Source organism: Rattus norvegicus, chromosome 3, assembly GCF_036323735.1.
Source record: "Rattus norvegicus strain BN/NHsdMcwi chromosome 3, GRCr8, whole genome shotgun sequence".
Taxonomy (NCBI): Eukaryota; Metazoa; Chordata; class Mammalia; order Rodentia; family Muridae; genus Rattus; species Rattus norvegicus.
Window position 1 is genome coordinate 84,544,785 of NC_086021.1, and position 288,358 is coordinate 84,833,142.

Consider the following 288,358-nt stretch of genomic DNA (forward strand, 5'->3'; position numbering starts at 1 on the left):
CTTACAAAATTTTAAGTTTCCCTAAGGATTTTTCATACCACTTTAATTTGGGTTAGCCCCTCCCCATCTTTCCAAAATCCAAATTCCTTATCCTAATTTATAGGTTCTGTCCTATCATTGATCAGACACCAGCATAGTCCACTCCTGCAGAGCAAAACTTATTTTAATTACATAAAGGAGACAGACTCATTATCACCCATGGCTTAGTACATACTCTCTACCCTCTACTTGACATCCGGCTGGCCCATTCTTCATGTCGCCCTCATGTCTCGGGGTGAATGTCATTTCCTTTGATGAGTCTCCTTTAAATCTCCAAGCCGTGGTCTTATTCCTGTCCTATTGTGATTTTCATTGAGATGTGTTTGTTTATAAGCCTTTCTGGACTCTAAGTGTTGTGCGCTCAAGGATGGTATTTTTCATTTTCATTGCTGTGTCCCTGACATCTATGGATGCTGCAAGCATTTTCAAATGAGTAAGTGAAATCACCTTTGAGAACAGGAAGGCACTTTACAGTATAGGAGTAAATACATAATGGCAAGGCTCAGAGACACGGTCTGCATCGTACACAGATCACATCGTAACGCGGCCCGGGGTTTTATGATTATTTTGAGGGTAGTGGTGAGCCACAAAATGTTCATAAACAGCAGAGTGAGGGGCTGAAGTTGTTGTAGAGAGAGACGTTTGCCTTGTGTGTGTGAGGCAAACCGAAAGAGAGAAGAACTTGAAGTTGGAAAAATAACAAAGCCAGGCAAAGAGTGGAATTTTGTAAGACTGCAAAGACAGGTCGGGAAGGGGAGCTGTTTGGAAAATACAAAAGAGCAGAGCATGGATTTTAAAGGGACACTAGAAGGGGAAATGAGAAAACTGTGATTGAGGCCCTTAGTTACTAAGGGAAACACTACTGTTTACTAGAATAGAGAAGTCAGAAAGGGGAATTTGTTTAAAGGAAAACTATAAAGAAAATGAAAGGCTACAATGAGGTCATAGCATGTTGGTACCAATGCTCTTCTAAAGTACAGAATGGAAGAACAAAGGTGTCATCATGGCTTCACAAGAAGCAATAATTCTTGGTAACCCCAAAGTATGTGCCCTGGCTCTGATTTTAAGAGCAGCTCTCAAGGATCTGGTTTCTTTGTGTGAACTTCTGCCTAAATACTGGCTCCTAGAAGTCATTGATTCTGGTATTGGACAGTTAGAGGCATAAGCTACATTAGGTGCATATAACCCCTTTTGGATGAGCTGATTTACTGCAGAGCAAGCCAGAAATGTCCAAATCCCTGCTGGTTCTTGTTTGACTTTTGGGCAGTCAACTTCAGAGATTTATCACACAAAAGAGAAGGCTACACTTTTTCCAGCTTAGCTCTGAGTTTTGAAATTCTTATTACTCTGAGATCCCTGATGTCTTGGTTATGGCTTCTATTACTGGTAGAAAATACCTCGACCAAAAGCTACTCAAGGAGGAAAGAGGTTGTTTCTGCGAGGAACTCTACATCACAGTTCATCTGGAAGGGATGTCTGGGCAGGAACTTGGGGTAGGATCTGAAGTAGGGACCACAGGAGAATTCTGTTTATTAGCTTGCTCCTCAGAGCTTCCTCAGCCTGCATTCCTATACACGTCAGGATGAGCTGCCCAGGAGTGGCAACATTTAATCAGTATTTATTAACTGATAGGTTGCTTTAAATACACAGCAAAATGTTCCTCTCACTTAATGGTCTGTATACACGTACATGACACCCATGACGCAGAATGACCTTTAGAGACTCTCCCTTCATGACAAGAATTTAATCATGATCTGACCCCAGAATGCCTAGTACCTGTAAAAAGTACAGTCAAGGCATTTACAAATAAGAAAACAATAGGTTATTTTTCCCTTTGCACCAATAGGAGCTGTCTTGTGGGATTATCACTTCCCTCCTGCCAGAAGGTCAAAATCATTTCAAATTGAAGAGAGGCAATCCTTTGTGAGCACCTTCTGGAGGCACTTCTGAGACTCTACACCTCACCAAAGACTTCTGCGTATCTCAACTGTCTAGCTGGCTCCTCACCATTTTCTCTTCAACCCCTGAATACCTAGGCAGGTACAAGAAACTTTTGTGCAGAACCTTTCTGACCCCATTTTGCCCTATCCTCAGCAGCATTCTGGTATAGGACCTATGCAGACTCCCTGTTCTTCTCTTGTGTGCTTTCTGGTCTCCAAAGGCCATAGAGTTACTTTCAAAGCAGCACCCTCTTTGTTACCACAAGTCAGCCAATCACCTGTTCTCAACACCTTATGACTGAAGTCCCTCACCATGCTCGAGAGATCTAGAGTCACGCAGAGACTGCATGGCTGCCTTGAAACCCTTAATACTCTTCTTGGGTGTGGTGGTTTGAATATGCTTGGCCCAAGGAGTGGCAATATTAGGTGGTGTGGCCTTGTTGGAGAAAGTGAGTCACTGTGGGCATGGGATTTAAGACCCTCGTCTTAGCTGACTGGAGGCCAGTCTTCTCCTAGCGGCCTTCAGATGAAGATGTAGAACTCTCAGCTCCTCCTGCACCATGCCTGCCTGGATGCTGCCGTGCTCCTACCTTGATGATAATGGACTGACCCTCTGAACCTGTAAGCCAGCCCCAATTAAATGTTGCCTTTTTGTGGTATCTTAGTCAAGTTGCCTTGGTCATGGTGTCTCTTCATAGCAGTAAAACCCTAACACATTGAAGTAACAAAAATGAACATTTCAGTCCCTCTATAGAAGTGGTTCTCAACCTATGGGCCTTGACCCCATAGACTGTATATCAGATATCCTGAGTATCAGATACTTATATTACAATTCATAACTGGCAAAATGACAGTTGTGAAGTAGCAATGAAATAATTTTATGGTTGGGGGAATCACCACAACATGAGGAGCTGTGTTAAAGGGTGACAGCATTAGAAAGTTTGCGAACCACTGGTCTATGACAGTGAGAATCTTCCTGTAACAACATTTTCCTCTCGTGAGGTTTCTGAACTTCTTGATATACACGAGATGACTACGGGTGTCAAAGGCTTGTTCTTTCACTCATCCAACTGAAGCCAGTTAGCACTCAAACAGTTACACAGTGTGCAGGTGTAGCTAAAACCCAAACAGGAAGCACCCATTGAACATCCTGTTACAACAAAATAGAGATACACTTTAGGCACTTGCCACAATCCTAGCATCACCATTGGGCTGCTATACAAATCTTGTTCAATAATATTCAGAGAAGGAGGAAAGCCAGTGCAGGGAACTATGGCAAGTGGGATAACAAAACTGAATACTCAGGATGTCCACGACTTCATCTAACCAGATCTGTGGTGCTTGTTTCCATAGAAACTATGTATCATCTTCAAAGGCAGAATGAAGCTGTCGTGTCGCTGAAGGAGGAAGAGATAAGTCAAAAGACAGATGTCAGAACACCTGCACATGTATTAAAACCAGAGGACACATGAGAGTGCATATTAAATATATCCTACAAAATTATTTCTATGTTGAAAGTTAATTTTCCTTTCTGCCCTTATTTTTCTTCTGCAGCGGTAGAGGGGAAACCCACGCACAGCTGTGAGGATGCCAGGCAAATGCTTTGCTGCTGCATCATACCCATCTCAAAACCTAACGTCATAAAACCCAGTTTCCTGGACAGAAAACCCGAGGGACTCTTAGATGTAGGAAGGCTCATACGCTCTTTAACACAGGAGCGTGGACAAGATGAATGATCCGCAAAGAAGTGCATTGTGGGTGAGTGCCAATTCCTTGGAAGGTATGTGGACTTCTATTCCCTACATGGAGTGTGGCTTCATCTGATAAAAGGGACTTTACATACTTAGGTTAGAAAAACTCATAGAGTGACTTGGGGACACTATGATGCTGGAGGCAGAAAACAGACACACACTACTGCTGAACACGGAGTTGCAGCGGCTGCTTCCAGAAACTAGGAAGTAAGAGAGCTTTCATTCAGAAGGAGCAGGACCAGGCAGGGTCACACTTTGACTTCAGAATTCTCCCTTCAAAGCTGGTGAAGCGTACGTTTCAGTTCTCTTACACACAGGCTTTGAGTACTCTGCTAGGAAAATCCCGGAATGCTAAGACGAATAAATTTTCATTTGCAATATCTTCGGTGGCACACGCATTGTTGTCATCCTTGCGGTTGGAAGGCTGAAGCAGGAGAATCATTGCAAAGGCTGAAGTCAGCCTAATTGACATGGTGAGTGTAGGCCAAGCAGAAAGGAAAAAGAGAAATAAAGAGAGCAAATAGAGAAAACCCAAGAATTTTCTCTGGCCCCATGAAGCCATGACCTGGTTTGAGGGTGTTGCTTGCCCTAATTGGCCACATTTCCAGGTCTGGAGCTGGTAGTGTGCCCTCGGGACATTGGTCTCTGTTTATCATCTTCTTTTAGTCTTTCAATCTTGAGTAAATATCCAAATAGACCTTCTCAGTGGTGAGAAAAGAAAACAGCAGAATTTCTCAGCACAATCAAAGGTTTGCTTGAATAATTTTTCTGTACATATGAATTTTCTTCCGGTAGGAAAAATCTTGTTTAGTTTCAGACTTTCTGATGCAGTACAAAGATATTTCAGTCAAAACTCTAACTATCTCTATGATTTAAAAGTACTCTGAGCAGGACATTCCATCCCAATAGGTTGTCAGCTCAACAAGAACCAAGCTGCACATTACTCTAACTAGGAAATCTACAAATTAAATAACTTCATATTAGTCATTTTGTAATTGTATGTTACATTGTATTCTTAAATGAGAATTATGTATTTTTTTTAATTTTAAACTAAGGAGTCTTTTTTGAGGTAATGGAAATGTTACAAAGAATCAGACTGCAGTGTCACCACATAAAAGTGTTCTATGACATGTGAAATGAGTGGATTTTGAAGCATGGAGATAATTAAAAAGCAAACCTGCCCATCCTGGTAGGAAATACCAGCTGTGGAGCTGCAGATGTAGCATTTGGTGAGGGGTAATCAGAGATGGCATTTCCCTCACTGAGATAATAGCCAAGGGGAGACGAAGATGTCACGGGTGTGCTGTCGCAGTGTCTTGCAAAGAGAATCTGGATAAGCCTGGGTCCTGTCAGATGAAAGAAATTCCAGAGACAATGGCCCTCCAGAGGATTCATGAGTGACTTTTCTGCTATCTGCAGGCTGAGCTAAGACTTTTGAAGACCTTTCAAGGTATTATCCCTGCCAGGATATCTACAGGGAAACATTACTAAGAAATTATGTCATATACATCAATCCATTTGACGCTCATTTGCAAACATGGTGCAAGTACATAGACTAATACATAGTCTATCTGTCTCTACTTTTTACAGTAAATGGGATGCAGTACTAGTGTTTCTCAGTGATGGGATGTGGTACTTTGTTTCTCAGTGATGGGATGCAGTACTAGTGTTTCTCAGTGATGGGATGCGGTACTTTGTTTCTCAGTGATGGGATGTGGTACTTTGTTTCTCAGTGATGGGATGTGGTACTGTGTTTCTCAGTGATGGGATGTGGTACTGTGTTTCTCAGTGATGGGATGTGGTACTGTGTTTCTCAGTGATGGGATGCAGTACTAGTGTTTCTCAGTGATGTCTTGTGGAGCTCTAGTTTTAAAACCCTTCAAAGCAATAGCTGCATGAAAAATGCTTTTTCAGAGGTGGGGGTAGAGGTGTTCATGTTCATTCCATACCATAATTGATTTTCAATTGCTAGTTCAGCAGTGAGTTTCGGTTTTTACCTTACAGGATCTTGCTAACACCAATGGCATACACACCATTCTTTGACCATATTTTCTCATAGTTTGGTATGCAGTGAGAACACTTCATTGATAAATTATTTATGTAAGCCATTCTCTTTATTAGTCAAGTAATCTGAAATATAAATTACAAGCCTCCCAAGTATTTGTTTTTTCACATCTAGGAACTAATGACTTCGGTTACTAGGGAGACTATTAGGGCAGATTTTCCTCCAAATGACTTTTTAAATGAGTTTTCTGTATGGGAAAAATATGTCACTTGTAAGTAATGTATTCTGATTATTTTCTAATGCTAATAGTCATTAATAAAAATCATTTTCAGCCATTTTGGTCATGTTAAACTGTTAAATTCATTATTATTATATTATATTAAATATGTGCGACTCAGAAATAACCCGGGGATCTGAATGCAAAAGAGATGATACAAAAACAACAAGGAACTAGAGTGTACTTTCTGTCTACTGTGGCAATCATTGCTGAACGTACGGTTAGAAAGCCATATGCTCGCATGAGCTAGGGAACTTTTCTCTTTATAAAATTGAACCTTAATGTGGCAAATCTATGAGAAATCATGAGATTTCTTTCAGTGTTAAGCAGGGTGTCTTGGGCAAACATGGAGCACCTGAGACAGAGAACAGCCATCAGGAAAGACACATACCCACCTCTGACCTTGGTTGATCCATGAATCCCTTGAGCAGGCTTCTTAGCAGTGTTAACACACTCATCAAGCCAGCAAGAGAGGGGGGAAAGGGAAGAAGTGAGGTTTCCAGGAGGACTGCCGTACCCTGTGTATATTTGGCTGTGTTACCCAAAGCAATCTTGGATACAACAGAATCCTTGTCAAAGAACTCATACCATTCTTCACAGAAATGGATAAAACAACCATAAATTTATTCACAGAAGAGCATAAAAGACCCAAGTAGCCAAAGCCACCCCAAGTAAAAAGAGTAATATCGACAGTGTTAGCATCACTCACTTCAAACTATACTACAGAGCTAGGGTTAGGAGAACAGCATGGCACTGACACAAGCAGGCATGTAAACCAGTGGAAGAGAACAGGAGACCCAGACATAAAACAATGCAGCCACATCACTTCATTTCAATAAAGGTGTCAAGTACTCTCACGGTGGCCGGCCAGGACTTTTTAATAAATAATACTGGGAAAATTCACATCCTGGAGAAACAAATGGTTATCAAAAAATTCTCACTTGCCTCACTCAAAACCCAATGCCAAGTGTATCAAAGACATTAACATAAGACTCAAAACTCCGAAACTGATGGAAGGAATGTGGAGAAGACACTGCAAAACACAGGTATAGATGAGCACCTTCTGCATAGTACTCAAATGCTCAGGATCAATCCTGAAGAACAAGGCCTCAAAAATGTTCCTGAGGGGTGGAATGGGCTGTGGTATAAAGCACTGGCCTAGCATAGCCAGGGTCTTCAATTCAACACACACAAATACACACACACACACACACACACACACACACATATACACACATACACATACACACACACACTCATACACACACACACACACACACACACACACACACACACACACACAAATCCTTACAGCAAAGGAAACAGTTAAGCAAGTAAAAAGGTAAAGAGTAAAGTGACAGCCTGCAGAATAGAACGTCTGCTAGCTTTATACGTGACAAAGGACTGATACCTAGAATATATGAAGAACTCAAAACTCTAATCAAATGATTTAATCGCAGATTGGGTTGAGAAGCTAAACAGACTTTCTCATAATAAATAACATTATTTATCAAATGGCTAATATATAACTAATAATGTTACTTTTATTGCTGTTGTTGCGTGTGTTCAACATTCTTAGTCATCAGGGGAATCCAAATTAAAACTACTTTGAGGTTCTCTCATGCAGTTCAGAATGGCTTTCAACAAAGAAGCCCAGCACATACTACACAGTTCTATCACAGGCAGGGGAAAAGGGGACACTTACTGATTTCCTAAGTCTCCTTACTGATTTTCTAAGTCATATTCTCTGTATAGTTGGGCATTGGTGTTTCTTCAGATATGAACAACTGGGATTCATTTTGGTGTCAAGTGTTTGCGAAGGTGAAAGTGACTCAGTGTGTATTTATTTCAGAGACCAGAAAGCTTTTCCCACAAAGTCGTATGCACACCTAGTCTTACTGATTATGACCACTGCTTACACATGTGAATAACAAGAAAATATAAAGCCAGAAATGAAAACCAGCATTTTTGCAATCTATTTCACCTGGCCACCTTAATTACTGTCAATTAAATGATCTACATGTACTAAAAATTCCTTGGTGTACTATGGACAGTACATGGCACAACACTAAAAACTATCCAGGATTCAAATTGATTAGGGGGGAAAGCATTGTCTAAAATACACTCTATAACCCAGCAGGACCTGGAGCTGCTGTCCAGAAGGCCATTAAAGGAAGAGAGAGTATGTGGTATCCTATCAAAGGCAAGCTGGACAGGGCCATTGTCCTTTGCATGTAGGGAAATGAGTGTCAGTGCCTAAAACCTGTTCTCCTCCAGACCTAAGACTACACCATTCATGTGACAATCTGCTTTTCTCCCCTACCCAACCCCACTCTTTATCCAAAGACAAATGGTTCTTAGGTTAGGTTTGAATAACCATCCATTTTACATCAGAGAAGCAGGAAAGAGACCGTCCATTTTCACTTGGCTGTGTGTGTGTGTGTGTGTGTGTGTGTGTGTGTGTGTGTGTGTGTGTGTGTATTGGCATACTTTCAAATGCTTTTTGTGTTTACAGACACTATAGGCCTTAACTTGAACCAGTCTGCTCTGCAGTGATGTTTGAGTGAACACTTGGAACCCATGGGTCCTCTGAACAGTGTTTCCCAACTCTGTCAGTTAGGGAAAAGGTAAAAACTGTTTCACCATCTTTTCAACGATGTAGCAATGAGCTCTTCCTTCAAGTACTAAAAGCCTGGCCTTCGCCGAAGTAAAATCATTACCGGTCTCAAGGTGAGTAGTTCATTTGCCTTTTCTAAGGTTGGTACCTTTGAATAAATGAATGGCATCATCCCTTACCCCCCAGAGGATTGCTTTCTGAAAAGAAGAATATGCGAGACTTGAAAAGTTAAAACTTGTAGTTTTTCCAGAGAAATACAAACATCTTCCTCTGCTGACTGACCCTGTGTGTATTCAACTTCCTCTGCGTTACATCCTGGGCAATGATGCAGGTCCTTAGTTCAGTGCCTGGATATGATCACTCATAAGATGAACTTCCACATCAGGGTTTGAACCGCAGCAATCACTCAGGACTTTCTCTCTTCCCTTGACTTATGCGTTCTAGAGTGTTAATTTTAATATATATATACATATATATACATATATTGATATAAAAGTTGATTTATATATCAAAGTGTATATATGTGAAACAATTAAATAAATGTTGCCTCCCTGTTGACTGTTAACAATACTATGTCATACTGTACTTGAATATCAAAAATCTAAGTGTTTATATAAGTCATTCTCTTTATTCGTCAAGTAATAAAGTATGTAAATTACTGGCTTACTGGTAAGTTCTATTTTACTGGTAAATTACTTGTAGAAATATCAAAATTACTACACTTAAATATCAAAAATCCAAATGTATTACAGAAATTATTTTTACCCTATCAGATAAAGTTATTTTAAAATTTAAAATTAACATTTAGTTTTTAAGCTCTTTCCCCCTCCAAACTATTCTTTGGCAGAATGTGCAACTAGGTTTTAGCCAAACTAAGCTTGTTCTTCTAACAAAGTAAAGAGTCTGCCTCTAAAGGGTGAAATTGTACTTTGATGTTTTCCTGGAAAGGATCTGGAGGTACTTTGAGAAATAGCAGCCTAGATTTGCCTCAGATTAGAATCCGAGAGCTATTTGTTTAACCCATCTGGGACAAAGCAGTTAGTGACCACAAGCAAATCATGTTATGGGACTATTTCTTTTTTTTTTCCATGACATTATTTTCATGTGGTCTCCAGAAACATTGCAACTTGTCAGCTTTATCTTTACAGAATGTTTCTGGCTCTGACAGTGTAAAAGTTTATGGCTCACTGTTCCGGCCATTAGAGCTCTACAAAGGTTGAATTAGGAGACACTGGAGTAGAAGGTGGCATCCACACAGAGAAGCCCTCATGTTTCCACAGAGGTGAGAGACTAACACAATCCTTTTCAAATCTTATATTGAATAGAAGTGCATTTTACATTACAAACCAACCCACACACACACAAACACATACACACACAAAGACCACAGAGTCAATCAACTTTATATAGAGCTATAACTAAGATTTCATAAAACAGTGCTACTGGAATTATAACAAAAACACTAGTATGTTCTATTTCATGTCCCCTGTTTCTTTATAAGCAGACCATGAACTAGTAAGATATTTCATATCCCACTTATAGTTTTCAGTTTTCCCAGAGCATCATGAAGTATGTTTCAGAGAATGAGGATGCTGGGCAAACATATGCCTTGAGTCTTTGAACAGTGCCACAGCTGTGTTCTTGTAAGGACCAGTTAAACAGGACAGCCTAAGGTTGTAATCAAATGCATGAGACCTTCGTTAAGTCACAAAGTCTCCTTGGTTAACATAAATTCAATTATGAAGAGCAGGTAACAATTGCTAATTATTTATTTAGTCCAGGGCTGTTTGGAATAACAAATTAAGTGTGTTTTTCAGTTTAAATTGGAAATAAGTTCATACTTTTAGTAACCAGGTTTGCAAAGGGACTTTTGAAGAGCCCAGAGTCCATTCTTTTCCTTTTTGTGTTTTGAAAAGGAGTCTCAGATTCAGCCTGAGAATCTGCAGGGAAGAAGATTGCATGCAAAAATGAAAAACAAGCACTGTATAATATTGCAGACAGGCCCTGGGGAACCTTTGAACACCTCCCAGACCATGTGTTTGGGTGAAGACCCAATCCTTGGGGGGAAAGAACAGTTCTTAAGAGAAGGAAAGTTGGGAGCATTAGAAAACCTGAGTTAATGGAGCCCTTTTAAAGAATCAGATGCAGATGTGAAAGGTAAATGAAGCAACACTCCAGAGGGGGAGGCCAAGAAAGCCAGGAGCATGAGAAGAAATGCCCATGTGACTTCCCAAGGAGGAAGTAAAGAAGGGGCCCACCCACTTATACCCTCCACCCTGGCCTGGGAAGCCAGAGAATATTCTCAGTATTCCCCTCTCCCTGTCCCTCTCCCTCCCTCTTCTTCTCCCTCTCCTTGTCCCCTTCCCCTTCCCTCTCCCTCTCTCACTTTCTCTCAGCATAGAGGGTCTATCACTGGAAATTCAGCAATTGAGGTGGTTGGCCCATGAGCCCAGGGAACTCTTGACTATGCTTCTCCAATACTCCTGGCTTTTTACTTTGGCTCTAGGGATTGAACTTGGGCTCTTGTGCTGGCAAAGCAAGTGCTTTACCAGTTGAGCTATAAAAGCATTCTTTATGGTACAGATCTTGCTTGAACATCTATCAACAGGTTCTTGACACAACCACAAAATTTTTGAAAAACAAGCTCATGTATTAATTTGAATTCAATTTTAGCAGCTTGAAAGTGAGGCTTTAAGTTAAAAGTAGGTGTCTTTAATTAGTTCCAAGTTTTTAATCTAACTTCTACTGGAAATCACACCCCCTTCACTTGATATCTAGAACAAAGGACAAAGTATGATAGATAAGTAAGCTTTAAAAAAAACAGAAAAGAAATCAAAGTATGTGTTAAGATCTGGCAATATCATCTGTACTCAAATGCACATAAGGAAAATTAGTTTGGGTTTAATATGTATAAAACAATGCACAACCCAGACAAATTGTCTGGCAAATTAATGAATAATCTAGACTTGAATTTTAATGTCTTAGAAGATGTTTTCTAAGGAATAATTTTGGAGGAATGTAGTACTAGAATTCAAAATCTGCCCTTCTCTGTGTGTGATATGATTTTATATTCAGTCTTCCATTCCTGAGGCTTTGTAGGAGACGCCTTATTGGTACCAATGTAGAAAACATCTCTTAATCTAACGTACATATGCCAGGATTGTAATAAATGTTACAGATATGGGCAAAGGCTTTATTTCAGCAAGACCCCTTGGATATCTGAATAAGATTCAAGGCACAGAACTTTGAAAAGAAGCTTTGCAGCTTCTCTTTGGTTTGCTTTGTTAACAGTGGGCTCAGGGTCATTCTCAGGTTTAGAAGAGAAAAGGAAACCCCAATGAGGTCTTTGCTACTCACAGTTCTCTGGTAGACATCTTCATATATGTTCTACTACTCAAATGTTTGTTACAAACAACGCCTTGACTTCTCTTTTAATCAATGACTTTATAGCTCCAATTAATTTGTTCCATACATGTTGTCAAGTCCACAGGTAAGAATCTACTTCAGTGCTGAGCTCTCAAAGACAAGGGCAGTTCACACTTTGCCCCTTAAGTAGAAGTAGCAGGAAATAAAGGCAAAAGTATGACAGGAAGTTCTATTTGAACACTAGAGAAGGAGTCCTTGCTTGTTCAGGGAGGCTGACACTGAGGTCTCACATAGCACTGGGCGTGGTGGAGCATGAAAGGAAGGAAGAAGGTCCCTGGGCAGAAAACAGAGTTCCAAGAAACAGATTTTGCTAGATGTGTGTGTGTGTGTGTGTGTGTGTGTGTGTGTGTGTGTGTGTGTGTGTAACAGAGAAAAGCCAGAACTAGAATGAAACAAAGCATGAGACAAAGGTATGCAAATTCATAGAACCTTTTACCTGTGGCCAAAGAGGCAGGATGCAGTTAAATGAAAGGGAAAGGCATTGAACGGGTCTGAGTGGGAAAGTAATATGACTTGATTTACACCTATAAATGCACACCCCAGCAGCTGTATGGAGGACTGACAAAGGAAACAAGAATAGAGGCATCAATCAAAAAGCTTTGGCTGAAATGAGAAAGGTGGTATCATGGACCAGTCCAAGGGCAATGAAAGTGATTCCTTTTGAAAGCCTCCTGCCGGCATTGTTAGCTGCCTCCCTGGAAGCTACCCTCCCCCATTTCAGTCCTCACACGTGATGCTCTGACATTCAAGGTTGGCCCAACTGTACTACGATATCCCACTCCCATTAGTATCCCTGCCCCCACTTGCTACCTAACACTGCTCAGCATGTCCTTCCTGGTTGTCCAAAAGGACCTCTCAGAAAGGCAGCTGGGCTAAATCTGCAAAGCCTCTCTCTTGCTTTGTAGCTGCTAAAAGGAAACGGATTTTATCCAGCTCTGCCCTTGACCCAAACTAGACAGAAATGTGAAAACAGAACAAGATATCTCCCAGGCCTGTTCTGGTGGAAGAGCATTTCTGAGCATCTCTGTGGTAATTTAATTTTCAAATGTTTATTGCCTTTGTTTACATAGATAAGGAAGTAAAGCACCTTCATTTCCCTGACTTATGTGGCAACAGAACTCCCACTTGGGAAGTGATAATCTGCTTCACAGAACTAGTTTCAAGAGTATCATCATGAGTACAGTAAACAAAAGATGGCTGAAGGGAACAGGAAGATACCAGGGAGATCAAAACCTCTACAGTGTTCTCAGGTTTTTATCATTGTTAGAGAAAGAACTCAAAGGTGTGGCAAAGGATGGGGAGAGAGCCTTGAATACAAAACAGAAGTACCCAGGAGACATGTGAGCCACTTGGAGTCAGTCATGCCTCTAGGAATGACCGGAACAGCACTTTTCCAGAGAAAGTCTCAGGGTAGGAGGCTTATTCAAGACCCAAGAAATAGAGTCTATTCCTCAGTTTTGTCATTATGTCTTTGACATGTGTCTTCTGGGAGCAACAACTGTAGAAGGCCGATGAAGGGAGATGCCACTTTAATGACGCAGAGTACTGTCAGTGTATCCTCTAAGTCTGGAGGTTGTCCAAGGTGGTTTGAGCAAGCTCTGAGTGTCACTGTAGTGACATGAAGTCCTATGGTAAACGTGTTCTGTTTAGGAATCAGCCTCCAGACACCATGCAATCACCTTTTCCCCGATGGGGTCTAGCCTGCATCCAAAGCAATGAACTTCATGGCATCAAATAACATTCTTCAAAATCCTGCCACATCCGAGATATGCTTAGAAAGCCCACAGCAGGCTGCAAACATCTAAAGACATATGTGGCGAAGCCTGCGATGAAAAAAAAAAAGATCAACTACTTGGGAAAATCTAATAAAGTAAATGTTTGATGTTAAGATCTGAATACTCAGGAATCCTATTTATCATCAAGGATTAGCAGAGTTTTTAAAATTCAAGAGCCAGTAAAGATACAGCTAGAAAATTTCTTCCTAGAGTCCCCCTTTTATTATTAATTAAACTCATTATAGGGGCTGGGGATTTAGCTCAGTGGTAGAGCACTTACCTAGGAAGCGCAAGGCCCTGGGTTCGGTCCCCAGCTCCAAAAAAAAGAACCAAAAAAAAAAAAAATTAAACTCATTATAAACGCGAGTTTCTATGGGAACTCTCACACACTTTCTCCACCATGAAAGGGGGGGAATGGAGGGAAGAAGGAAGAAACAGAGGTAAGGAGGAAAGGAAATGATAAAAAATCATTTGACTTTAAAAATGGGAAACTACACTAGACATTGTATTGTGACAATGTCCAGAACCAGGATTTTAACACAATTCATTGTCTCTGGTTTTAAAAGGTACAGAGCTGTGAAATTTTATTTCATCATAAAAATGATTAATATGGCTTATAACTGAATGTCAAAATAGATTTTGTTACACAATCTAATTCAATTTCTCAGCTACGAAGATGTTGGCAGAAAGGAACAATTTATGCTAAGCTTCTCAGTTCATGTTCTTTTTTCCTTTCCTCCCCTCCCCAAGCATTTCTGACAACAGGCTTTATGCTCCACTGGAGGAGTCTACAATGAGACTCAAGTAGGAGTATTATGTTGAAAATGTTCTTCTCAGAGTATTAACTGAAGTTGGCACCTATGACATCACAACAGAACCAGAAAGAGTCTCAGGACCCACCCCTGACTTCCCAAGTGAGGATTTGCATTTTATCCTCTGGTTAATGCATGCCTTGCATTTTGAGAAGCGCTATATCAGGAGACAGTCTCCAGTGTTTCCTTATCATTCCTTCTGCTACCAGTTTTCAGCCACTAAGTTCTCAAGAACAAGATACCCTCTCTGTTAGACATTTGATCCCTAGAGTCTCAACTGAGTTTTTATGAACTCCTCAAATATATATAAAACTCAATTTGCCCCGAAATATCTCACCACATTGCTTCTGCGACAATCCAAGATCTCCCAATTGTCTTGGAGTCTGGCCTCTACCCCATCGTCTAGAAGACAACAGAATAATTCCATGCTGATGGCTCAGAGCATCCATTGCTCAGAGGATGGCACCAGGATGACTGACATTAGAAACAAGGATCAGGTATGTCCTGTCCAAGAGTCACCTCATCCTTAGCTGCCCTGAGTCTTTCTTTCCTGAGCCTAAGCATTGTCCTGCTCATGACTCAGTTGTTTCTCTGTCCCTTCCCACTCCTCCTTGTCACGCCATTCTCTACTGAGCTTTTCAAGCACTAAGATTGAGGCGCCTATCACCTTTTCTAAAGAATTACCTACCATGCCTAAATCTGAAGTGAGTTAAGGTAGCAAGAATTTGGGGCAGTGAAGCTAATCACTACCAGCTGTCGTCCAAGAATAAGAAAGAGAATCACGCTAAGACTGAGTCAGTGGAACTGGTGTTTGAAAGGGGGCTGGGTTTACAGTGTTAATAGAAGAGGCAATGTCTGACCTTTTCTGCTGTAGAGAAGAGAGTCAGGAAACCCGTCTTCAAGGGGAGGGGACTTCCTTTCTCGGGACTGACTTTAAGTCTTGCTCTTAAAAGTGAAGATGTAACTGTAAGAGGATGTTCCCTCAGGCTTCCATGTGGACAGAGTACACCGTGTCACCTACAGTCCCATCTTCTTACCTTCCTTGCACAGTTTTACAAGTCATGTGCTGTCCAAGAACTCACGAGACTAACCTCCAGGCACCTTGCCTACCAGTCACGATCCACAGGTAAACCACTTCTTACTACTCTCTGCTCTTAATTTGCAGACATTTCCCTGGTTGAATCTGATGATCCTTTTTATACCTAATTACCAGTTGTTTTCCCTTTGTCTGATCAACTTTGCTACTTTTTAATAGTTCTCATTTCCTGAAAGATGATCTTCACCATCCCCCACAGGTTAATCATGCTACCAAGACAATGTCATTAGCAGAGGTGTCTCTCCTGAATCCTAAACTCGTGTGTGTGTGTGTGTGTGTGTGTGTGTGTGTGTGTGTGTGTGTACATGCGCATACACATGTGACACTTCACTTACATAGCTTTCAGAAAGTTTACATTTAACACAATGCCCCAAACTATCTTCCGGGTTTGATCCACCTCTGTAGCTTATCACAAAGAAGAGCGGACCATGTCTGTGAACAGCACATTGCTCTCCTGCCCTTACCCCTCCCTTTCTCATTTGCTCTTTAAGACCCATTTACCTTGAACTCTAGTTATTTTTTCCCTGGATTTGTATATCAGTCATTTAACTAGACTCTAATTTCCATCATGTTAGTGTGTATAGTCACATTATTCTGCTGCATAAGATGCTGTTCTTCAGATTGCAATAAAAATCCATCCTTCTTAGCTTTGCATACTGTATACATTACTTTCATTATTTCTATCCTGCCTCCGTCTGTGGCTCTTCAGACCGCCTCATGATCTGTGCCAAATGTATAAAGTATTCTAAGTGACCTGTGGGACCTCGCGTTTGCTGGTCCTCTATTCTACCATGTCTAAGGGCTAAGCAGAATGTACCCCAGCACAGTGGTGTATGCTGTAGTACAGGGTAAGTCTGAGACGAGTCTCCAGTGCCTAGGGCAATGCTCAGGGGGTACAAGAGCAACTATTCCCATCTAATAACATTGACGAGGAAAATTCTAGGTAGGTTTCTTCCCTTTGATCTCTTTAACAGATACAGTCTAGTGGGAAAATGGCTTCCTTCCCACCTTATTCCTAAGAATATTATATTATTCTTATAATTATTATATTATATAATATCATATCCTAAGATATAATTTGCATTTTACAGGAACAGAGTTGTTTTGTTTAGTTTTGCGTCGGTCTCTCTATACATACTATAAGTATCTTGATCCTAATAAACAGAGTTCCTGATTAAGGGAAATGTCACTAAAAATTCCCTGGGAGAAAGGTAGACATTTAAGTATGGAATAAATTCAGACCACAGACTTGATCTGCACTTTTCTTGCCCCGGCCTGAAATACATTTATCAGGACAAAGCCATTTTGAAACTGGTCACTCATCTCTAGGCTTATGGGATGATGCCAGAGTTTTCTATTGTGATGGAGGATCATGCACAAGGAAGATCGCCAGGATCCCAGCTTAGACAAGTGGTCAGGATGGCTCCAAGAGACAAGGAGCTAGACTGTGTCTATTAAAGACATCAAAGTTACCAATACAGAATGACATGAAAGAACCAGGCTTAGCCTGCAACATATGTTTCTCTGGTGGGTAATTCCCATACAGAAGACCTTTGGATGTTGTTTACAAGTCAGACTACCATCTCAACTACAAGCAATGTCCTCAGCCTGTTGAAGCCCCCTCGTCTCCCCTTGCTGACTTCTTTTGTGACAAATAAGGAATTCCTCTACTTGAAGTTAAAACCCATTTAGAAATTCTGTCTTGTGAAAGATTATCAAATGACATTTTGAAATCTGGAGAATTTTCTACTAAATACGTTTCTCTTCTTAAGAAAAGCCTGGTGCTGTGGATAGTCGAGTCTGAAAAGAGTCTGCTGTGAGATAGAAAAATTTAATGTCACCTTTACCTTCAGGCTTTCAGATTATTAACAGCTGATGGGACTCAAAGCTACAGAAATTGTCATTCATAACAGCATGGACCCCATGATAAGGATCCACTTCAGTAGAGCCAATTAAATTTCATTCGATTTGTTTCACCCACTCCTGGGCCTACAGTTTCTTAGCTAGAAGTTAAACTGGAATTCAAGAGTGAACATTCTAGATACTTCCACTTCACCCATTTAAAACCCATTATAAGGCTTGCGGAAGTGACAGTTGTACAAGACAATGATATCAGATTCCCATAATTCCCAGCATGCCTTGCTTTGTCTCCTACAAGGTCCACAGCTCTGTGACTTGGCCATATCTGCTGGCCCTAAAGAATTCTTCATAGCTTGAAGGCCTTAAGTATAGCCATTATAGCATTAATTTGTGGAGATTTTAATCAGTTTTACTAGAACCTGTTCACAATTATTGTCATCAAAACACGTTACTATGTCCCAAGTGTGAGCAAAATGGCAGTCCTTCTGAAAAAAATATTGAAATATGTTTTTGTTTTGATATTTATACTTAAATCTGGATAGATGGGTGAGCCTAGAACTACTTTTAATAAAACCTTTAACTAGGAAAATAAGACTTACTTGGATCTAGAAGGCATGCTATCTGATTTCCTTCCTTCCGCATTTTGTCCTACTGCTATACATTTATGGGTATGGCAAACACTGATCTAGGAAAAGTGGTCATCGATATCTGCTAGAGATTCGGAAAGACTACAGAGCTAGAATTTCCTTAGCTTCCTTAATTTATGAGAGAAAAATTTAAGTCTGAAGTCATGTAAGCCAGAAGTTAAGGTAGATTTTAATCAACATATAAAGACAACACATCATGGGTTATTTCATGATTATTTAGAGCAAAGTCTTTCTCTGGTGGCTTCAAGTCCTGACACATGGATAGCATCCATCTAAGCACATGGGAAAAACACAGTTAAGAATGAGTAGAGAACTGAAAGGTGAACCAGCCCTGGAGTCTCAGTTGGTCAGTTTTTAAGTTTCTACCTCTTCAAGCCTCTGCCTCTTAAGACTCCACATGCAGCAGTGGTGATGCACAGACCCTTCTGCTCACGCAGAGTCACTACCCAGGGCCACTCCACTCAGCTCCTGCCCCAGTGCTTTCTGCCTGGCTCTTGAGCTTCAGCCTCTGGTCTTCTACTTATGCTCCTTAGTTGAATGGATTGATACTTGATTTCATGAATTGCAGGAGGTTCTTATTCCTGTTTGGCTTCACTTCTGTATTGAGACCTGAAACTTGCCACTACTTTGATGGCTATTTCTCTGGATAGATCAGTCCAGTCCTTTCAAGAGGTATGGTGAGGAGCAGGAATATACCAGCAGTCAGTTAACATCACGAAAGTCATTGTCTGACCTATTTAAAGTAGATAATTGTGTTTAATGTTTTATTTCACACCAGTTGAAATTACTGTAACTTTGTAAGTCATCAAGAATACACCTTCACAGACAGCCTTTCTTGCTATTGAAACCTATTCTGGATAGCAGAGTCCTGAAGGCAACTTTTAGTTCAGATGATTCTAAGCCAGAACTCTCTATATTATGAGAAATACTATCTCAACACTTTACAATAGCATTTTCCATACTGTGTTGCGTTGTTTGCATAATCTTTGTCCTTTTTATTTTTTCATTGTTGTTTTGTTTGTTTTACTTTTTAATTTTTGGTATGTTTTCATTTTTGACAGAGGGAGAGACAGAGACATGGGGAGAGAGAGACAGAGACAAAGAGGCAGAGAGAGACAGAGACAGAGAGGCAGAGAAAGTCAGAGACAGAGAGAGGCAGACAGAGGGAGAGAAGAGAACACGTTGGGTAGGGAGGTTAGGAAAAGGAAAAATATATATTGTACAAAAAAATTTAAGACAAAATAAATGATACAAAAAAGCATTAACTAAGACTGACTAAATTCACAGAAAAATATAAGCTTGTAATTTACAGTTCTGCTGTTAAGAACCAGCTGCACTGCAGACTTCTGGCATCAATTTGTGATCTCTGCTTCCTGGAGAATCAGTGATTAAAGGTGGGACACACCTTTAATCCCAGCATTTGGGAGGCAGAGGCAAGAGGATCTCTGAGTTTAAGGACAGCCTGGCCTACAGAGCAAGTTCTAGAGCAAGTTTCAACACTTCCAGAGAGAGAGAGAGAGAGAGAGAGAGAGAGAGAGAGAGAGAGAGAGATCATTAAAACCACAGACTTCTCAGTTTTTCTATATATAATTACTTAACGTTCAGTCCTCTCTAGTAGAAGTTTCCATGTTCTCTGATTCTAAACTATGAGCTTTATCCAAGTCCGTAATTCTCCTGTGACTTTTATTTCCCCATTTAGCCCGAAAAACTGTAGATTTTCATGTAAACCACGAATAGGAGAAATATCATTAGTAATGTTCACTACATTTTACTAATCTAAAAATATAATGGTTTTCCAAAAGTTTCTTCTGGATTTGAAGCTTCTAGGGAAATTAGCATTCTAAGTTGTTTCTCTTCTCAGTCATAGTTTCCATTCTTGCTCTCTTCTGTCTCGGACACTTTGGTCCCTGCTGTGCTCTTATTTCTCCCACCTTGCTTGCAAGGACTCATTTGTGTGTCTCCAGTTTGGTCTGGCAAAAGGGAAGAAAATGAAAGAGAAATGGAAGTTGATCTAGGGTTAAACTAAATGCTTTCTGACAACAGTACTATATCTTATTTGGTGCTGAACATACACCTGCTGTGTTGGATCCTTTGAAATTGTTTTTTGGTTTCAAACTCATGTGTCCCATTTTCCTAGATACTCACATGTTAGGCTATGACCTTGACTGCTTTTGCATGTGTCTTCCAAGTCTTTAAGGAAATATGTAAAGAGAGAAGAGGTGGAACAGAGCAGAGCAGGCTAGGAAAAGAGGTCTTCTTGGTTGATGCTGGCTTTGTTTAACGGTGAAGTCTAAGGTATTGTTGGAGCATTCAGCAAGATATAGCTAGTGAGTGGTAGTGTAAGCTGTCTCTTATTATATGTTCTCAATTACTATGTAAAATAATAATTCTTGTTGTGTGATATCAATTTATCTACAAACAATTCTCTTCGTACTTTTCCTTCACTCATTTTTCTGAAACTCCTATAAGCTTTGTTTTCAGCCAAGGTCATATGTACAGAGCCCTAAGATAAAGACAGTGTTGCAAAAAATACATTTTCATGGTCTCTGCCCTCTGATAGCAGGAGAGGGGGATGCTGTGAGCTGTGTCTTGTGAACTGTTGGCTTCTTACATGAACCAGTTGTTAAATCATTCCAGTGCGTAAATCCAATCTTCCAGGTCAGATTACTTATGAGATAAAATGTTGTCACATAATAACCATGTTCTCTGAGACAGGAATGGTCTGACACAAGGTCCTTTAAACACTGTAACAAGAGGAGAAATTGTTTCTGCATGTGAACTCAAGCATGGAGCAGACTTGGTTTAAGACGTTATCGAGTATCAAGCAGTTTCTGGAGTTTACATTTTTGAAGAAGTGGTAAAATATGAAATTTTAAAAACTACCCATCTATTAGAGTCACGTTGCTCTGAGCATACTAGCCAGAAGGAGCCTGTCCTAGTGTTAAATGTCTTGTCTGCAACTTCTTGCCTGGCACCCAGTAGTTCCTTGTTTGGGGTCATTACTTGATCTCTACCAAAGTAAAACAATATGATAAGAGGACAAAACATCGGCCATGTTTGACTGGCGTAAAAAGTTAGTGTGAGGCCCACCGTGGAAGGCATTAAGTTTCAGGCAAGACCTTAATGGGAGTTTGGGTTGATTTATAGGAGGAGCAACCGGAAGTACCAGAGGTAGAGACTATATTGAGGGTATAATATAGGAAAAGCTATTTCCTTAAGTATATATATCAGTGTACCAAAAACTGAAAAATTGGAAATGGAAAATAGTTATTATTAACTCTTAGATTGTTCTATTGAAAGTCACAACTGAAGAATATAAGTGCCCGCTGCCTTTTATCATCCCATGTTGTTATCTCTCAGGAACACACAGCTAATGCTCCAAACATTTGCTAAATAAACCAGAAATATGCACAGAAGCAGCGCCTAACGGTGCTGTTAAGATAAAAGAATAGCACTTCTTGCTTCTTGTTGGGCCCTTTACCATTATGAGGAACAAAGTCCCACAGTGTGATTCCACGAGAGAGCTCCTTGATTGTGGGGAAGGAGACACATTCAGAAGGTAGATTAAAGGAAGGCAGAGAGATGATAGAAATTTCCTTTATCATCTACTATTATTTCACATAGTAATTGAAAACATTAATAAGAGACAGCTTACACCACCACTCGCTAGCTATATCTTGCTGAATGTTCCAACAGTACCTTAGACTTCACCGTTAAGCACAGTCAGCATCAGCCAAGAAGACCTCTTTCCCTAGCCTGCTCTGCTCGGTTCCACCTCTTCTCTCTGTAGTTGTTTTTGTTTTCCATTGTATCAATATCTCAGCCACCCAGACTAAAAGTTCCAGTGCCCTCCACTTTACCCTTCCTAAATCACCTCACACACACCAAATGTACTCCGTCCACTCTTTCACTTTCCCTTCCTCACATGTAGGACTCAGAATTGACCTTTAGGTCCAAGTGACTTGTATGTGTTCACTACGTCGACTCAGCCCCTCTTGTATAACCGTCACATTTGCCCACATTACACTGTTCCCTAAAGCATACGTGTTCTGTTTGAGTATTAAAGCTTTTGAGATTGGGATCGTCTTTTATACATTTCGAGTCCTTTCCACTATGAATTAGTGATGTCCATGTAAGGGACACTGGAAGGCACCCATTGGGTGTCAGCAGCAGCTGTGTGGCTAGAACAGCAGGGACACCTCCAGTTTCTTCTCATTCTAGCAAAGACACAAGGAAAATTAAAAGTGAGATTCCAAAAGAAAAGGGACAGAACGGGGAGGCTTTACATTGGATGGGAAGAAAAAAAATCTCTATAGCAGGGGAGAAAGAAGGAAGACTAGGAGGGAAGAAAGGAAGAGGAAGGGAAAGAAAAGCCATATGAAGTCTGAGAATGGCTGTGTGCCCAGGTAGAGGGACGAGACAGTCCAAGGCCCAGAGGATGATGGAGAGGCCTTCGGGACCTTAAGGGACTAGGAAGAGCAGAGATGGCCTAAGCAAAGGGGTCCCAGGAGAAGAGACAGGTTTGGGACAGTCTGGGGCTACATCACAATGAGGAAAAAGAGTCTTCAAAGGAGAATGCCCTGAGGAAAGAAAACATTAATTTTGGACTTTATAAAGCAGTGCCAAGGACCTTTTATTGCTTAAGGAACGAGGCTTGTATGTGAGTATCCTCTGAGGCTAGCAACTGTCATCCTGTGGAGTTCAGCTTGCCTCTCTTTCAAAATGAATATCCCAGATGGACCTGTTGACTGTTTAAACACCACATGGAGAAGAGAGGAGGGTCACAGACCATTCCCTGAATATCCAACTGCTTCCTACCACCTGGTGTATGAAAGCCTGCTTTAGTTGCTATCCTTTGAAGGGGGCGGGGGACTGGATTATGTAAGCCCAAGAAGGCTGGGCTCCATCTATGCCTCTACAAGGAAACCCTCATTTCTGTTGGTTTTCCAGGTGGGAAAGGACATGTTGGGAAGGAGAACCCAAATATTAGCAAGTAACCCTCACTTATGCTGTGTAAGAAACACAACAAACATGGATTTCTGTGCTGGCTGTGTCAACTTGACACAACTTAGAGTCAATGAGAGAAAGAAATTTCAATTGACAAATTACCTCTATAAGATTGGGCTATAGGCAAGCAAGCCTGTAGGGCATTTTTTTTTTTTAAATTAGTGATAAAGTGTGTGAGAGTCCAACCCATTTTGGGTGGTACCACCCTACCCTGGGATGGTTTTCTTAAGCACCATAGGAAAGCAAGCCAAGTGAGCCACCAGAGGTAAGACAGTAGGGCTCTGCATCAGCTCCTGCCTCCAAGTTCCTGCCCAGTTTGAGTTCCTGTTTTGTTTCCCCTTGTGAGCTATGATTCAGGATATCTAAAGCAAATACATCCTTCCCTCCCCCAGGTTGCTTTTGATCATGGCGGTTTGTCACAGCAATAGGAACCCTAACTAAGACAGTTCCCCAGAGGAAAGGAATTTCAGAACCACATTGGGACTTTAGCAGAAGGGTTAGACATTGTTTATATCTCACCGACCCGATTTTTAGCAACAAGGCTGTTTTCGAGTCCTAAGGGAAGGAAGGAGGGTTGCTGTAGATGTTTAATACTTCTGGAAAAGTAGCAAATTGTAATCAGAACGATAGACATGAGGACCTGCCCATTAGCCACTCTACAGCTATCAGCAAAGACCAGCGTTTAACCATTCCTTCCCTGCCTGTGGGGCTCAGGAGGACCTACTATTTTTTTTTTCTTCAGTTCCTCTACCAGGCTGACCGGCCCTTCCCTCAGGCCTCTTCTCAGAGTGTGTATTGCCCATCTCAACGATCCTTGTCTTCCAACTATCTTCAAGTGTCCCCAAACAATTAAACTTTATGGAATAGTTAACTTTTGTCTTTCTACCATCTGGCCAAAACTGTGGCTGAATTGCTTCTCCATGCGTCCTGTGGTGGTGTTCGGAGGACCTGGTGCTGTCCGTTGCATGAAATGATCTGACTCCGTGCACGGTGACAGCTGCGGGTGTGGGATTCCTTTGGTGTAACAGACACAGACTCTTTTTTTTTTTTCCATTTGTCTTTTCACACAGTAAAGGTAAGAGGGCCCTCATCTCACCTGCTAACACTCATCAGTCTTAGTAGCTCGGTCATGAAAAGAAGCGGAGTGCGTTCAGAAGAGGCCCCTCACCTGGTGTGCTGTGATTCTGACCTCTGGTGGGTTTTTTAGAAGCCCATTATGACCTCGTCTTACGCTGTGTCTACACTGCTGGTGGCAGGTGTGTCCCGGGGGGATCTCTGTGTACACGGGGACTAGTTATGAAGAAGTTAGCAAGGGGCGGAGTCTGCTAAGTGAGGCAAGTCGCAGAATTTCCTTAGCTAGCCTGGGTTTCGGGTCAGGCTATTGCCTGGCTTGCTCATGCATACAGACTCTATTTAAGAGGAAGTGTGGAGAGGAAGGAAGCCAGCATAAAAGGCTGCAGGCCTGGGAGTTTTGAAGAGACTAGGCATATACTTTTGTCACCAAGTGCTCCCTGGGTGGGGGGGGGGTGGCGGTGCTTGCAAGCTGTGTGATTTCTCTACGCTACACAGAACTGGCAAAGGAAGTTCTGGAAGATTCTCCAGTCTTAGTTCCCAAATTTGGGGGATCACTATTGGCCACTGGGACTGGCCAAGGAGGCCAGTCACTTAGTGTAGTGCCTCAAGGCTAGACAACAAGCCCTAACCAACTTTCAAAGGGGAACCCCTGACCTGTTTTGTGTCTCCCAAGGGCTATTTTTGCTCCAGAAGCCCAGAGCCATCCCATCCTGTGTGATGTCTGCCAGAACCTGGCCAGGGTGTGAGTCCACGCAACCTAGGTCCCCTAGCGCCCCCTACAGCAGCTGCGGGGCAGGGATGGGGATCCGGTTGGGGAGATGGGAGGCCAGGCTGTGAGCCACTGAACCACACCCAGGACCCCACCCAGATCCTAGGAGCACCCGGCCCCTGGCCCCCGGGCCACAGAAACGGGGCGTGGGCCAGAGCCTGAGGCATTCCTGGCCACCAGGATCGCTCCGCCTGTGGCCACCAATTCCCCTCCTCTTCTGGCGTTCCTCTCTCCGCCCCTGTCGCCTGCCAGCACCGGACACGCTGCTGCACTTCATCTCTTGGGGCGCTCTTCGCTTTGGCCAACCGTCGCGTCCTGTGCAACTCTGGTCAGTGGCCGTTTTGTGTTGAATGTTCCCCACCAAGAGTGCATGGCTGCGGAAGCGATGTGCAGACCGAGGCCCCGAGGGGTCGCCCTCCAGGAAGCGGTGATGCTGTTGCTGTACTTCGGGGTACACTTCAGGGTACCAACCGGGCACTCCTACAACCTGGACCCGGAGAGTGCACTGCTGTACCAGGGCCCCTCCGGCACGCTGTTTGGCTACTCGGTGGTGCTGCACAGCCACGGGACGAAGCGCTGGTGAGTACACCCTCCCCAAGAGGCATGTCACAGCGCCTCCGCCTCTGGGATTCCTTGTCTGAATCAAACTTTCCGCCCTCCTGGGAGGTCAGAGAAAATCCTAGCTTCAGCCAGCTGGCTCACTGGAAAGCCTTGGAACTAACTTATCTTGGGATGGCAGCCCCCAGGGTGCTCCCAGTACCTGGCTCCTGAGTCCTGAGTCTCCAGTGATGGACAGAGGAGGTGGGCGCCACTTCCCTTGCTGCCCACTGCACAGCTGTCAGAAGCCGACACGGGGCAGGTTTGGGTGGACAGGCTGGTTCACGTCTGAACGAACTTGTATGTTTCTTGCTTTAGGCTCATTGTGGGGGCGCCCACTGCCAGCTGGCTCGCCAATGCCTCGGTGGTCAATCCTGGGGCGATTTACAGATGCAGGATCGGAAAGAATCCAAACCAGATCTGCGAACAGCTCCAGCTGGGTGAGTTGGGTCCCCAAACCAAGAGATAATGAACTTTCTCCCCCTCGTGGGCCCACTGTAGGGCATGTCCTGGAGGACATGATGTCCGTCTCTTCTGGTTTAAAGTGCAAGCTTTTCAACTTTAACGCCACGCCACCTTTCTTCTGGGTGTATTTTCCTCTCCTTTGCTTGCAGCTGTAGATGATCTCAGTATCTAGCAAACTTCTTTCAGAGAAAAATCTCATAAGATGCCTTCTGGCCGCTACCTCCTCCTATATTCTGACATGTGTGAAATCTTCAAAGCCGGAGGACCCAGCCACAGAGAGGTTTTAGGGATTGCACTTCTGTCTTTGACTTCTCAACTTTGTTCTAAAGTGAGAGGCACATCAGGAATGGAAACTTCGATTGAACCCGTCCCGCCACTTAGCCCAGGGGCTTTTCTTCCTCCTTTTAAAAAGACACTGTAGACCATAAAAGAACGAGAAGAAAAATCGGCACGCCTATTGTTAAAATCATAAATATAGGAGGTCTAACATATAGTTATTACTTTTCCTCCCCTCAAATTCTCCTGCAAAGCAGGCCTGTCTTTCAGCCCTCGTCTCTGTCTTTATTGTCTCTGTCTTTATTTAGGTTTTCAGCAACTTGAGAAATGTGCGCTGAGGCCAGAGGGGAACAAGTTTCATGTTTCAAAGTCAAAGGCCAATTTGCTGCGCACAGACGCATGGGGAAGGAAAGGGGAACTAATATTAATTTAGATCTATCTTGCTCTCAGTGCTGTTAAGCATCGTTGTGTATATTGCTCAATGTTTCCCCCTCGAAGCAACTCTGGTTTATGGTTGTACTATCTCTGCTCCTGCAGGACTCCAACACAGAAAACTGTAGGTTCCTTCTTCAAAAAAGTACTTATTACCTAGGGTTATCCTAGGTAGTGACTACTTAGGTTATCACTTCAGGTGTACATCTTCAGTGAAGATAAAACTAAATGAAGGGTTCTGACGTACGGTCTCTCTGTAGATAGGATATATTACCAGTGATGATGAATGATGGGCCAGAATTGCTACTTTTTTATATTTGTCTGTAAGTGGATTATTTGAGAATATCTTACTTTGTCATAAACCTTTTATATTCGTCTTTGTTGTTCTTTGTCTGCTTGTTTTGTTTGTTTTGTTTGTCTTTGCAATTTTACCACCACCCACCACACCCCCCAACCCATAAAAGTTGCAGGAGTTATGTGTATGTTGGGCTAGGCTACAGCTGACACTAAAGTGCAAAGGATCCTGGGAGTAGTAAAACACAGGGGGAGGAGGAGGAGGAGGATGAGGGGGAGGGGAACGGGGAGGGGGAGGAGGAGGAGGAAGAGGGGGAGGGGAGGGGGAGGGGAGGAGGAGGACAAAGGCTAGAGCGAAAGAACAACAAAGTTTACTCAGAAAAATCAACTATTATGAAACTTAGTTCTTTATAAAAGAGGGCTAGGCCTCTGAGCATCGTTAAACATCCCCTTTCCAAGTGGCAGACTGGAGTTCATAGAAGATTCACAGACTTGTGCATTCAGAATTTTGTTTTTTTTTCGTTTTCTTGTTTTTTTTTGTTTTGTTTTTGTTTTTTTTTTTTTTTTGTATTTTGTATTTTGTATTTTCAGTGCCTGAGAGAGTTGTGCAATGAATGAAGCCTTGATCTGACAGAGAGTCCTCACAGGGTCTTAGGAGAGAGCGATTTCTTTCCTGTGGTACTGGCATTCTTTCCATGACATTACAAATACTGGTGGCTACATCCTGCCTGGAGGGCACTGGATCTATTTCTGGATCCTTTTATTTAAACTGGAAAGGGATCATGTCCTGATTTATATGAACTTTTAGATGTCAACAGCTGTCAATTAAAAGAAAACCTACATTCACGGGGGGGGGGGGGAGGTGCGGAGCACAGAATTCACCACAGAGATATCTAAGTACTTAAGAGATATAAAGAGTTATGGGATGGATGAGTAAGGGGAAAGTTTAAGTTTTATAGTCATCAACTTGCTTTCTGGGTCAAAGAGTCAGCCATGGTAAGCCAAAGAGATATTTCTTACCTTCAAGATCTGAGTCAACAACAAAACTACCGAGATGAGAGAGGCAGAAATGAGTCTGAGGTTCCAGTCAACTGAATGGCTGCAGCGTCGGCCATGGGAACACTCAGAGGGTTTTGTAAGGGACTTGCCTGAACTTACTTCTCAGTGAACATTCTGAACAATACATTCTCAGTTTCTAGAGAAAATCATTCCTTTATTAAGAACAAATTAAAAAGTAATTTAAATCTAGAAGGTAAAATACTGATGCTAATGTCCAGAAAGAAAGCTAAAAATCACCAGTTGATTGGCGGAAACATATTAGGATTGCAAGGTTTGTAGACTATGCACCACCACTTATGAACACATTTTCTGTATGTATGTTTAAGAAGGAAGATATGAAGGAGAAAGTTACCTATATATACACAAAGTCTTCTGTATGTCCTGAGCCATATTATTTATATAATTAATTATAATATATTATCTTATCTATAATGTGGTTGATTATATTCTAGAATTCAAAATTTCTTAGCTTATTCAGGAATTGTGGCACATACCTTTAATCCCAGCACTCAGGAGGCAGAGTCAGGTAGAACTCTGTGAGTTCAGTTCCAGATCAGTCTGGTCCACACAGCAAGTTCCAGGACAGCCAGACCTACATAGTGAGGTCCTGTCTCAACCCCTGCCCCACCCCAACTCAAATATTTAGCTTAATATCAAATATGTATCAGACATTCAAAAATTAGTTGTTCTTTATTTATCTTTCTAAGACTATATGTGACATGTGCAATAACATGCTATCAAAATAAGTAATTAGAGTCAAATCATAAACTAAGCAAAAAATGCTAATTGTATAAACAAAAACATAACAAATTGAAATGAAGCAAAATAAAAAGGAAGTCATTGGTCCATCAAAATATTTGCACTAGGATGGAGCTGTGGGCAGAAGCAACCTCTTGCCCCTGGAATAACTACTTTTTATCATGGCTCTTAAACTGTCCAGTCTTGTAAAATGGTTTCATCAGCTCTTCAGTTCCAAGTATTCATCTGGGGCTGTTTCCAAGTCTCTCTAGTAGCTCAGATAAATGGCTGCCTCTGATAGAGATAGATTCCTGTGCTCTCCTAGTGTAACCTATGGCTGTTGCTACTGCATACCCTGCTGTATGCACTAGAGCCATAATCAGAGTGGAACAGGCGTACTCATTTATCTAGCATGCTTAGGGGAGATGTTGGCAGTGCCCCTTCAGCAGACGGAATTGGCTGCTGAGGTGACACTGAGGGGCTGTAAAGCACCACCGAGGGTGTTTTCTTCCTGTGTTCTCAGCCTTCTCCTGGCACCGTGCCTGCCTCTGTTGGGTTTTGGTTTCTTGCTACTTCCTTCCATGAACAGAAAAGTAGACCCCCCCCCCCACACTCAGGAGGGCATACGTCTAAACCTACCTGTGGAGATTTCCACATGGCTACCCTCTCCTCTGTCAGAGACCCTGTACCCTTACTAGGGGTTGTTTAATGAATTTATTTGGTCGCTGATAGTTCCTGAGTCAGGATGATAAAAATGGTGACTCCATGAATACATTTAAGCATGATCTATCCTTGAAATGACAGTATCCAACAAGGCAGAAAAACAACAACAACACCTAAATGATGTAAAGTGTATTTGGTTCTCAAGACCCTCTGGATTTTATTTTTAAAAAGACCTCTTTATTTATTTTCTGTAAGTGAGGACAGTGTCACTATCTTCAGACACCCCAGAAGTGGGCATCTGATTCCATTACAGATGGTTGTGAACCACCATGTGGTTGCTGGGAATTGAACTCAGGGCCTCTGGAAGAATGATCAGTGCTCTTAACCATTGAACCATGTCTCCAGTCTGACACTCTGAATTTTTAATAGTTTATAGTTACCAAAATAGAATAGTTTCTCTCTCTCTCTCCCTCTCCCATCTCTCTACCCTCCCCCCTCTCTTTCTCTTTTTTCCCTCTCCCCCTGCCCTCTTCCTCCCCCACCTCTTCTTTCCTTCTCCTCCCTTACTCTCCCTAAGTGGGGATTCTTCAGCTTTGAATGACTGTTTTAACTGGTAATAGAAATTAAGGTTACCCAGTTATGTAGTTCAGTAAAGTAGTCACCGGCCACATGTGGCTTCTGAGGACAGGAAATGCCCACAGTAAGAAGTTCTATTACATAATTTATGCAGTAGACAGTACAAATCTAAGCTATAATTGCCTCATGAAGCAAATATCTTAAACTAGAATTGAAAACTTACATACTGTTTTGAATGGACTTAACATTTCTTTTTATTTTGTCACATGACAACCCTTCAGTTAAACATGAGAGTTGAGCACACATTACATATCTATTGAACAGCAAACTTCACCTAAAACTTCACCTTGGGGTGAGCTCTCCTGCATTTGTGCTTGAAAGGGTGGGATCCTCACTTCTCCTTACAGATGCAGAGCTCTGTTAAGCTTCCTGCCTGGACTTCTTTTTCTCTTCCTGGAAAGACCAATAGTCCATAGCAACTTGGTCACCATTAATGGTTTTGAATGTATTTCTGGAAATAACATTGCCTTAGGAAATCTGTTTTTATATTTCATACCCTATTTGGGATGGGGTCAGGTTCCTAAGAACTGTATCATTTCTGCCCGATTAGCAAGGGTTAGTAATACTAAAATGCAAACATTTAACTGTTACAACTTCAAATATATCCTAAGGAATGTTCTTTTGTTTGCAGTAAGCTTAAAATTGTAGCTTATGAAGCTGAAATTAGTGCAGATTGGCCATTTTGAAAAATCATCCCCAAACACAGGCTACTCTGAACACAGAAAATCATGGTTAGAGGATGCCATTAACAAACTCTGAGGTTAAATGGCAGAAGCTGGGGTTGGGCAAGTGTCTTAGGTGTTGAAGGTTTGAAGCACTCTGATAGAAGACTCAAGTTCAATCCCAGCATCCACACCAAGCAGCTTACAACCACCTGTGATGCCAGCTCCAATATATCTATATAACAGTTATGTATAATTAAAAATAAAGACAAGTATTTTAAAAGGTTAGAAGTTCTCTAATCTTCTTAACTGGAAAGATGAAGCTTTCTTAAATACATTTCTTAATATATTAGATGCTCACTGGCTAATATTTCTAATGGCTAAGATACTTTTCCTTTGTGACAAATCTAGGTCCAGGTATTAGTAGTCCATTATGCATATGTCTTTATACATTCATTTAGTTATTAGCAGAAGGATGTCCAAGGATCAGACCTAAATGCACAAAATCCTTTGTACAATGGCTTTTCCAATTATGTGTTCATTATTGTATGAAACGGTGATGGAAAGATCGACTGACAAGAACAAAATATTGAGGAACTGAGACTCATGTGGGGACAAAGTAAGTCTCAGGTAGAGGAAGAGATTATAAAAATAATATTCCACTGAGGATGTGGCCACCATGAGGTTCCTATGCTCCAGTTGATTGGCTCCATAGCCTTGCACATATGGGCAGCTAACTGGGCTTCGTAGATTATTAGAGAAGAGGAGAGGCAGTCGGAGGAAGAGGACATAATGAAATGAGGATAAGGAGGTGTTGAGGGAAACTGAGGTATATCTGGTCATAGTTCATCGCATATAAGTACAAAATTCTCAAAGAATAAACATGGAAAAAATTTTGCCAGCCAGATTAAGCACCAGGAAAGCCTAGGACTTTGAGAGTACAGTACCTTGAAAGAACTGAAAACTGTATAAAATCGTGCTGCTGAAGAGAGATGTGAATAGGAGATTCAAGAAATCATTTCTCGAACTAGCTGTGGCTATGAACAGATCCTACGATGTTTAAAACTGGGAAGTGATATATTCAGATTGTGTATTTGACACATAATCTTGGTATGATGAGTAGTATTGAATCAATGAATCAAGACTAAGAATAGTTTGACAATTATAGGTAAATTCTGCTGTGATAGGAGCTACTGGAAATAAGTTCCTAACTAGGACAGTGGTAGTTTCTGCAGATGTTTAGAGGATAGAGTCAGAAACATTTGGTACATTTTGAATAAGTAACGAGGTCTAGAAGAAATTATCAAAGATGTCACTAACGGTTCTAATGTTGGGTTATTGGATAGATAATGGTGATGTGTACACAAAGGGGTAGGGCAGCAGGTGTTCTGGGAAGGCCTTACATTTCATTGATGTGAAATCTTTCTCTACACAGAAATAGATTATCTATGAGTTAGATGTCTACTTGTGACGACCAGAGAGAAGTTCATCCCAGTCAGTCAGAGACAAGGGTGACGGACATAGAGGGAACAGTCAAAGTCATGTAGGGGTGAATGAGCTTAACCTGGGAGCTGTAGGGTAAGAGAATCAGAAGACCAAGGATAGAAATGAGGCTTTCTACAACTAGAGAAGGACCTACAATAGGGTTACTCAATTCACTTCAGCTTAAGCCATCTATGGGTGTTTAAGAATTCCAGTTCCAGTGGCCCTATGTCGAATTAAGTCCAAGAAAGGAATGAGGAGCTTCTAGAGGTCCAAGGATAATTCCAATGTCTATCTATGGTTGGGAACTGCTGGGGAAAATGGAAAGGGATTGAAGAAAGACAGAGCCAAGAAGGCAGGAAGAAAATCACCTGGCATTGTGGAAGTCAGAGGATGAGAGGGTTTAGAGAAAGGGCAAGTGGCTGGAAGTGTTAAAAGACCCTAGACATCCCAAAGAGAAGAAGGCAGGTAGCTTCACTGAGTTAGAGAAATTTGATTCATCAATAACTTTGGGAAGACTAGTATTAAATGGTGTCCAGACTAGTCTATGATGGGAGCAAGAGATACCAATCCTTCTCACTTGTTCTACCTTCAGTCCTTTCGCATGCTATGTCTAAGAAATAAATTTAAACAAAATGAGACCAAAAGCTTCAATGAACTCAATATAGATGACCGGAGAAGTGGGATAAGTGATTCATTAATGATGTTAGATATACATCAGCAGCAACAAAAAGTCAGGTCCATCTGATAGGCTTTCTGGAATGGGGCAAGCTAAGGTGTAAGTCCTTTTTCATTGGTTTTGATGATCACACAGGAAAACTCAATATAAACTAAACGAATGGAGTTAGTGGGATTTTATAGGCTTTGTTGCCAGTTTCAGCTTCCCCCCAATGACAGTGCATCAGCAGTGGGTTGGAAGCGATTGCCTCAAAAGGCAAAAAGTTTCATGAATAGCTCAACATGGGGAATTAGAACATTGAACTGATTTTATAAGTGACAGGATCTGGCTCAGTAATATCCATGTTTGTTTTGATGTCCTTGGTTTATATCTACATTTTTAGATTATGAGCATTCTTTTCAATCTTCAAACACTATAATTCGTAATGAATATGTTCAGAAAAAGCAGAACATACCTACTTTCAAACCCCTTTATTTGGGGAGAGTGTCTACTTCCGTGAAGTGAGTTAGTCATATTCTTTTCGTGTTATACCTTGAGTTAGAGAGATGTCTCAGTCTTTGAAGGCTCCTATCACAGCTGAGACGTAGAAAATGTGAATGTTTACAACACCTGTGAAACCTTTGGAGCAGGACTTCACTCTCCGCTCAGGCGCTATCTTCCTGTGAATGTTTTCTACCGAGCATTGTATTTGATCATTTCTGTGTGCCAATCATGGTTTCTGAAATGCTTTATTCTATCTAGCCTTTCCTGCAGAGAAATACCTCCTCAAATCTTTAACTCCTCATCCTGGGCTGTGAGTTCCCTGGCAAGGACAGTATGGCAAGTCCTCACTGATTTTCCTTAAACCTTCCCATCTTCCTGATCATCTGTAGTTCCTTTTTTCTCTTCTCTACCTACTTTACCTGTGAACTGTACAAAGGGAGGATAGCATTTTCAACATTGGCTGCAAGTGGGTTTCCCCAGATCAATTTTCTTTTTAGAATCTTGTGTTATGGTGCTTGTGTGGGTAAAGATGCTTGTGTTGATTAACAGGAGGTGGAGACAGGAAAACCAGCTGGAGGCTCCTGGGACAGTATTTGCATACACACACACACACACACACACACACACACACACACACAGGCATACACACATGTGCACAGGAACACACATACATATGTATAATGCACAGATGCAGGCACACGTGAATAAATAAATAAAAATTTTACATTATTTAATTTTTATATGTTTTCCAAATGAATCTTTAAATCCAAGAAACTACCTCATAACTATGAAAGTAGATTTTTTCCTTTATTATTTTCTAATGTTGAAAACAAATGTCACTGAATTTTAGCACTAAGTTATTTTTAAAATAGGATTAGTACCAAATTGGATTATTAGTAATGCCAACATTTGAATAGCTAAGTTGGAGAGCTGGTTGTCTGTGTTGGCCTTTTCTTCCCACCCCCTTACACCCACCAAGAGTTAGTTGTGTGTCCTTTAACAAGTAGTCAGTCTCCCTTTGTTAAACCCTCTTCATATTTGATATTGATATTTATGATAATGCTTACTTCAAGAATACTTTGAAAAATTAATCAATACATGTGTTTACATCTATTAAAACTATGCTGGTGCAAAAAAATGATGCAGTAAATAAGAAGGTGACTCTCCTCAGTTATTTTTACCAAATATACCCTTGATGCTATTACAAGGAGTGGTATGGGTTTTCTGGAGGATTTTGAAGAAACTTGAGGCTATTACAAGGAGTAGTATGGGTTTTCTGGAGGATTTTGAAGAAACTTGAGGCTAAAAGACCTTTAGAGACCCAGATAGGAGAATGAGGTCTCCACAAGTCCCCTTGTTTTCTACAGTTCTAAAACTTCAGAATGATTCAGGACCAAGTCACATCTGTGTTTCAAGCTGACATTGTGGTGCTAGTAACTGTGATGTGAAACCTTTAGAAACAATAGGACAGAATTAGAACAGAATAGATCAGAACTGAACAGAATTAGAATAGAAATAGGATAGGATAAGATAGGATAGGATAGGATAGGATAGGATAGGATAGGATAGGATAGGATAGGATAGAATAGAATAGAATAGAATAGAATAGAATAGAACAGAATAGTTAAGAGTTAGAGAACAGAAGTATCTGGCCTTACACATCTTCTTATGAATTATAATTTTTTCATATGTATTGAACATGTCCGCTAGCTAATATCAGATTTTGCTAGCCATCCAAAGATCACATTTAAAGAACTTCTTAACTAAAGGAACAAAAAATGAGAGTATTTTCGTTTTGACATTTAGTTTGATCTTTTCCTTCTTGCTTGGCTCTAGATTTGCATGGTCGTGGGCATTTGATGTTTTTCGTGTCCTCTGCCACCTTCAAAATGCCAGTGCTATGGTTTCCATTTCTCTGCACCATTTGTCAGTACAAATTGCTATTGAGTTCCTACATCACTGTTGTCTTTTAGAAGAATCACCACCATGTGTGAGAAAACTGCATGCTTTCTACATCGTAGAATGTATAATATGATGGACTTATTAGTACGTATGGTTTGGTAGGACAAACTAAATGTAAGGGCCCTTTGGGTTAGAGCTGGAGGCTGTTGCTGAATCTCATGGCACTGTGGGCGCCCTCTGGTGTCTAAATTGAAATCCGCAGGATGCAGGTCCCTTAAGTGACTGCATCTGCCATTTATTGAGCACCTACTAGGTGCTAGGCAGCCGTACATACACAGGCATAGCTTTCTGTAATGCTTATCTGTATGTACTGGTATGTTTTATAGGATGTTAATTTATCTGCACTTTAGTTCCAGGTGTTTCTTTTCTGATAGTCTGAATTTGTGTACATAATGGGATTTTTTAGAAGATTATCTTCACTCAGCAGTTACTACTTCCTTTAAAAAGTTATCTTAAGGGGTTGGGGATTTAGCTTAGTGGTAGAGCACTTGCCTAGCAAGCGCAAGGTCCTGGGTTCGGTCCCCAGCTCCGAAAAAAAGAAAAAAAGGGAATAAAAGATCCCAGCAAAGGAATTGAAAGGGGAAAAGGTCAGCCACATTAATCTGAGAATGTAGCATGGCCTTTTTATAAAGTTAAAAAGTTATCTTAAATTAATGACTCTGTAAGACAAAGAACGGAGAAGAAGTTGTTCATTTTCTATGATTAATTAAAAAAATAAAATGGGCAAGTTTTAAATGCATGTTTTTCTTGCAGTAGAACTTCAAATGTGAAAGACAAAAGTAACTTTTAAAGTAAGGGCTTTTGCTATTTTTCTGAAACCTGAAAGAATGTCATAAATTCCAAAGGAGCAGAGTTACTTCTATAGTCCAGAAAGTCAGACTGAGTGACCACACCAAATGTCTGCTGGGGAATCCACAGAACAGTGACTCAGGTAGATAAACCAGACACACCATTTCACCAAAAAGTCCCAGTCTTCCCCAGTGCACAGCACTTCACTTGAGCCCTCAAAGGTGTCGAAAGAAGACTGACCTTTCCATAGTGTCCTTACTTCTTCAGTGGAAATGCCCCAATACTGAAGAAGGTGACTAACACAGAGGGGAGGGGCAGGACAGGGGTCAAGAAATGGAGAATCTTCATGAACAATATGTTCTTGATGTTTCATGAGCTAGTGATGAGTTTCAGGCCAACTCGAGTTAGAGTGAGACTCTAACTTTAAAAACAAAAAAGCTGATATTACAATTTGGGCAGATTTGTTATATTTCACACACTCTTAGGTGGAAAAACAGATTTAGAATGCGAAATTGAATTTAGTTAATCCACATATCTGAACATTTGTAGAGTTCTATGGTAGATGTTTTAGAATTATGGGAAGCAACTTAAATATCAATCTTTTAAAACCGTAAACTTTTGATTTACTGGCTTCATACCTTTGGGCAGGTCCTTGACTCAGTTTCAGACTCAGTGACTCAGTTTGGGGGGCTGGTGAGATGCCTCAGATGGCAAAGTGTTTTCTGCACAAGCATGAAGAGCTGAGTCCAACCCCCAGCATCATGTGAAAGCCAGACATGGTAAAAAGATCTCAGCACTGGGGAGGTAGAGACAGGGGGATCCCTGGATATCACTGGCCAGCCAATCCAGCTCGATAGATGAAGTCTAGGCTTTGTGAGGGATTCTACCTCAAAAAAAAATAAATAAATAAAAAAATACAGCCGAGAGCAACTGAAACTCCTCCTGGGTTAACATCTAAATACACATATGCATTAGCCAGTGTGCACACACCTTTACACACATGATTTTACGCATTCACATAAATTAATTTTCTTATGAATAAAGGGATTAATAATGCAGTCTTCTGGCCTTACTGTGAAATAAAACAGTGTTTATGTTGAGGTTTCCCATAAAGCGATGGGCCATGTATACAAGAGGATTATGCTATGACCTACATGCAGCTAATGTTTAATCAAATCCTTAAGATAGCATTGACAATATCATCATCTAATGTTCACATAAAACACGTTCCCGTCCCATTCTTGTCCAAATACATCACACCTGCCTTGTTCCCTGCAGCAATGCACAGGTCCCAACTGTCTTACCATCTTAAGTCACCCTACTCCCAGTCACACTTAGAAAAACCTCCAGTCTCAAGTGCCATTTCCTCCACACTAGTTGTACTATGTCTTAAAACTCAAGGAAATAGATTTGTAGAAGAAAACTAGGGGACACAGAAACAAAGGACTTTTTCATCTCTGAATCTGGGGAAAACATTACAGTCTTTCGTCATATCTAGCAAGGGATTTTTATGGTGGCATAATTTATTTCAGAATCTCTCTTCACAACTGTGTATCAAGCCCCTTCCTGTCTTGTGAGCAGCAGTGTTCTGTGCTACCAGAGTGCTACTGTCAGAACACAGCCAGTCTTTCTTCCTTGAGGTGATGTGGAAGATTGACTATCCAGTCCTCCATTGTTCTGTGAGATTTTTGGAGTATTGATAATATACAAGGAAGCAAACAGCAAAATAAAAAATGGGGAAGAGGTGCGTTTAAGGAGAGTGCCCAGTTAGCTTTGTACTAGCAATCTTATTTTTGCTCATTGAAATGCCTAATTTTCATTTACGTATGCATTTGTATATACTAGTAGAAATCATTGGTTTGAAATTAAAAACTAATACACACACATATATCCGATTTTCTTCCTCAATTTGAAAAAAAATAAAAATGGGCTTAATTCTTAGAAAAGGGGGATGGTTTGTAATATTTATTTTTTTCCTTAATTTGTACTGGGGAAATGCATTCAACTGTGCTACAAATTAGCCATTCCAGTGCAAAAGAGTGGAAAAACATCAGATGCTAATTTCTGCTGACCTCTTTTGTTTTCAACCATGTAAAATACTTTTTCAATCATGGAACTAATTTGATTTGCTAAAAGTTTAGCTTAGTAATGTGTAAGCTGACTTGAAAGTGGGATTATAAATCATTGCAGTGTGACATTGGATAAAATAAAATATGGATTTTTTTATGGTGTTGTCAAAGACATTCATGAAAATTAGCTTTCTTGTCACAGTCTTTGCAAATGTCACCTCTCCTCCAAATGAATACCCAATTCCTTCATGAAGAAAATATGTTTAGTATTTAATTGCCTACTATTATTACCTAGCTGAAACCCAATAGGACAGATCTTTCATTATTATTTTGAAAGCAATGTAGATTGTCTAGTAATTATACAGGGAAAGGCCTGCCCATCTACATCATTGAAACAGTTGTTCTTAAGCCCAGCTTCAACCCCCAAATGCATTACCTGGGAGACATTTTTAAATGCCAATGGCTGGGTCTCCCCCCAGCAGCAGCTTGTTTGAGTACTGATGGTTGGGGAGGAGGGTACAGTTGGTGGTTGGTATTTGTTCAAAACTCTTCTAGGTGATCTCAAGACCATTCAACTCCTTCACAGGGAACAGTAGATTCAGAAGCACAGAGGTTGAGGGAAGGAAGTCTCAGAGGCCTAAGAAAAGCATAAGATGGGGCCATCTTGACTGTTCTGCTGAGATTTTTCTAGCATTCCCAAAGAGAAGGGGAACGTGTTCCAGAAATCCAGGAAATCCCAGAGCCAAAGTGCTGACTTGCAGACTGCTCCGGGAACTGATTTTGTCTAATAACAAGTGCGGAAGGCCTCTCTGTGCTGTGGTTAAAGTTGAGGATTGCCTCTGTGGGAAGCAGTGTCGAGAAGCAAAAAAGAAGAAATATCACAATGTGTATGTGAGTGGGTGTGAGTGTGTATGGAGGTGATATGTGTCTATATGAATGTATGCCTGTAAAAGTAATTCTTCACAATTTTATTATTTTATGAACTTTCTTTATGACTTCATAGTCATACTTTTGACATATATTGAATCAAGGCTCGTAATGGAAATAGAAGATTGGTTACTGTTTTCCATTTATAAAATTCAATTTTTAGCACGTATTTCTGAGTTTTGTGTTAGGATGGAATGATGACTGGTAAGATTTGGGTTTGGCCACAATGAATAAGGTCAGTGCTAAGCCACAGAAGCAGAGCAGAGCAGCTGCAAACAAATGTGTGCAGCTAATCCCAGTCAAAACAAAGTCCTCCTTCCTCCTGGTTAATGAATCATCATAATTTCTTCCCAGGGATCACAGCCTGTGCTAGTAAGAGCCCTTGACTTCTAAGGTTGAGAGTCTTTTCCATAAAGTAGATAAGTGATATATATTATATCATTTAATATGTACACATACTGTGTAAATATATATTTTTAAATTACCACAAAGCAGAGACATTATAAATTAGGAAGTGTCTGTTGTTTGAGGCCACATAATAACACATGTGAAAGACCATGTCTAGTCTTACTCAACCCCATCCACTGCATCCCCCTTTCAAGAGCAATTTAGCCTCGCTGCTTGGATCCTGAGAAAGTTTGACCACTTTCCATGTCAAAGTAAACATCTCTTCCTGTGGCTTCTGGAGGTCTCTTTGTTCTGCTTCTAAGAATCATTGCTTTAACCATAGAATTAAGAGTAAGGGAAAGAGTGGGGCTTGGGCCACACAGGAAATAAATGCCTAGGACTTTATGGACTCTCAGAGAAGTCATATTAACCAAGCTAGGTCATTCAGAAGTCCTTCTAGAAGGCTTAGAAAAACCCCAGAAATGGAGAGATAGGGGCTGAAATGATAAGAAAGGGGCATAGAGAACAGGAAGGCTAGACAGTAACAGCACTGTCTTCTGTGTGGCTAACACTACTGCTCAGAAAGCAGCTTGGATGAAACAGATAGCAGCTTAACTTGGCAAAGGTGTCTCTGATGTTCGTTTAAAAACGCAGGAAACAGCTCAGTTAGGAAACACATAATTGCATGCAGTATGCTATTCTTGAACATATGAACTTCTGGGCCATTTTCAGCTTGCAAATTTGCATGGTATCATTTGTGTGGTTCCAAAGCGCTGTGTTTGTTGTTGTTAAACTTCTGGTGACTAACTGTAGAAGAGAATGTTTGTTTGCAAATATCAAATCTAATCTTGAGGAAAACATCCATTTTCCTCCACATGCAGACAGGGAAGGTGGCACTCAGAGGCCCGTGCACTCACTCCTGTCTTTAACAACAACAACTGGAGATGGATTGTCTGGGTGTTGACTATAATTTTTAAAAAAGTTTCATATTTTCAACTATATGTCATTTATTCTTAAGGTCACAGGGCTTCATCTACATCTGGCCTGGATCTATTTTTGACATTAATTTGAGAATATTGGTGATTTTAAAGACAATTCTAACTGAAAATTGTATCCCAATGAAACTTAAATTAACCTTAGGCCTCCCTTCGTATTACTCCCCTACTGGTTTAGAATCGTGTGGCCCCAGCAGCTCCCACTGCTAGCCTGCTAACCCTATTGGCGGACTGTTTCTCGGCGATTACTGGAGCTGGAAGACGATGGATGAGTGTACAAAGTGGAATGTATAACAGGACATCATACAAACACATTCTATTTCTTGGCTTTCCTTCCTTCCCTCTTACTTTTCTCTCCGCCCTTTCTTTCTTTCATGATTTTCACACCGGAAGCTCTTTGTACCTCAGGACCATTCTTTATCAGGATTCGGACCACAGTAAGCTGCTCTTCCTGTTGCTTAGCCGTGCTCTTTCTCTGGGTCTCTTTGCCTTCATTTCCCAGTCTGTCTCTCCCGGACTACCCATTAGTAGTAGAAGGCACCGTTAGTTTCCAGGAAACCAAGCCAACAAATCATTATCAATGTTCTATGCTAAACATGCTTCTGACCTGATCTGAAGCCACCCTTAGAATAGATAGGCCTGGCTGTTTCCACTGAATAAGACTCCAGGAAAGAGTTTGGGAAGCCCCCTTCAGCTTGGCTGTATTGAAGCATTAGGTATTTCTGTGTTTTGAAACCCATACATATATTCATATATATAATCTTCCTAGACTTCTTACACAGAATTTGTATGGCTCAGGAAAGTCGAAGAGCTTGAAGGAGCTCGAGACCCCTTATGAACAACAATGCCAAGCAACCAGAGCTTCCAGGGACTAAGCCACTACCTAAGGACTATACATGGACTGACCCTGGACTCTGACCTCATAGGCAGCAATGAATATTCTAGTAAGATCATCAGTGGAAGGGGAAGCCCTTGGTCCTGCTAAGACTGAACCCCCAGTGAACGTGATTGTTGGGGGGAGGGCGGCAATGGGGGGAGGATGGGGAGGGGAACACCCATAAAGAAGGGGAGGGAGAGGGCTTAGGGGGATGTTTGCCCGGAAACCGGGAAAGGGAATAACACTCAAAATGTAAATAAGAAACACTCAAGTTAATAAAAAAAAAAAAGGAAAGTCAATACAAATGATTTCCTTTTAAATATATTATCTTTATGTACGTAGGCATTGTGAGTTTTCCCAGGAACCTCTACCAAGGATTAAGGTTAGAGGGGAAAACATGCTCTTAATGACACAAAGACCTGTGTGGGAAATTTTGCTATAACACTAAAAAAGCTTGTAGCCAGTGTTCTAAGTAAGGAATTCCAGCTTCCGGTACACTTACCTCATCTAATTGATACGAATGCTTTTCTTCTGCTGTCAGAACTGAGCACAGAATATTCAAGTGTTGACTAAAGAGAACAAAATGTAAAGTCAGGAAAAAAGGATCTGTGATACCCATCTTACCTTATTCTTCCTCCAGCTAATGATTGGAAATCACTTTAACACAGAATTTCACTGAGGCTCCCCCTCAAAAGATAAAGGTTTGTGCTGGCAAATAGAAGATCACTGTCATGAAGACCGCTAGACATTCTAGCGGAGCTGCATCCAACTGCAATTTCTACATTTGCCAAAGCCTATTGACTACCCCCCTCCCACACCTCCATATTGTTTTCAAAGAACTTTGATCATCGTTGAAAACGCCAGTCATCCCAAGTCTAAACCACAGGGCGTTTTGTTTCAAAGGCTGTGCATTATTGGTATGCTAATTATACACTCTGATGTCTATACTCTCAGCCATCATCTTCCAGCTCTAATAAACTGCACTTTAATTGCTGAGAAACATTCAAGAAACATTTTCAGGAAGGGCTCTGCTGATGTTAATAAATGGGTAAGGCAAAACACAAATTCCTTTCCAAACACCAGCCTCTGATTTGGATCAAATGGACCTTCCTCATCCTGTTCATGTTAATTAACTACCTCCTTTACCACTGAGGCCACTTCTTCATGGCCTCTATGGTATCACTCAAAGGTCATTTCAGCAAAGAAGATTCAGCTTGTATGGAGACCAACTATGTCAGCGGAGAGCAACTCACTTTTATTCCTAAATGGATCCTAGGATATAAGAGGAAATAAAGTTGGGGGAAGAAAAACCCTAGAAATAAGGGTCTACCTTTAACCACTCTATGCCTTGAGAAAAACATTGTTTTCAACAAAACTGATAAGATTTTTCCAAATGCTGCAGGAAGCCCCAGTGGAGAACCCTGTGGGAAGACGTGCTTGGAAGAGAGAGATAATCAGTGGCTGGGAGTGACAATTTCCAGACAGCCAGGAGAAAATGGATCTATCGTGGTAGGTATTGAAGTGGGACCACCGACCAAGACCAGTCCTGGGATTTCTAGGTGTGACTTTCAAATTTTTGTTTGACTTTGTTTTATTCAGACTTGTGGGCACAGGTGGAAAAATATATTTTACATGAAGAACAATAATAAACTCCCCACTGGTGTTTGCTATGGCATGCCTTCTGATTTGCGGACAGAACTAAGTAAAAGGATGGCCCCCTGTTACCAAGGTGAGTGGGACCCAACTCGATGGAGTGACACAAGCAAAGGCTTTCAGTCAGCTTTTCTTTGCATTTTCATTTTTGCCCGCTTAAAGAGGAAGAATATCTTTGATGTGCCCGTTGTTAACTTACAGTATCCTTCTTTTGTTTAATCTGTATTGTAGCGATAGATACCTTAAACAAACATTCTGTGCTTTTGAAAAGCAATTCTTCATTTTCATTTGAATAATTGTGGGAGCTGGTCGATAACTCTCCAATTTTGTACTAAATTTATTTTCAAATCTGTGTAAGCATGTCTAATGCCAGGGAAACAGAGGGTCCTCAAAGTCATGGAATTACATAGAAAATTCTTATTAGAAAGAAAATGACTATATTTTCTGTTTTCCTAGAAGCTTGTAGGAGTCTCTAAAAGGATTCAAGGCATTTGTAAAAGCAAATCCTTCCCACTCCCCTTTCCCCAGCTCATATGTATTTCTTGAAGTTGTAAGGAATTAGTGTCTATAGCAACATGTGGTCCTCAACCTGTGGATCACACCTCCTTTGGGTGCAAATAACACTCTCACAGGGGTCACCTAAGACCATCAGAAAACACAGATAATTACATAACAATTCATAATAGTAGCAAAGGTTCACTTATGAACTCTAAACAAAAGATTGGGGCAGGGGAGGGGGTTCGTCACTACAACATGAGGAACTTTCTTAAAGGGTTTCAGCATTAGGAAGGTTGAGAATGACTGCTCTAAACTTGGAAAACTCTGTCTCATTGGACATCTGTATTTTATGTACAGAACTAACTGAGATTTAGGGACAAATGTCAGCAGCTTTCAAGATGATATTTATAACAGTCAATAACTCTACAACTGTCTTTAGAACACTAAAAATATGAAGAATGCCAATTTTTTCTAATGATAAAAATACTGTCATCATCTCCCTTATCATCCAAAAATAACTTTAATTACCTGTCAGCACTTTGAACACATACTTACATTTACCTACTGATTCTGATCTTTTTAGGTTCTTTCATGTCTGGATTCTAATATTATGGAGAATTCCATGTAATAACTGTTTATATTTTACCTTCAAATGCAAGAAAGCAAGAGATGAATATTGAATTTTCAATTGCAATAAAACTCAGTCTGGATTTCTATATATTTATTATTCCCTTTTATCTAATAGTTTTATTTTATGTACTTAAACATTTTCCTGTATGAGTTATTTTTCTAAAATTTATCTACCTAATACTTTTAGAAGTTAATATTAGCATAGCCTTATTAGCGTAGCACATGAAAATTTATAAAACAAAGGCTTAAGGAAACTGGAAAGAGTAAGAAATCATGGCAGGAAATGCAAATATATTGACATAGTAATTTGTCAATAGGAAAAAGTGGTCCTCATTTATTTTTCATAGAAGTTTATGGATGAAGGGGCATCAGGAGAAGAAGCAGGGCTGTGTCACTCAGTAAAGTCCCAAAGCATGTAGCACAGGGCTTTGCAGGACCTTACATGTCCACAGGGGTCTTGATTCTTCCTGTGAGGCAAAGCAGAAAGGAAGGGATAATCTCAATGAATTAATGTGAAAAAACTAAATATCCTCTAGCAAAAGAGTGCAATTGGAGTCTTATCTTATGCCATACATACAAGTAAACTCAAACTCAAAATGGAATAAAAACTTAAAGGTGAAGGTGAAGCCCCCAGCCCTGGAACCCCTGGACACAGAGAGAGTAATGATTTCCTGGAAGCCACAACAAAAGCTTGAGCTACAGAAGGAAAGGGACAAGTGGCAGTAGGCCAAGCAGCAAAGCTTCTGCATAGCTAAGAGAGTCGTCAAGTGAGTAGAGAGAAAGGCAGGGGAATGAACCAGACACACACAAAGATTCTCAGATGTGGAGACCTTTACACAAGTATATATGGAATCTCATCAAAGAGATAGCACAAAACCAGTAACCTGATTACAATCAGTAAAACCAAGATCTTTTCTCTTCAATGAAATAGAGAAAGGGTTGATGGTTTTATGAAGGGGGTCGGTGTTACTAACAATCACGGAATGCATATCAAACCTGGAAAGAACACCTCTTACCTGTTGAAATGACTGTTTACCAAAAAGATAAGAGGTAAAAGCTAGCAAAGGTGGTATGAGTGCAAATTACTGCAGCAGCATCATGAGAGACTCTACAGAAGCCTCTCAAGATAGAGAAAATAGAAACTCCACACAACTCCATGGTCCTTTCAGGAGTCTGCAAGTAAAGGGCTTGTGGGTGGTGTGTGTATATGCACATACATATCTATCATACAACACTGAGTTCTGGTTTTGTCAGAGAATGAATCTAGCAACGGAATATACAGGATGAGGGTTACATGCAATGTGACAGCTTATTGTGGGGTTTTGCCAAGGATGTAGATTGCCATTGTTTTGACCACACACAGATAAAAAGTCACCATGAAGAGAGAGGATATTAAGTTGTGCAAATTCTAGGTCTTGTCCTTCCACTCACTGATTCATTTTAACTTTTGATATATGTTGCAAATCCTTCCCATGAAGATAAAACAGAGAGAGAAATACCTTTAATTATGATTCATGATGATAATTTGAAGGTTAATACAGGAGACCTGAATGGTCTTAAATAATGACAACTACTATTATTTTCAAAAGGAGATCGTAAGATATAGATCTTAAGAGTCATGTTTGTGAAGCCTTCTGAGAAAAATAAAACTATGGTGAATGGTCATTATCATAAAAATTAAACCTGAACAATTAAAAGACTGAGTCAGATGGATTTAAATTCAAGTCCAGCCTGGGCTTTACAGCCAAACTCTGTCTCAAGGTATATAGTTCCAATTTATCTAAACCAATACTGAATTTCTGTTTTAGATTTTGTGAGAAAATTTGGAGAAAATTTTGCATCGTGTCAAGCTGGAATATCTAGTTTTTACACACAGGTAACAGCTTAATATTAGCTCCAGTGATTGTGGTATGTGTGCAGAAGCTTAATTCTGGGGTTTCTCTAGACTTACTGAGTAACACTTAAGTAATCTTAAGCTGTAGACTATTATTACCATGTTTATACGATTGTTTTACATGTAATTATAGAAAATTGTAATTTTGTAAATTGTAAAATTCTAAATGACCAATACTATACAGGATCAATTAAAATCCACACTCAAGATTATCTCCTCTACTGAGGATTTAGTGGAAATCTAAAGTAGCTAGTTATTTTCTTTTTGCTAATTTCAAAGATGAACACATCCATCCAAGTAGGTTGTTTTAAATTACTAGTTGCAAGTGAAGAAGATACATGAGTCCTTTTTACATTAAATTGTGATGGTAGTGAGGTTTAAACTTCTAATACTCTTGAAAACCAGAGAGAATTCCAAACTCTTCTTACTACATAAAACTCAATTATATCTTGTCCTCAGTTTACATAATAATTAATAATAACAATAATAATAAATGTTGCATGTTTTCTCAGAAACCCATTAAAATCTCATAAATTTTTTCAAGACCGTATCATTTTGGGTTTACTCCCACATATTAACATGTCATAACAATTCTTTCTTTAGTCTCTATTGAATTGACGACACTGAAAGTTCAGAGTTACTTAGAGAATATACTATATGTCAATTGGGTTTGATTGCTATGAGTTGTTATGCAACAGAGGCAAGAGCTTGCTCCTTCCCTCCTTTCTTCCTTCCTAGTTAAGATAAAATATGCCCTAAATTTCACTAGCCTTTTTATTATCTGAGCAGAAATTGTTAGGGACACTATTCAGTGATTTTTGCAAATTAAAATCAATTAAGCCCCCTTTACTCTCTGGTAACACATGATTATCCTGGTAATGAACCCTAATGAATTCCACACAGATGATTGTCTTTCACTGGCCCACCTCGCCTTGGTCCCCAAAGCCTATTCTAGTGTCTAATAGCCCTACGTTTGATAGTTGAAACCCACTGGTCAATGTGGATAAAGTTCCAGAGCTTGTTCTCTAAAATTCTATTCTTAACTTTTTTGACTATTTAACATATGGTTTTAAATTAATAAAATGTTCCCATTTTTGAGCTTTAGTATAAAATGCATTTCCTGGTTATTTGCTTAGAATGTTGTATATTTGCAAGGGATTTGGTGCGGTAAGGTTTAACTTTCAAATGATGGTTTCTTTTGCAGGATTTGATTGTGATGGGGGCCCCGGGATCATCGTACTGGACCGGCTCCGTCTTTGTCTACAACATAACTACGAACAAATACAAGGCATTTGTAGACAGACAGAATCAAGTAAAATTTGGAAGCTACTTAGGTACTGTAAAATGTTGACCAACTTAAATTATCTGTGCCTTAGAAATTATATACACATCTATTGGGCAGTAACAATTAGGTATATATTAAAGACTGTCTCAATTAAGCATAAAGCCAATAGCATTTCATTAACTGTATTTATGCTGGTGTAAGTAACTACAGTTGTCATCCCTGTGTCCTTATGTAGGAACTGTTAAATGCTTACTCTATCTCAGGAAGCCCCCACCCTCACCCCTCCACAACCAATTCCTTTTATTTTTCTCCTCTCCTTCCTTTATTTCTTTTATCTCCCTCTCCCTCTCCCTCTCCCTCTCCCTCTCCCTCTCCCTCTCCTCCTCTACTCTTTCTTTTCTGTTTTCTAAGACAGAATCTCATGATATAGCCCTAGTTGGCCTCTGACACATGAGTGCTAGAATTAAAAGTCTGTGACACCTCTCCTGGCTCGGAAGTTTTTAGGCTAACTCTGTATTAATTCATTCATTTAAACACATGTCTTTGAATGTATGTGCATTATTTCTTAGACTAGCAAATGAAGACCAATGGATCCTAAAGGAACCTCCCAGCTGATGGAGAGCATTATGACAAATTTCTAAAAATTATCATTTTGGCTTTTTCCTTGTAGAAGCTTTGTTTACAAGATTATCTTGAATTGTTTCTCAGAGTTTAACAATTTTTATTGTCCTTTTCTGCCTCCTCCTCATTGTTGTCATTTCCCAAGTCAAGAATATCATATTTGTCACCTATATTTCTACAAAATACAAATTTTGTAATGTTGTTTCCTTTACAGTAAAGCACATATGTTTTGTAGATTTTTCATTTGTTTGTTTTTTTTTTATTTTTGAACAAAGCATAGGCTTATTTGACCCATATGTGCTTTAAATGCGAACATTTTGTGCTCAGAAAGGGCACTAATAAAACAAGTAATATATTATTATCATTCCAACAGAACTCATAAGGCATTTCCTTATGTGATTGAGCTTGAAGTATTATAGGAAATGTAGCCAACTTTATGTCTCATCGTGTAAAGTTATATCTTTATGTAAAGTCAGCGAAATAGAAAGATTGCATGAAAGGTGTAAAGATTGTCGTTTGAAAGCTCCAGAGTTTTGTGTACTCAGATGTTGCAACTGCAATCCTGGAAGACCATTGCTAATCATACTGCACAGGGAATAACAGGTCAAGTGTCAAGATTGAGAGTTTGTGAATTAAAATATATATATATATATATACATATATATGTGTGTGTGTGTGTTTAAATTGCTTAAATGACCGTTTTAAGTTAATATAAACGTTTTTGAGGTTCTCCTTAAAGTAGTTATTTTGGATAGTTTTGGTTACCTCCATGCAGAGTTAGAAAAGCATATAACTGCTGTGAACGATGAGCGTCATATGTTTCTCTCCTTTTATGAAGGCTACTCAGTAGGAGCTGGTCATTTCCGAAATCCACATACTACCGAAGTCGTGGGAGGAGCCCCTCAACACGAACAGATAGGAAAAGTAAGACGTTCCTTTTTACCCTCTTTGTGTTTCTTCACAAAGCCTTGAATAGATTACATGAGTCACATGTTGAAGGGACACTGTAACATATAAGATGACAATGATGAGCGATATATTGCATCAGTTGAATCTGCCCAAGATTTATTTATAGCTCTCAAAGAAATTTACTGGAAAACTTTAAGGGGACTCATATAAATTAAATGAGGCTTTGCTATGAGTAAATTGATAATATATAGATAACAACTTATAGATAATATAATATGATAATAAATAATAAGGCATAATTATAGATGCCCAGAGAATAAATGTACTGGTTATTATTTAATAAGCGGGAGTTGAGACAGGTAATGCTTCATGGTAAGACTAGAAAGAATAGAATAAAGTAATTCTAGCTCTGGATTTTTCTACTTTGCTACACAAGTATTGGGCACTCAATTTTTTTTGATACACCTTTTTCCTTTTCTTTTCTATGGGATCCAAAAGTTGGTTCCTGAGACAATAGTGTTTCAAGTCAGGCATATCAATATAAATATTAATATTATATATCACTCTTAAAGTTTATAGTGGTAACAATTTTATTAAACACTTGATATTTTATGTTTGTCAAGTTACATCTTGTAGAGATTGATATTTTGATTAAAAAATAGGTTGAGTTTGATAAGAAAGTAAATGTCTTTGAATTCTTCCCCCAATTTTAGGCATATATATTCAGCATTGATGAAAGCGAACTGACCATCGTATATGAAATGAAAGGTAAAAAGGTAAATACGTTTCTGCCTATGGGGTTGCTGAGGGCTTCTGTGAGCAGCGCCACGTGTTCTCACTGCGCATGTGCTTTGCTTTGGAACAGCTTGGCTCTTACTTTGGAGCTTCTGTCTGTGCGGTGGACCTCAATGCAGATGGCTTCTCAGATCTCCTTGTTGGAGCGCCTATGCAGAGCACCATCAGGGAGGAAGGAAGAGTGTTCGTGTACATCAACTCTGGCATGGTATGTCCGATGGTCCCCAAACAGGAAGCCATTCGTGAATTATAATTCAGATTGAAACTGCTCTCGTTTCAGAGTTCTGAGCCAGTGTGTTCATGTACACACGTGCATGGTGCATGCGCTTGCATGCTTATCCATGCCATGGTCCATATGTGGAGGTCATTGGAGTTCAGGCCTCTCTTTCTACTGCATGTTCCTGAGATCCAGTTTGGATCATGAGACTCACTCATAAGCACTCTTTATGCACCGAGAAGTTTAGTCAGGTCAAAGATAAAGTCTTAAGCTTCTTTGATGGACCAAAGTAGAATTCTACTGCTGTACTGGTGCTCTGAGAGGGAGACAGATGGAGGGTGAAGGGAATCCGCGTGCACAGCTTTCGTGAGCAGTAATTAAAATTCCCTTTAGTTTCATTTCCACACAAATACAATTTGGAGAATGGTTTTTGCAGATACTTCAAAATGGATGTTTGTATAACTCAATAACTATTGTCCTTATATAATTCAGCAAGTTACAAAATGTCTGCTATTAGGAAGAGATGAAGCATTCAATGTTTTCAACGTCTTGACTTGCAAACAAATAAGGTGTGTTGATGAAATATTATTACACACTCCATTTGGATTAGATTCTAAAATAATCTGAGGTTGGCATCATTTATTCTGAAGTGGCTGCATTGTTTAGTCAGATAGTTACTGAGTATCATTCAGTTTTAAGTCGTGAGAAGTATTTCGTCCTTTAGTTTGAAAATGAGAGTGGGCTTTTAAGAAAACAGGTTTATTTCCTAGGACACAACGTCTTCTAGTAGAGGTTTAGCCAAGTGCACTTGTAACCCTGCTTACTCGAACTTTTCAGAGAATTTAATAAGTGTTCATTTCCAATGTCATGCTGAACTCTATACGATGCAAAAGAAAGGGCTTCCAGTCTTAGAAGGGTGGGAGTCTTAAAGTTCTGAATCTAGACTAGAGGGTTACACATGCAGAGGCTCCCTAGACTCTCTTTAAACTAAAACATATTGTCCTCTGGGTAGGGATCTCTCAGATCTCATTAATGGCTGCATGCGAACAACATTGTACCTCATTCCACACCTCCCCTTCGCAGATGGCCTTCTTTCTACTCACTTGCCCTTAGTCAGCAAGTATCTCTCATTTCTCCCTTGTGGCAAATACCTGGTACATTTCTCTTAATGAGGAAATGTTTAAAAGAAAGAGTGTAACTAAAAATCATTGTTAAAGTAAAGGAACATTTTCCTGCTGAAATCTCAGGCCATCCAAATATGCAAACAGATAAAGGGAATGCCGAGAAAGCAAAGGATGGGTCTGCTCACCAGGCTTCCCTTCCCTCGGATTACCCAGAAGCACTGCTCTTGAATACTGAGACCAGCTCAGCAACTGGTTTTCACTTTAAGAGCACCAGTGGAAGGGGAAGCCCTGGGTCCTGCTAAGACTGAAGCCCCAGTGAACTAGTCTATGGGGGGAGGGCGGCAATGGGGGGAGGGTTGGGAGGGGAACACCCATAAGGAAGGGGAGGGGGGAGGGGGATGTTTGCCCAGAAACCGGGAAAGGGAATAACACTTGAAATGTATATAAGAAATACTCAAGTTAATAAAAAAAAAAATCCCACAGTGTGGATTTCTCTTCTTCTCCTTGCATTTTATCCATTTCTAAACTCTCTGAAATGGCACTAGCCATGAAGCAGCCTAACATTTCCTTTTCCTCATCTGCCAGAACCTCTGCTAACATGGGAGAGGACTCATCTGTTTCATTTACCCTTGTTGTTTCATGGCCCATACAAGTCCTAGACAGGCAGACACTTCAGAATTATTGTCAATGAACTGAAAGAAAGAAGGTTACTCGAAGGACTCGGGTTTTGACCTAATCTATTAAATCGCTCTCAGGGGTCCCCAGTGAGCACTTAGCTGCCATTCTTGATGACTGTAGGATACTTGAACAGGAGCAATTACCACTTACTCCTAGAACTCTTCTAAATCAGCATTGTCTTGAGGTTTAAGCATTGTGTGTCTTCACTGAAGCCCCATCTCTTCCTTTGAATTATTTCCTGAGGAGCCCGCCCATTTTATCCTTCGCTCCTTGGATGTAATTCCATGCCATGTAAATGGTAGTGATTGCAGCTATAGAGATAAATTTAAATTTTCAATTCATTTAGAATGAAAATGGCCCTTCAAAAAAGCTGAAAACAATCCCAATCGTGACTCCTGAATTTTAGGATTTGGTGAGATGCCAGTCATGGAGGAGTCACTGGAATGCAACATGGTAAATGGCAGGTGATAAGTACTTTCAAAGTAGACATTCCTTACTTTGGACCAAAAGTATTTCAAGGAAGAAATAGTATTTGAGACAGAGAGAAAAAAATAGGGATTTTCTGTTATAAAGAAAAGGTGAAGGTGACTTGGCAAAGCATTGAATGTGTGTTTGTGGAATGAAGAGTAGATTTACCTGAGAAGAGGATAAGACCTGTGAGCACTACATGGAATTTGTTTTTCAAATGTTGGATTGGAATTATCAGAGCTCATTATCACAGCATAATTAGACAGCTCATCACATATATAATAACTGCTCACTTTTGATTTCCAAGATGAGGGTCGACCAGTGCATTGCTGTTTGGATGTTTCCAAAAGGCCACTTGAGTCATGTTACCTGTTATCTCAGAGACCTCCCCTGGCTTCTTATGGTTTCCTTCAGAAAGAGTAAATTCCCCCTTTTAATCCAATTGCTGTATACTGTAAGACAACAGTTTGCCTTTTGTTATCGTGTTCATTATATGTTTATTAATTAATAAATATGTGGCAGATATTAACATATATGTCTAACTTACACATGTAGCTATTTTGCTCAACATTTTTTTTTCTGTACATCGCCACCACACCTTCCTTGCAGTAGCCACCTTGCATACCTCTGAGTGACATCTCTCTCAGATCATCTTTCCTTCCTGCCCCTTATTGGAAGTCCTTCCTTGCTTCAGTTAGAATTATTTTCCTTTCTTCTCATTAGTGCAAAGCCATTTGTATTTGTAGGTCATGTCCATGCTTGTATAAAGCCCATCTTGTATCTGTGGTTCTGGAGGAAACGGTGATATATATATATATATATATATATATATATATATATATATACACATACTCATTCCTCCTTGGCTGCTTTCACTGGTTCGCTCTGTCCAGTGCATTGTCTTTAGCAAGAGCTCAATAAGTGTTTGTTAAATTGAATTATCAAAATGATTTATTGGATTTTCAAAGCTAGGGATCATGAGTTCGACCATTTTCCATGTCCTCTGAGCTCTAATCATGCTATTATATATGTTGACTTAATAAATATTTATTGAATTGAACTGGGATGTGTGTACTGAAGCTCTGTCTGTGGTTTGACGCATTAGAAAAATCCATATCCAATTATAGCAGTAAATCACGTGTCCGGTTGCCGGGCAGTTTTGTAATGGCACCTTTCTTTCTATTCCTGTCTAGGGAGCTGTGATGGTTGAAATGGAAAGAGTGCTCGTCGGAAGTGACAAATATGCTGCCAGGTTTGGGGAATCCATGGCAAATCTTGGCGACATTGACAATGATGGCTTTGAAGGTAATTAAAAATCTCTGACTTGGTACTTAATTTCCACGCTTAAAATAGTTCAAGGAAGCAAATGTGATCATAGTTTTGAGCTGTTAGCCTTTTTGTTGAAAGGGGGACAAGAATGATATGCCACTGAGATTTAGATAATCTTATGTCAGTTATTGATCTTTAACAGGTTAATTAGAGTGGGATATTCAAAGCATTTTATTGATTCTAAAGGTGTCATTGATTATAAGTAGCATCATTCTTTTCTCATAAAATGATGCCTATCAACTTTTGATATCCATCTTTTCTCTCTTTTAAAAAGATCTTGATATTGGAGAGAAAGCATGAGGGGTCTATATCATTGGACCATGGTATTTAACTACCAGTATAGTTCAGAAACTGACAAAACCCAACTGAGTCAGGTGTCGAAGGGGGAGCATGCTCTGGTGATCACTTCTATGCCAGGAACACTGTCTGGAGCTGCATTGCTATAGGATCTGGAAAGACCCCAGTGAGAGTCACAGCGTTGGTGAGAAACAGCCGTGAGAATCAAAGGATTGGCTATCCACCAACTGATCCTGAAACATTTATATGATTAAATGAATGGCACTGTCTTAACCGTGCATTCTACCCTGGACATCAGGCTTGCTTCCTCTCTACCTGTACCTCCTTAGCCTATTATTGGGAGTTAATTGATCCCATGAAACTGCACACATAGGATAGATGTGTGTGAAGGGAGAGTGTACCATTTCCCAGAGTGCAACAGCTTCCTACAATTCAGGAAGTAAGTGTTCATGTTTTCATGACTCGGAATTGCATCTTCTTGATACTGTCATTGGTAATGAAAATATGGTTTGTATTAAATAAGAGGCAAAAATTACCATCGTGGTTGTGAAAAAATTCAGACAATTTTCATGAAAATACGCTTTCTATTCTTTAGATATCAGTTAAAATAATTAAAAATGTTGTACGTTATTAAGTGCATTAATATGCCCCCATAGAGTCATGCGGTATAACATGACGTGTTCTTGTAGCTATGGAATGTAATTTTTCCTCATTCGTGTCACATGTATTTACATCACTTAGGCAATGCGATGAGTCAGCATGTTTTCCACCCCAGTGTCATAAATTCAACATTAATCACAATAAATTCATTCTATCATTATTTTACAAAACAAGGCATTTTCTGAAATTCTATTTTGTATGTGTGTGATCTCTAATTACCACCACTGGAAGAATTGACTTAGAATCCATTTTAAAGTAATAAAAACGTCTAGACTTTCAAAATCAAGGTTCTTCTCGTCATACAATCTCCTGTTATAACATGCCAGATGCCGTTACATGCAGTTGACATGTTGCATCCTTTCATACTGAGCATGTTTGTCTCTGCGTGTTCTCTTTCCATAAATGGGGAAACGAGACACATAGATTAAATACTGGGGATTTACAGAGTAGTGGGGTACAGCAACAGAGTTGAGGCGGGTGTCCTGAGGTTCGTCTGCAGCCCCTGTATGCTTCACTATTATGAGAATGTGCTGCAAAGCCACCCACTCTGTTATTTTCCTTGCACGGACTATTAGGGCATAATCCTGAAGACTATGAAGTGAGTAATTTATTCTGGAAGAGTGGTTGGGTTTCCTTATAAGAAGGAGTTTTTACATTGTGTCACATGCTTTCAGAATCACAAAAGCTAGTTTTCCAAGTTCATTCTTTGCATCGAGAGTGTCTACCATGTCCACTATTTAAATCCAACAGATATTGCTATTGGCGCACCACAAGAAGATGACTTGCGAGGCGCTGTCTACATTTACAATGGCCGAGTAGATGGCATCTCCTCTACATACTCACAGGTAAGATACTATTCAGTCTTCCACAGGGTACTGGTGATTAAGTACCCTCGTTTTTCGACTGGTAATGTGGACTTGTTTTCTCTCTGAAATACTTACCATTTTTATTTCACTGTATAATATTGGTAAGTGGTCTTATTTTAACTCTCGGATTTCCATTAGTGTTCCAATCCATTCACATTCTTGTCTTTATGTGTGACAACATATCTATGTTCTCAAGGCAATGGCTATTCTTTTCCAAGTTTGCCCACTTAGATATCAATTGTTCTTCCTTACAGATAAAGCTTTATGCTTTACAGAGCTAGCACAGGGAGCGAAATGCGTTCCTAAGACCTCGTTTCTTTCCATGTATAGTAGTTAAACTAATACCATCTTAATATAATTTTGCGACAAGACTCTCATTTCAGTTCTATATCCTGACAACTCAGGGCATTTCAGTATAGAAAAAGACCTACATTCTGAGAAGAAAAGATTTTTCCAAAGATTTACTAGCTAACATTATATTGCTGAAAGTAAGAGTGGGCAGATGACCTTCTAAATTTAATGTAAAAGTTAGGTATACGTCAAGTCAAAGATACCGATGTTTCTCTTGCTATGAATAGCGCCAACGTATTTCTAATTCAGTGTGTGAACATGAAATTAAAAAGAAGGAGCAGACTGAGGGATGGACTGTTCTTAAATGGGAAGGGCCGTCTGTCAAAACCAGTAGGTTTTCATCAGATATCCGAATACTAAAACATGATAAGTAGTAATAAACACTTGTTTTCCAAACTCTATTTATTTATTAATGTTGGTCATGGAAGTAAATACAGAACTTGAAAAAATTTCAAAGACATGGAATAAGTAATTGTTTTGGAAACCCTAAAAATTATCCTGTAAAATATTGCCTTTTTCACAGCATAAAGTTTTAGTAACAAAATAGATTTCAGGTGTTTTTAAAGGTGGGAAACTTTACCTATCTTAAAGTGTTTTATTTATCTAGAATGCATTTTCTTAGTCAATGGGCTAAGGTAAGCCTGAGAAGACCTAAGCTAAGAGCTTGGAAATAATTAGATACTCAATAACTTTCCCATCAAAATCATACGAATACACGCGTGCACGCGCGCACGCACACACACACACACACACACACACACACACACACACACACACACACACACACCCTCTTTATTTTCCCCAGAGAATCGAAGGACGTCAAATCAGCCAGTCACTAAGGATGTTTGGACAGTCTATCTCAGGACAAATTGATGCAGACAACAATGGATATGTTGGTGAGTAGATATGTCACTTTCAGGACTGGCGGGTGGAAGCCCTTTTGTGGGCTGCTTTAGTGTGCACACGGAGAGCCAATATGAAGGATTTCAGGTTACTCGTAATTGTGTTCTTGAGGAAAAAAGGAGTAGCTAGGAATTCAATCAAATGTGATGAAAAGCAAGGAGAAATCCGTTTTGAAGGACGTGAAAGGAGCCTTCTGGAGCAATGCTTCAGCTCGGAGCCTTACATTTTGTTTGGCAGCCTAGCATGCAGCCTCTTTGCTTTCTTGTAAAAACATTGCTGCTGCTACTTCTGAGTGAATAGAGTCAGACAAATGTTGAAATGGATCTGAGGATGCTAGCTTGCCTCTCCTGATGACATTTCTGTAAAGGTTGGTTTGATACTGTTGAAACGTGATTTGCAGTTCAGCATTTGTAGCTGCAAGGTAATTCTCTTTAACTAATAGTGATCGTTAATCTACCCTGTTGCTTTTTTTCTTTCTTTCTTTTCTTTTTTTCATTCTGCAGATGTAGCGGTTGGTGCATTTCAGTCTGATTCTGCAGTGTTGCTAAGGTGAGGTTGATGTATTTCACTCCATAACGACAGTTGGGCCTAAATGTAGAGAGTAGGCAGCAGGTTTTAAAAGCAATGGCTTTGGTGGGGCTCCTTTTGGTATCCTGAAGTTTTATTATTAAACTTTGGAATATTTTTTCTCACTTTGCATAGATATAATTAAACAGATCATCAGATAAAACTAATGGTTTTATATGTTTAAGTGAAAATTTCTCTTAATCTGTACACAAAATATAATCAAGCACATATGTACGAAGTAAGCGTTTTGATGACACTGCTTGTTTGTTGGGAACAAATGTAATTACTGTCTTTAAGGTAAGATTATTCTACATCTGATACTAATAATCATATTGCCTTCTTAGGACACGGCCTGTAGTGATTGTTGAAGCATCTTTAAGCCATCCTGAGTCAGTAAATAGAACAAAATTTGACTGTACTGAAAATGGACTTCTGTCTGTGTGCGTGGATCTTAAACTGTGTTTCTCATATAAGGGCAAAGAGGTCCCAGGCTACATCGGTAAGCACACCCCACAGAACTAATGCCACACTTGAGCATACACTCATTCTTTAATCCAGGAGTCAATTGTGTGCCCTCATTGTCCATTATCATGAGCATTTGACATTTCTTTAGGGCAGAATAGAATAATCTTTTGTGTGTACTTCTTGTCTGTCTGTTTTTGTTCTCAAGTTGTTCTAACCAGTGTATGAGGCACAAAGGAGGCTTAGTGTGTATTTCAAGAGGCACAGCTAGGGTCATCACTTGCTGAATTAATTTAAGGTGAATCCTCTGTGCTTAACCTGTGAAACCTTCAGAATCCAAAGAGGGCACCACAGCTCCTGCTTTGCAGGGATCCTTTTGAAATGTTTTCATTGTTATTACTGCCTTTTTAAAAGCAATGGAGAGGGGACATAGAGCCTCAGGGATGCTATGCAGGTGTTACACCACTGAATTACACCCTCAACACTACTGAGCTTGGAAAATCTGGAGCTAGCATAGGTATGAAGGAATAAGAGGCACAGGGTTGTTTTCTAAAGTATATGCTATCATATTTGAATAATTAAAGATGCTTATCTGGAGACTAGCCATGGATTTAGTATATGTAATATGCTGCTACCCTCAGCTCTGAGACCTGTGCTCATTTTCCACTTATAGGGAATTCTTCACTTGCCTGCCATAGAGAATGTAGCAATTGATGGGGATCATCCAAGAGGGTAGTTAAATCAAAGTCTCACACACAGACACAGACACAGACACAGACACAGACACAGACACAGACACAGACACAGGCACAGGCACAGGCACAGGCACACGCACAGGCACACGCACACGCACACGCACACGCACACGCACACACACACACACACAGAGAGAGAGAGAGAGAGAGAGAGAGAGAGAGAGAGAGGGAATTTAGAATAATTATTAATAAAAGTAGCCCGCAGTAAGTCATATTATACTTGGGATTGCTATCATTTGAATATTAGTCACTTGTGAAATTGATTATGCAATAACCTTACAGGCTGCTGTTATATAAACATCACTGAGGCTGCCAATTACTTATAGAGCCAAACTTTTGATATGATATAGAGGTTTCAGTCTGAGCAATTTTGTTATGTAATGTGCACAATGAACCCAGCATCTGTACTTTGAGACTCATTTTTAATAATCTTCTTGAAAAGCTCTGGCCAGAGCTGAAGTAATAAAAAGATGGGCAAACCCTCATCTGGTTATTGGCACCTGGAGAGTGTGACCCCAGAGTGAATTGCACATTAGCATAGACAAGCGGATGGATTATCTGAAAGATACACATGAGTGGATGTGGCTGTCTCCTTGTTCTTCCAACTCCATTAAACCAGATATATTTCTTAATGTCTGAAAATGAATATATGAAAGGTAATAATCACAGTGTTCTTATGAAACAGGCTTTTGGACTGTCATCAGATGACTCTGGTAAAGATAACCCACATGGTAGTTTTCTTTGATGAAGCCATTTTGTTCTGCCCCTTGATGGGAAGATGTTTGTAGTCCCTCCTTCTTTACCTTTGCTGTGGACTCAGGTGATAAATTTGAAGATGGCTACTTTAGTTGCAACTCTCTCTTGCTCTCTAGGTATTAAATGATAGTTATTGTAATTTTGAATTCAATTGATTTAGACTATTTTCTAAAGTATGTGATGGTTGAAAGAGTTATTTGAAAATGAATGTAAGAATAACAAGTTTTATGCATATGTTGTAGGCCAAACATCTTCAAAATTTTGTTTCTTTAAATATATAAATATTAAATGGATGTTGCAGAATATATATATATATATATATATATATAAATTTTTACTTATACATCATTACTCCTATGCAGTGAGGGCAACTCAGTGGAGGACTGCTCTCAAGTCACTTTGTAAAGAGCCCTTTTAGAGTCAGGAAATGAGGCTTACTTCCTTGCTATAATCTGCCTTGATGATTTTATGGCTTTTTAAATTCCCCTCTTCTTTTCTGAGCTGAGGATCTTGTTTTTCAGCTAAATATTAACTATGTCAGATTTTAACCACTCCCCCAAACCACTGGAGTATCTGAAAGAAAGGTTATATGCTTTTCATTTTGCACAGATTAATCCTTGAGGTTCAAACCATGAAGTAAAGTCATAAAGAATGAATAATTGGCAATTACACTGAATTAGTAAGCCATTTTATAAATGTGTGGGTTATGACAAGTATGTTCATTTTATATAGGGAAATTAAATAAAAATATCAAGCTTTCAAATAAGAAACAGGAAAGTAAGGGACCCGTACTATATTTGATGTTAGTCGTGTCTCACAGAAGTCATCTATCACACAAGACAGGTTCCCCCTGAGCGATGCTGGAAATCAGGGCTCTATCTACACTTTTGTCATTGGCTGGTGTGTAGACAAATGGGACTCCAAAAGCTTGTACTGTTAAAAATGATTTTGATGGTGTGGTTTTCACATTCTTCTATGTGAAAAGATTAAGGAAATAACTAAAGATTTTAATAAAGAAAACTGGGGAAGTTGATAATTTTTTATTTTATTAAAAATAATCTTAAAGAATATTTTATTTCTTTTTTTCGTACTTCAGTTTAACTGTTTAAATCTGATCTAAGGAAAGAACTTGGCCTACTGATTCAGTGTTTCCTGGTTGACATGTAGCTGCTAATATCTCGGTGCCCTAAGAACGGATGACAGTCACGGTTCTTTCTCTGTTTTGGCAGTTTTGTTTTACAATGTGAGCTTGGATGTGCACAGGAAGGCCGAGTCTCCGTCAAGATTTTATTTCTTCTCCAATGGGACTTCTGACATGATTACAAGAAGCATACGAGTTTCAAGCAGTGGAGAGAAATGTAGGACACACCAGGCATTCATGCGGGTAAGGGAAACTACTTCCTGTGAAATATAGACACCCCCATTGTCCGTGCAGTAACAACTTACTGTGTGTTTATGGGTTGCTAGCTTCCTGTCCCAGTTAAACCATTAAGCAGTATCAAGCTGGAGGACGCAAAGTCCACTTCCGGATGTATCTTTATCTTTCTCTGTCATATTTGTCTGTGTCCTTGCATCCAGAGACTTGCCTTTCCCTTCCTCTGATTGCTGTTCCCTGTGCTCTTGACCCACTCACTCGGAAATGTGCCTGTGTCATTCTGCAGAGCCTCAGATCTTTGCTATGGTGTGTCTGGGGTCTTGGAGCAGTGCGGATGTTCCTTTGCTTTTCATGACCTCAGCTAGGCAGACGTCAGCACGAATGTGTTCCGATTGCTTATCCCCACTGCAGCTTTGTGGGGGTGTCAGTGGGAGCTTGTGCAGTTGAGGCTTGGTAAGGCTCGTTTGTGGGCCAGGGTGACAGCTCTTATGATGGTTTGGGGGTGGATAATCCTGCCGAAGCACTGTGATTTTCATGCTTCTTTTATTAAAATACTCATTCCCAAGCCGAGCATCATGCTCCTGGTTAAATTTTAGTATATGAAGCTGTGTCAGGGTCTTTTCACTAGGGAAGCATGTATTTCATCAGAAAATCTATTGTCACCAGAAATGCAAACTGTTCCTAGGAGCCCTTTCTGGGACGTGAAATAGTAGCCTCAGCTTAGAACTTAATATTCCCTAAGATACTTATTCCAGGAAGGCAAGCAAGCACCAAGACCGGTACACTGCCTTGCCAAGAACACTAATCTCCAGGCAATTCCCCCATCTCCCTTCACAGGGTTTATTGTGCTAGAATAAAGCTATAAGAGGAGGTCAGAGCTAAACACATAAACTGGTATTCATCAGATACGTGGTTTGGATACGAGAGGTTCTTTTATTTTCTTCCTTCACAGATGCGTTTTGACTTATGTTAGTCAATTACAGAGAAAGGCTGAGGCCATTTTCAGGGCAATACGAAGACCAGCATTAGATGTTCTCAAGGAAACAGGTTGTGTTTAAGTTACAAAAATAGCAGCAAATTGAGCTTGGTTTATTTTGTCCTGTTCCCTTCTGTTGTTCCTACGAATAAAGGATCAGATCATCCAAATTGTACATTTTCTTCAGAGCACATTTGGAGCAGAATTAGAGTTTAGCAGAGGCTTTCATGGTCTATTTCATGTATCCCTCCAGTGTTACCATGACTTTTATGATAATGGGGTGCACTGTTGACTTTAGGCCCTATCATGAATGTTGTTGTTGTTATTATTATTATTATTATTATTATTATTATTATTATTATTGCTAGAGAGCAATGGTAGTGGGCTAGGAAGACTCTCCAGCATTTAATTGCATCCCAAGTCCTCCTACACTATAGCAAACTTTTAATTATAGTATCTAGTGATGAGATGGGATATGCACCATGTAGAACTTTAGTCACTGTTTGCTCCTTTTTTTTTTCCTTTCCTAAGTTACATAAGCAACTTCAACCTTCATTTTCAGAAACCCAGAGAAGATATAGGGACTACTGAAGTAGCAGGTTCAGCTTTGAGTTCTGCCAAGGAGCTGTAGCTAATACGTCAGGAGGGAGTACAAGTGTCAAGAAGTGCAGTCTCTCACCCCTGCCTCTCTGGTTGCCCACACCATTAGGAAAGATCGGCATTCTAATTCTTCACAGTTTAAAGCACAGGACAGCAACCCAAAATCTCCTCTCTCTCTCTCTCTCTCTCTCTCTCTCTCTCTCTCTCTCTCTCTCTCTGATGAATCAGAGAAGAAGATGGGCAGTGGTCAGGTTGGCTGACTAGTTCTTGTGTTCTGTAAGAGATGACCAGTATCAAACTGCATGCATTTGACCTAGAGCCCCTCAAAATTCAATATGATGACACTTCCTGATATGGTATTCAGGGGCACTAGTGAGGTAGCTCAACTTGTTAACTTGTTGACAAGGACTAGAGTTTAGTTCCCAACATGTATTAGTCAGCTCACAACCTCCTATGAGTCCAGTTCCAGGGGATCTGACATTTTATGGCCTTCCATGATCATCATGTCTCTCTCTCCTTCCCTCCCCCCCCACACACACAGATGCACATATACAGACACACACACACAGATGCATGTATACAGACACACGCACACACACACACAGATGCACATGTACAGACACACACACACTCACACACACACAGATGCACATGTACAGACACACACACAGATGCATGTATACAGACACACGCACACATACACACTCACACACACAGATACATGTATACAGACACACGCACACACACACACTCACACACACAGATGCATGTATACAGACACACGCACACACACACACACTCACACACACACACACACACACACACACGAATATACAAATAAAAATAAATTTTTAGTGTTTTCAGACCCAGTACACTCAGCATTCAGAGGACTCCCCACTAGGAGATACCAATTAAATCTCAATTTTTCACTGAGCTTTCTGGGTGCCACTGGGTGTTTATTAAATATATTGTGTCAGCTTCTGTTTGAGACACTTACACATTCTCAGTGAAGACAAAGTAGCAAGATCACTACCTTCCTGTAGTCTCTAGGCTAGTAATAAGAGACAAAAGCATGCTGGGAAAGAAACCTCGAGCACTCTAGATGCTTATACAGACAAGGGAAAGCATGTAAAGGAGGAGCAGAGTTCAGGAGAGGGGGGAGTGGAGAGGGAGAGGGAGGGAGAGAGAGAGTGAGAGAGAGAGAGAGAGAGAGAGAGAGAGAGAGAGGAGGGAGAGACTGAGGGGAGGGAGAGAGGGAGAGGGAGAGACACTGGGTTGGCAGATGGACATAGTTAGAATACAATATACCTAAGAGGAGGGCTTATTTAGAAGGTGACATCTAAGTAAAGACCCAAGGGGTGAGGGTGTTTCCCATGAAAAAATGCAAGGCAGTGAACCCTGAGTTCAGTTTATGTCAGCAATACGTGTAAGGTTTCTCAAACAACATGCTGGACTGTAGCTAGAGCCATTCACTGCATGGGCCTGCAGAAGCTATGGAGATCCACTGTTTGGTCAAGTTGCTGCATAGTACATGTGTGGCTGGCTTGGGAAACCATATTCTGATAATCTCAGATATAGGAGCAGAAGGTTCTGGGAGCTAAGTTTAAAATACTTCAGGACAAGAAGGTGACAGGTTGTTTTAGGGGACAATAGAGGGGTGAGGTAGACTAATGAAATGAAGCTTGGGATGGAGGGAATGCTTGCAGACAGACCTGATGCGATCTGTGAGTTTTTCTCTAGTGGGATGGAGATTTATGGCAGAAATTTGAGCCGAGTGTGTATGACCGGTATGAAAAGCACTCTGCCTGCTGTGAAGAGAGTATCGATGGGTCATAGGTTGCAAGCACTGACACAGAAAAGACTACTGAGATCACCAAGGTCAGAGTGATGTTTCCATCAGAGGTGATTGAAGACAGATTCTATGCCATTTACTAACGTGCTATGTCAGACACCTGAAGGAGAGTCATCAGGACGAGTACAGAGTGGTTAGCCCAAGCAACCAGATACATCATTTCTATAAACTCAGGAAAAAATGTACTGCAAAAAACCCACAACTTTTACTTGGAACATTCTATTGTGCAGTTGTGAACTTGCTGAGAGGGAAACATATTTAACTTCTCAAATAAACATCAGTTAACCATTGGCATATGCTGATCTATACTTGGAGAAAGGCCACAGGAATGCCTGTCATCATCAATATTCTGAAATCCAGCAATTCAGTGCCTTACGAGTAGACTTGTGTGGTTGCTGAGGTGTAAGAAACAAAAATCATATGGAAATGATTGAGAAAAGATAGCGTTTTTAGGGCCTGGTGAAAATTGGTGTGTGTGTGTATGTGTGTGTGTGTGTGTGTGATTGTATCTCCCTCAGCATGTACTAAACAGCAAAGATTTTTACACTTTAAAGAGATGATTTGTATGACATGTTAACAGTATGTTAATAAAGGTATTATTTTTAAGCATCTTCACAGGTCTCTCCAGTGCTAGTAACATGGCCCTCCTTCCTCTGTACTTGTCCCTGCATGCGTGGGAATAATTACCACCACACATATATGTGAATTCATGGGTGGTAGACTGTGATAGATGTACTAATATAGCATTGTATCTGTTGACTCTTCGTGTGCACAGTGAACCAATTAGTAAATATCTTCAAATGCTTATGCCTGAGTAGCTTCATAGTTTGACCAGCTCTATTTTCCCAGTAATTAAGAGCAATAAGAGGATGTGGACTTACTCACAGGGTCAGACATACAGATTCTATGAAAGAGAAAGAATACAACTTTGCCTAATTTTAGGCACAAGCTAATCAGCATTCTTGTGGGTACCATTTTATGAAAATTCAGATAAAAACATGGCATAGAATTTCATTATGTTTAATATAATAGCACATGTCATTTCATAAATACACGTCTAAGCAAATTCATGTTCTTCCTCTCAAATTCTTACTGTCACTCTAAGACATTTTTAGTGTTTTAGCTTCTGTCTCTAGATAGAGCTGATTAAGTTGAACAAGTGTGCTTTTTTCCCCTACAAAAGCACATGTACATCCCATATATTATGAGAAAAGCATAATTAATAGGTAATTGGGATAATGAAAGTAATGTTCACCAGATGTAGAGAAGACCTCGTGGAAAATTAGTATGAATTAGGTGCCATGTGATTTGGTCAAAGCAAGCTTGTTGAGAAGAATTAATATAGTGGACATGTGGAGGGACATTCAGTGACTGTCTAGTTCCTATGCCCAGGGAATAATTTAATCAAGTTTGCTATTGTAATATTCAGGGCTTCAAGCTGTTCCATTTTCACAAGTTGATAACTTGGGATTTGGGTTTTGATTTGCAGCATTCCGATATGGTCAAGGTTTCCTGTTGAGATGATCATTTACCAAGTAATTTAATCAAGAACATCTGGAGATAGAAGAATAAAAACATAACCCAGTATCTTGAACACCATAGTTCAGGCTCCAACTCTTTCAGGTGCCATTGATCTATAAATCTGATAGGCACTGCAACACCATTTTCTACTTACTGCTCTCTGAGTGACAAAAAGCCCCACTTTCCTATGCCTCCAAATGTTTCTCAGCAGTTATTAACCTAAATTTCAGTGTTTGATTGGCTACCTTATATAGCTCATTTGAAGTTATATTTGAGTGTCTGTATATATACACATACATACACACAATTATAACATCTAGGTATTTTTCATGTCATCTGGCCATCCCAACAGTATGTAGACATCACCACGGTCATAGCCGTTTTCCTTTTCAGATAATGCAACAAAACATAAACAGAGTAAATATCCAGGCCAATGTTATACAGGGAGTAATAGCCCTATTATGGGGCCTTTAGGTTCTAGTCTTCTTCAAGCAAATAATTCAGTTGAGAGCAGAGGTAGTTTAATTAGAAGTTTATTTAACAAAGCAAATCAAAGTATCTACTCCAAAAAGAGATCAGAGGAAGTTTTCCCAAAGAGTTCTCAAAGGTAACATGAGTAACTCTTTTCCCATCACATATCATGGTGGACCAGAAATGCCACTCATGATCTTCTCAATTTTCCCATGCTCTTCTAAAAGCCTATTCAAAATCAAAGCCATAACATAAATGACATTTTAATGAAGTCAAGGCCCTTTCAAGATAAGATCTCTTTGTTAGAACACATGTGCAGGACAATACACCAGAACCCTATTTCTATACAGTAATAGCATCCTATCTCTATCACCAAGGACATTTAACCAAGTGGTATTTTAATGTCAGGAGGCATAGCTACCATGATTCAGCTATCACGTCACACATCTAAATCCTGTTTTAGATAGCTTGAGGATCCCGTGATTGTTTGTCTGTTCCATTTTTTTGATTGAGGCTTTTGCATGAAAGCTGGGACCATGGTTTTGCATATTTTTTCCAGTTACACAAATAGGAGTTCTACCTCTCAGATTCTACCTAGCAGACTCAAGATTCTACCTTTATAATAGGTATGTTTAACATGATATATTAATGTCTACTGTGTGAATAGAAGAAGAAACAGTTGTACTCTTTCTACTTATAATTATGAAAAGAATGTTGAATAAACACAATCTTTTATGTAGTAAATGCCACCTTTATAAATGTATTAGATTGATTTTCTTATGTGAATAACACAGCAATAATCTATAATAGATTTTACTACCCATTAAGAATTATTGATTGCTAGCTCCTTAAACTCAAGTCCTTTAATTTGCTTTTAAGAAGTGATCTTTAAGCCATGTACCAATAGTGAAATGAATATATATATTTATATATATATACACATATATATATATTCAGCAAGAGAATTGTTAAGTCAGCCCTGAGGAACTCGGATACAGGATTCTAGTATTGGTTAATTGGGGAGAAAAGGAAGCCATGAGAGAATGTGTTAAGGGCAAGTGAAGTCAAGAGTGAATGTATATTGCTGATGTAGACACAGCCATGCTAAGGACCCAATGCCTCTGATCTATAGGAAGGTCAAAGCTTTCCTCATGCAGCTCATGCTTGGAACTGGCAAAGCCTCCCTCTTTTCTAAGTGCAAATGTTGGTAAAATGTGCAAGTATGAGTATTTATGGACAACTGATCAGTGTCTGTAAAAACTAGCAATAGCAGCTTCCTCATTTTGGATGTTTGTAGACTGAGACTTCTGGCTTTTAGAGACCTCTTACCAAGACTAGCTAATGGCTGTGCTGTGCATAATAAGTGCACCAAGGTTCCCAATTATTGAATAGTTGGCATTACTCCATCAGGATGTCCACTGCCCACCTGGCCCCAGATTTTCTCTGTGTGTGTGTCTATGTGTTTATTCTTTCTTCATTTCCTCATCGGACCAGTTATGTCTATCTTTGGAGCCATTCAAGATTGTGGCAGGGTAGAAAAAATCTGTCTGTCTTGGGTGAAATCAATTAAGTTTCTTTAATAACTAGAAGAAATTTGTTGAATGCATTCCTTTAAATGGAACTTATAAATTGACACATAAACGAAGGTTGAGTCAATCTCAGCTTGACATTTAAATGGTTCAGATGACAAGATACCAAAAGTCTGTGCTCAGCTTTTCAAATTATCTCTAGACATAGTCAAAATTGTAATATCAAGAAAAATGAAGGCTACTCACATTGTTCTAAACTGGTCCCTGTATTTGTGGACTATATTTATGGAACACAGTCAGCCCTCTCAAATTCTGAGGTCATTTTAATTTAAGCTTTTGTTGTGCTTAACATGTTCATGTGTATTGGTCTTTAACGTGTTTTATTTCATGAAGGGCCCAGTTGACTTCTGTTATAAAGGCTTGTGCACTGCTTTGTTAGTAAAGACCTCATAACTTCCCCAGACAAGGAGAAAGGGCAATCTGTCTTTCTAGTGAGTCTTGAGCAAGCAACATCATGCTTTGTGTCTTACCTCACTCCCATGCATGTGTTTTCGATTCGAGAATAACTTTTGGATATACTGCAGTGCTGATTTAATTGAGTCTTGAATGCTTTCAGGTTATTTCCACTTGGTTAAATTGTTTCCGTTTGTACCGTATGTCAGGAAATAGTTTTGATGATAGAATGACATGATTTTAATGAAGAATTAGTAAACAATAAAATGAAAATATAATGAAAAACATTCTAAGTCCATGGGAAATATTCTTAAAAGAAATAAAATTAATGCATGCTTGGAGAAATTAAGATTAAAATGTAAGAACCGATAACGTATTGGAATAAACACAGGTTTGTCATTGGAAACTCAGTAAAATGAATGTTAAAACCTTCATCATTCAATGGTGTATTTTTGACCATGTAGACACAAGAAGTGTTATGTAGAAATCAAAAAGCCACTACATATAAAAGAATTCTATTCAAAACAGAATGATATTTTTAATGGTTACCTGCTGTATGATTGGTAAATAAACCTATAAACTCTGAGTGCATATGAACAAGTATAACATAGCAAACAAGGAAACTGTCACAGTGAGAAAATTCAACAGGCTTAGAAATACAGACCTAACATCATTCCTGTATTACGAGTCATGGTATTAGATAATTAAGGGGAAAATATCATTATGATAAATAAAAAACCCAGAAATGTTCATAATAAATATGAAGTTGAATGAATCAAACTGAGTACAAAGTGTTCCAAGAGATTTAAGGAAAGCTTACTGAGCAACATTATTTTCCTATAAGCATATAGGGGATTATTAAGTGAAATAGAAGTGTTGAGGAGAACTTTGAGGTTATTTATTAAGTATGTAAATGAAAAATATAAATATGTATATTATGATACTAATCTATAAGAATTGTACAAAATATCATGGGAGGGAAAGTGCTGAAATTCTGAATTCTGCAAATACTATCGGATGGTAGTTTTTCATTTCATGCTCTTTGTCCTGTCACAAACAACAGGACAATTTCTGTACTGCAAAAAGAACATACAGTTCAATTTTTGTAAAAGAAATTTTGCTAAAATGTGGGGCATTGTTTGTGTCTTTTTTTTGACCCTTTAGAAGAAATGATTTTTGTGTATCCTTTTCTATTCATGCTTCCTACTTTTATTTGTATCCATGATTTTCAATTCCCTTAGAAAGACGTGCGAGACATCCTCACTCCCATTCAGGTTGAGGCCACATACCACCTTGGGCATCATGTGATCACCAAACGAAACACAGAGGAATTCCCACCCCTCCAGCCGATCCTTCAGCAGAAGAAAGAAAAAGACATTATTAGAAAAACGGTTGAGTATTTTCTTGCATTTAAAACTTAACATACTTAAAACATAATTGAAGAATTTTTAAAATACAACAAAAATAATTGAAATGTACCTGAATTGTTTAGAATTTTTTTAAAATGTTGATGAAAATCAATCTCTCTCTCTCTCTCTCTCTCTCTCTCTCTCTCTCTCTCTGTGTGTGTGTGTGTGTGTGTGTGTGTGTGTGTTTGTGTGTGTGTATTTAATAATCCCTTTGGGATTTTCAATTGAACATGTTTAAACTTGCATTTAGTCACACGAGTACCTTTCAATATATAAATATTTATGTAGAGCATATGTAAGTTTTTATCTCCTTGAAGAAATGAATTTCTCAAGAGAAAACACATTAGGCATTGGTTATGCTAAGAGCTGGTTATTCAATATCTTTCTGGGCACCCACGGTCTTCCCCATTTTTTGCACCCACTGTTCTTCCTTTATTCATTCCTCACCTTTTTTTCTTGTCTCTTTCCTTGGCCATGGATCCACTCTGAATTTTCAATTCTCCTACTGAAGTTCTGTCACATATAAACACATTTACTATGTGACAAAATTTCTATTCACTTCCCACTCCCTGTGCCTTGTTTCTTTCTTCACTTTCTAGATCTCCCCTTCTTTGAAAAAAATTTCCCCTTTTTACCTATTCCTATTGAGCTGAATTATTTTAATATTTTTATTTGCTTTTATATAGCATATCCTTCACGTCTTTCTGAGGAGTATATGCATACCCAGTAGTGTACATGGATCCTTTTAAGTGACTAGAGCTCAATAAATCAAACAAACTTCACGACAGGCCACCATTTAATTTTGTTCAATGTGTCCACAAAGTTTTGCCTCTCAGTTTCTACATATAGATGTATTCTTGGATATGAGTCGCTGTCCATCCCTATGCCAAAAAAGAATGGAAGCTTTACTTTTGTGTAATAAGTTTGATCAGAATATAGCATGAGAAAGTGGGGAAGAGGCAGATTAGAAATGTCTTTGCAGCTGCTATTACAAATATTTCTACAGTGTCTTTAATATAATTTCTCAAAACTTATTTGACTTAACAAATTTATGCCTGGAATCCACTAGAAGAACTGAATTTCTATAGCCCTGAAACTATGTATTTGGACCTCCTGACTCATTCCCAGATTGAACCTTGGGGAGGCATAAGTTATAATTTAATGTGTGACTTTTATTTTTGTCAAGCACAGGTGCCGCATTCTTTAAATACATAGGAATTAAAATGTTGTCATGTTTTATTTCTAGATAAACTTCGCAAGGTTTTGTGCCTATGAAAATTGTTCTGCTGATCTGCAGGTTTCTGCAAAAGTTGGGTTTTTGAAGTAAGTATAGTTTGCTCTGTTTTTCATCAAAAGAACATAAAGGGTAGATGCATGGGGGTTCTGGTCAGAGAAAAGCTAACCCATGAAAGTTAACATCATTTAAAATATTACAAAATTATAATGTTTTGCTGTGAGGAACTGCATGATGCATATATCATTACATATATTATATATTGCATTATATTATATGCATTATATCTTTAAACATTACCATTTTTTAAAGAATGAACGTATATGAGTGTCCCTAAGGCTTTATGAAGTGTGCTTTAATTATTTTATTGTAACTTAGAAGGTATTTCAGTATTTAACTGTGCCTTGAGATATCATTATCATAGTCATAATTATATTTTAATATTTTTAAGGGCTGGTAATAAGAGTTTGGCTGGGAAAAAATTAAACTTTACTGCACAATAGTTAGTATGTTTTACGGCTAGAAAGTGAGTTACACGACTAAAACTGATATGCAAAATAATGTATTTTGACAAATTTGAAAAAGAATAAACTAACTTGTTCTACATTCACAGCAAGATAAACGGAGTAGGAAGAAAATACAATACCTAGAATAGCATCAGGCGTACAGCAAGAGCTGGAGGAATAGGGATGCCCACTGTGACTTTGTAAGGGAAAGGAAACCCCTGTAATTACGCAGAGGTTCCCTATATTCAAATGACTTCGTACATCTGTGGACAATGGAAATAAAAAAGGATAATGAATAAGGATGCAGAGTGACCAGGAGGGGGAGGAGAAACTGGTTTAGAAGGTGGGACATAAGGAAACCATGCAACCATAGTTGTATGTCAACTTCACACAAGGAAGATCCATTTGGGAAAAGGGAGTGCCAATAGAGAAAACACCTCCACCAGATTGGCCTACAGGCAAGCCTGCGGTGCATTTTCTGATTGATTTGGGAAGGCTTAGCTCACTGTGGACAAGTGTCATCTCTGGGCTGGCTGGCAGTCCCGCTACAAGAAAACAGGCTGAGCAAGTCATTTGTCCATAGCCTCTGCATAGCTCCTGCCTCAAGGCTTTTGTCTTGACTTCTCTGGATGATGAACTACGAGATGTAAGAGAAACTAAATCCCGTCCTCCCCAGCTTGATTTTGGTCATGGTATTTTATCACAGTGATAGGAACCTTACCCAAGAATATGGAGCTTTGGTACACAGATCCTTACTTACAAATCACTCTCAATACAAGATTTAAAGTTTCCTCTACACATTAGAGACTCCTGAGATTGCATAGGTATGAGAAATGTAAATTTTACAGGGTAAATGGGAAAAATGACTCAAATATTGGGACTCATTCTATTCAAGGAACTTAAAAACAGTAGAAATTCTTTTGGAAACTATAAAGAGATCTTCAGGAAACCAAGTCCTGATAACATAACAAATGGAGGATATTAAAAGGTGGCATTAATATTAATATTAATATTAATATTCTATACCAAGATCAGATAGCATAATGATGGGAAGGGCCATGGAGTTTGCATCTAAACTGCAGAAGGAAAGAATGTCAGTGGGCACAAATAATGACTTTTTTCAATTCAATTCAATTCATTCATTCATTCATTCCTCCTTCCCTCATTTTCTCCATACTTTCTTGCATCTCTCTCTCTCTCTCTCTATCTCTCTCTCTCTCTCTCTCTCTCTCTCTCTCTCTCTCTCTCTCTCTCTCTCTCTCATCACCCCCCTCTCTGTTTTTTTCTATGTATGCCTGGCTGTCCTGGAATTCACTATATAGCCCAGGCTGGCCTTGAACTCACAGAGATCTGCCTGCCTCTCAATTGCTGGAATTAAAGATATATGCCCATCTTATTTAATCATGGAATGGCATGCCATGTGAGGATCAGAGGCAGGGAAGGGATAAATAAGAGAGGACAACTTTTGGCTTACATCCCAAAGGACACGTTAAAGTTCATTCCTGAACTTAGCCTGAAGCATCTGGCAACTCTTCACTCTACCCCGTGACTCTCTTTTCTGTTCATCTTCTTGATGACATCCTGCTGTGTTTCCTTTCCCATCCTCTTCTCAATTGTATTCAGATCATCTGTACTTGCTACTCATGCCCTACCCATTCACACACAGTCATGTTTTCCTGGGCTAACCTTACTTAAAACTACAACTTCTCCTGCCATTCCCACACTGCTTATGCTTAGATCAGCATCTTCGAGCTGTACACCCCATGTCCTGATGCCGGGCAAGCATGAAGAATATCACACAGATTGATTCTGATTCGTTGTTATTCAGCAATTGTGTAACTGATGCTTAATTACCTGAGCAAGAAACTAGAAACTAGAAACACCATTTAATCGTGTTAATTGTCTATCCTATCTCTTTCTTTTCTCTCTGTGCTATTTTTCCAAACCAGATACCCAGTAGACTTCTCATATCACCTAGTATTCTGGTTTTCCAGGCATTGTCAGTGTCCTGACCATCATGTGTTCAGGATGACCTAACATCTATAATTGGGGGGGGGGGGCAAGGATCCCTTAATTAATTGTTAAATGATAAGGATTCAGTAGGTCATGTTAGACTTAAAATTTAAACTCCTTGGTCCAGTTTCTCACCACTATCATAGGTCTTTTTGACATCAATGGAAGAATGTTTACAGTTGTTTGGCCATGACATAGATCCTCATATCCACCATCTTCTCACTTCTACCTGATGAACCTGTATTTATCTTTTAAACCTCAGCATTTCTGAGATGTGGCTGTCTATCTCCAACCCCCTACCCTAGACTCCCTGTACTCCTAGGCCTATGGCACTTTATTGAATGTCTCTCTCCACACAGCTCTGGAAGAGCTGTAAAGCAAGTCCTGTCCTCGTGTTTATCCTCCCAGAGCCTAACAGAATGCCTGGAGGAGAGGAGGTGGCTAAGAGGTTTGCTAAGAATGGAACGGGAGTTCCCCCACTTGACACTCCAGACTTATAAGTAGAGGAAGGAGTTAGCCTTAGAAAGGAGTTAAGATTCTCTTCAGCTTAAGCTACAAAGCTGGGGATTATGATTGATTGCTTCCTTGCAATTGTGGAAATGAGTAAATATAGAAAAGTCATGGGTTGATGCTGTGGTAATTCAAGTTCATAGATAGCAACTATCTATGAGGGTTAGGATATAGGGGATAGTTTGAGGAACAAAAGCTCCAATGTGACTGTTAAATGTGGAACAAGGGATTGAAAAGGAAAGAGCAGAAAGCTTGATTGCAGTAGTAAATGATGTCTTGCTGGGGAAAAGCATGAATTCTTCTCAATCAGACAATGCCAGCATAGCCATGGACATCCATACTTGCAGGGACAAGGAGCCCTTCCTTGACTGGTAAAGGAGCTTTGTGCTTATAAATGATTCAGTTGGCTCACTCACAGAATTGAGTAACTGCTTTGTACATCAGAGCAGAGTGTGACTTTGTGAGTTTATTAGTTTAAGAACTTATAACTTTCCATTAGTATTTGTTTTCTAAGACATGTAGGTTTTAGTTATATCAAGAGACTTTGATAAAAGCAGCTGTGCAGGTATGTTTGTAGAGAGGGACATTTTCTAGATGAAGTATATCCGTGTGTTAGCATTAGGCTCTCTGGGTCTTCCTGGTCCTCTTTGATTGCAAATCGTCTTTTCCATGAGAAAGAGGATTTCAAAATATCGCTAAGAATGTTTTCATTCAAATAAGTTGGAATTGTTAAGTCAATTTTGACTTAATTGTCTATTTAGCATTTTTAATAGGAAGTGTTTTTCCAATTAATAATCAAGCCTATGATTTTAAATAGTATCTGGCCAAGTGTAAGGTGCCATTTCTTAGGATGTGGTCTTGAGTCATGTCCAGGACAATACCTACAATGTCTGTTGGAAATGTATATCCTAAGACCCCAGAAACTTCTCATCGATAGGCATAGGATTTAAGAAAGAAGCCTTCACTATGAACAGAGCTATAAGTTGACTTTTTAAAATTGATTGAGAATTCATACCTGCATATAATGTGTTTTGATTAAGTACACGCTTGTTACTCCTCCAACTCCTTCTCCACCCTACCACTATCCCTTCCAAATTTCTTCCAAATTTCATGTGTTCTCTTTATTTTTTTAACCCATGTAGTTTACTTTGCGTAGCCACTGTGCTTATGTTTAATCTCATCCGCTAGAACCTGGGTATCTCCTTAGGGGCCACATCATTGAATAAAGCTTATTCTCCTTTACCTGGTGGTCATTTACTTTCAAGAGTGCCTCAGCTTAGGGCGGGACTTTGCGTGCCCACTTTCTCCACCCATTCTGAAACTTTTGTCTGGCTTGCTCCTGTGCACATAGTCATAGCTTTAGTAAGATAGTATGAGCGATTGCTTTGTTGTGCCCAGAAACACTGTTCTGATGTAGTTCTCCAGTGTCACTGGTTCTCAAAGTGTCTCTGAGCCCCGTCTTCTGAAATATCTCTGAGTCCTAGAAGAAGATAGTGTGATGTAGGTGCCTCATTTAGGACTGAGCCTTTTGCCATATACTATTCTCTACGGTTTGACCAATTGTGAGTTTCTGCGCTCAGCACCATCTACTACAAAAGAAGCCTCTCTGATGAAGGTTGAGAGATGTCCCGATCTGTGGGGTTAAGGATGTGGGTTTTTTGAGAATCTGTTTTATACTTCGTCCATTTAGCAGAATAATAGCAATAAGTTCTTCCCTAGGTCTTATAATACATCTGGGTCTTGGGTTGTTGGCCCCAGTGGCAGGCTTAGGTTTCACATTATGAAGTGGGTCTTATATCAAGTCAGAAAACGGTTGGTTACTCCCATAGCACCCGTGCCACCGTTGGCATTGTTGGGCATGTTTTGTCAAAGTGGTCATTACTCTGGCGTGCAGGGCTCACAAATGGATAAGTTTGGTGATTGCTTTTCTCCCAGGTAGAATACATAGCACCTTCTATCACTGTAAAATCTAGCTAATAAGGATGAAGATTCCAGGTCAGTATCAGCATTTTACTCCATGTTCTATACCCATTGTATGTGATTACATTAGTAATAAAGTCTTACCATCCCAATCTGGATGGGGACCCAAAGTAAAAGGTCTAGGAGACCCTGCTGACCATCAACTCAAGCCTGTTTCTGTCATTGGGGCTTTATTTGCTAGTCTCTGGTATATCTACAAGAGAAATTGTCTTCTCTTAATAACTCCATTTAAACTCTCTCCCTCCCTCCCTCTCTCCTCCCCACCCCAGTAACTTCTACAATAGTGGGTTTCCATTTAGCCTTTCGATTTATCCCTCCCGTATCCTGTCCTCTTATCCCTGCCCCATTTAACCCTTCCAGCTCCATTATTTTATACAAGACTTTATCACTCTGAAACCAGGAGAGCAATGCAGTGGTAAAGACTTTCATGTGGGAGATAGCTAATCATGTTCGACTTGGCTCAACTCTTACATCTACCCTGTTACCAAAATGGCAGTCTAAAAGAAGTCTATTAGCCTCCCCTTTCCTTGCTATAAAAGAGTAGAAATTATGTCTTCTCTATTGGATGTTTTAATTTTTAAAATGCACATAATACAAGTGATTAGCTCAAAGTCTGATACCTTTGAGGTTCAATGAAAGGTGCCACTATTTTTAGAATACTGTGGATTTCAGGGTAAAGCAGTAGGTACCAGTTCCTTCACATAATTTTGGAAAGTTACAAACTATTTCTATGAGGTTCATGATAACCTATTTGGGATGTGCAAATGAGAACTCATCTAATTAAGTTTGCAGAGCCACAGTGAAAGCTTTTTGACTGTGTTTTGAGTAAGTTATTCTGTGTCAGACAAAAATACAACATCTCTGCATGTAGGTGTCTCCTCTCCTTCCTCAGTAACAGTCTGCAAATTGGGGCCATATGTTGTATGCCTTCTTCTGGCTGTAACTCTGCTGGCACTAATGATGGTATGTGTCCCAGATCTAGAAGTCTGTTTTATGTAAATGCATTTACTCCATAAGGAACATGAATTTCTGATGCCTGCAATAATAAACCGCTCGGGTTTGACAAGCGGTGCTGATTCACACTCCCTCCCGGTTCCGTGTCCAAATTCCTGGGACAGTGAACAGAGAAGTCCCCACCGAAAACTAACAGTTAGCAAACATGGTATCACAATCACAAGAATAATAGGCATTAGCCACCAAGGAGGAGTCTACAGTCAGACCTTTCATGTAGGTCAGGATATAAGTGGCCTCACTCTGCTATGCTTCAGGTTTCTAGTGATAAACATCGACCCTACCTGCTTTTGTAACAGTTAGGACTACTTTTAACTTCACATAACAAGAATATATGACTAATCCCGACTTACAGAAATATATGTGGCATAATATCTACATGGAGATGGTAGTTACAGGTCTGTTATGCACCCAGGAAGCCTGCATAGATGGTTGTCTTTTATGTTCTTTAGGATTTTTATTTATGATTATATTTTAAGGCTAACATTTCCATAAAGGAAATGGATGCAGAACAAGAGTGTGTTTTATTTGTTTTGCTTTTTTCTTTTGAAAGCTTTTCAGAAAATATAGCCCTTCTCATGCTAACTCTAACTTGACATGTAGACAACCTCAGTTTGTCACCGTGCAGCAAGAATGTAGTCTTTATGGTTATATTACATATCAGACTTCATTTCCCACGGATGAACTAAATACTCATCTTCTACAATATCAAAGGAGTGTTGCGCACTGCGTGAATAACCTGGGGTTCTGTTGGCATCCAGTGGGGGACTCATCGATGAGTAGGTTGTGAGTGGCACCTGGCACCATGTTTTTCAATTCCACAACTGGCTAATCTAATACGATTGTCCTTTTTAAAATAAAAGCCTCACTGACTTCACCGAGCTTGTGAAGAATGAATTACATACTACTACACTAACGTCCACTCACTTCCTGCCCAACTTCCTAATCCAAGTTCCTTTTCAAGTTTCCCCTTGAACTTTTACTCAATAAAGTCAGACAATTGGTCTATCCCAGCTGACAAGAATCCCTCAGTGTTTTTGGACTGGAGGCCATTTGCTGAAGGCCACTCTTCTGTTACATAATTCTTCTGTTGTCTTTGAGCACTAAACTGTGCTAACCATTCACATTGTGTTTAGCTCTAGCATCTTTTTCTCTCTTCCTTCCTTCCTTCCTTCCTTCCTTCCTTCCTTCCTTTTTTTTATCTCCACCATTCTGTTAAAAAATTAAGCTTCAGAGACCAAACTGATTGTACCAAGAAAGAATACATTGATGATACTAAGGTTTTGTGAACATCTTGTAAATTGCAGTCATGTTCACTGAGAGAAAATGTAGAGCCTGGTGTTAGAGCTTTCTCATTTCCTCTCTCACTTATTAAGTCATGGTTGCATGTGTGCTCAGTACCTGGGTTTGTGTCAGTTATGTGGACTCTAAGCAGCTTTGTAAATTTCAAGCATTATGCATGTTTTAATGAAGAATGAACTGTGAGTCCCAGGGAAGCCGCTCGTTCAGTCATGCCACCCGTCCAGATGTGCAGCTGGCTCTCCAGCGTGGTGTGCCGGATGCTGGCTGGTGTCTTTCCAATGACTTCTTGTTAAAGAAGATCTATAGGAAGTTATACATTTAAAAAGTGTAGAGTTGGGATTGTGGTAATTGTGCAAAATAGCTTGAAATGGAAACTAAAGCAGGAGTCTTGCTGGCAATAGGGCCTGGTGCCACTCTGCTCGGCTTCTGTCTCAGAAGCTGGCTGTGGATGCCACACTTCCACCTTCTGTTGCCTGTCGAAGTGCCAACTTCTCTCCCAAAGGTGTTCAGTGACTAATGCTTTGGTTCTAAGCCAGAATATTTTATAAACGTCTATTTCTAAGCAGCTCTTGTACAAGTCTTAATTAAACTTTAATGTCAAGCTGAAGTTTACTTTTAGAGAACCCTGAAAGTCCCTTTGGTTATAACACGATGATAGAACAGTAGGGAGAAGGCAGCATGGCTCTCTTCTCACCATTTAATAGGCACTGCTAAGCAAAAGCATGCCGACTAAGTCCTAAGGCTCACAACATGACCAACCTCTTCATGCTGGGGTAGCTCATGACAACTCAGTCAAGGACCTCCAGGATGAGACAATAGCCAGGGTCTAGAATGAGTGCTTTGTTATTTATTACACGTTCGTTGTACAGCTTCTCAAACCAAAGGCTCAGAAAGGAGAATCTGTTCACATAGGGTATCCTTGATTTCTCTCTTTTCTTTTCTACAGGGTGCTACAGGGGAGGTTAAAAGCTTGGGGCTGGATTACTTTCTCTCCTTCTACATGGATTCTAAGGGAAAAGCCTGTAGCCTCTGCCAGCTGAGATAAAGGAACCTCTGTTGAACTCAGAATGGATCCAGGCATGTTGATGCATACCTGTAATCACAGCACACCACAGTATGGGGTGGTATCACAAGTTCAAGGCCAGCCTGGCCTATATATAGCATGACTCTCTTCTACACACACACACACACACACACACACACACACACACACACACACAAAACAAAAACAAAAACCAAACAAACAAAAAAAGTACAACACACAACAAAAACCAACAGCAAGCATAATGGATTTAGTTGTCTAGGAATATCACATTGCTTGTTTATTTGAAAGGTTTCATTGTCCATATAGACTGTATAATAGGAGCCAGCCCAATGGTTTTTATAGAGACAGAAATAGTTTCAATTTCTTGGGAAATGTACTCAGTCTCGGTTGCTTGTCTATATCCCATCATAGTGCAAAATGAGTATGGCTGGACTCAATAAAGCTTTATTTATAAAAATAAAGGAATGATTAACCTTTAGGCTGGAGATTCCAGATGCCTACTCTGTTGACCTGCGTCTTTTCATGCTTTCTTTTCTAGGTTAAAAACACGTTCTTATAGTATATTTTGTTATTTCTTCTGTATAATTTACTTTAGTTCCCCAAACAAGGATTCAGAGATTTTGAGGAATTTATCTCATATTAAAAAAAAGTTTTATTTGAGATAAACATACATACAGGGAGGAAAGATAGGAGGAATGGGAAGGGGTGACACACAGAACAACTGCATGTATGTATTCAACATGAGACTATTACAGTTCTACATGGGAAACTGCTGAAACCCTGCTCACCCCTGAGGGGGCAAGAAGGCAAATGACTAAGGGTGGAACACAGACGTAAGTGACAAACAATTTGCAAACATGGATATGAACTAATTTCACGTTTTAAATAAAAGAAACTGCATTCAAAGCCACAGCTACAGAGGATTGCATCGAATCCCATTTGTATGAAATATAAAACTGGGTAAAACTCTCGTGTAGATTTCAAAAGTTAGTGGCCATTTAGGGAGGCCCCCAGCGTATTGTCTATGTGCGTAGGGCCCTGGCTTGCCTTCCAGCTTCCTACGTGTATTCTGTTTATCACAGTTAATGAGTCACATCTTAGGAGGTTTTCTTCCTTCTATACAAACAGCTTTGATATGGAAAAGGTATAATAAAAGGAGCAAAATCTTTAAATAGAAAGGTCATTTTCTTAGAAAGGTACTTGTCGTTTTAAGTGAAGAGAAAGGGCTCTAAGATACAACTTTGTTTATCCACTCTAAAGTTCAGAAGAATGGATAATTTTGGAAAGTAGATTTTTCCTTTCCACTATTGGTTTTGCCTTAGTTAACACCATCATTAATGTGGTCACTTCAGGGGCTATGCCACTGCTAACATCATTGGATGTGGACCGAGGTGGAAATCACATGACATCGTAGTGCTGGACATTGAGTTTCTTAATGAGTTATTTTAAATGTTTGTATCATCCAGAACAGGAAAGCATGCTCTCTAGCTGCAATTTTACAGAATATATATTGAAGATTTCATAAGCCTTAAAAAGTAAATAATGTATCTAGTAATATTTTGGGGTATTTTACTTGCCGTTTGAATATAACCCAGCCATTTTCATCTGATACTTAAAAACAAAACAAAACAAAACAAAACACAGTAACTGTATTTGTTGACTCTTAAGAAACTCTGATAAGCATAATCTAGCCTCTTGCTTCCATGAACATTTAGACTAGTGATGCAAGACAGCTGTGGTTTGACATCATAAAATGTGCTTCTCAGTGTTTCCTGAGGGTCAGTGTTGTTTAAGCTGACTTTTAAGAGCAAATACAAGTTATGCTGGTGCATAATGAGGAGAAGGTGCTCAGGTCAGAGGGGAGCTTGAAGGAAGTCAGAAAGCATCTTGTGTTTGGCAGATGTTTGAATGTAGATGCAGCTGAAACAAAGGAACATCCTGTGCAGTGGGTAGTGACACAAGGGTGGGCCCGTGAGTGTCTCAGTGTCATGATGAGCAGTGGGGACTCTTCTGTCACAGTCACTGCCGTGGGCATTGCCTAGTTGACACTGTTGGCACGCTGACAGAGTGAGAGGAGAGAGTGAGTGTAAAGCACATCAGAGGCATAATCCCTGTAGACACCGAAATGGTCAGAGTTGTGTTTTCCAGAAGATTCCCAAAGAGTAGCAAACTTGAATATCATGAAGAGAAAAGCAAAGAATAGCAATGCTTTTCCTACCCCTGGCGAAAGTAGGTCCTTATCTCCTCGCCAAGGGCTCGCCAGTCACAAGTTGTTTCTGATGTGTATCTAATGCTTGGAAATGGGCCTTTTATCTTTCCTGCGAGGTGGGGAAATGTACTTTAACAGTATTCTTGTGATAAAGCAACAGAGTGGGCAACATAGTGGCTTGGCTGGTTCACTGCCTGGGGCCCTCAGGTTTGCTCAGTGATTATCCATCTCCAAACTCTCCTTTAAATCAGAGATCTTAATGTGTTCTTTTTTGTTTTTTGTTTTTTGGGTTTTTTTGTTTTTTTTTTTTTTTTAAGATTTATCTATTATATAAAAGTACACTGTAACTGTCTTCAGATACACCAGAAGAGGGCATCAGGTCTCATTACAGATGGTTGTGAGCCACCATGTGGTTGCTGGGAATTGAACTCAAGGCCTCTGGAAGAGCAATCAGTGCTCTTAACTGCTGAGCCACCTCTCCAGCCCCTTAACATGTTCTTAATGTTCCTTTATACATCCTGTTGTTAGACCGTCTCCACCTGGTTCCTTTGGCACACAACCTTCTCCAATTTGAATTAATTAATCCAGTTTTCTCCTAATTTTGGAATTACTAGATGACGTAGGGAATGCTTAGAAAATCAAAACATACTGTAACTGAAAGTTATGAGGGTGTTTTTGTTGTTATTGTTGTTGTTTGTGGGGTTTTTTTGTGCACGTCTCTTAAAGGTTTAGGATATTCTAGCTCTGTACTTTTAAGCGTCTTTGTTATGCTCAAAGTTCTTCATATTCTAGGGATTTCATGGGATGTGCTTGATGCAGAACTTCACTGAAGAGTAATTTTACCATTATTACAGATTGGGCTGCCAAGGCCTAGCCAAGCTAGTTGAAATTCCACCCACAATGGCTAGAGGCTTTCTTAAGGCCTGTATTCACATGTGCAGATCTCTAGTGACCTGTGTTTTGTAGTTCATAGGACACTGATACGTTTCTGAAGTTTAGCCTTGGATTTGAACTAGGTCTTTTCAGAGGCAACCTACTTGAGGAATTTAGTCTTGTTCAAAAGAATCTCTGTGCCACCACCTGAAGGCCAGAGCAGTACTATAGTTTAATTAAAACCCCATGTTTTCTCTCATTCTCCCTGTTTCTCTTCTAATCTTTTGGTTTGGGTAACATCTAGTTCAATGTCTTTTCAAACACTGAATAAAAATCATGCAAAATAATGAGGAAAATGTAAGTTAAGCAAGAAGACATTAAAACAAAAGATCTTTTTATAATAACTAATTAAAAATCAAGCTTTTATTTGGGAACAGCTGGTTGAACATGCCTGAAATATGAGAAATTGAAGCTTTAACTCCAGTTGTATGAGATCATCCCATGGTTGTTTTTCTAAGTTAATAGTTTATATTCGTGAATATTTTATATGTGGATGGAGAATTTTTACTTCCATTACTTAATTTTTAGGCCATATGAAAATAAAACCTATCTTGCTGTTGGGAGCATGAAGACCATAATGCTAAATGTGTCCTTGTTCAATGCTGGAGATGATGCTTATGAAACTACTCTGAATGTCCAACTCCCCACAGGCCTTTATTTCATTAAGATCTTAGACCTGGTAAGTGCTAGAAACCACAATGGTAGAATATTCTCAAGTTTAAAAGCAAGTGTAAATGCCGTAGCTACTCTACTCATTTAATGTAGACTACAGAAGTTCTCCTCTTGATGTTTAGACGTCCCTCAGATTCTGGTTATTTGAGCTGTCCTTCCTCCCTTTGCTCTGAGGCACAAGTCTGTTGGGATCTAAGTGGAAAGTGGTCTGCTCACTTCCTTCCTTCCTTCCAGTGTTAGGAGAGGATTCCGTGGCCACCACACATTCTTCCCTGACACATATTTTTAAGATGTTGAGGATGCTTATCTTGGAGCAATAGTCCTCCCACATGCTTAGTACCCAGAATTCCTGCACCACACTTTAAGCCAAGGTTCCCAGCCCTCATCCAGTTCTTCTGAACTGTTATCCTTCCTCAGTCGCGAAATCCTGCTTTGATTTAGAGCCTGGGGTAGACATGGATCTTACATGTACTCCATGCATGTGGGACTCATTATAAATTATTGACACTTAGTGAGTTTTTAGAAGGATAGAGTCACAAAAAAAAGTCCCCAGGACATTTGCCTTGAGATCCCCCTATCCTCTAGACAGTTAACCCCAGGGACCTCTCACCTTTTAAAAGTAGATATTTACCCCTTTCTCTCGGTCACCAAGAAGCCATTTCAAAAGGGAGGGAATAAATTCTCCAGACTCAGAGCCTATACTTGAATATATTTCTACTGTGGTTGCCCTTGCTACAATTAAATACTTTAAATACATTTCAGATGTATTAGACAGAAGGAAACAGGGGCTTTGTGGATTCCTTGCTCCTTGATGTTTCAGAGCATTCTCTCTTAAAGAAGGAAATATGAGAGTTCACATCTAGGAGCTGTTTGTAAAGAATTCACACGGGTATTAGTACTGTGTATGACCTATGTTTATACACTTCTATCACTTACTATAATTCTAAATATTATTCCCAGGCTAAGCAGAAAATTATTTCCTGAGAAAATATTCCTACAATGGTGGTCTTCTAAAACACTTACCATCAAACATATTTTTATCAATGTCTAATTCTCCCTCCCCCCCAAACTAATTGTTTTATCTTCTGCGTTTTTCCTTTAGGAAGAGAAACAAATAAACTGCGACGTGACAGAGAGCTCAGGCGTAGTTAAGCTTGCCTGCAGCCTCGGTTACATATACGTGGATCGTCTCTCAAGGGTGAGCATTCAGCATTTTCATTTGCTAGTTGGAATGTGGTTTTCTACCTTCATGCTGCATTGAGAATGGCTTTCTGAACTTAGTTATGAAACTGAGTGAGACCAGCTTGTCCCGGAGTCCGAACTTTACATTAAGATTCTTGGCAATGTTCATTGTTCGGGGCGGGGTGGAGGAGGGGGGTGGGAGCTGCAGGGTGAGCAGAGAGCCTGTTTATGTCAAGACAGGAAAATAAATGTGTCAATCAGAATTTGTTTTGCCTGCTTACTCTTTTCCAACACCCCACCCCCACCCCAGGTGGCCCTGTCTGCCAGGCATGTTACCTCTGCTACACAAAAAAGGTGTTTTTGGCAAGCGTCCTCAGCCAAGTTGTTAGAGCATCTCTAATGGCGTCCGTCTGGGCCTGCCAGTCTTTACATTCAGAGAAGCCTTTGTTTCTGAAGGTGATGCATTGAAACGCTCACACCTTAAAGCCAGCAGTTTCCCTGTGAGGTGAACTTCTGCCGCACCTAGACTATTCCACTGTTTTCCTTAGGAAATAAGAAGATGAAGTATAATAATCTATTTCAGATTAAAAACTGGCTCTCTCCTCTCTGCTTTCCAGATAGACATTAGCTTTCTCCTGGATGTGAGCTCACTCAGCAGGGCCCATGAGGACCTCAGCATCAACGTGCATGCCTCCTGGTATGGTTCAGTGTACAAGACACAACTGTCACAAAGGACTTGCCCCATTCTGGCAACGTCTCTAAGGGATCCATGGCACTGTATTGTGCTAATGGTCTATAAATCACAACAGTATAAATAATGAGAGCAATTTCTACCAACCCTGCCCTACAGTGCCTCATTGCCATTTCTCTTTCTATTCTTTTCCTCCTCCAATGCTGCAGAATAGCACTCTGTTACGTCTTCATAGTCTGCAGGAGGTGGTCTCTGATGCTAGATTTTCATGGGGGCTTTCTATGTTTCTACAGTGAAAATGAGGGTAAATTGGACCAAGTGAAAGACAACAGAGTGACCTTAGTGATACCTCTAAGGTATGAAGTTATGCTGGCTGTTCACGGGTAAGTACAGACTGAGGTCTCGGGATTAGAGACAATTCTCCTTCTATTGTTTGTTTTTTCTTATATTAATGAACATGTTTGAACATGTTTAAGTGGAAAAGATACTATGTCCTTGCAATTGCCTCTGAGCACAGTAGCTTGATTGGTGATTCATTATTTTAATCCTTTCTGTAATCCGCTCTGATGCTACACTAAACTCATGGCCAGCTGCTGGAGATTTTGTACTGGAAGAGCCCCAATATGCTTTCAGCGGGCCATAGTCATCCTTCGGCTCTCAACCAAGGGGCACAGAGTTATGTAGTGTGCAGCTTGGGGCATGGTGCCCAGTGGCCATGATAGGGGGGCAACACTTGGCTGAACTTCTGCTCTGCAGAACCCACATTCTAACTGTGTGGCAAAGGACTAAGATGTGAGAGCTCTCTCTCTCTCTCTCTCTCTCTCTCTCTCTCTCTCTCTCTCTCTCTCTCTCTCTCAGAGTGCCCTGCAGTAAGAATTCTGGCTTTATGGTTTCCTTGTGGTCTTCATAATTTCTAAGTGGATCCTTCTGTGATTCAAAATGTGTGGATAGAAACAAAAAGAGGGGGCTGACGGAATCTCTAGGCACTCAAACTGGCAAGTGTTCAAGCTTTAAGTTTGTGTTTCAGACATTTCTTGTTGTTTCTCTTGGTGTGGTCCAGACTGACCTGCAACTTGTGTAGACCAGAAGGATGTTCTTGAGCATTTGGTTATCATCCTGGCTCTGCATCCTGAGTGTAAGGTTTATACACATATACCACCATGCCCAATAAGCATTACATCAGTATTCCATGCAATGTATTTTGATCATATTCCTAATTCCTTCCACATCCATTCTTCTTCCTTAATGCTTCCAAATTCACACCTCGCTCAGAGAAAATAACCTGCAAATTCCAATTTATGATGCTCACATACTCCTGAGTGCGGTGACATCCACTGAAGTGTTTTCAGACACCCCCCCCCGTGTCTCTCTCTCTCTCTCTCTCACACACACACACACACACACACACACACACACACACACATACACACACACACACATACACACACACACACACACACACACACACACACACACACACACAAAGAATACTGACTTTCCCTCCTCAGAAAGCCTTAACTGTCCACAGCTTTTTAGTTAAGGGAGGGCACTCATGGGCCCCTTCCACTTGATACTAGATGCATGCATGCATTTTTAACACACTAGAAGACATGAATTACAGGACAAAACAGATAGATGAATTTTATGTATTGCTCTAAATATAATGTAGCCCTTCATCATTTTAACCATGCATGAGGAAGGCATCCATCTGCATTTAAATGTCAGTTTCTGTAACTGATAGAACTGAGTATCAGTTGTATGAAGAAGGGAAAGGGTGGTCCTTCTCAGAAAAGCAGGCCCTGAGAGTCAGTGGTGAAGCAGGTCAAAGCTGATTGGTGTCTCCTAGCATTGAGTATATACCCTGCTTCTTGATCTTTCACGCGATGAACACCTCTGCCTCCCCTGTTAGCATTTAGGACAAAGTTAACAAGCATTAAACTGTACAAGTATGTATTGTTGGATTATTTCTAATACCTTTTCTGCCTTCTAGGTCCCTAGCTGGGAATTATCTTATTAGCTGCCGAATATGAGTGACTTGTGGACTAGGGACTTCCCCTGAACTGCATTTTCTTGGTGCTTCATACTACATACATCTTCCTAATTACAGGGCTTTAAAAGAAATCAGAAAACTCATCTCCTAGCAAACGCTTGTCTGTATATAAGTCAGTGTTTGCTTGTTGACCAGGGTTTTGGGCTCCATCGGCCATCAGTAGACATTTAACAGGTTAGATTGAGCTAGCAGACCCTGAGGCAAAGTGAAGGCCTCAGCTAAGGGTTTTAAGTTTGCACAAATCATTTTTAGGCCAAAAAGTGCAAATAGCAACCAGCCAGAAGGTGTGGGGAAGGCAGGCAAGTGCATATATTGGCTAGAATAGGCATGGCCACCTGGCCTTCCTGTTATGTCAGTTGTTAAAGCTATTATCTGACCAAGAAACCAAAAGGATTCTGCATTGCCTTGTAAATGTGCGGTATTCCACCTCTAAAGATTGACCACACAGTCCCTCATCAAGAAGGCAGGACATTCAAGTTGCCCTTGTTCCCATCAGGTTTGTGACCCCAACTTCGTTTGTGTATGGATCCAGTGAAGAAAACGAGCCAGAAATGTGCATGGCAGAGAAATTGAACCTCACTTTCCATGTAAGCAAAGCGGATTGTGTTGATGTTGGTAACGGATGGCAAGGAAGAAAGGATAGGCTCATGCCTTGCTCCGGGGGAATTCCTATCCCCCAAGTGTCCCTCAGCCTCGGAGACCATGGCTGGCTGCAGGACTGCAGTACTGTGACGAGGCCCTTTCCTTTCAGGCTACTGTTGCTTTTCCCATTTCTCTTGTCACAAACTTTCTCAGTAAAATATGTGAATACCTCAAACATGCAGAGTTTGGGAATCTCTTGACCATTCTGGAGATGCATTCAAGGCAGATAAGTCAAAGGAAAGCATGGTGGTTGGAGGCAAATCAGATAATATATAGCTGTTTCAGGCTCTTTAACAGGCCAAGCATTACCAAGTCGTGGAAGCCTTTACCTTCCCTTTCTTGAGGATCAACATAGTTGGTTTGCCTTCCAAACTTCAGGATTAGGAAAGATATTAATACTTTCTTATGATAATAGTATTAATCTTTTTTTAGTTCAAAAAGTACTGTCCTCATATATGAGTACACACGTACACACACACACACACACACACACACACACACACACACACACAAACATATACCAATATAAAACTCATTTTTAAAAAAAAATTAGCTGTTAAGCAGAAATTTTGGCTGTGTCACAGATATTTGTTTTAATCAAAAGCACTGTCGAAACATTGAGTAGTATAGCAATGTATAGATTGCAAGTCTTGATTAGTGAAAATGCCAGTGGTCCCTTACTAGGGCAAGGTTACCCAATATGGCTGGTAAGAAACGCAAACCAGGCACAGGTTGGAAGAGCTACAGTAAGACTAAGATTGTGTCAAGTTTATTGCAAGCAATTTTTTTTGCTAGTTTACCTTCATTGGCAATGGAATATAATGAAATATAAATGCCAGGATCAAGTCTATGGCATTTTCCAGGATACAATGATGTACACAAGAATAATGTCTAAGATCAATTGTACTGTCAAGTTCTAAGGAACACAGAGAAACTCAGATGGCTTGAATACTTCACATCCTGAGGCAGTGTTTCTCAGGAACTGAAGGGCATACAGTGCCCCAGGAGCCACAGACTTAACCTGAAAAACCTATGACACATTTTTCCCGAGGTATTTAGATCAGGACAACACCATGATTTCCTGCAGGATAGGCAATACTGCTTTTCCAGGACAGACATTAGAAGTACTTATGGTGCCTACCCAAACAGCTAATTCCCATGGCTTGTCCCAGATCTACAGAAAATAATGGTTCTGAAATGAAATCCTATCACATCTACTTCTCCTAAGACTTTTGTTGTTTTTAGTTTTTGTTTGTTTGTTTTGATTACTTTGTACTTCAACTGAAGACCTAAGAATTGTTCATGAGAACACAGTGTTTTGGTAAACTAAGACAGAAACCAAATCATACTCTAGTGGGGGCTATTCATTACTTTGCTGTTGTTTTTTGGTTTTGTTTGTTTTTTTGTTTGTTTGTTTTTGTTTTTTGTTTTTGTTTTTGTTTTTGTTTTTTGTTTTTGTTTTCGGAGCTGGAGACTGAACCCAGGGTCTTGCAATTGCTAGGCAAGCGCTCTACCACTGAGCTAAATCCCCAACCCCTATTCATTACTTTGCAATCACCACTTAAGTATGTCTAATTAAAGCATAATGGAGTCAAAGCAAAATGGAGGCACTGGCAGTGAACATGTTGGGGGAGTCTGCTCAAGAACAGAGGGATCCTTGGAGGTCTGACCACCATTGGGAATGAGAGACAATGCATAGCTGCTTGTCTGTAGTTCCGTGTTCTGGCACTGTGTTCCTCTGTTCAAACTGCTATGGCCCAGCAGCTCTCCCAGGCTCAGGGTCACTCTTGTTCACCCATGTTTTCTGGTTTCTGTTAACTTGATCCCTTTTCATCCAGGTACTGTGGCACACCTTTTCATGACTTGTGTTGGTTGCATAATTAAGCCCCTGAGTAGGAAAACTTTTGTTTCAATCTCCCCTTTTCACAGATCTGTAATCTCCACATTTATAGAAACAAATATCATCTCTAGATGGTCTTTGAGGGTAATTATAGGTTGTGTTTTCTTAAAGCCAGGTAATGTGTCATTTCCCAGCTTGTAAATGTTATAAAATTACTATTAAACTGATTATTAAAAAGACTTCTGGTCAACCTCACAATAGAACCTTTAAATATATATTTTTAAAGTAAATAGTAACCTCTCTTTGGTTTTATATTTTAAGACAGGGTCTTTTATATAGCTCAAGATGGCCTCAAACTTGTCATCTCCTATTTAAGACCAGTTTTGTGATAAAATACAGCCATAAAAGAAAAAAACACCCCCCTCAAAAAAAAAAAACAAAATAATGTGAATTGGAACAGATTAAACTAGAAAAAATCTGACTACAGCTATTCTGTCTGCTTTGCTGTATATCTGCCAACTATACATCCTTCACTTGGGCTGGTAAATACTTGTCTTGAGGCTCAGTGGTTTCTGTGTTTGTAATTATAGAAAAAATTTAATTTTAAAGTTCCTTTCTTTCCTTTTCAGGTTATAAACACTGGCATTAGCATGGCTCCAAATGTTAGTGTGAAAATAATGGTACCAAATTCTTTTCTCCCTCGAAATGATAAGTTGTTCAACGTTTTGGATGTCCAGGTAACAGTCTGTTTCCTCTGTCTGACCTACCCTAAGTGTGTCTTCAATGCTAACCCTATTGTGAAGCTGGAGGGTTCTGCTCACTCCAGTCACAGTCCCGTGAATTGCTCATGCATTAACAGAGAGGACTTTAAATATTTTTTTTTCTGAACTGTACACCAGAGGTGGCACGTGCATTGACATATAGAATCAGAAAACCTGGTTCTTCCTTCTTTATTAACTATTTTATATGACTTTTTGGGAGGACAAGAACCCATAGAAGTAATGTAGCTAGTAGAATATTCCATCAAGCTTGAAGACAAGAACAGAGAGGGAAGCCCTTTTTAAGGAAGCATTTGAGTCATTTCTTACGCCGGTATTTTGGGTCTCATGAGGTTTTTGATGTGTTTGTTTCATTTTACCTCTGAGTATCAAGAAACAGCAAGCACTCCCCAAAACAACAACAACAACAACAACAAAAAAAAAAAGAAAACTCCGAACAAACAAACAAAAAATCCTACTAGAGTGAATTTAGAATCTTTTCTTGAAAATTTACTTTGATTCCAGACTTAGATGCTAGGATGTATTTTGTTTTGTGGTTTACACTGTTTAATGAAAGCAGAGAAAATTTACATTTAGGCTAATGTTTATCTGCCATTTTACTTCCCCATTTCAGTAAAGTTGGACCAAGTTGGTTGGGGTTTTGTTTGTGAGTTTACTGAAGATTTTCTTGTATTTTAGTAAAAACAATCAATTGAAACTTCTAAAACCATTTGCGTTAGCTCTCTTCAAAGAGAAGTGATCCTTTTCTTGTTTTCTATCTAGGCAACTATGGGGCAGTGCCAATTTGAACACTATGGACGAGAGTGTGCATTAGCACAGCAAAAAGGCATAGCGGGGACCTTGACCGATTTGGTCAAATTTCTATCAAAGACTGATAAGAGACTCCTGGTGAGCTTCCCTTCTTCAAATATGCATTTCTGCCTTCCTACAAAGTACAAAAACCAAATTCGAAACCAAATTCAACAGGGGCTTGGGCTGCTTGCCCGGAGAGTGGTAATGGCTGAAAAAACAGCTTCTAATCCCACTACTGAGGAATGGGCATGGTAGAGTGTTGAGATGGGAAGGGTTAAGTGTGTGCTCTCAGGTTTTCATTACCTTACAAATGCCACACATGTGCCACACAGACATTATATTAGAAACCTCTTGATACCAAGTCACCTGGACAATCATCTTTAGAACACGAGATTCTTATTCTCCCTACTTAGTGACTTAATGACAGAAGCTGGAGAAGTTGTGCAACAACAACAACAACAACAAAACAACAACAGCACGTACCTTAAGGGGGAGACTCCAATTATGAGCATCATCCTTTTCATCCTGTCCCAGAAGGTTCAGTTTCTAAGAATGATGAACTACATGCTACCTGTGGAACATACCGTATAATTTATAAAAACAAAAAATGCTTGTTGTACTGAAGGAAAGATGTTTATAGAAAGGACAGTTTTCTAAATGCCACTGAGAACATTTAAAAATACTCCTCATATTCAACTGTGTGAGTGTGTACACAAAAGTATGTCACTGTCTGCCTAGAGAGGTCACAGAATAACTTGTAGGAGACAGTACTTACATCCTGTAGGGATTTGAACTCAGGTACACATGTACACACACACACACACACACACACACACACACACACACTCTTGTGAGAGAACTCAGGTGTGCTACAGTGCATATTTGGTGTAAGCAGTCACAGGTATCAACCCCCCACTTCTAAGTTGTTTGACACAGACTCTCCTTGTTGATTGAGCCTGCTTTTCAAAAATTCTTTCTCTATATCTCATCTTAGAGTAGAAACGGTGGGATTATAAGAACATGCAATCATCTCCATCTTTCCATGGTTTGGGGAGGATTTCAACATTTGTCCTCATAACAAGCATTCGTGCATGACAAGCCTTCTATCCACTGAGCCATCTTCTTCAGCTGTGAATTTTTAAGTGTAGGAAATGTTAACGCTACCGCTTTTACATTCTTTTCAAGTATTGCATGAAAGCTGATCGACACTGTTTAGATTTCTTATGTAATTTCGGGAAAATGGAAAGTGGGAAGGAAGCCAGCGTTCACATTCAGCTGGAAGGCAGGCCATCCATCTTGGAAATGGTGAGTGTGAAATCATACAGATAACTTTTAATCAGATAGATGTGGATCTATAAAGTCAGTTATTTTTACGTAGATAAGATAGTATGGAAACATTCAAAAAATTACATAGATAAGAATACAGTTCGAGAATAAAACCCAAATCTCATTTTTATTACATTAACTGACAGAGATAAAATATAGAATCATTGAGTTTCATTTAGAAATAAATCATTCAACTGTCTGTGAGCCTTAATTAAATAGAAGTTGACTACCCTATCAGTACACATCATAACCTTAAATCACTGGTTCTCAACCATTGTAATGCTGAAACCCTTGAGTACAGTTCCTTATGCTGTGGTGGTAACTCCAAGTCAATAAAATTATTTCATTGTTACTTTATAACTTTAATTTTGCTACTGTTATGAATTGTAATATAACTATCTGATATAGAGGATATCTGATACAAGACCCTTTTAGGGGTCATTGTCCACAGGTTGAGAACCACTGCCTTAAGTCATTCTTTAAAATATAATATTTAAAAACTAAAACCAAGAAGTAAAATTAAAATCTGGTTTCAGAGAAAATCAAACTAAAACAAACTGTATCAACTAAACCTGGGTGTGGTGGCTCATGCCTGTAATCCCAGCACTCTGGAAATGGAGACAGGAGGATCATAAGCTTAAGATTATCAGTGCTATTTAGTGAGTTCAAGGCCCTCTTGTACCACATGAGATTCAGTCTCAAAAAAAAAAAAGTATAACAAAATTCTGTAGCAAAAATACATTTTAAAAAATAACAAAGTTTAAAACTTCAAATAAAAAAGAATTAAATGCATTTTGGAATTTTTCTCTTAAAAAAAGCACATTTTACAAAGAGCTCTCAGATGAGAGGAGAAAATTTAAAACACTGATTCAGTTTCTCCATCTGGCCAGTGTGGTAATGTCAGTGACCAGTGTAGATAAGGCCAGCCAACTGCAGTTGCAGACTGAGATGAACTTTGTTCACAATTTTTAGGCATCCCTTGTCCATGATAGCCAAAAGAAATGGAGATATTAGGTGTTCAGTAGCACACTTTTTTAATTACCAAATATTGGTCAAAGGAATATTCATCAGATAGGAGAGAGAGAGAGAGAGAGAGAGAGAGAGAGAGATCGAGATCCATTCATCTTCGCTTCAGATATGCTTTAAAGTCCTGAGACAAGGAGCAAACCATTCGGCTGTCATATCTGCCTCTCATATGCCCCAAGTTTCTCAACAGAGGCCCTACTGACACGGGGGACAGAAAATCCTTTGTCAGACAGCTATGTACACTACAGGGCACTTAGGAGTGTCCTACACGCCAAGCAGTTCCTGCCACTGCTCCCATTCCTACAGTCAAAGATGTCCTCAGACACTACATACAATCCCTGGAGGATAAGTCCTCCTGTTGAAAGAATGATGTAGGTCTAGGTGAAGCTTATAATTTCTAGTTCTAAAGATAACCTTACTTAGTAGAATTTAGCATTTTTGAGATAATAGATATCCTTAAGAATCTGTAGTCAAGGACCAAGGTATAGCTCAATTGGGCTAATGCTTATTTAGTATGCACAAAGCCCTGGGCTCAATCCTTAGCACTGAGCACTGGTGAGAAGTAGGCATGTCATCATGCTGCACACCTGTAATTCAAGCAGTGAAATTAGAAACTCAAGGCCATGGCCAGCCTGGGATCCATGTGGTTTGTTTCGAAAGAAAGAGAAAAAAAACAGGAAGAAAAAAGAGAATGAGAAGGGAGAGAAAGAGGAGAGAGAAAGAGAAAGGAAGAAGGAAGAAGGAAGGAAGGAAGGAAGGAAGGAAGGAAGGAAAGAAGGAAGGAAGGAAAGAAAGAAAGAAAAGACAAGAAAAGAGAAGAATAACCTAAGCAAAGTTTTGCTCAGTGGTTAAAACACTTCCCTCAAGCACAATGACCAGGAGCACTGTGGCAGGAAAACCACCTCCAGTAAGTCTGCATCTACCCCCATATATGCAAATAATAGTATTATTTATTTTTAAAATTATATGTAAGTATTGCGTTCTTATCCACCCCCTATAAATGCAACCCCCCAATGAGATAGAGGATCACACCTTTGAGCCCAAAGGAAGCCATTGTAATTTCAGTAAGTTACAGAAATTCTAGATAGCAAAGGTGGTGTTTCTATTGACATGTCTTCGTGCAATAAACTACAAATCAAACTGTTGATGATTTCTTTTCAAAACAGGATGAGACCTCATCGCTCAAATTTGAAATAAAAGCAACAGCTTTTCCAGAGCCACACCCAAAAGTTATTGAGCTCAATAAGGATGAGAACATTGCCCATGTAAGATCCTCTCTCTTGGTTGCTGCCTGAAAGCTGTATGGGGAATAGTTTGAGGGTGCTTATAAGTGGTGCCCTTTGGGGATCTGAGTCAGGAGTCAGCATGTCATCAGCCAATAGAGCACTTTTAACCCTTTACCCAGAGGTAGCATTTGCCACAGCTGAGAGGACATATATAGAGAACTCTCTGGAGATGTGACTTGGCATCGGTGAGAATGGGATGGATGTAGAGCATTCTACTCATTGTTTCTGCTAAACAGTTGCCAGGGCTTGGTAGGGCTGAGACTAGAGCAGGACAGAGTGGATAGTTCTGATCTCTGTAAAAGCCTGGGAGGCTTTTCAAGGAAAATGTCAGCAGTGCTATCTCTGAGTGTGTGTTTCTTCTACTTAATTTGTGCAGGTTTACTTGGAAGGGCTCCATCATCAAAGACCCAAACGGCATTTCACCATCGTGATTGTCACCATCAGCTTGCTCCTTGGACTTATTGTACTTTTATTAATTTCATGTGTTATGTGGAAGGTAATCCTTTAATAATTGTTAATTTCATGTGTTATATGGATACCATGCCTTTAATAGTTACCAATAGTACACTATTCAAAATGCCTTTATTGTCTCAAAGTCAATTATTTCAATATTTACTGTTCTTTTTTTTCCATTGCTATCTGAATGTTTAATACTGATCACACATTTATTCTAACTTTACTGCAAGAATCTGTTTGGAAAAATGTGGATAATGTCAAATGTCAATGTTGGGGGGGTGCATATATGTCACAGAGAAGTCCTATATTGTTAATGCTGCATGGTCTATGCTGATTATCGCTGATTAGATATTTGGTTTGACTATTATGGGTTCAGAACTAATCAATTGTCATCTAATCTATTTTCAGGCTGGATTTTTTAAAAGGCAGTACAAATCTATCCTACAAGAAGAAAACAGGAGAGACAGCTGGAGTTATGTCAACAGCAAAAGCAATGATGACTGAAGACTTAAATTGAGAGAATTGAAAAAGGTCTCAGGTTAAGATCTCTCCAGGAGATCTGTGATAATTTCTCTTTTCCATGCACTTATGGTTTTGTGACCCACTCTGTCTTAGTGCTGGGGAAGTCTGCAAGGAAGAAAATACACAAAGATGGCTTGACAGCAGTCAGTGAATAAGTGGAGCAAAACACTAAAGCTCTGGACACACCCAGAACTTCCGAAGCCAATTTAAAGGGACAGTAACTCCAGATTTAGCTGGACCGACTTAAAAGGAATGATCTTTCAAGGAAATATTACTGATTAGGTGGGCTCACCTCAGCAAAATGGATGCCATGATATGGAAGGGTATTGGTTTCAAATATACTTTTGATTTATCTTCAGACTATGACCATGATCTTTGAAGCCATTGAAAATAGCTATCCCTGGCTTGTCTAATGGATAAAGCAGAGGACGTGAAGACTGCTGTTGGTGTCACGGCATCACTGGGCTGTGTCCCTACAGCCCTGTTCATCTGCAGATAGGAATTTTAAAATCCTGAAGAACAAAATCCATTTGCAGCAGAATACTGGGGAAATAACAGCTGTGAACTCTTCTATGCATGTACATATACTTTTTAAAGAATAAAAACTTCAATCTACTTCTTTCCATTATCAAAACCACCCAGGAAAATTTGCTTTTTCAAATTCTCAATTGCAAATACAAATTCTTAAGAATTTTAAATAGCAGATTATAAATATTGCACTTGAGCCGATACACATGGATATAACACGCACTGCAGCTCACTGGTGATCGAAAATTGTACAAAGAGAGACTTGGAGGCCAATGTTTTATAAAACATTCACCGCTTCAAATTAAGCAATCATGAGTATCTGCTAAGATATTGTTTTTTTTTCTTGGCCTGGTTAAATATACGTAAACCAGGACTCTGAAAATGGACAAACAAATACATAGTTGGAACTGCAAATAACTGATCAAGTTTGTATGCAGTGACATCAAAATTCCCACGAGATAAAGCATGCTTGATATTGCTGCGCAAGATTCTGTTTAAAAATGAAATGGCTTCTACCTGGGTCTGCATAATTTTTCTGTAATTACAACCATTTTGTAGTATTTATTTCATATATGTGGTTGGATAACTGTAAGCTTCATCTGAATCTGTCATGTGTAAGAAAGTCATGTCCAGATTTTGAACATGTGCTAGATAAAAGAGGCAGCCTTCAGTGTTATGAAGAAAGATCACTTTACAGGAAGTGTTTGCTGCCAGCTGGCCCTTCCTCAGATTTCCGGATTCATGAGGGTGGCCTCTTCACAAGTCTGGCTGGAGAGGGAGGTTTTGAGTGCTGAAACTTGAGCACGGAGCCATCAGATCTGGGTGTGCAGTAAGCATATTTAATTAAATGTTTATATTTTTAAGGTATACTTTTTTGTGTAAAATGTAACTGTTTATAGTTTTCTCATGAAAATTCAAGTAGTTATTTCATGAAGATGTCAAAGTTACTGGATGAGAAATCAATATCATTTCAGACCTACCTTTTCAAGGGATGGTGTCTGAGAAAATGCAGATCGTTACACTGAAAACCAGCTCCTGCCTTTCAGATACATAAGAACACTGCTACCTCCTGGGCCACATTTTGCCCAGTTAGAAAGATATATTTTTTATGGATATTTGTAAATAAAACTTGTAAGTTTACTTAAGTACAAATCTAGCTGTTATGATAGTAGAATAACATCCTAGGAGGAAAGAATGTTTTCTATTAAGTGGATATTCGTGTTAATATTACTAGTTAACTGTGAAGTCTGAAATTTTACAAAATCTATGTTTTATCAGGATATAGGAAATACAAAAACATTATCTTCAACAATATCAATATAGCACAATGTTTTTTAGATTGGATCTAACAAATACCTTCCAAATATCAGAATTTTAATTTTTTCCATTGACTTCATATTTTTATTTTTATTTTTAAATACATAGTTACTATTTTAATTGTATTAAAATATTTTAAGTATAGGAGCTTTGCAATTTTATGAGGACCCATTAGTTGATTCTTGATCTTAGAGCATAAATCATTAGTGTCCTATTCAGGAAATTTTCACCAATGCCCATGTGTTTGAGACACTCGCCATTTTTCTCTTCTATTAGCTTCACATTTTACATGGAGGTCCTTGAGCTCTGTGCCCATGTGTTTGAAATTCTTCCCCACTTTTAAAAAAAATTTATTAGATATATTTCTTTTTTTTTCATCTTTATTAACTTGGGTATTTCTTATTTACATTTCGATTGTTATTCCCTTTCCCGGTTTCCGGGCCAACATCCCACTAATGCCTCCCCCTCTCCTTCCCTATGGGTGTTCCCCTCCCCATCCTCCCCCCATTACCGCCCTCCCCCCAACAATCACGTTCACTAGGGGTTCAGTCTTGGCAGGACCAAGGGCTTCCCCTCCCACTGATGCTCTTACTAGGCTATTCATTGCTACCTATGAGGTTGGAGCCCAGGGTCAGTCCATGTATATAGTCTTTGGGTGGCTTAGTCCCTGGAAGCTCTCGTTGGTTGGCATTGTTGTTCATATGGAGTCTCAAGTCCCTTCAGCTCTTTCAGTCCTTTCTCTGATTCCTTCAACGGGGGTCCCGTTCTCAGTTCAGTGGTTTAATGATGGCATTTGCCTATGTATTTGCTGTATTCTGGCTACGTCTCTCAGGAGATATATTTCTTTACTTACATTTCAAATGTTATTCCCCTTCCCGGTTTCCTATCCATAAACCCCCATCCCTTCCCCTCCCCCTCCCCCATATGGGTATTCCCCCCATACATCCCCCTTACTGCCCCCCCATATTCCCCTACACTGGGGTCCAACCTTGGCAGGACCAAGGGCTGGTGCCCCAACAAGGCTATTCTCTGCTACATATGCAGTTGGAACCCTTGGTCAGTCCATGGATAGTCTTTCGGTAGTGGTTTAGTCCCTGAAAGCTCTGGCATTGTTGTTTTTATGGGGTTGCAAGTTCCTTCAACTCTTTTAATGTTTCCTCTAATTCCCGCCAAGGGGGTCCTGTTCTCAGTTCAGTGGTTTGTGGCTATCATTGATCCATGTATTGGACATGCTCTGGATGTGTCTCTCAGAAGAGATCTATATCCGGTCCTATTCAGCATGCATTTTTTAGCTTCATCAATCTTATCTAGTTTTGGTGGCTGTATATATATGGGCCACATGTGTGTCAGGCTCTGAATGGCCATTCCTTGAGTCGCTGCTCTAAACTTTGCTTTCATATCCCCTCCTATGAATATTTATTTTTCCCCTTTTAGGAAGAAGTGTCTTCCCCACTTTTTTTTCCTATTAGTTTGAGTAGATCTGGTTTGATGTGGAGGTCCTTGATCCACTTGAACTTAAGCTTTGTACACGGTGATAAGAATAGATCGATTTGCATTCTTCTTCATGCTAACCTCCAGTTGAACCAGCACCATTTGTTAAAAATGCTGTCTTTTTTCCATTGTGTAGTTTTAGCTCCTTTGTCAAAGACCAAGTGACCATAGGTGTATGTGTTCGTTTCTGGGTCTTCAATTCTATTCCATTGATCTACCTGCCTGTCTCTGTACCAATACCATACAGTTTATATCACTATTGCTCTGTAATACTGCTTGAGGTCAGGGATGGTGATTTCCCCAGAAGTTCTTTTATTGTTGAGGATAGTTTTTGCTATCCTGGGTTTTCTGTTATTCCAAATGAATTTGCAAATTGCTCTTTCTAATTCTATGAAGAATTGAGTTGGGATTTTGATGGGGATTGCATTGAATCTGTAGATTGCTTTCAGCAAGATGGCCATTTTACTCTATTAATCCTGCCAATCCATGAGCATGGGAGATCTTTCCATCTTCTGAGATCTTTGATTTCTTTCTTCAGAGGCTTGAAGTTCTTGTCATACAGATCTTTCACTTGCTTGGTTAGAGTCACACTGAGGTATTTTATATTATATTATTTTATATTATTTGTGATTATTCTGAAGGGTGTGATTTCCCTAATTTCTTTCTCAGCCTGATTATCCTTTGAGAAGTGGAAGGCTACTGATTTCTTTGAGTTAATTTTATATCCAGCCACTTTGCTGAAGTTGTTTATCATGCTTAGTAGTTCTCTAGTGGAACTTTTGGGGAACTCTTTGGGGGAACACTTAAGTATACTATCATATCATCTGCAAATAGTGATATTTTGACTTCTTCCTTTCCAAGACCTCCTTTTATTGCCTAATTGTTCTGGCAAGGATTCAAGTACTATATTGAATAAGTAAGGAAAGAATAGGCAGCCTTGTCTAGTCCCTGATTTTAGTGGGATTGCTTCAAGTTTCTCTCCAGTTAGTTTGATGTTGGCTACTGGTTTGCTGTAAATTGCTTTTACTATGTTTACGTATGGGCTCCACTATGTTCATAGCAGCCTTATTTATAATAACCCAAAGCTGAAAAGAACCCAGATGTCCTTCAACAGAGGAATGGATACAGAAAATGTGGTACATTCACACAACAAGAGTACTACTCAGCTATTAAAAACAATGACTTCATGAAATTCTTAGGCAATGGATGCAACTAGAAAATATCATCGTGAGTGAAAAAAGAACACATATGATATGCACTCACTGATAAGTGGATATTAACCTAAAAGTTCAGAATACCCAAGATACAATTCAAAAACCACATGGATTTCAAGAAGGAGGAAGAACAATGTGTGGGTTCTTAAGTTCTTCTTAGAAGGGAGAACAAAAATACTCACAGGAGGAAATATGGAGACAATGTATGGAGCAGAGACTGAAGGAAAGGCCATGCAGAAACTGTTCCACCTGGGGATCCATCCCATGTGCAGCCACCAAAGCCAGACTATATTGTGTCGGAGAGGCTCCGCCAGAGTCTGACAAATACAGAGGCAGATATTTACAGCTAACCATTGAATTAAGAATGGGATCCACAATGTAGGAGAAGGACTGAAGGAGCTGAAGGGGTTTGCAACTCCATAAGAAGAACAACAATATCAATGAACCAGACCTCCCAGGCACTAAACCACCATCTTAAGAGTACACAGGGATAGACCTATGGCTTCAGTCAATATGTAGCAGAGGATGGCCTTGTCAATGGGAAGAGAGGCCCTTGGTCCTGTCATGGCTTGATGCCCCAGTGGAGGGGAATATCAGGGCAGGGTATTGGGAGGGACTGGATGGGTGAGGGAGCACCCTTATAGAGGCAGGGGACGATAGCAGGTTTCTTGAGTGGAAACTGGGACAGGGGATAACATTTGAAATTTAAATTAAAAAATACAATAAAAATAAAAGATAAAAATATTTTAATTACATTAAAATAGATACTTTAATTATATTAAATAGTTATCTTCATTAAAATGCATTTTCTATTTGTATATATATATATATATATATATATTGCATGCCAGATTCTTTTATAATAAATTTCTACTTTACACACTTCTTTCATATGCAATTACATGCTACTTTGGAATCATTCATTTCCTCCAGGCTTCCTCCATAGAGTTTGATCAGTCTTGGGTGCAGCCTATAAGGAATAACATAGGCTTGATTATTTCATTTTTCTGCCACGCAATGTTTTACACACCTTACAAGTGTGGTACATAAGTCACACATACAGACGGACATACACTCCTAGCAGAGCTACAAGTCATCAAGGTGAAGGACATAAAACACCAACATCTGTGACCATTCCAGAGCATTCTTAACCACCTTTCCTGCAAGGTTAATACCTCTAGTGCCTCTATGAAGAGACAGTCATTTAAGAACACCCCATAAAATCGATTCTGTGAAACAGGAAAAAACAGAGGCTCCTGCCCATCTCCCAGCATGCTTCAGTCTGCTAAGACATTAAGCTTGCTAAGATTGCGTATATAAGTTTCTACAATCGATCACTCTTGTTAACATATATGTATGGTGTGTTGAATGCTTTGTAAAGATTTGACAAGAGATTCCATTACTTTATATATTAACTTGAATAAAAAGAGAACTTGAATAAAAATAGGACTTGATAAAAACAAACTGTTCAACAGAGTATTACATGATATTAGAGCCCAGTTTGGCACTGGTGGTGGGTTGAGAGAAGGGCTAGAGGATGTGGGACTACATTAATATGAAAAGATTTAAAAATATCCTCAAAGACAAATAATGAAAATTGCAAGCATGTCTGTACTATGCAGAATAATGCTCTGCGGGGCCAGCATAAATGCTCGTGTTTGTAGTTATTGAAATATTGGGATGTGTCAATTTGCTAACCCTCTGGCTTTTAATCTTCTGCCTGGGTTTAGAAGGCAGAACTCCCATATTATATTATTAGTGTTACATCTGGTATTCTCCACACTGAGTCATAGTTGGGCTTACCTAATGTGAACCTCTGAGGCAGCTTCCATTAAGTCACCATCTATATTCCAAGGAAACCCATTTTCTGAAACAGTTGCATGGTGTCCACCCTCCTCCTGTGGGCTGTATCCATTGCTATTGCTCTTTGGATGAATTTTTACTTCTTCAATGGTGTAAGTCTCCACAAAGGGAAAATTGAACTAAACACAACAAAGGCAAAAGGTCATCATGCTTCATGGTGGCCCCTATTATAATGAAGTTTCATCATCATACTGACATTTTTATAGCTTTGCAACTCTAACCAGATAGCCCCAGGTTTTCTGAAAAGGAAATTTGTTTCCATGCCATTCATCTTTACTGGATGACAGTTGGCACCTGTGAAGAGTTTCCCACAACAATGATGCCCGAATTTCTAGTTAAAGACAGACTCTTCAGTTGATCCCACTGACGTCATGACAACCTTAGCTAGCTGATGTGAAACAAACTGTAGCCCAAGTTTCACACTTGGAATTCAATACAGAAGAGCTTAAATCTAAACTTATTGAGATAGGATGGAAAGTACATAAGAGAGAGGAAAGAGGCATTCAAATATGGTTTCCCCAGGTGCTTACATGTCATTTTAACAAACTGGCACAAGGTACAGGATAGTTATTAGCCATTCTAGAATGCCACCAGCTAATGCTCAAGTTGTTCTTTTTCTTCTTTACCAAAGGAAATTACCCAGGTGGAGGAACAGCAATGACTCCTCAATTAGATCTACAAAGACTCTTCTTCCAAATAGGGTATAGGGCAAAGGTAACAAGGGTTAGGACTGAGTATCTGGGGTGGGGAACAGACATAATTTATCCCATAGCAGCCAGTTTTTAAATATGAAGCAGATTCTGAAAGCTTTACACCCAGTGTGGGAACTCTATCATAGTTATGATATGCGAGTAGTTTCATGGAAAGCCAGCCTGGTAAGACTTGCTGTGAGCTGAGGTGAACATGGAATCCACATTATAACTCAGTTTATTATATAGTTTAAGTTGTTGCCTTTCCTGGACCTTTCTTCTGTGTGTGTAAAATAAAGGTTTAGGGGAAAATATTGACCCTTAAGTTGCTTTAAACAACTTTTTAAATTTTGTGCTTCATTGAGGTTTATATGCAGAAGGGGGAGGGGAAACTACATTTACTAAAGGATAATCCCAAAGCCATTATTTTAAAATATGAAATGATCAATGACTAGTAACTATATTTACAGTAAAACTACTTGACTGTTTTAATTACTTTGAAGAATCCAATTACAAAAAGCTTCAATATACATTGTATGCCCCACCCAAGAATTCCTACATTGAAGTCCTAATATTGAGTGCCCCAGAACATAACTGCTTTTGAAAATAAGGCTTCTAAAGACACAATTACATTAAACACATATGTGTGTGGCAGAGCCTCATTCAACATGACCCATTTCCTTGGGGTAGTAGAAGTTTGAAAGCAGTGAAAAGTACCAGGGATTCACATGTCCCAAGGGATAGCCACATGAAAATGCACTTATAGGACAACCGTGCTGAAAAGGGACAGTGGCCTCATGAGATAGTGAGCTGGCCGAATCCTTCCTCATGCTGTAGCACTGTAAGTGAGGAAATGTTTCCCAAGGACCATGGCATCCATGTTAAGGAAATAGAGTGCTTCCCCTGGTAAAGCGTTCAACACAGGAGAGCTCAGCTACATTAGGAGAACTCCTCCAGGAGGAGCTACAAAAGGCAAGACAAACTAAAGATACATGAGAGGCCATTATAATGAGTAAGATTTAAATTAAGAAGAGGGAGAGATATTAAAAATGAGAACCAACAGAAGCAGGGGGTGTAGTGTTGCAAGGAAATGAGGAGGGGAGTTTCAGGAAAACTGCAGAATGGGGGGGAAGATGCTGTTAAGGGAAAAGTCAAGATCAGCCATGGACCCATCAGACTGGGAGACCTGGGTGGTTTACAAACTTTACAGCATAAGGGAAGGACGGTGTCCAGCAGATCTGAAGACCTGATCAGACTCTTGCATGTGTGTGTGCTTGAAGGCAATCCACTGAAGTAATTGGGACAAAGAGACCACACAGAAGAGTGGGTCCTTGGAAGATGGGAGAGGACATTTGAAAGTTTTAAAACCACTTTCCAAAGATGGCCATGGAGAACAAGAACATGGGGAGAGAGGAGAGCTAGCAAGAGGGTGCAGTAAAAGAGCCCTAAAGGGTAGCTGTATCCTTTGTTTTACTGAGTTAGGAGTCACTGTAAAAACAGTGATGTTATCTTCAGGCTGCTCCACAGCTGCAAGTCCAGCACCGAGAACAGGGCTCAGAGTGAAGAAAAGGATTCAGAATTTGTTTCCTTCCCGCACACTGGCACTGCTGTGGATTCGTTGTGCAGAGGACAATCCTACTATAACTAAGATACATGTAGGCTTCCTTATATGGCAAAGTTTTTTAAAATGAATTACATATAATTCATAGTCCTACATTGTTTATTATTTATAGAGGTGATTATATGAATTACATATGGTTATAAATTCCAGATTATTGTAGTTCTTCATTGTAGTATGAAAATATGAGGCCAACATGGAGGACCCAGGGGCCAGAGAGATGGCTCAGCTCCTAGGAACTCTTACTGTCCTTCCACAGGACCCAAAATTCATCCCCAGTACAAATGTGAAGCAGTTCACAGCCACCTGTGACTCTAGCTCAAGAAAATCCAACTCTTTCTTGAGGCTCCCATAGGCACACAGAGACACACAAAGAGACTCAGTCTGTCAGTCTGTCAGTTTGTTCTCTCTCTCTCTCTCTCTCTCTCTCTCTCTCTCTCTCTTCCTCTCTCTCTCTCCCTCCCTCCCTCCCTCTCTCCACTTTTATAAGTGGCTATGGTGTATGATCAACATTCAGCCTGTGATAGTTACCTGAATTTACTGTCCTCCTCCTCCCATTTTTCCTCCCCTGACTACATCCAAGCACCATTCATGTCCCTCAATGGGAGAAGGGATACACAAAATGTATTGCATTTACACATTGGAATACAACTCAGCTATTAAAAATGGCAAATGGATGGAAATAGAAAATATCATCCTCAGTGAGGACACCCAGACCCAAAAGGACATACATGTTATGCACTCGCTGATAAGTGGATATCACTCCAAAAGCTCAGAATACCCAAGATACAACTCACGGAGCATATGAAGCTTAGCAAGAAGGCCAAAAAGTGGATGCTTCAAATCTACTCAGAAAAGGGAAATAAAATAATCACAGGAGGCAGAGGGAAGGAAGGATCTAGATGGGAGTGAGGAGGCAGGAGGAAAAAAGAGGGTACAAGACCAGCTATGGGAAGAGACAGGCGAGAAGTCCAGAGGGTAAGGAAAATGAACAGAAATAAGTAGCAGTGGTTTGGGGGAACTTGGAGAACCACTAGAAAGTCCAGAAACCGGGGATTCAAGAGTCTCCCAGAACCCAACGGGGATGAAATTAGGCGAAATACTCAATAGTAGAGAGATAGAACCTGAAGAGACCACCTCTGGTAGATAGACATGGCACCCAGTGGAGGGATGGGGCCACCCACCCATCTCAAAATCTTTAACTCAGAACTGTCCCTGTCTAAAGGAAATGCAGGGACAAAAATGAAGCAGAGGCTGAAGGAAAGGTCCAGAGACCTTCTCACTGTGCAATCTATTCCATCCACAAGCACTGTTGCTGATGCCAAGAGGTGTTTGCAGACAGGAGCCTGGTATAGCTGACCTCTGAGAGGTTCTATCAGTACCTGACTAAGACAAATACAGATACAGCCAACCATTGGACTGAACCTGGGGACCCCAATGGAAGAGTTAGGGAAAGGGCTGACGGAGCTGAAGGGGATGGCAACCTCATAGGAAGAACAACAGTATCAATTAACCATGACCCTCAACATTCCCAGGGCCAAAACCACCAAAGAGTATACATGAGTTGGTCCATGGCTCCAGCTATGTATGTAGCAGAGGACTGCCTATCTGGTATCTGGGAGGGGAGGAGCTTGGTCTTGTGGAAGCTTGATGTCCCAGAGAAGGGGGTGCTAGATGGATGAAGCTGGAGTGGGTGGGAGGGTAGGAGGCACCCTCTTAGAGGCAAAGGTGAGGTGCAGGTGTGGGGGTGGAGTTCATGGAGGGAAGACAGGGAAGGGAGAAAACATTTGAAATGTAAACAAATCAAATGATTTTTAAAAAAGATGATTCTGTGTAACTACAGGGTTTTACAGCCACATCTGTACTTCAAGGCTAACCGGAGTGTGTGCCCAAGACCACAGATCATCATATTTACTCTCTCTCTCTCTCCTTGAGTCTAACCACCTAAGTGGAAATATCTCAATATATGTTTAGGATAGCAATATCATCTATAAAATGGGTATTTTAAGCACATAGCTGCAAATCTTTTGAAATCCATAAATATGAAGCAGGTTGTAAGCAAATGTTAGGAAAATCTAACTGTCATAAGTTTAGAATCTGCTGTTGTAAAACCAAGAAAGCTAAACTCTCAGCTTTTACTAGTTTCCGTTCTAAAGAACAGCATGTGTCTGTGTGTGTATGTGCATACGTCTGTGTGTATCTGTGTGTGTCTGTGTGTGTGTGCATGTGTCTCTGTGTGTGTGCATGTGTCTGTGTGTCTGTGAGTGTCTGTGTGTCTGTGTGTGTATAATTGTACACTTAACTTCCTTCACTTTTCAATGTAATACTAGAATTTTTATACAAGGGGGAAAATCATATAACCCATATGTCGAAAGAATCAAATGTAAGTTAATACTGGAACACACATTTCAATTTTTGAAATAAAGGCTGGGGGGGATGATTAACATAGACAGAAGAAAATAGAGGTTTCTCACAGGACTAAACTTGATGTTAATCTCTGGAGCATCTTTATCTTCGTGATTAATAGCCTTGCAAAGAAGTAACAGTAAGAACTGTCCATACCTGGTTTTTTACACTGGAGTAACTTTTCAGGTGCTTTACAAATTCTGGCCGAGTGGTGTTCCGTACAGCTATAAGAGCCATGCTTCCATTGTTTAATCTGAAGTTAAACATTTGTATTTGACATCAAGGAGTTTAAAAGACTATGTTGGAAACTACCCCATATCACTTTGTCTGACAAATATAGTGCTCTCTAGAGGATACTGGCCAATATCGAAAAATCACGGTGTTGAATTGACCTAAAACTTTAAATCACATTTTGCTGTACTCTCGTTGAAATGAAAAGGCTTTCAAATTAGTTTCATTAATCCCTGGGGTTTCTTCTCACCAAAAACCTTACTGCAGAGCTCTTTGAAAATCAAACTTTTATGCACCCTAATCACATCAAGAAGTAATATTAAATCTACCTTAATTATCTAAGAATTCTAAACATGAAGCCATGTGTTTTACATTTAAAAAATGTCTTGTGACATAGTGAACATTTGCAAATGGTCTGAGATAACCTGTGGCTAGATGTTCTTTTCTGAAATCCAAACTGTGGTCGAAGTGTTTGTTTATGGGCAGAAGGTCTAAGTGACACAGTAGATGGAATAAATGGAACTGCCCTGGATAGAGGGTGCAGAGGGAACAATTGTTACCACCTATGTTCCGCTAAACAGCAGAACATTTTAATCTTACATAACACTTCCATCCAGTAAGAGAGACTAGAAACCAAAAGTGTGATCTGGTGCCAACATAGCCGCCACAAATGCATTAGCTTTAGAAGGCATCTTGCAGAAATACATGCAAATAATTTCATGCTTGGTTTCAGTGCAAACACAAAGTTGTCCTAAGAATAACAATGACGGTAAAAGGAGGCTCAGGCTAGAGCTGTGAGGAACCTTAGATATTTGCTCTTCCTCCAGTCGTTTAATATAAGGATGGACCATTGCCAGTGGACAGCGCACAGTGGCAATGAAAAAACATTGTAAGCAGCAGAGCTCTTAACTCCTGAGTTAAGTGGAGTCCAATACTCCTCCTACCCACCATGCTGTCTCTTTCCTCTGAAGACAGACAGCACCTGAGTGTTCATGGCCCTGTCTTTACACATCGTCTTTCTTAGTTGTGTGAGTTTATAAATATTATTCCTCCCCCTTTGTTCTACATGATTACATTTGGGAGAAAACTACTTTCTAGGTTAAAAATGAACATTTGCTTACAAGAATGTGCAAAGAAAGGGTACCTGTAATTCTGAGCAGATATAAAATGCCTTGCTGGTTAATTCATTGAAATGTAGCCAAGGGATTCCTATGCACCATGGTTCGCATTAAGCAAATCCAAAATGTCTCTCTAATTGGAAGCATCAAGCCAACCCAGATCCCCTGACAGAGAAGTACACACTTATACCTACTGAGCCATCTCTCCAGTCCTCATATTAAGAATACGTTTGTATAAAAATGAGAGTGCAGAGACATTCCAAGAAACATCAACAGTTATTATAATAGTCTCAACAAGTAGTGAAATGAAAGCAAACAAAGGAGGCACAACCCAAAGTTAATGCCAATGAGACCTAAGAACACTTTAGCCAGAGGGTTAGTAAAATGCAAGTGATTATAGGCCAGTTTTCTCCAGTTCAATAGTTGTTCACAATCCATCATGTGGACAAATCCTTAAGGAAGACTTAATATCATACAAAGAGCAGCTACTTTTCTAACCCACTTATTCTTTTTATTAATTCTTTGAGACATTCTTATAATGTTTTGATCATATTTACCCCCATACTTCTTTTCCTAATTCCTCTAATATCTACTTCCTACATTCTCACCCATTCCCCACTGTTGTGTTATCTTTTATCTCTCAATAATCCACCAAGTCTACTTGTATTGCTCATGTACTCATGAACTTGGGGCCATCCACATTCAACCACAAACTACCAGTGGTCACATCCTTAATGAAAACTGACTCTTCCTCCTCCCTTCAGAAGCCTTCAGTAGTTAATAGCTCCTCAGCTAGGGGGTTGGAGCCCACAGGCCCCTCCTCACACCATGCTGGAATGTCCACTGGCTGGATCTTAAATACATCTTGTTCAGGCAACGGCAGCTACTGTTGAGTTTATGAATGAACAAATACTGTCGTGTCCAGAAGGCACTGCTGCAGCTCCCCTCTGACCTCTGGCTCTTACAGTCTTTCTAGCTCTCTTCTATCATGGTCCTCGATTCTTGGCAGGGGTCAAGGATGAGATGGATGCCCCATTTGTAGTGAGCATTCCAATCGCTGACATTTATTCTTCGGACTTTCATCCGAGAATATATGTTTAACAAGTTTCTAGCTAGCTAAAGTATTACCAAAGAAAAATATTTATTAAAAAGTAAGCTTTAGTAGGCATAAAAATACTCACCTAGTGTCAGGTGCTAAGCCTCTGGGTGCCACTGAACATAGACAGGGGATCGCCATGATGCTGATATTCAAGAACTGCCCTCGGATGGTTTGCCAGTGGCCACCACAGTCTAAAGAAAATAAAGTACCAGGTTACATCCTCTCCCCAGTCACTAATGCAAGATAGGGCTTCAAGCAGATTCTTTCTGACTCACCAGATTCTGGAGATCTCTGTGCTTTCCTAGAAGTAAAACGACAGAAACAAAAACATGTCACACATGTGCAAAGCTAACATCTGCTAAACACAAGGAGACTAGAGAACCTGTAATTGCAGGACTTTCCCTAATAGAATATCACTTAAGGTATAAATGTATTATAAGGAGCATTTTTCATTTTTTAGTAACTGTAGAACATTTCTTTATTGTTGCCTTAATATTGAAATTCCATGACTCTCCATGAATTCTCATAAGGATCAAGACTGTGGGCTTGAGGCTCATGGTTGTACCAAAACTCGTTGGACTGCTAGTCTGGATGCGTGCTTGCTTCTGAAGGCAGAACCTCAACATCACCTTTTCTAGAAGAGGTAAGAATCTCTGATTCTGTACTCATAGGTACATTTTTTATGTAAAAGTAGCGTATTATTTAAAGGGAAACAAAGGGTTCCAATGGCGAAGATTATGGTTGCCACTGTCGAGGACCCCCATTCATTCCCATTACCACATGGTGGCACACGATATTTGTAACTCCAGTTCCAGGGTATCTGATACCCTCTTTTGGCCTCAGTGGGCACTAGGCATGTGTATGGTACACATACATACATGCAGGCAATTCACTTGTACATATTTTACTACAAATAAAGAGAAGTAAAGGTATCAACAATACACCGAGCTTTTATTTACCTTTCTTGTTCATCCTGAGAACAACCCGCTAGTAAAAATGATATTTTACAATCCTCTGGCCTAAAAAAAATATAATAAAATGTACTAATAGTCATTGGCATTGGGATATAGAATTTTTGCCTTAAGAAGAACCCTTACTTAAGTTTGGCCAATGCTTTGATTACAGCAAAGTCTCTCCGCTGACTAGGGGACATCCATCGGTATTTCTCTGCCAGAGCCAACGTCCTTCCACCAAAGCCAAACATGGCTGAGAACCCAAAGCGAAGAAGCTTGCCAGCAGAGCTAAAGGTGCACACGTCCACTGACTGTATGTGACCTGGAATGGTGAATCCAGTCCATCATTGAGTGACCGAAACAGCAAACATCAGAGAGAATGTTTATTTACTTGAGAAATACTGCAAGGTACCATCTATCATCACTATTAACCTTGCTTTCTCATTACCTATCTTTGTTATAAAAACTATAAACGCCACTTACAACCTTTTCATGTGATGAGCAAAGAAACTTAAAGTAGTAAATCTTATAGCCTATATCAATGTCATAAAAAATAAGATTAGGGTTCTGATGCTGAAGTAGATGTACCGGGGAAACAGAGTTAATATTAGTTTTGCATTGCATTTATCTGAACTTTCATGCCATCACATGGGATGATTTATGACCCATGGATGTGCCCTGGTAGTTTTCATCCTCTGAATAACATAATCTTATATGCCTGAAGTCTTGTTGCAATCAAACAATAGTGCAGATTACATATGCAAATAACATGCATGAACTATTCTCATTATGTTAAAAAAAACTGGGTTTTACAATATTTTTTCCACTAAGATTATAGTAAAACCTCATTTATTGCTCTTTTCAAAGCAAGTAGTTAAAACGAAAGGCAATTTAGCTAGAAGACACCCTGCCTTTGAGCTTCATTCAAACATTGCTACGCTTAGAGATGGAGAACTTACCAATCCTAGATAAGACTGACAGAAACACAATAGTTACTTACATGAATAAGAACTTCCTTATTCCACCTGGACGTCTCTAGAAGAATCCTTACCCAGTATAATGTGCATGGTTGCAGTCACCACGTGAGGAATTCCAAAGAGAGAATGTGCCAACACATTGGTAGATCCTGCCAAAACAATTTTGAAACATGTATTATCAGTAGAGTTGTGTTTTAAATTACCATGTGCTCTTATTGCACACACCCTCCCCTGCAATGTTCAGACGAAAATTAATGGAAGTTTATGACAGAAAAGTTGTTAGAGCATTAGACAAGCAGCTTTCTATTCACAGCACAGATGCTTGTCAAATGTTTGCGGGATTGTCTGTTAAACTTCTAAGTGATTTAAAAGTTAGAAAATACCACAAAATGTTAGAAAATTGGACTGGGTATATCATCCCAGTAGTGCAGTGTTTGCTAGCATGTGTAAGGCCTGTGTTCTCTCTCTGGAACCATAAGTTGGAGAATAGTGTATTGACTCATAACTATTTTGGCCATGCTATTTATATTATTTCTTCAAAAATCACAATTATATAGAAGCTAACTCCATTCAAGTTTAATGAATGAGCCTTCAGTTTCTATACAAAAACAACTGACAACAGTAAAATGTCTGTGTTGAGCAAAGACAAATGCATAGACATATAAATGAGAAAAATTCAGCCAATAATAGGAAAATACAATATCACCTTAAACTCTGACAGGCATGTTCAAAGTACATTCCGTGAGTCCTAGAGGTACTCTCTCACTTCAAATCGGTTTCCTTTCTATGCCTGAGAGAAAAACTGCCCCACAGGAAGACAATATTAAACTTGATTGTGGTCATTTAAAAGTGTGTACACAGGACATAGTTTCTGATTTTCATAATCATTAAGGTAATTCAAAAACACTCTCGAGTTCCTCCATCTACTCACTAAAGGGAAAAAACTCCCTAGTGAAGGATCTGTCACGTTTATGTGTGACCGTGACCAAACTCATTCAGAGCCTGCTTCCAAAGAGCAGAGTAAGAAGCTATCCGTCTTCCAAGCAGTAAAGACAATGGAAAGTATAGCGAGAGGGTCAGTTGGGCAACTGGTAGAAGTCAATGTTGACCAAGAGCTGTGAAAGCATGGGTCTGTTGCGCACTAGTTCCTAAGACAGAGATCCATCCCCTGGATTTGGTTAGGAAGTGGCATGTCTGTGCCCATGAGTATGTGCTTCAAATGTGTCACTTGCAACCTTGTCTGTCCTTCAGTGTTCAGTTACAGAAGCTGAAACACCTCAGCCACTGCCATTAACTAAGATGCCATTGAAATAATTATATATAACTAAGTATTGATAAACACATTTTAATTACTAACGGAAAATAAGCATAGTTAAACCAGAACTCTTAACAGTACAGCAGGAACAAAGCTCACCTTACCAACTGCAGAAGTAATTCTGACTGATTCACCAAAATAAGCCCTGTTCTGACTCCAGTTACTTAAAACACAACCTTGGTCAAGGAGGAATGCAGCCAGAACCCTGAGGTCAATCCTACCAGTTCTACTCAAAAATCTTCCTGGGAGTCCTGGTCAGAGCAGTTAGTAAGAGAATGTGATAAAGAAATCAGAAAAGAAGGAGTCAAATTGTCACTAGTGATCACTTCTAATAAACCACCAGAAAATGCTGACTTTTACCTGTTGCCCAACTGACCCTCTCCCTATAATTTCCAATGTCTTTACTGGCCTGGAAGACAGATGGCTTCTTACTCTGCTCTTTGGAAGCAGGCTCTGTATGAGTTTGGTTGCACATAAACGTGACAGATCCTTCACTAGGGAGTTTTTTCCCTTTAGTGAGTAGATGGAGGAACTCGAGAGTGTTTTTGAATTACCTTAATGATTATGAAAATCAGAAACTATGTCCTGTGTACACACTTTTAAATGACCACAATCAAGTTTAATATTGTCTTCCTGTAGGGCAGTTTTTCTCTCAGGCATAGAAAGGAAACCGATTTGAAGTGAGAGAGTACCTCTAGGACTCACGGAATGTACTTTGAACATGCCTGTCAGAGTTTAAGGTGAGATTGTATTTTCCCAGTATTGGCTGAATTTTTCTCATTTATCTATCTATGCAATTTGTCTTTGTTGAACACAGACATTCTGCTTTTGTCAGTTCTTATTTTTGTGTAGAAACTGAAGGCTCATTCATTAAACTTGAATGGAGTAAGCTTCTATATAATTGTATTTTTGAGGGAATAATATAAATATCACGATCAAGGTAGCTCTGAGTCAAACCCAGAGACTCCAGTAGAGTCGCAGGATACAAAATTAATATGTACATACAGTTTTTAAACTTACTTATAGAAACTTGTCATAAATAAGTCAAGACAATAAAACGATTTATGAACACTACCAAAGGTACTTAGCAGAGTTCGCTGAAGAAATGAAGGATTTGCAAGCTTAAAAGTATAAACATTGATGAAAGAGGTTAATGGTGACAGAATTACATGCATAGATATTGTGTGTTCACAAACCAGAAGACTACATATTGTCATCATAGCTAGCCTACCCAAAGCAGCCCCTGCCAAAGGATTCAATGCCGTCTCTATGAAAATTTACAGGATTTCTCATAGAAACCAAAAGAAAAAAAAAAAGAAAAAACAGGACTCCAAGTTACTACAACAAATCTTGAAAGAGGAAAGCTGGTAGGGGCAGCATATATCCTAACTTCAAAATCTATAAAACTATAGTCATTGAAACAGCGTGCTCCTGGCATTAAAAACAGATGCATACTCAATAGAATAGAATATAAAGACCCAAAATGGAAAATTCCAGCACTTATAGTCAACCGATATTCCACACATGTACAAAAACAAAACAATAACAAAAGTAAGTTATGGTCACTGAAACTGGAGACTGGCTGTTCACGTGCAGGAGAATGAAATTAGACCCTCCCACAACTTGTACACAAACCCAAATGACAATGGATTAGATATTCAGACATTCAGTGGGAGACAGGAGAGGGGGAGAGCTCCATGCTATTGCTTGGATTCCTAAAACATGGCACAAGAGCAAAGGTGTACACACAGAGAAGTATACGCCAGTGAAAAGCTTCTGCCCAGCCCAAGATAATCTCAGTGGAATGAGAAATGACTAACAGAACTGGAGAATGTTCACACAGGGCAGTCCATAGTTGGTAAGGGCTCACATCCCAAACAGACATGCCTAGTTTGTAATGGCTATCCAGCCTGAGAAATGTGTTCTTAAGTGCCATTGTCACCACGCCAACATTAAAGAGCAGACCTCCAGAAACCTGGATGATAAAGCCTTGTGCAGACCTAAGCTGTGTGCCATTGCTCCTGGCTTCAAACCCAAGTCACAGATTACTGTGCTGCAATATAGGTAACCCTGACGAGATGATAAACACGTGTCTACACATATCTAAGTAGAAGAAAGGGGTCTGCTTGGTTGATATTGTTGTTCTTCCTATGGGGTTGCAAACCCCTCCAGCTCCTTCAGTTCTTCCCCTAACTCCTCCACTGGGGTCCCTGTGCTCAGTCTGATAGCTTCAAGTACCTGCATCTATATTGGTAAGGATCTGGCAGAGCCTCTCAGGAGACTATTATATCAGGCTCCTGTCGGCAAGCATTTCTTGGCATCAACAATAGTGTCTGGGTTCCCGCTCCACTCTCTGTCTCTATATTTCCTTTAGACAGGAGCAATTCTGGCTTAATATTTTTGAGATGGGTGGGTGGTCCTATACCACAGCCGGGAGCATGTCTAACCTCTGGATATGGTCTTTACAGGCTATCTCTCCCCTTTGTTGGGCACTTCAGCTAATGCCTTCCCTGTTGGGTCCTGAGAGCCTCTTGCTTTCCTGGCACCTGGGACTTTCTGGTGGCCACCCCCAGTTCCCCATCTCCCATTGTTACACACTTCTGTTCAATTTCATGACCCTCTGTTCCTCTCCTCCATCTCTTCCCACACCAGATCCCGCAACCACACCCCTCCCCCGATTTCTCTCTCCCCTTCCTCTCTTCTTCCCAAGTCCCTCCCACCCTCTAACTCCTGTGACTATTTTGTTCCCCCTTCTAAGTAGTACTGAAGCATCCACACTTTGGTCTTCCTCCTCCAGTAGGAAGTAACAAGACCCCCTGCCCCGGAGCTCCCAGGGACTAAATCACCAACCAACGAATACACATGGAGGAACCCATAGCTCCAGCTGTAGCAGAGGATGGCCTTATCAGCAATCAATGGGAGGAGAGACCCTTGGTCCTCTGAAGGCTTGATGCCCAGCATAGGGGAATGCTAGGGTGGTGAGGTAGGAGTGAGTGGTTGAGGGTGGAGCACTCTCATAGATAGAAGCAAAGGGGAGGAGGGATGGGATAGGGGTTAGCAGAGGGGAAACCAAGAAGGGGAAAACATTTGAAATGTAAATAAATACAATGACCAATAAAAATTAAAACAAAAAACAAAAGAAATAAAAGTGAGTATATGACATAAAAGTAAAAATAAACAAACAAATAAACAAACAGAGGAAATGTGCAAAGAACATTCTTAAAAACAGCAGTTTAAGGTGGGGCTTTCAGAAATGAAGTAGTGTAAGTCGAAGCATGGGTATAAAGGCTTAGGACAACGCTGCATGCTATTATTAATTTTATGAATGTTATAATTCAATACTAGAGTAAATTTGCAGCTTTTCATTCAGCACTAAGTTAACTTTAGCTTACTGTGAGTTGATAAAGTTTTAAATTTTAAAAACTTTTTGACTCTTTAAAGACTGGATATTGTTTGAAAATTGATTTTTTCATACAATATATCCTGATTACAATATATCCCCTCCCCATACTCCTCCCAGTTCCTGTCCACCTCCCGTTCCGTTCACATCCACTCCCTTTATGTCTCTCATCGGAATAGAACTGACTTCTAAAAGATAACAACAACATAAAGTATAATAAGATAAAACTATCACATCAAAGTCGAACAAGGCAAACCAACAGAAGAGCCAAAGAGCAGTGACAATAATGCAGAGACTCCACTCATTCAGGAGTCCCACAAAAATACTGAACTGAAAGCCACAGTATCTACACAGAGGACCTGGTGTGGACTTGCTGAGGCCCTGCACTTGCTGCTTAAGTCTCTGTGAGTTCATATGAGCCTTCCCCAGTTTGACTCAGAGGGCCTTGTTCTCCATCCCCTTTGGTGCTTAAACTCTTTCAGCCTCCTCTGCCGAGGGGTTCCCTGAGCTCTGAGTGAAGGGGTTTGATAGAAACATCTCATTTAGAGCTGTATGGCCCAAGGTGTCTTTCTCTGTGTAACGTATGGTTGTGGTCTCTGTTCCGCTGCAGGAGGACGTTTCTCTGATGCTGGCTCAATAAGGCACTGGCCTGTGAATAATAGTTATGTTAAAACATGGATATTCTTATTATGCCCTTGCTCTACAAACTCTTTCTCTATAAACTTTCTTGCCCTTTAAATATATTTGTTTCAAAACTTAGGGGAATCATGGCCATGGAGATTGCTCAGCTGTTAAGAGTGCATACTGCCTTTGCAGAAGACCGAAATCCAGTTCCCAGCCCTCATATCAGGCAACTCACAAGTGCCTATATCTCTAACCTAGGGGGTTCTGATGCCTTCTTCTAACCTCCCAAGTGCACTCCCATTCACATAGTTCCCCACATACAAACAAAATTAAATATAAATCTTTAAAAAGACATTAGCATACACGGTAGAAACATGCCCACTGTGGACATCAATAGCAAGCATCACTGTCTTTCCCTTCAGCTGCTTCAGGCTTTGCTGTCTCAGCAGTGCCATCTTCTGGATCCTCCTCAAAGGACCTGGCTGAGGCCCCTGTTGGGGGAAGGGGTTTCTTTTCAGAAAAACACCCATGGTGGATGCTTGTTCTTTTTCATCATAGATTTGCTTGCCCACATAATACACCACAAACATTCCTCTCTGTTGTGGAAACTACTTGATGTCTTGGGTCTATGCTTTCAAAAATTTCCCCAGGGCTCTAAGTTTTCTTGGGAATTCTTCTACAGTAGTGTCCTTGACTCAATATGTGTTTACTGGGCAACAAGAACATGTGAGCCTCATTATGAATGTATAGAGCCATCACTGTATATGAAGTCTGTCTTTAACCAAAATGTGATTACATTAAACAATGACTTCATACCCAAGGAACTCAAATGCGTCTTTTAATTTGACATTACATTTGTTTTTCAAATTTATGACTAGTGATTTTACTGAAGAAGACATACAAATGGCCAGTGGGGCCATCACTAATCGTAGAAATACAACTTAAAACCTCAACAACTGTTCTTTTGGTAACAATATACTAAAGTCGGGATGAAACAGATGAAGAGCTTGACCCTTGAACAATGATGCCATGCAAATTCATGGTGTATTCCACATTTTTACCAAAGCCATTCTACAAAATCCACTGCCATAACAAGATAAGAACACAGCAATAATAAAGAAAACTACGGACCTCTTTCCCTGAAGAATGTGAATAAAAATTCTCTGCAGAAAGTAGCAAAAGAAATAACTTTATGAAGATCACGTGTTGTCAACAGATTTATTGTATTTCAAGAGTATAAGACTTGCCCAACATAGCAAACCAACAAGACAGTTGCATGACTGGACTCAAAAACAGAAATCACATGATTGTAGTACCAAAACACTCAAAATTGCTACCAGAAAGTACAGGTAAAATAGTTTAAGAGATAGACATATGCGAGGATTTTTCTGAAAATGATTCTAACAGTACAGGAAATAGCCTAAAAGTTCATCGATGGATTAAATGAAATTAAAGCTTCTGCGCTACAAAGGGTGCAACCGTCAGGAGGAAAAGAGTGTCTGCAGAGTCGGAGAAATTCTTCTGACTACTACACATCAGAAAGGGGATTAATATCTAGACTATATAAAGAGTTGCAAAAATTAAACATAAAACACACATCATTTAGTCAATGTTAAACTGGATAAACAGTTTTCAAAAGAAAAAAAAAAACCACAGATGCTCAATAGCTCAATGGTGTCCATTGTCCTTAGACATCAGAGACATGCAAACTAAGCCATTCTGGATCCCCTCTTACCCCAGTCTGCGTGGCTATCATCAAGAAGGCAACTGGCAACCAAAGCTGACAAATATGTGGCGAAAGAGAAACCCTTGTTGACTGTTGGTAGGAGTGTAAACTGCGGGAGCCACTTTGGAAATCAACATGGAAGCTTTCCAACAAACCCACAATAGTCCAAGGACAGTGAGACAAATACCACAGACTGACCTGCAGACCCATGCTGACAGTAGCACTGATTACAGTAACGAAAGTGATGATCAGCCCATATATAGCCCCAACAGATGAATGGGTAAAGAAAATGTGGTGTACATAGACAGTGGAGGGCATTTAGGCCCTAGAATGAAACTCTAGTTTATTCTAGTGTTTGCTTACACACACACACACACACGCACGCACACACACACACACACACACACACACACACACGCACGCACAACCTGAGAACAGAAAGCTAAGAACAGTATTGTGACTAGCTGGGTGAGGAGACATGAGCGGGTAATAAAAGCAGTGTGTCACAGACCTATCTTCGAGTCCCTGCTCGCGCATCAATCTTCACAAGAGCAAAGATTTAGGATCAGCTCCAGTGCTCGCTAGATGAACGCATACAGAAAGATACGGCATATATTTACAACGGAATGCAACCTTTAAAATCATGACAGCCCGGGGATCTGGGACAATGTGGACAAATTTGTATGATAGTATGGCTGGTAAGATAAGGCAGGTATGCAGAAAATGAACACTAGAGAAAATCTCACTTACGTATGAAATCTGAAGAAAAAACAAACAAACAGAAAAAAAAAAAAACAAAAGATATAAAACAACTGAACTCAAAGAAGCAGGGAGCAGGGGCTCAGGTTCCAGCAGTGGAGAGATGGGAAGTGAGGGCCATGCTGGACAAAGGAGGCAAAATCCAAGTTAGAGAGAGAAAGTTCAGGAGTTCTAGTGTAAAGCCCAGTGAGTACAATTAATGTGTAACATACTTGAAAACTGCTAAGGGTAGAATTCATTTTCTTACACACAAGAAATGAGAAGTATGTGGAGGAGCGCATGTGATAATGAATCAAACTTAGTCATTCTAAGATGTCCACATGTTCCAAACATGCCATACATGTGACTATGAGCGCTTTTAGTCAATTTAAAAATAAGTGAGGGAAAGCCATTTAAACCAACTGATAGAGATAAATTAACTTTAAAAAAGATTCTTAGGTCCCACTCTAGATATCATGAATCAGCCTGTAATTTTTAAGATGCCCAAGTGAATTTTACAGAGGCACAGTCTGTGAATAAGCAGTCGTACGTAACACCACCTCCTTCCCAGGTTTTACCTCCAACTGGTTCGATGGAGAGAAAAAGGTAGGGGTGGGGGGTGGGGCGCACAGACTGGACCTAGGTAAGTTTCAAGGATTTCTCAGTGTGAACCCTTGGTCTGCAAACAAGTAGCCTAGAACCCTTTACTCTGGGTGTCTTTGACTAGAACTCTCGAAGATCTTTTGGATCTTTCCTGCCTGTATTGATTGGCCACACGATGCATGATGAATCTGGAATCATCCAGAAGGAAAACAAACCCGTTTTTTTTTCCTTGCTGCATCAGATTTACAGTTAAGGTTTCAAAAGGACACATAATTAGAGAGGGACCTTCAGGGTTATTGATCACAGTATCCCATGACATCACTTCCTCCGTCCCTGGGGTTAATTAGAAGACTGTAAAGGAATTCCTCTAGAAAGTCTGAAGAAAACATAACATAATGCTGTTATGCACAGTGGCAAAGGGTGCACCTCATGACCAGGGATGTACAGACTGCTCCCGCCGGTCTCAAGTACGGTGAGGGCGGAAGTCCTTTTGGAATGCTAGAGATCAGTTCGCTGCTTTCATGACCTGCCGAGCTCTGCAACTGTCCTCGGATTTCACACAGTTCAGCCGTCTATGACCAGAGGTCAGAAACTACTCATCAGCTGCTCATTAAAGCATACCTTGATGTTTGAACGTGAGTTTCTTTGGCACTCTGAAGGAAACCTGAAGGCCCAGAAGAAAGTACTTCTGAAGTCATAAAGTTAAAGGAGGTACTTTACCCCTCCAGAAAACTATACATGGTTTGAAAACAAAATGTCCACAACAGAGAAGACCATGCTGCTCACATCAATAGCAGAAGATAAGCATTTTAATTTACAGGAAAAGTTATTTTTTTTAAACACTACAAGTAACGTTGCCCCCCTCCCCCCGGCCCCGGCCCTCCCACACACATGCTGAAATGTGGTAAAAAAGAGAGCTGCAGTGATGCGGTGTTGGGGGTGCAGCATTTCATGAAAAACAAAGTGGAACTCTGATGAAGTACAAGGCAGCACCCACGGACTCCAACAGAAGCAGCAAACAAACGAACGAATGAATGAATGAGTAAATAAATAAATAAATAAATAAATAAATAAATAAATAAATAAATAAAATTGTCCTTGGAAGTGCAAGCACTTCTGCAGAACAATTAACTTAATTAACCAGACAGCATGAATATTCATAAGGCTGTTAATGTCTCCCACATCCAAGCAGATAAACGTGATGTAATGACTTCCTAGCCAAGCATATCTAAAATTCTCATGAAAGCAGCGCCTACACATCGGCTCTTTGCCTTAAATATCAGAGAAATTAATGGTCCCTCGGCAATATTTTATCCTCCTCAAATTAATTGGAAAGCACGAAATTTATTTATGCAAACTCTATAGGAATATATGGTTCGGAGCCATCAGCGTGTAGATTAAGTCTTGTTTTACAACAACAGGATTGATTTTTTATTTTATTTTATTTTTTTATTTTTATGTCCTCTCAGGCTTTTCCTTGCTAACTCCCCAACCCCCTTCCCTTCTAATCAGACTGTTTGTATAGTTCCTGAGCACCAGTTACCATAGCAACAAGCACCATTCCTAATGGCCAGCAGTTCAAACACAGGCTTTCCCACATCTGATACATTTGAGTCTGAGGATAATTCAGCGGCTTAGTCTGTTGGCTCAGTGGAGTAATTTACTAAACACTCTCCCTCTGGGTGTCTCTCTCCAGGAGGCAAATGGCTTCAAAGGCAGATTGTCTCCTCACCGGCAGCTTGGAAACTTCCTGCCTAGCTCTTGATCCTCTTCTCCATCAAAAGCTCTGACTAGGCATAGCATCCTTATATTAAACAGCCCACACGTGGCTGTCCTTTCCTATTGGACAGAATTAGCAAGCTGCAACTCTTATCCAACTACCAGGGTTTGGCAGCCTGCTGCATCTTCAAAACAAAAAGATGGCAATGCCATTCCTGGAAATAGCCACTGAAAAACAGGGTGTTTTCAGATGTGAAATGTGCTTTGAAATTAAGCAGGGCGGCGGGCGGGAGGGGGCGGGGGGCGGCAGCAGAAATCCTCAGGGCCTCAACATTATGCATTGTAAAAAAATTGGTTACATATTACAGACATGAGCATAATGACTGACTTTTATAACCAGCTCCCCTCCATGTCACACACACACTTCTTAGATGGTGCACTTTCCGATTTTTGAGCTGCGGTGGTTAGTGAATGACCTCAGAGATCCAAGTGCTAATGAGAAGCACGGCAGCCTGGGCACATACCCTGCCAGGAAGCTCCCACCAGCCACAGGCAGAACTACCGAAAGGACACTGAAAGGGTCAAGAAGTAAATTCGGATGAAGCAATCATCTAAATTCCATCTCTTCCCTACCTCCTTCAGTCAGAGCCGTTTATTATCTTCTTCAAGACCCTTATTGGTTTTTATAAGTGCCTTAAATTGTCAAGATGTACTCTAATCTCTCCCCATTTAAATTATTGGTTATGCAAAAGACTTTATATTTTACAAAGGTATTTGGATCCGTTTCTGTTTTTTTCCCTTTAATGATCTCTATAAGTAGCTACTGAATAACATATACACTTGCAAAATCACAAATACAATTTATTGTAAATTCACAATTTACAATAATTGAAAGCTAATCTCTTCCAGAATCATCCGCATGTTAAATACATTAGTACAGCTATCTCTGTAATAGCAAGACGCATAGCATGGATAATTCTAAATGTATGACACGATATGGCTATCAAACACACGTTGAATTTTCTTCAACCACACATGTTTTTTTTTTTGTTTTCATATGAAAAAATATTTTTCCTAGTTTTGTCCTAACAATTTTGCATAATGACTTCTGTGTTGGTTAGTTTTGTGTCAACTTGATGTAAGCCAGAGTCATTTGTGGAGAGGGAACATCGATTGAAAAGATGCCCCATCAGATTGGCCTTTGGGCATCTTCTTGATTGATGATTGATGTGACAGAGCCCACCTCACTGTGCGTCACGTAACTACTGGGCAAGTTGTTTGGATGCCATGACAAAGCAAGATGGACAAGCCGTGAAGAGCAAGCCAGTAAGCGGCATTCCTCCGTGGCCTCTGCTTTATTTCCTGCCTCTGGGTTCCTTCCTCAAGTTCCTGCCCTGACTTCTCTTCATACTGCACTACGAGCTGTAAGAAGAAGCCATGAGATGAAATAGACCCTTTCCATCCTCATGGTGCCTTACTGCAGTGATGGCAACGCCAACTTGTTTAAGTGGGAAAAAAGGTAGCGAATCCCCTCTATCATTGCTCAGTGGGATGAGTGAATTACATAAATAATAAAATACTCTTTTCTGAATCATAGCCTTTCTCCATTTCCCTGGCTCGGACCTCTGCTTTCTCCCAACCTTTCCCACAATTAATTCTGTACCCTGCATCAAAATGAATCCTCCTAGATTAGGCTCCATTGAATGGTTCCCCGGATCTGAAGTGTCCCACAGTTCTCTACTGCTTCTCAGGTCAAACGCAGACTGCTTTCTGTGGCATGCATGCAGGACGGTCCATCAACTGTCCTACTATGACACCATCACCTCCCATTAAAGGCTTTTTTTCTATTCTGCAAGTGCTTCCAGGGCATTCCTTTGCTTTTATTATTTTTGCAGGTAAAAATATCATCTTTTCATGCCATGGTGGAACCTACACATTAGGTGTTAGACTTTTTCATAGTGAAATAAAAATTGCACTGACTACTGCTTAAGTGTCTATATACCCTTTATGCACATCAAACTTCCTAGTGCAATAATCTTGTAATTGAGTGGATATTATACATGATTCTTCTGATGTAGATTAGAAAAAAATCTAAAAGGTTAAATGACTTGTCCCAAGTTTCACATATGCCTGTGGAAGGACATACTGGAAGTCAAGTGAGGCTATTTCAGAGCCAAAGTTGACCCATTTGACTCATGCTATACTCTGTATATTAGGAGATAGGAAACAGGGTGAAAGAACGAGAGCACTGTATGGGTTTGGCTTTGTCAACATGACACAAACTAGAAGAAGGCACTTCAGTTGAGAAATATATCACACTGGCCTGTAGGCGAGACTCTGGGCTATGAAGTACTCTTTTCTCATTAATGAAGGATATGGGAAAGTCCAGCCCACTGTGGGTGGTGCTAGTCCTGGGCTGATGGTAGCTGAGAAAGCCACAGAGAACAATTAGTAAGCAGCGCCCTTGCCCAGCCTCTGCTTCAGTTCTTAGCTTCCCCACCTCGACCAATGGGATAAGCCCTTTTCTCCCCAACTTAATTTTAGTCAAGCTGTTTGGTCATAGCGATAGAAAGCAAACTAGGACAAGGAGCAGTTGAAGGAACCCATAGCTATGCCTTGCCTGCTGGAATTAAGCCAAGTGGAAGCTGAGCTCCAGTGAGAGTCGGGGAGCTGTCCATCTCTACCCCAGCATTCTTCTGAGCTCTCAGGAGCAAAGCGTGTGCAGCTTCACTCGCGGATCCATCTCCACCAACACAGACAACACTTCAACAAGGAAGCAAGCAGAAGGAAGCAGGATTAGTTGACATTCATGACATCTAGAATCTAAAACATTTTCTAACCTCACTTACACAGTGCCTGTGTCTGTGTAGTGGATAAGATCACTCAAAATAACTTCAAATATTTAGCCATTGTCTCAATGGCTCAGAAGACACAGCACTGCACAGGTCCATACCCTTTATACAACCAGAATTCTCCAGAGTTCTCCATAGACAAAATGGTTGACTTACAAAGTATTAAAAAAGTGAAAATACCAACTTAATCTAACCAGAATTTGCTTGCTGACGTTCAAAGGCTTGTCACTTCCAGTTCTTTAACTTTATGTTTGCTTTCAATGTTTTCCATGAGCTCTATCAATGTTTCATGAACTCTGTTAAAACCCTTAGCCATGACTATGTACATGCTGATGTCTGTGTGTGATTTGAAAGGACCATGTAAACTCTTCCCTCCAAAAATAAAAAACATGGGTTTAGCTGAAAAGGCTTGACTCTTGTAAGACATAGGGTAGCAGCACGTGACTACAAGTGACCTCCATCATATGTATGTAAACTCATTGCTAGAGTTAAAGATGCCCTTCCTGTGAGTATTCTGCCAGACAAATAAATAAATAAATAACCTGTGACATTTTGTTAGGAAAATCTTTTGAAATAAATTCAAATGATAACTGTAGCAATAAAGTAACAATGATTAAGTACCATTAGTGAATATCAGTTAGTGAATGTGTGTGTGTGTGTGTCTGTGTATGAATATACTGAATATATGTAATATAGTGAATATATATATTCACAATATAGTGAAATGTATATATATATATATATATATATATATATATGAATGACATATACTCCATACTCTCCAGGTATTAACTTATTTAAGTGATACTTGCAGACAATAGATATTGATAGCCTCCATTTACAGACCAGGAAGCTAAGGTTTAGAAAGATTAAGTAACTTTCCAATGGCTACCCACTAGTGAGTATCTACACTCTCATTGAATGTATCATTCTCCATTCTATATATGAAATCCAGAGAAAGTAGCCTCATTGGAATTGCATTACCTTGAAAGTCAGTTTGAACCACTAAGGTCAACATGAAACTGAAAGAATTAGAAAGGGATATACCGATTTACGTCAACAACTACTAGGTCACTATTAATCTTCAGTGTGAACTTGAGTGGGTTTGGGATCAGCATAGAAACACACTTCTGGGGTAGTGTACAAGTGTATTTCTAGAAAAGATTCACTGACGAGGAAAATGGTTGACCATGGGCAGCAACATCCTGCAGGCTATCCTCCCTGATTAAATACAAACAGGAGAAAGTGAGCTTGCACTAGCATTCATAGCTCTCTGCCTCTTGTCTATAGAAACAATGTTTCCAGCAGCCTCACAGCCCTGTCGCCCTGCCTTTCCACCATGAAGACTATACCATCTTTAAACTGAGCCAAACCACACCGCTCCCTCCTTACCCTGTTTACACTTAGGTGTTCTGTCACAGCAGAGAGAAAAGTACTAGCCCAACTCTTAAGATTACATCCAGGTTTGTGACAGGAGCCCAAGGAATGTATTTAGTATAAAAACATCAGCAAATGGGATACTATAAGAAAAGAAAAAAGTTCACCCTTTTGTGATAAGTTTACTTTACACTGAAGAGCTACTTGAACTATTCCTTTGTATCTGATAAATCTTGCTGTTCTCAGAGCAAGGAAACTTTGCCCCTGGCCTCAGTACGATGATTCTTTCTAGAACAGTGGGGTCAGGGTGTTTGTTTATTTCCTCCTCTAAAAGAGAAATGGCAAAGGTCTAAAAGGACTGTTTGCTTAGCACTTATCACAACCAATGTTAAGTTTGAAATGTTGGATGTCAGGTCGCTTTCTGACTCTGAGTTTGGCTGAACACAGCAGCAACAACAACGACAGCAACAAACCTTATTAACTGATACCAAGGTCAAATTGAGAAGATGTCAATGTTAGCCAAGTAACATTGTATTATGATCAAAAGAAACAAGTTGTGCAATCCAGGAAATTGAAATAAAAATACAAAGGAAAAGCAAAGATCAGTATACTAACAATAACGTAAATATTTCAGATTGATTTAACAGTGTTCACCTTACAGTGAGTGCAACTCCCGCTTTGAGCTTTGAGTCTACACAGCTGACACGCTCTCTTCTTTGCCATTCTATAGCATAAATAGGGGAAATATGGAGCCTGAACCTCCCCCAGATTTTAGCCATGGATCCCACACTGTTTGCTCCAACACACTGGAGTGGGGCACCAGCTGTCAGGAGTGTTGCTCGGCTGTTTCTCTTGGCTTTGGAAATATGTCACAATGTGTCTTCCCAGAAGCATATGGAACTCGTTTTTAAAAGCTCTAAAATCTTAGGAAATAGTATTTCTTAAACACCATCCACCAAACTGTTCTTACTTTGCTGACTAAGCTATACTGAAGCTTTTTTTGGATTGTAGCTTCTCAGACTCCTGCCTAGAAGCCACAACTTACCAGCCACATCAAACCAACAAGTCAAACAGACATGCCCCAGACCAAACTCCTGAAGGAAGGAGATCCCATTCCTGGTCAAAATGAAATGCTATGTTGGGTCATGTCCCATCTTTAAATCTTTTGTACAAACTTTTTTTTCAAAACAATATTCCTGTGGCCACTCTTTGAATAGGTTCAATGCAGGACATTTTGGGTCTGAACAATTCTTGTTAAGAGACTTGATCAGTGTTTACTAAAAGAATGTTTCCAGTGTTCTCACAGTACTCTGTGTATTTCTGAGTAAGGGGAATTACAATTACACTTTAATTAAGTGGATTAATCCAACCATGTCAGGTTCAGGAAAGCTGAACCCATCAAAATAAATGAATCATTTAAATATTTAGAACATAGATGACTCCTAATGGAAATTTTAAAGTATTACCCAAAGTAAATCAGTATACCATAAAGTCAGAGCGACTTGAGGAACTCGCCTAGTTCATATGACAGGACAATTTGGTTTAAGAATGTGTAATAGTGAAAAGTTCTATGTACCTTTTAATATCACAAAATAATTTCTACATGGGAAATAAATCAAAAGATTACTATGTTCAGCTAAAGGGAAAATTCTTACTCTACACTTAAACAATCTCTCTTCCTTCTGCAGAGGGTGTCTAAATCCCTGTAATGGTGGAATTTCCATAAGGAGATGCTGACAGATACCACATCCAGCAAGGAATCTGGGGGCACCCATGAGTCATTTCAGTCCGTTACCATAATTTTTATCTAACCAGGGTCCAAAGCAAGGACTTAAGACAGCCTCATGGTCTCCTTGCACTTCAGCTTGGGACTGTTTGCCACACAAGTCGCTCAGCAGTCCGCATGACTTCCCCCAGTCTTATCTTTTGAATGTACACTTCCAAGATAACATCTTTAACTGTAGCCTATTTATCCTTCTGTCCATCTCAAGGTATGAAATTATAAAGCAATTCCTACCTAGTTCTCTTGTGACTAATGCTTATACAGTATACCCATCTAGATTTACTCCCTTTTCAACCTCTCTCTCTCTCTCTCTCTCTCTCTCTCTCTCTCTCTCTCTCTCTCTCATTCAGTGCTTCCTTTGATGGCAGCACTTCCCTTCATGTATCGGAAGCATTATTAAAGCTTTCTTTTTACTCTGGGGAAAATGAAGATCAACCACCTTTCTATATACCTCACAGGTTCACTGGTCTTTTCTTGCCTCCTCCCCATCACCATGTGGCAAAATCATATACACCCCACCCTTTTAAGCTCTCAGATAGCAAGTCTCACACAAATATCCTCCCCAAAGTAATATGTTTCGTTGTATATGGTAATCCATGACATTTGCAAATCAATTCAGCATCTCATTTGACTTGTTCCTACTGTTCAAATGCCACTGAACAATTTCAGCACACTCTAGCAATGCACTGGAAACAAACAAGTTTCCGGTGCCTCTATGAATGTCTGTGACACCTGCTTCGGGGACTGCCACCACATGGTATTTGCCATCATGTGTAGTGTCATCATATAGCTGCTATTCTCTGGCCAGTTTAACTCTGACCTGTGTACACGGGCAGTGAACATGGTGCTCTTCCTATGCCTACACTTCTTCAAGCCTGGCTTTACCCCGCTCATAGCCTGGACAGTCAGCAGTATAGTGACCCTGACAGTGTCCAAGATCACACAACAGCTGTTTTTATGCCAAGAACATGATGATCACAGGTGACCCATGCCACAGCCACTATTTGATTGTGACCATCATCTTCCAGGGCCCCACGTCCATGAAGGAGGTAGACATGCAGATGCCGGCCATCCAGAGCAAGAATAGCAGCTACTTTGTGGAGTGGATTCCCCAAGACCATCAAGGTGTCCATGTTCAACGTCCTGCCATGGGGCCTGAAGATGGCCTTACTGTCATTGGCCAGAGTGCCACACATCCAGATGTGCTATTCAGGCATATCTCAGAGCAGTTCTTGGCCCTATTCCACGGCAAGGCCTTCCTGCACTAGATTTCAGGAGAGGGCATTAGTGAGTAGTTCACTGAGGCCAAGAGTAGTATAAACGACCTGTAGTTTAAGCATCAGAAGCACCAGGCTGCCAATGTCAAGGACGAAGAGGAGGGGTTTGAAGATGAGGATGAAGAAGAAATCAACAAATAGGGGACAGTGTGGCGCATGACTGCTCTTTACCAGCCCTGAAGGTATAGGATAGGTACCCTGGTCTAAGCATCTCACAGGCCCCTTGCAAACCAAACATACCGCTCTGTTCCTCAGGTTACCTGGGGCACTGTCTTCCTTTAACAGAGAAGAGGCAGTCCCACCAGACCAGGGAGACTTTGTACTAGAACACTTGAAAGCACAGTAGGGGGCTGTACAGGCCTCAAGAAAGTAAGCGCCGTCCTTTAAGTGCCCAGCCATCAGTGGTAACAGGGGGCAGTGGGGCAGGGTACGTAGAATAAGGATTTGTTTTTCGTCCTTAGAAATAAAAACTAAAGCTTCATAGTACTGCTTAATTGAATATGCAATATAAAAGTCTGTGACAATCCATTCATAGTAAAGTGCTAAACCTGTAAAAAAGAAAACCCATTTACTTGTCAATAAATTATGAGATAATTAAAGCCAGCATACTTTATTCATTCAGAAAATAGATACATTGTTACAAAATATCAACCATAATTAATCACAGCAAAATTCACTACTAGATAGCTATAAAGCTGTCAGTAAATTTGTAAAAGAGGGCCATAACATCATTATGCCATATGATGAATTTAACAGCTTTCATCGGTGTTCTTATAGTCACATGGCCAAACCCAAACTCCTAGGATTATAAGTGCAAATACATGCACGTTAAATGTAGAGTTTCTCAGTATTTATGGTTACATTTTTCTTTTGGATTATCAATGCCAGTTCCTGAGGGATGGGTGACCATGATATATTACCATCAATCATCAGTATGTGGCTAGCAACTGAAAAGTATCAGTCCCAGATAAGTGATTAAAAGCTAACAAAACTTTTACTAAAATAATTTGGACAGACATGAATACCAAAAATATAACCTACCCATCAAATCCCCGGAGTTCACATTCGTCAAGCAGAGACAGGGCATGCCCTTCATATTCTGTTACTATAAAAAAAATACACACAAAAGTGAATATTTAAACCAAAAAACTATAGTTTTACAGCTTGGTTTGGCAAGATATCATTGTCATGTCATAAAACAGTATTTATTCTCAAATATCTGAATTATAGGAAAGAGGATTAATTGTTCATTGTCTGGTGTGGTTTATAGCTTTATAAAGACCACAGAGTCATTCCAACTATGTAAGTTACTTTGGGATATCCAACACAGTGTTTAGAGATTTTTTTCTTAGTGCCTGTCTATTTAGTTTTCCCAAAATAAGACAATTGGATGCTTGGGGACAGGAGTATTTTGAAAATACAGCTGGCATTGAATTGTCCACATTAAACCACTTTGGCAACCTCACATGAATAAATTAGTCAAAGGGTTAGTATAAGATTATATATCAGAAGTTGCTAGATTCAAGAAAAAGGAAGGAAGGAAGGAAGAAAGGGAGGAAGGAAGGAAGGAAGAAAGGAAGGAAGGGAGGGAGGAAGGGAGGAAGGGAGAAAGAGGAGATGGTTATGAAAAATAGAGTTCTGTCATCCAGATGATGAGACCCCCGAACCTAGAGGGAGGGCGATGTACAGGACCAGAGTCCAGGTCCACAGAGAAAACGAGTCTGTCACAGCACATCTCTGTTGCCACAGTTGCTAATATCCCATGCAGCACTGGAAATGCCAGTGAAGACAGGCTGAGTGGGTGCACTGCAGATGGCACGGAGCACCATAGCACATTTAGCATTTTCTGGGGCATCCCTGCCAGAAGAGGCAACCCAGCCGTATCCACCCATCAAAGGTTTCTGCTGACTGACATGACACTGCAGATGGATTTTTTGTGTAAGAATGTGCATCATTATATGCAAGATTACATTAATCTTTCATGCCTGTCTGTCCCTGGTGCCAGCATGGCTTGAGCTTCTATGATGATGATGTTTTTGGATATTGTTAAAAATTATTAGTCTTGGTGTCAGAGAGGATCATTCTGTATCTAGTATTGTTACATTGTAATTCTCCAGAAGCATATTCACCAGAACAAAAAGCCCTAGGAAGTTATTAAAGGAAAAGTATAAGAAAATTAAAATATCAATATTCATAAACTTTCAAGGTTACATTATCATAAAAGATGTGTGCTGATAAGTCATTTATAACCTACATATATAACCATTTACTACCTTTCATTGCATGTAATAAGTACTCCTATGCATATGTTGAAGATCATTAGAGTTGTTATAAAGAACCACATAAGGCATGAAGAAGTCTTCGCATCTAGGTTTTATACCAAAGCTTACTTTTAAAAAATATTTAAATGTTTTTACAAACATCACTTTTAAGTTATGCTTAGTTAAATGTATTTTATTTAAGCAAGAGCTAAACCAGTCTATTTTTTCTTTAATATCTCAAATGAAAGTTGACTATACACTAACATATACATAACATGTCTAAGCACAGAAATCTTTCTAAAATTCTTTTATTACTTTTATTTTATGTACATTGGTATTTTGCCTACAAGTGTGCCTGATTAAGAGTGCAGGATCCCCTGAACTGGAGCTATAAACAAGTTGTCAGCTACCCTATGGGTGCTGGGGATTGAACCAAGTACCTCTGAAAGAAAAACCAGTGCTCTTAGCCACAGAGCCATCTCACCAGCTCCTAAGCACAACGATCTTAATGGGTGTTGGATAAGTAAAGAAAATCACATTTTTGACTGAAAAAAATATTAAAAAATATAAAAGAAAATTGACTAAGAAATCCACGGGTGTAAAATGTTTTAACAAGATGAATAAAATTAATGGCCTCTGGGGATACGTAACATATTTGAGTGAAAAGAATATATGAAATAGTAAAAAGTGATCGTAAAGAAAAGGGTAAACTGTGGTTTATATAACTCTGTGGAGTAGGGAGAATCGAAATAAACAAGACTGGCTGTTAGGGTTCCTACAGTCAGACAGAGCCTCGGTCATCCTTCCACAAACAATCATGGAGACAGGATGCTGAGCGATTCTTTTAAACTAGGATACTGCTGCCTTATCGTAAGAAATCCACACTCTCCATATTGGAGATTTTAAGAGTCTATGATGTCCAGTTCTTTCACTGCAGCACCACTCCACTTCAGCATAAATGTTATGAGCTCGAAGAACAAAGTCTTGGGTGAATAATGTCTTGAGGTTAATACTAAACCTCCATAATGAATTTGTAATAATTTGTAATTTGCAGCCAGATGCACCTTTCATAACTTGGGCGCCTACCCATTGCATACACTTTATGGCTGATTTCTCCAGGTAGCCTGGTTTTCGACTGGGTGAAATAAGGAAGAAGAAGTCGACAAAAGTAGAGCCACACAGAACAAAGGAGAAATAACACAGTCACAGGGACCTAGAGCCGAAGCACAACCCCATGAAAAGCATGTGCGTGACCTCATAAGTGCTCCTCCTGAATAAGCCCTGTTCTTTCAGGAGGCAGAATTATCTTGTGACTAGGCATCCCCAGGGACTCTGAGCTGACAGTGATTGTGGCTAAGTTCTGAAAAGCTTCTTTAAACCGCGATGATGATAATTACCACGAGCGGGTCTAACACCTCTGTCAAAGCAAAGGGTGACTGCAGATTAAAGTACCTGTTGTGAATGCACAGAAGGGCGCAGAACTTGGTGACTCCCACCCCAGAAAGAATGCATTGCTTTTGTGGCATTACAAGGGACAACATTAACTACAGAGGGTAACAATTGTCAGAAGCGAACTGTCAGCTCTCACGTTCTCTGTACTGTGCAGTTTATAACTAGCACAAAACCATTCAGTCCGTAAGACAGGCAAATGTGATGCGAGCAGTGCTCCTGATCAGTGAGCTGTGTAGCCTTGGGCTGGATCAACTGATAGGTAAGTGGGCATCAAGGAAGCACCTTCTCTTATGTGCACGAAGGCATTGAGAGTACACTTCAGGGTCAGTATTGCTCAGTACGTGATACTCTGCCTCTAGCTTAGGGCCCCAGGCTAGGCTCCTTGATATCCACAGGGAGAGCTAGGCACCTGCCCTGGACTAGGCATGCCCTGTAGTAGGCAATGCTACCTACTTCAACTCCTCCCTACCAGGGAAACTGGAACTCTCTGATCTTGAGATAATTTTCTTTGACTTCTCTTCTTTCTTGTTCCATGCATTATCCTGTCACCCCATGACCTCTCCAAACTCTAGCATTTTTAATGGTATAAACTTTAATGCCTTTTATTTAGTTTTATTTTGAGAGTGAGAGGGAAAAACATGTCATGTGTCAGCCTGGACTTAACATTCATTCTCTTCTTTGGCTGTTGGGCCAATCTATCACTAGAGTGAATATCTGTTTCTCCTAGGCATTTGCAGGGCCTCGCTGATGCTCTTGCCAGGTAAGAGCCTCTCTTGGTGGAAGTAGAACCTTGGTGGGCTACAGTTTTAACTAAAATATTCCAAAAAGTGCTGATTTATGTTTGGAGGTGGTTATGGATTCAGCACAAATCGGAGTGAACCAGTATAAATTTATTAATGTGTAGGATTTGCGTTTAAAATAAATGTGTGAAAAATTATTATCTATAGGTGTAATATTGCACATCATGTAGAATACTTCCACAGCATTGCCTCCTAATAAACTATCATATAAGATTTATGTGATTCCGATTCTACTTGGACTCACCAGTGCAGGCCTGTGTTAAATCAATGGGCATGCAGTAGATGCATGCTCTTTTGCATTATTTTTCGTACATTACTTCCCATTAAAAGGCGAATTGAGTTGGGGATTTAGCTCAGTGGTAGAGCGCTTGCCTAGGAAGCGCAAGGCCCTGGGTTCGGTCCCCAGCTCCGAAAAAAAGAACCAAAAAAAAAAAAAAAAGGGTGAATTGAATCTGGCTACATAGTTTCATGAAGATGAAACTCCTAGTCTAAGGACCACACTTGTATGGCACTTTAAGCCAGGTAGGTAGAAAGGTTAGAAAGCTCCCAGCAACCACACGCTTGTTATGTCTGATGCATAAAAAGGAAAATATTTTAATGTAAAGGTTTTGCTGATATACAACAGAAGATCCCCTCACAAGCAAAGGATGCAATTGTGTGTTTCTGCCTGCAGGAGGAGTGTTAGGCAAGTAGTAATTACCATTTTGCATAAATACAAAACATAATTGTGCTTTCTGAAATCATATGGAACATTATAATGTTAAACACAAATTGTATGCTAAAACATAAATCATACTTAGGAATTTGGAAAATACACAGTGCATACCTCAATTACCAATATGACTGTAAGAAGAAAATCACGTATCCCTAATTCAGTTCAAGACTGAATGTCTCCCCTCCTCTTCCTCCTCCCCTTTTTCTTCCTTCTCATCCCCTGCCACCTGTTCCTCTCATTCCTCCTCCTCCTTCTCTTCCTCCTCTTTGTCTTCCTCATCTTCTTTCCCTAATTTTGATTCAGCTGGTGGACCCATCTTTGCCAAACTACATTTTAACACTATCATAAAACACACCGCAGCCACTGTAAGTCAAGGTGTGGTAAGCAAATCGCTGAGTGCGGGATGCGATTCAGCTGTGTCTAGACTCAAGCTGGATACATCGCTGGGGGACCTTCCCAAAGCCACTTCACCCTTCTCCCCTAATAGAACTCATATCCTATTCAGGTATCTTCCCCCAGCCTTCAACGGAAAGAATCTACCCTCAGGTTATAGGAAAGGAAACAACCGCCCTACATTGAACACAGATAATCAAACCGAAAGAAATTTTAGCTTATGTTAGGGTCTCCTCTTCTGACATGTACGTGCCTCTCTTCATCCCACTAGGCAAGACCAAGAAAGGATGAAATTTAGTGGTCAACTGTTATTTGAAGACAGGAAAAGGCATATTCAAGACAAATTCAAACTTGTGAAGGTATAGCCAAAATTACAAAATAAAACTCCCAAGAGGCTGTGATATCATGGATCCCTTTGCCACCCCCCTCCTATCAATCCTTTACTTAAATATGCCTGCTACCCTCCTTTCTCTGCCTCCTTGGGTTCTTAAGAAGTCGCTGGTTCATGTGGTTTTCTTGAGCCCTCATCAAAATTAGTATTGCTTTCAGACACCACAAGTTTTTATGTGTGTGCCTAAACAATATTCAGGCTTTAGTATCTGTTTGGATCCATAACTATATACTGCACTAAACAGGAATGCTTGTTTGCGAGGTTTACCTCAAAAGCTGGGGCACAAGTGGCATCGTTGCCTTAAATTCCAAAGTATATAGTATATAGTGCTTTGGTTCCAGTGATGGGTTCATAAACTGACTGATACATGGTAATGCTCATGTGTGGTGCTCGCATGTGGAAAATATAAGAGCTGCTAATGAGCTTGATATTCATTTAAGTTTAGATCTCAAATCACTCCCATCTTTGGAACTATTCAATAGAAAATAGGGATGAACCTGAATTGTTTATTTCCCTTGTAAGTGCTCTCAAAGTCATAGCCATAAAAGCTAACATTTTTTTTACTATAAAAACAGTTCACTTGAGGGTATTTTTGTGTTTTGTTCTTATTTTATCGTTATTTTGTTTGTTTTTAATAAATCATGTATTGCTTTATAGGTCAGGTTGGCCTCAGACTCCCCAGTCTTCTTCCTCAGTCTCTCGTGTGCCAGGATTACAGGCATGGGTTGCCACATCAGGTTCCTCCTTAGCGCCAGTAACTTCTCTTCAACCTCTATGCTGACAAATGCCATAGGAGTGATGGAGCTTTCCACAGAGTTTCTTTGGGGAGCAACTTCTTTCTACTAGAGCCCTTCAAGACACTGAATTTCAGAGACCCTATTAACAGTTTAAGAGCCATTTCCACCTGTTACAGTTGAGCAAACCCAGGTCCCTCCTTGAGAAACATGTCATTAGGACTTTGAGACTCAGACTGGTTACATAGTAGACTCTATTGCCTACAGTGTGGACACGGATTCCTTCTGCTACGGTGATGCTATAAGGGATTAAAGCCAGGAAGTTTCTAGCTGTAAGCAATGTCACCCTTCCTGGTGGACCTAAGTTGAATTTTAATAAAGCAGGGGAATTTGGTCACCAAAATGCAAATGCCCAAAAAAGACATTACTGACATTCTTTCTATTAATTTTTTGATATCTAATTCCCATCTCCCTTAGCAAGAGGCTAGGTATACTCATATTCAACAATGGATCAAGTTCCTGGTTTCTCCAAAATCAACTAAAACCAGCAGCACAGTGCTTAGTTTTGACCTAACCAGCAGGGGTCAGGGTCAAAACCAAAAAAGAACAAACTACTGAAGGGAGGAGCCACAAAAAAACACTAGGCAGAAATGTGAAAATAGCACACAGCCTCTTGAAGATGTCAAAACCCATAGTTTTCTTTCAAATAATCCCTAATAATTGTTACCGTGAAAGAAGTCACCGTAGTCAGGGTTTCTACTGTAGCGACAAAACACCATGACCAAAAAGCAAGTTGGAGAGCAAAGGGTTCTGTGACTCAAACTCCCATGCTATTCATTATTGATGAATGTCAGGACAGGAATTCAAAAAGGGCAAGGTCCTGGGGGCAGAAACTAATGTAGGAGCCATGGAGGGGTGTTTCTTACTAGCTTGTTCCCCATGACTTGCTCAGCCTGCTTTCTTATAGAACCCAAAACCACCAGCCCAGGGATGACACCACCCACAAGCTGTCTGGCCCTCTGCCTTTGATCTCTAATTGAGGAAATGCCTTCAGCAGGATCTCAAGGGGGCATGTTTTTTAACTGAGGCTTCTTCCTCTCTGATGACTACCTTGTGTCACCTTGACATCCAAAACCATCCGGTACAGAATATCACCCAGTCTAACATATTGTCGTTTCAATACAAGATGGTACAAGAAAAGAATGAAAAAAGCAAACGAGAGAATGGTAGCTGTGAAGCTGGCACGGGGTACAGGACACAGGAAGAAAGCCCTAGTGCTATGAGAGCTGTCCATGCCGAGGTGGGACGGCTGTGGGCTCCCTGTGGAGTGTTAAGCAGTAAAGTAACACGCAGACAAAAAAGAAAACGCACTTGTCACATCAGTCTTTATGCCCGCAAGCTTCAGCAGTGGCTCGACCTTCTCATAGTAGACTTGGACAGATTCCTTTCTGTGACTCTGAGGGTTGAGGAGGATCTTGAGAGCCTTTGGCCTGTTTGCGAAACCTAAAATGAAAATGAGTAAAGTTAGGCTGTCCGTCAGAATATCACACACGCATCTCAATGGCATTTGCTATTTGCGTCCTATATTCTTGCTTGGATGTGGCTTCATTTTTAACCAGCTGCTTTCCTACAGGTGAAACCCGGTGCGCTCCCTCTTAGAGTAAGTCACGCATTATAAGAAGTGTTTTATTTTGTTCAGGAAGAAGGATACGAACAGCAGCAGTAACTCGCAAACACACGAGCAACGCTGATGGCCGCTGGCTGACTCACTCGAAGATTAAGCACTGCTTTGTGGAGACAGGCTGTGAGCTGTGACAAACATGGAGGTGCATTTCTTTTCCTCCGATATATATATATATATATATATATATATATATATATATATATATATTGGAACTGGACACCCAGGGACAGAACTCAGCGAGCAAGGGTGGGTCACTGTTATCAACCAGTGCAGTGCATGCTGGTAGCTAAAAGGAGGCTTTAGGTCAGAGTTCAAATCCCAGGAGGGGGAGGGGAGAAAGTGCTTTTCTCTTGGGGAATGGGAAAGCGCCCCTCCCCAAAGGCAATTGGTCACTGTGCTGCCTCACAGTTGGGATTGAGATTTGATACTGCAATTTTCTGGGCTCACAAGATGCTTAGCACTGAGAACCCACTTGGAGCAGGTGCAGAGCAAATTGTCTGTTGTTAGGAAGGGGCAGGAGCCAAAAGGAAGCTGACAACCATTTCTTTTGTGGTAAGCTGCTCTCAGAAGACAGCATTTTAAGGTTACTAAAGCAGTTAACATTTGTTTTTAATAAAATCGTCCCTAAAGATAAGTGAAAGTAAGTGTCCATTTATAGCAAATTCTATGTTTTATATATTACGCATGGAATATTTTTCTCTTTCATGATATTTGAAGTAATGAACTTATTTAACCAGCACATACTGTTTTGAAATCAGGGAGGGCTGGGGATGAGGAATGGAAGAACCATGTGGAAGTCTTTGGACATTTTTACCAGGAAAACTTCAGGGTCTCTGTTTGGATGAGAAGCTTCACCGGCCTCCTGGTTACACATGTTGAGACCCCCGTCCTTGTCTCATGCCTTGCTTTTTCTAGTTCTCGTATCTGAATGAGCCCTGAGAATCCTATATTGCAAGTGCTGGCTCCTGGGCCCTCTGTATTTCTCACCACCAACCCCTGGTGGGATAGGGAGGGCCCCCGCCCACGCCAGCCTGTGCTTCCCCTGGTTTGAGTAGCTCCAGCATTTCACTGTTCGAAGCTACTCCGTCATCTCTGCTGTGGACACTGCCGCCCAGATCCCTTAATATGGCTGTGAGAGACTGCAAATGCCACCCGAACCCAGTTCCTCTCCTCTTCCATTTAACCTTCAAGAAAGACTTATGGGACCTTTGTTTTCTAGCTGGCCAGAGAAGATGCAGCTGGTATGAAACAACCGTGCAGGGACATCTAGACTCAAAGCAGAGGCGTGAAAAACTTTGGGAGTTTGTGTGGTGGGGAACTGTATGGGGATGGGAGTTTGTGGGGTGGGAGTGTGTGGGGAGAACTGGGGATGTACGGGGGTGTTTAAGCCAGTGTTGCTTCTCAGGGGTCTGGAAAAGCCCTCTTGAAGAAAGGAGTGTTTGCGTGGGGCTTTTTATTCCCATCTAGAATGCCTTCCTCCACTACTCTCCAATTCATAACGGTCCGACAAGGCTGGAACTTCTAGACGCTGCCAGCCTAAGTGAGCATACGGAGCTCTGTTAACACGGGCTTTTCCTGGGCTGGGCTTTTCCTGGGGGCTTCAACTCCCTTATGACAACTCTGGCCATTACCCTGCATCAGACGCCAAAGCCGCTTCTGGGCCTTCTTCCTTCAGGCAGTTTTCTGTTTCTGTTTCAAACAGGCTTTAAAAAAATTAAAAATGCTACCAGTGTTTTTCAAGGCTGGCTCCAAACCCCACTTCCTCCCAGGAGGGAGCCTTTCTTCATCGTCCCCAGAATTGGCCCATTTCATTGTTCTGCTTCCATTTTACTCCAGGCTCCTCCATTAACTTGTTCTTGTAGCATTTATACCACAGGGTCTGATGGAACATCTTGGGGCTTCCACTAACCAATCACAATTCAGTTAAAAAAGGGGGGGAGGGGGTTGGGGATTTAGCTCAGTGGTAGAGCGCTTGCCTAGCAAGCGCAAGGCCCTGGGTTCGGTCCCCAGCTCCGGAAAAAAAAAAGAAAAAAAAAAGGGGGGGGGAGGCTTGACGGTAATTCGTTACAGTGCGCCAGGCTTTTTTATGCGTTCAGTTTGACAGGTTACATGGACACTAAGCAAATGACAGAAAAAAAAAAGAAAAGAAAAGCAAAAGAAAAAAAAACAAAACAAACAAACAAAACCAACCTTATTTTCATAAACTAGAAAAATTGATTCAAGCAAGAAGTAAGAGATCACCGATCCACCGGATGACTATTTACATAATCCTCAACTTTCCCCCTTACAAGATACTGAAGCAACGGCAGCTGCATGTTGTGAGACTCTCGATCTGACAGGAATACTGTTGCTGTCTCTTAATGAAGAACTAAGCAGGCAAATGTCTGGTTTGCTTTTGTTACACCAGGCCAGAGCCAGGAGCCGGCTCTAAACTTCAGGCACCAATAGTCAGAAGTAATCCTCCCTTGTCCATCTACTTTAGTGGTCTACATTAGCCTGAGGGTCTACTTTCTTTTGTCAACAGACGGTCTCCATACAGTTGGTGTTGTATAACCTGACTTTAGTTTCTCCATTTTTCTATGATCCTAATTTTGTCACCAACACCTCCGTGCCTGCTGTGTATCAGGCAGAAGTGGGGGATCTAAGGTTCCATTACTGAAGCCCCTGTCCTTACAAAGGTGACATCCTAATGGCTGGACACAGAAACAAAGGAATTCAGACTAGGCCAGAGGTATCTGTTCTGAGGACAAAGTCACAGTATAGGAGAGAGAGGTGTAGGTGACTCCCCAGTAGGGAAAGGCAGCTCTCCCAGAGCTTTCCAGTTAATTCTAGGGACTTTGTTTTTTGCTGCTTAGAAAGAGATACATGGTGAATTTTGAGCAAAGCAGTAATATAACCTCTGGTCTTAAATAGGCTCACTCTGGCCTCTGTGTAGAAACTTGTGTTCTTCTTAGAAGAACCACAGGAAGACAAAGTCAGCACAGCTGGCTCACATTCTGAGTAGAAAATGATTGTTCTTGCATCAAAGTGGGTGCCATAGATGTTAAAATTAGATTTTGCACGTATTTTAAAAGTGGAACCGAAACAGAGAGATGCAATGTGTGCCACCACTTCTTATACAGAGTTATGCACAATGCACCTCTCGGCTTCTCCCACACGTACCCACCTTTGACCCCTTGTAGGCACTTTTCCCCTCAGGGGTCGTATCTAAAGGGTCAGAACCTCTTCCACTTTAAAAATATATGCAATATCTAATTTTAACATCTACGGCACCTACTCTGATCAGGGCCCACTCGGACTACATAGAGAGGTCTGGATCAGCTAGAGCCGTATAGTGGGACCCTGTTAAAACATTAGCAATCACAGAAAATGATTATGGGGGAGTGTTTCAAGTAAAAGACTCGAGGGCTTTGATGGATTCGACATGGAGACTGACAGAACATGTGTGAAAATATCAGATTGCCCCCAGCGTAGCATAGCAGAGTAAGTGCCAACAGAGGCTTTAGTCTTTAAGAGGAAGCACAAACGAAAATGAAAAAAACAACAACTTGTACAGGCAGTGCAAACCGGGAGGGAGGAGGAGGACAGTAGCATCTCCAGGGATGAATGGTTCACAGAGGTGGTCACCCTGTTAGAGGACTGCAGGGGGAGCTGTAGGCCCTCAGGAGAGCTGGGGCACTCCTAAGTCAAGAATGAATCCATCTGTGTGTGGGGTGTGGTAAGCAGGTGAAAGTGTAGGCTTTGCTAATGGCGGATCATTCCTCCCAGAGGACAGAGTGAGGGTGTCTGAAGCTGCAGGAAGCAAGGAACAGTGCTGTGTTAGTCTTGCAGAGCACGAGAGGATGGGCTCAGTAAGGAGGAGTCTTCTTTGGTGTTGGGGTAGAAATCGCACTGTTTATAGTTCTGGCTAGAGGGTTTGCTCCTAAGCGCTGTGGATCTGAGAACGTCTCTCTTCAGCCTCGGGCAAAACTAGCAGAGAAGCAGCATTGCCCAAGGCTAGTGCTCTCTACAGACCATCCTGGCCAGCTGACTACACTGTTCAAACCTGAAGCCAGGTCCAGGTGAGGCCTTAGGCCAATGCTTTCCTCTGCCCCAAGGACCTCAGTGGAAATGTGAATTTGCGAACCTTCTATAGACAAGTGAAAGGATAAACAAGGGACAGACCTCCAAACCTCTTTAATCTGCAGGTTGCAGGACACCTAACTCCCCTCCTGGGGGGCGGACACTCAATAAGGCTCTAGGAATCCTTCCAGAAACATCTAGGCCTGCACAAGCAGTCCGCACATGTACCCTGTGTCACCCTTGTTTCTGGTCACTGGTTATTTTAAAGATGATTTGGGGGTAGTGAGATGCCTCAGCGGTTAAAGCACCTGCCTCCGAGTCGGAGACCTGGGTTGGATTCTCTTTGACAAAGGATATGTAATTAAGACGTCAATTTCATTCTAGTTTTAATTTAGTGTTTTCTTATGCGAGAGGTTGGAAAATGCGAATATTTAAAAGTTGCTTCCATTTTTCTGCAAGCTCGTACTCCGTGCCATACTTTTCAAGTGAGTTCTCTGTGCTCCCCTGGTTGTTTTAGTTATAACGGTGCTGGGGCCTGTAGCAAAATCGCGGTTGCTTGTTGCATGGTGAGAAATGCCTTGGTCTCTGTGCAATGGTCTCTTTGGCCTTGTGTATTTTACTTATGGCTTTTCCTGCTCAGATTTCCATTTTATGTACTTCCCACTGAGTTTCTCTGGCATTTACTCTATGGCCCCTGAATCTTATGTCATATTTAAAAGGCCTTTGGGACTTTAAACACCTCTATTTCTCTTTTAATATTTTTGTGGTCTCAGTTTTTGTACTCCTAAAGATTCTATCTGAAATTCATTCTGGCAGAAGAAATCAAATGGAAATTTGACTTTATATTTTCTCCACTTGGCAGCCCACCTGACCCAACATCACTCATTAACTGATCAGCCTTTTCCCATGGATTCTGTTTGTTTCCCTGATTAATAGCTTGGATTCTCCATGTTTTATGCTAGGGTTTGTACCCACATAGCTTGCCTAGGAGATACAAGCCCAGCCCCAGCCCACAGAGTTCAATGCCACCCTCAGATGCACAAAAATGCTGAAGGTGCGGCTCCTCGGTATGAGTTCGGAGGGCTGTTCATTTAGTCACGTGTACCGCTTTGCTGTAGGTGCTGTTGATATCTGGAATGCTGGGAATTCACCTAAAGGCCTTGCACATGCTAAACACTTGCTTGAGTCATACCCAAGTGATAGTTAAAATCAATTTATCTAGCATTACATATCCTTCTGGTATCCTATAGGATTGCATTAAGATAAATTGACCTTAAAGAGTTTTATGATATTCAATTTCTTTAAAAAACACATATTTCCACATAATTACTTCTACATCCCTCAGGACCACGATAACTATTTTCCTATAAACGTTGAACAGCTGTACTGTTTCACCTTTTCTGTTGTTGCTGTCAATATAGCTTCCCCCATCCATCTCCTTCCTTTATATCAGCTCTAGAAATCAAAACTACTGATTTCTGCCCATAAACTATCTTTAATTCTCCCACTTTTCATCATAGGGTTTCCCTGTAAGCTCTTAGGTTGTTATGTTAGCAACTACTTTTATCAGCAATAATAATCATTTTACATCCCCTCTTACCAACTGTTAGAAAAATCCACTTGTTTGGTGTTCTGTCTGCATCCGTTGGCCCCACCAGTCTAGGCCCCGTCTACGCATACTGATAAAAGACCATCCTGTCATCTCCAGTATGTGGGAGGGATAACTTGAGTGTTTTCCCACAGAAGTCAGACACATGCTATCTGGCTGCTAACATATCATGTCGTATGATTATTAGCATTCAGATCCAGGGCCGATCCCCGTCTTCCCTTTTCACATGTGTATTGTCATGCTGACGTCAACTCCATGAACACACTGTAAAGAGAATCAGAGTTTTGCCTCTTTTTCTAGGCAAAATTTTTTCCTTTACTAATCAGGAAGGTCCTTTCCAGGGCAGCAACTCATTTTTTAAAGTCACATCAGGATGTCTAGCGGCCAGGACAAACTATCCTAGCAACCCTTACATCCACTAAAGTGTCAATGGACCCAATAATCGGGGTTCTTCCAATATCAATGTCTAAGAAAACACAACAACTGGGGGAAAAATCAAATATCATTTAAATATAACTAATTAAAAGAAAGACATAGAAATTAACCAAAGTATATTGTAGGAAACGTGATGGTTTTGATAGGGACCAGTGATAATAAGTAAGTTTGGAGGATAATGATATCTAAGTATTCATGAAATGTCTGGTTTTAAAGGTACATTTAAGTTAGAAATTACATTAAAGTTTCATCAGGTAGATATATTACAGCGTCTATGATCTACTTTGTAACACAGTGGTACTGTGTCTAACACAAACATGGGAAAGCAGTAAGAACTATAATATCAAGGTGATGTACACACAGGTACTGTTCCCGTGTTATTCCTATTGCTGTGATAAAATACCCTGACCTAAAAGCAATCTTGGAGGGGGGGCTGCTTATCTTACAGTTCCATGTATTGCAGTCCATCATTGCAGGAAAGTCACAATGGCAAATACTACCTTTCCATTTCCTGGTAGCACACATCATCATTTAGGGGACTGGAAGTGTATTTATTTAACCTTTTAAATTCCTCTTGTATTAGTAGGACAGGATCCCCTTGCATCAAAAGCTTTGCGTTCTACTTTTTTTCATACACACACACACACACACACACACACACACACACACACACACACACACACTGAGAGAATAAAAATAGAAAAATATAAAACAGATTTCAGTTGCATTAAAGAAGTACAATTAACAATATTAACAAGGTAACAAACTGTATTGTAGAACAATTTCCAAAATGCTATGATATGATATGAAACAGACAAAAGAGCATAGAGCACTTGTGTTAATTGCTCAGGTATAGCAAGGAAAGGCTTAGACAAATACTTGGTGGAGAACCAATGATCTCTCAGAACCGGGTTTCATGATGGCCGTCTAAATTTGTTGGAAGACGTACTGAGCATGTAAAGGGTAACCACTTCTTCACTGCCAGGTTCAGGTTTCCAGCCTCCGTCTCACATTGAGAGGTAGAAAGTTAAAGTTGGCAGAAAATATTTAAGAGCTGGCAAATGCTTTTCTAAACTAAGAGCAGCGTAGGGAATACATGCTGATCCTTTTGCTCAGAACGTAAATCATTTCACTTTCCAGAAACAAACCAATCATAACCCAAGGCCAGCAGTAGAGCTGGAGTGCCACGCTGCCCTTCGTATAGAGAAAACGGTTTGCTTTGTGAGGCAGCCTCCATTTTCCAATCCTTGTCTTGCACTCAGTGTGATGTCCCTGAGCTCCACTGGGCATTCAGCCTTCGTCATCTCACGAGAGAAAGGAAGACGCTGAGAAGCAGGGGGCCCAGAAGACAGCACTGGCGGGGAGCAATGAAGCCCAGGCAAAATGCACCCCTTACTATTGCCAGATGATTCTGTGAGCCTATTTTCCATGAAAAGAACGAACTATGTAAAAGCACTCTGAGACCCTGAAAGTGGAGTGAGGCAGGTAAGGTGTGGTCCCTTAAGGTTTTTTGTTTGTTTGTTTGTTTGTTTTTTAATGTTTTTTTAAAAAAAGTGCCAAATAAACTAAAAGGGAAGTTTTTTGTTTGTTTGTTTTTTGTTTGATGAGAAAACAGGTATGCTTTGTGGACTGAACAGAAACATTTTCACAGAACATGGGAATATAGAAACAGGACGAGGATAGATGTCAGACCAGCAGCTACAAAGAACCCAGTGATCAACATTTTATCCTGGCACAACACCAGGCATCAGATTCAGGACCTCATCCAGGGACAGACTGATTAATATAAAGCTATACTGAGATATTTAAATCCCCACCCCTTAGAAAAATATGAATTTCACAGTGGCAGCGATCACTTATTCATAACTGTACAATGGTAAAGCACCTCCCCAGTAGATAATCCAGGATTTAAATAGAAGCACCAGTCAACATTAATATGCAACTGACTGGATTCTCAGTCCCTTGGTAACCTCTCAATTCATACTCTGGAGTAAGGACCTTTTTAGCACACCAGTTTGCAATGAACCAGCAGTGTAAAACAGAATGGCCAACTGCTCCTGTGTTAGTAACAAATGTGCTAATATGTACTAGTTTAAACTTGATCTATCAGTGAGTCAATGAACCATGAAGGGTGGGGGTTAATCAGGGTGTTCTCCAAACAAAGGCTCCCGAGAGCTGCAGGGACACCACCCCCAGACTCACATCTGTGCCGCTTTTTGAGTTTGGGGTGTGATGGGAATGGCAGGGTGCTCAACACAAGTTAGGAGCCCAGGATCCTGCGATAGTTTTTCAGATATTTGCAACTATTTTACACAAGAAGGCAACCAAATTATTAGAGAGCTAAAGGCCAAGCGGTAGAAACAAACTCCTCAGCTAACCGCTGCTAGAAGCACCGTTTGAGAGTTTCTGAGAGTAAACCATGTCCTGTTAATGAGTAACAGCAGTGGTAAAAGCCTTTCGGGGAAGACCTCACTATTTCCCAGCAGAGCGTAGAGGGGAAAATAGTCTCTACCTTAGGTGATTTATACTGAAATGCATTGATTCCCCTGTATTGTCAAACAGAAGCATATGTGTACTGAACTTTACTCCTAGAGATATAAACAATTCTAGTGCCACAGTCTGACTCAGTTAAAAAATAAAATTTGCATGCAGCTTGCCCACGTGAACAAATCTTTTTCTACCAGCTAACATGAAGGGAAGGACGATTAACAGAACAAATCACCTGCTGGTGGGATGATCTAAATGCCTCACTATTTAGACTATAACGAACCCCACTCCAGTTAGAGCAAGAGTGAACAAGTGAGAGGCGAGGCAGATAGGAGAGGGTTCACCCAATAGACTGTGTTACACTTAACCAACCATAGGCTCAGTTACAATGATTATTATTTAAATACAGCTAACATCTCGAGAATCAATTTGATTACACAATTGGACATTTAATTACCCACCAAAGCAGGAAATTATAAAATAACAAATAATTATCTCACGACTGTTTTTAATCTAATAATTTACAGTTAGAAAGCTTCACTAAAGTAGCTTATTCTGGATCACATGTGAGTGCGATAACTCGGGGTGGTTTAAAAAAAAATATTCTCAGTTATCTGCAAGGTCTCAAAAGCTCAAAGGAACAAACAGCCAAGGGGAGACACAGTATCTGGAATGGGAAAAATCCTGCCAACCACACATCAGATGGCAGTTAATAGCCAGACCATGGAATGAACTCCAAGAACCAAACACTAGAAAAACCAAATACTCCAATCAACAAATGAACAGATAAACTAGATACACAGTCATAAAAAGAAAAAAATACACAAATGGTGAGTAAATATTCTATCTAAAAATTAATGTTGGGATGCTTGTGCCCAACTAATACATTTGTAACACAAAACTTCTTAGCTATGGCTTTGAAAATATTATAAAAGAAGCCTCAAAAATATTTTTAGAACTCGAGGAGCAGGAAATCTGCTGTGAGATGGTCTTTTCTAAAACAAACGAAAAAGCAGGTCCCAAAATAGAGAGATGTGGAAGAAGGGGAGGATTTCCAAGGATCTGTGGAAAAGAAGGAAAAAATAAAACAAAAACCTTGTCCATATCCTTTGCCATCAGGGAAATATAAACTACAACTGGAGCTTGATGGCCAGTGCTTACCTAGCACCCATGAGGCACATCTCCCTGGTTTGAGTCCCAGCAAGAAGAAAATTAACATGTAGTATAACATATTCAAGTGACCTTAATGTGATTGAATATCTAATAAAAAACATCAAGAGCACAGCAGAGGTAGAAGCAGAACTTTTAGAGAACATTCATGAAGGGCAGAGTCATTTATGGGAGCAGAAATTATAATAAAAACCAGTGAGAGAGTAACATATTTAGATTTAATCTCTATGAAGTGGTGTCTAGGTGGAAGGGGAAATTCAAATAAAAACTGCAATTACTTAAAGATTATGGTAAAAAAAAATACTTCACTTTTGTCCTCTATGAGCTACATCATACATAGCTGTGAGAATTCAAGGGTCTTTAACCTCTGCATTAATAAAATAAGAGCAAAAATGAACCTCCACATCCAAAATTTAGAAATCAAACAGCAAATTAAACTCAGGGTACAAGAAGGACTAGAAAGGTGAAACAAAACTGAATGGCATAGGTAAGAAATTGAGTAGGTCAAGGTCGTAAATGAAATGACCCCTGCAAACCGAGCCCCCAGGAGCTAGGGATTACATGTAGGCTTAGATTTTTCAAAACTTACCTTTAATAAGGATTCTTAAATGTTTTAACCTCCTTTCTAGCCTACCACACACCAGAGGCAATGGGAAAGAAAGGTTAATAGAGCAAAGGAGGATGTGGACCTGTTTAGAAATAGTTCTTTGGAGCAAATCCAATCTGTGTGTCAGGTTATCAGTAGTTCAGTTAACATCAATCAGCAGTGGCAATTTGATCTACTCACAAACATCATTTATGAGGTAGTAAAGGCGGGTCAATCCAGAAGAAGCCATAAGGCTCTGCCTATGAGCCAGAGCCCACAGAAACACTACCAGAAGCTTTTTGGTGTGTTTCTCACTATGAAGTCACAACAAATGATGACCAGCAAAGGATGGTAGGGTGCACCATTATCACCTAGCATCCTCAATGAAGACCAGCATCAGCAAAGCCCAATGATGGCCAGCAAAGAATGGTAAGGCACACCAATACCACACAGCATTGGCCACTGTCTTTTAGGTTATACATATATCCTTTCCAAATGTCACATGTTCTCTCAAGTGTCCCCTCTAGCAAAATACCACATGCTCTTTATTCAGGCTGCCTCTAGAAAAATACTACATGTCTGTTCTTAACAAAACATTCTCCCATGTGTCTGCTTCAGCAAAAGCTTCCTCTCATAAGACAGTTTCCAGAAAAGCATCACATGGCACAACCGAGTCTCCAAAGAAACCAGAAATTTCTGTTACTCCGATTACACCTGAAGATTACAGGGGAGACCCTGCTTTGGAAGTCAGCAGGAACACTATGTCACAAACACAAAAGGTCCTATGTCAAAGAGCAAACTGATTTAATCATTGAAATCGGAGAAGCATAATATGCTTTGTAATTGGTAGAAAATGTTCAGATCAATAGAGAAGACATTTCTGAAAACAGGTTATGGCTTTAATCTCTGTAGGAGTCATGGTGTGCTTTCCTTTGCTTTCTTTTTGTACTCAGCTCTGAGATAAACAGAATTTCTTCTGTTATATGGCCTCACCATGACACATGACACTCTAAATATGGGACCATGAAACAGAGGACTGAAACCTCTGAATCAGGAGCTAAAATAAACTCTGTGCAAATTGACTCAGTCAAGCATTTTGGAACAGTAACAGCAAACTGAGTGACTCACAGACTTTGTAGTTGCCTTTCTTGGCCCAGCCCTGGAACCAATAAGCTTCTCAACATTCCGAGTTTCTTTGAGTAGAAATTGATACCAAGAAATCAAAATGTTAGGTGCGTTCATTGTCCGTAGAATGCCTCACGTTCTAGGTTCTTTCAATACAGGTTGGTAATAGTTATCAGAATTGAGGTTTATGTTGTTCTCTGACTCCCATAAGGCTCTACAGTGATCTTCCTTGTTTTTCTCCTTCCCAAATTCCTATCTTTCTTCTCCCGTAGTCAGCTGTTCTCAAAGCACATTTGCTCAGCCCTGTGACTGGTATCTTACTATCACTGATTACGTGAAAAATATGCCTTCTTGAAGACCACAATTCTTTTTTTTTCTTTTTTACATCCCCCTCCCCCACCCCCTTCCTTATGGGTGTTCCCCTCCCAACACTCCCCCCATTGCCGCCCTCCCCCCAACAGTCTAGTTCACTGGGGATTCAGTCTTAGCAGGACCAAGGACTTCCCCTTCCACTGGTGCACTTACTAGGATATTCACTGCTACCTGTGAGGTCAGAGTCCAGGGTCAGTCCATGTGTAGTCTTTGGGTAGGGGCTTAGTCCCTGGAAGCTCTGGTTGCTTAGCATTGTTGTACATATGGGGTCTCGAGCCCCTTCAAGCTCTTCCAGTTGTTTCTCTGATTTCTTCAACGGGGGTCCTATTCTCAGTTCAGTGGTTTGCTGCTGGCATTCGCCTCTGTATTTGCTGTATTCTGGCTGTGTCTCTCAGGAGCGATCTACATCCAGCTCCTGTCGGCCTGCACTTCTTTGCTTCATCCATCTTGTCTAATTGGATGGCTGTATATATATGGGCCACATGTGGGGCAGGCTCTGAATGGGTGTTCCTTCTGTGTCTGTTTTAATCTTTGCCTCTCTCTTCCCTGCCAAGGGTATTCTTGTTCCCCTTTTAAAGAAGGAGTGAAGCATTCACATTTTGATCATCCGTCTTGAGTTTCATTTGTTCTAGGCATCTAGGGTAATTCAAGCATTTGGGCTAATAGCCACTTATCAATGAGTGCATACCATGTGTGTCTTTCTGTGATTGGGTTAGCTCACTCAGGATGATATTTTCCAGTTCCAACCATTTGCCTACGAATTTCATAAAGTCGTTTTTGATAGCTGAGTAATATTCCATTGTGTAGATGCACCACATTTTCTGTATCCATTCCTCTGTTGAAGGGCATCTGGGTTCTTTCCAGCTTCTGGCTATTATAAATAAGGCTGCGATGAACATAGTGGAGCACGTGTCTTTTTTATATGTTGGGGCATCTTTTGGGTATATGCCCAAGAGAGGTATAGCTGGATCCTCAGGCAGTTCAATGTCCAATTTTCTGAGGAACCTCCAGACTGATTTCCAGAATGGTTGTACCAGTCTGCAATCCCACCAGCAATGGAGGAGTGTTCCTCTTTCTCCGCATCCTCGCCAGCATCTGTTGTCACCTGAGTTTTTGATCTTAGCCATTCTCACTGGTGTGAGGTGAAATCTCAGGGTTGTTATGATTTGCATTTCCCTTATGACTAAAGATGTTGGACATTTCTTTAGGTGTTTCTCAGCCATTCGGCATTCCTGGCTGTGAATTCTTTGTTTAGCTCTGAACCCCATTTTTTAATAGGGTTATTTGTCTCCCTGCGGTCTAACTTCTTGAGTTCTTTGTATATTTTGGATATAAGGCCTCTATCTGTTGTAGGATTGGTAAAGATCTTTTCCCAATCTGTTGGTTGCCATTTTGTCCTAACCACAGTGTCCTTTGCCTTACAGAAGCTTTGCAGTTTTATGAGATCCCATTTGTCGATTCTTGATCTTAGAGCATAAGCCATTGGTGTTTTGTTCAGGAAATTTTTTCCAGTGCCCATGTGTTCCAGATGCTTCCCTAGTTTTTCTTCTATTAGTTTGAGTGTGTCTGGTTTGATGTGGAGGTCCTTGATCCACTTGGACTTAAGCTTTGTACAGGGTGATAAGCATGGATCGATCTGCATTCTTCTACATGTTGACCTCCAGTTGAACCAGCACCATTTGCTGAAAATGCTATCTTTTTTCCATTGGATGGTTTTGGCTCCTTTGTCAAAAATCAAGTGACCATAGGTGTGTGGGTTCATTTCTGGGTCTTCAATTCTATTCCATTGGTCTATCTGTCTGTCTCTGTACCAATACCATGCAGTTTTTATCACTATTGCTCTGTAATACTGCTTAAGTTCAGGGATAGTGATTCCCCCTGAAGTCCTTTTATTGTTGAGGATAGTTTTAGCTCTCCTGGGTTTTTTTGTTATTCCAGATGAATTTGCAAATTGTTCTGTCTAACTCTTTGAAGAATTGGATTGGTATTTTGATGGGGATTGCATTGAGTCTGTAGATCGCTTTTGGTAAAATGGCCATTTTTACTATATTAATCCTGCCAATCCATGAGCATGGGAGATCTTTCCAGCTTCTGAGGTCTTCTTCAATTTCTTTCTTCAGTGTCTTGAAGTTCTTATTGTACAGATCTTTTACTTGCTTGGTTAAAGTCACACTGAGGTACTTTATATTATTTGGGTCTATTATGAAGGGTGTCATTTCCCTAATTTCTTTCTCGGCTTGTTTCTCTTTTGTGTAGAGGAAGGCTACAGATTTATTTGAGTTAATTTTATACCCAGCCACTTTGCTGAAGTTGTTTATCAGCTTTAGTAGTTCTCTGGTGGAACTTTTGGGATCACTTAAATATACTATCATATCATCTGCAAATAGTGATATTTTGACTTCTTCTTTTCCGATCTGTATCCTCTTGACCTCCTTTTGTTGTCTGATTGCTCTGGCTAGAACTTCAAGAACTATATTGAATAAGTAGGGAGAAAGTGGGCAGCCTTGTCTAGTCCCTGATTTTAGTGGGATTGCTTCAAGTTTCTCTCCATTTAGTTTAATGTTAGCAACTGGTTTGCTGTATATGGCTTTTACTATGTTTAGGTATGGGCCTTGAATTCCTATTCTTTCCAGGACTTTTATCATGAAGGGGTGTTGAATTTTGTCAAATACTTTCTCAGCATCTAATGAAATGATCATGTGGTTCTGTTCTTTCAGTTTGTTTATATAATGGATCACGTTGATGGTTTTCCGTATATTAAACCATCCCTGCATGCCTGGGATGAAGCCTACTTGATCATGGTGGATGATTGTTTTGATGTGCTCTTGGATTCGGTTTGACAGAATTTTATTGAGTATTTTTGCGTCGATATTCATAAGGGAAATTGGTCTGAAGTTCTCTTTCTTTGTTGGGTCTTTGTGCAGCTTAGGTATAGGAGTAATTGTGGCTTCGTAGAAGGAATTCGGTAATGCTCCATCTGTTTCAATTTTGTGGAATAGTTTGGATAATATTGGTATGAGGTCTTCTATGAAGGTTTGATAGAATTCTGCACTAAACCCGTCTGGACCTGGGCTCTTTTTGGTTGGGAGACCTTTAATGACTGCTTCTATTTCCTTAGGAGTTATGGGGTTGTTTAACTGGTTTATCTGTTCCTGATTTAACTTCAGTACCTGGTATCTGTCTAGGAAATTGTCCATTTCCTGTAGATTTTCAAGTTTTGTTGAATATAGGCTTTTATAGTAAGATCTGATGATTTTTTGAATTTCCTCTGAATCTGTAGTTATGTCTCCCTTTTTCATTTCTGATTTTGTTAATTTGGACACACTCTCTGTGTCCTCTCGTTAGTCTGGCTAAGGGTTTATCTATCTTGTTGATTTTCTCAAAGAACCAACTTTTGGTTCTGTTGATTCTTTCTATGGTCCTTTTTGTTTCTACTTGGTTGATTTCAGCTCTGAGTTTGATTATTTCCTGCCTTCTACTCCTCCTGGGTGTATTTGCTTCTTTTTGTTCTAGAGCTTTTAGGTATGCTGTCAAGCTGCTGACATATGCTCTTTCCTGTTTCTTTCTGCAGGCACTCAGCGCTATGAATTTTCCTCTTAGCACAGCTTTCATTATGTCCCATAAGTTTGGGTATGTTGTACCTTCATTTTCACTAAATTCTAAAAAGTTTTTAATTTCTTTCTTTATTTCTTCCTTGACCAGGTTATCATTGAGTAGAGCATTATTCAATTTCCACGTGTATGTGGGCATTCTTCCCTTATTGTTGTTGATGACCAGTTTTAGGCCGTGGTGGTCTGATAGCACGCATGGGATTATTTCTATCTTTCTGTACCTGTTGAGGCCCGTTTTTTGACCAATTATATGGTCAATTTTGGAGAAAGTACCATGAGGAGCTGAGAAGAAGGTATATCCTTTTGCTTTAGGATAGAATGTTCTATAAATATCTGTTAAGTCCATTTGGCTCATGACTTCTCTTAGTCTGTCTACGTCTCTGTTTAATTTCTGTTTCCATGATCTGTCCATTGATGAGAGTGGGGTGTTGAAATCTCCTACTATTATTGTGTGAGGTGCAATGTGTGTTTTGAGCTTTAGTAAGGTTTCTTTTACGTATGTAGGTGCCCTTGTATTTGGGGCATAGATATTTAGGATTGAGAGTTCATCTTGGTGGATTTTTCCTTTGATGAATATGAAGTGTCCTTCCTTATCTTTTTTGATGATTTTTAGTTGAAAATTGATTTTATTTGATATTAGAATGGCTACTCCAGCTTGCTTCTTCCGACCATTTGCTTGGAAAGTTGTTTTCCAGCCTTTCACTCTGAGGTAGTGTCTGTCTTTGTCTCTGAGGTGTGTTTCCTGTAGGCAGCAGAATGCAGGGTCCTTGTTGCGTATCCAGTTTGTTAATCTATGTCTTTTTATTGGGGAGTTGAGGCCATTGATGTTGAGAGATATTAAGTAATAGTGATTATTGCTTCCTTTTATATTCATATTTGGATGTGAGGTTATGTTTGTGTGCTTTTCTTCTTTTTGTTTTGTTGCCAAGATGATTAGTTTCTTGCTTCTTCTAGGGTATAGCTTGCCTCCTTATGTTGGGCTTTACCATTTATTATCCTTTGTAGTGCTGGATTTGTAGAAAGATATTGTGTAAATTTGGTTTTGTCATGAAATATCTTGGTTTCTCCATCTATGTTAATTGAGAGTTTTTCAGGATACAGTAACCTGGGCTGGCATTTGTGTTCTCTTAGGGTCTGTATGACATCAGTCCAGGATCTTCTGGCCTTCATAGTTTCTGGTGAAAAGTCTGGTGTGATTCTGATAGGTCTGCCTTTATATGTTACTTGACCTTTTTCCCTTACTGCTTTTAATATTCTTTCTTTATTTTGTGCGTTTGGTGTTTTGACTATTATGTGACGGGAGGTGTTTCTTTTCTGGTCCAATCTATTTGGAGTTCTGTAGGCTTCTTGTATGCCTATGGGTATCTCTTTTTTTAGGTTAGGGAAGTTTTCTTCTATGATTTTTGTTGAAGATATTTACTGGTCCTCTGAGCTGGGAGTCTTCACTGTCTTCTATACCTATTATCCTTAGGTTTGATCTTCTCATGGAGTCCTGGATTTCCTGTATGTTTTGGACCAGTAGCTTTTTCCGCTTTACATTATCTTTGACAGTTGAGTCAATGATTTCTATGGAATCTTCTGCTCCTGAGATTCTCTCTTCCATCTCTTGTATTCTGTTGGTGAAGCTTGTATCTACAGCTCCTTGTCTCTTCTTTTGGTTTTCTATATCCAGGGTTGTTTCCATGTGTTCTTTCTTGATTGCTTCTATTTCCATTTTTAATCCCTTCAACTGTTTGATTGTGTTTTCCTGGAATTCTTTCAGGGATTTTTGTGTCTCCTCTCTATGGGCTTCTACTTGTTTATTTATGTTTTCCTGGAATTCTTTCAGGCATTTTTGTGTCTCCTCTTTATGGGCTTCTACTTGTTTATTTATGTTTTCCTGGAATTCTTTCAGGCATTTTTATGATTCCTCTCTGTAGGCTTCTACTTGTTCTCTAAGGGAGTTCTTCACATCTTTCTTGAAGTCCTCCAGCATCATGATCAAATATGATTTTGAAACTAGATCTTGCTTTTCTGGTGTGTTTGGATATTCCATGTTTGTTTTGATGGGAGAATTGGACTCCGATGGTGCCATGTAGTCTTGGTTTCTGTTGCTTGGGTTCCTGCGCTTGCCTCTCGCCATCAGATTATCTCTAGTGTTACTTTGTTCTGCTATTTCTGACAGTGGCTAGACTTCCCTATAAGCCTGTGTGTCAGGAGTGCTGTAGACCTGTTTTCCTGTTTTCTTTCAGCCTGTTATGGGGACAGAGTGTTCTGCTTTCGGACGTGTAGTTTTTCCTCTCTACAGGTCTTCAGCTGTTCCTGTGGGCCTGTGTCTTGAGTTCACCAGGCAGGTCACTTGCAGCAGAAAAGTTGGTCTTACCTGTGGTCCCGAGGCTCAAGTTTGCTCGCGGGGTGCTGCCCTCGAGCTCTCTTCGGTGGCAGCAACCAGGAAGATCTGCGCCGCCGTTTCCGGGAGCTTCAGTGCACCAGGGTTCCAGATGGCATTTGGTGTTTTCCTCTGGCGTCTGGATGTGCACAGAGTGCAGTCTCTTCTGGTTTCCCAGGCGTGTCTGCCTCTCTGAAGGTTTAGCTCTCCCTCCCACGGGATTTGGGTGCAGAGAACTGTTTATCCGGTCTGTTTCCTTCAGGTTCCTGTGATGTCTCATGCAGGGGTCCTGCCGCTCCTGGGCCCTCCCCCACGGGAACCCAGAGGCGTTATACAGTTTCCTCTTGGGCCAGGGATGTGGGCAGCGGTGGGCAGTGTTGGTGGTCTCTTCTGCTCTGCAGCCTCAGGAGTGCCCACCTGACCAGGTGGTGAGGTCTCTCTCCCACGGGGTCTGGGAGCAGAGAGCTGCTGCGGGCCGGGATCCGCGGGTGTGGGACTCCCGTTAAACACAGGGAGTGCCCGGTCCTAGAGGAATTCTGCCTCTGTGTGTCCCGAGTTCACCAGGCAGGTCTCTTGCAGCAGAAAAGTTGGTCTTACCTGTGGTCCCGAGGCTCAAGTTTGCTCGCGGGGTGCTGCCCACGAGCTCTCTGTGGCGGCAGCAACTAGGAAGATCTGTGCCGCCGTTTCCGGGAGCTTCAGTGCACCAGGGTTCCAGATGGTCGAAGATCACAATTCTATTGAGAACATGAACCCAGTGACCTACAACCTCACACTGGGCCATACCTCTTAAGATTTCCACTTTCAAATGGCACCAACCTTTAACATCTGGGCTTCTGGGAAGCATCCCACATCCAAACTAAAGCAGCAAAGTATCTCACAATTCCCCCACATGAACAAGCACCACCAACCAGGAGGCAGGGGGAAACAACAAAGGGGCCAGCTTTAGGAATGAGTCAAACTTCTTCACTTATCTTCCTTTCCTTCTTATCCCTTTCCCATCTCTCCTCTCTCCCTCCCTGCTTCCCTGTACTCTCTCACTGCCCTCTATCTTTGGATCATGACATGAAGGGAAGTAGCATCAGAAACTGAGTGACAAGAGCCCTTAGTCATTCCTGCAAATGGCCCAGAAACCACACACAAACGGGCTTTGCTTGTCTCCTCTTTACGAGAGAGAAACCAGTGTGTGTAACTAATAGAAATAGCGAATGAACGTTTTCACGATATGTAATTTTCCACTTGAGAGATATTTTTTTAAAATGAGCTAAAATTGATTCTTTTTATTCTTTAGGTGATTTTTTATCTTATGCTGATAACTGGCTAATTTAAGAGCTAATTGCACAGTGTTGCAGTGCGTTACCTATTGAAAATATTCCATCTGCCTTAAACAACATCAAATCTATCCATAAAAGATTGTATCTACAAAGGATTCCTGAAGGTGCATGTAATATCTTTACAAACATTACACAATTATGTTAGCATCAGTAGTATTGTGATGAGTGCCAGGAATCTCTAACAACTTATTCCCTAATATGAAATGTTATTTATTTCTATTTGCATAAATTGTAGGCTTGTCACTTTATTATTTTCTACTTCGTTTCTTCCCCACAGAAAACTGACAGTCCATTTTGGCCTCATCCAAGTACTGATTCCATTCTCTCTCTCTCTCTCTCTCTCTCTCTCTCTCTCTCTCTCTCTCTCTCTCTCTCTCCCTCTCTCTCGCAAGCTTACAGTTTCTGAGCAAGGTTTAGGAAACTCTGCTAAAGGTAGGAGCCCAATATTAGTCATATTAGTGTGTTTATGTGAGCTTTTCAAATTCCTCTAGGTTATAATAAAACCACTCTCACGTCTTCCCATAGTATCTGTGTAGTTCACCCTAAGACATCTGAGAATACTCAATACTGATTCATGTTAGGAAAGTTATTTCAGTGTTGAGACCAGGAGTTTTAGTGTGATGGCTGGCCCCAAACATTGTCTGTTCTATGACTCTAAAATTCTGAATCTTCATGTTTGGAACAGAATACTAGAGATGGAGATCTTCAATGAAGATGATATGGAGGCTTCTAACAAGTGTCTGACATCCTTCCTTTAAAGGACAGAGTCTTAACTGTATAGTAACTGTGAGGTCCAGAAGTAGCACTGTAGCAGATAGAGAATGAGGGGCAAACATATGATCACTATATAGTCTGAGAAGGAAAAAGGGGGAAAGATGCATGTACATGCTGGAAAGAAATGATCTCTTTTAAAACAAGCCAATGCCATTTTTTGGAAGAAAATAAAACCTCACTAGCAAAACCAGTTAAAAGTAAGTTTTCTTCTACTTAAGTATAAGACAGAATTAAGTTTTAAAGAAGCTCTAATTTTTGTTTTGTTCTAATTTAGCTCAACCACCCTAAGATGATCAGTCTCATGGGACACTAATTTGATCTAAGCAAACTGGGGTAAATTACTCCCATTATATAGGGAAACCATTTTCACACTCTGGGGAAACGGCTCAATGGGTAAAGAATTGCAAGTATGAGGATGTGAGTTCGATCCCTAGAATCCACGCAAAAGTGTCAGCTATAAGCCTAGCTTTGGGCAGGCAGAGAGAGCTGGATCCCTGGAACACAGTGGCTAGCCAGTCTAGACTAACTGGTGAGCTCAACACCAGGCAAATACAGTGTCTCAAAGGAGACAGTGTAGACAATGTCCCAGACAATCATAGCCTAAGTCTTCTTCTAGCCTCCATATACGCACATACACTCACACATATGCACATACACTCACATACACACACTTTAAAAATAGGATTCTTCAGGCTTTAAAATCTCCTTTCATCATTTTACTTTTCTTGTGTATGAACTAAGAAATGATAACCAACATTAATTTATTCCATTTCACTCTTTGTTGTCATGAATTGTTTCAACTCCTCAAGCCTCACAACAAAACTCATAAGTAATTTTGTTCCCATATTTCTATGGGAATATATTTATCGTTCCTGATGCTATTATGAGTATTTAATGAGATAATTCATACAAGTTGCTCACAAAGTATGTGGCATATAGTAACTGCTTAATAAATGTCAGTCATTATCATTAGCCTCTGAGTTTTAGAATAATGACTCTCTGATATTCAGAGAAGTGGTGCTAACGAATTCATTTAACAGCATGAAAACTTAGTTCAACATTTTACTTGAAACATTTAGAGGATGTTCATTTAATGTTCTGAGTCTAATCACACAGCAAAACCTGACAAAGCCTACCTAAACTGTTTCTCCAAGAAGAAGTTGAATTATACAAAACACACTGTCACAGAGGCTTCTTCCTTGCAAATTGATCTGACATTGATATTCCCAAAAATGAATGTGCTCATCAGCTTCTATTCTCAAGACACTCTGTCAATGAGTGAATCAAGAATATAATTTTCTTGTACAATATAGCAATTAATTTTTTCAATATAATTATAATCAATTACATACAAAACCATAGCCCTCTCTTAAGAGGAGAATGCTGCAGTGGGTATTGAGAACTGGGGAAGTTGCTGAGATCATTTATTTCACCTATAATAGAATCAACTATTTCTTTTTTTTTTTTATTAACTTGAGTGTTTCTTATTTACATTTCGAGTGTTATTCCCTTTCCCGGTTTCCAGGCAAACATCCCCCTAATCCCTCCTCCTCCCCTCCTTTATAGGTGTTCCCCTTCCCATCCCCCCCCCATTGCCACCCTCCCCCCAACAATCACGTTCACTGGGAGTTCAGTCTTAGCAGGACTGGTGATCTTACTAGAATATTCATTGCTACCCATGAGGTTAGAGTCCAGGGTCAGTCCATCTATAGTCCTTAGGTAGTGGCTTAGTCCCTGGAAGTTCTGGTTGCTTGGCATTGTTGTTCATAAGGGGTCTCGAGCTCCTTCAAGCTCTTCCAGTTCTTTCTCTGATTCCTTCAACCCGTTCTCAGTTCAGTGGTTTGCTGCTGGCATTCGCCTCTGTATTTGTTGTATTCTGGCTGTGTCTCTCAGGAGCGATCTACATCCGGCTCCTGTCGGCCTGCACTTCTTTGCTTCATCCATCTTGTCTAATTGGATGGCTGTATATGTATGGGCCACATGTGGGGCAGGCTCTGAATGGGTGTTCCTTCTGTGTCTGTTTTAATCTTTGCCTCTCTCTTCCCTGCCAAGGGTATTCTTGTTCCCCTTTTAAAGAAGGAGTGAAGCATTCACATTTTGATCATCCGTCTTGAGTTTCATTTGTTCTAGGCATCTAGGGTAATTCAAGAATTTGGGCTAATAGCCACTTATCAATGAGTGCATACCATGTGTGTCTTTCTGTGATTGGGTTAGCTCACTCAGGATGATATTTTCCAGTTCCAACCATTTGCCTACGAATTTCATAAAGTCGTTTTTGATAGCTGAGTAATATTCCATTGTGTAGATGCACCACATTTTCTGTATCCATTCCTCTGTTGAAGGGCATCTGGGTTCTTTCCAGCTTCTGGCTATTATAAATAAGGCTGCGATGAACATAGTGGAGCACGTGTCTTTTTTATATGTTGGGGCATCTTTTGGGTATATGCCCAAGAGAGGTATAGCTGGATCCTCAGGCAGTTCAATGTCCAATTTTCTGAGGAACCTCCAGACTGATTTCCAGAATGGTTGTACCAGTCTGCAATCCCACCAACAATGGAGGAGTGTTCCTCTTTCTCCGCATCCCCGCCAGCATCTGCTGTCACCTGAGTTTTTGATCTTAGCCATTCTCACTGGTGTGAGGTGAAATCTCAGGGTTGTTTTGATTTGCATTTCCCTTATGACTAAAGATGTTGAACATTTCTTTAGGTGTTTCTCAGCCATTCGGCATTCCTCAGCTGTGAATTCTTTGTTTAGTTCTGAACCCCATTTTTTAATAGGGTTATTTGTCTCCCTGCGGTCTAACTTCTTGAGTTCTTTGTATATTTTGGATATAAGGCCTCTATCTGTTGTAGGATTGGTAAAGATCTTTTCCCAATCTATTGGTTGCCGTTTTGTCCTAACCACAGTGTCCTTTGCCTTACAGAAGCTTTGCAGTTTTATGAGGTCCCATTTGTCGATTCTTGATCTTAGAGCATAAGCCATTGGTGTTTTGTTCAGGAAATTTTTTCCAGTGCCCATGTGTTCCAGATGCTTCCCTAGTTTTTCTTCTATTAGTTTGAGTGTATGTGGTTTGATGTGGAGGTCCTTTATCCACTTGGACTTAAGCTTTGTACAGGGTGATAAGCATGGATCGATCTGCATTCTTCTACATGCTGACCTCCAGTTGAATCAGCAGCCTTTGCTGAAAATGCTATCTTTTTTCCATTGGATGGTTTTGGCTCCTTTGTCAAAAATCAAGTGACCATAGGTGTGTGGGTTCATTTCTGGGTCTTCAATTCTGTTCCATTGGTCTATCTGTCTGTCTCTGTACCAATACCATGCAGTTTTTATCACTATTGCTCTGTAATACTGCTTGAGTTCAGGGATAGTGAGAATCAACTATTTCTAAAGGACTAAGTCTAGCTTCCCATCAGCTGAAACACACAGTGGCTTTGAGAGAAGAATCTAGAAGAAACTAGAAGAAGCCCATCAGTTCTTTCTTTCAGTTTCTATCAGGATAAGCCAGAACAGGGGCAAAGGTCTAGGGAAGAAACTGTGACCCAGTGTGATGGAAGGATGGGTGTCTGCAAATTTTTGCAAACGTGTGAAACAGGAGTGTAACTAGTCTATGTTCTGTTTGCAAAGACATCTTTGGTAAGTGTGATGTGTGGGGGTTTGTATAAATGCATTAGTAAAACTAAGTTGTCTGAAGTTGTCAATATCCTGGTTCTTTCACCTAGAAATACATTAGATTAAGTAATGAGTTTCCTACAAGAGGCCCATCTCTGGGGCCACCAAGACCTATTCAGTTAGAGCTTCTGAGGCTCAGGTACAGGAATAGCAGGCCAGAGAGTGAAGATAAATTGTCTAGAATGCAGATTCACATATCTTTAGATAGTTTGTCTCTCTTTTTGCTTTATTGTTTGAGAAGTGGCCGTTCTGTATTCTCAGCTTGAGCTTGTTCTATTGTGTGAAATTCTTGGGGATCCAATGCTATGGTTTGCTATATTTACAGGCTGACACTTAGTAAATTTTCACACTGCTAATTGCTAGAATGGAAACAATTCAAAATGTGAAAGCAACCTGTTCTAGGTTTAAAATAAACTGTAAATGCTTCTATTGCCTTATTAGCAAAAATTGCATGGTTACTGTGCTTTGTCTCCATGTCTAATTTCAGATGCAAGAATGACAAAATTGGATTTTTGAATGAAATTTTTTGATAAGACAATAATCCTTGAAGAGTTAAACGGTATTGATAATTGTTCAGAATTTAATAGAGATGAATGTCACTGTCCTTTTTCCAATGTCCAGTTCAGTAATCAATAGAAAATCCAAAAGAAATGAACATTAACTGAGAAAAAATTTATTTTTAAACTCATTGTCAATACTTGGCTTGAAAAAATATAGGCTTTCTATTTGCAAGTCAGTTTATAAGACACAGCCTATATGAGATCATTAGAGGGGAAACAGTTAAACATGTTCACAATGAATAGCTTTAGTAAGTCTTTATGCCAATGCTAATAATAGTACTAACATCATGCAGATAGCCTCTGATTTGAATTGCAGGGTTGCCACCCATATAGATTTGGGTACTCAGACTTTACCAAGCTTCTGTGTGGCCGAAGAGGCTGGCATTGGAGGCTGCTGTGTGCTGATAGGCTGTCTTTCATTGTGATGATGCACAGAGTTTCTAGTGGTTGGGTTCTGAGTGGTAGATACACACAAAGGTTTACTCAGAAGGAATGAATAGAAATCGTAGCAGTTAGCTGAAGAGTGGGTGTGTGGTGAGCTGATGCAGAAAGCACACCGGGATGTGGGGGCCAGAAATGGGGTAGTGGTGCTCCGAAGATCTCATTTTTAAGCTGCTGCAGGAGGGAGGCACATCACATAACCTGTCTTAGAGTACCTTACATGAGATTATGTTTTGATGTTAATACAGAAATAAGAAAATAGCTATAATACTCCGTTTCTTTATGTGTTGATTGTTGTACACTTATGGGGAAAACATTCAAAACTGACATAAAAGATTTTACTGTCCAGTTGACTGATCAATAACTAACGTCTTATTGCATTTCCTGGTACCTAAGACAACGAATGTACTTCAAATATGACACCTCTTTGAACGCAAAAGACCTGTCCCTAAACAGAGCACATGCTACCAACTAATATTACATACAACTGAGAGTCAGACACTAGCATTCTTTTAACCGAAAACAACTGCTCATTTAAAAGAGAACATTATAAGGTTCTTAAATTCAATCCTCAAGACCTGCATGATGGAAGAAGACTAATGAGTCTTACAAGTTGCTCTGACCTCCACATACATACCATGGCCCATGCACCTATGACGTCACATGTGCATGCCTGCATATATACATGCACACACATGTACACCCATACATGTGCACACATGCACACACACACACACACACAAATGTAAACTTTAAAGTAATCTTTAATATACTAACTTTTTATGTTTCCTTCTTAGTACATCATTTCTCATCATATCACAGTAAAACTGTTACATATTTTCCAGATAAGACATCTTCTTCTCTCTCTCTCTCTTTCTCTCTCTCTCCCCCTCCATCCCCCCTCTCTTTTTCTTCTGTGTATAATTATAACTATAGTTTGCTTATACAAGATGATATATTCACTAAACAAAAGAGTTTTAAGAAAATATTTTTTCTTTGTTTTCTTGTTTGTTTGGTTTTTGTGTTTGTGTGTACACTAAGATCAACCTATCAGACACAGATTTGAGATAATAGCAAGACAGTGGAAAATACTTTTCTTAGGAATAAAACTACATAGTTAAATAGCATTTCTGTTTTCTTTGTGCCTCACATCTGAAAGCTTATTTCAGCTATGACAATAGGACTTCAGGCTACACTGCAAGAGCAAAATAAACTAAACACATTTATAGTTTCCTGCCTTGTGAAATCAGTATTTAAAGATATGAAACTGAACAGTAATGACCTCAGAACTAAATCTCCCCAATTTGTGCTGAAAGTATCATTAATTGACTACACTACTTGGAAATAGATCAACAAGTCCTAAATATATCAACAAAATTCAATAATCATGTTCTATTAACACTTCTACCTTTGGCGTACTTCTGCATTTTTCTTCTAAGGTTTCTCTTATATATTTTATTACAAAAATCTCCTATGATTTTATATTTAGTCATTTTTGGAAACTATATACCACTACTTTCTAAGCATGCCTGTACGCCTAAATCAAAGGATTTCTTCACTTCCTCTCAAATTGCTCTTAAAGGGCCTGGAGCTTCCTTCTCTCCAGAGGAGTAGGAACCTGGTCTGAAGTCCCTAAGTCTCCAGATCAGGACACCTTCCCTTGGAGCCAGTTGGAGCCTTGAGTACACTCTATCCATTAATTTTCCAAGTCACTTAGCAGAAGCCTTTACAGCTTTTGAACTAAAAAAAAAAAGCCTTGTTCTTGTTTCTATAGGTTTCTATCAATTTTGATGGGCCAAATGACAGCTGTGAGATTGTCTGAGGTGTGCATATTTGAAAACCCAAGGATACTCATTCAGATCTCCAAAGGAGCTTTGAAATGACAAATACTAGGAAACTCAAATATGTAAAAAACAGAATTGTGCCCTAAAGGGATGAAAATGGACACATCTAATGTGTACATTACAATAGCACATACATAGTATTCATACATATATGTACTATATTTAAAGCTGTGTATACTTATCTTCATATCACAGGTACTTTTTCTTAAATCAGAAAACATTATGTGAGACTACTTTTGACATAACGATGACAATTGCTTAAAAAAAGAAAATTTAATTCAAGAATCAATGGTCAGTGACTATGGTTTTCATTAAGTTAGTGTCTTCATTGAATGCTTGACCCATTTTTAAAACAGCATATTGTATTCTTTGTCTCCAGGGTGAACAAGATTAAGGAATACATCTCCATTTTTAATTTTTTAATTATTTTTACTATGTGTAGCTGTGTTTGAGGGGAAGAGTTGTGGGAGCAGTTTGTGCATGTGAGTGCAGGTGCCCTCAGAGTCTAGCTGTGTCCTTCTGGAGAGATTGCTCTAGGCACTCGTGAGCCTGCTATTGTGGACCAGCAACTGAACTCAGGTTCTCTTCAAAAAAAGTGCATGCTCCCAGTGGAAGGGGAAGCCCTGGGTCCTGCTAAGACTGAACTCCCAGTGAACTAGACTGTTGGGGGGAGGGCGGCAATGGGGGGAGGGTTGGGAGGGGAACACCCATAAGGAAGGGGAGGGGGGATGTTTGCCCGGAAACCAAGGAATTATTATTAAGTATTAAATAAATTTAAAAAAAATGAAAAAAAAGTGCATGCTCTGTTTTGTTTATTTTGGGGTTTTCTCTTTGTCTACAACACAGAACAGAGTCTGGTGCATGATGTGTGGTACGTGAATGAATTATGTTGCCTACTAGTTACAAAATTATGACAACTTTTCTATGGCTAAAAGTTGAAAAGAAAGCTGGGTACAGTGCTGCAGGCCTGTTGTTCTAGCAAGGTGAAGGCTCTGAAGAGACGAACATGAGTTCAAGGTTAGCTTGAGCTATGTAGACTCTGTTTCAAAAACACAAACCAACCTAAAGTTAAAAGATGCTGTTCAACTGTGCTCAGAAAAGTGGGTCAAGAGGGAAATTGATTATTGACTTTTAGATGAAAAGAAAATGTGCTCTTTTATATTTATAAACCTGTAATTATTTAGTCAATGTTAATTAGTTTCCAAATGTCAAGTATTTGCTATTGCTTTCCTCCTGTAGTCGCCTCTGCCAACTTCTCCTTTAAAAATTATCACATCTTATTCCTTGCTCGGATTCCAAGTATAATTGCTCATATCTAGAAATAACACAGTGTCAGAGCTATATAAAAATGTGATTGTTGGATTAATTAAGACTAGAGGACCACCCGCTTGAGGTTTAAATGTCTCTTTGTTTTCCTCCCTAGAAGAATAAGAGATGAGACATGTAAGTATTGGCAATAAAAAAGTTATACTTGTTCAATCAAGGCAAAATTCAAAATAACTTTGAATCCAATGTCATTTTAAGGATGACTTGTCAAAGTAAGTTCTTTGTCTTTGGAATTAAAATATGGTCATCTAACATTTAACTGGAAGTTATATACATTGTTGATATGCAAAATTTCTGTCACCTCCCAAACTTTCTATGAACAATAAACTCTTTAGATGGGGGACACTGGGCAGGGGTGTAACCACTGAGCAACCACTCTCTGCCAAAAACTCAAGTCCTGTGTCAAGCAAGAAATGGTGGATATAAGGCAGGAAGACAATACACACAGAGATCTAAATCCATGGAAAGCAAACCAGGAAGATCAGGAAGAGTTGGTCAACAGACCTTAGCCTGGGAAGGACACAGAGCCTCTACCATTCACGGGAGAGGATTGGCGCCAACTCCATTTGACTCTTGGGTAGCAGGCACTTTACTGAAAGCTTGAATCATATGGATCTGCAGAGGGGGCACTACTGGACTGTAGGCTTGAAAAGGGAGACCCTATGTAATGTAACTGGCAGAGGGCTTTGTAGCCTCCGACATGTCCTTGAGCATGCTGGAGATGATCAGACTGCCTTCGATGGGACAAAGACCTGACCCCGACAGGACACTCTGTGTCTCTGGATGCAGAGATGGAACAGACGCTTCTGTCTTGCTTAGGTTCTTTCCCTCTCATTAGAGGTTTTTAACCCTAATGGTCAGCATTGTTTGGTTTTAGAAGTCAACCTCTTTGCTTTCCATGAGCAAAATTATGGAGCACTCCAGGAGCAAGCCAGAGAAGATGGCCCTATGGATTCCGTTGTTTCCCACTCTTATCTAAATCAAAAGTACCAAGGGAGATCCCCAGAGGATGCCGGACAAAGATGTGTAGTTTACTCATTCCTGACGATTTGACTACACTTTTAACCCTCGACCAAGCTAAAGCATCGCTCATTAAACTAAATATTTGGATAGTGTTTTCAGAGGTATGTGGGTTTTGACAAGTCTCTCTACTCCTATGAAATTGCTTTTACTAAATTGAGGCTCGCCTAGACGTCCTTCACTTGCTTGCTTGGGTAAGATATATTGAGGTTGTCCTGGCCAGCTCTTCATATGCCCTCTGGGAGTGTTCTCAGACCTTCGGCACAAGGAAGAGGTTCACTCTCTTAAGAAAATGACACATTCTTATTTTATTAACCATCTAAGTCTTCTGAATACCTACGCATGTAAATAAATTTAATTGATGTGATCTTTTGAGAGAAATTTAAAATAACAGCATTGAAAAATAACCTATCACAATGAATTTTTTTCTAGTTATGAACACACTTTTGCTTTGTTTATAGAGAGATGAACCAAACTCTGGCCTCTGTGTGATTGTGTCCTCAAAAGGCATGAAGTTCATGGCATTTAAGACTTTTAGCATTCAAAGTATGAAATGTCACTTCAAAATTTCAACCACACTGAGTTTATTACTAAGCCTGCCCTCGTGAACATACTCAGGCATTTAGTTTCAGAAAAATCTTCCCCACAATAAACAACTCTCAACTATAAAAAGCATAGCAAATTATACATTTTTAATCTTAATTTTAAATCTTATTTTCAAGTATCCGACACAGAAATGTACTTTGCCAGCAATGTGTGGATAGGAAGCAAGTTAGTTCTAAAACAAGTTCGAGAGAAAGATGAGTTAGCACAATAAAGATACTTCTGAAAATAGCTCGCAGGGCTGGCGAGGTGTGTGGGCAGGAAAGGGTGTGCTTCCACTGGGTACCTGACTACCAGAGTTCTATTCCCAGAATCCACAGCAAGGTGGAAGGAGGGAACCAACTCCACAGAGTTACCCTCTGACCTCCACATAGGCACTGTGGCATGTACTCCATGTTAACACACCACAAATGGAGGTAAATTTTGTAAAATTTTAAATGCAATGAAATTGTTTTAAAAACTTGTTAGGTGGCTGGAAGGATGGCTCAATGGGTTTGGTTCCCAGCACCCACAAGTCAGCTCACAACTGTCTGTAACTCCAGTTCCAGGGGATCTAATGTCCTCAACATTACATGTACATGGTGTACATGGTGCACATATGTACACACAAAGAAAGCACCCATACATATAAATAAAATAAAAATCTTTCCCGCTTAAAATTACCAAAACTTCTCCATAAATATGATTATTCAAAAGTTAGCTTAAAATTTATTTTGTAAGATCAGATTGTAAGATTGTTTAGGTGGCAAAATCAAGCAATGATATCAACAAAAACCCAAAGATAATACTTTTTATGGATATTTATGCAAGAATTCTTAAGAAAGTCATACCAAATTAATTCAATAGCACATTAAAAGAACTATATGTCACGATGAAGTGAGATTTATTCTTGAATGAGAAGAAGGCTCAATTTCCAGCCCTGGTACGATGTCAGTCACATCAGCAAAATAAAGGGGAAAATTATTATATGAATTTCTGAGCTGATTGTTTTAAAGCACCTGACAAGTTACAAGATCTCCTCAGGATGAAAACAGCAGACTAGAAACAGACAGGTCGGTCTACAGCTTAATCAGATGTTCTTTTTGCCCAGAAAAGTAACCTGTGGGTTTTAATTTTTATTTTAGGTGTATGGGTGTTTGGTCTGCATACATGTCTGAATGTATACCATGTGGATTCCCAGTGTCCATGAAGGGTAGAAGAGGGCATTGGAACTCCTAGAACTGGAGTTACAGATGGTTGTGAGCCACTATGTGAGTGCTGGGTCTTCTGGAAGAACAGTGAGTCCTCTTAACCACCACCCACCACTCTATCCCCTGACATGCAATGTTCCCTACCTATATTGAGAAGCCATGTTCATTTAAAATCCCTATGATAAGGTCCTACCTTCCAGGATTCTCTTGAACTGTCTGAACCATATGTCACAGTGGTCCTCACTGAAGTTAATGAGATCCAGCGTGGAGTCCTTTAATTTGTTTTGCTGCTCCTTCAAGCAGATGAAAAGTGTGATGCCCAGCAGTGTGCCACTGCCCGGGTGCTTTGCAGAGCAGCGTCGCTTCAGCTTCACTGAGAATATGTCTTCCAGGTCTAGGGACTCTTCTTTGCCCAGCGGATCACACCTGGCACCACCTAAAAAAAAATTAAACTCTTAGTCAAAACCACTGTTTCTCCATTTTGAGTGTATGAAGAATACCTGACAACCACAGAGCTATTTAAACTTGGGATTTCATGGTTTTGCCTTTTTCCTCCGTCCCTGGGTGAACTGGGAATGAGAGAAAAGAATTAGATCAATTTTTCCAAGGATAAATAAAAACTGAAGTGCATGGCCCAGGGTCCCTGTTGTACAACACTTATGACTTTTGGAATCTTAGAAACACCTGATGTATAAACAAATTTACAAATTAGAGGACAAAGCAGTATTTTAATAACCAATTAGCACTATGCAAGAGACTTCTAGTGCTGAAAAGTAGAAAACACTGATTTTGCTCAAGGACACAAGTCTATGATGGCTTATCAAAGTAAAGGATACACACATTACTACTAAGTCACACACATCATATGGTATGAGAGCAGAAAGGAAGTATTGAGGGGGAAGCAGGGGACAGCAGTTAGAAGAGGGTCTCATTAGCAAGTGACTGAAGGCTGCTGTGGGTCTATGGTACAAGGCTTCAAAGCAAGTCTCAGAGGGATCACACTACACCCAAGGAATTAAAAGTGTGCAGGGACATTCATGGGGACATTGGTGGCTTCAGATTCAGTCCTCTCCCATGGTTAAATTCCATGGGTTTGTTTATGAGCATCAAGACAGTCCATGTCACAGACAGTAAGCCAACCATAGCACTGCAGTCAGCACCTAAACCAATCCAGAGAGTGAAGCTGTCTGACTTATTTTACAAGACGCACACGCGCGCGCGCGCGCGCGCGCGCACACACACACACACACACACACACACACACACACACACGCATGCACACATTGCTATAGACATCTTTCAAATAACCTCCCTCACTCAGGAGGACTTTTCTCTAGTATAGACTTCTCAAACTATTAGCCGCATAGTGGATTTTCTCATGTAAAAAAAAAGATCAAAGGATCCCAAATAACTTTCATATCTGTGCCTATATGTATCTATATTTTAGGTCTAGGAAATTAAAACTAAGACCTTTTGAAAACATGCAGGTACAAAGCATGTATATGCGTGTGTGTATATGGTATATATACTATAGACAGGATGTCACACACAGTCCATGACCCTCAGAACTCTGTGTTCTTGTCAGGGAATGAGAGAAAAACTGCCAGGAAACTTGGTAATTTCATAAAAGTGCTTATCTCAGTTATATTTCCTGAAAAGAAATTTCTGGACCACACTTAGAAGATGATGTTGCCATGTGCTTGACAATGTCTGTTTTGGTTATGTCAGCATACTGTTTACATACTTAGTCTTTCAATCAAGTAAATGTAGTACATTTTGATACTAAAAACTATCCCAGCTTACTCATCCCTGCAGCCATATCCCTTTGCTCTATGTAACCACCTACAGATATCTTTGAGAGTAGCCTTTGCTTCTCAGAGCTGAATAATATTTATAGACTCCAAGGAGTCCCAGGGAAGAAACATGAGAAACTTAAACCCTGGCCGGTGCTGCCCAGACTTGCCTAGAGCCATCTGATGAAGGCAATTTCTAAATTGAGGTTCCTTTTCCCAGGTGACTCTTGTTTGTGTCTACTTGATAAACACTATCCAGCACAGCAAAGGGAACCAAACTCAGCCCCAGTGAGGAGTCATGTTTGTACACGCTGAGCTTATTAGCTGCTATGTACACCTGTCAGGCAGGCAGGCATGTGAGTATCTTCCCTGGAATGTGCAAGAGTCAGATATTGTACATAGAGGATGAAAACCGGCTCATCAAAGTTCAGGGAAATCCTTATCTAGCGGAGTGTGACAGACTGAGGTCAACTGTCTGCAAAACTACAGTTATATTCCACATGGAGGTGCTTCTGGAGAGATGCATTTACAGCTATATTATAATACCCAGGGGAAGAGCTTGTTTTGGTCTATTTATCAGTAGTTTTGCAAAAGCCTACTAATCAAGCAATTAGAGAAACCTCTTTATTTTCCATTTGTATTTCTTAAGATTTATTATTTCAGGGCTGAGGGGTGGGGCACTTAGTGGATAAAGAGCTTGGTGTACAAGCAGAAGGGTCTGAGTTCAGTTACCTAGCAGATACATAAAAGTCAGATGTGTATAGCATGGGGCTCTAACCATTTGGGAGGAACCAAATGGAGACAGGTGGATTTCAGCTCCTGGCTAACTGGTTAGTCTAGTCAAATTTGTGAGCTGCTGGTTCAGTGAGGGAATCTGTCTCGAAAAGCTGGAGAGCGACAGAGAAGACATCTAGTGTCACCATCTCTCCTCCACAAGCATGTGTACTCATGACAATGCATATATACATTCAACACACACAGGCACACAGTACACACAGACACAATACACAGATAAGCAATACACAGACACAGAGAGGATGGTTCACTTGCGTATTCTTTTCCTCCTTTCTTCTCACTTGCTCATCTTTCATTCCTTTGTAGGTGTATCGCAAATAAACTTGGCTGGCATTGACCCTTATTGTATAGGATGCAAATAGTGTCTAGGCCAATCTGCTGATGTTGGTTATAACCTATGTCAATTAAGCATTTAGTTTTGTAGAGTGAGACATGTCATAAATATGCAGAGGGAAAAAGAATAGAAGAAAAGGAAGAGGGGAAAGAATGAAATAGACACTAAGAAAAAATTGTATACTCCATGATTTTTATTTGAAATCTCATTCCACATAGTTTGAATTCTTCAATATGTATGTGTTTTACTTAAGTAACTCAAGAATTACTAGATAAATCTAACATAAATCTCTTATAAGTCACAAATTTATAGATATTAGCCAGAAGACAATGCCACATTTGGTAATGACAAACAGAGAAGTCTTTACAGGAAGAAGAATGCCTATCAAGGGGTTGGGGATTTAGCTCAGTGGTAAAGCGCTTGCCTAGGAAGCGCAAGGCCCTGGGTTCGGTCCCCAGCTCAGAAAAAAAGAACCAAAAAAAAAAAAAAAAAAGGAATGCCTATCACCACCCTCGCTGCTCCTGATTATCTCCCCATCCTGGCTAACTGCTAGGAGACAAAAGGCAAGCTGCAGGGAGAAGTAGGACTCCAACTCTAATTACAGGCTAGGGCATGACGTATTTATAAGATTCAAGTGGATCAAACTAATCATTAGACCTAATGAAAATTGCAGGTTAATATGTCTACATCCGTGAAGATATAATCGGGAGACAGAACTTCCATATCAATTAGCATATGATACCTTTGAAAAAGTCAGCCACTATTGATACAGGAATTGAGTGAGTGAGTGAAGTCATTTAAAATTTACTGAAAGAGAAGTGAGTGAAAGGAGACAGACTAGATCTCAAGATTTCGTTTCTTGCAAGCCTAAAATCTCACTGTTCAAGAATATTTATGATACAGCTTCAGCCAAAACCTCAATGGAAGGTTGTTTGTTTGTTTTAATGTTTTGATGAGCAAGGACTCTGTTCAAATAATTTGCAAGTTTTCTTGGGGTAACAGGCTGTGTTAGCTAGAAAGAGATTCTAAGAACAGTGAGGACAATTGCCATCCCCACCCCCGCAGGTGAGATTTGCAAAGTGGCAGTAATTTCAATATCTAGAACAGAAACAAATGGATCACAGAAATGCATGTGTGCTTGAAAATTCATTAATTTACTTATCTAAAGAAATTGAAAGTTTGTGGAAACGAGTAGAAGGTGGTTGCAAACTTATTAATCATTCAAGATAAAAGAAACCCCTAAATTACAGCAGTATTTCTAGATTAGAAATTTATATAGCCTTAAGTATGCACCAATCGTAATGAAACAATCAGATAAGCAGAGCTCAAATCACCTGACCTAAAAATCATTTAATCACCTTGAAAGTCCTAAAGATTCATAAAGAAAAGTCACAAAGAGAGCAAAGGCCAAAGAGTTATTTGTAACACTTTCATGGAAAAGAACACAGAAGACTCAAGCAGGCATTCCACAAAAGGAGGAATGCAAATCAACCTACAAACGTATGAAGAAGTTCAACCTAATTAGTAATCAAAGAAATGCAAATCCAAACAACCAGACACCACTCTTTGCCTTTTAGGTTGGCATGGGATCAAAACTAAGGGTGGGCGCCGGTATGGCTGAGGAGGAAGCAGTTAGAGTGCCGGCAAGAGCGTACAAATGGTAGCTGCTGGGGAGTCTGCTGCAAGTACGTATCAAACGTTTCCAAATGTTAATTGCGGCAGTATTCATAACAGCAAAATGATTAGAAGTGGCACTAGTGTCCTTTCAGAGGATGGTAGAATAAACCATCATTGCCTTCAGCTTTTACTGAACAAGTGTCACTGGTGTGTCCGCATCCAGATAGACATTGACAGTAAGAGTGAATGCATGTAATAAAAGCAAATGACACAGTTGTTGGGGAGTGGGGGAGAGGTTGCTGAACCCGCTTACTTACTACTTAGAAAGAACCCCAAGAGATATCCACAGAAAATGCTCAACACCAGTTACCGTTTCAGGGAGATAAGCTCGAGAACATGAAGCTCTGTTTGTCTCTTAGATCTTCATTAGCTTTCCCTTCCAGTAATCAGCAGCAATTTTAAGTGTAGAAAAGGGGAAATTGGGTGCACCATGGCTCAGTGGGGAAAGAGGCTTGGCGAGCTCTGAACAACTCCTGACCAGTTGTTCTCTAATGTCCACCCTGGCACATGAACTCTGAAGGAGGGAGAGAGGGAGGGAGTAGGGAGGAGGGAGGGAGGGGGGAGGGAAAGAGGGAGGGAGGGAGGGAGGGAAATCATAGTTTTGATGCAGGAAACTTACTCCTCAGAATTAACTCCAAAAGAATGAATAGGAAGCACAGCGGAAGTGAAAGGAGAGCTCACCCAAGCATCACCGAGATAAAATTTGGAAACCACTTGAGTGTGGGATAATAGAAGGTGTGTTTCCCGAAGCACTTTGATGTAGCACAGTGGGACTTGAGCGTTCCGTGTAGAAATGGGTCCGAAGGAAAACACGTTAGAATTCTGTGCACTTGGCTTTGAAATGTTTTTATCAGAAAGCTTCAGCCTGACTGTTTAATCGGCAGTGTGGGTTGTGCTTAGCTGCACCTTTTAGTTTTGAAGTCTGTAAGCAATAAGCAGCAGACCTGCTGGCTCTGGGCGAGGCAACGCCAGCCTTCTGGATCAGAGGTTAATGAAGGTCTCCCCAGGTCCCTGTGGAAAGCCCTAGGGCTAGCCTGAGGAAAGGCTAAAGGTTCTGGGGATTATCTGATGGGATAAACTGGAAATCTTAGGTCATTATTTCTCCTCAGTCACCACTTCAGCACACCCTTTGGACGCTCTCGGGATATACAAATATTCATTATAAACACGAGTAAAGAAAACGAACCGTGTCATAAATAGGAGTTTGGGTTCCATAAAGGTGGACTACCTGTCTGTGTGTCTCTAAGGATTATTTTAAGAATGACTTGGATTCCTTTTCTTCTACAAGCGAATCAGAAAGAGGCTTTTGAAAATAAGCAAGCTATTTTAAGTGCTGAACAAAAGGGTCAGATCTTAAATCTCTGCTTGGATTCCCTGCTCCCGAGTGGCTGGGCTGATTCTGGGACGGTATCAGTTTCTGTCACAAGGAAAGCAAATGTTCTCATAATTACACGTGAAAGCCATATTGCGGTGAAACTATTACAACCAGACTGTAGAGTAAAGAAAGAGTTCTACAGAGGAGCACCACGCCTACTGATTTCCTGGGCATGTACTTTAAATGCGGCACAGTTATTGGAAAGATTCTGAAGTAAAACATCATTTACAAATTCACGTTTGATATCAGGAGAATATCAGAAATGCTCTACGGGTACTGCCTTTCAGGCCACCAACTCCTCACAGATCCTGGAGGGCTCCGGTTGGTGGCATGTGGGTTGTTATTTGAAAGCTATTGGCTCGTTAGAATCATACTGGTCGCTGCTAGTTGCTTCAGAACACTAACTGTCCTCTCGCATTACTTACAGAGATACTGGGGCCATCTGTTCATGCAGGGGATTTAAGTATGCGTCTATTGGACAGCTTGCTATTTATTTAATTCAGCACCCACTTCCTATTGTATCTTCTTGGGGGAGGGGGAGCCAATTTAATTACAAGGAATAAAGATAACCTTTCCTGGCAGGTTACCCTGTCACCATGAGAGCAAAACAGGACCTGCTCAAAGTGGGTTACGGTGGCAAATAAGAGGAGCAAAGCCTGGGGTGCTTAAGGGTACTGAGCAAAGGTTTAACAAAAATAGGACAGCGAGCGGCACTTTTAAAAATATTACTATAAGCCCAGGGCTTGTCTGCATCAATCTTGGCACATCTGCCTGATGCGGACCATAAACAGGATTAAAGCTGGGTTTATCTGCCTGGTGCTAATTGTACTCACAGTTCCTGCACATGTCCACTTTTTAAAACACGGTCTGAGAAAACAGCCTGCTGGATAGATGGCTCCCACACAACACCCTGAACACACACACACACACACACACACACACACGGTGTATGTCAGATTGTTAGGCAAAATGATGCCTAACGAGTTTTTGGTTTTTGGTTTTCTGGTTTTTTTTTTTTTTTTTTTTTTTTGGCTCTTCAGAATTACTTATCTAATCCCCTAATTAAAAATACAAAATTCTGTTTGAATACACCACATACTGAGATAAATCTGTGACGCAAGGGACCAATAAATTTGAATACACTCTAATTGTAAGTAGAAAACACAACGTAATTGTTAATAATCAGGTTAAACTAGGGTTTACAGAAATAGGGCCAATCCTGTAGCAGACTGAAAATGGGCTTCAGTGTATTGCGCTCCTGGAGAACGTGGAATAGCATTGGGTAGCAGAGACGCTCAAACTCCGAAGGCACACGCATATCGACAGAGATATGGAGAACTAGTGTTCTTGTCCAGTGAAAACGTTAGAAAACTTGCATCGTATTTGAGAGAAATCCCAAGTCCACTATCAATCTTACAGTTCTACTAGACCAAATTTAATATTGAAAATGATTTTTCTGCCTGTGGGTTTCTTCCATTTATCTATTTCTGTCAAATGTAAGCACCTCAAATGTGTCTCTTAAGATCTTAAACACTTGAATGTGTAAAGACATTTCTGCATCAAGTTCACAATGAACTAATGAAAAGCCAAGAAATTTTAAATATTCTCCTGTAGCTTGGGTTTTAAAATACAGATAAAAATGCCAATTCTTTACTCAGAACAATGCCCAAAATGTAAGAAGTGACATAATTAAAACCATAGTCTATATTTAGGCATAATTATCACAAAATTGGCATTAAAAATACAGAACTGGTTACAAAAAAAAAAAACCTACCAAACAATCTTCTGTGCTAAAACTACTTCTTGATAATAATTTATTCATGTTTCACATACCTTGGCCAGTTCCGAGAGATCAGAGTTTTCTTTAAATCTCTGCCGGTAACAAAAGTTATGCCTACATCTACGGTGCTGCCTTACACAGACAGTTTGGGGAGAATGGGTTAAGCAAATCATTCAACTGCTTAAGAGAAATCAAACAGCTCCATAGGTCATTCTCAATGATAGACATATAGGATACACAGATTCAAGAGAATTTCTATTGCTACTAAAGCTGGCAATACTCCGTTGCCTGCTATGTTGATGTCCGGCTAAGGACCTGCTTTTGACATGACTACAGACAAGGCCATTCAATGTGACTAATAAACCCCACATTCTCCACTAGAGGTTCTTGGTGAGGAAAAAAACTGTGTATTAATGTTTAGATCTTGTGTGCCAAGTGTACATAAAGTGTCACTGCTGTGAACAGAATGATGGTTCTCTCCAGAAGAGCTCTGGCACCACCCAAGCTGACGTCACCCAATTGCCTTCCAGGGTTATTATGGTACATCTCTACTTAAAAGGACCAGCTGACTGGGAAGGTATCTCAGTGGGGAGAGTGACTGCTTAGCATGCATGAGGCCCTCCCTGGTTTGGACCCAGCAGCACACAAACAGGTGTGGTTGGACACACTTAATCCCGACACCCAAGAGGTGGAGGTGGGATGATGAGGAATTAAAGGTTCTCCTTGGCTACATAAAGAGTTCAAGGCCAGTCTGAGCAAAAGACCTGGCATTTAGTCATGGCTACTTGCCAATTCTCTCTGGAGAATGAACAAAACTGGCCAACAAGTACAACTGAAAGTGCAGTCTATCATAAAATACAAGATTTTGAGGAAAATTGGTGTTTACTAAAAGATACATTATAGGTTCCCATCTTAAGGGAATTTTCTGGAGATACTGGCAAGGATTCTTTGACTTTAAAAAAAATACTCTGCAAGATATATGTGTCTTGAAACTGTAACAGAGGTACCCAGCTTTCCGAAAAGTCGAGGGGAAAACCATGAAAATCATGCATGAGTTAGCAATCTGTTCAAATAGCAGAATAAGAGAAATCAGTTGAAATTGTTCAGATTCTGCGTTGTAGCTGGCCTGTGAGAAGCTAGTATTTGATGTGCTGTGCTACGGTTTCAGAGTGATGGTTACAGGCAAATGTGAAACAGTTTCCTCTCCTACACCTGAGTTAAGCTCGATTTTCCTATACACATCAACCAGAACAAATATTCACAGCGGACTGGAGCAGTAAAGTGAGAGGCCAACTGTTTGCTCTTCCACCAGACATTAAGGACGTTCCCAGGACTATGGGACTGTGAAGACTGTGTCACTGCTATTATAGTGTTTGTGGAAATGTCTTAAATAAGTGTGTTACTGATATTAGCATGTAGTAGGCTTACTACTATTATTTTTATATTTTATTTTTCTGTGATGCTGAGTAACCAACCTAGGGCCTTCTGCAAGCCAGTCAGACACTCCACTGCTGAACTATATCCCTGGCCCTTTAATTAATATTGTAAAATATCTGTAATCTATACCATAACAAACATCAGTGAATATAATTTATATAAATAACATCTCTTGGTTGTTTTCAATCATTCAAGTTTGCTCCAAATAGGAGTTTGAAATACATTATATGAACATGATCAGGCTTTGTCATTCCTTCAGGAAGGGTATTCATGTGCAACTTCTACTGGGACCATTTAATACTTTATCCTGTTCATATTTGTCCATGTGTGTTCTTTCCCTGTGTCACTCCCATCTCTCTTAATAGAAACATTGATAAATTCAAGGGTAGGGGATGCCATACGTGGCACTCACAGAAGATGTGAATCTAATGGGTTCACTCTACTCTCATAATCAAGCCATTTCTTTGACCTTATCAGTTCATGTATGTCTATCAAGTCGTACACACTGGCAGTATCTTTATGCTTATCCCCATCTCTACTTCTCTCCATATCCTAGCACTTCATTTGGTGCTTCAACAAGAGGTCAGTCTCCCAATAAATGCGGATAGGAAGCACAGTGAGAGCAATCAGATGCATCTTAATCACACGATGCACGTGTCCACCTCCGAACCTTTGGCCTTTCATTTCCTGGATAATGGAAGGCCTTCATGGCTCCAGCCTTTTCAAACATTAACTCTTAAGGCCCATTAGGTCATCATTCCCAGGAATAACCTTCGCTGCTGAGTCCTTCTGAATTGTATAGTCCAGATACTCAGCAAAAGTGACAGGGAGAATTGCACTCATTTCCTGCACTTGTTCTCCACATTGAACAAGTGATTTAAAATGAAACTTAGGCCATAGTTAGAGGTAAATTAGAATGCAGTGGGTTGAGGCAAACACAATGGCTTTAATCTTTTGTTTGACATACGTGAACATTCACTATACTCCAGATACTTCCTTTCCAAATTAAAGTGCTATTGTTTTTGTCCTTGGACCTTACAGATAACTGTCTGAGAAGAGATGAGAGTTCCTCAAGTTTGTGCCCTTCAACTTGTAGGCTGGATCCATGACAGTGATAAAAGCGTCCTTCTGTTGGGGTGTGCATTGACTCCTACTTTCTCAACAATAGGACTCCATGCTTGATAGAATCGACTCAGGGGAATTTAAGACTTGTTTTGACTTATATTGTGCAAAATACACCACATTGTGACAGGGAAGACATGGGTGTATGCCACACTTTTGCTATAGTTAGCAAGCAGAGAGATCATCTGGATAAAAGTCAGCCAGGCTGTACCATAAAGCCTGCCACTTCACTGCACTCCAGTGACACACTTCTTCTGGTTAGGCCCCACTACCTGAAGGTGCCACAACCTCCCCAAACAGGTTTGTCACCTTGGAAACAAGGGTTGAAACATATGTGTCCCTGAGAACTTTTGACATTTTCTGTAATGAATTCTGAGAAAGGTGGTCTGGACGTGGACTTAGAGCTCCACAGTCTAAGCCAATTCACACTCTAACATTCAGGGAGGCCTCATGGCTAGTCCCACCTCCTTTGATTTCAACTATGCATTAGTGTGAACCAATGTGATACCAGGGCTATCTAGTTGTGCCTTCCTGCACTCACAGTGTGAGGATCTCATATAGCCCTTTAGTCTACCCAAAGTTAGAACACTAAAACTTCTAGTTAAAAACACTAGAAGACTCATTTTATCTTCCCTTCCACATAGTTTTCCCCTTAAGACTGTCATATGAGCATAAGAAATTATCAGAATAGCTACTGGCTATTCAAGGTTGATTTGACTCCACCCAGGTAGATTTGCATGGTTGGAAGGCAGCAGACCCGTTGCCAGGGAGACTGAAGAAGGAGCAGTTTTTACCTAGAAGACTCGACTTAGAACCAGAATGGTTTTTACCTATGGTCCAAAACAGCCAGGAGCAGCATGCCAAAATCCTGACCACAAGTTAAAGGTAAGAAAAGAAACAAGAACCATCTACTGGGACCTGCTCCTTGGATCCCTCCCTAATCCTGAGACAAAACTGGGTCAACAGACCACTGTGTGGATAAGGTGCTGGAAGAGAGGAAGGATGAAAAGAAATTAAAGAGAGATTTCCAGAAGCCACATACATTGAACATCCAAAATAAACATGAAATTCACATCATCCATGGTTATATAAAAAATCATATCTATTTACTATCTGATTAGTATTTGTAAGGCTAATATATATGGAAACAAAAAACAGGGAGAAGCAATTAGAATATAACTTATCACATTATTTTTAATCCAACTTAATATTCAAGACAAAGTTCATGTTTATTTTTAATATGCTAAGCATTGGCATGATATGAGCTTTTATTTCATTTCTATCATTAAAAGCTTATCAATGACAAATGTATTTGGGTTTTGATTTGTTTCTGACATTGATAAACACTGAGTAAATGCAATATGAATTACTCACTAAGACAGAAAAATCACCAGAAAATTATCTATAAAAATGTAGTCAAATTACCCAACTCTAAATTATCTTCTAATTAAATTGCTTTCAACCTAGTCAAATTTTAAGAAAAATATGTTTTAATAAAGTAAATATATATGTTAAAAACCGTTAAAATAAACTTCAGGTATTAAGCTAGTTAACTGGTATAATCAAAACTCGTATCTACATGAAACATGTAACCCTCCGACCTAAACATTTGAAATAAAATCACAGCTTAAAAGTTATTCCCACAATGAAATTAGAGGTCAATTTTTTTCTTTGAAAAATGCTTAAAGAGTTCAAATGGTCTGGTATTAAAAGTGAGTTTGCTGTTTTTTAACTTACTCCTACATGCAGGGTGTTTACATACCGTGTTACCGGTTCAAAATGGCTTGAAAACAGATTTTTCTCCAGGTCTTTTAGACAGTCTCTATCACACAATACTATGATAAAAGCCTAGCACCAAAGGCAGGGGCATGAGAGTATTACTTGATAATTTGAAATTTTTAAAGAAAGCAAGTACTGTACATCATGTGCTGTACAGTTTTGCTGGGCTGCATAGCAAGCCCTGAACATAAAATGGTTTGCAGGGTTTCAGAAAACCATCTTCTCCTTGGGGCTGTAATACTATTGTCAGGGTTTTTTGTTTTTTTGGTTTTTTTTTTTCTTAGAAAGTTAAATTTGATATCAATACGATGTGACACAACTGCATCAAACCTTAATTTCACTCACAGTGAGAAGTCACAGGATTAAATAACACTGTGCAGTCTTTTAGAAAAGTTTATTGCTTCCAGATGGATTCAAGTTTCCTTTCAGCCCTGATTACATCTAATATGCACGGGGTGCCAACACTGTAAAGGACAGAGTCAAAAATATCATTTGTATAGATAGAAAGGGCGGGTGGGAGACTCTGCTTTCGAAATAGGTTCTAGGACTCAAGTCTTGACTACTTTAGGGAAATAATAACAAACATCGAGGTTTCAAAATGCTATATTCTTTAACTGTCTTGGATAGTGGCTTTTCTATGAAAAAAAGAGAAAAAGAAAAAAGAAAGCTACAAACCTACAGTAAAGTAGCCATAAAATGGCTCCTAGCTCAAGCTGCATGATCTCTCCCCCATGTAGGGTTGTGCCATGTGTCACACTGCATGGGGCTTGCTACCAAGATGCCCACCTGTGCCTGTGTGGCTAAAAAGGCTTTTATTTCACTAGCAAGAACACTACTAAATATAACCCAGTACAGCCGGAAAGGAAGGCCTTCAGAATACTGACCTCACATTAAAGCCTGCAAGCCTACTTAGCACGGACATTTAGCATTTGGTTTCATTTTCTTTTGCAACACAATTATTGCTACCATGAGGTTTCCTTATAGTTCTCCAAAACAAAGTTTTACCCCATAATGTGAAATAAAAAATAAATCTGCATAAACAAACAAACTAATTGACAGAATCTACTGTATCCAGTTCCTGAGAGAAAGGCCAAGAGAGAGAGAACTCCTGTTTGAAAAGGGACTTCTGCACATAGATCAGGAATCGACCTGGAAAATGCAGCAAAACTATAACAGGATTTCCACCTTTCTTTGTTAAGATACTTAGATTGTAACAAAAAAAATACTATACAAGTACCAAGGTCAGCTGAGTATAAACGACCAACCATTTATTATATAACCTAAAACAAATTAGCAGCTCAAATCCAACCGTGGTCCTAAAGCTAGAAGGGAGGAATAAGAATGAAAATTTCTAGAATTACTTAAAAATTTTCTGACTGGAGAATGAAAAGTGATCCTTATTGAAATTGCTACTCGTGCCTAACTCTCTCCTGTGAACTGTCAACCAAAACAAGACACATATCTCTGCCATAACTTATTATCTTCATTCTCTTTGGCAAGAAATAAGTTCCTCAATGTAAGGGACACAAATAAATATTAAAATGTCAAGTAAGGATTAAATTACCCTCATGACTTACAGATACGAGTCAAATCAATAGCAGATCAATAAGAGGGTTCAATTGGTTATATTGCAATGCCCTAGAAGACATAATGTATGGATCATTCACTGACATAAGACCCATTAAGTTATTTCTGATATTCCTACTATTAATACGTGCTTGATTAAATACTATCAAACAAATAGTACTTGTTTTCAATAATGGTGAACTATCCTTAAACTGTTTGCACCATCTTCAACAAAAGACCATATTGAAGTGAAAAATTATTTGTGGGTGTGGCTATACATGTCCACTAGAGATGCAAATATTTGAACATGAACACAGATAGTTATGTGTGTATTTTCTTGTGGGTGTGTGCACACTTATATTTCTGTGTGTGCATGCTTGTGTGCATATGTGTTTGTATGCTTATGAATGCTTGTGTGTGCATGCTTGTGTGCATATGTGTTTGTATGCTTATGTATGCTTGTGTGTGTGCATGCTTGTATATATATGTACTTTTCTGTGCTTACGTGTTTGTTTTTTGAGGGGGAAGCAAAGGACAAACTTGGGTATCATTCTCAAGAGCTTTCCACCTTGTTTTGGTTGTTATTGAGAAAGTCTCTTCCTGGAACCTGGCCCTTGACAATTAGACTATTCTAGCAGGCCAGAATCTATAGACTACTCCTGTCTCAACGTCCACATTGCATGAATCACAAAAATGTGACACTATGCCCAGCATTTGTGTAGGTCCTGGGGATGAGACTCAGGTTCTCACACTTGCGCAGCATATGCTTTACAGACTGAGCCATCTTCCCCAGGCTTAGAGCTTAGTGTTTTAAAATTGTCTTTTAATTATTGGTCTAGGAGGACATACAGTGGACCAAAAATTGAGATATACTTGAAATAAAGATGTTGGGGGTCCTCAAGACTGCACAGGAAAAACTTTATACAGGCTGAGGTATTGTTCTCCTGCCTAGACTGACTAATGTCAATGTTTCACTCAAAAATACTAATATTTGAGTATAAGATGCTATCTAGGCCAGTTATGTCAGGTAACTTACATACACCATATTAACAAGTATCTAAATTTTAAGTTACAACTAGCTCTAAGGGTTTACACCTGCCTGAGCAGGTGTAAAAAATCCCTGTGTGAAAAGCATATTTAGTATTTATGAACAGTCAAGATGTGGCAGACACCAGTGAAAAGGGGCTAGGGAGATACGATGTGCAAACAGATAAATCAGAAGCTGGCGTGTGACGTGGAACAGGAGTCTAGACGCTACACAGGCTTGGGATTTGATTCCCACCGAGAAGAATTATGCAATCTGATACACAATGGTAAAGTAACACATAGTGGCTTCGTAGAGCCCATAAGATTAAGTTCTAGTATCTTGTAGAAGATAAGCCCAGATTTGGCTTCAGTAGTAATACAAATGTTATGATGTCCTATGCAACTAAGAAGTGATTTAAATCCAGGGGAAATTATATGTGGTCCCTCTACAGTTGAATGGATAAATCTATTGCAGCCCCAACATCCAGTCATAACCATAGAATCAATAATAAAATTAATTCTTCCTCAGAACATAGGGCCTTAACTTCTCCAATGACAGATGCACACCCCTCCCCAATTTTCTTCTAGAGAAGTAAATACAGTGCAGGCTGACACATTAGCTTGCTTTATTTCTTTCTGCCATAAAACCAGGGAAGTTACAGTATGTATGATAGTAAGTATGACGAATCTATTGCTGAGATGATAAGCAGAATCTGAAATGATATTTAAGGGTTTGTGAAATTAACTGTAATAGATCAATCAAAACATCCAACTCCCCCCATAGGGCTGAAGAAGAGGAAATACCAGTCTATTAAGATTAATAACTATCTGGAAGACTAACTTCACTCCCTCCATGACCATACCATTAGATGAGCCATCAATAAAATAAGTATCTGCCTGTGGACTAGGACAAACTTGGAAATTTTTTTATGACCACAAATTCAGTTCTTATGAAAAAATCCCATTGTTTACCAGCTGGATAATGATTTCCTACACGTCCATAGAGTTCTGACACTTTGGAAAACTATTGCCGTTTAAAAGGTTTCTGTAACTTTCCCTTCACTGGGAAGTTCAACATCTATTCCAACCCAATATGGAATGGCTAAATTTGGGGCAAACACTGGTGAGGTAGGTGCAGCTGAAGTTTGCTCACAGCTACCTAGCTTCCTGCTCTTGACTTTACTGTAGCTTTGTGAAAATACACACTGTGCTGAGGAGGAAGGCATCCTCACACTGCAGGGCTCAACCCCACACACAGCACTGCCCTGAGCATTGAGACACTGAATGAGGTGGCATGCAAACCCTCAACCCTGAAATGTGCCACTCTCTTTATTCAATGTCTTTGCTTCTCGGAAATGTGAAATCTGTGCCATAGCAACGGAGGAGGCTTGGTTGCTAAGCTTTTTAAAGCAGGTGATGGCCCATCTGTAAGATGATTATCAACAACAAAATACAGGCTGATTGTCTAAAATACACAAAATAAGACACATGACACGAGGCGCAGTTATGTCAGAGTAGCCTTGTGGCATAAATAACCTGTCCTGGAGGCCTTGTTTATTTTTCAAAATAACTTGGTGGGGAAATATAAACAGGTCCACATTTAGATGATCTTGATGCCAAGCAGATAAACAGATCATGACTGTAAGCAAACCTAGTTACTTAAGCCTCTGACTGTAACCCCAGAAACATTGGTCAAGGTCTTTTCAACTTTGCAGCTTCCCACACTAGAAAAGGGTCATATAGTCATCCTCAACATGTTGTCTAGACAGTTCCTCTGAGACACTGACTAAGTGGGTGTGTTGTATTAAACAGAAGAAGGCAAAGAGGGTGCTTTGAGTTGGAATTGGAGGCCAACGAATGAATGGTACAGACTCCAATGCTGATCAAGCGTCACAGAACTGCAGAGCCCAGGGTGTCCAACTCAATTCAAAGAGTTACTGAGTTATCGGAAGGTAGGAGCTCAGTTCAGCTGTTAAATGGGTACGTTTTGCAGTGGGTATCCTAAAGGAGAACACAGCCCAAAGGCAGCATCCCTGTCAGCTGTGCCCCAAACCTTAGCACCAACCTGCCAAGACTTGGCACTCTGGAAATGCCTTTTAAAGGCTGTAGAAAGAACTCTCCCAACACGAAACTCAGCTGTGAGGACCTCTCCTCCGTCCTTCAGGGAATGAGTGGGTTGCTGGTCACTTGGGTTAGTGTATTTCAGAACTCCGTTGTTTCTCTGAAACACGCAGCCCGAGGTTACTGCTTACACAGGATCATTACAATCTAGCCTGAGTAGTAACTGCTGACACCAGCAAGGTAGCGCCCTTTGTTTGCCAAATTTTTGTTTTCCCAAGAACCAATCCAACTTCATAAAGATATGTTTCCAGGATACATGTAATCATGCTGCCTACAACATCTGTCGCTTTGTGTTTCCAGAGCCTCACAGAGCCAAGATAAGGATGAGGTTCTAAGTCTGTGTTAACTGGGTGTATGACTAAAGAAGTAAATGATTTAATACTCAGAGCATGTACCTAAGAGCAGGTTTGAGCAAAAGCCACAGTTATGTCTCACGACTTTCTGGTACAATTAAATCATCTGAATCTCTCTTTACGTTATCTCGGCGTTGTTTTTCAGTACCCTGACTTGTTCTCATTCACCTTTCCTATGATTTCACATAGGTATCTTAGGGAATCTTGAACTTTTTGTGTCTTGCAAAGCCAGCCACCTGATCTAAGAAATCACTTCTGGTCAAATATAGCTGGGGGAAAAAAAATACTGTCAGCCTCGGTTCTAGGATTTCACCCTCAGGTGCACAATGGATTCAGGTAACAGCACAGCACTGCCTTTGCAAATGTAGGTCAGAAGTCTGACTGAGCTCAAATGTGGCTTTCCCAGACCTGAATGAAGTAGGATATCCACCTAGGTCACTTCTCTCCACGGCTATTAAATGGTTTAGGTGTGAGGCCAAGAATCTGGTAGCCCAATGCAGGTCCCAACATTTGAAGTAATTATTTGCTGGTAAGACTTGCACCTAAGATTTAGACTTAAGGGAATATTGGTCTTTTGTTTGCTTGCTTGGTTGGTTTTTTTTGTTGTTGTTGTTGCTGTTGTTGTTGTTGGTGGTGGTGGTGGTGGTGGTGGTGGTGATTTTTTTGGTACCTAAATGTGAAGTAAGCATGTAATAAATGTCAAGGGACCAGAGAGGAATCTGTGTCTGACACCAGCAATCATATTAGTAGCCATATTAGTTAACTTGGCTAAACATTGACAGGAACAAGTCAAGTCATGACAATGTTTGGAACACTCGGGCACGAAGGTATTTTTTTTTGTCATGTTTCTTTAGTCTGTAAAAATAAAAATTTATATTCACCCCATATTAAATCTCCTTTTACAAAATTATTTCAGTATGCCTTAGATGCCCTAACAATTCTTATTTCTTGGTGGTTGTTTTCTAAATATACTTTTAAAGAAAGTTACCAATAGCCACTATATTCAAATCAAAAGATAAACCTTACTACACAGTTAGGAGTAAAAACTCACTTGCACATTTGGAAAAGATTTAATTACAATTTTGTAGTAGATTCATCCATTATGGACTGTATGGGCCAGAATTCATACATCAATGCCCAACCAGCATCCAGTGGGACTGTGTTTGAAGAGCAAGCAATGAGGCCATTAGCTAACCTGAAATGACATCTCAAGGGAGAACTGATCTCCTTCTATTTAAGAAAACAAAATTCTCCCTCTCACTCTCACTAGCGCTTATCTTTTTCTCTCCTGCTTCCCCCTCTCTCTTTCTCCTGTTCTCTCTCTCTCTCTCTCTCTCTCTCTCTCTCTCTCTCTCTCTCTCTCTCTCTCTTTCTCTCTCTCTCTCTCTGGAGTTACCAGGGTAAGACCAGGTAAACACTCAGAGAGACGGCAGCTGCTCTGGAGCCCGAGAGAGGCACTTCAGGAACCAACCCTGGCAGAACCTTGGACTTTCAGTCCCGGAAGTATGAGAAGTCACTTCTGTTGTTTAAAGCCACAGTCTGCTCTTAAGGCAGCTCCAGACAAGTAGTGTCCCTCCTTCCTTACCCTGTCCCCTCATAACTTCTTATTCCATAACAGTTCCAAATTGTTTTCTGTGGGTGATCCATTGTTCTTTTTGTCATTATATGGAAATCTGACAGTCACATAACTCATTCCTATCCCTTCTTTCAGTCTGGGGTCAAATACCCCCCAGTGTAGAGTGCTGAAGAACAGTTAATGCCAAAGAGGAAACACTTTCAAAACAAGCCTACTTTATTGTTATTGATTTGAACATCTGAGTTATATTGAGAAACCACTGAATTATTTTAGGTAGCAATCATCAAGATAGCAAGGGCTGCAAAACAATCTGGTGACATGGATTAAGGTGACTAAGAACCTGTTTATGAAGGGACAGTATCATTTATGGCAGAACCCATGCTGCTTGCCAAATGGGTCAAGTTGAAATCTCTTGCTATTCCAGCCCCAGATTTCCATTGGTTTGTTCTGAGGTTGTTTTGATTGTTTGTTTTAAGTCTTCAACTAGAATGAGAGCTTGTGCCTCTCTGAGCTTCCAAAGAGCCCAAGACTGAAATTCACGAGATGGATCTGTAAAGGTGCTCCTTATCCCCAGAGTGATCTCCTAGGAAGTAAGAACCCTCAGCCCTGTCAGCTCACTCTTCTTCACCCACAAATGCCATCCTTTCCTGATTCAAGGGTTAAAGGAAATGCTCAAGGAAGGTGCTGGATGGAGCAACTCTACCTCACACAAATTATGCCCTCAATTTTAGGCAGCCTCCCTTAGAGGCTCCGTGTTAATGATTTTAGAATCTCCTAAAAAAACTCAATGGTGGAAAGAGATAAAAGAAAGAAGACTGCGGTTGATTCTGCAAGTTTTCCCCAAAACCAACATGGTCGGATATTTACATTATGCATTTCCCTATAGTTTTCTCACCCTGACCAGTTTCAAATTTTAATTATCTCTGACAGAGACATATGACATACAAAATGTAAAGTACCAAATGGATAAAGAGATAAATATAGTGTGTGATGAAAGGATTCGATGAAACTGTTTGGATAATCTGTAATAATTTATTACAAAGAAGAAACACATTGCCATGTAAGAAGTGTTTGCCCAGCTCCACTGCTCCACCAAGTTTTGTATCTTTGGTTTTTGAGTTTAAGTTTAAAATGATTCCTGACCTTAACATATTCCTGTATCATTATCCATAAACTTTTTTTAAAAACTATTAAAATTCTTCTTAAAAGGACCCTTTAATTTGGAAATATTTATTATCCTATGGCACAACTAGATTTTCTTTTCATATATAGGGATCAGAGAGACAAAAGAAAGAAATCCAATTATTTAAAGCAGTAATCCCTTAACACTAGGATTTTGTTTTAATTATAAAGAGTGTGTCTTACTAAAAACAAAACAAAGCCTTGTCCTTTAAGGGAAGAAACCCGATGTTTCTCTAGTGAACGTGTACAGAAGATTTCCTATGCAATGCTTAAACAAATTAATTTTGCTATTCTTCTATCTCCCATGGCATAATTGACTTCTTAAAAGAGCATCAAATAAATAATTACAGGTCCACCTGCTCAGGGTAGCTACAAGACACGATGCAATCTTAATGGAAATGTTTCTTCCTATTACCCCCATCCTTGTGAGTACTGACAGAATTTACCATGCTAAAAGCTAACCAAGGCATCAGAAATTCTCTTTGAAAACAGCTAAGCAATCTTATATATAGCAACTATTACTCCATATATACACAACACCTAAAAACCCCTTTTAAGAATGTGTCTCCAAGTCTTATTGCCCGTCAAATACCTTATGTAGGGATGTAGGGGAGATTGTACAGAGAAGTAGGGAGATGTGACAAAGTGAGCTGTCTACTCCTTGGGAAGAAGGGAGTCACTGGGAACACCCCCTATCCAGTTTTGCTTCAGTTGTACAGGGAGACTAACTAAACCACAATCTGTGGAAATGATATTCCCTTTGGACTCAGCCCACCAGCCCACTTAAGCAGTTGAGTATTGGGCACAGAAGGCTAAAGCAGATCCCTATTTCTCAAGGGACACTCCAGTCCCAGGCTCTCCTGTTTCAGGCCCAGATGAAAAGCTACTCCAGCACTCAGCTTCACTTGGGTCTTATCCTCAAAACCAACGATTGCAGGGATCCTAGTCCATGCCCCCCACCCCAGTAGAACTGAGTTTTGGATGAGAAGCCACACAGACGCCACAGCAGTCAAGGCTGAGCCATGAGAGACAGGCACAGAATGTGATGTCAGCCAAGTGGCAGCAAGGAGGGGAACAGAAGGTTATTCTAATGATGTAAGCCACCCAAGGGACACAGAAGGACTGAGGGAAGCCAGGACCACTGAATGAACACAGAGATGTTGGCTTTGCTGATACCCTGAGCAAAAAGGAGCCCAATTGCTGGGGCAGAGAAGCACAGTGAGGTCAACACCACACATCTTGTGAACAGGACCATGCTTTCTATGTGTGTTTACTTTATCAGCTTAAGTTTAGTGGCAAGCACGGAAGTGGTATATTTAACTGATAACACCCTCGGATAAAATCTAATTAATATTCCAGCAGAAAACAAGGGCACATGATACTAAATTCAAAGGAAGTTTTGGGTTTTCATTTCATTGATATTCTGGATTCACTTAAGTGCCACCAAAAAAGATGTCAAACTACTTCCTTTGAATAAATATGTTTTGTAAGTAGACAAAACAAGAGAATAGCAGAAAATAAAAGGAAAGGTCAGTGGGAGTTGTTAGTTTCTGCTCTTTTCCAACAAGGAGGTGCCAAGAGAATCAAGAAAGGTCCCTTGACCGTTTTCGTCAATGACCTCTGTTTTCTAAAATCTTCTCCAGTGACTCTGAAGACATATTTTGACAGTTTCTAGACTTTTCACTTCCAATTCTTTTGCCTGCCCTAGTATGACCATCACAGACACCAAGAAAGACTGGTATCCAACAAGATATGAGCTAACCAGAGCTATGTCATGACTATACATTTGGGTCAAGTTTATAGAACCCTACTATGTAAAATAGAAGGCAATGTATGCTTGAAATTTAGAAACCTAAAGGATCCATTAGAAGGGCATCTTTTGTTTTCAAATGTTAATCAACAAGAGAGGTGAAAAGCACAGTCACATAAAGGGGCTTTCTAAAATACCATGTGTAGGTAGAATCTACTTCTGTCCTAATTATGAGATAACAATGCCGGTTCATTTTCCTAATATCGATATTTAAAGCATAAAAGGAGCCTAACACAGTGGAATATTATAGATTTGCATTTAAAATGTGGCTGGAAAACACAAAACCTAAAACGGAAACAGTAGATACCGCCACAAAGCTGGCAGATGTTACTCAGGGTCATCTGTACAAAAACATAAGCATATGCCAAAGAAATCTGACACTATCGTAGAATCAGTTGGTGACTAAAATAATAGCAGCTCCTTATGGCAATATGGTAATATCCGTATCGAATGCACAACACATTATGTTGCAAGTGTATGCAGACAAAAGAGCATTGCTAGCAGCGGTGATGACCAAGGCTCTGACGAAGTTGGAAAACAGAATACAAGGTTATTTCCAGGCTGTGAAATTAATAGCAAGTTGAGAATGATGCATGGTTTGGATTTTCAGAGGTAGCAGTTCATCAACCTTACTTTAACTTCTTGTAAGCACAGAACAGACCACACAGCAGCATCTGTGTTTTTATAGGGACCTCCAATGTGGTTTTATTTATTGAAGAATTATGTCAGAGATAGGTGTATGTATGTAGGTATGCATGTATGTATGCATACATGTGAGTTTTCTATTTGCTTCTATGCTTGCATGGCAGAAGAGAGTATCAGATACTATTAGAGATGGTTGTGATTCCTTTTGGTTGTTGGAAATTAAACTCAGGACCTCTGGAAGAGAAGCCAGTGCTCTTAACTGCTGAGCCATCTCTCCAACACTGATACACCTATTCTTAAAGCTAACTCTAGGATGTAAACAAGAATCCCTTAATCGATGGTTTTAGTGCTATTCCCCATATCTATTGGCTAAGCAATGTGTAACTGCTGACTCAGTATCTAAACTTTAAGTACCAAACAGCCAAAGAAGTGTGGCATCTACTTCAGAAGGCTGAGATCTTCTGTGATATTACTTTGGGCATAGTTATGTCCACAATAAAGCAATAGGTAATGTTACACAATGGATACTAGTTAAATGTTGTTGACTAAAGGACTTTAAACATTCAAATCCAAAAGGCATCCATGTTGTATGCTCTGGATTCCCAGAGCACAGGATTTCCCCAACACAACTAGATGCAAACATCCAATGTGCACCTAAGATTCTCACATACCAAGAAGAACCTAGGAAAACAAATGTTGACCAGGAATACATTTGTTTTCCAAGGTATTTCCAGTACCGGAAGACATTTGTTCCCGATGCAAAGAATTCACACAACCTGAGAAACGATAGCTATCTTTAGCTTAGATTCTAAAGATATTTTTCCCGAGATATGACCCATGTTAAACTTATCAAAAGTAAACAAGTTTCATGAAAATTTCAATCTTTATAATTTTTATGAGAGTTTATGACTCTCATCAGTACTTAAATGAAAAATTTAAATATATGTGGGATACTAATGGGGCTATTAAAATATATCTAACAAGATTTTAAATGGTGTTGGATTGGTGATACCATTTATTTGCATAATGGAACGACACCAGAACATGTTGCTTCCACTTTATACTTTCAAAGAGTAAAAACATAGAATACGAGACCCTGCACCTGACCACAGCTGTTCACTCCCACTCACGTTATTCTTCCTGTAGAGATGGACACAGTGGTTTGAGTAATATGTTTCTCACATCCATAAACTTAAAACTGATATAAATAAGCATTAATATTTGCCTTAAATCAAATTTATATGGAGATTTTAAGAAATAAATGAACTTTTTCTAATATTAAAATGCTATAAACATATATTACTCCTATATTAAAATTATATTTATAAACTGCTATTTCACACTTTTATTTTTAATAATAACTGTTGGCCATGTTCAAAGATCATAACCTTATCAACATTAACAATATTTTCTGAGTACAAAAAGCTCTAAGATATCATTTCTAGGCAGCATTCTTCATTCTAATAAGAAACAAGATACATTCAGGAGAGGCCCCGAGGCTTCTGAAAAAAAACAAAACAAAAACGAAACTTAGGCTTGATAGGGTTCAACTTACAATCTTCAGGAGCAATTTCTCCTATTAGTGCCTTGTTCAAGCAATTTCCCTTCTGCTGGGCATTTACTAATCACTGACACATTTGACACGGGGTCTTTGGGAGGATCTGTAACAGACACAATGCTTTGTACTTAGCTCAGTTGAGATAGATATTAGCAATACCCACAGTCCATCAATTACCTACTTTTAAAAATTGTCCCAGGGAGCTCCTAGAGACTGAGCCACCAGGCAGGAGCATACACAGGTTGGTCTGAGGCCTGTCACATGTCACATGTATAACACCTCAGTGGCAGGTGTGCTTTCATCCTGAAAGACTTTAGGCCCCAGGGAAGGGGGAAATTTTGGAGGCAAGCGGGAAGAGGGATGGGATGAGAAACTATGGGAAGGGGGACTGAGGAGGGGACTCTGACAGGAATGTAAATAAATAAAAAAATAAAAATTGAAAAATAAATGGTATCACCAATCCAACACCTTTTTCTTTAATCCTACATTCTCCAAGTTCTATATGTGATAATCTCCCACATGTCCACTCCCCCTGTCTGCACACATGGCCTCCTAGTCTTCTGGTATACTGGCCGTTCTTCTCCTCCTGTAACCACTGATCTATCCTGCCTACATCCTTGATTGACTTTCTAAACCCAAACTCTATTTCCAAAGTAAATAAATACAATAAAAACAAATCCATAATTCCCACTAACACCCAGCTCCTATTTAATATGGAGGTTGATAGGACATGCTAGTCCTGTACTCAAGTCCTGTATCATCCCTAACTCGGTCACCTCTTTGTCTTCATAAGCGTATGTGATTCTACCTGGACCTTGTGCTTATTCTGCAAATAAGCCCAAACCTTCCAGCACATTCTCAAAATATTCTCAAGATTGTTTTTCTTCATCTGTGTTGTTGACTCCTGGCCAGACTAAGAGCTTACTCTAAATTCATTCTCACCTGATTTCCCACTCTTCACCCCATACTCCTACCCATGGGACGAGATGGTTTTTCTTTATCTGTTTGTCCATGATCATTCCCAGTGCCCTGTAACACCTCATCCGCCCCAAATGTGAATCACCAAGTCATTATTCTGCTACTATGCCTTCCAAGAGATTGTATATACCTTGTAGAGGCCGTCAAACTCATTATACACTTAGCAACCCCAGCACATACAGAAAGCTTCCTAAATAAAATAAAAACAAATGATTGAAGGGGAGCACTAATTAAAAGTATGTAAAAATACCATTTCCCATCTCTAACTCTGGTTTGGGGGTGTACCAGCACCCACCTGGGTGGTCTGCAACTGCCTGTCTCTCCAGCTCTTTGGGGCTCCTATACCTCTTGCCTCCACAAACCCCTTCACTCACAAGTCTAAACATCCACCCAGACATTCATGTGTACACATAATTAAAATAACTAAAACTAAACGATTTGTTAAAAATTCATATTTCCTTCATTTACTCAAAAAATTACAAATGGATAGAGAAAGGCAGCAAACTCTTGTGTCAACTTTCTTAAATGGCAAAAGAAGTTATATGATTTCCTCTGAAAGTTTTTAGGGCTAGCATTAGGACCCCGAGTCTTCAATATTACTCTGTGGGATGTGGCACCAACAAGTCTGGGGAGTCCTAAAGGATTCTAGGTTCCCTGAAGAAGCAGCATTGTAAGAAGTGCAGGCACCCGAGACTGCCAAACTTTGGATCCAAACAACTCCATTTACTAGTAAGGCTTGGGGGAAGATACTTAATGCTGCCAATTCCCTTAGACCACAAAGTCTTATTGCAAAGGTAAAACAATAAAAAAAACCGCTTAATGCAGACCCTAGTGGGATAAACACCAATCGACGTGCGTTCACTACTTGCAGCCAAGCACAGGGCATCGTGGTGTAGCAGCAGTAGGCTTGTGCACAATACTGTTTCTGATACAAAATCTTGGAGTACTCACAAGAATCCCATGACGCCAGCTGGTATGTTAGCTTAGACTTATCCTTTTGTTTACTGTAAGTGCATAGTGTTATACCATATTATACCAATCCTGCAAATAAAATAAAATAAAAAGCTGTAAAAGTATTTAGTCTGTGTATGTGTCTGTCTGTCTGTCTACTTGTCTGACTACCTTTAGATCTAGTCATTTCCTACACTGAGAACCCCGAAAATCTTGTTCTCATGTCAAAACTTTAGCATGAGGTTCAATTTCCTGCAATGCCTGCCCCTTCCTTTCTTTCCCTAACTTCAACTAGCACACCCTGGTTTTGGGGATTCCAAGATCATAGGAAGAATCATAGCTACTGAGAGTTCCTTCCCTTTGGTACCACACGAATGCATTTATGTACGCAGAGGCATACTTCATTCCCTCGGGGTGGAACACTATTATGAGCCCCACACTTCTACAATTGAGCTAGTGATTCGTCACAGCCTTTTGAGGGGACTGTGCTTATAACTGAGTGATGTTCTGCTGAGTCATCCATGTAATACGAAGTGTTACCATCTAGTCACAGAACACACAAGAAGCCGTAAGGAACATGGGATTGTGATGGACAGTCGAACAGTGAGACCTCACAATTGCCAGGTATCTCAGGTCCTCTAAAACCCACTGTCAAACTTCAGTGGATGTCAACATACCCCAGCCGAGGCAACCATAGCTTCTTGTACCCAACAGTACCCTGCTGTCTGTACTGATCACCTTGGCTCTTTCAGTCTTTATCTTTGTCATCTGTGCATTTCTTCAGTCCTCTGAAGGGCCCCAAGCTATGGACAGTGCCATCTGCTTCACAATTCTAATCTACTGACCTTCGACACCCCTATCCCCCAGGTGCCTCTTACTGTATGTCCCTGAGGGGCCAGTGGAAAATTTGTCTCCTCTTCCAGGGAGCACTTCTGTTCCAGTTTCATTCACAAAGAGCCCACAGGAGTAGAAAGAAAGGAGACGAACAAGCAAAAGAAGATAGGTTAAGTTTGAATGTGCTTGCCTTCAAATGGGCTCTTAATCTTTTGGAATAAAAGAATTCTAGTCTACAGAATTTCACAAGGTCAAAGGGGCCAGATAGGATCATGACCATTTCAAATCAGTAGCACATTGATAATTGTCAAATTTGTTCGAACAATAAATACAGTGTGACTGTGGTGAACTATGCAGTGGTTTTTACACTTAATCACTAGCCAATTAACTCACAAATAATGAAGGCCGTCTTGTATACACAAAATAGAGTAAATGCCATTTCAGCATTTCCAGATCAGCATTGCTAATATTTTTTGTTTGTTTTCCCTTTGGATTTGAATCTGAACTTGAGATCCACTGCCCCGGCCTCTAGAGTACCAACAAACACGGCCTAGAACTCAATTGCTTTTCTTGTTAATAGGCCATGCAAATTATATGACTCCCTTCATTCTACACCGGGATAAACATTTTGAAAAGTATACTTTCCTGTGTTGAAAAATGCATTAGAACTAAATCCTGAAAAATAAGAAAACTTGACCTTTCCTTTCCCTTTCCTTTTAGAAGTACTGGGTTGGGGATTGAATCAGGACTTCATAAGGATCCTCTCCCTGAGCTACATCCCTAGATCAAAAATGAACATTCTCACCCCTAAGCTGTTACAGCATTGTCTAATGAAGCTGTCACCAGCCTTTTGCGTGTATTAGACTTACATACATTGAAATTCAACCTTATTTCAGATTTTGTTCTTCTATCATATTAGCCATATTTCTATTGTTTAAAAACCTCTAGGCAGAACATGGGGCCTGAACTGGCCAGTTGCAAATGCAGTCCTATGAGAGAGGCATCACAGTCGTGGTTTTCTTTGTTTTGTGATGATGAAGACCAATTTACCTAATAAAAAAACAAATTCTTGGGAAATTTTCACATGATGAATAAAGCATTTTTAAAAGTTTATTACCAGGTAGAATACAGTTACTATGTAAAGTTGAAACTTTATATGTCTCTTAAGAATCTCTTCAAGTTCAGCAGCTTTGGACCACACCACACAGAGACGCTTTCTTATTAGTGTGCAGAGTGACAACTCAAAGCACCACGTCTTACTAATTACTGTCTCCCTAACTCACATGAGGAATAGGTCATTTGAGGGGTTAGCCCCTCCTTCCATTATTCGTGACCACAGGGCCCTCTGACAGATGTCTCAGTTTGGATGTAAGGCAGAGCTCTGGGTATCTGTTTCGCTTACATCTGTTCCCAAACAGCTTAGGCAGATTAATACTTAGAATGAGCCCTGCCCAGCTAAATCTCCAACTCCCATTTAAAAAAAATGATCATTTCTTTTTCTCATTTTCACATTATTCTATATTACCTTTTTTCTGCTAAACTTCCAGTATGTAAATGTGTTTGTATCAACTTAAAGACGGAGAAAGTCATTTTGCCTTGTAACAAGAGACACTTTGAAAACTCTCCCTGAAGCCTGGCTTTCTTAGATTTTTCTGGTCACTGATCTAATTCTCTGAGCTCTGAGCTATGGTGAGAAATTTTTTTTTAAGAAAACAACTTTAAAATGTATCAGAGGTAGTAAATAGGTGAAAACAAGAGTTGGAAATCATAATTAAAAATTAAAACCCTCACTTTATGTAAAAGTGTTTGAAGCATAATATTTTAATAAGATTACAGTCTGCTCAGATAAAACAAAGTTCAGACAGGATGAAATGTCACTTCTGCCTGTCATGGAAACTCTGCTAACAAGTAGACAAAGCCTGTGAAAAAGGTCCAACCCATTTCCCATCATGCCCTAATACTGGAGAACTGAAGGATACCCCTGTTTCCCTCATTTCCTAATGAGAAATTCAATAGGTTTCAAAGTTCCTGCCAAAAAACAAAAAAAACTCTTGTCCACATACACCAAAATGCTGAATCCCCTCACCATCCAAAGCTTACTCAGACTTTTTCTGTTGAACAAAATACGTCCCGGTTTCTGTTCTTTAGTGTATGTGCTGCCGAAGCAAGCACGGGTTTCTCTTCTTTAAAGCACAGCTGTACAGGTGATCAGAACTGATGTTCTTTAGAAATGTTGCTATAGTACAAATCCTTCATTTTGCAGCTGAATAAGCTGATGCCCATCCAGGTTTGCTTACTTGTCTAGGTTATACACTTGCAGGTCCCAGAGTTAAGACCTGAGAGCCTTCCATGTCCGTGCCTGAAATATGCTCTGTATCATATATGCAAATAGACGTCAGGGATGTAGGGGCTCCAAGTTGTTGGTTTTTAGCAAATTATGAAGTTAATTTGGTGAATCATGATCACCATTCGTAGTGAAAACCAGAGTGGCTTTCACAGACCAATGGTGAGATTTTTCTCTTTGAAATTTCCATGTTAGAAGATCATATATCTGCTTATGTCCTGCTCTTCTGTTCACCCACAGCCCTCACTTCAGAGAAATGAGAAAGAACAGAGGAGACATGTTGCCGTCATGAGAAGCACTGGGGGCTGTTGATACATGCCACAGAGATCCATCTCTAAATACATTTGTAAATAAAGTACAACCTTAAGCTTGACCTAGTCCAAACCCCCCCGTCCCTTGTTTTCTCTCTCTTGCTTTTGTTCCGTGGGAAATAAATAACACCTGATCACACAAGACAGTAAAATATCTTCGTGAATAGGATGTACAAAGTCTTGTGTCTTCCACTTTAATATAACAATCCAAATTAATCATCACCATCGACAAACACATGTTCCTAGAAGTATGCCATTGATTGAGACAGAAAACAATGCAATAGACAGCTATTTTCATTGAAAATATTGAACTCTGGCGACATCTGGGCTCACAAAAAAAAAAAAAGCAGGATGATAGGCATAGTATAAAGCAGGTGAATTCCAAGAGTTCTGGATGTATGGACCAGATCTACACAAGACTAAGCCTATCTACATAATGGATCAAGGAGAGGTCCATAGGACCCCATTTCTCCACAATGAGCTATTGGCTACTGATGGTTTCTGAAGGAGGAGAAGTAACCTTCAATTGTGTACCCACTGAGAATCCTACCAGGTTTCAGTGGATATATCTAAATTCATAATCACATAGGTGATCCTGGCAAAATTCCATGGGACTCAAAAATTTATTGTATGAATTACATAGAGAAGAGGGTGTTGATAGGGAAGAGAGAATTTAGAAGAGATTACAATAATTAGAATGTACCTTATACATATATGAAATTGTCAATTAACAAATTCAATAAAAGTTAAAAGAAACAGGCAAATGTCAGTTGTATCTGACCAAGACTCTGAGCTTCCCTGTGAATCTTGGCACCTTGTACCCAGCTCATTTGGACTTAGAAATCTCATCGGACTCCATTCTAAGATCTTTAGGATATTGCTTTCCTCTATGTCACAGGCAGCTACCTTGAGGACTTACATCAGCATGAATAAACTCATGTAAGGTCCACAAGTAAGGCGGTCACAATTTTCAGTCCTAATCAGAAGATCATCAAGGACTATTGCAGCAATAAAAAATAAATCATTCTCTGAACTGGATAATGCCTTACGGTTCATATAGTTTATATGACAGTGCCAGACTTCTTGTCTTTATGGCCCTGAAGCTGAGCAAAACAGGAACTCCCTGCTAGACCCTCACAACAAAGAAATGAGGCAACGCTAGCTCTTATATGAGAAACTCAGAAACAATATAAAATTAAAGATGTACAAGGAGCTTGTCCTCTAATGAGAAAGGAAAACTGATTCATATCTCTGTATGTGAGCCCCAAATGCAGAAAGAGAACGAGGGGAACAAATCTAAAATGAGTCTCCATTAATTTTAATGAGTGCCAACTGGGAAGCATTGATAAAAACAGAAGAGGAAGGCAATTCTGGGTGGCAGGAGTCACATAGCAAGCCCCGTCCGTGGGCTTCTATCTCTGTCATCCTGTCTAGCACAAGGTGGTGAAATTTGAGGAAATAAGGACAAAGAGCCAGGCAGATGTAGATCATGGAGACCTCATGCCATGGTAGCTAATGTGTCTCTCAGCCCATTCCCTACGACTCAGTGGGTTTTCAAAGAAACAAATATGGTCCCATTAGGCAAAGTAGGAGCCAAGGAAACAGACTCACTCACTCTGACTAAAAAACGTTCATTTTAATGTATGTTATATTGGAAATCCCCTAAGAACATTTTTATAAAGAATTCCAGTTCTTAAAGTGGAGAAAGGAGGTGAGGACCCTCCTACAGAGGATGAGTCCATGCTTAGCAGAGCTCATCATGAGACGAGGCACTAGGTAAAACTGATGCTTGTGAGGCCAGCAATCTGTCACAAACATGCTCGTTCAGTAAATGTTCTCCTTGTGGCTGGTCCATGCTGGAGCTGAAAGTAAACCAAACAGATGTTCTGGCTGTCTTCCTTCCTTCATCCAGATCTGGACTCCGTCATTCTTTACTTCCTTTGTGCACTGAAGCCACTACCTATGCATGACAGCACTGCTCTCTTTCCCCTGCCTACAGATTGTTGGCCTCAAATACAAGAGAGGGAGCTGAGGTAAGTGAATTCTAACTTCCTTTCTCAAAGGGTTGGTGGAAGAAATGAGTCAGGCTAAGGCAAAGGTCAAAGATCTAGCCTAATATCTTCATCTCTAAATTCAGGTCTACTCCCTCAATATGCCCCTTGAAGCCTAAGCATAGTACCACCATTTATTACTAATTACCATCTATTACTAATACCAATGGTTCTTTCTGGACTCACATTTTACCTGATCTTTGGAAATGCAGTGACCCCTCTTATCCATCACCATGTATCTGAAACTATGCATAGTTCTGACCCCAATATATGAGCACCAAATCATTAGCTGTTTATTGATCAAATATCAATGTAGCTACAAAGTGACTTTCAGGCAAGTAGTAATGCTGTGTGGAAATACTTGGCAGTTGCCTACACTCTGGAAAGCATATGCAGCCACAACAGATGAGACTCCTTGGGAACACCAAAAAGTACAGACACGTAGAATGAAGCCCCATGAGAGACTGAAAATCTAGGTGCTAGTGGGATCAAGCCAATGGAATTGAATCATGTCACAGGAAGGAGAACTCCATGAAGGGAAAGACTGGCATTTCCTATTTAACTGAATACTGCTTCAAACCTTTTCCTGGGCACCTTCAGCAGAGAGGAAGATAGTGGGCCTCCCAGAATTAAGAAAGAATTCAGAGATGAGTCATGGGAGGAAACGTGAGGCACCATTTATCTGAAAGCACATCAGATAATTTGAGAACGAGGCATGGAAACGAGGGAGGGAACAGTCGGAGATCCAGACCATGGACTGTCAGGAAGGGCAAGCCCTGGGCACTTCACCATGCTTAAGTAAAAGAGCTTGAGAGCAAGAAGACTAATATCTACAGGGGAGGAGACAGCATCCTTCCTGAGCTGGACATAGACTTAAGAGATGGCAAACACCCGTGTGGCAGCCATAGCTGGGCATTCTGAAGCAGAATGAAAGCTAAAGTCATTAACACGGCAGAGGCATGGAAGGTGGGTGGTTTCAATAAGGATTCGACAGGCCATCATTAGTGAGAGGGCTTAGAATAAAGATCTGTGGAGAGATTTAAAATTAAAGAAGAAAAACATGGCAGAACTTTATATTTTCGACTGAATTAACCCTGCATTTCTCATCATCAGGTCTCTGGTACTTTTGGAATATTCTGGTATAATCCTGACTGATGCTCATCAGTTACAACCCCAGGCAACAGCCTTTCATTTTCTATTCTTTATTGAAGCCTTCAACCCAAACTGTATTCCCAACTCCCATCATAAATTTGGTGAGATGAACTGTCTCCCCCAACTCACATCCTATTGGAACCTTGAAAAGAACCATATTGGAAAATTGTCTGCCTTTGTAATCTAGCAGGGCGATTACTACAGAATTAGGGTGGTTCTTGACTACAGTGGCCACTGACCCTATAAGAAGGGGAGGGAACTCATGGAGACAATATGGATCCATGTGAAGATACAGAGTTATGTAACCACAAGCCAAGAAATACCAAGAGACACTAAGGCTAAAGACACGAGGGAGGATTGGGCCTTCGGAGGGTTATGGAAACTGAATTTAGGACCTCACACTTCCCAGGCAATGGCCATAAACTCTACCCTAGGTACACAGATAACATCTTTGTTTCTAACAACACTGCAAACCCATAATAAAATACCGTTATGCTCAATTTTCTCCTCCTTGCCCCTAAATTTTTGGGACTTAATAGCTAACTGATCCTCCTATCATGAACAGAGCATGCTCTTTTGAGCACACTGAAATTCCAGTGGATCTTTAGATCACCGCACAACATACTGGTTACTTCACATGTGATGAATGCCTGACTGGTGGCAGTGTCAGTCTTTGGAGTTCTGTCTTTAGGTGTCAGGCTAGTCTGTGTAGTCCTTGTGCCCTAAATACCTAAGCTTACAATGAAGTAACTACTCGCAGGATTAATATCTTTCCTAACAAGACCTAATACACTAAAGTGAACATCCTTTCATTTAAAGAAAAAAGGCTAAAACTTATTGCTGGTGTATTTAAGCTTCCCACCTCGGCCTGTAGTTTCCCTCATAAGCCTCATCTATATAGAGAAGGATGACAGTCAACCTTGAACCCAGTAAGGGAACTGCAGTCACTACGGTCAGAGTCACTTGCCCTGCCAACAAGACCACCAGTTAATCCCAGTTCTAGCAGTGATGGCCTCCATAAAACACATCAATGTCTTCCCTCATTGTGCTCGAGATGGACACGTTAGGGGAGATCGTGGAGTATTTTTGTTTCTCAATGAAACTGCTAAGATACTTCAAGTTTTAAAATGCAATGCTCTGATAACAGCTCATATACGCCACGGAATAGTGTCCAGAGACCTCGTGACCTCAGCCCCACCCTGGGATGCCCAGCACCACCCTGGGAAGCTAGGCCCCTGCCAAGTAATAACAGTCATGGCTTCCTCTACTACATATCCCAGCGCCATGTTCTCCTAAGTGTGGTGGTTTGGTTGTGTCTCCCCTCTGCTCTGGAACTCACCTTTCTCATTCCTCATTGTGCATATCTACAATAATGCAACATCAGACCTTTGCTGGTACGGTCACCTAATGCCTACTCTTTACCCACTGGATTTATTAATGTGCTGCTTGGCCTGTTCTACAAATACAAGTGCCAGGTTCTGGTTTAAAATACCAGGTGTTAATTGTAAAGAAAACTAATGTGTTCTGTATGAAGGGAAAGAAAACCAAAGGGTCTTAGGGCAAAATTAAACACTTACAAACTTCGGAGCAATCAAACTGTCACAAGAGCTTTTCAAATTCTATTACCAGGAGTGCTAATTAAACCGATTTTTCCTCCATCACCACTCACTGTAAAGCGGGATTTCTCTCCTCTAGTCACTATTTGTCTTTGTGCTGCAGCATTGACCTACATGGGGGTCTCACTGCAATCTCTAAATGCTGTCAGCTTGTAGCTTAAATTGGTTCCTTGGGCTAATCCAGATTCTAGTTACAAACATGTATATTCCCCAACTCAGGCTGATTTACAGTCGAAGAGAAAGATCCCACATCCTGGCACCTCGCTTGTAATATTAAAGAATCGGGAAAATACTTCACCTTGGGTTTTTAAGAGACATGAAAACATTTTACTTAAAGCCCAAAGGAGCTTTGCTTAAGTGAACAGCGCTGCACCTGTGGCTCTGGTGAAATTCACACTCCTCGCTAATGCTGGTCCCTGACTGGATGGTTTCATTTAGTTAGACCTTTGGACAAGAAACTTTCAAACAATGACTTTTCCATTCTATGACAAACTGTGGCCCAAGGAGTTTTTTTCCTCTGGAGGCCGAAGGAATCAGCTGTTTCTAATTTCACAAACTCGTAGCTAATTAAAAACACTCTGTGAACCACATTCCACTGTTCTCCAAGACACGTCTAACCGAAATCGACTTGTGGCATCGCATTTTCTTATTGAAACAAAACAAACAAGTAAAACACAAAACTGTAAGTCAATAGACTGTAAGGTTAAGTTATGCGCAAATCAGTGATGCGATATTGTATAGAAATTCATTAAACATCTGGTTTCAAAACTTGTTCCTAATGGAAACTGGACTGCAACTTCCTGGTTTGCAATCACAACCTCTACAGGAGGCTGGGGGTGGAGGGTCAGAGGGGTGTCAGTGACAGGAGGGCGTGGCGGCTGCAGGGTGTGAGGGGCGTGGGAAGGTGGGGGCCGGGGCCACCACTCACCAGCTGGGAGCTCGGGCCGGATGCGTTGCCACCGCAGGGCCCGCTCGCCCAGCGCCACATCGCAGCTTTCCCTCCCGATCTCGAAGATGCCTCGAAGCAGAACCCGCTCGGGTTCAGCAGCTGCCTTTGGGAGCTCCGGACACCCGACGGGCGCCCCCTCCTCCAGAGCGCCCACCCGGCTCCCGAGTCTCCTGCGGAGCATGGTGAGGCGTCGCTGGGCTGGGCCGAATTAGGAACCCACCAGAAACCTTTGGAGGGGGAAGAAAGAGTGGCTACAGCCACCGCCTGGGCCTTGTCCCACGCTGCCAGGGCAACGACGCTAGCCTGAAGGGAGGCGGGGCGAGAGGGCGGAGCCGCGGGTGCTTTTCTCTTTTCCCGAGGGCTAGTGTCCTCTCTGGACCATGCTGCTAGTATGAGCTCCCTGGCTGAGCTCCCTAGTCTGCCAGGCATCCCCAAAATTGGATTATGCATCACCTAGTCACGTGTTAAATAAAGTGCAGGTTCTTGTCAGATAGATCTAAAGTGTACCCAGAATTCTGAGTGGTGGCACACGCCTTTAGTTCCAGCACTCATGAGGCAGAGGCAGGTGAACTTGAGTTGCAGGCCAGCCAGAGCTAAACAGTGAGTCCTACTCCAGTCAGGACTACATGTAAGACGCTGTCCAGAAATAGAAATTTAAAAACAAAAACAACAACAACAATAACAACAACAAAGAGAAACAGTAAGACTCTACTTACTGGGTGACTGCAGAAGTGGCTGGCCAGGAGTCATAAAGGAGTTTCAGTGTGCAAAGCTCTATCTACCTTCTCAGAGGTCTCCTCTGAGATTCCCCAAGGAGTTGCATTATCTCTATGACTGTGTGATTGCCCACGAGCATGTGTAAACCCCTGATTTGCATACACAAACGTGCACTTTACAAAGTTGATATTACTGTCCAGCATATCCATAGTGTAGAATATCTATACAGAGACCTACCTTTCCCTGGATGCATCCTCCTCAGCCTTAGCTCTGCTGGATCTGCTGCCGCCGCCTAGAAACTGCAAAGAGCAGGGCTTACCCACCAAACACAACTGTTTAGCAGGAGGCCTCCAGAGTTCAGCTTTAACTTCCTGCTGGAAGGAGAGACAGCTCTCCACTGTGATTGTACAATAGAGTGAGTGACCTGGGAGGGTTGTTGCTGTTTAATCCAGTTGTCCTGGCCACATTTCAAAATGATTAGTTTGCAATCTCCAGGGATGAGGTCCAGATTCCAGAAACATTTCCCTCTGAAAGCCCAGGATTTAGCCAAGGCTAAGACTTGAAATCAGAAAACAAGAGCCTAGTGTGGCTGCAGACTAGGCACTGAAGGGGGTTTTATGAAGTCCTTATAATGCTCTGAGGTGGGAGGAGGGGAGTCAAGCATGGAAGGATGATTTAAAACTGAGCTCTCCTGTACTATTGCCTAAGGACTCCATCCATCCCATAAAGCAGCCAATCCATGCTCTGTGTGGCCACAGCCCTACGTCAGGAGGGCTAGGTGCAAGAGGATTTCTCTGGGTTCAACACTCACACTGTTGTAGACAATTCATTTCAAACATAAATCTCCAGTGGGTCAGGGAATCAGGGACTTCTCCTATTCAATGCACTGAAAGCAAATACTCAGCCTTCCCCAGCAATCAGGGAAATGCCTCTGGTTGGTCTGATTGCAGCCAGGTTGCTGTGTTTCTTGGAGCAGAAACCCATCTACCTCTAAGCCTCTTGCAGGCAGTCACTGGTAGGTAAGGGCTGTGCGGTTCCCGGAAGAGTTCACTTCTAGAGTTAACATCTCGGATTCACAGCTGTCAGGCAGACTCAAGCTCCTTAGCATTTTAAAAACTCCCTGAGAGCCAAGGCAAACAGTCCAAGGCAATGGCTACTTCTTAGGACCTTTACAAAGGGGCAGGTTGCCATTTGTCAAGCTTCAGTAAAGCCAGGAGGTGCAAACATTGGCTTCGTCTTGTCATGAAGATGAAAAGAATAAAGCCCACGTGTTCTAAAGGGTTCTAAGGATCGAACACACACACACACACACACACACACACACACAAGAGAGAGAGAGAGAGAGAGAGAGAGAGAGAGCGCTTCCAATAGTATATTCCAATTGGCTACGTCTCACCTCCATCTACCTGACCACTAACCTCAGACAGATGTCTAACTCAGGATTTTCCACCACAAATTTATTCTTCTGGAAAATTTTTAATCAATGTCATCAGAAGCTCACATGCCACCTTTTTGTCCTTGGTCTCATGCCTCCTGTCCAACTCACTACAAATCCCGCGTGTTCCACCTTCATAACTCAGTCCTGTCACCCTGCCCTCATCTGTGCACCACCATACACCAAGACAAGAAACACATAAGTGGATGTGATGGGACAAACCTATAATCCCAGCACTCAGGCAGAGAAGCAAAGGAGGGAGGGTCAAGGGTCTTCCTCGGCCACAAAATGAGTTCAAGACCAGCATGAGCTACGTAAGACTCTGTCTAAATTAAAATGAAAGTGACGGTGTCAGCACAGCTCCTGGTTTTTCTTGGGGAAAACTCCTCCCTTGACCTTTCAGCTTCTCAAGCTTCTCTGTTTCTGGGTTCTGCCCTTTCTTTCATCTTCCAAGCCTGTGGTTTCCTATGCTCTTTGCCTCTACTCACGAGTATCCTTCCTTTGTCTGACTTTGACCCTTCTCTCTCCCTCTTACAAGAAATGTGTGACTTCATGAGGACTGTCTCAATAATCCTTAGCTCAATTTGGCTAACAAAGTCAATTTTGCTAAATGAAATCATGTGCTCACAGGTTCTGGGGACCGAGATGCAACTAGCTGTAGGCTGTTGTTAATACTCTCTTTATTTTTCTTTAAAGAAGTTACTGCTATATATGCTTGCATATTTACTTCCTCGTGTATGTCTTAGTCACTCACTGAATGCAGTTAGTGTCAGGAGCACAGTATAAGAAGTACTCCAGAGACATCACCTTTTTGCTGTAGAAAATGAACTCTTTGATGGCTGAAAAATTAACGTGTTAACCATTGAGACCCCTGCATTCAGCATAGCTCCTAGTATCTAGTAAATGCTCAATAAATAACCAAACTGGTTAGGGAACTCCCTCAACATTTGTAACAATGAGTCTAAAGTATCACAAATTCTATAATTCAAATGTTGAAACCCCTAATGATAAAAAATGATAAAATCTATAATCCCCCAAATCATAATCCTGAAGATTAGAATCCCAGATGGTAAAATCCTAAAAGTCTAACTCTGAAAACCCATGATTTCTATGGCAGGGGTGGTGCTTAAAAGGGACAGAAGGCCAAATTTTAAGAGTTTAGCAATGACAAAACCTTTACTTTTAAAATATGTTAGTGGTCTTCACTTGCATTCATGAAGAAGCCAGCAATGTCACTGGCTAGTTCAAAGCTTTACAGAGTAGAATGGGAAGGTCTGTGCAACAATTCACTTAGAAAAAAATGCTCCTTGCAGAGTAGTGAGCACAGAAGAGCCCCTGGAAGACAAGGTGCTTGGCTTGATTGAGGGGCATCAAGGAGAGAAGCATGAAAAACATGATCGATGTACCAGTTTGCTTTCTATTGTAATAAACACCGTGGCTGTATCAGTTACTTGTCTATTGCTATGATAAAACACCGAGGCCAGGGCAGGTTCTAGAAGGGTTTATTTGAGGCTCATGGGTCCAGCAAGTTAGACTCCATCATGGCAGAAGGCTGCAGGCAGCTGGAAAAGCACCCAAGAGCTCACATCTGAAAGTAGCAGCGAGACTTCATTTGGAATGAGTTAGGGTTTGAAATCTTAAAGGTCACAGTGACATACTTTCTGCAAGATCACACATGCTACTCTTCGTCAGATAGTCAGTAACCATAGCAACATATTCAAACAGCCAAGACTTACCAGGAGAATCTCACTCAAACCATGACCATGTCCAAACCAGCCTGAGGAAGAAAGGGCTTATGTCCAACCACAGTTTAGAATCCATCATGAAGGGAAGTCAGGGTGGAAAACCTAGGCAGGAAACTGAAGGCAAGAACTGAAGTCATGGAGGGATGCTGCTCAGTGGCCTGCCCCCAAGTTCACAGTCAGTTACTTTCCTTACACAAGCCAGGACCTCCTGCTCAGAGATGGCACTACTCATGTGGCTCTGGAACTTTTCACATCAATCAAGAAAATGCCCAGACTTGTCCACTGGCCAATCTGATGGGAGCAAGTCCCCCACTGAGGTTCCCACTTTCCAGATGATTCCAACTTGTGTCAAGTTGGAACCCACACACACCCACACACACACATACACACACACACCACACACACATACACAGACCCATGGACACACACACACAGACCCACAGACACACACACACCCACACACACACACACACACACACACACACACACACACACCACACATGCACAGACCCATGGACACACACACACAGACCCACAGACACACACACACATACACACCACACACACAGACACACCACACACACACAGACCCACAGACAGACAGACAGACAAAGACCCACAGACATACACACAGACCCACAGACACACACAGAGACAGACAGACAGACAAAGACCCACAGACACACAGAGACAGACAAAGACCCACAGACACACACACACACACACACACACACACACACACACACACATACACTCACACAAATATGCACACACATGCCCTGCCACAGATAGTGGAGACTTAGTGGGGGGGCTGGAATGAGATCACATGGAGTTATGTAGGTCCTTCTTCAATAAACACTCTTAAAAAGTCATTATCCAAAGAATTATGTGAATATCGATTTAATAGAAAAAAAATACCCTATGCTTTGTCAAACTCTTAAAGAAACAGATTTTGGGAGGTCGAGGGAATAGCATAGGCTTGAATGTTCAAAGGCTGGAGTTCAGAGCTATTGCAGTTGGTCCCCACCAGAAGAGCTCCTTGTCACCTTCCCCATTGTGGTGTCTCTGCTGGCAGTGGAGTCTTCTGTCTCCATCTGACGCTTTGGGAAGTGGTCCAGACCTAGGCAGGCTGTTCCGGTGGCCGGGGGCCCTGAAGTTACCTCACCTCCCCTGTGAGCCTGAATGCTTTGTTTTCAGAACACATGTAGGAGCCTCCTGAAAACGCTATTCCTAAGGTTTATTTTTTATTTTTATTTTGTGTATAAATGTATGGGTGCAGTTATAATTGGAGATCAGAACAGAGTGTTAGGCCCTTGAAAGCAGGAGTTACTGCTGATTGAGAACTGCTGGGCATGATTGCTGGGAGCCAAACTCAAGACCTCTTCAAGAGCAGTGCATGTTTTTAAACTCTAAGCCATTGCTCCAGTCCCTGAAAATGTTTTGTTAACATTAGAGAGCCTTCCATGATCTTCTAGTCAGAATTCGAAGACTTCCACAGCCAAATCTTTCTGGATATAAACAACCATGTGACTGTTGGATTAACACTCTTTCTGTTCAATGTTCTGGAAATGAATATCCAATGTACAACCATAGCAAGAAAGTCATGTTCAGAATGCTTCAAGGCTTTTGAAATGAGATTTTTAATGCATTAGGATATTATATATCTGAATCCAGCTTGGGTTGTAATCCCAGAAGAGAAAATACCAAACGTTATCATCCCGGTGAACAAAATCCTTAAAGTCTAAAAGAAAATAGCAAAACCCTAGAAGTGTAATTCCCAAAGAGTTTTGTAAGTGTTTGCCATGTTAAACATGATATATAAAACATATGAACATATAAAACTGTGTGCTAAAGGGGGTTTTATTTTATAAACAAAACCATGACAGAATTTCATAGGCACATAATAAAATAAATAATAATGACATCTATATATATTGCAAGCATAAATAATCTGTTACACTAAACACAGTTAGTTTAATGGGTATAATTATTGTGATCTGGCAAACTGTATTTATGGGGCAGAAGGTCAAAAAGTAAAATATACAAATGTGCATTACTATTGTAAGTGTTACAGTTCTGTTCCAAAGTAGTTGCTGACTAGAAGTATTATTAGAGGAAAAGGGAACTTCAGCAGATGGAGACTGGTTGAAACAAACAGGTCAATAGTGATGTGCACTGCCCCTGGCCCCTTTCTCAAATAATAATAATAATAATAATAATAATAATAATAATAATAATAATAACAATACACAGTAAGTCATTATCATATGCACAGCTACCCCAATGCCTGAAACCTCAAGTTTTTCACATGTGTAGATTGCAAAACAGAGAACCCAGCATTTATCAACAAGGTTTCAATATTTGTAGGTAGAAGCAAAGTAATTATTTACTAACTCAAATAAGTTGTGATAACATATTTTTGCATAGTAAAATTTGCAAACATATGTGTGTAAAAGAAACAAGAAAGCTCTAAGAATCCTCATATGATGCATACCTGTGGCATCGGAAGTAATGTGAAGAATAAATGCAGAGCGTAGAAAATTGTAGAAACAATGATGACAATGGAAAACAGCGTGAGAAGAATCTTCTTAAAGGGGGAAAGCCTTGAAATAGGCATTCAATGTTTGCAATAGTCATTGGGACAATAGACAATGGCTATCAGCACATAGGTATCTTTTATTTCGAGTTGCCTGGCACTCACTGTTGCTTTGCTACAATGTGAAATTATGCATCTGGATAGATAGTTGCTTTTTCTTCTTCCTCTGCTTTTCTCCTCCCCCTCCTCCCCCTCCTCTCCTTTTCTTCTTCTAGCATAGATGTCCTTAGAAAGCACATTCGTATTCATCCTCTATATGATGTTGCTTGTTTTTTTTTTGTTTTGTTTTGTTTTTTTCTTTTTTTCAGAGCCAAGAACCAAACCCAGGGCCATGCGCTTACTAGGCAAGCGCTCTACCACTGAGCTAAATCCCCAACCCCGATGTTGCTTGTTTTAAAGTTCTTCTGTGGCTCAGCAGACACCAAACAATACATGCAAACCACCCTGGGCTGGTGCATCTTTGCCTGGAATGGGAGGTGATTTCGTGTCATTTTTTTTTGAAAGGACAGATCTGTCTGGTTAATTAAATGTTAAAGTCTTACTCAGCGGTGATGTCTCCATTTTGCTTTCTGCTTTGCAAAATTGAAATTGATGTCTGCGAGATAAGTTTTCTGGGGACTTCGTGTATGAGCAGTGCATCTGTATTACTCTCCCCACCCCTTACAGTTCCCTCACACATTTTTTTTTTTTGGTTCTGTTTTTCGGAGCTGGGGACCGAACTCCCTCACACATTTATGAGCTCTTCTGCAATTCTTATTGCTACATGTGAACTTCAATCATGTGTATATGCTTTTCACTTGGGATTGTGGGAGTTCCTCCCCGGAGGAAACTAAGTCTCCCCCTGTCACCTGCACTGACCACCTGTGACGTTACATTAAGGGATGGAACCCTGTAAATTTTCCCTGTCCAGCTTGGCATTTCAAGCCGTGTTGTCATCGTGTGGACATTTAGATGACCGGATTGCTGAGATTTCATGGGTGCAGCGTCCCATGACACGGGACACACTAGCTAGCAGCAGGTATCTTGTTTCTCTGGTTCTGATAATATTTCTACCTCCTTTTCTTTTCCTAAGCATTAGTTATAGGGGTTGAACTACAGATGTAACAGTTGGGCACCCACCCCAACCAGCTTATTTTCTGCATTTCGGCTGGTGGTTTATCAGCCAATAGTTTCTATTGGTTGCAAAAAGAAACTTCTCAGACGAGGAGTGAGAGCTACGCTTATCTGTGGGTATAAGGATACGAGTTTTAGGAAGCAGACACTGCACTGGCTTGGGAACCCGGCAGTAGTATGTTCTCTTCTGGACTCTGTGACACAGATAATTAGCTGAGTTTACAACAACAAGCATGAATTCCCTCCTCCTAAGCAGACTAAAGTACAATAGACATCTGTTGGTCAATCCCCAAGATAAAAGTAGCACTATTGTTCTGTTAGAGATGCCTGGCTAGTCTAGGTGTTCTTTCATTGGCTTTACAGCCAGGTAGGACTACCAATCACTTCTCTCTCCTGGCAGCTTGCATAACCCTTCTGACCTATTAGAGCTAGTACTCAAACAAGAGGCTTCCGGGTCAATTTCAACTCAATGTCTTCAATCTTGTGTCTGAAGTGTGTGGTGTCTTCAGCAATCCGTCCTGACTGGCAGCTAAGGGCATTGGCCGTAGGCCAAATTTTAACTTTTGTCCTATACTCTTCTGTTAGATTTCTACCTTAGCTCTATTTTTCTTACTTAGAAATCAATCTCTTGTGCTTAAAATAATGCTTTTGGAGGAAATGACTCCTTGGGTACAAGTATTTGCTGCATACAAAACCCTGATGACCTGAGTTCAGATCTCCCAGAGCACATGTAACATGAGTCTGTAATCCTAGCATCCTTGGGTGTGATCTGAGGCTGAAGCAGGAGAATTGCCTGGAGCTTTTGGGACAGCTAGGCTTGATCCGCAGTGCAGCCGCAGAATAAAGTGTGCAATGCCTCAACAGGGTGGAAAGTATGAACTGACCTCTAAAGTTGTCCTCTGTTCTACACACACACACACACACACACACACACACACACACACACACACAATCTACACAATGTAGTAATAGTAATATTTTGCAGTAACAAATGATCAATATTGTGTTGATGAGTATATTTAGTTTAAAATTGAGATTCCACTTTAATTTCTGATCTTATTCAATATACAGTGCCTCGTGGATAAGAGAAACAGAAATATGTATGGCAGAAGTCAGCATTTATTTCTGCACACCAACATGCATTGGAAGTGAGGTCACCTTAGGTCGTGTCCACCTCTCCCTTATTCCTGATGCTCTATGGGCCCATTGTCAAGGCCTCACAGAGAAGGCTTCCTTCTCACGCTGAGTGGAGATGTTGTCAAAATGTTCCTGCTACTGTGGCTCCTGCTGCCTACAAGGTAGAGGGCCATCTGTCCCTACAACAATCACAGAGGAAAAAAAGAAAAAGAAAACTATGCTAGAAGCCCATCAAGTCAGAATATCCCATTTTCTGAATATGCCAGATTCCCAACCCCCCATCCCCATTCCTCAGATTGGAACTTTTGAAAATGAATTGCTCAGCTACATTCTAGGTCACATCTCACACACCGTGATAGCCAGCCTCTCAGTGGGCAGTAACGCAGAGCAACAGAGAGAAGGAGGATGGATCCTCTTTCTCTTTTCCCAAGTGTTTTAAAAATCCTGTTAAGGTTAGTGCTGAAATGTATAGACTATAAGTAAAATCTCCAAATACATGTCCTCTGAGCAGAGAGTTTGAAGCATCTGACAGCGACCAGTAGAGATACTGCACTGTGGAATCTTAAATTAGGCACAACAGGCATGCGATTAAAGCAGGCAGGGGTCCCACAATCCCACCCATCACAAACCTACCCTCGTTTGCTTCACTAAATGAAACAGAGAAAAATCAGTGTCCCTTCCCAGCTATTCACCATAGGCAGCAGAATTTGCACTGAACTAGGTGGCTTTCAATCTTATTTCATTGTGTCTGACCAGTTTGGATCTCTGTCTTCTGTCAACAACTTATACAACTAGAAGTGCATAGCTTATGAGATTGTATTTCTCACATAAAAGTGAATATTTCTCAAATGGTCCAGAGTCAGAGTGTTGCTGTGTTTCCTGATCCTATGTGATGTCACTGAGAAAGAAATGGCTTTGCTGGTCCTTTGGAGGACCCTGCGGGTGGCTCCAAGATAGTTCCTGGTGTGCTGGAGTCAAATGTTCTCCACAAGAGTGTCCAAGAAGAATGAAGAGAGAAAAGCAGGTTCTCTTTCTTCATCTCCCGTTCTCTCTGAGAAGAACATATCTTTCAAAATCTCACTCATCACATTTTCTCTCAAGTACCACAAATTAGCATCCGGCAGTAGAGCTGGGCTCTGGGAGGTGGGGGGACATGTCTCCAGCATTTCAGCTTTCAGAGACCTGCCAACCTACAGAAAGAAGGTCAGGTTATCTTAGGTTGGTTTCTCATAAAGACCATGACCAAGAGCAGCTTGAGGGGGGACAGGACATATTTGTCTTACGTTTCCTGATCCCAGTTGGTCATTGGGGAAAGCCAAGACAGGAACTCAGAGCAAAAACCTGGAAGCAGGAACCAAAGCAGAGAACGTGGAGAGTGGATACTTACCAACTGGATCAGCTCGTTTCCTTTACCTCCCAGGACCACCTGCCAAGAAGGGGGATAACCGCATCAATCAACAATTAAAAAATGCCACATAGACATGCCCACAGGCCAAACTAATGGAAGTAATTCCTTAATAGAGAGTCCATCTTCCAAGATACATCCGGGTTTGTCACATTGATAAAAACCCAACAGCACAGAGATAGGTGACAGCTGGTGAGGCAACCAACATCTGGGTAGTCCCTTCTAGGTCATATAGATTTTCTACCAGTGTATAACAGTCTCCAGGCATTTTAACTTAAAGCAATGACAATTTGTTATTTCTCCTGATTCTGGGAGTTGGCTGGGCCCAGCTAGGTGGTGGCTCTGCTCCATGGATTGTTAATTGAACACTCTAGTATTTGGTTGGCTGCACATCCATGATGAACTCACAGGCCTGGCATTTGCAGAGGGGTTGCTGAATTTTGTGAAGACTGACCTCTGTTTCTCCCCATGTGGCTTTGCATCACTTAGTGACCTCTGTCTCTCCCCATGTGGCTTCCCGTCACTCAGGAGTTCATCTTGAGCTTTTAAAAATGAGTCACGAAGTAGAATGTGAAGCCAATTGGTTTTCTAATTCAACACTCACTGTAGAACTTCTGTTTTTTGAGTGGCAAATAAATGCATACAAATGGTGGGACCTCTCAGAGTCCCACCCCTAGACAATGAACTAGAGGCGGCTGCTAAGAAAGGAAGAATTAGCCTCTCCTCAGGATGAACCTCCTGATCGGTCATCAGCTAATACAAAATGGCCAACCCTGAATTGTATACATACAAACAACAATGTGGTCTCGGCTAATTGTATTTATATATTTTGCATAAGATAGATAGATAGATAGATAGATAGATAGATAGATAGATAGATAGATAGATGGATAGATGTGTAACAATAACAATCACTAGTTCATTGATGGAGCACGCGTCCGGCATGCCTGAAGCCCTAGTTCAACTGGCATTAATTTTTCCCTTTACCAGAAATCCCAGGGAAGTCTTCTTGTAGTACATTTTGCCCCACAAAGTCTAACAACTTTAGCCATCAACAGGGAAAAGGATGAGAGTTGGGATGTGTTTAAATATTTTCCTGTTCTCCTAAATGGGCTGCCTTGTCTGATCTCAGTAGAAGAGGATGTGCCTAGTTCTGCAGTGACCTGAGTGGGTTGGTGCCCACCGGGACCTCCTTCTTCTCAGGGAAGGGGAATGGGGAAAAGGGAAGGCAGTGTAAGGGGAGAATGGGAGGAGGTCAGTGGCTGCTATTGGGATGTAAAATGAATAAATGAACAAATTAGTGAAAAAACAAAACCAAAAAATTTCTGTGCCTCCTACACAAAGCAAATTCTAGAACAACCAATAAATAGTACAGAATGAAACTCTGCCCCTAAAATCAAAACAAACAAACAAAAAAACCCAAAAATCATGAATTCCAGGTGTATAGAATAGCCAAACTCGTCTAAGTGAACATCAAGAAAAGGAAGAGGAGAAAAAGGAGGAGGAGGAAGCAGAGGCAGCAACAGAGACAGCAGCAGCAGCAGCAGCAGCAGCAGCAGCAGCAGCAGCAGCAGCAGCAGCAGCAGCAGCAGCAGCAGCAGCAGCTCACTCATATTTAGAGAAATCAGGGCAACTATGTAACCCAGTAGAGTCCTCCATAACTAAGTTGGTGTCTCAGCCCCCAGGTTTCAAATTTAAAAGATGAAAACAGACTAAAGACCCCAGATAACCTAGAAACAGAGACAGAACTTTAAAAAGTGATAGCATCTAAATTAATTAGAACTACAAGCATTAAGAAAGTTACAATACTGTGTGTTAGATGAGTGTTTGTGAAACTATGTAAATGTGACATTTCTGCAGAGGCTTTATTTAGGAGAATCCATGCTGTCCTACAAATAAAAATTTTCCCATGAAGTTTAGACAATAGTTGATGTTTGATACTTTATATAAAGTCTGTCATATTTTAAAATCTGAATTTTAAGTCACCTTTCATTAAATATACCTATATTTTAAAGCTCAGTCATATGATTAAAACTCCCCACAACTTTTACATAATCCAGGTAATTACTGGATAGCTACTATTTGCCAGTCTGTTCAAGAAGCAAATTTGGTACTAACTAAAATATTCTGGTGGTGACACACACGTGATCACTTAGAACATTTTCAATGTGATTTGAATTAACTTTTCCACAGCTAACATATCTTTAGCGTCAATCCGAAGCAGACTTCACTGTGCATTTTAGCTTTATAAGGATACTCTGATAAAGTATCACGATTGCAGCAGGTCATATCATTTCTGGTGGCAGCTGTGAAATAAGGTACTCGTCGGGCTGCTTCCTTCCTAGGGACTCTGAGTTTCTAGCAGTGGTCCAAGGTCCCCATAGTCCCCGCCTTCATACACGCATTGCTCAAATTCCTCTCTTTTCATCACCTCCCGTTATCTCTATGTGCCGTGTGTTTGTATATCCTGTCTTTTCACAAGAACATTAGCGGATTGCTTGTGGGGCCCACCTCAGTCAGAGTGACTTCATCTCACGTTTCATCTAACATCCTAATTATCTGTGAGAAAATAAGTAGGGTTTAAGATAACTAAGACCTCTTTGTACAAACAAATAAATAGATAAAAATATATATGAAGATAGACAAATAAAATGTAAACATAAATGTATTGAGATTTGTTCTTTAGCTACATATTATAATGCTAAATATTGGCTCCTAAGGCCTGGCTGCCCCCCAAGGACGAGAAAGTTTGCACCAGACCCAAGTGATACCATGTGACCTTGCTCTCCAAGTTATCCCTGCTTGATGAATAAAGATGACAACATAGCTGGGCAGAATTGAAGTAGGCGGGTCTTGGGCTTTCCAGAATTGGGGTCTGAGGAGAACCATGAGGAGGAGAGAGGTGGAAAGAAGAAAGATGGCATGGGTTGGGCGAGTCATGAAAACATGGCTGGCCAATTGAAGTTAAGAGCAGCTCATGGAACATGGCGAATTAATTATACCTTGTGGTTATGGATTGGGAAATAGATTCTACCAGCATAGAGGGTGGATATCTGCCCAGCTCTGGTGCTGATTAAAGTTTTTATAAATATAAATGTTATATGTCTTTTATCCTGGGACGGAATGATCAAAGGTAGGGTAGAAGCCCCCAATTGAGATTAAATATATTCCACAACACAAATGTACTATCAGTCGATTAGGAAGTAAAGATCTCTTTGTTTAATCCTTTAGAGTTAAAGCACATTGAAATAGATGTCCTCTAAGCAAATATTCTTGTGTTAGCATAAAAAATGTGCATAGAAGCAACCTTATTTTACTAAGAAATTATTTGTGAAGAAATGTTATTAATTTCACTATTAAGAATTTATTATAAATTATATGCATTTAATTTATTGTTATTTATCAGCATACATTTAGCCATGTGGAACACAGGCTATTTTGTTATTGTTAACAAGTAATGCTTTCCCCATTCTATTTTGATCTCTCTGTTATCTTCTCTATTTATCTGTTGGGTGTGAACATTCTTAGTCATGTACTCAAAGCCTTCAACAGATTATAGTCCTATAATCCCCTTCTATGAGCAGACAAGCCCCATGATCATTAAGGACGCCAGATAAAAGGAATTAACAGTTCCCTTTAGCAAGAGGAAACTGGCCCACTGACGTCACTGTAACCTTAATTGACATCACTGAGAGTGAACAGTACAGAAACAGCAGTCATGTGGTATGTTTATTAACTGAACATTTTAAAGTAGAAACTATAGCTTAGTGTAATTTTGCAGAGCCCTAAATATAGAATAAGAGGGATGCCCTGAACACTGATAAATAGGAGAGAAAAATGTAGCATGCATTCAAGAGAATTCTTTTTTTTTCCTCCATCTTTATTAACTTGAGTATTTCTTATTTACATTTTGATTGTTATTCCCTTTCCCTGTTTCTGGGCCAACATCTCCCTAACCCTTCCACCTCCCCTTCTATATGGGTGTTCCCCTTCCCATCCTCCCCCCATTACCACCCTCCCCACAACAATCACGTTCACTGGGGGTTCAGTCTTGGCAGGACCAAGGGCTTCCCTTCTACTGGTGCTCTTACTAGGCTATTCATTGCTACCTATGAGGTTGGAGCCCAGGGTCAGTCCATGTATAGTTTTTGGGTAGTGGCTTAGTCCCTGGAAGCTCTGGTTGGTTGGCATTGTTGTTCATATGGCGTCTCAAGCCCCTTCAAGCTCTTTCAGTCCTTTCTCTGATTCCTTCAACAGGGACACATTCTCAGCTCAGTGGTTTACTGCTGGCATTTGCCTATGTATTTGCTGTATTTTGACTGTGTCTCTCAGGAGAGATCTACATCCGGTCCCTGTCAGCCTTCACTTCTTTGTTTCATCCATCTTATCTAGGTGGCTGTATATGTATGGGCCACTGTGGGGCAGGCTCTGAATGGGCATTCCTTCAGTCTCTGTTCTAAACTTTCCTTCCCTATTCCCTCCCAAGGGTATTCTTGTTTCCCTTTTAAAGAAGGAGTGAAGCATTCGCATTTTGGTCAACCTTCTTGAGTTTCATGTGTTCTATGCATCTAGGGTAATTTGGGCATTTGGGCTAATATCCACTTATAAGAGAATTCTTATTATGTGAAAGAAAAAGGTTGGTTTGAAGACAGTGTATGGTACTTTAACATTCCTTTTAACCAAGACTCAAATTATATTCAACCCAGTGATGTAAAAATAAATGAATCAATCCGTCAGTAAATAAGAAAGAAAGGCAAATAAGACTGCTTACTCTCAGTAGGGAGGGAAATTTGGTAACAGAAGAGAGGAGTTGCAATTATTATCTTTCAGACAATTGACGACCATGAGGATGAGACTCATTTCTGGTATACTCATCCTCAACAGATTAATTTATAGCACTGTGGTTCTGGCAAGAGGCCTCTGCATCAATCATACAGTCTGGTCTCTTGGACAAGTAATATTTGCTAAGGCTGCCCTAGGTCTCTAAAGGATCAGAATAACAGCAGCAAGTGAAAAATCCAAGGTCCCTGTTCTTGAGAAGCCCACAATCTGTACAAGGAGATAGATAATTTAAAATAATCACCACAAACAAAGAGATAATACTAGATAAAAACTATGGCAAAAAAAAGAGCTAAAATAATTGAGTGCTTTGGGTACTGTTGAAGGTGTTGGCTACATTGGATCAATGTCAAAAAAAGTTTGTTTGAGGAAACAAGATCCTAAAAGAAAATTTCGAACACAGGCGTTTCCTGCCACTTCCCATATGATGTAATATATGGGAAATATATCCCATGTAATATAAGACACAAGACAGCTTTGATGAAGCTAGGTACAAATGAACAGAAAGTGTCGAGCACTGACCTGGTGTGAGAGACCATCTTCCCGCTGAGCTGTCTTTACTCATGAAGTCCACAGCGTTAGCTGCAGCGATGACACCGATTTCTCGTGTAGACCAGATGAACATACTTATTTTCCCTTTTCAATGTCATTTTAATTTGATGTAGACCTTAGGATTTTCCCAAACCTGGGGACCTGTAGAAATGTGGTTCCTGTTACTACTTTTTTAAATTGGGAGGCAAAAAGATTCCCTAACTGTGTAGGTGGCCAACACAACACTTAATGTGTCTAAAGATTTAGTTCACCATTAACACAACATTCTGCATTTCAAGGTATTTTTAAATTACCAGTTTAATCAGACTTCCCCAGAGACCATGCCTTGTCAATGCCACTAGCTTGGCAACATCGTTAATTCCATCAGAGCCACTGAACCAAGTATTAGTGTGTGTGTGGAGAGAGTGCATGAGTCGATTGCCAGCACAGAATTTTCCTGACATAGGAAGGCATATGATCTCAACTTCTGAGTGCACACCCATGCAGCTTTCTAGCTGAACGGTTCCTGATAATGGTATCCACTGGAATACAATGCCTGGCCAGGAGCTAGTGATTCTGCCACCTTACAAATCACTGTTCATCCGACTCCAGAGCGCCTCTTACAATGATAGCATGGGTCCTCAGTCCTGGGCTTCCACAACATATCACATCGGCTCTTTTAGCTTTTGTTGGATACCTGAACAGACATTTTTATTTAGTTTTTTTTTTAAAATAGGCTATGGGTCTTTTTTGTTTAAAGAGGTTTTTAGTGTAGTTTCAAAAAAAGCTTTGTTATTATCCGTTTTCCATTAGGACAAAACTGCTCTGCTTTTGAAACCTAGTTTTATTAATTGTTTAATAGATATTTTCACTTCAAATTTCTCATATAATTATAGAACTAAAACAGCTTGGCTCATACTGTTAGCTAATGATCCATATATCATTTTAGTAATTGCAGGATGTAGGCATCTTGCGGAAGATGCATCAGATTTGCAAGAATTTATATAGATGTTCAATTGGTGAAAACACTAATGTTCTAAACAATAAGTTATGCTACTTAAAATCTGAGTGCAATATTATTTTACTATAACATATTATAAACCTAAAAGTCTGTATGCTACTCTGAATATGTGATAATCCATTAATATGTGCATGAAATTGTCTTTTTAATAGTTAAAAATAGATATAGATATTACATAACATTGATATTGATATAAACGAAATTTGTGTTTTATGGAGTAGCCCTATTCTGTAGGAATTATACACAAGTTAAAGTATTTAACCAAACTTCATCTCCAACTATGAAGTAATCTGCCAGCTTCTTCTAGGAGTAAGTTTTCCATTACAAAGCTGTAAGTATTTCTTATGGTAGGAACTTCAATTGCTCATGAAGAATAAGAACACAGAACTCAAATGCTATAACAAGCACCACACAGCGAAACCATATGAAATATTTTTCTTGATAAGGCCAAAGCTACCAGCATATCTCTCCTCTCTCTCTCTCTCTCTCTCTCTCTCTCTCTCTCTCTCTCTCTCTCTCTCTTTCTCTCTCTCTCTCTGTCTTCTTTTTTGACTAGTCTTCACCAAAGACTAGGGTTTTTTTTAGCTTATATAAGGATGAAGCAAATATAAAGCCTCCAAAAGTATCTTTAAAACATGCTTAACAATTCATAAAAGAAATGACGGAGATAATTTAAAAGATTTCCTATGGTTTGAAAATGCCTTCCAAATATTCATTAAACATTTAAGTGAGTGAACGTGTAGAATATGTTTCTGACATTGGCGCTGGTTTCGTGGTATTTCTCTGATCAGATGGAAGCTCTATGCGTTATGCAGAGTGCACGCAGTTCATTCATGCATAAACAATATCATTTTCATAAATTAAAACCTCCCCTGCAGAAGGAACATCTGTGCCTGCCTTTGAATTAAAGATGGTGGCATGTGAGTTACTCCCTGACTGACTGAAAGAATCCCTGCGCTTTAGAGTGAAGTCTTAAACACATACACAAATGAAAAAGCAAAAAGAGCGGAGCAGAATCTTCGTCCTTCGATTCTCCCTTTCACGAAACCCACAGTCTAGATTCCTTTGCTCTCTGTTTTAAATGTTGTGATTCTAGAAACGCCTTCCTCGAACCTTCTGCTCACTATAGCAACAGTTTTTAGTTCACATGGAGATGTCTAATTTTAATTACAGGTGGAACTGAGCTGCTTACTAGATCAGATCAGATCAGATCAGACCTGAATGTTCACTTCATGGTTCCCTGGGCTGGGTGGCTGGAAGTATTCTGCTGTCAGAATTGTGTCTCCTAAAGTCAATGGTGAGAAAAATCCAGGATACGAAGCAACAGCTTGGTTCCAAAAGAATTGCCCTGACTCATTTGGACAGAGATTGCTGCGTTTGGGGTAAAGTTGGGACCAGCTTTAATGTATTTCTGTGTGTGACAAAGGCTGGTAGAAAACATGATTTTAAATTACACTCATTTTTTTTTGAACGTTGAAATATCCCTTGCTGCTACTGTCACAGCTTGATGTGGCCTCGTTGGCAATGTTATCACTATGGCTAATTGTTCCTGTCTATTAGATTACTCACGTTTTTTTCTGGAGCAGCTTACTAAATGAGGTCAGCTTTCTGGAACCCTTAAATCACCAATGAGAAGGAGATTAAAGGAACATGCTTGCAAGGGAGGTAGGCATCCAATGTGGCATCCAAATCAGAGAAGGAACAATGGAGTTACTAATGACAGTAATCAAAGAACCGCAGTAGAGCCAGAAAACGCCATTCCACAAAAGTCAAGACTGTTAGCCATTTCTCATGGGAGAGGAAAAGCCAAACTATTCTTTAAGTGGACTTACCAATGGACAGAAGTTGGTGTGTGTGTGTGTGTGTGTGTGTGTGTGTGTGTGTGTAGGTGCATATATATTGTGTTTATGAAACTGGGAAGCAATATACCCTCCTAATGTATAATGTATAATGTACAGGTAATGTATACTTGTATACCAAAAGCTCACTAGCACTTTTGTGGAACAATTAGTAAAGATATCCTCAAGCACTTAATAGAACAACTACCAAATGCCACATCTTCTGGGAATCTTTCAGTTGATTAAATAATTTTCCTACAATATCACAGGACAATTTGGAGGACTGCACTGTTTTGAAAGAAAGCTACTTAGTTCAGCAAATATATAGGTAACAGAACAGTAAGAAAATGTTCGCTTTTTGTCTATGCTTTAAATATGTATAAACAAATTAAAGTCTGGCATTGGTTTGTCTTGCTAGTTAATACTTAGACAAATCCACCTTCAGAATAAAAGAAACTTCTAACAGTCATTTCAATAAACAGACAAACATACAAGCAAAAGAGGAAAAAAAAAAACCGACGTTCAAGGTGAAGACGTTTCACCTTGAGAAAACCAGAGTTGTTTGTCCAGCTCTGTATTCCAAATAATAAAACAGTATCGAGGTCTGGTTTTTTTTTTTAATCTATGAAGCTGGTGATTCCCTAAGCAAGATGACAGACTAAGCGTAAGACGAGCTCAACTCTTTATTTTATTACTAATGCTTAACATTAGTTCAGCAAATACAGAAGTTAATCCCCCTTGGTACGATACGATTTTATTCTTTAAAAAAATCACTTTTGGAAGAAATGAACCCATTGTTTTGATTTTCAATACTATTTTTATTGCAACTGCATGAGAGTTTTCTAAATTGTGCATTACACCATAATACACAGGATTACGAACAAGATTACAGTACATGTCCATTCCAGTAGTACCAGCATCACATCGCAAACAGCACTTATTCTGGACTGCATTTTACATGCAATAGCTATTGTTCTAATTATGGATCAGATGGTTTGAATTTTATTTAAACTACTGTACTAATTGACTACACAGGTATAAACCCCAACATCAACAACCTGAATAAATTTAGGCTCAGATTTATTACATGAATAGATGACAAGCCACCATTTGTTTGACTATGTATAAAATCATGCATTTATATTTTCTCGAAACATCAATAACGTCAGACACTCCATAAAAATCATTGACTTCAAAGAAGTGAAAGACTAAAAAGAAAGAGTGCAAATTGTGGGTGATAGTCGAGCAGCTTTTGATTTAAAGGAGTGTGTGTTGGCATTTATTTATATTATGTATTTACAAGCGTGTGCAAGGAATGAATCGATATGTTTTGATAAGGAATGCATTTCTTTTTTTCCTCTTGAGTGTTATGGGTCTGGTTTCTACTTTAGGGAGAGGGAAAGACTTTAAAGTGAGATGAATTGCTCAAATTGTGCAATTTGTTGTTTTTCTCTTTTCTTTTCTATTTTTTTTTTTTTACAATTAGAGAAGAAAGAAGTGCTAAGGCAACGCAATAACTTTCTAAGCACTTTTCTGCTGGTTTAAATTAGTTAAATTATTTTTGTATAAATTAGATATAATTCTACTTTTCTGATATGTATAAAAATTGATGAAGCTGCATGGTTTTAAAATAGGAAATCCACGTTATAAAAAGTCATTAAAAATTCTGTACAAAATCACAACAAAATAATTCGGCATGGGAAAGGTAACAAGTAGTAAAATGCTGGTTGAAAAATATATATTTATATATACTTTAATTGGCCCATTACTAGTTTAAAAATTGCATAGATCCTAATTATTGCTTGATTTTTTTATCCCGATCAGATAATTAATACGATCTGAATACAGCTACACGAAATTCGTGGTACACATTTTCCTTTTTTACTTTACTGTACTATTATTTTTTAAAATAGAAGAGCTATAGAAAACAATAGATAAGGTGAACAGGAACTTTGATCCCCTGTTTCTTCCAAAGGCAGTAACGACAATAAATACATATATCCCTTGAAGCTTCGAGTATTTGCACTTTGCAGCAATGTTATCAAAAGGGCTGCCTTCTGTAAACAGGACAGTCACTGTAAGCACAGTGGATTCGTTTCCCGGGAATGGTGAAACTGACGTGCCTCTAATCGTGAAAGATGGCATTAAGCTGGGCACTCATGACTCGCTCATGATGCGAATGGCTATCGAAAGACATAATATTGTCTATGGGGATCTCACAGCGAGGAGCAGCGGCACCCGAGGAGAAGATTGATCCGTGGCTTTGGGGCCCTGCCAGGGTCGCTGCAGGGTAGTGCATGGTAAAGGCATAATTTTTTTCAAACTCGGTGGATGGTTCGTGTTTGAAAGAGAAGTTGCCATTGATGCTGAGCGGCGGGCTGAGGGGTCCGTCAAAGGAAGGGCTGGTGCAATCAGTTAGGGGGCTTTCAAAGAAGGGCTCCAGGGCTGCGCTGTAGGCGTGTGGCGGCGGCTTGACGTGGAAGACATGGGAGCTGTCCATGGTGCCGTAGGGCGGGCTGGGCAGTCCAGGGGACTGGTAGGAGTAGGGATGCACCGGGAAGGAAGCGCTGGCGGTTGGCAGGTGTGGGGGCATGTCCGGATTCTGCTCAGGCAAGAAAGTCCGGGGGTTGAGCTGCAAGCAGCCAGCCACCAAATTGGTAGTGGGCTGGGACAAACCTTTGCAGAGTGTCTGTACAAAGGAGACGAGGTCTGGGCTTTTGCCTGAGCGCAGGATCTCTGACAGAGCCCAGATATAGTTCTTGGCCAAGCGCAGTGTCTCTATCTTAGACAGCTTCTGTGTCTTAGAGTAGCAGGGTACCACCTTTCTCAGGTTGTCCAGCGCCGCATTCAGCCCGTGCATGCGGTTCCGCTCGCGGGCATTGGCCTTCATGCGTCTTAATTTAAAACGCTCTAGGCGCGCCTTGGTCATCTTTTTCTTTTTGGGGCCCCGTCTCTTGGGCTTTTGATCATCCTCCTCTTCCTCCTCCTCTTCCTCCTCTTCCAGATCCTCATCTTCATCCTCCTCCTCTCCCCCATTTCTCAGAGAGTCCTCCTCTGCATTCATGGCTTCAAGCTCATCCTCCTTCTTGTCTGCCTCGTGTTCCTCGTCCTGAGAACTGAGGCACTCGTCTGTCCAGCTTGGGGGACCTTGGGGCTGAGGCTCGCCCATCAGCCCGCTCTCGCTGTATGATTTGGTCATGTTTCCACTTCCTGTATTCAACAGGGAAAGAGGCAAGCAGAAAGAGGAAAGAAAGAAAATATCCACCAGCTATAGTTAAAAGCTGGATAAGTCTTCAGCTCCCTCTCCCTCATCCTACAGAAATGCACACAAATAGAAATACACAGGAGTTCCTTGCAAAATGGATGCCTCTAGGAAAAGTTAAAGTTAAACGCAGCGCTTCATGCTGGCGTGTCTGTGCCTCGCTGCTGCGTACTGGACATCACTGGGCTTGTCGTGAGTGGCTATGGGTGTCTTCCTAGTGATCAGCTTAACTGTGTTCTGGGCAATTGTCTGGCCAGGTACCCTCTGTAGAAATAAGTGCAGAGTGCACGTTTTTCTGAATGCGTCCCAAGTCACTCCCAACTCACAAAAAAAAGGTGTGTTTGGAAATGGAACGTTCTGAACTCATCTCTGTTCTGGCTTTCCACTACTTAGAGGTTTAAATAAAGTGAAAAGCCATTACGTAATTTACTAACACTGACCCCGATTTTTAAGAAGATTATACAGAAGGGAGAGCCAGTGCACGGAGGAGGAAAAGTAGATTCCACCGAATTATTTCCCCACCAACGACACATTTGGCCACAGAAGTGGGCATACGTCTTCCATCCCTCCCTTGCCTTTCTTTCCTTGTCTCACCCCCCCGCCCCCACCCCCGCTAAATTCCCACCTTGTACAAAAGCTCTGGCTCCCAGGCGAGGCTCTCCCACGCGCTGGGGATCAGGTGCAAAAGGCTCCTCTCTAATAAACAGCCCATTGAAAGGGCCGCCCGCTCTTTATTGGAGCTTTTCAAAGTTCGCCTCAAACCTCGCTTTAAAAGATGGAGTAATTACAATGGTCAGCGACTGGCAATGGTGAAGGTGCCGCTTCTAATAAGGACTGTAAAAAGCCTTTAGTAAAACAATTGAATGTCTAGCCCCAGCAGAGGCTACCGAGGACTTGGCTGCCTCTGGGGCAGTAACAGGTAGCAGAAAAATCTTCCTTTTCTCCCCCTCTTTCTACATTTCCGCTAAGCCATCTCAGAGTTCAGCCAGTTTTTCCGGACGCGAGTACCCCATCCTCCTGGAATCATCTCATATGCACAGTGCGTCTAAATATCTGTACACCAAATAAAACTCTGGGCAGCAGGTGCTTTTTTCCTCTTTGCCTCTCTGGAATAAGTGAGAACTTGAAGTGGTTGTTTGCTTTGGGGACTTTCAAATAACCGCTTACAAATAATTACAGTTACTCCCCTCCCCAAACATTCTAAAAGCTTCTATACTATTAAAAATTAAATGTAATTAGAAAGCCTGCAGGGGGTACTTGAGTGCTGGGACTCATTATGTGCGAGTACTTGTGGGCAATTACAAGGAGGGACACCAGTCTCAAATATAGGGACAACTGACTCCATGAATGTGCACATGCAAAGTACCAAGGTACAGCTCTTCAATTATTGCTTTTATTCTCGGGAGAATAAAAAATAGGAATCGTAATTACCTGTTGTTAAAAGGTTCTGAATAGTGACGATCTCATAACCCTGGAGCCTCGGGACACCTTGCCTTCTGCGTGGGCGAATTCCTCGTGTCCCGGTGGCGCGGGGCGCTAGGGTTATATAGCCCAGTTGCTGAGGCTGAGCGCGGGCGGGGCCGTGAGCTGAGCAACGAGCAGGTCCCTGCGCCCCGCAATAGCGCACGCGTCCAGGCTGAGCGACTCCCGCCCCCCACTCACCCCTCCCTAGAACTCCCCTCCCGCCCCTTTCCACCACCACTCCCCTCACCCCCACAGTACCTCCGCCCCTGCTCCTTCCTCCCCGGCATGCGCCATATGGTCTTCCCGGTCCAGCCAAGAGCCGGGAACCACGTGACCTGCCTATTTGTATGCCGCGGAGCGCTCCATTCCGGCCCCTTTGTGGCCAGAAGAAAGTGGCCCATCTGTCGCCAGTTAGAGACTCCGCGGACCTGTTTTTACCCGCAGGAGAGATTAACCCTTTGTGGCAGCAGAAGACAGAGGACATAGGGGAGGGGTTTGCGGGAGGCAAGCGGGAAAGGTAAAGGAAGATCACTGAGTCTATGTCCGAGCCTGAAACCTGCTTTAGTGCAGGCAAGGAGACAGAGGTGAACCAGTCACAGCCGGGATACTGAGGTGCGCTGAAGGGTCCTTCCCTTGACAATAGTCTCCAGTGCAGATTGACTGTCCTTTCAGAGAGACCCATCCCTTGGCTTCTACCCCTTGGCAGAGGCTTTGCTCATTGCCATGAAAGGGTGGCTGGCTTCTAATCCCCATCACCTCTCTAAGCAATCATATATTTCATATAAAAACTACCCCATCTGGAAATGCAACCTTGACCAGTTGTCAACCTTTCTGACTAGAGCATCCTTTGCAGGTCAGAAATTTTATACCCTACACTTTCACTCTCCAAATGTCAGCCTAACCTTCACCTGCTTCTACACCTCGAGACCTCACTAAGAAAGTCTTCAAGTCTAATCCCTCGAACTTGGTGTCTAAAGCTAGTTTCTGCCAGCAAACCTTGATTTTGGTCTTCAGATGCTGCTGTAGTAATAAATGACCTCACCTAGCCAATTTAAGGAATACTAAGATTAAATACCCCTCACCAGAAGTGGGAATTTCATCTCTGACAGGGATCACAGTCTTCCTTGAGCCCCTGATGCTCAGTCACTGGCCTTGGAATCCTGGGTCAGAAGAGGCTCAAAGAGAAGCTGCAATAGGTGTCATTTTTTCTATCGGGGGCTCTCTGTTTTAAGTCAAGCAAAGTCTATTGTGGAAGAGCATAATCTATTCCTAAATACGGAGTCTATCTTCTCCATCTGAATGAGGCATGTTTCAGAAAGACGCTCCTCCAACCCTGTAGCCCAAGAAAAGTACCTGAGGAAGAACAATTGGGCCCCTATTTCTTTCCAGCTCCTCTTCTAATTCTTTATCAAGTTCTTACCCTCTTCAACCCCTTTGCAATGAATACATCCTACTTGAATTGCTTATGTAAAGGCAGTTGCCCTTGAGTTTGCAAACAGTGTCAGGGTTGAGTGGCTGGAGTGGGGTACATCTGGGGAAGGGGAGGAGGGTTCTAAGGAGATCCTGCGCATGTGTAAGGTATTGCAAGTCACCTTCCAGATCCAGAAAGAATCTAAAAAGAAAAAGCAAGGCATTGTGGGAGTTCTTTGGTGGCTTAAAATATGGCACCAATTGTTCTGGGATTCTAGAGATGGAGTTTTGCCTTTTCTTTGTTCGGTCAACATGCAGAGCAAACAAGGAGCACTGTCCTTTTGGAGTGCTGAGTTTAAATCCCTGGAGCCTCAGAAAAACCTCGAAGTTTTTAAGCACAGTAGAGGCAGACTTTATTGGGACCGCCCTTCTAGGAAGAACTTGCATATCCTGGTTCAGTAATTGTAACTCGAATCCTGGCTCTCACCTCTGTTTTAGGGGCCGCTACAGGAGAGTAACTGGGGCGCGGTGGAAGTTATGGCTCAGGGGATCTGACAGACCAGGGGTTGTGAAAAAGAAAAGCTATACCTGCCTATTCGGGGACTTGAAGTAAGATCTCTCCTTCTGTGAGAGTTCATGCTTGCTTAATTCTAATGTGGCCCTGATTCCAAGTCTGAGTCACAAACATCCAGGCTTCCAAGTGTCCTCTGACTTCCGGGGAAGGGGAAAGCAGTGATTGCCTAATAAGGATGGGGGTTAAGGACTTTTGCTTTGTAAAAATAGGTGTGTGTGTTGGGGGAAGGGGCAACACTGCGAGGTCACCTGAATTGCACCCAGCTGGAACACGGAACGCTCGGAGAAGGTCGGCGCTGGGGCCCCTGACCCTGGCCGGCTGTACAGCCCTAACGCGCTGGTAGCTCTGTTGGGACAGTGGGTATTTCCCAGTTCTCTCTGCTTGCCTAGCGGGTGAGCGCACTCCCCCAACTTTGGCCCCCTCGGGCGCCCTAGGCAGCCGGGCGACACGCGAGCTGCACGCGTAGGCAACAAAAGCCGCTTTTCATGACTCAGTGCCCTCCAGCAATGCCCTAAATCTGCCACCCCGCCGGGCCCTAGTCTCCAGCGAGGCACTGGACCTGCGTCGGGGCCGTTACAGCCGCAGCCCGGGAGCCCGGAAGCCAGGGAAGCAGAGGCCTTGGGAGGGATGGGGGAGGAGAGAGGACAGAGGAGTGTGGCCTGGCCATGGGGCAGGGGCGCATTCACAGAGCTAAGATAAAGAGCTGGGTCGTGGCCTGCAGCGTCCCGGGTGGTGACCTGTTTTTCTCAGAAACAGATGCTTACTTTCCATGAAAGGACCCAGTGTGTCCGTGGCTGCCCACCGACTCGGATGTCTCCCAAGTCTCTTCCTACAGAGCCTAGAGTCGACCTGGGCATGTTCAACCCCCAGGAGCCTATTGGTACCCAGCATAGCCAGTACTTGGAGACCTTGGGGTGCGGTGGATCCCTAGATCCATCAGCTGAGAACTAAAACCCTCTCTTAGGTGTATTTAACTGTTACCCTTTAGAAGGTAAGAGGGTGCTGGTTCGGATAAGACTACCAACCAGGGTTGCTTTGGCTTTGCTCATCCGCCTCTCTGGAGGCGGTTGGGCCAGAAGCTGGAATTGCCGCGACTAGACAGGCAGGCGACAGGAGAGAGCCAGGAGCAAAAGAGACGCTATTAAAATGCCTCGCTATCGCCCGGAGCGCAAAACCCGTTCTCCCCAAATCTCCTGGGCTTACGGCATAATCTTAATTAAGATAATTGATTCATATTGCACCTGCGAGAACGAAAAAAAATTGATTCCAACCCCCAACTCCACAAATTGCTTAAAGCTATTGGATGGAGGACGCTGAGGCTGTGATTTGGGGAGTGATTTAGTGCAGGGCTTCCCCAGCTTGGCCTGCCCGAGCCCTTTTATTTATTATTTACGTTCTCTAGATCCCGCTGGGGCCTTAGTGGTTCCCCTCCTGGCGCCCACAGACCTCGAGAGAATGCACCTCCGCTTCCCTGTCAGAATTAAGGGGCTTCCTTTAAATCCGCTCAGCATTCAGAATCAACAACATAAAAATAAACGATGCCAGAGCACCTTGGCAGACGCGGCTCTCAGGCACATTTGTTGTCAGAAAGCCTGCGTGTGCAAATGTGTTAAAGCGCGATTGTGGTTGAGTGTTCAAGCGTGTGAATCTGGGTGTGAACGTACGATCACGTGTGGAACTATATGATCGTGGATCTATGATTATGTGCGTGGTTGTTGATGTGTATTCGACATCTGAGAGCATAAGTGTATATATTGGTACTGTGTTTGTTGGGGGTAGTGGCTATATGCCCAAGGGTTTCACTTCTTATGTAGTGAGGAACAGCTTGTGGCTTAAAGGGGTCGCAAGCACCCTGTGTTTGCCAGACTTTGCCATAACAGGAGAGAGAGAGAGAGAGAGAGAGAGAGAGAGAGAGAGAGAGAGAGAGACCTATTGTAGCTAGGAGTGAAGGGCCAGCTAAGCGCACAGGATACCCTTAACAATGGCTGACACCTTAAGATGGGGAAATAGCCAAACAAGGTTCTAAAGGCAGAATAGAAGACTAGCCAGCTAGGCTTAGTAGAGCCCAGGCAGCGGGAGAGAAATAACTTCCTGAGAGAATCAGCACCGTGGACAACGCCTACCCTGACCCGACTCCTGAAACTGCTTTCAGATTTAAAACTCTTTTGCTGATGTTGTTGTTGTCGTCGTCGTCGTCGTGGTCGCCGTCGTTGTTGCTGTTGTTTCTAATGTCTTTTTTTCTTTTTTTCGGAGCTGGGGACCGAACCCAGGGCCTTGCGCTTGCTAGGCAAGCGCTCTACCACTGAACTAAATCCCCAACCCTCTAATGTCTTTCTTTTGCTAAATCACTAGTCACCTTTAGTCTGAGAGCCTCCCACGACATTAACAGAGAAGGTTTCCTGGAAACCTAGATATCCTGATGTGGACCTGGGAAAGATTAACCAAATTTCAACCAATATGTCTGAAACAAAGACTGAACAATTTAAAAAAGCCACTATTCTAGCATTTTCACCTATTTTCTACTGGGCTTCTACTTCCTCTAGAAGTGTTTTTAATTCTATTTTACCACGGATTTAAATACTTCTCTGTCACAATTATCCATCAGTTCTCCTGTTGTTTTATAGCATAAGTGACTTCTGTTATGGGTGAAATAATCCTACAGAAGCAAAATTGTATTGTTTTCTCAGATTTGGTGCACCACAAAGATTTAAATACTGCACTGGGACACATGACTAGTCTAGAATATGCTGGAAAACAGTCTATTAGAGATGTGAGACGGGGAACGGCAAGCACCTTCAACCAAAACACAAGTGTTTTAGAAACGTCCGACATATTCGCTGTTAAATTGGGATTGATCAAAGAAACATGGAAATAAAAGAAGAGAAGCTCAATCTCTTCAGAAGCAGTTTGCACTCTAGTCAGGACATATATGTCCTGTTTTTATTTCCAAATATGATCAACAAACAAACTCTTCATCGGGTGTTATTCAGGCTTCATTGTCATTGAAAGGCATAATTATTTTTGATTCAAGAATTCACCCCTAGAGTTTCACTTTCTTTAAATAAAGTCCCTTCTTTCTTTAAAAGATGCATTTCCACTTGAATTAAATATTGATAATTTGACCTTTTGTGTCTTTAACTCATCAAAGTGGGAAAATTCCAAATGTAGATCTTGGACTTAGGCCCTGGTGGGTCTTTCCACTTGAATAGACACTGAGATTAAAGGAGTCCAACTTCCTCTTTCACTGCTCTCTCCTTGTGCTAATTGCTTATGCAAAAATGCAGATTTGTATTAATTAGTAACTCCACTGATTAGTTCTGTGGTATTTTCACATAATAAATCATGCTGCAGACATGAATTTTGGCACATCACCCAGTTGCGGCTCCGGCTGTAATACAGATTTCCTATTAAAATTAAATCTCTGACTCAATCTACCTTTCTGCTGCAGGTACCATGAGCAGCCACCTGCTGGGAGCACCTGCCATGGGAAGTTATTTTTACCCAGTGACAAGCCACTCTGAGGCCCCAACAGAACAATCTGATTACAAGGCTAGGCTCTAATAATAAACAAATAGTTATAGGTAGGCAGACACAACACAAATATGACTCCACTTTAGTCATTTGGCCCACAACCATGTCATAACAGAGGATCTAATTGTATTAGAAATCACTTTTTAAAAATTAACATTCCAGGTTATTGATAAACACCTCTACTTTGATCCTGTGACCTATTTGGTCCTTTTGTGAGATAGTCTGAGGTTCTAGGCTTCTCTCGTGACACAACTCACAGCTCTTGGTTTATCTTCTTCTTCAATAAGCAAGCCAGTGCTGAAAACTTAAAACATCAAAGCACTGCGAGGAATATGAATGCCAAAATCTATCCCAGAGGGAATTGACCACGATTACCTAATCTTAGCATGGAGTGAGGAGTTGTGAGGGCAGGTCCCCACAGCTGCCTTCTCTGCCTTGGTTGCTCTGAGCTTCTACATACTTTCTTTCTGTCCCCTTGAAAGGTGTTTCATTTGAAGAGGCAGCTTATAACAGTGTTGCCAAGACTGTGGATGAGACCCACTATCTCCTGTGCACCCCACCCTTCCCATGCCCTTGCTTTCTTGCCACTTTCCTCAAGATCTTTCAGGTGTTCTCTCTCTCTCTCTCTCTCTCTCTCTCTCTCTCTCTCTCTCTCTCTCTCCTCCTCCTCCTCCTCCTCCTCCTCCTCCTCCTTTTGCTTTCTGCTCCCTGAAATGTACTATCTATGCACACCGTCTGCCAAAAAGAAGTCACAAATCCATTTGTCTTAAGAGGTGGAGAGAGGGACAGGCAGAGTAATGCTTAATCTGATGCTCCTATCTTGAATCATGAAGTATAAAAATGAGTAAATATTTAATTTTGACCTTCAGACTTTAATAAGGACATTAGGGAACTACTCTCTGGATAGAGGTAGATTCAGTTCTCCGTTTCAGTATCACTATGCAGCTACAGCCTCTCGGTCTACTTTCAAGACATGCCCTTGGACTGTTAGCAAAGGGGTTGGAGTGAAAGTGAGTAGCCTGTAAGGAGGTTCTCTCTTATCTTTTCCTGACTCGTTTGGATGCTGTAGGGAGTAAAAGAGGAAATCCCTTAAAAAGTTGAGAGATGAGAAAATATTTTTGAGTCAGCTAATTCCAATATACCTTTTCCATCTCCTTTGAATTCACACCTGAATTCGTAGAGCTTTCTATGAACAAAACTGATAATTCTCGGTGGAAAAAAATCATCCTAGATTTTCGTGTTCTCTCTTAATGTTGGAGAATATTAACTACTCAAGAGCTGGGACTAGTGGCTTTGGTCAGAGCATTTGGTTTAGATTTTCAGTTTGTTTTGTGTTTTCTCCATTATACTCCTAGAGACACACCTCCTAAAACAGGGCCACACCCAATCCTTCCTAAATAGTCCACCAACTGGAGACCAAGCATTCTAAAATATGAACCCATGGGGGGTGCATTCTCATGCAAATCAATATACTAGGAAATAAGCATCTTTTGCAAATCTGTATGAGTCCAGCCACTGGGTTGTGAGGTTGAATGTAGAGGGATGACAGAAGACTGCAGCAGCAGACAGTAGAACAATAGACCTTTTTTTTTAAAAAAAAGCTTTCTATGCAGTTCATTGAATTGGGTTCATTCACAAGTGAGTCTTTGCTAACCAGCTAGAAGGGTGTACAGGAAAGTAAAACAAACTTCCCCAGGGTGTTAAAAGCAGAAGATAAAGACACTTGGCCTAGACTAGCACAGGAAGGCCACCCAGGAAGAGAAGGTTCATGAAAGTGAGATGGGTGTGCCCTGGGACGTGTGCCTTGGGTGTGAGGGTGGGGTCTTCTAGTTAGTCCATGGAAAATGTGAAAGGCCTTAAGTAAGGTCATCATCCTTAGTAGCAAGAGGAAGTTGAATAACAATGGAAAGAAGTGAGGAGACAAGTCTCAGAGCCTGCTTCCCCAGAAGACTTTTGATTGGGGGAATAGGGTATGATGGAGTAGTGGAAGATTCCTGTAAGTAGAAAGAACCGGGGTGCAGCATGCTGGTTACAGCATTGGCTGATTCGTTATTACAGTTTTCCTAGCAATAAATTGTGGAGTTTGACCCACGCTGCTGTACAGCAGGTCAATCAAGGCAGAGGACATAGCTTAGAACATTCAGGAAGATTACCCTAAAACTATAGCCAGTAATGAATGAAATAGCAACGATTATTTTAATTTTGAATGAACGCTATTTGTCTCCTCAGAAATTACATAGTAAATCAATAACTCATTCACGAGTTATTGCCACTTTGCAAGGTAGGAAACAAAAACAGCTACCAGCATCAGTCCAGGGTTTAAAATAGGTGACAGCTCTGGTGATTCGTATTTAACAGTTGAACAGAAACCCAGCTGAGGCCAGTTCAGTAACATGCTCCATGTCTCCTACTTGGTGCAGATGTGAGACCCAAGCCTAGATCAGCTAGACCCCAAAGCAGGTCCTTTAGCTGCTATGCTCTAGTGGCACAGAATCGAATTATGTTTATAAAGCATTGTTCATCCTTGTTTCTAGAAGCTAACTTTAAACTTGATGGCTTCTGTCATTCTGAAAATAACAAAGACCTGGGATGTCAGCTGCTCTATCTTTCTGTTGATAAGTCTGAAGAGTTGGTAACCAGTACCTTAGGCCATCATATCTCCCCAGGTTTTATGTATCGTCAACAAATTTAATTGATTAGATTAATTAGTTTGAAGAGACAATGCAGATGAATCATTCTATACCTCTTCATTAATCTTTCTCTTAGCTCAATCTTTAGGAATTTACTAAAATTTGTTCTCCTATACAAATTCAGATGATTTTGGCCTCAATTGTATCTGGCTTACAACATTTTTCAATAAAATAGATGGCCAACAAAAAATTAACAAAAAAAATGGAGATGTTTTATTTCATGATGTCTTGTTTGAACACTTTTTAAATGTCACTTGTCTTTTATTATATATTATGGTTTCTGAGCTGTGTTTCTATGGGTTGTGTGTATATGTGGGTATTGTATGTGTGTATTTTTCATGCTTTTTCTTTCTAATTTTTCTCTGTTTGCTTTGTTTATTCTGTCTTCTTTCTCTTTATTGTCTTGTTTGTTTGAGGAGGGAGTTGAGTAGATGGGGTGATATGGGAGGAGACAAGGGGGGTGAAACTGTACTGTATATAATTATAGTCAGTAAAATGACAAAAATTAAAAATAGGAACTGTTATTTTTTTAAGAAATATATCTTGCGAGTTGGGGATTTAGCTCAGTGGTAGAGCACTTGCCTAGCAAGCGCCAGGCCCTGGGTTTGGTCCCCAGCTCCGAAAAAAAGAATTAAAAAAATATTGAAGAAATATATCTTGCTTAATTATAATCCAACATTTGTTTCTAGGCATTTTCATCCCCTAAATCCTGACAAAGGAAGGAGTTTTCAACTGAACTAGGGAGAAGATGGAGGGGAATGAAATGTTTGGCACCTCTTTATCAGATATCATTAATTTATTGCTGATCTTCGATTCTAAACTGCAAAGTTTCCAGTCGTCAAGGAGACATGTATTTCAATCCAAGTACCAACAAACCACACGTATCAGACTCATATGTAAGTGCAAAATAAGAAAACTCATACTTCCTTTCTTGGAGATACTCATGTTCAGTTTTATGGAAACCATGCAATAGTTGTCTACCAGGCTGAGTGATGTCTTGATAGGTAAAGTGCCCGCCACTGAAGCATGAGGATCTGAGTGCCACTCTTCCGTGTGTGCAGCTTTGGACGAGTTATTTCCTCATTCGTGTAATGAAAATAATAGCTTAGATCCACAGAATCCATATAAAAAGTCAGATGTAGCAGCACGCACTTGTAATCCCAGTGCTGGGGAGGAGGAGACAGGAAAATGCCTGGCCAGTCTAGCTTAGCCTATCCAATGAGTCCCAGGCCAAGAGAGTCCCTGTCTCAAAACAAAACCATTACCAACAACAAGAACAACATAACACAAGGTGTACCTTGCTTGGGGAACAACAGTCAAGGTTGTCCTCTGGCCTCCACATACACTTACTATAGACATGCACACTCGCACACATACAACAAAGTTATCTATCTCAGAAAGCCCATTGATTATGGCCTTTTGATCACAATGTTGATTTAGTGTCAGTATTTCTTGTTGCACACATAGTCTTATCTTAGTGTACACATTATCACAGACCTTGCATCAGATATTAGAGTTATTATTATCCTGATACAGATGAGAAAATAACCTATACAAAGCTACACATCTAGAAAAGGGTAGAGCTTTTTTAAAAAATTGCTCTGTGTGCGTGTGCGTGTGTGTGGATGTACACACGTGTGCGTGTGTGGTGTACATCGGTGTGTATGTGGGCACATACATTCCATACACTCATGTGAAGATCACCGCGCAACCTCAGATGTGTTGGTCCTCACCTTCCTTTTTATTTGAGGCAGAATCTGTTGTTACGCTCTGCTTATACTAGGCTATCTAGTCTGTGACCTTCTGAGTATCCTCCTGTCCTGTCTCTATGCCCACAGGAGAGCTGGAGTTACAAATCATGTGCTTTGACGTCTGACTTTAGCTATGTTGGTGATCCAAACTCAGGTTCTTACACTTGTGTGACAATTTCTATACCCAATGAGCCATAAACCTGAGCCTAAGAGTAAAGCTTTTTACAGACCTTTCCATCTATTCAGTTGAATACCAATCTAACAAGAATGGGCAATAAGCCGGGCATGCCAGTGTATATGTGAAACTGAAGCACCTTGGGTAGGGGCCTGAGGATCACAAGTTCAAGAGCAACCTGGGACACATAATGAAATGCTTTCTCAAAAACTAATATGAGAGATAACACGCAGTTCGAGGAAGTTTGTGGCTGACCAATTTTCAGGATCTATACTTCTTGTAGCATTACTCAGTCCTATGCTGTCAGCCTGTTGTACACAATCATACAAGGTACAAGCTGGGTTTTCTGCCTGTCACTGATGTTTTAGATTAAATACTCACATCACAATCTAATGCTGTCCTTGCTTGCTTTTCTATAATAAAAACTGGACAATTACACAAAGTAATAAATGCAAAGCATTGCCTGGACTCTGTAGCAGGGGCAAACATTTTACAATCACAGCCCTAAAGTTTAACTTAGCACTGAGTTGCATAGAGAGTCAGAGGACAGACTTATTTGGCTGGCACAAAGCTGAGCGCAAAGTCCTTAAGGCAGCCAATGAAGTGCTAGCTTTCAGTTTTCTTAGCTGCCTGACTCTAAAGACTCTCTTAGCAGCCTAGTTTATGATATGGTTTTGAATATCACACTTGAAACCTAGAGCTAGACTCTGTTTTTACATTTATTGACATTTCTGTGAAGTATCTATGCCCACCATGAAATCTATTTGTACTGGCTCCACGTGGTGCCAATTATAGCATCTGCAATTCCTAGTCCCCTCCTGCCTTTAAAACGGAGCAGAAGTGTGACTCCAACAGAATAGTCAGGACCCAAGGCCATGTGACCAGCTGACTGAAAAAATAGGATGCAGTTTGGAGGTATTAAAGGGGGAGATGGCAATAGTCCGTGACATCCAACAGTAGATTCATTGATCAGCTTATTGCCTGTGGTCACCTGGAATGTAGTGCCACATTGAATAGGCACTGCCGTAGACTATTTTAGAAATACAAGGAATCTAAAGAGTGTTGGGTCTGTTCCTTTACCTTCTCTGAGTAACCTCAAGTGAAAAAATGAATAGTTCAAAGCACGGGGTTGGGGAGGCACATAGGAAAGATTTCTCTAAGGGAAGCTTGAATCATCTGCAGAGCTGAGTCGCTCTGTTCACAAACACAGATTGTTGAGTTGTTGTATTTTGCTGGTGCTCCAACCAGTCTCTGGACCAGCAGAATTGGTCACAATTGAGAGCTTATTGAAAACAAAATTCTTGAGCTTTATTCCAGAGTTCTGGAAATAGAGACACTCGGGTGAGAGTCTGTAACCCATCTTTTCAGAAGCCATCCATATGACTGTGCTGCTCTCTGTGTTAGTTACTTTTCTGTTGCTCGGATAAAAGACCTGGGTGAAAGGTAACTTAGAAACAAGAGAGGTGACTTTGGCTTTAGGTTCCAGAGGGATAATGATCCATTATGACAGGGAGGGATAGCAGCAAGTAGCAGGCTTCAAGGTGGGAGCAGGAAGCTAAGAGATCACAACTTCAATTAGAAACATGAAGCAGATACAGCAAACTGGAAATAAAGACAGGCTGTCGTGATGTGAAGCAAAATGGCTTCCCTAGGGCCATAGGAAATGGCACAATTAGAAAGTATGGCCTTGTTGGCATAGGTGTGGCCTTGTTGAAGGAAATGGTCAAGGAGAAGGGCTTTGCAGTCAAAGATATTCAACCTATGCCCAGTGTGGCATTCACTTCTACTGTCTGTGGATCAAGATATAGAACTCTTAGCTCTTTCTCCAATACCATGTCTGCCCACATGTTGTCATACTTCCCACCATGATGATAATGTACTAAAAATATGAAACTGTAAGCCAGCCCCAATTAAACATTGTCTTTTATAAGAGTTGCCGTGGTCATGGTGTCCCTTCACAGCAATAGAATCTCTAACTTAAGACAGATGCTAAATACTTTGACAGCCCACCTGTAGTCACATAATTCCTCTAGGGAGACCACATCTCTTAAGCACTCTTGAATGGTGCCAATAACTAGGGATCAAGTGTTAAAACACATGGACTATGGGGAACACTTCTCCTCAAAGCACTACACTCAGTAAAGTATGAGGGAAAATGTGTAGTGTCCAATATCTCGCCACACTCACCTGCTAATGGATCATATTAGAGATCACAACCTGAGAAGTACAATGAAAACATTTGAGGATACTTAGATGGCTCCTACTTCTCAAAACACTAAAATGTTACTGCAAAACCTCCTTTCCCAACATCAGCAATTCCTTCTGCTGTATCTTGTAAGTATTAATGTGGGTATGTGTAAAGGTTCCTCTAATGCATATAATTTGAAAGAGAATGTAAAGTCTTTTCACACCTGCTCTGCATTTCTCATTACCACCAACCTATGACTATCATCAGTTCCCAGAAGAAAAAAGCTGGAATAATTGTGAATGTAAGAAAAGGCTAGCCCATAAGTTCAAGGGTCCATTTGTCTTTATTAGCCTCAATATGAGAGCAATTGTATGGGAATAGCTTTCCAAGAGGCTATCCTAGGGAGGATTAAACTGAATTTGTTAAAACAGTTATAATTATTAGTAATTTTACATTCGACAGGTTTCTGAAACCCCTGGGTATAGTTGTTTGTTCAGAGAGTTGGTTAAAGCATACAATTAATATTGAGCCACACTGAACATAGTACCCAAGCTTTCTGGATGTAATGTAGGCAAAGAGCAATACAAAGTTTTAAGCAGAAAAAGTTAAAGGTAGCTAGTTATGAGATAACTTTTTACACGTTCTTCTCCATCCTCTGACGAGCAGACATACATTACCTTGACAGTTTTAGTGCGATACAACAGGAAACATCTTATGAGAGTCAGAAGCAAGGTGATATTTTTTTCTTTACTATAACACACAGAAATATGCTGATTATTGGAGCCACCTTAACTCAAGGAACCCAGTAACAGAGTGTTAATCTTTGCTTAGATCTCTGCATTTTAGATGCAAATAACATGACGTGAATTATGGAACCTGTCACAAGCCATCATGGTCTCCCGATGGTTGCTCTGCAGCTGCCGCTCCCACATGATCCAAGGCTTGATGTGAATGTCGAGGAAGCTGTATAAGAGGGTCCCAAATCTTTCTCTTACCCACCTCCAAAAGTACCTTTGAATGTTCTCAAGGCCACTATGTAGTCAGAAGAGACAAAAAATCAATCACCCATCAGCTGTGAACTAATTAACAAAACAGAGGGTGGGGACATATGTGGGCTTTTAGACTGGCGGTGCCAATTCTATAGGTCTACAAATCCATACTGTAATTGGGTTCCATATATCCTATGTGTAGAGACAATTAATATTTATGTCTTCTGTCTGACCCTAGTGAGGGCTATGAAAGCTGTATTAAACCAGGGACTGAATGTCAAGTCTTTTGTCCTTATCAAAAAGTAAAACTACACTCTGGAGGAATGCAAAGATTAGTTAGACTCAACGTATGAAATATGTGAGGAGATACTGCTATGGCTATTGCTCATTCCTTGGTAGCTCTGCCCTCTATCACAGAAAAACCATATCCAAATTTTAGCTCTAAAAACAGCCATTCAGAACACAGATTACATTATCTTGCCACATCTCAGCTGTGCCTGGCCATATAACAAAGTTTTGTGCCAATGTTATAGGTGAGATCAATGAAAGCAATTTGTGGATCTTGTCAATAAAACAAATTGATGTGACCATCCTATTGCCTTTTCCACTTGTAATGTAGAAAAGACACCAATTATTATGTGGATTCTGTGACAACAAGAAAGAAGGAATTAGCCCACTGAAGACAAAACCAAGCATCATTCTTGTTGACTTACATAAGACTTTTCAGTTGATGAGAGACACATTTCTCTTATAATCTTGTTTACGTTCTATCTTTTTGGACTGGTTTCAAGCAGCTGGGTCTATCTGCTAACAGGCATGGGTAGCAATCCCTTTAAAATCCCATAGGGAACCTGTGCTTCTTTTTTGCTTTGTATATAAATGAAGGTTGACTGTTGGAGAATGTCAGTGGATTGCTGTAAGCTCAATCAAGAGGCAGATTTTTAAATGGAAATGCTAGTCCACATGATTTCTTTAGCTGAGTGAATCAGCAACACATCCCTGAACTCAGTTTTCAGTGACTGTTCTGATGTTTTTTCTTTATCTCAATATGAAAGAATATCCGATCAGTTTTCTGTGAACTGTTCTATTCCAGATGCACCAATTTTTCCACTATATAGGGTAGTTTAGCTTTAAACTTGAGTCATACCCCTACTCCATAGAACAGCTTGCTTATTCACTATATCAGTGACCTTGTATTAATAGACTCAGAATTTAAGTAGCAGCACCCTAGCTGTATCAAAACTGTCCATGATTGTCAGTGGGTAAGAAGCAAATCCCAGTACATTTAGATCCCTGACATTTTAGTGAAGGACTCATCTGGTAAGTTTGGTAAACAGATGTTCCTCCCAAAACAAAAGGCCACTTGTTTCACTTTGTGAAACCTAAAGATCAGAGTTACTGAGCAAGCAGTCTTCACTCCAAACCTATCGCATTGTGTTCTTTTAATGTAAGGCAAGAACCAGGTAGTTAAACTAATTGTTCCTATGAACCTTCACCTTACCTAGCCTTGGAATTTTGTTGCTGTTTGTTTGTTTGTTTGTTTGTTTAGTTGGGATTTGGTTTATTGGATTTTATGATGGTAATAGTTTGGAAAATGACCTGAACAATTAGAGACCTGACACTCATTATAATTTTAATGAATAGGTTCTTTTTTTGTATAAGGTAAGGAGGCTGTAATCAATTGATTTATATGATAAGGAAGGCACTGTTTGCACAGTAGGAGTATAAATAAGGTTAACAATTATGGAATAAGAAATGCAAAGACACAAGGAAGACATGACATATTAGAATGAGAAAGGATAAAAGTAGAAGAAAATGAGAGGAAATAGTCATATGCAAATTTTTGAAGAAGAGATATGACTGAATCTTCATACACTGTTGGTGGGAATATAAACTAGTCAGGATGTTTCTGAAAATATTAGACTTACCATGTGGCACAAGTCAACAAGAGATAGTTATATCTTTAATAATATTAAAAATATATGTCTGCACAAACTTTTCTATGCAACCATCCACATCATCATTATTTATCATTGCCCCCAAAGTAGAAAAAGAGGTCAAATATATATCATACAAAAATGCACATTTGCATACATTATACAGAGCAATATTTAGTTTTAAAAAAGAAAAAATATCATGATACATGTTCCCACACAAATGGGCCATAAAGACATGTGGACTAAAATAAACCTGTCATAACTAAAGTCACAGAGACAGGATTTCCCACACCTATAATATGAAGGAGGAGGAGGAGGAGAAGGAAGAGGAGAGGAGGGGGAGGAAGAAGAAAAGAAGAAAGAAGAACAAGAAAAGTAAGAAAAAGAAAAATGAGAACAAGAATGAGAAGAACAAGAATATGGAGGAGAAGGAAGAAGAGGAGAAGGAGAAAAAAGAAAAAGGAGGAGTAGAAGAGAAAGAAGAAGAAGGAGGAGGAAGAAGGGGAGGAGGAAGAGGATGGGGAGGAGGAAGAGGAAGAGGAGGAAGAAGAGGAAGAGGAGGAAGAAGAGGAAGAGGAGGAAAGAGGAGGAAAGAGGAGGAAGAAGAAGAGGAAGAGGAGGAAAGAGGAGGAAAGGAGGAAAGAGGAGGAAGAAGAGGAAGAAGAAGAAGAAGAAGAAGAAGAAGAAGAAGAAGAAGAAGAAGAAGAAGAAGAAGAAGAAGAAGAAGAAGAAGAAGAAGAAGAAGAAGAAGAAAACTGGCACCTTCACTCAATCCAATGTTTGTCAATGAGGTAGGTGTTGGATCAACCCAAAGCCTTGGATCTGGGCCTGAGCGGTAGCTGAACTGATCGGTCCACCAGCTCTCCAAAATAGGCTCAGCTCTATTTTGATGGCGGGCTGTTACTCAGGGGAGGTGTAAAGCCTGTTCTCCTGAGTGCCACAGCAGTTGAGGTTCTGGGCCAGGTCTCACACACTCACCCTCAGAGCCTGCCTACTGGCAACCCCTGCACCCAACCCAGCTCTACATGACTATTCCAGTGAAGTGCAGGGCCAGTCTTCCAAGTATTAGAGCTAGTGAGTGGCAGGGACCAGCTAGGGACCTGGGGGTCAGCTCTGTCACTTTCCATAGGTGGTGAGGGGTAGGGAGCATCTTTTCCTTGCCCATGACACCAAATGGCAAACACGTGGCAGGAACAGCTCTCCTATACTCATGTCCTCGGGGCTGACTCACTGACATACCCTGAAACAAGGGCCAACTCCATTGTGCTGCTTTATGAAATCTTAGTATTGTTCAATTTAAAAAACAAACAAACAAACCTTTCGCCTTATAGGAAGGTTCCTGATTGTCTATTCCCCCTTTGATTGGTTATTTTTATTAACTATTATGCAGGATTCTCTTTTGCTTATCCCTTAGAAATGGTTTCTTCTCAAGGCATTGAACTATGTCTCCTGGTTTCTTCTTACACAACCTCTGCACTAAGCAGAAAGGTAGTCACTGCTTTGGACAATTAGTTTACTACTGTTTAGGTGACAAACACCAGCTCCTGACAGCATAATTCAAATTTATGCATGTGGGATATAAAAGACAAGAAGTTGCATTAACCTCAGTGCTAACTTGTCAGTCCACAGATCACCACAAATTAACTTCCGTGAACACAAACATGCACTATTTACTTTGCTCATTTCCAGGACATGATACTTGGGAAAGCAATTTGGGGGACAAGAAGTTTACCTTGGCTCACAGTTGAAGGCTACAGTCCCTTGTATCAGGATTCACTGTGGCAGGGCCTGAGGAGGCAGCTGGTCACATTGCATCCACAGTCAAGAAGCAGAGCAAGATGACTGCTGGTGCTCAATTTACTTCTCCCTTCCATTCCAGGACCCCCAGGCCATAGAATGATGCTGTCCATATTTAGTTTAGAAGTGTGTTCTTCTACTTAAATTCTACAAACTTCCACACAGATATGCCCAGAGATATATTTTCATAGTGATCCTAAATCTCATCAAGTTGACAGCTTTTTAACCTTCACACTTAGTGACTAGACGCGTTACTGTCTTTAAAGTTACTTAGTGAATGGTTGTTATACACCTATGATTCAGTTCATGTAATAAAACCCATATGGAAGTTTACAAAAACCAGTGAGGGAAAATTAATCACCCAAAATTGAAGGGCAGCAAAGAAATTAAAACTATTGGAGACAAATGTGATATGCTTACAGACTGAAAAAAAGATAAGAGAAACTATGATCCTTATCTTCTTGAAGCTACAGAACAAAGGGTAAGTCAGACAAGATAAAGTGATATCAGCATGACTTACTGAAGTAGTAGTTATACCTGGAAACCAGATGGACTAGAATTGAAGTCTTTATTCCTATTTGGGGTGGAAGACTACAATACAATCAATGTTACTACTGTCAGATACTGAGGTGAGCTTACGCACTGAACTAAAACAGTAAAAGAGACAGAAGGCAGGGCATTTCAGTACCAGGCAAGATCAAGTTCAGTGTTGCAGAAGTTGACATGATTCTAAGAATTAAAATGGAACATTAGTGAGATTACAGAAGAAACATCTGACCCAAAGAATATCAGTGCTCACTATCCATAAGAATAGGGATGCAGATAAAGAAGCTTCATAAAGGCAACAGTGCAAAGGAGCAAAATGGTGTTCCAAAAGGAATGACTCTCCAAATTAAAGGAGAGCACGGATGTGTCCTACAGCCTTGAAAGTGAATGCAACAAAGTGATAGAAGCTTGACCTTGATGTTAAGTTGAACGATGAGAAAATAGGGCAAAGCATACTCAACCTAATTTTGATATATTTATTTTTTGAAAATAAATAAAACACTTTAATTTACTATATTTTAAATTTCAGTGTGTCCTTATTCACCCTCGCCACAGCAAAATGAACTCTGGAACTCTACTTTTTGAGATGGGGACTTTCGAAAACAACTCAGTCCTACCGTCCAAACCCTTAGAGCTGCACTAGCTCAGGCTGCTGCCCCTTGCTCATCCATTGCTACCACTCTACATCTATGATTATTTCTTTTACAATCACATGGGCAGTCAGTGAAAATTTTCCACAGACTCAGAAGGAAACAAAGGAAAGTGCTGGCAGACAAGCTGCAGCCTTCCTCAGATTATGCTTGACCACCATCCACTCTGGCTGCTTAGTTATGCTTGCTACAAGATCCGTCCCCAGAAATGAACCTTCATTGCAGGCTTCTTTCTAGAAGATTCCTTCTGAGCCTTAGTGAGCACATCATAATCTAAGAGTCTGAAGGAGAATCATTCATTCCCCAAAGTCCCAACCTCAGCCAAGCCTACATCCTTTTATTCACCATCTCAATGAACTTCCCCAGTGTATACCACTATTATTCAAACATAATTCTGGTAAATAGCTCCAATCTTAATTTCTCTTAGTTAAGAGCAAATTTTCATATACTCTGACTAATTATACTCTGGTGTCCCTTCAACCACCCTATTTTTCTCTGACACATTTTTCTTACTCCAATTCAGTCCTTAGGTTTGTCTCTGGCTGTCATCACAAGGAAATCCTTTAGCTCATGCATAGCTATTGAGTTTTGTTTTAATTTCTATTAAGTTATAGTATTTGGTAATATTTTCTCCCTGCTATGACTAAAACAACCCAAGGAAAAAAATTATTATATCCCATTTTCAGCACTTTATTCCGTGGTTAGAGAGGCCCATTGATAGCCCTGTGGCAGAAAAGAACCATAATGTCAGAAGGGCATAGCGGCTTACCTTTAGAAAGCCAGGACAATAAGAGACAGAGAGAAAATGGTCAGGAACAAGCTATTTCCTTCAAGGCCTGGCCCCTGGTGATTAACTTCCTACTAGCAGACCCCAACTCCTAGTCCCTAGAACATTCCAATAATGTCATCAAATTATGACATGCCAGTGACTTAATCCATTCATGAAGTCAACACCTTCAGGATTCAGTCTGCCCTCAGTAGTACCATGAGCTTAGACACTAGATACGTGAGCCTGGACATTTGCAATTAAATTCATAACAAAATTATAATAATCTACCATTTCTAAAGTTAGTAATAATAAATATATTTAGACTCAGTTATTACTATACCTGCCTCTGGGATTCTTTTTCATCTTGCAAAATTTCATGTCTGTATCTTTCAACTGTAATTTCTTACCACTTTCTCTATGTATTTTTTCTTTTTTTAAAATATTTATTTATTTATTATATATAAGTACACTGTAACTGTACTTATAGAAGAGGGCATTGGATGCTGTTACAGATGGTAATGAGCCACCATGTGGTTGCTGGGATTTGAACTCAGGACCTCTGGAAAGAGCAGTCAGTGCTCTTAACCACTGAGCCATCTCTCCAGCTCCCCTATGTAATTTATCTTGTATGTGTATGTGTGTATGCATGTGTGTGTGTGTGTGTGTATGCACATGAGACAAGTGTGTACCTGCTTGTATGTATGAGTGTAGGCACAAATAGAGGTCAGAGGGAAACCTTGCTGATGGTCTCATCCTCTACATTGAGTCAGGACATTGGCTTTCTGCACTGTGCTTAGCTATGTGGGCTGAAGCTTCTGTAGATTCTCCTCTCTCCATATCCCATCTTTCTGTAGGGACTTAGTGTCTACAGATGCCCAGGACTGCACTGGCTAGGCAAGACTTTTAGGGATCTAAACTCAGGATCTCGTGTTTGCACAGCAAATGATTAACCTACTGAGCCCATTTTCTACTTCAGCTTCTCCACAAGTGCGACTGCTCTAGGAATCCCAAATAAGTAGAACAACCCCTATTTGTTTTGTGGTAATTGTGTTCCTTCTCTTTGAATAATGTGCTTAAGATATATCTATGTTGAAGCATCTGTGCAATTTCCCTGTCTTTTAAAGAAGAATAACATTCTACTGCAGGTACATATTGTATTTTGTTTATGTGTTCATCTAATCTGTCATAGGTACTCTCCAAATTACAGCAACTATGCATAATGCTGCTACAAACATGGGTGTTATAAATATCTCTTCAATGTCCTGTTCTCAGTGGTGTGTGTATCTGTGTGCAGTCCGTTGAGAAGTCGCTGTACTATTTTCTGCCATGGCTGCATCATTTTCCCTTTTGGGCAGCAGAATAGTAAATGAGTTATTTCTCTATGTTCTCACCAATGCATGCCAGTTCCTGCTTTTTTATTGAATTTCATTTTGTAATGTGTACACCCTAACGGTTGGGTCACGTTAGGCTTATATTTTTAACTTCTGTACTAGTTATTTTTCTGTTGCTGTGATAAAATGTCATTACCAAGGCAACTTACAAAAGAATACTTTTATTTGGGTTTATGTTTGCTGAGAGGTAAAACTCCATCCTAGGGGAAGTGGCGGGCAGGATGGTTTGTGTGGAAGCTGAAGCCACAACCTAAGAGCTCACATCTTTTTTATTTATTTTGTTTGTTTGTTTCCAGAGGCTTTTACTTTTTTATTGTATATTTTTATTTACATTTCAAATGTTATTCCCTTCCCTGGTTTCCTGGCCAGAAGCCTCCTATCCTATTCCTCCCTTCCCCTTCTTTTATGAGGGTGTTCGCCCTCACCAACCATCCCCCTTCCCTCCCTGACATTCCCCTACACTGGGGGGGGGTCCAGCCTTGGCAGGACCAAGGACCTCTCCTCCCATTAGTGCACAACAAGGCCATCCTCTGCTACATATGCAGCTGGAGCCATGGGTCTGTCCATGTGTACTCTTTGGGTAGTGGCTTAGTTTCTGGAAGCTCTGGTTGGTTGGTATTGTTGTTATTATAGGTTGCAAACCCCTTCAGCTCCGTCAAAATTTTATGTAACTCCTCCACTGGGGACCCCATTCTCAGTTCAATGGTTTGCTGCTGTATGGTTTCAAACGCCTCTGTATTTGTCATGCTCTGGCTGAACCTCTCAGAGACAGTTATATCAGGCTCCTGTCAGCATGCGCTTCTTGACTTCATTAATATTGTCTAGGTTTGGTGACTGTATATATATATGGTCTGGATCCCACTGGGGCAGTCTCTGAATAGTCATTCCTTCAATCTCTGCTCCAAACTTTGTCTTCATATCTCCTCCTATAAATACTTTTATTCCCCCTTTCAAGAAGGACTGAAGAAGCATCGGCACTTTGGTTGTCTTTCTTCTTGAGCTTCATGTAGCCTTGGGAAATTCAAACTTTTGGGCTAATATCCACTTATTAATGAGTGCATACCATATATTTTTTGTGATTGGGTTACCTCATCTAGGATAACATTTTCTAGTTCCATCCATTTGCCTATGAATTTAATGAAGTCATTGTTTTGATAACTGAGTAGTACTCCATTGTGTAGATGTACCACATTTTCTGTATCCATTCCTCTGTTGAAGGGCATCTGGGTGCTTTCCAGTTTCTGGCTATTATAAATAAGGCTGCTATGAACATAGTAGAGCATGTGTCCTTGTTATATGTTGGGGCATCATTTGGGTATATGCCCAGGAGTGGTATAGCTGGGTCCTCAGGTAGTAGAATGTCCAATTTTCTGAGGAACCTCCAGACTGGTATCCAGAGTGGTTGTACCAGCTTGCAATCCCACCAACAATGGAGGAGTGTTCCTCTTTCTTCACATCCTTACCAGCATCTGCTGTCACCTAAATTTTTATCTTAGCCATTCTGACTGATGTGAGGTGGAATCTCAAGTTTGTTTTGATTTGCATTTCCCTGATGACTAAGGATGTTGAACATTTCTTTAGGTATTCCTCAGCTGAGAATTCTTTGTTTAGCTCTGAACCCCATTTTTTAAATAGGGTTGTCTCCCTGCGGTCTAACTTCTTGAGTTCTATGTATATATTGCATATTAGCCCTCTATTGGATGGAGGATTGGTAAAGATCTTTTCCCAATCTGTTGGTTGCTGTTTTGTCCTAATGACAGTGTCCTTTGCCTTACAGAAACTTTGCAGTTTTATGAGGTCCCATTTGTTGATTCTTGATCTTAGAGCATGAGTCATTGGTGTTCTGTTCAGGAAATTTTCCCCAGTGCCCATGTGTTTGAGGCTCTTCCCCACTTTTTCTTCTATTAGTTTGAGTAGATCTGGTTTTATGTGGAGATTCCCTGATCCACTTGGACTTAAGCTTTGTATAGGGTGATAGGAATGGATTGATTTGGATTCTTCTACATCCTGACCACCAGTTGAACCAGCACCATTTGTTGAAATTCTATCTTTTTTCCATTGAATAGTTTAATTCCTTTACCAAAGATCAAGTGACCATTAGTGTCTGGGCTCATTTCTGGGTCTTCAATTCTATTCCACTGATTTACCTGCCTGTCTCTGTACCAATACCATATAGTTTTTATGACTATTGTTCTGTAATACAGCTTGAGGTCAGGGATGGTGATCCCCCCAGAAGTTCTTTTATTGTTGAGGATAGTTTTCGCTATCCTGAGTTTTTTGTTATTCCAGATAAACTTGCAAATTGCTCTTTCTAACTCTATGAAGAATTGAGTAGGAGTTTTGATATGGATTGCTTTGAATCTGTAGATTGCCTTTGTCAAAATGGCCATTTTTACTATATTAATCCTACCAATCCATGAGCATGAGAGATTTTTCCATCTTCTGAGATCTTCCTCAATTTCTTTCTTCAGAGACTTGAATTTCTTGTCATACAGATCTTTCATATGCTTGGTTAGAGTCATACCAAGGTATTTTATGTTATTTGTGAAGGGTGTCATTTCCCTAATTTCTTTCTCAGCTTGTTTCTCTTTTGTGTAGAGGAAGGTTACTTATTTCCTTGAGTTAATTTTATACGCAGCCACTTTGCTGAAGTTGTTTATCAGGCTTAGTAGTTCTCTGGCCAAACTTTGAGGTCACTTAAGTATACTATCACATCATCTGCAAATAGTGATGTTTTGACTTCTTCCTTTCCAAGACCTCCTTTTGTTGACTGATTGTTCTGGCTAGGACTTCGAGTACTATATTGAATAAGTAGGGAAAGAGTGAGCAGCCTTTTCTAGTTCCTGATTTTAGTGAGATTGCTTCAAGTTTCTCTCCATTTACTTTAATGTTGGCTACTGGTTTTCTGATTATTACTTTTACTATGTTTAGGTATGGGCTTTGAATTCCTGGTCTTTCCAAGACTTTTTAACATGAAGGGGTGTTGAATTTTATCAAATGCTTTCTCAGCATCTAATGAGATGATCATGAGTTTTTTTTCCTTTGACTTTGTTTATATAGTGAGTTATGTTGATGAATTTCCATATATTGAACCATCCGTACATCCCTGGGATGAAACCTACTTGATCATGATGGATGTTAGTTTTGATGTGTTCTTGGATTCGATTTTTGAGATTTCATTGAGTATTTCTGTGTCGATATTCATAAGGGAAACTGGTCTGGTGTTCTCTTTCTTTGTTGGGTCTCTGTGTGGATCTTGAACCACAAGCTGGAAGCAGGGAAAATAAACTAGTCAGTGGAAGGCAAGAACTTTTTACTCTCAAAACCAAATTCTAGTAACAAAAGTCCTTCAGCAAGGAAGAATCCTTACAACAATCTTAAATAGTACCAACAACTAGGAACATTTTCTATTTAAACCACCACATTTTATAAATGTGTATGCGTGTGTGTGTGTGTGTGTGTGTGTGTGTGTGTGTGTGTGTGTGTGTGTTCATGTCTATGTAGGTGTACTTGTGTGATTGGTTACAAATTCATGTGTGCCCATAGGTAAGTGGAAGCTAGAGTCATCCTCCTGATGTTGAGACAATGCCTCTCACCAGGAAATGGGGAAAATGTGATCTACCGGAGAGATCAAATATATGCTAGAACTAACTGGATAATAACGAAGAAAAATTTTATTTGAATAGATTGGGTAGAGTAGTTTCATAGCCCTAAACAGCTGTCAGAGAGATTAATGCAGTGAATGTATATATGTGCGTGGTTAGTACGGCATGGATTACTCAGAGCAGTTTACAAATAAGGCAGGAAAAATAAGCCAGGCTGAAAATCAAGAATATCTCTTTGCAGATTCCCTCACATGGTTTACCTCCAGCATGTCCTCAAAGTACAGTGTCTTCACCTTTCATATTCCATAGCAATGGGCACCTTTATCATACATCTCCTCCTGCCTAACTTACATGTGGCGCTTCAGCACTAAAATACAACAGTAAGATGGAGACCTGAATTAACATCTTCTTTAGTAGTGGAGAAGTCAAACTTGCAAGTGCCATTTGAAGCAGGATTGTAGAGTTTTTAAGCATGCTCAAGATGTGTTAGGTGCTTTTCCAACTGTAAATTAATGAAGTGTAATAGAAGTGGAAATCCAGTACACACTGGGCACAGCTATGAGTGGAAATCATGGTCTGCATAGCCCCTTTGAGGGGATTCCAGTTCATATAATAATATTTTCACAGGTGACTTTAAAATTATTGAAATCAATTATACTTGGAATTAAATTAAAGTTAATTAAATTGCCTTGTAGTATAGATGTTAGAAATACTTCTTCTATATGTGACTCATCTTCTATTCTGTTGGAGAGCATTGACCCAGACTATATGCTCCATAAGGGTAGAATAGGGATCCAACTTACTCATTTTTGAAAAAAGAAAGTAGCATTCAGTAGGTTTCATCCATTGACCTATGCATAATTTAGGATTACATCTAGCATCTATATTAGTCATTCTTCCTTTCTTCCTTCCTCTCTCTTTCTCCCTGCCCCCAGACTTTGTAGATCAAGACGACCTATAATTCATTAGATAGCCCAAGATGTCTTCAAACTCCTGAAAATGGTCCTGTATTACTATGTGAATATTGGATTACAGACATGACCTTCCAAGCCTGGGACAAACACTTTCTCTTTAACTCCTTAAATCAATATTTAGATTAAGTGTTATTGTCTACTGCGTGTATCTATTACCACAGAGTGATTAATTTAATATCTTGAAATCACAGAACTGACCTTGGGGTATGGGGTTGTAGGAGGGAATACAGTGCTTTATTTTCCCTAAAGGAATATTAGTTCCTCTAGGGGCCAATGGGCCCCTCTTGTCATCGAGTCTTATGGGAGTAGTCCTACAATAACCAATGATAACTAGCTTATTCCTCTTTCCTTGCTTTCTCCTGTAGCTGGTATGTTCTTCTGGCTTGTTCTAAGAGAGCAGTCTGCTGGGAGGTTCTTCAGGGAAAGGAGTGGATACTGAGACAAGCCTCAAATGTTTCCTTCTGCTTCTGCTTCTGCTTCTGCATCCCTTGACTCTGGAACTGGCATAGTTCTGCTTCAGTGCCCTCAGAGAATTAGAACTGAACTGAACTGAACATGGCTAGAAATATTTAGGTTACTGAATGAAAAGTCTGGCCATTTATTCTGAATCTATTTGTTACGTGAGGCATATCAATTTGAGCCAGTTGAGTTTCCTATTACTTGTTGCTAAAAGCATGCCTTTCTGACAGTGGTTTAAGTGAGAGGAATCAAGCATGCACTTTGTGTTCTTACTTAAGTGGTAGGAGAAATGATGGACAGGGCCCTGATATGGAGCAGGCTGAGAAGAAAATTCGTTAAGCTAAGAGATGTTGTTGTCAGGTTTAGTGGGTGTCAGTATATCCAGAAAACAAGACTAATCAATATTTTCTGCTCAAAATTTGAGAGAAAACTCTGGCTTAGAGGCACATATTTGAGTTCACTGACAAATTAATACAATATTTCTGGACAGATAGAGATGTAATAAGAGGAGAAAATATTGCATTTAAACCATGCAACTACAAACTTGTTTCAACTACAAATAAGACAACATTGCTCTCGGCTTCCCTGTAAGATGCCTTAGAGTTGGTAAATTATCTGAACGTCTGGCTTGAGTATCTGGTGTGACGTCATTCAAATGTAGGCCACAGTCACATAATAAGGAAAGCCAGTGTCTGTATTTCAGTTTGGTTCCCATAAAAGACCATAAAACAAAGATTCAAATGGTCAATTGGGAAGTTATCTGCGGAAGTGTATATAGGGGTGGAGAAATGTCACAGGAAAATAAAGTTAATCAAAGATGTACTGTTACAGGTTACTGAAGGTAACTCCTCGTCGGTATTCCCACAATTTAATTGATGTTCTCTGATAGAAAGGAAGTAGAAATGTCACGACCTCACACTCCAGAAAAGCAGAAGGAAGAAGCACCAGCCTCCTTAAGACCACTCTCCATAGATTTCTCAGCATCTCTCAGGAGCTTTTTGTACTCCTGGAGAGAGTGTGGTGCTCTGCAGCGAGGTGCACATGCAGGCAGTGGAAATGCTTTCCAACATATCTTAAATCGACAAGGTCTAAGGAGTTATGGGGTAGACACATCCATAGTGTGTATGGGGCTGTGTCAACAAGGCTGGGAAGGCCAGAGGATAAAAGTTAGGACATTCATAAAGAAATGAGCAAAGTGAAGGCAGAGAAGCACAAGACATTTCATGATGGCTTTGAGCATTCCAGAAGTCTTGAGCCCTAGAAGGATGGAGTAGTCAAATGCGTTGACTAACACTGAACATGAGACACACTAAGCTGGTATACTTTGTGACTTCCTGGCATTTGAAGAGCAACTCCTTCTTTTCCTATTAACTCTGAAATCCTAGCAAACTAAAACTGTACCCCCAACCCCCTCTTAAGAAATAGAAGTCCTTGAGCCTGGAAATGAGAATGAGACAAAGCATCAGCATCTGTGTCCTCTGTCTAATGTTCTAATGTCTAATGTTCTAATGGAAGAAAGAGTTTCAATCAAAATCCTCCTGAGAGCTTGAAGTTTTGTAAAAAGTACTCATAGTTTGCAAATCTTTCTCAATGGGTAGCTTACTGAAGGTCCAATCCCAATTGTGCTTGGCTTTCTTATGTCAGAAAATACTGTTGCACTCCTGAGGACTAACACTGTGGAGTGAAATACAGGAAGACGAAGGTAAGGGATACCTGTCCTGAGGGGTGAAAATGTCTGGTGTGTTCTTTTCGTTCTTGGTTTGTTAATGACATTTACTTCTGATAACCATGGTTCCATATTTGTTCCTTACAGTGCTAGATGTTCTCTGTATAGGAATCGGAGGCTGAATTATGTTATTGGATGGATCACACACCCTAATGTGTTAGAATCCATCACATTCTTAAGAGCCAGCGTCTAAGACTCTACAAATGTCAATTATTTCTGCTGACTTCTCAGAGGTTTCCTACAGATGAAAATGACCCTACACATGACAGAAATGTTGGATGAGCCACAAATACTCCATTCTTAGAAGAAGCCATTATGTTAAATCTGTCTGTAAAACATGAAGAACGTTAACTAGATGCCATGAAATAATTTCTCTAATTCCTGTTATAGCTCAACTGGTGAGAAATGTCTGAGGTGCCACTCACTTTGGATTAGCAATGGCACTCCTTGCTCTGTCCAAAGTTTAGTGTATGCAGGATGGATGAGAGTTCATTCCTAAGGAAAACCCAGGCTCTTAGAGAACAATGCCCTGGGTTGAACACACAACCTCCATTTAAAAGTAAATACAACAGAAAATAAGTGCATTCTCTCTGAATAACTTTTCCCAAACAGTGATGAGAACATAGCAAAATCATGTACAAGTTAAGTAACTGTGATAAACAGCTTCTTAAAAGTTGTGAGCCTAGTAAGAACACTAGAATATACATTATTTTGGCAGAAATAGCTGTAATTGAAAACAGGGTTGGGCCATATCTATCATAAATCTCCAAGTGTGTGACTTAAAGTCAAAGAATCAAAAAAAAAATAAGACAATTGTGAATTTAAAAATAACACCAGTGGGTCCTCAGTGAGATGGGTCACCAGGTGGACAGAACTATTGCAAACAACTGGTGTCCAGACGTGGATCTGCAAACCGTCCTCTGACCTTCACAACTGCACACAGCAGACGCACCACCATTCTTCCACATTACACACGTACTAGACAACAAAATGATAATTTAAAAAGAACACCACCAACAAGACAAAGAAAAGCTGCACTGAGGCTAACAGCCTGCTGACTCTGTGTTAGCACCGTCAAAGGTGTCCTCGAGGAAGCAAGAGTTTGTTTTGAAAGTATTTTGCAAGATAGCCCAGCAGTTTATCTTTGTTTCCCAGAAACAAGAGATTCCATCAAAGCAAGCCTATGCAGGGGTTGGAGCTGTAAGTCATTGGCTGGGTACCTGCCTAGAATGGGTGTTTCCCAGCAGTACATCAAGCTAGGCTTAGAGGTGTACTCCATAAGCTTTGCACTCAAGGTCATCCTTGGCTACATAGGGATAACATAGCCGACAGATGCTTCTGAAACTGTCTCAAAGCGAAGCGATCAATCAAACAAGGGCAAAAACAAATTCCCAAATAGTAACATCTTTAGTTACTTTCTTGATGAGAATGACAAATTAAAGTAAGTTTAAACAAGAAAAAACAATGAGTATGGATGATGACAGACAGACACTTTACAATTCATTAACAATACAACCCTTAGCTCAGAGCACTTGAAGGGAGATTGGGAAAAGAGGGCTCGTCTCCACAGTGCTTCTCCTCTGCCTCTAACACCCAGACACAGTTTAGTTTCAGGATATTCCCTACAGCCCACCCACCACAGTCTGTCAGAGAACAGCTCTGTCCCTGTCTCCTCTTCTGTGTTCTATGTCTTCCTGTTCTGCCTCCCTAGGTAACATGTCTGCATTTCAGTAGGAGACTTCCAGAAACCACCCATTTTAGTGAAGGAGTCATCCAGAAGGTGTGTGATGATGGGAACATACCAGACCACAACAAAGTATCTTAAAGAACGCTGTTTTTGTTTTTGTTTTTCTAAATTTTCCAAATATTCCATCCAGATTTGCATTAGGATTCTTAGACTATAGTTTTCCAAGGCATGTGTTGCAAACTTCTATTCTTCTGTTATATAGAAAGATTAATTTGCTTGATCTTTAATATGGAAAATAGTTTGCACAATACTGTTCTTTGGATGGTCAAGATGGCTTTATCAGAGAAAACGAACGAACGAACAAACAAACAAACAAAAACCCAAAAGAACAAAAACCCCAGGGAATTATGTAGTAATGATCAGAGCCAGGAACTTTTACATTTCTAAATTATCAGGATAGCCTACTGACATTTCATAAATGCTGGCAGAGGACATGAGACTCTTGTGTCAGAGAGAAAGAGCTTTATTATAGTACAACAGCCTACACATACATCATGTTCTCCCTTGTCTACAAAGACCCACAAGGATATTCAGAGGACAACAAAGGGACACTGTACCAGAAGTTAAGAAACTCACTTTTGAATTTTGAACTGCATCTGCTTTCTGGCAGACCTGCTCCTGTCTCAGAAGGTCATGACTCACCACGACCTATTGCAAGATTGCTCATAGAAAATAAACCATAAGGAAAAGCTCTAGAGTCACTGAGTGTTATGATCTTGACATACCATCCAGAAGCACATAGGATGCTCACAGATGTCTTCAAGTAGAAGAAAAATCACAATTTCCTTTAATCCTTGAATTCCTATTCTACTTGAGCAGATGATAACATCCCGTGGAGCATATCTTGGGAACAGTTGACTGCTATTTTTCGACACTGACTCCACACTGTGTAGATGGGTTAGTCTTTCTCTGTAGGTTCCATGGTGGGATTAAGAAAGAAAGTAGGGATACAAAGGGGAATATTTCCACATGAGACCCTCCCAGGGAGCAGACAGAGGTCCCCCCTAGGATTTATTACTTTCTTCCAGTCAGTTTGTCCCTGGACCAAGTCTTTTATTCTGATCACTATCAATCATGGGGCACTCTTTTTTTTTTTTTGGTTCTTTTTTTCGGAGCTGGGGACCAAACCCAGGGCCTTGCGCTTCCTAGGTAAGCGCTCTACCACTGAGCTAAATCCCCAGCCCCGGGGCACTCTTTTTATGCGTAGTGGTGCACATGTATGTGTGCGAAGACAGAAGACAACGTTGGGTGTCATTCTTCCCTTTATGTCTCTTGTTTTTACTTATTTATTTTCTGTTTCCTAAACAGGATCTCTCACTGGTTTGAAACCTTCCAAGAATGCTAGACCATTGCCCCTGCCTTCCTAGTCTGGGATGACAAGTGGGCACAGCCACTTACAGCTTTCTTGTATGAGTTCAGGATTATACTCTGGCCACTGTGCCTACCAAACAAGCACTTTATCAAATGAGATCTCTCTCCAACCCTGTGGGAGATTCTTTTAGAAATTGTTTTTCTATTTCCCACCTTAATTTCTTGCCTCCATACCTGCAGGCTTGCTGTCATCTCAATGTGGTCAACAGCTGGCTGGAGTCTTCCCTTTACTCTCTGGCTGAACTCCACTTCAGATGTGTGTGTCATAGGATTCCCACTGTCTTGCTTGTTTCCAAAATGTCTACATTTTGAATGTTTGCAGCCCTGGCATCACCTACTTCCTTACCTCTGTTAGAGTAGCTTCCTAAGCTACTGCTTTAGCCTCCTTTTCTCCACCGAATTCCCATGGCTTCTTTTCCATTGGGAAACTGCGCCATTGTGCAAGGATAACGTTCCATGAACCGGCCTTTGCAATCTTGTGCTGACCAAATACTACCTTTGCTGCCTTCCCTGTAGACTTTTATAAAGTGGGACACTTATCCTTTAACACTGAAGGCATTTTGAATGTTTCCACCACAAATAACTCATAATTATATGATACATTAGAGATGCTTTCCCTGATGTATTATACAATAAATATAGGTATCAAAACACCATGTGCCTACAAATTTTATTTTCTTGTGTATTAGCTAAAAGAATACAATTTAGATATAAAACATATCACTTCCACTTCACCTGATATATGCTAGCTCTTAATTTTTCCTGCAAAATGTTTTACACATCTGTATCGATAATGCGCTTAATTACAGTTGCAGTTAGATACTCCTTGGAGGATTTTGATGTTTGTTTCCTCATCTTACACCTCTGAAAATGAAAGTTGAGCCAAACTTATATGATCAATAGTTAGTCACGAGTGAACACTGCATATTGTGGATCTGAGTCTTGTTTCCTTTGGTGTTGACAATGCAGGCTTCCAGCTTCACAGCCTAACACTCCCATCTGCAGTCCTTTAACCTCATTCTCCTTTGTCATCCCTGCATTAGGACACTAGGCTCTGTTTTCCTGCACACCTGGTTTGGCTTGGGAGGGCTCACACTTCCACCCAAATGAGAGAGCGAGATGTACTGAGAGGCAACCATGCTATACTTAGCAAAATGACTAGGGAATCCAAGTCTTTCTGAGTATCTCACCAAATACTGAAAGACCGTAGAGCTAGGATCTAGCCAAGGGATGAAGTTTTTGAATAGGATTTACTGCTCTGGCCTCAAATCAATTAATCTCTTGGTTTTCAGGAAAATTTATTTTTGGAAGCAAAAGAAATTCATAAAGGCTCAGGAATTTATGTTTTTGTATTTTCATGGGAGAACTATTTTTAGTTCTGATTTCTCTAAGCCTTCCTGCTCTCACACTCCCCAAAGACAGATGAGTTCTAGAATTAGGGAATTAGTTAAGAAGAGAGAACACTTTCCAGGAGTATGTGAATTCTCTGAAGCTATTAGTTAGAATGATTTAGTGCTATTCCTGCAAAAATATAAAATAAAATAAACAATAGAAGTAGTCTATGATGTCAGTAGGCTGGAGGTAGAGTAAGTTTCACAGAGCTACTCTGTGCACTGGAGGGATAGTGCCCTGTTTTGATGAGCATGCATTCTAACAGAGGGGCTCAATAGTCGTCAACAGAATGATGTTACACAACCCTAAGAACCGAGGAGGAAAATATAAGCAGGGAGCGTGGTAGGAAGTGGCCCAGAGATCAGCATGAGATGGTCAGAAAAAAGTCTACTGAGAACATGATAATGGCATAGAGAATTTGAAGCAGGTCAGGGTGGGGTCACTCAGATGGCTTGGAGAGGTGCTTTCTAAGGAGACTTAGCAAGACGAAGGCCTTTGGGCAGGACCGTGCCTGGCTAGTTCTTGCTGAAGCTAGAGGAAGCAATTAGAGGAATGAGCAGTGAGGTTACGGTGGGAGATGTGGGAAACGGCAGGCAGAATGTCAGGAGCCTTAAGGTGATACAAGGTCACTGTAAAGAGATTGCAGCCAGACATGTTGGCCCACATCTGTAACCTCAGCTTTTCAGAATCAGAGGAAGTTTGGGACCAATCTCGTCAGTGCCAGGCTAGCTTGAGCTGCAGATTAAGTTCCTGTCTTGAAAAGCAAAAACAAACAGACATAAGAAAAATAATATTGCGTGCCACTGAGAAGCCTGGGTGGGTAAAGGCATTTGCTCACGAGCCAAATTACTTAAAGTTTGATCTCTAGAACCTGCAGGGTGGAAGGAGAAAACAGATCCTCCCACAATGTCTTTGACCTGCTCAGAGTCCTCTGACTAGTACACAAGCATAAGCACACACACAAATCAGTAGATGTGCTGGCTAGTCTTCTGTCAACTTGACGTAGGCTGAGGTATTGGAAAATGCCTCCATAAGAGCCAGCTGTAAAGCATTTCCTTAATTACCGAAGGACAGGGGAGGGCCCAGCCCATGGTAAGTGGTGCTATCCCTAGGCTGGTGGTCCTGGGTTCTGTAAGAACTCAGGCTGAGCAAGCCATGGGGAACAAGCCAGTAAGCAGCACCCTTCCATGGCCTCTGCATCAGCTTCTGGCTCCAGCTTCCTGCCCTGTTTGAGTAGGAATACTGCAGCTTCAACAGGGAAGTATAAGTCCAATAAACTCTCCTCCACAACTTGTTGTTGGCCATATTGTTTTATTTTGGTGATAGAAACCCTAAGACAGTAAATAAATAAAATTGTGAAAAAATGTACAAGGACATTTTCTATAGCTATAGAGTTTATAATATATCAGATGAAAAAAATAACAAGTAATCATCTGGAATAATTTTAAAAGGAAAATACAGGGTCCTTTGAAATCACAGATTGGGGTTCCGATACACTCTAGGGGTCTTGCAGAGAGGAACAATGTTTGTGTTGACACGGAATCATATCATGAGTTGGGTAAATGGAGACTAGGTACTGTCTGTGTGGGACAGCAGTGAGCTGAGCTCTTGCTAAACCAGTGGCGACCCGGGAGCCCTGCTATGAACACTAGGGGTTGAAAAACAGGCTCATGACTAAGGCAGAAAATAAGAGGACTAGTGTGGCAATTTGAAGCTTAGGAAACGGGGGGCAGCCAATTGCGAAAGGTGTTGTAGGTCACATGAGAATTCGGATCTAGTGAGAGCACTAGAGAGCCAGGGATGACCAACAGGGAGATTAATGATCAGATCTATATTTTTGACTCCTGATGAAGAGTGGGGAGCCCTTGGAGGGAAGTGTGATGCTTAAGTGGAGCCGTTACCTTAATCTGGCCAGCGGGCAGGCAGCAGCGCTGGTAACTCTGTTAATGGGGAGATGTGGGCACACCTGAGATATTTAGGTTGACTGGATGTGGCATCATGGTGGGAGAGGTTAAAAGACCAAGGATTTCATCCTGGTTTCTGGCTCACTCCAATTGACCCATGGCCATGCCAGTGACACTGAACAAACGCAGCAGGAATAACAAGGTCAGAGATGTCTTGGGACTCTTGGAGTCAGCCTGGCATTGATTTAACCCCAAGAGGTGTTTTCTGCATTTTCTTTTTCTGTACTATCCACCAAATGAAACAAAAAGAGAGAGATAATCCAATCATATGTCATTCCTTGGGTGAACTGGTTTAATCTTCGAATTTTAACCGAGGAATGCTATTCCTAGGTAACAGTCCCCACAGATCTGTGCTCCTGTTTGGAGTTCGGCGGTTGCCTTTTCTAAAACTGAGCGCGTGGCGCCATCTTCGGGACAGTTTGGCAAAGCTTCCTAAGCCAAGCTGAATGTGAGGTTCACAGCGAAGGACTTTCCAGCAACTCTGACTCCATCTTGTTCGTTAATTGAGCTGAGAGCAGTGTTTCTCCAAGTCCAGTGGTGCAAACAGAGCTCTTGTCTCCACAAAAAAACGAATCTTAATGCGGGAAACAGGGGATAAAAAATGGAAGCGGATTCCCCTTCAAAATCATTCTAGTGTGTGTCTACAATCTGAAAAACAGGCTTCCTTGTGGAAAAAACTGCAAGGGGAAATTAAGGCAGCGTGGCTTCAGGCTTTCTGCTTCCTTGCTCAGCCTCTATGCAGCTCCTGGCTTCGTTTGCAGGAATTTTGCTCTGGTTTAAATAGTAACCCGGGAGAATCTAACACATACAATAGAATGATTTTCAAGTGCTGGAATAGAAACCGTAGTAAAAAGCCATTTGTCCGATTTTACACTTGACATTTTGGTTTAGAAGATGTAATCTCATAAAGGTACACAAACTCCCCCTTAGGAATGAAAGGCTGTAAATAAGAAATCACTATTACACCGGGAGCTAACCACACAAGGAAACTAACATATTGGGAACTTAATCTTTTGGCTGTGGTCTCACACGCTGCCAATGAAGCCAGAGAGGTAAGTTCTAACCCCCCGATTCTCTCTTTAGAATTTATTGTCTTGATGAAATCCTCTCCCTGCTTCTTAAGTGGAAGGCATCCCTTGTGGCACAGTCCTGAAATTAAGCCTCAATCAAAAGACGACCTACTAACCTCAGCAGACGGCTGAGTTGAAGGCAGCAGACAGTCTGGAGTGATTCCCCAGTGTAGAATCCAGAATGTGTGTCTAGAGATTTAGGAGAGGAAACCTTCAAGAGGCCGGAACTCCAAAAACCTGAACAACTAGAGGAATTACGCTTGCCTCGTCACAATCTGTTCTGGATCAAGCCAAGAGATGCGAAGCCATGGTCCCTTCAGAGAAAGCAAACGACACATGCTTAGAACACTAAGAAGGGACAGAAACTAGCAACATATCTCACACTGTTCGGAGCAGCCATTTTTTAATGCTTTCCGTTTACTCTTGATGAGAGTCAGCTCATGTTGAATGGTGATCAGAGAATGCTATCATATGGAGGTCACACTGGTCCCAGCACACACTGGGCATTTTGGGTGACCGTACCTGCGCCTGTTCTTTCTGCCTCCCTCCTGACAGCATGCTGTAGCCTGCAGGTTCACAGGACACTGATCTTGTGTCCAGGACTCAGCAGCTCCCGATCTTTGGACCTTTTATTATAGCTAGTCTTAGTCTTAGGAGCAAAGATCTTTTCATAAAGTCTTTCTTCATTGGGCTTTTCTTAGAATGCTCATATTTTATGAAGATCATTACACTAGTCTTAACGTTTTACACGCTTTAGTGAAAATTGTGTATTTTAAGTGATTAGATGCCATCACTATTTTGCTTAAAATCCCATTTTGTAGTTTGGTAAAATTTAGTTAGGTAATTTTTTTTCTAGGAGAATTTTGCTCCCTGAAGGCAAAGCAACTATACATCTATTTCTCAAGTGAGTTCACAGATAGCAAGCACAACCACAAGCAGTATAGAAGTATCCCCTGTATATGAAAGTGAATATTCAGATCTGAGCAGAACCCCAAGCCAGGCATATCCGATCTTGTTTACAATGTTGATTTTGCTAAGCTAAGCAGATTGTGGCTTCTCAACAATTACTTGCCATGCATAGGTCCTGGGAGGCAAGATCTAATAGTGAGTTTGGTAATTTGAAGCATCCAGGTGAAAGACAGTGGACATTCACGCTGAATATTTAGACCAACAGCAAAGTTCCATATCTCTGTCAGAAAGAAAAAAATGCACTGACCTTCAGAATGCTTCTCTAAGATTTAGGGACAAGTGTTCCTTACATCCTAAGAAGCCAGAAGAATCTGGCAGTTAAAAGTCCCGTCTAATGAGCCTCTGTTTTTGAGTGAGTAAAATGCCTATTCTTAGTCCATTCGTAGGAAAAGTATTCACGAAGAAGCAGACTTAGATATTAGAGTGCTGCCACTTCAAGCAAACACTGCATCTAAGAGGTAGTTATGGGGGAATTTAAACATCAGTTCCTAACATTTCTGTCCTGATTGGAGTAAGAATGACCTCCCAGAAGCTTCTATAGGTTGGCCTTGTTAGGGAAGCTATGCCCCTGTTAGAATAAGTGTGACACTGGGGATGACTGAGGTTTCAAAAGCCCAAACTAGACAGAGTCAGCCAGCCAGCCAGCCAGCCAGTCAGTCAGTCAGCCTGTCTGTCTGTCTTTTCCTTTAATTTCTTTCTGTCTCTCTCTCAGTTCTTCTCTCCTTTCCTCTTCCTTTATCCCTACCCCTCTCTCACACACATACACAACTCTCATTCTGTCTCTGTTTTTTTCCTTCCCTCCTCCCTCCCTCTCTCCTCCCATCCCTCTTCCCTCGCCCCTCCCTGCCCTCACCTTCCTCTCTGCTTGTGGACAGGGTACATCTCTCAGCTGCTTCTCCAGCACCTCTGTGTGCTGCCATGTTCTCTGCCGCAATGCTAATGGACTAAGTCTCTGGTCATGATGTCACCCTGGGTCATGGTGTCTCTTCACAGCAATAAAACGATAACTAAGACAACTCCCTACAGATTTTTTTTCCTGAAATCATTTTTTAAAGAAAGCTTCAATAAGTTAACATCCCTTAAAGTATATGAGAATTAATTAAATCATATACCTTAAGTCACCTGAAACCAAATTTGACATTTCTCTCTGGCAATGTAACTCAGGAACATTCCCAGGGACAAATGGAAGAAGTCAAGACCTATTTGGAGCTTAATGTAAAATGTCTCCAGGCAGGCAGGCAGGCAGTCACTGTCTTGGCCTCTGACTCACAGGCCCAGGGCAGATCAAGAGTAGGAAGCTCACACTCTCTGCTTTTGTATTGGTTAGGAAGTAGACTCTGGGTGGGGATGTCTCATCTGAGTTACCTTTTTATCTCTGTTGTGTGAGCTTCACAGATTACTTAGAGGTTTTGTTTTGATCTCCTCATTTTTAAAAGTAGGAACAAAAGAATTCCAGGTACGCGGTTACTGGGCACGACCAAAGAATAGTACAGAAGGATCAGCTCCATGCATGGCACTGATAAGCACTCGATGCCTTCTTCCCTTATGATGACATTTTCTGAAATGTTGTTTCAAATTACATGTGAAATTATTGCTATCAAATAGGTAACTTTGCAGGGCAGGTCCCTATTGACCAATCAAAGAATATTGCCACCACTGGATCAAAATCTGGTTGATAAGTTGCATTGAAATGACAAAATGATCACCAGTGTTCTACAGTACCTCCTTGGAGTCTGTGGAGTAGGACATTTCATTGCTAACTGAGCAAGGATTCCTTCAACAAGAACAGAAAACAAAACGCAGCTAAGAGCTCTAGGCTAATGCCATGCAATTACATACCGCCCATCACTTCAGGTCTATCTTGTCACACACACACGCACGCACGCACGCACGCACGCACGCACGGGTTATAGAAAAATTAATTTAAAATCTTTAAAAGGCTGCGATTCAGCTGGCAGAGCGCTTGCCTTGCCTGTGTGTGAGTCCTTAGATTAAATTTCCAATACCACTTTTTAGAAGAGTGAAAAGGTTTCTTTTCCTATCATCAGTGGCTTCTAAAAGGAACGTAGCAGAATGCCTTCCACATAGCCTTCATACATTTTCATGCGTGCCATAGAAAGGCAGATGCTTTCAGCCCCAGGTGAGCAGGTGGGGGGCATAATGAAGATAGTAAGGTCTAGATTTAGATTTTACAGTTCTTGTGTGACTTTAGCCAAGTTCCTCTGTTTCTCATCTGCACAGTGGAGATTCTAACAATACCCATCACCTAGGTTGTGGTAAGGTCGAAAACGTTCACTGTGTAAAATCACACAGCTCTTTGTGTAAAATTAAATAATAAATGATGCCTTTAATGCTCAAGGGATTTATTTTTAATCGTTCATAAGTTAAACATCTCTTCAAAGAGGCATAGATACTACTTATACCCAGAGACCCTGATTCAGAGTTAGGCCTTGTGTTTGGAAACAGCAGTAAGGAAGGAATGGAGGTGGCCTCTGAGGTACTGTATGCATGGGGTACACAGACGTATCTACAGGGAAAACTCCTACATACATAAAATCCTTAAAAACGAAAACAAAAAGTTGGCTGTTTAGATGGTGGTTCTAAATTTTATTTCCTGTACAGTTCAGAGTTCCACCATAAATACCAAGTGTATCCACTTGAATTAAAAACTGACAGTGTGACTAAAATTAAGGTTCTCTTGACCCTGTATTGTTTGTTGTTCTTGGTAATATTAAATAAATTGGTTTATTTTAAAAAGGGGAAGAAATGGAGGAGCAAGATTCTACTGTGTACCTGAAGAAGCACATTGAGTGGAAATCTCTGTGGCTCTTAAGGAAAGATAGTCATAGTTTGGTGGCCTCAATAGAGAGAAGGAAAAAGAACTCACCGATGTAAGGGAGGGGCTAATGAATAAACTTTCCTTTTTGGAAAAGAACCATGGCTAGCGGGCGGAAAACTCATGAAGTGGTTGTGGACACCACAGATATCCGTTGAAATTGCGTCAGTTTCAGTGATGCTAGAGTCTCCCAGATGCAAATGCTGACACACAAGTGACATCACACAGAGGAAGTATTTCCTGGTCATGTTGCAGAGCAGGGCACTGGTTAAGCTTCTCTCTTCTCTCTGGTTTTTACTTACGGATCTTCCCAGTGAGGATCCCAGGGGCCACCTTGAAAGCATGTCTACTCCAGACAGCCAGAAAAGGTGATGACCTGTGATGACGGAGGTAACAGTTTCCCACAGACCCCGGACCTGTGAGTGTTTACTATTTGTCAGAGGTTTTACCGGGCAGAAACTGATCTTACAGCTTTACCCACATCTATCTGTGTGCCCAAGAGAAAAGATACAGGTTTTGAAACACAACACAGCCTGTGCCTCAGGCACTGTTATTCAAAACAACTATACTGTTATTTTAATATAAGCTAATACAAATTCATAAACCATCTAGGAACAAGAGAAAATGGAATCGCATCTGGAAATCTGGGGATAATTGAACTGCCTCTCTCTCGTAACTACAGAATAAAGATGTGCATATTAACTTTTAAGCAAATAAAAATCCATCTTCTTCGGCAAACCCTCCCCGTGATAGATTGGCTGTAATAATAACTAACACTGAGCCTTAATTTGCATGAAGAGGCATGCTGAAAGATTGATACATATTGCCCACTTTATTTAGGATATTAAGAAACTGAATGCATGCGGATTGATAGATATAAGCCCAGTACTGGGAGGCTGAAGAAAGAGGATCATAATGGGTTCAAGATAGAATGCGCTACAGAGTGAGAGCCTGTTTCAAATAACTAAACTCCTAAACTTCAAGAAAGGCCTGAGTTGCCTGCGGTCATAGAAACAAGAAGTGACAGAGCAAAAATTCAGACATGGGTTTGACTCCCAAAGGCATCAGAATCTCCCAGGCTCCAGTGGTTTCTTTTCATGCTTGAGATTCTCTACATGCTCATTTCAGGGTTTGAGTGTACTGCTGAAAAAAAAATTGGTGTGTGTGCTAATGCACAAGACAGTCTTTTATGTAACAAACCCCAGAACGTGAAGCTTAAGATAGGAATAACTGGTCATTCCTCCAAAGTCTATAGGCTGTCTGGATGGCATTCTGTTACGATCTGATGAAGTGGCTGGAAAATTCCCACACAAAGGCTGCACTCAGAGCCCCGCAGACCCCTCTCTGATTTTTTTCTTCCAGGATATCTTGTAACCCTTTTAAAAGAACAGGGTGGTGGTCTTCGATAAAGCAGAATCATCTTGTATTGTAGCAAGATAAATGTGGGACTAGAATTGGCTTAGCATCTCTTTTGATACATTCTATTGCCCAGTGTTGCTCAACCTGTGGGTCATGGCCCCTTTGGGGATGTTGAAAGACCTTTTCACAGGGGTCATGAAAGACCATCGGAAAACACAGATATTTACATTACAGTTAGAAGTAGTAACAAAAGTAATTTTATGGTTGGGGGCATCACAACATGAGGAACTGTATTAAAGGGTCACAGCATTGGGAAGGTGAGAACCACTGTATTGGCTAAGAAAGTTATGAAGCCAACCTAGAGTAAAGGATTTTTAAAAAGGAGACTTAGCTGGGCAGTGGTGGCATACACCCTTAATCTCAGGGATTGGGAGGCTGAGGCAGGCTAATCTCTGAGTTCAAGGCCAGTAAGGTCTACAGAGTGAGTTCCATGACTGCCAAGGCTACACAGAGAAAGCTTTTCTCAACAAACAACAGACAAACAAACAGAATGGAAACTTCTCAGTTTTGTGAAAGAAGTGGCAGAGAACATGTTGCCATTCATTGAGCCACCACACACCAGTCTTTTTGTGTGAGCGAGGCTATCATCCCTATTAAACTCCCACAGGTAGGGTCTGGGTCTCACAACCTTGGGGCCACAACTGGTTTTTAGGACCGTGGTTCTTAGGATTTGGCAGTAGGAAAGCCATGTCTGTTAAGCTTTATTGGGAGGCAGGTAACCTGACATGCTCTTAACAAAATGTCTGTACTCAGGGGATAGTAGCGTTCCCGTCATGAAATTTGGTAAACAACTCTTTACACTCCTTTGCAGAATGAATAAAGGAATGCCTCTGAACGTCTTCACGGCCTCTCTGATCTGCGCATACTAATTTGGGAGGCTCACCATTCTGTCTGGAACTGTGTTGTCCATTTGAGTCAGAAAACCAGGATATGTGATGCATTTGGAATGTAGAGAAAACAACAGTTGAACATTTTATCACGAATTAATAGTCCAAATGGAAACATTCTACTAGAATAAGATCTCTGTTTGTACATACTTTTTGTTGTTGCTAGTTCTAATTAAAAACTGAAATTAGTCCAGTATTAACATTAAAATGTATCCTATCCTTCTCATTACTGGTTTTGAAGCATAGGTAGTTATATATGTTACCATAGGCATAAAATGTGGATTATACAGGATGATAACAGCCCTAAATTAGAAACTACTTTATAAAGGACTTATAAGTATGCACACACGATCATATATATTATGTATAATATATATAAAATATAATATATATTATAATATATAATATATATAAGACACAGAGTGAAAGAATGAAACAATATAAATATAAAACTGAATAGAATCAGTAATTGGTGGCCTAAGACAGGATGGATCTCTGGGAAGTCAAACAGCCATTTTTAAGCTTACCTGCCTTCTTTTCATTTGGTATCTTGAACCTTGCGCTCACCCGTGTTCTGCTGGACCACAAGTAAGAATTTTCTCTTCTGCTGAGGTTCCTTTCTTTACCAACATTCTCACAAAGAGATAATGACAAAAATTTACGAGGGTGAGATACAGAAGCAAATGCCTACGGCATGTTGTTGGGAAGATAAAGACTGTTCACTTGGGAGCTATCCGCTCCTTTATTACCTGCAAAAAAAGATGGCGTGGTAATTGACATGTGGTTCTTGACAGATGTTGACAAGGGAAAAACATGTAACTAAAGCCCTCGGAGTTTTTGCAAAGAATGATTATGAAGCCTGTTTCCATGTTTCATAACCTCCAGGGTACAATCAAATAGCCCCTTACCCTATGTGCCAAGCAGGCATTCGTGCAGATGCTGTTGGACTGTATCAGCACCTGGCTGAAGAATAGCATTCTCTCCTCGCACATAAAAGGCATGCATAATGGGGACCACTGAGTGTGGACTTGCTTTCCTGTGCTCTATTGCTAATCTCCCCTGAAATGGATACCATGCTATGGAGAAAGAAATCAGCATGTGAATTGTTTTGTTTTGTTTTTTAACTTTCAGAGCTTGTAACCGGGCTTGCATTATGTAATTAAGCAATGTATTGTTTTGTTCCAAAATTGTATCTATATTTTACTTGGTAAAGTAGCGTGGTGCTAGAAATATTAACAAACATGCTATTAGGATAGCACTGCACAAGAATAAAAATTAGATTTAGAAAGGGAAATTTTCTCATTTTTTTTTTTTTGCCACGCATCCAGATGAAATGGAAAGACTGTCAGTTGCACAGATGTTCTGGATATCCAGATGCTATGTAGAGAGAAAGAAAAAAAAAGAAACTTTATTCATCCCTCTCTCCAACTCTATATTCATTTTGTAGACATAAAACTAATGTAAACTATAAGTATATATTTTAAAATAAAATCCAAGCAAAACATAATAATACTAGTTTAACATTTCTCTTCAGTGTGTCTCTAGTAGAAGAATGACAACTTAGGACCTCCATAAACAAAAAGAATTCCTGATAAATAAAACATTACACTAATGTGATTTCCCTTCACACTCCTCTCTTTTGAGCCACCAGATTCTGTACCTCACCAAGACTCCTACAGGAGACTTCCATTTGTTTTCCCCTAATATTTTCAAGTTTCCTTCCTTTCCCAACATTCATTCTAGAAGTAGCTTTGTGGGTCATTTATTACCTTAGCGTAGGTGCATATCAGAGTGAAAACAGAAAATTTTTTTCCGGTTTCCAAAGCAAAACTCTGGTAACTATATTCGAAATAAAAGCTGGTACTTTTTCTTGAACCCATAGATTTGTGAACTAAAGCCTAGACTGCCTCTGACCAGTGCGAGAGTAGATTATGATGTCATGATTGTATCCTTTAGGTTAGGCAGGCACAACTTTGTTTAAAGAATCATGAAGTTCCACGTCTCTTCCCTTTTACCTGTCATAGACCCTCTCCAACGGATAGCCAAGCTGATAGAGCAGGCCTTGTTTAAAACACTGGCTTCCTCATGACAAAAGGAGGGCACAGGTAATGGTGAATTATACAATACTTTTTAAAATTTCTACTCAGAGCCACCCATGTCATTTGCACTCAACAGTAACCAGATGAAGTGATTTATACAGTCAAGCCTGTTATCTCTGTGTTCAAGGACAAACCAGACAAGTGTAAGGAGCCCCTCAGGGACAGGCCTGGAAGGGAGGGGCAGAAAATACTTTCACCTTAATAATTGTTTGTTACAATTACATTTAAACTATGTTTACTGTTTAATCATTCCCGTTACTGGTTTGGATATGCCAAAAATAATTACTTGCTTATGACATTTTCCATTTTCAAGACTTCTAACCACTAATTCAGACCTTGGGACCAAAAATAGAAGCGTGGAGCCTTGGTGTTCCCAGATAGCTATGGAGATAAGAATGGGATCAGATTAGGATCAAGGTACAAAAAATAGAGGAAACTGGTCTGTCTCTCTTAGGTGAAATTGGGGAAAACTTGTGAAGGAAAAGTTTATATGAATTGTTTGAATGGGAAAGGTAAGCAATAAATAATGACAAGTAATATTTAGGTGCCCCCTAACAGTTTATAGTTGGTATTTTATTTAATACTCAGTCTATTCACTGTTGGGAGATATCACTTTCATTTGGACATAATGATATTGATGCTTGGCTTAAATGACTTGTTCATGTTTTCTGGAAGTGTGAGAACCAGGATTTGAGCAATCTGTTTTACTTACATATATTGTTTCAGATGCTAAAAGACAAGGCAGAAAGAAGCATGCACACAGTAGCTCCTATGTGAGAGGATAGGCCGGAGGAACAGCCTGGGCACAATGCGAGACTCTTTGTGGAGTTCTACATGTGAAAAATGAACTAAAAAGATATATATATATATGTATATCTATGTATGTATGTATGTATGTATGTATGTATGTATGTATGTATGTATTCTGGAAGAGGCAAGTATGTCTAACCTTACAGAGCTCATATCTGTGGAAAGCACAAAACTGCTTCATTGAGTGAAAATTGTATGGCCTCACCTTGCTTTCACTCCAGGTATACAGATTTGTTTTGTTTTGCTTTTACCAGATCAACTGAGAAGCATCGAATCATGTACAAATTATGGATATAATGCATACACTATGTGATGGTTTATATATGCTTAGCCCTGGCACTATTAGGAGGTGTGGCCTTGTTGGAGTTTGAAGTAAGTGTAACTTTGTTGGACTAGGTGTTTCACTGTGGCCTTGGGCTTTTTTTTTTTTTTTTTTTTGGTTCTTTTTTTCGGAGCTGGGGACCGAACCCAGGGCCTTGCGCTTCCCAGGCAAGCACTCTACCGCTGAGCTAAATCCCCAGCCCCGGCCTTGGGCTTTAATATACTCCTCCTAGCTGCCTGGAAGCCAGTCTTCTCTTAGCTGTCTTTGGAACAAGAGGTGGAATTCACAGCTCCTCCAGCCCCATGCCTGTCTGGATGCTGCTATGCTCTTACCTTGAAGATAATGGATGGAACCTCTGAACCTGTAAGCCAGCCCCAATTAAATGTTGTCCTTTATAAGAGTTGTCTTTGTCATTGTGTCTGAAGGGAAGTACCTTACACTTGCCAAGGATGCTTGTTGAGTTTCAGTTATGCCTTTAAGAGGCTATTCCAGTACTCCTGAAGATGGGTATTTCTGCATCATGTGCATGTAAGTTCATGGTCACGAGTCTAGTCCAGGTACTGTGGTGTATGACAAGATCATGGCTGTTGTTGTCATGGATCCAGTTCTAGGCATCTTTTCCTAAAGAGTTCTAACCCTAGTTGGATGCAAGATGTTCTAGGATTCACTACATCCATTAGTCCCTCAGTAGCAGAGCTGAAACTGAAGGGGGAATAGGAAAAACCTATACATGAAATAGATATTATCTCAGTGATGATGAACCGTTGGCCTTTCTGTGATAAAAGTGGTCCACGATATCCAATTCACCAGGGCCGTTTGGTCTCATTAAGAAGCAGAGCAATGCCAGGATCTCAGTGATATAATTTGGAGGCAAACGTAATTATATTTGCCACATAAATGTTCTCCTTGCTGATGGGGACATACAGAGCCTCATTCATTGTCATTAAGTACATGTTTTATAATACTAATTCTTCAGTGGTCAGTGACAAATAATAGCTAACATCAACCAGGCAGGCTATGCTGTGGACACGATTGCTTAATACCAATATAAAGACAGATGCTTTCTAATAGTCATTTATATGCAGTGTGAGAAATTCCATATTTTATTACTTTTACAAGCTGCACTTGCCTCTTGTTAAACCTCCTAGTATTCTAGTACATTAGTTACCAGTAACCTAACAATTGGTCATTGTACTAGGAATCCCTGTATATTCTTATCTTGAGCTACTTCTTGTACATCTAAAAGATAATCAGATTCATCCCTCTTAGTTCTGCCTGGCCTTTCTTTCACTGTCTCTCAAAGCTATACTTTGATGTGTCTCTAATGTGGTCACTTTCTGTGTTAATTTTTTTTTTGTTGGAGGACAGATGTGTTTGTGGAGGTGTGGGTCATGGCTGGCACTTGGTTCAGTGTTTCCGGGGTTGTGGTAAGGTGGAACTTCATAGAAATGGGAGGATATAGAAGAGAGGTGTGTTTACTTCATGCAGAGGTCAGTGAATCTCTTACCATGAAGGAAAGACAGTAGAGAATATCAGTCATGAGAAGGGCCTGGGCAAGATAGAGCCCTTCTCTTTGTTAGGGTTTCCACTGCTGTGAACAGACACCATGATTATGGCAACTCTTATAAAGGACAACATTTAATCAGAGCTGGCTTACAGGTTCAGAGGTTCGGTCCATTATCATCATGGCAGGAAGCATGGCAGTGTCCAGGCAGACATGGTGCTGGAGAAGGAACCAAGAGTGTTATATCTTGATCCAAAGACAGTCAGGAAAAGACTGGCATCCTCAGGTGGCTAGGAAGAAGCTCTCTCTACCAACCCCATTTCCTCTAATAAGGCTATGCCTACTAATAGTGCAACTCCTTGGGCCACACATATTAAAACTACTACAGCCCTCAAAGACTCCTATGTCTAGGTTCCATTTTGCACATCCTGTAACCTCTTCCAATCTACTTAAAATTGTAATCCACCAATGGACTTAGCCATTCACTATGACAAAATCATCATGATCTATTTCCATGTCTCTGGAATTGAACTCACAAATATACTCAAGGGTATATTTTAGTAATTTCTTTGGCTCACAATCAAATTAACTTAGAAAACCAAAGTAAACTATAGCACTGTTCATTTTAATGGACCAATGCCTTATTCTAATCTGAGCTACAAGGCTCCAGTCATTCAAGGTCTAGTTATATTTTAATTCTTAATTATGAGCGCCTTTGAAAAAAACATTCCAAAATGGAATTCCTTTTACTATAGTTTATAAATTTTACATTTTCATTTTTATATCTTTCTTTTATATTTATTAGATGCCTCAACTCTAGAATACCATATTTTAATTAAAGGGTAGGCAAAGCAAGCTCCTTTCCCAAGATAGAAAGCGTGACAGGATCCAGGGATATATTATTTCGATGCACATTGCTTTTATTCTGATTTTAAATGTGCACAAGCCCAATTCTTGCTGTCTCTCTCTCTTTTCCATTGTCTAGTTCCCCACTGTACTAACACTCTGAAAGTCATATTGCACATAAGGGGGACATCCTGATCCTGCTTTTTATTACACAACAGAATACAACTGGGTGACCAACAATTTCTGTGATACAGGAAGACTAAGAATTAAAGATGACAAAGAAGGAAAAATAGGGTTATATTCATTTTCCTGAAGGCCTGCCACCTGTAATGGCCTGTAGGTATGAAACTGGAGGTAGAAAGTACAAGGGACCAAATTCGGATTCAATTTTAACAACAGTTCATAACAAAGCTATGCAAATGCAAAGCCATGTAAAGGTGCTGTTGATTAGAGGGCAAAACCCTGGCTGGCAGCAAAATGCCACTTGAGGAAGGTTCCAGATGTTTTAACATTCACACACTAGGGAGGGAGAAGGAGAACCTGCACCAAAACTATCTTAAGAAATCACAGGGCCACAGTGGTGCACCGTTAATCCCAGCACTCGGGAGGCAAAGGCAAACAGCCTCTGAGTTTGAGGCCAGCCTGGTCTACAGAGCAAGTTCCAGGACAGACAAGGCTATATAGAGAAACCCCATCTCCAATGCTCCCTTAAAAAAGAAAGGAAGAGAGGAGGGAAGGAAGGGAGGGAGGAAGGGAGGGAGGGAGGAAGGAAGGAAGGAAGGAAGGAAGGAAGGGAGGGAGGAAGAAAAGAGGGAAGAAAAGAGAGTGAACAAGACAAGACAGAAAGCACAGCATGGAGAAAAGAGCACAGGTTTAAAACAACTGTAAAGCCAAGTTATTTTGTGAAATTATATAATTTTTCTTCTGAATAATTGGGAATAACAGTAATGCCATCTTGCAAGACTTTATAAAGACCAAATATATAGTTAAAATATGTGTCTAATAGAATGGCCAGAGCATAGCTGTGGTTAATGAAATTTCTTATTATATCTGATTTTACACAGTTAAGCTTTATGAAGCTGCCAACATTTGACCTTTCTAAGCAATAAAAATGGCAATTTCACATGACTTAATCTGGTATTATTAATGAAACCAAGTGTAATTGAGTCTGAATATCTAGCACGTCTAATATTCTGACTAGGGCATAGGCATTTACAAATCCTTTGCTTTCGAAGGATAACCAGTTATTTTAGGTTTCGCATGATAAAGCAGAAGTGAGAATTCTCCCTTTGGGTGTTTGAAGCTCTAACTGATTAAGATTGACTTCTGAGCTATGGTTTGTGTATTGGATGTGGGTTGCTGGCTTAGGTAGAGTTCCAAAACTCATATGGCAAAGATGCCTATCTCACAAACTGGAAAGAGCAAGAAGCAGGCATGTGTGGATACAGAAGTGAGTATATTAGCATCTCTCAGCTCCCAGTCATTTGCTCTCACAATTAAAGCAGCTTACCCCACCCCCCAAGAATGGAGCCTATCATGTGGATAGAATGTAGATAGATGCTGTGTTCATACACTTGTTTTTTGCAGAGACTGGGAATACAATAAGGATGATGGATTTTTTTTATGTACCAGGAAATCATCATAGATTGAAACATAGAACTGGTTAGGATTAGAGCTTGGGATTTACAATGTACCATTGACTAGAACTGCAATTTTCTGTATCTTCAGCTACTACTGAAGTCATGTGGGTTCATTTGAGGCATACACACAGGTGTATTTTAAGGCAATCTATTGCCTAACATGAGAAAGTGTTTGGGACTTTAATTATAACTTGTTGGGGGGGAACCATCTATTTACCTGTCTGTTGATCAAATTTTCTAAATTATGGCAGAGAGAAAATATGGATACCAACTGTACTTAAAAAGGAATAACAATAATTTACTTATGCAAGAAAATTATAGAGTAAACATAGTATGTTATAGTGGATAGTACTTTGGTAAACCGGGTGCTTAACAGTTATATGATTACTCTGGAACATATATTTCTGACCATTCACAGTAAACAAGCAAAACTATCCTAGCACTTTGATTCCTAGAAAACACTACATAAGTTGATATTAGCAAGATATTTCTTTACCTATAAAAGCTATTAACAATGACTAATCATTTATGGCTTAAAGGACAATGCAAATTGTGATCTGTAACAGAAGCCTAGCTATCACTGTTGAATTGATGATATACCTGAAATGAAAAATGAGTAATAGGTATGTTTTCACATGACAAATTCTTCAACCAAAGCCTAATAACCACAAAGTATTTCCATGTCATCTGAGAAATTTAAGCCAGAAACTTTAGTCATTTTGTCTTTGATTTCCCTGCAGGTCAGTACAAATTTACAGTAGAAATTCTACGTACCAACATGAAGGTCACAGCAGAGACCCAGGAGAAAGACAACTTGAGTACAGCTGTTGGTGTAGCGACAGGCAGAAGTCGTACATCAACTGTGAGCGTCAAGGTCCAAGTCAACAGGCAGAAACTGTGAGAGGGACACACATGTTTCCCAAGTCAGGACCTGAAGCCAAGTAGAAATAAATTGTCACAGTACCCACAGGGAAGCACCAGGAACACAAAGCCTTTGTTTCCTGCCCTTTAACATAATGACAACGGAAGCATATAGGAGATCAGGCCTTTCCAATGTGACCTGATTAAGAGTCAGTGCACACTGACTGGGACAATAAACTCCAATTCCCTAGAAGTCATGCCATGAAATGGGGATGGCAAAGAGTCAGTGGACACAGCCCAGGCGATACTTTCTGTGTGTTTTCCTTACTTCAGTATAGGAGAGAAGCAATAACTTAAATTGTTGTATATGGTAAAAACATCAACAGCAGACTGTGTTGGAAGTCACATCTCTTGACCAACTTCTAGTTAGTAACATACAGGACGGAGATGCTGTTCTCTGTATAATAAACTAGACTGTGGCTCTGTCTGACCCCTGGCACAGTACAATGGAGAGGTGCATCAAATGAAAAGGGAAGAGAGGTTTAATTGAACAGTTCATAGTTTTGGAATATACTCATTCCCACGTTCCAGGAGAACACATTTGCTTTTCTCGGCCCTGTCTTGATAGATGTCCACTCCTCCTGTCGCACAGGCAGAGTGTGGATCGCCACACTGGGAGGCTGGAGGCACCAATTCTTCTCCTTAGCTCCTGAGTACAAGTTTCCAGCTCCATTCTGGGGTTTCCACTTATCACCAACTAGAGCTCCCAACATTTCCTGGTGGCGATTGTACTCATCTGCCAGTTTTCTCCAACAGGAAGCTTTCTTCTGATAGTATCTAAATGTTCCCCTACCTAAGTCCATCCCACAGTTCACTCCCATGGTTGTCGCTGAGAGACTGCAGAGCGGTATCAGCGCCTTTGTCTGCCTCCTATTTTTAGACCTCGTTTGTTAAGACCATAAAGTCAATGGCTTAAATTTAGCTACGCTTGGGTTTCTCCCATTAGTCACTCAGTGTGTCATTCCCTTAGTCATTTCTGTTGCTTGGTTGGTTTTCAGTTTCGTGATGCTTGGCCTTGAGAGTGAAAACAGTATTTCGGGGACAGCTCATAAGGGTGGAGTCCATTACCGTCGTCTGCAGATGAGATGGCCCTGCCTATGGCTTAGATGTCCATTTAGAAAGGAGTCTTAAGTTTTCATTCTTTCTCAAGCCATGTTCTTTCCATCTTACATAACTCGTTCCGAGCTCCTAGTCACGTGAGGTCCCGTGATGCCTCGTCACTCGCAAACTTCAGCACTATGCCTGGAACAGTTAGAACTCTGGATCCACTTGATAAACAAATGTGAAAGGTAATAGTTTAAACATTACTAGTGAAGTTATTTGTGAATTATTAGTATAGAATTATAAAATGCTTTAATTTTCTACTACATTTTCTTGGTATAAATTATAGGCAGATAATAAAGTGATATTGGATGGATAAGTAGATAAATAGATTGATTGATTGATTGATTAACTGATTTAGATTTGCCAACATATGATCTTGCCTCATAGGATTTATGACTTAGAAATGAGTGTAAGAAATCTGATACCTGTTCATACTTTACTCTTTTGCAAAGACGCTGTCATATGATGCCATGGGTACCACACTGTGCTCTCCCACTCACCTCTGTAAGGATAGCTGCTGTTTAAATGACCTTATCCTTGCTTCTGTTTCAAGTTCTCAATGTCTGGGAACTCTCAGGGAGCCCACCAGGTTAGTTCTAAGGAGTCAGTCACACACAAGTGCTATAATCCAAGAGTGTGGGAAGTTACCCTCTTGTACTTATGAGACTCGTTATAGGTCAATAACCAGCACCCATGGGAGATTTTTGCTGTGGTCGCACAGCACTTTCATTTCTGTATTTGCGATTTTATGTATTTGGGATTTACAGGGAATTGTGAAGTTGGTCACTTGGTGGCGCTGTAGTTAACAGCTTGATTTTCTTTTGTATTTTTTTCCACCGCCTTCTTAGCTTTTGTTTTTAAATGGCAGTTGCGTGAAATATGCTCTCCGTCTTTAAACCCTGCTGCAGGAGAAATGATTTAATGGCTCTTGACTTCTGGATTAATTTTGAGCATTAGAAACATTGTAAAACAGATTCTTGCTAATAATGATCATTATCGTGATGGCTTGGGGCATAATCATTTACCAACATTAGCCAAGTGATTAAAATCCACCATGAGTTTAATTTGAAAAGATTTAGTTCCTTTGCAATAAATGGCTAATGATATTAGCCTCATCTGTGTGGGGCCGAAATTTATCATTCTAGGACTTTGAGCTCTCACTACTAGATTTCTGTCTACTCGTGCTAGCATGTGCCATCCATGACTATTATTTACCAAGTATGTGGCATTTCCTATATCAGTGCCGAATGGGGCCATATGGTGTACAACATACAGGCAGTCATCGCGTCTTTATAACCTGCTATTTCATAATTTATTATTTCATAAAGCAGGCAACCTTAATGGATGTTAACATTGTTAGTCATGGTCAGTCAAACCTGAAGGGAAAGGGAGGCATTTTGGCTTTGTGACTCTTTCCTTTCCTTTCCTATTATGTTATCAAGTCTAGATATATTTAGAATTATCAGGTTTTAGTTCATATAGCATTATCATTAACTTTGCAATAATGCCCTTTAAATGCATGTGATCTTAGAAATGATTTCTAAAACTTCTCATCTAATAAAAAATCGTTTTAAATTTTTATCCACAGAGAAACTGCCTTTCAAGCTTAAATTTGCCTCCTTCCTATTGTCTCATTGATGAATCGTGAGAACTGTTGAGGTAAACAGTGCTCGACCAAGAAGATGGTCCACCAATCCACCGATCTTTCTTCTAAAGCTCCCTAAGAAAGTTAAAAAGGGACTAACATAGAAAACTTTGAAACTGTGGAAGGAAAGAAAGTAAAGGTTTCATTAATAGACACTGTATCATTTCCAGAAATTTCCTCTCAAAAGAAACAAGAAGTAAGCACTACCCACTGAGTAGAGGTTTGCCCGCCTCAGGTTCACTGGTGTGATCTGCACACTTCATGGTTACATAATCTGTTTCTTCCTCAAAACAAACCAGTGTTACTATTGCTGCTTTGCAAAGAGCTAAGAGACTCCTGGTGTTGAAGAGGCTACAGGTTGTTCGGAGTCTGGGAAGAGCCCTCTCAATCAATTGACACATGCCAGTATGAAAAATAAATGTATATTCTCTAGTCAGCTTCTCCTAACGGCTTTACAAGATCAATTTTCCAAAATATTAGGGTAGAATAGGACAGTATGTTTGGATAGGCAAAGGATAAAAAGAAATTCTAAGAAAGCCAGATAAATTTAAAATGTATGTAAAATTTACAGTGATAATTTAAGTGAAAATGTTGATTAGTTTCTAAACATCAGTAAGGCCACTGAGTTGAGCTACCCCACTCTTCCTCCCTTTCTCCCTTCCCTTACTCATTTAAAACTATGCACAGTAGGCTCTCCACACAAGAGACAAGGATTTAGTGGAGCAAGAGAGAATCTTCTGGTGTCTCATACTATTGCCGTTTCTACACCAACACCAATGTATATCAACTCTAGCATTGGCTTTTCATTGACAGGAAAGTCTGCACAAGGATTTAGCGTAGAATATTAGAATAGAAATATCTGTATGAGTAAGGAAACAGAGATTCAGAAAAATAAAATTCCTTATTATAACCTCACAGCCAGGCAGTACAAACAGAAAGTGAATCCAACTTGTTGGGAGTTCACACTATTTTATGATTTTGCTCCTCAAAGACCTTGGAAAATCTTTGGGGTACAACCAGAGTAACACTCTCAATTCCCCAAGCTCGCACATAGTAAGTACACACTAAGGTAGAGGACACAACAGGTTAGAATAGTGATGTACATTTATATTAATATCCACTGAGGTATGAATGACCCAACTACACTGTTACACAACTTAAGGCAGAAGCGTTGTAAGCCCTGGATGTTACAGTTTCAATAATGACTTTACTGAGTTAAAGACAGGAAAGAAGATGTATCTTTCTATGATGACTATGAGTTTATCCTGTGACTACAGGTTTGTAGTTCTGAATACATACAGTTTATGCTTTTGGTTATTATTGTTACCATTTGAAAGCTCCTGGCTATAGTTATTTAGTATCATCAACTCAGTGAAAGCTTTCAAGTTTCTATTCCAAACTTTGTAAAACATGTTTTTATTATTAAAGTGCTGTAACAATTATTTTAGTGTCTTAAATATTTGAAGATAGGAACATAATTTATGATAGTTACATTAAATAATTCCAGCATTTGCGAGATTTGAGGCAGGTGGATGGAGACCTTGAGGTCAGCCCGGGTTCCATAGTGAAATGCTCTCTTTAATTAGAAGGTATTAATGTGAAATCCAGAACCTATAGACAATAGAGTGAATGAGGACACAGCAGACAGTACTGAGTGCCTGTTCCACTAAAGCTTGAGTAGAATGAATGGTCTAACTACTTATCTGCTTAATTTCCTGCTAAGCCAGACATGATCACATCAATTTCCTTTATGAGCAAATGTTACACAATTACAACATTGAGGGGGAGAGAAGTAATTTTGAACTCTAAACAACAGGACCATGAATTGATTGAGTCAACACAACTAGAAGGAACAACTCCTACCCTAGTTGGAAAGTTTAGTTGTAAGGAATGAGTGCAGCATTTGCCACACTGTGGAAGAGGCCTTGCCGATTGCAAAAGAAAGGAAACTAAATCACTTTTTAAATTAATCACACTTTGAAACTTGTCATTATTGTTTGTACGTATTTGTTATGAGAGTGGGAATTTCTACTACCCAAGAAGAGAATGTGAACTTTGATTTTTTTTAAGTGTTCACACACAAAAGGGTTGGTTGGCTCTCAGCCACAAATAAATGTAAAAGTTGTCCCTATGGCACAAGAACTCCCATAGCCAGGGGAAACAATGAGATTAACTGCTGAGTTCTTTCATTCATTTGCTTTCAACAGTCCGTTGCCTTCCCTGATTGCTTCTCTGCATCTCTAGAGAAATTACAGTTCAGATTTGCCTGGATCTGAACTGCACATAAGTGGTTTCACATGCTGTTCTCTGTGATTGGCTTCCCTCCTCCCCATGGCATCTCTAGGTTCCTCTGCGTGGACTCGTGCCCTGTGAGTCATCTCTGCGCCGAGACATTGGTATATCTGGTGAGATTTACGCATCTACTGCATGACTGATGCACATCGGCATCTTTCCAGCACGTCACTGGTGTGGGCAAAGCTCCTCTAACCTTGTACATGTCTCCAGATGCACATTCGCTGCAGCCATTCCAGAATCTCTACCTAAGAACGAATTGCTGTGGCCAAGGGCGGTTGTTCCATAGCCACTTTACAATCACCCCGCTGCAGGCAGAGGGTGAGAGCGTGACTGCTCAACCCTGCCAGCACTTCCCATTTCCCAACCTTTAAAAGTCTTGCCAAAACTGAAGAACAAAAACGGTATTTAATTGTGGCTTAAATTGCATGTTTTTGATCTCCAGTGAGGCTACTTAACTCCCACCCACCACCACCACACACACACAGAGACACACACTTTCCTGTTGGTTACTTGTCTTTTTTCTTGATTTAAAGATTTTCCATAGATGTGCTAGGTTCTAACCCTCTGTTCCACAGTTGTAGCTTTTGCCAGTGTGCTACTGTTTCTCCCTCTTTTGTGGCATATATTGTGAATGAGCACATTTTTGGCTTTGCTTTTCATTTTCCCTTGTGGTACTCAGGATCCAATCCAGGCTGACATGAGAGCCAGTCGGGACTCCACTACTGGGCTTCTTTCTCAGCTCCCATGAGACCCTTGCCATTTTGTTGTATCCACCACTCCTTCGTGATGTGTGTTATTTCTTTCTTGTCTTAAGAAAGCTCTCTTTATCTGAAGGACTAAAGATTATCTTTATCTTAAGATTAAATTTTCATCTTTAAGGCTTTAATCCACTTGGAGTTGATTTCTTGGTATGATGCAAAGAAGAAATTGGGTTTTTGGTTGTTGTTGTTTTTTTTTTTTTTAAGTTTATCGGGATAATAATCTCTTTTCTACAAGAAATCTTTTTTAAAAATTTATCAGGATGATAATTTCTTTTCTACAATGCATCTTCTTGATAGTCTAAGAACAACTATAGGGAGATATATTAGAATAAATCTTTCATTGATAGGCAGATTGAAGAGAGGGGGACTCCTCTAAAGGAAACAATGTCTTTGATGAATAATTTACCCTCTCCCTATTATTTTGTAATGGCAGGTTGATCACATGTGGGACAGTCTTGTTCATATTGCTTCTGAATATTGTACACTGTGGCAGCATTTACTTGTTAAAATTGAATATATGCTGTATACCAGGTAGCATCTCACACCCTGACAAGACAGCAGTGAACAAGAAGTCTTTTTTTGTGTGTGTGCAGTTTACATTGTAGACAGATACGTGCTCTAAAGGATTGTTAAGTTGCTATAAAGAAAGTAAGGTAGTGACAGGGAACAGGTACAGTGATGGGAGTGAGGTAGCAGACATTGCTGCCTTAGGGCATGGCTCCTCACTGGTACATTTTATCTCACAGGAGACACAAAGGAACTGAACTCAGAGTATAGGCTCCATGAGTGGTCATTTTTTTCCCCTTCCATCAGCCTGGTGTTCATCCCTGTGTGAACACTGTGATCTGAACTTCTATGACTTTGCGTAATCAATCCAACATACAGACTGAGTCTTTCGCCCTCTTCAATTGACATTTCATGCCTGTTTCTTTTCTCTCTCAAACTTCAGAATCCACTTACCGAGTTCCACATCAAATCCAAGCAAACGACAGAAGCTTGAGCTATGGTTTTTGCAATGGATTCATGGTTCAGCATGAGGATAACTGACAGCTTTATATCGCCAAGGCTTCCTGATCCAAGGATGAGTGTACAGCCCATCTTTCCATGTGTCTGACCCATCTTTAATGACCCCCCAATCCTGCCTTCAGCTCCAGCCTTATTTGTCTTGCCACTCCCTGGTGCCAGCATACTCCTGCTATCCTTAATGACTTTCATGTCTCAAAGTCACCATGCCTTTTGTGCTCCTCCACCTTTGTACAGACTGTTCTGCCCTCCCGGGAACACCCTCTGCCCTCTCCCTCCTTCCCGTGACTAACTCAGACTGACTGTTCCACACTGGGTTAAGTCTTCTCGTCAGAGAAACTTTATTAAGACAGTATCCCCCTTTTTTTGTCCCGATGACCCCCAACCCAGTCATTGTTCAATTCTGGTGGAATAGTTTATATATTTATATGCTAACAATAGCTAGAAATTTCAGGAGAGGGACTATATTCTGTATCAGGGTACTGTGACATCCAGCTGATTCTCATTAGACAAGTGAGTGTTGACATCTGTGAGTGTTTATGCAGCTTGGGGATCACCGTGATGACAGTCACTGCCAGAGTCCAGAAGCGCCCTGGACCCTGAGATACTGGTGTTTGTGAATGTTTCCTCCCTTAGAGGTGGCTTCATATACACCTTCAAAACTTGACCACTCTTTGGAACATTTGCTTCCAATGTCTATTCAAATTACTAAAGACCGTCCCAGCTTCTGCCTAGAAGTTGAAGGGCTGAAATGAGAAGTGCTTACATCCAAAGATGAAGGCGCTTCTGGAACTCTTTTGTCTGAGACCAGAACCATTTTCAGACAGGATACTTCAGAGAGTAGCCTGCTCCTGCATTCCGGAAACCGTCCCAGGCTGCTTCCACTATTGGAGACTTTGGTGCTGATGAAGAAACGATATCCTGAGTTTAAAATGGGTGCCTAAGAGAATAAATATGAACTAATAGCCTTCTTCTGTGGGGGTCACGTGATAAGATCTGAAGCGTCATTCACTGGCATTTCTGACTAATGAACGAGCAAAGTCCTTTCTCTAAAAGGTACACGAGCAACCTCAGTCACTTGTCTTTGCCATGCGCTAGTGGAGTATGCAGCTTCTCTATCTCTTAGTGGCCAGAGGCGGAGGTCTCAGTGCTTCCTTGGTCTCATCAGGGTGGACATGCTTTTTTTCCACTAAAAGGGTGCAACGTGAACCATTCTTCTCTGCTCACTGAGAGTGTAACCGGGTAGAGCTGTTGCCGGTATCGTCAGTAGTCATGGCCTTACCATATTCACTTCTGTGGTTAACATCTCAGATTATCAAAGGGAGCACTGTAAGAACTGACAGAGTCAAGATCCACTCAATGAAGGTGCTTCTGGAACTGTTCAATTCTGAGAGTTTGTAGTGTAGGTGGATTGGACATTCTCAGAGACAGGACTTTGTAACCCATAAAGGTTAAACCCAGTTCAGAGAAACACTCTACTTGAGAAGGAGTTGGATGCAAAAACAAAGATAAATGAACACATTCTATTTAGCCATGTGTTACAGCAGATAAAAATGATCTGAGAACCGATTGTTCTTAAGAACCAGGAAAGAAACCAAACTGGTAAGATCTAGTTCTTCTAATGCTTCAATGTGTTCTAGTTCTCCTTAAGGTAGCACTAGCACTCAGTCTGCAGACTTAAAACATAAAAAACAAACAAACAAACAACAAGAAGTGATTCACACAATCGAACCCCAGGGTGCCCAGGTAGGAGGCAGTACAATCCTTGGGCTGAACTAAAAGAACACAGATGGGGTGCTAGCTCTTATTTCCATCGCTGTAAAACCACTGTCCGTCTCATCAGATATAAGATGAAGCCACGCGCCTCATTGGTATGCTTCGTGTGTTGTAAGGGGCATGGCATGCCTCGTTGTTTTTATTGAGGAAACCTGGCATAAGCTCCCTTGTCCCATGTGTTTGCAAAACAAATGTTCAAATTCAGAATAATGCCCTAATGCCCTGGTTCTCAATCTTTAATGCAGTTCCTCACCCTGTGGTGACCTCCAACCATAAAATAATTTTGTTGCGCCTTCATAACTGTACTTTTGCTACTGTTATAAACTATAATGTAATATCTGTTATGTAGTATATCTGATATGTGACCCCCAAAAGGGTCTTGACCCTCAGGTTGAGAACCACTGGTCTAATGAGACTTTAAGAACTCATAGCTATTCTTCAAAACAACTATCTTTTTCTGTCTCTCTACTCACACTCAGATATATTAATTGTACACACATGCTACAGGCTTGCTTAGACAGTGATTCAAGTGCTAGTTTTGCCTGATGTCTCTGAAGCCTTAGCCTATTCCTGGGGCCGGTTTACACTTCTGCTTAACGCCTCCACAAAGGAACTTTGTTGCAGCAGGAATAGGGAGTAGCCATACAGAGTCTGCTATCTTAGCAGATACAGGACTCATCTGCTGACCCTGACCTGGATTATGTTTCATTGAAGGGGTGACTTTTCTGAGAGTGAGGGACTCTTTACCTGGGTACACATTATAAATGCTTTCCCCATTTTGGTATATTTTACAATTTTCTTGGAGTCTGTACACACACACACACACACACACACACACACACACACACACACACACACCTTTACAAACATGCTAAAGAAAGAAAGCACATTTAACGGTTCCACTCTAAAGAGAGCATGCTGTTTTGATGAGCATTTTGTTTCTTTCAAATAAACATTGTTATGACTTTATCCTAGAGATTTGGAGAAAAGCCACTAAATAAATGCACTAAAGCCTGAAGTTCTTTACTGTGTCTGTTTTTTGATTTGGGCTTTCACTGTTTGATGGTTGTTTAGTTCTGTCTACCTACAAATCTACCCCCACTCCCAACTCCCTAGCATCCCAAAACCATAGCAGATTCATTCTGAAGAAAGAAAATGAAAATCTAATGAGCTATTTGTAACTTTAAAAATGCAGGTCAACTGTGAGACTGGAAAAGAGCAATTACAACTGATACATTTCTGAAGAATAAATAAAAATGTCATTTAAAATAGCAGCCAAGTCTAGTCCTAATTATATATTTCTATATTCACAGGAACATATTTGTCTGGTTTAACTGGGAATAGGGAAGGACATAGAAGGGAAGTTATGCCTCATTTAACTTCCTGAATGCATACCTATGTATTTTCCTTTAAGTCTATGTATAAAAAGCACTGATTTAAAAGCTATGGTTAAAAGAGTCAAAAGGACTGTGTGAGCCTCAATCCTCCTCTGGCATGGACTATTTGAATGTATGTGCACATAAGAAAGAGCATGGGCCAGAGCTCACACACAACAATACAGTTACATGTAGCTATGTCAATTGTGACACTGATGTTCCTTCCAATTCCTTCCAGACTGGATGGCTAGGACTTGTTTCACGGAGATGCAGAGTCATTTGAAATGTCCCCTCTCCTGCAGAATCAAGACTTTCCTTGAGGGAATGTAGCTAAGTAGCACATTCATCTTGACTTTCCAAGGGAGAGGGTGACCCCTGTGGCATTCTGAAACAATGGGATACGCTGAATCCCTTCTGCAGAGTTAACAGTGGCAAGAGCTTAGATCACACACCTCAGTGTTTCTTCTCTACCCTTCTGCTAGTCCAATTGAAGGAATATTTTCCTTATCTAAAACTTTAGGCTCTCCTTGTGCAAATGTCCACACAGATGTATTGAATGAAAATAAAAACCTGTCTGTATGCCTAGAGCTGGTAGAAGAGAGGTAACTTGTAACTTGACCCTGGGAACAGCATGAAAGTTGGTCATAGAAAGGTAATTTAATATGATCCACCGGTTATAGCCTATCCAAGTCCTGCTTAAGAATTTTCATTTCCAGGCAGTGGAGCCCTGCAGGGGAACTTGTTGCGTAACTTTACAATGCTATGCCTCCTTTGGTTTTATTACCATACCCATTTGAAAAACCAAGGGGACTCATTAACGTTTGAGTCCTAGGCTAGAATGAACAAGTCTGTTTTGGTTGTATTGTTGTTCTTTGCTATTTCAGGGATGCTCATTTCTTTGCTTTTAAGGTCATAGTTTTGGCTTAGCAAGCCCCCCTACTGGATAACCCTGCAGGTCATCTCTATATCCGCACCAATTCCAAAGGCATCATCACTGACAGCCAGTGTGACCTGCTCAAGCAGTGCACATCACACAGCATGCATGGGACTGAGAATAATAGTAATAATAATAATAATAATAATAATAATAATAATAATAATAATAATAAACCAAAGGGACCATTGCTTAGATGGAGGTGCTGACAGTTCACTTAGGAAGGAAATGGGAAGTAAAGACAAAGAAGGAGAGGTTGGGAAAGCTAGCTGTGAGTAGAGCTTTGAACACATGGAAGGAGAGCTTGCAGGAGGATGTGCGAAGCTCAGAATAACAGAGATGGGACTTCTGCATGGCAGGAATCACAGGGCTGCCCATCCTGACAGTGACTTGGTGTGTGTGTGTGTGTGTGTGTGTGTGTGTGTGTGTGTGTGTGTGTGTGTGTGTTTGTGTGTGTGTGTCCATATATCCTTCGTTTATAGGGGATGGGCTCACAAGGGGATTCCCCAGCATACTCCAGGGCTAGGTGTTATCTCCTGAATTCATATTAAAATGCTTAAACTCCACTAAGCCCTGTGACCCTGGGGATGTTCAAAGAAGAAGAGAAAATTATTTAATCTACAGAATGAATTTCTGAGTAGAACTTACACTGCCACAGACCCTCAGGCCACAGAACAGGACAACAAGGTATGAAGAGATCGCATGACACTTCCAGCTAAAAACTGTGGGAGCTAAAGCTTTGTGTTTTAAAATGTCAACTCAGTAAGGAGAAGATATTTGATTCATGTCTGTCTAATTCCTATAATTGTAATAAGCATGGACTTGGAGTCAACAAACATTTGACAATTTTGTAATCAAATCTGCCATCGATTAATTATTTGAAAAAGGTTTGAACAATTTTTAAGTACTCAGTGATCAAGTCTGTTGACACACTAACATCCTAATATTAAATTATGCCAGGTTTCAGACCCACTGAAAAATTTACATAAATTTCTTTTCTTAGTTGGTTTTCCTATATTGAGAAAACTGTGACTAAGGATTATTTTTAAGAATATTTCTATTCGTATTTATGCTATATTTCTTGAGCAGAATGCTAGCTATCCATTGGGTCATATCTAGCAAGGACCTTTGCATACAAAAGGTAATTGAGTTCTATCCACACAGGGGCAGTTCATCGGCCCATCATTCCACCCTTTTGTTACTTCTAAAATTCCTTCAATGCCATCCCTCACTATAAGGCTGCTGATTTTTTACTCTGTCTCACAGAACCTGACTGGGCAGAAAAACTCCCCTTAGTAGAGGGGATACTCAAGGCTGAATCATTCCAAAGGGTAGAGAGAACAATGGTGCGGACCACAATTAAACAAGCAAAAAGAGTGTGAGCCGCAGTTAGAATCGTCTGCCACGTTCTCATTCTCACATCAGAGCCTGTGCACAGCGTGTACGCACTACGAAAATCTTCCAAGCATTTGCAACCCACAATGTCGATGTACTTACTCTTTGCAAAGGAAATTTTAAAATGTTCAAATGCCTCGCTTTTAGTGAAAGAGCTACAGTGGTGCATCACTATAGCGATGCTGAATTTTTGGAATCTAAATAGTCCCAGAGTAACCCTATTGTCAGATAGAACTAATAGTAGCACAAATAATAAATGGTAAGCACCGATAAAATCTTACTGTAAAATAGGAATGTGAGTTTTAATCTTGTTACCATTTTTGAAAATGTTCACTAACTTACTCTATCTTATGATGTCTCATTGTGTTCCTGGCTTTATTTTTGTTTGTGTTCATCAACCACTGTTTCCATGACATTATCCTAGGTGCTCTGTGCAGACCACCTGTCCTGAGCTCTTATTCTGGTCCCATAAGCTAGGAAACATTTCTGTCTGTACTTTATAAACACAAGGAGCCCACATTCCTATCCACTGTGACACTGGGTTAGCCACTTTATGAAATCTCTCTGGCCATCAGAGAAGTGGCATTCATAATCTGAGTATTCCTGTGTAGTGCCGTCAATAGATGGATGACACAGGAGAAACATACGGAGTTAATGCCCTAAGTGTGATGTTATTATGTCATGGACATAGCCACCTCACAAAAGTCAAAATCATCTTGGTTAAAGAGTTATACATTGAATCCAATGGGGTTCCACATTCTCAAGAAAGCAAACACAGCTAAGAAAAGAAGGGTGGGTAAATTTTTCCTTATTAAGAACACTGGATTTGGTGTCTGCAGATGGGATGGATCCCCAGGTGGGGCAGTCTCTGGATGGCCTTTCCTTCAGTCTCTCTTCCATTTATTACCCCTGTCTTTCCTTTGGACAGGAACAATTCTGGGTTAAAAATTTTGGGATAGGTGGGAGTAGGTGGAGGAGCACCCTCATAGTGGGAAAGGGGAGAAGGAGTGAGATGGGGAGGTTGTGAAGGGGAAACCAGGAAGGGGGCTATGTTTGAAACACAGGATCTAGAAACAGAAAATCTTTACAAAGATTTGACAGATCACCTTTCCTATCTGTGTCCACTCTGCTCATCTCTAATTGTGGTTCCAATAAAATCATTCATACATTCGTTAAGTTGGTCATTCAGGCAGTATATAGGGAACCAGTAATTGCCTGTTGTGAACCAAATCTTTGGTAGAACTTTACACATCCAGGCTTGGTAGCTGACTCCATCTTGACTCTTAAAGCTTAGAGGGCAGCTGTGGGGAGGAGTAACCAGCTATTACTCACTGTTAATTGGGTGGTAAGGGTGGTAGTGAAAGTTTCCATAGTTCTCTGTGACAGCATTTGGAAAAAGAACTGGCTGAGAAAGGAAGGCATGAAGAGAGTACTTTTGGGGGCTGAGCAAGAAAGGACAGAGT

The 288,358-nt window shown here is 40.5% G+C and overlaps 3 protein-coding genes, 1 long non-coding RNA gene and 1 other non-coding gene across 10 annotated transcripts; 3 read left to right on the forward strand and 2 right to left on the reverse strand.

The window, feature by feature from the left end:
- Nucleotides 1-24,702: 24,702 nt before the first annotated feature.
- Itga4 (integrin subunit alpha 4) lies at nt 24,703-101,492 on the forward strand. 3 transcript variants are annotated; one of them, NM_001107737.1, is given in 28 exon segments: nt 25,231-25,674; nt 26,011-26,132; nt 42,970-43,076; nt 43,167-43,296; nt 46,157-46,224; nt 47,447-47,576; nt 48,987-49,072; nt 49,771-49,833; nt 49,923-50,060; nt 53,533-53,644; nt 55,376-55,470; nt 56,648-56,738; nt 57,249-57,294; nt 57,657-57,811; nt 60,515-60,669; nt 69,304-69,453; nt 70,718-70,794; nt 82,743-82,893; nt 83,989-84,084; nt 84,686-84,765; nt 85,053-85,142; nt 87,306-87,396; nt 89,921-90,028; nt 90,833-90,958; nt 92,048-92,167; nt 94,381-94,479; nt 94,877-94,996; nt 95,365-95,850. In NM_001107737.1, coding segments are annotated over 28 exon segments (3,111 nt in total). In that variant the 5' UTR covers nt 25,231-25,465; the 3' UTR covers nt 95,461-95,850.
- Nucleotides 96,337-203,215, reverse strand: Cerkl (ceramide kinase-like). Of its 2 annotated transcripts, XM_056985384.2 has the most exons (13): nt 202,504-203,184; nt 167,603-167,845; nt 136,514-136,645; nt 129,438-129,501; nt 123,728-123,870; nt 111,057-111,131; nt 110,150-110,327; nt 110,012-110,071; nt 109,328-109,353; nt 109,135-109,243; nt 106,761-106,857; nt 101,832-102,010; nt 96,337-100,998 (listed from the first exon to the last, which is right to left on the reverse strand). In XM_056985384.2, the coding sequence occupies exons 1-13, from the start codon at nt 202,703-202,705 to the stop codon at nt 100,917-100,919; spliced, it is 1,590 nt and encodes a 529-aa protein (XP_056841364.1). In that variant the 5' UTR covers nt 202,706-203,184; the 3' UTR covers nt 96,337-100,916. The 2 variants fall into 2 exon arrangements, with proteins under 2 accessions (XP_056841364.1, XP_056841365.1); XM_056985385.2 differs by lacking the exons at nt 96,337-100,998; nt 106,761-106,857 and having other exon boundaries at nt 101,837-102,010; nt 202,504-203,215.
- On the forward strand, nt 117,279-117,380 carry LOC120101977 (U6 spliceosomal RNA). The gene has a single exon (XR_005503024.1). It is a non-coding gene; the product is annotated as a U6 spliceosomal RNA (small nuclear RNA).
- An 18,483-nt stretch (nt 203,216-221,698) lies between the features above and the next one.
- Nucleotides 221,699-225,670, reverse strand: Neurod1 (neuronal differentiation 1). The gene is made up of 2 exons (NM_019218.3): nt 225,595-225,670; nt 221,699-224,111 (listed from the first exon to the last, which is right to left on the reverse strand). The coding sequence occupies exon 2, from the start codon at nt 224,098-224,100 to the stop codon at nt 223,027-223,029; it is 1,074 nt and encodes a 357-aa protein (NP_062091.1). The 5' UTR covers nt 224,101-224,111; nt 225,595-225,670; the 3' UTR covers nt 221,699-223,026.
- Nucleotides 225,671-275,589: 49,919 nt separating this feature from the next.
- On the forward strand, nt 275,590-284,208 carry LOC102553121 (uncharacterized). Of its 3 annotated transcripts, XR_005502264.2 has the most exons (4): nt 275,610-275,875; nt 277,279-277,349; nt 279,680-279,740; nt 281,341-284,208. It is a non-coding gene; the product is annotated as an uncharacterized LOC102553121 (long non-coding RNA). The 3 variants fall into 3 exon arrangements; XR_005502266.2 differs by lacking the exon at nt 279,680-279,740 and having other exon boundaries at nt 275,590-275,875; XR_005502265.2 differs by lacking the exon at nt 279,680-279,740 and having other exon boundaries at nt 277,279-277,531.
- The last annotated feature ends 4,150 nt before the right edge of the window (nt 284,209-288,358 follow it).

Excerpts from the sequence above, each read along its gene's own strand:
- Itga4 (XM_017591705.3), top strand. The coding sequence starts at position 43,200 with ATGAAGAACAATAATAAACTCCCCACTGGTGTTTGCTATGGCATGCCT. Across the intron at positions 50,061-53,532 it reads TGTACATCAACTCTGGCATG|GGAGCTGTGATGGTTGAAAT; the intron begins GTATGTCCGATG and ends ATTCCTGTCTAG. Across the intron at positions 92,168-94,380 it reads GGCCATCCATCTTGGAAATG|GATGAGACCTCATCGCTCAA; the intron begins GTGAGTGTGAAA and ends TTTTCAAAACAG.
- Cerkl (XM_056985384.2), bottom strand. The coding sequence starts at position 202,705 with ATGCTCCGCAGGAGACTCGGGAGCCGGGTGGGCGCTCTGGAGGAGGGG. Across the intron at positions 110,328-111,056 it reads AACCATGCACATTATACTGG|GTCACATACAGTCAGTGGAC; the intron begins GTAAGGATTCTT and ends TCACCATTCCAG. Across the intron at positions 109,354-110,011 it reads TCTCAGGATGAACAAGAAAG|GAAAGCACAGAGATCTCCAG; the intron begins GTAAATAAAAGC and ends TTTTACTTCTAG.
- Neurod1 (NM_019218.3), bottom strand. The coding sequence starts at position 224,100 with ATGACCAAATCATACAGCGAGAGCGGGCTGATGGGCGAGCCTCAGCCC.